The 274675-nt window shown below is 59.5% G+C and overlaps 16 protein-coding genes across 20 annotated transcripts in view; 7 read left to right on the top strand and 9 right to left on the bottom strand.

The window, feature by feature from the left end:
* The window catches only part of LOC117643981, a 16293-nt gene extending 319 nt beyond the window's left edge, over positions 1-15974 (bottom strand). The window contains exons 1-5 of the mRNA XM_034383167.1: positions 15638-15974; positions 5715-6213; positions 1158-1394; positions 768-1033; positions 79-469 (exon numbers count right to left, since the gene is read on the bottom strand). Of these exons, the coding sequence (XP_034239058.1) occupies positions 79-469; positions 768-1033; positions 1158-1394; positions 5715-5844 (1024 nt within the window). The 5' untranslated portion in view covers positions 5845-6213; positions 15638-15974. The remainder of the gene's footprint in view (positions 1-78; positions 470-767; positions 1034-1157; positions 1395-5714; positions 6214-15637) is intronic.
* A 785-nt stretch (positions 15975-16759) lies between these two features.
* On the bottom strand, positions 16760-20184 carry LOC117643281. 2 transcript variants are annotated; one of them, XM_034382075.1, is made up of 2 exons: positions 20080-20184; positions 16760-19741 (listed from the first exon to the last, which is right to left on the bottom strand). In XM_034382075.1, exon 2 carries the CDS (start codon positions 19709-19711, stop codon positions 16817-16819), a length of 2895 nt encoding a protein of 964 aa, XP_034237966.1. In that variant the 5' UTR covers positions 19712-19741; positions 20080-20184; the 3' UTR covers positions 16760-16816. The 2 variants fall into 2 exon arrangements, with proteins under 2 accessions (XP_034237966.1, XP_034237964.1); XM_034382073.1 differs by lacking the exon at positions 20080-20184 and adding an exon at positions 19877-20069.
* Positions 20185-20217: 33 nt separating this feature from the next.
* LOC117643279 (eukaryotic translation initiation factor 4E-like) lies at positions 20218-22635 on the top strand. Its single transcript, XM_034382071.1, has 5 exons — positions 20218-20351; positions 20782-20945; positions 21060-21237; positions 21314-21453; positions 21542-22635. Exons 1-5 carry the CDS (start codon positions 20322-20324, stop codon positions 21654-21656), a joined length of 627 nt encoding a protein of 208 aa, XP_034237962.1. The 5' UTR covers positions 20218-20321; the 3' UTR covers positions 21657-22635.
* On the bottom strand, positions 22586-23672 carry LOC117643277. Its single transcript, XM_034382070.1, has 4 exons — positions 23247-23672; positions 23089-23124; positions 22876-23015; positions 22586-22797 (listed from the first exon to the last, which is right to left on the bottom strand). The coding sequence occupies exons 1-4, from the start codon at positions 23557-23559 to the stop codon at positions 22654-22656; spliced, it is 633 nt and encodes a 210-aa protein (XP_034237961.1). The 5' UTR covers positions 23560-23672; the 3' UTR covers positions 22586-22653.
* Positions 23673-23793: 121 nt separating this feature from the next.
* On the top strand, positions 23794-41772 carry LOC117643276 (ras-like GTP-binding protein RhoL). Of its 2 annotated transcripts, none has more exons than XM_034382068.1 (5): positions 23794-24119; positions 39925-40137; positions 40265-40379; positions 40461-40578; positions 40684-41772. In XM_034382068.1, the coding sequence occupies exons 2-5, from the start codon at positions 39932-39934 to the stop codon at positions 40890-40892; spliced, it is 648 nt and encodes a 215-aa protein (XP_034237959.1). In that variant the 5' UTR covers positions 23794-24119; positions 39925-39931; the 3' UTR covers positions 40893-41772. The 2 variants fall into 2 exon arrangements, with proteins under 2 accessions (XP_034237959.1, XP_034237960.1); XM_034382069.1 differs by lacking the exon at positions 23794-24119 and adding an exon at positions 36860-36878.
* Positions 41724-43332, bottom strand: LOC117643280 (nuclear cap-binding protein subunit 2). Its single transcript, XM_034382072.1, has 5 exons — positions 43165-43332; positions 42798-42891; positions 42523-42704; positions 42279-42417; positions 41724-42180 (listed from the first exon to the last, which is right to left on the bottom strand). The coding sequence occupies exons 2-5, from the start codon at positions 42858-42860 to the stop codon at positions 42070-42072; spliced, it is 495 nt and encodes a 164-aa protein (XP_034237963.1). The 5' UTR covers positions 42861-42891; positions 43165-43332; the 3' UTR covers positions 41724-42069.
* A 15902-nt stretch (positions 43333-59234) lies between these two features.
* LOC117644136 (thyroid transcription factor 1-like) lies at positions 59235-78335 on the top strand. Its single transcript, XM_034383378.1, has 6 exons — positions 59235-59833; positions 65718-65774; positions 66998-67158; positions 69365-69460; positions 75675-75761; positions 76306-78335. Exons 1-6 carry the CDS (start codon positions 59419-59421, stop codon positions 76645-76647), a joined length of 1158 nt encoding a protein of 385 aa, XP_034239269.1. The 5' UTR covers positions 59235-59418; the 3' UTR covers positions 76648-78335.
* A 22490-nt stretch (positions 78336-100825) lies between these two features.
* Positions 100826-102901, bottom strand: LOC117644137. Its single transcript, XM_034383379.1, has 6 exons — positions 102424-102901; positions 102208-102289; positions 102005-102123; positions 101831-101930; positions 101514-101744; positions 100826-101409 (listed from the first exon to the last, which is right to left on the bottom strand). Exons 1-6 carry the CDS (start codon positions 102606-102608, stop codon positions 101350-101352), a joined length of 777 nt encoding a protein of 258 aa, XP_034239270.1. The 5' UTR covers positions 102609-102901; the 3' UTR covers positions 100826-101349.
* A 97-nt stretch (positions 102902-102998) lies between these two features.
* On the top strand, positions 102999-107502 carry LOC117644133 (autophagy-related protein 9A). The gene is made up of 14 exons (XM_034383373.1): positions 102999-103154; positions 103730-103862; positions 103950-104127; positions 104219-104432; positions 104521-104645; positions 104743-104870; positions 104969-105153; positions 105229-105693; positions 105764-106060; positions 106146-106358; positions 106477-106619; positions 106697-106853; positions 106948-107139; positions 107216-107502. The coding sequence occupies exons 2-13, from the start codon at positions 103739-103741 to the stop codon at positions 107134-107136; spliced, it is 2418 nt and encodes an 805-aa protein (XP_034239264.1). The 5' UTR covers positions 102999-103154; positions 103730-103738; the 3' UTR covers positions 107137-107139; positions 107216-107502.
* A 444-nt stretch (positions 107503-107946) lies between these two features.
* Positions 107947-109892, bottom strand: LOC117644135 (NADH dehydrogenase [ubiquinone] 1 alpha subcomplex subunit 10, mitochondrial). Of its 2 annotated transcripts, none has more exons than XM_034383376.1 (7): positions 109758-109834; positions 109123-109663; positions 108956-109042; positions 108671-108881; positions 108431-108592; positions 108210-108321; positions 107947-108133 (listed from the first exon to the last, which is right to left on the bottom strand). In XM_034383376.1, exons 2-7 carry the CDS (start codon positions 109649-109651, stop codon positions 108062-108064), a joined length of 1173 nt encoding a protein of 390 aa, XP_034239267.1. In that variant the 5' UTR covers positions 109652-109663; positions 109758-109834; the 3' UTR covers positions 107947-108061. The 2 variants fall into 2 exon arrangements, with proteins under 2 accessions (XP_034239267.1, XP_034239266.1); XM_034383375.1 differs by having other exon boundaries at positions 108010-108133; positions 109779-109892.
* LOC117644134 lies at positions 109879-112439 on the top strand. Its single transcript, XM_034383374.1, has 8 exons — positions 109879-110103; positions 110339-110388; positions 110468-110598; positions 110845-111139; positions 111218-111391; positions 111482-111825; positions 111912-112175; positions 112256-112439. The coding sequence occupies exons 1-8, from the start codon at positions 110007-110009 to the stop codon at positions 112401-112403; spliced, it is 1503 nt and encodes a 500-aa protein (XP_034239265.1). The 5' UTR covers positions 109879-110006; the 3' UTR covers positions 112404-112439.
* Positions 112440-113443: 1004 nt separating this feature from the next.
* Positions 113444-119200, top strand: LOC117644138 (NPC intracellular cholesterol transporter 2 homolog a). The gene is made up of 5 exons (XM_034383380.1): positions 113444-113540; positions 114153-114544; positions 117805-117954; positions 118741-118937; positions 119010-119200. Exons 2-5 carry the CDS (start codon positions 114430-114432, stop codon positions 119094-119096), a joined length of 549 nt encoding a protein of 182 aa, XP_034239271.1. The 5' UTR covers positions 113444-113540; positions 114153-114429; the 3' UTR covers positions 119097-119200.
* A 1551-nt stretch (positions 119201-120751) lies between these two features.
* LOC117643980 lies at positions 120752-123842 on the top strand. The gene is made up of 5 exons (XM_034383166.1): positions 120752-120968; positions 121786-121930; positions 122519-122555; positions 122658-122874; positions 122998-123842. Exons 1-5 carry the CDS (start codon positions 120752-120754, stop codon positions 123297-123299), a joined length of 918 nt encoding a protein of 305 aa, XP_034239057.1. The 3' UTR covers positions 123300-123842.
* Positions 123837-126982, bottom strand: LOC117643979 (nuclear-pore anchor-like). Its single transcript, XM_034383165.1, has 8 exons — positions 126941-126982; positions 126677-126852; positions 126336-126453; positions 126049-126262; positions 125357-125579; positions 124957-125218; positions 124720-124873; positions 123837-124646 (listed from the first exon to the last, which is right to left on the bottom strand). Exons 1-8 carry the CDS (start codon positions 126980-126982, stop codon positions 123853-123855), a joined length of 1983 nt encoding a protein of 660 aa, XP_034239056.1. The 3' UTR covers positions 123837-123852.
* A 1667-nt stretch (positions 126983-128649) lies between these two features.
* LOC117643676 lies at positions 128650-132770 on the bottom strand. 2 transcript variants are annotated; one of them, XM_034382692.1, is made up of 6 exons: positions 132548-132770; positions 131107-131205; positions 130864-131011; positions 130501-130634; positions 130245-130400; positions 128650-129702 (listed from the first exon to the last, which is right to left on the bottom strand). In XM_034382692.1, exons 1-6 carry the CDS (start codon positions 132636-132638, stop codon positions 129548-129550), a joined length of 783 nt encoding a protein of 260 aa, XP_034238583.1. In that variant the 5' UTR covers positions 132639-132770; the 3' UTR covers positions 128650-129547. The 2 variants fall into 2 exon arrangements, with proteins under 2 accessions (XP_034238583.1, XP_034238584.1); XM_034382693.1 differs by lacking the exon at positions 132548-132770 and adding an exon at positions 131560-131630.
* Positions 132771-134220: 1450 nt separating this feature from the next.
* Positions 134221-274200, bottom strand: LOC117643978 (ephrin type-A receptor 4-A). Its single transcript, XM_034383164.1, has 20 exons — positions 274197-274200; positions 273948-274091; positions 212868-212947; positions 153338-153623; positions 150899-151050; positions 149497-149731; positions 143054-143209; positions 142815-142975; positions 142470-142739; positions 142201-142381; positions 142011-142122; positions 141837-141904; positions 141467-141484; positions 140954-141004; positions 140461-140601; positions 139972-140231; positions 139679-139888; positions 139419-139597; positions 139151-139309; positions 134221-137238 (listed from the first exon to the last, which is right to left on the bottom strand). Exons 1-20 carry the CDS (start codon positions 274198-274200, stop codon positions 136971-136973), a joined length of 3135 nt encoding a protein of 1044 aa, XP_034239055.1. The 3' UTR covers positions 134221-136970.
* Between the last annotated feature and the right edge of the window lie 475 nt (positions 274201-274675).

Here is a 274675-nt window from a genome sequence, read left to right as displayed (position 1 = left end):
TGGCGTCCAGCATCTCCGGCAGCCTCCGCGACGCCGACGTCGGCGGCGGCCTCTTGTCGCCGTCGCCGAGGCCGTGGCTCTGCTGCGGGCGCCGCGGCCCGCCCCTCGCCCTCTTCGCCGCCTGCGGGTCCCGGAGCGCCGGGTAGATGTCGGCCAGGTCGACCGGGCGCTGCGGCCACGGCCGTCGGTAGCGAGGACCGCCCGGCTGACGCGGTCCTGGGGGAGGTCCCGGGGCGCGCGGGCGGTACGCGTGGTTGTAGCGGTGGACGGCACCGACCCGGGTCCGGTTCGCTGCCATCGGCCGCCGCTCATCCAGTCGCCGGGGCCCTGGCCCTGGCCCTGGCCCTGGCGTCGCCGCGGAGGCGGAGGTGCTGTTGGTGTCGGACTTTGGCGGGGCAGCGGGGAGTCGCTGATCGCCGCCACGGCTGACCTTGTCCACCAGGACGTCGCCGTCCTTCCGACGGGGACCCTGTGGAAACAGACGGCAGCGTGTCTCTGGTCTATAGGATCAGTGCGCTGCTCCCCCTCCCTCGAAATGCATGCCTCGAGTCCAAGGCGCGTCCTTGGCGGACTGCCGAGCGCCTGCGGTCGAGCGGGTAGGCAAGCCAACTCACTCCGCTGCGCTGCACCGAGGCTGGCTGCGAGGGTCGTTTTCGTCGCTCTGTCTCTCTCGCACTGATGGTGCGTCCTCCACGCGTGCGAGGGAGACGGGCGACGAGAACGACTCTCGGGATTAGTCCGCTCTGCTGGTGGCTCAGAGGACCCACCTTGTGCTGCTTGGTCCCCGCGTCCTGGACGCGCGTCCTGGTCCTGCGCAGCGGCGTCTCGCAGATGTAGTGCTTGACGTGCAGGCAGGAGGCGGGCCGCCAGTGGAAGGCGGCCGTGGGGTCCATGGCGATGCAGTGCCACGCCCAGTCCTGGGTGACCATGCGCCGCGGGAAGGCCTTGTAGCCGATGGGCAGCCCCGAGCTGCCCCACATCCAGAAGCGCTTCTCTTGCTGGTAGATGCCGCCGATCCAGCGGGCCAGCGGCGCTGCGGACACAGTGTCAAAACGTCACACTCGGCGCCGGTCTTCTGGCCCACTGTGCGTCACTTCGACGGCGACGTGAACCCTCCCTGGTCGGTTACCGTCGGCCACTCGCCCTCACGGCCTTACCCATCTCCTCGCGCATCAGGTGCTTCCGCATGTGGGCGTTCTCGGAGCGCTTCTCGAAGACGGCCAGTTGCGCCCCCTTGGCGCGGCACCGGAAGTGGGCGTCGTGCCAGGACGCCATGGTCTTGGACAGGAAGTAGCACGAGTTGCCCATGCGGATGAAGCGCGCCGGGCACGAGTACTGGCGCCGGACCCGGCCGCCCTCCTCCAACATGCCCTCCACCGTGATGCCCGCCACGTCTGCAACACGTCACGCTGAGCAATCCGACCAGTGCAATGAGGGTTGAAGGGAGAAAACAAAAACATCAAATTCCAACAACAAAAACACGGGTAGCCCGGATCCGGGTCCGGGAAGGATTTCCGCATACAGGTTACACCATTGTGCTTGCGGTGACAGTGCGGCGGGGTTCGGCTAGTGAGGATGGTCAGGGATGGGGTCACGACCAACAGAGAAGAGAGGAGAAAAACCGACACGCTGAATGGGCACATTCATTGACGAGTTTTATTACCCCCCCCCCCCCCGCTTCCAGTGCTGCTGTCACCGCTTCTTTGAGCGCACCGACAACGCCACTCGACGCTGGCCTCGCCTGCCGGCCTGCAATGCCTGCAATGCTTGCACTCGGCGCAATTCGCACTTCGCCATGCGCTGAGTTGCGCATCCCATACACTCTAGGAACGCCAGCGACGAGCCGCAGCAGGCCGCCCCTGCCCTCCCCGGCCCAAGTGGGCAATGCAAAGAAAACGCCGCACAGTGGGCCAGAAGACCGGTGGAGACGGCCAAAGCTCTAGACGCGTTTTGAGCTCCAGAGTCGCTAAACAGGTCTCGAACCGAACGCGTGACCCCTCCAATGGATTCCTCGTTCGGAGAGCAATCCATTGGTGGGGTCACGCGTTCGGTTCGAGTCCCGTTCAGCGGTCAAGAATTTTGCCCGCCTCCACCGGTCTTCTGGCCCACTGTGTGCGAGGGGAGTTTTGCAGCGTGGCGAGAGCGCGGGAACGCAGCCAGACCGCGGCGCCGCCTGTCATGTCAGCATCATCGCAGGTGGATAAATACTGTACACTGTAAGGCACGTCCACGTCGGCACTGCTAACGGCAGCAGGCATCACCGCCAAGGCTTATGGCTTCATTTGCCTGCGGCCCTCCACTACAACGGTTCACAACAATGCAGCAGCATGCCGCGGCATGCACGCAGGCCACTGCCGGCCGGCCGGGGCGTCGGCTACCAAGTTCCTTACTGCTTCGTGCGCCGCTACCGCCGCGACCGCCACACCACACCACACCGCGCTGCACCTTGACAAAGAGCGCCGCGGGCCTCAAAGCCTTAAACATTCGACTTTGTGTCTAGGCGGCCGGGCCCGGCTGGACGACGCCCTGGCCTGCAGACCGATTCCGAGAGTCGTTTTCGTCGCTCTGTCTCTCTCGCACTCATGGGGCGTTCCTTACAGGTGCGAGAGAGACTGTCGGAATCAGTCTGCAGGCCTCCCGGCCGCTCTCGGCCCGCACCCGCAGCCGAAACAGAAAGCCGCCGGATTGGCAGATGCCGCTCTGTCTGTCTCTCTCTCTCTCTGCGGCTATCGGGAAGAGTTATGACGCCTCCCCGAGCCGCGGGGCATGCCGCGGGGCGCGGCGCGGTCTGGTCTCAAGCCGCGCACTCCGCGTGCGTGCGTGCGTGCGTGTGAGTGTGTTGGTGTCGTGCGCGCGCGAGTAAGTGCAAGTGTTTAGTCTCCAGTCGGCATGTCCGGTACATGCTCACAAGAGTTCCCGGTATTTCGGCTTGGCGAGACTCTCCTGCTCTGCTCCCCCTCCTCAAATCGAACGGCGTTTTTATCCTGCTTTCCATCTCTGTCTATCATGCCATGCCCCGCCGCGCTGCCGCCCGTCGATCGTAAACGGAAACCGCATCGCGCGGCGATCTCGCTGCCGGAAGTCCAAGTGGCGCCATAAATAGATTATGAGTATTTGCGAGGCCGACTCTCTGCTTCCGGCGGCCCTCCGCGGATTTGGCGTGCCTCCCCGATTTGTGAGCCCCCCCCCCTCTTTTTCAGTCGGCATGCGGGACGCACAGTGGGCCAGAAGACCGGCGCCGGCGGCCAAAAGTCTGTAGAGGGGGTTTTGAGCTCCAGACTTGCTAAATAGGACTGGAACCGAACGTGTGACCCCACCAGTGGATTGCTCTCCGAACGAGGAATCCATTGGTGGGGTCACACGTTCGGTTCGAATCCTGCGTAGCGACTCCGGAGCTCAAAACGCTTCTAGAGGTTTGGCCGCCTGTACCGGTCTTCTGGCCTACTCAGCGGCCCTATGGGCGCAGGCATGCCGAGATCCACTCCAAGCAGACGCTCCTCGACGAGAACAAAACCGCTTCGCATTGGCTTGCCGGTCTCGGCCCTCGGCAGCAGACTGATTCCGAGAGTCGTCGCTCTGTCTCTCTCGCACTCATGGGGCGTGCCGTATAGGTGCGAGAGAGACAGAGCGACGACTCTCAGTCCGCGCAGTGTGCTGCCTGCCTGCCGGGGCCGGGACGGGGCAGCGGGTCCTGCATGTCACGCGACGGTGACGGTTTGACACCTGCGTGACGCACGCCACCCACGCACGCCGCGCTCCGCGGTGAAGACCGACTCCATCTCGTCCTCGTTGTCGCTTTGTTTCGGGTGTTTCGGGGCCCGGCTGGCGGGCCGCCCGGTGGACGGCGCCGTCGGCCGCGTTGCCGAGGCCGCGCGTCGCAGGGGCCACGCCTTGGCTTGGCCGCGCCGCCGCGTCTGGAGCAGGGACTCCACGGCGTGGCGGGGCCTCGTCGGCGTGCGAATAGCCAGCACAGCGCGCACAGCCAGATCCCACTGCCATTTTGGCCGCTGCCTCTCTCGCACTCATGCCCATGAATGCGAGAAAGAAAGCGACGAAAACGACTCTCGGAATCAGTCTGCTGCTATAAATCGTGTGCTCCTCGCGCCGCCGCCGCCGCTCTAACGAGACAGAGTGGAACCGATAGAGAACTGATGCCGCCGAAATGGCGTGCGCGCTTTTGACGCGCTCTGTCTCTCTCGCACTCGTGGGGCGTCCCGTGGGGGAGCGAGAGAGACGGAGCGACGGAGCACTGCTCGGAATCGGGCAGCGGGTGATCCGGATTAAACGGCGCGGGATCGACGGCGATGCTATCCGCCGTGTGATTCATTACTGACTTGGCCGCGTGGGAGCAGAGCGCGAGGCAGAGCGCCGCCGTTTTGCAGTGCTCGCAGTGCTTACAGTGCTGGCGTCTAAGTTCGAACGGACCGAGAAGTGCATAGAGAAGGAAGTGTCCCGTCGGGACACGCGGCGAGGCACGGCGCTGGATTCCACGTCTCGCGCTCGTTATCAGGCACGCTTTTCTTTTATCGCGCGGGCTCGGCGTTTTGGGGCGTTTCGGGGCGTTTGGGTTCGGGGCGCCAGATGAGCGGAGATAAAGATAAGGCGCGACTTGCAACACACGGCGGATTTCCTTTTCCAAGGACCACAGCGAAGCGAAGGGGCCGTCCTGGAATTTCGACGTGAAAGGGGTGGGGGGGGGAGTTGAAATTATTGGTCTCTTGAAATGCGAGGACGGTCCCCGACACCGGCTTTCCTTGTTTGAAAAATGCGGTAGGCGCGGCGGCAGTGGCGACGTGGCGACAGTGGCGCGGCGTGTCGGATGGCTCCACCGCGGCGTGGACATGCCCCCCGCAAGTAGCGCAGCGCTGGCCCGGCGGGCGGTGGCCCCCACGGCAGGCTGTCTCTCTCGCACCCCTGCGGGACGCACCACGAGAGCGAGAGAGACAGAGCGTGCCTGCGTGGTGTGCGTTGCCTGCGTGGTGTGGGTGACCCCCGCCAGCAATTTGCCCGCAAGGCTTTGATTTACGGCGTGACTTGGGCCGCTCCGCCCGAACGGCCGAACGGCCGAACCACCTGCATGCTGCTTGCAGTGTGCTTGCACCGCCCAGTGCGGTTTCTTTGCCGTTTTCCTGCGTTTCTCTCTTTTTTTTTGGCGCGGAGGGGGCATTATTTTTATGCCTTGGGTCTACACTGCGCTGTGCGGCGGGCAGCACACACGGCCGCTCGGACCGAGCGCGGCTTAGGGACGCTCCCCCGGAGGACGCCGAGGACGCCATGTACGCAATTTTTCATACCTCGCATTCTCGTCGTGCAGCCCATGTCCCATGTCCAGCTAGACGCTGCATGCCTTCGCCTCGGCCCGGCCGTGTGAGAAGCGGGCTTCGCGACGTCAGTCAGGTGTCAACAGGTACAGCAGCAGACTCATTCCGAGAGTCGTTTTCGTCGCTCTGTCTCTCTCGCACTCGTGGGGCGTCCCGTATAGGTGCGAGGGAGACAGAGCGACGAAAACGACTCTCGGAATCAGTCTGCAGGTACTGCCTGTGCGGCCGGGGAGGGAGAGGTTAATAGGTAGCGACGAGGGACTCGCGGACCGTGAAAGTGGCACACATCACACGCGGGCATAACAAGGAGGGGATTCCAGATCAAGCTGGCGAACCATCGCCGCGTGTCTCTCCGTCTGGCGGACCGTCTGGCGGTTGGCGCGGTGTACCCACCTGAAGGGCGCAGCACGGGCTGGCCGCTGGCGCGCTGGCCGCCGGCCTTCTTGATGGGGCCCAGCGCGGCCAGCAGGACGGCCACGGCCAGGCAGCGGCGCAGCGCTTGGTGCAGCATCACGGCCCGCATCGCCTCGCCGACGCACGCCAGGTGACGAGGCCGGTGACGAGGCCCGGAGGCCGGCACAAAGGGGCGACTCCGATGGCGGGCGATAGAGTCAGGAGAGTCAGTGACGACGCGCTGCTCCCACGGCCGGGTGGACGCGCTGGGCGCGCTGGGTGTGTTGTCGCTGGGCCCTGTGGCTGCGTTGTCGCGGGGCTGGCGACCGGCGCGGACGACACTGGATCCGTGCGCCCCGCGGCGCCATGCTGGCCGACCTCGTGGCCGACGCACCGGCCGAGGCCGCGGCCCTGCGGTGTTTATCCGCGACGGATGGGCCTTGAAGACCGTGCAGCAGGCTGAGGCAGGCTAGGCGGGCTGAAGTGGCGCCTGCCCGATCTGAAAAGCAACAGGGAAATTTAGATCTCGTCGATGACGACGCCCAGGCGCGGCGCGGCGCGCTAGTCTCGCGGCAGGAGGCCATCTGTTCGCGTCCGCGCGGAATCTGCCCCCGAGTAGCCCCTGACTCTGCTGACGGTCGCTGAAATAAAAACTGTGTGGCGTCGAAGTGGAGGCGCGCGGTGTGCTGGAGGAGGTCGTGGTGGTGGCCGGCAGTTCGTTGCCCCGGTGCTCCAGGCAGCTGCGGCAGCTGTGGCCACTGGCCTAGGCTAATGGGAGCCCGGCCGGCCTCGGCCAAGCGAATACCGAGCGAATACCGGCCGCGTGGCCGCGTGGCGCGTCTCAGCCTCATCGGATGTGTCGTAAGCAACACCAGATGTCGAGCACTCGAGCACCGCCACCGCCCTTGCAACGCTATCCGCGCACTCCGCGCCCGGCGTCACTAGCGACGACTAGCAATGTAGGCGTCAGCAGCCCGCGGCGAGGGAGGGTCGGGTGGAGTCTTGGAATCGGGTGCGGGGCCCGGGGCCCGGGGGTGCTGATGGCTGTGCTGCTGGCGGTGGCCTCGTCGGCGTGCTATGGCGCGGCCCATGGAAAGTGGTGTGGCATACTTTTGCCCAGCACGGCAGGGTCGCTCTTATCTAGCCACTCCTATTCATAGCGCCCCGCCAGCGGCCCGCCATGCCCGTCCCGTCCTGCGTCCCGGGGCCCGGCGTGGCCCGGCCAGGCCCAGCATCCCGGCAGCGGGCCGGTCCTGAGCAGTGCTTTCGTCGCCCTGTCTCTCCCGCTCTCGTGGTGCCTCCCGCGGTGATGCGAGAGAGACGCCGGCCTGCCGCTGTGCCCGCTCAGGACGCGCGCCGGGACGGGCCGTCGCATGACTTTTAATTTTACGCGATTACGCGTGCGGGCTAGCCTAGCCGAGAGTTTATCCACCTGACTCCGACGACCAGTGGGCTGAGTCCTTTCCCTCGCTCTGTCTCTCTCGCACTCATGGGCGTCCCGTGTGGGAGCGAGAGAGACAGAGCGACTAGGAGACTCTCGGAATCAGCCTGCAGCGGAGAATCTATACAAATCCCAGAAGCGTAGAAATATTTTTAATTTCCTCGTGCCGCGGCTCGCCGACGGCCTGATGGTCTAAAGGAATCGACTGGCAGGTTCTCACGGCGGATGCACGCCGTGCCGTGCCGAGCCGCGCTCGCCTGCAGTTAGTTGACCGCACCAGTTGGCTGCGCGGCTTGGCTGCTTTGCTTCATTGATGAACTATTGACCCTCCTAGTGCCGCGATCATCGCACCGCACTCGCGGTAGGAAGAGTGTCTGTCTCTCTCGCGCGCGGCCGAACCCCCAAGGCCGCGCCACCCCTCCTGCTCGAACACTCTTCCTCGGCGGTGTCCCTTTCCCGCTGACCGTGGCGGCTGCACACCGATCCCGAGAGTCGTTTTAGCCGCTCTGTCTCTCTCGCACTCACGTGGCGTCCCGAATGGGTGCGAGAGAGACAGCGCAACGAAGCAGCCTGCTGGTGGCGGCGGTCCCGCGTCGTGTATCGCTCGCTAAACATGTTGCACTGCTGGGGGGCGGGGCGGGGCGGGGCGGGGCGAGGCGGCGCCAGGCGCGGCAGAGTGCTGCTGTTTGTTCCGTTCCCTTGCCGGCACTTCGCGTCCTTGGCGGCCGCTGCTCAAGGCCTCCGCGAGGCGCCACGCGTCGCGGAGAAACAACAACAAAAATTGTACCAAAAGTGTGCATTTGCTATAAATAATATACACTCGGCCCCCCGCCGCCCCCCGCGCAGGAGGAGAGCCCCGTCGGGGGCGTGGGCCGCGTGATTGGATTACGGCTACCGTGCCGGCTGCAGACTGATCCCGACAGTCGGTTTCGTCGCTCTGTCTCTCTCGCACTCATGTGGCGTCCCGAGAAAGACAGAGCGACGAAAACGACTCTCGGAATCGGTCTTCTGGTCCGGCCTGGCCGCGGGGCTGGAGGCGAGGAAATTAAAAGAGATGCGGCGGGGAAAAGGAGAGGGGGGAGCAGTCTGATTCCGAACAGAACTTCGTCTATCTGTCTCTCTCGCACCTCTACGGCACGGGGTGTCAGTGCGAGAGAGACAGAGCGACGAAGCTCTGTTCGGAACCAGTCTGCTGCAGGCTTCCTTCAACGCCAGCCGCCGGGAGGAGAAGAAGCGATAGGTGTCCGACGATGACGGCTCGCGGGATTCCAACCCTGGCCGTGATGCGCGTGCACGGCCTCGGCCACGGCGACGACGGCGTGCCGCGGACAGCAGCTCCACCGGTCTTCTGGCCCACTGTGCGCCAGGCCGCTTGCGCCGCCTGGGCCGCCAGGGTGGTCCGGGGCAATTAGTCATCGACCAAGGCGTCAGAGACTCGGCGCTTAAATTACTCGTAAGTGCGCCGTTCGAACGCCGCGCTGGGGGCGCTGGGTCTGGGATTGGGGCACCGGCCGCCAGACCCCGCCGTCCTGCGGTCCCGAAGCCCCCGAGCCCCGAAGGTGAAAGGGAGACTGATTAAAACGTCCCGACAATTTCACGCGACGGCGGAAACGGAGAACAAAACGAGGTTCGCGTCGACGCGCGGGCCGCCGTGTCCTACCGTGTCCTCGTCTGGGAACGCGAACCGACCGACCCCCAGGGAGAAGGGGGGTCCTGCAGAAATAACAAAATCCACATCGGACTGCAGCTGGGCAGAAGCAGCAGAAGCACACACACCGAACGGGCGGGGGCACATTCGTCATCGGCGAGGAAAAGGCCAGCCGAATTACCGTGAGCAAGCACACACACACACACACTCACGCACACACACATGCACCTCTCATGTTCGGCGCTCATCCCAGTCAATAAATCAGAGGCAATTGAGCCGTGACGGCGGGAGCGTGGCTTCTACCATCCGCAGCGGGAAAGAGGAGAAAGAAGTTGGACAACGGAAGAGGAAAAAAGGAGGAGGGGTGTTTTGCGTGCCGCGCAGATTGAAACAGAATTATTGCAAAAATAGAGCGGTCGGCGTCTGCTGCGAGGTCGCGCGGTCACAATCCCAGCAATTTCAGTCTCTGCTTCATGCAACAGATTCTGCCAGAACGATTCATACAGCACGTCACCGAACAGGAGTGTCCGAGACGATTTTCCAGGATAATCGGAAACGACGCAAGGACAAGCAGCCTTCGCGCCAACTTGGGTGCGGTGCTGTCCCTGGCCGTGACATTTCCCTCTCGCCGGGCCATTCATTTTCCTCATGTGTGTGTGAGAGAGAGGCTGTTTGCATGTGTGTGTGAGAGCATGTGTATTTGTGTGTTCAGCACCTCATTGGAGGACTGTCCACACAGTGATTATTTATCAAAGCTGATATAAGTCTCTTTGCCACCGTGTGTGTGTGTGCGCGTGTGTTTGTGTGTGTTTCAGTGTGTCTGTGTGCGCCCCAGCGCGAGGTCTTGAGGAAATCTGCGCGACTTTTTGCGCACCGCCCGCCGCCGCGTCACTTATCGCTTCAAAATTGGCGCGGCGCGAATCCGCGCGCTTCTAGGAAGGAAATGTCGAAACGGCTTGACGGGGACGAGACGGGGGCGAGATCACACACACACTTACACACACGCACTCAAGGATGCTGTGACGAATAGAGAGCCGCTCCTTGTCCCGAGGCTACATCACCTCACCACACTGTCAAATAAAAACAGGTGTGTTTACACTACTCGGCGGCTGGCTGCAGTGTTATAGTTGTCCGATTCGGTGCATTCGTCGCTCGCTCTGTCTCTCTCGCGCGCCCACGGCACGCCCCACGAGTGCGAGAGAGACAGAGCGCGACGAGTAGCACCGCTCGGGATGGCACACTCGGTGGAACCAGGTCGGACATAGCTGTATACCGGATGCATAATTCTTCCGGATCAATGGAGCCGGGATGGCTTGGATGGATCCCCCTGCAGCGACTGATTCCGAGAGTCGTTTTCGTCGCCCTGTCTCTCCCGCACTCACGGGGCGTGCCGTATCGGTGCGAGAAAGACAGAGCGACGAAAACGACTCTCGGAATCCGTCTGCTGCTAACCGATGCCGACGATGCTAACTAACACAGCGGTCGCGCCCCGCCCGCCCCGCCTCCTCTAGGGCGTACCGCCTCGAACACGACCCATGATGGCTCTGCCGGCTCTGCCTGGCTGTGCCGGCCAGGTCGGGCCAGGTGAAGCGAAGACCTGGCCGAGACACGCCCGCCCCAGTCCCAGTGGCCGCCACCTGGAGACGACGCCGTCCCCTCGCACGGATGCGGAACGCGCCGTGAGTGCGAGAGAGACAGAGCGACGAAAGCGATGTTCGGAATCAGACGGCTGGCCTGCTGCTGCTGCTGCATATTGGGATGTAAAACACACATGCATGTCGTGGTGGGAGGCATGGCAGGCTGCGCGCAAGGTCAGTGTACAGAGATAGCGTGCGAGATGGACTAATTAAAATCAATTACATAAGCGCGGGCGTGGGCCAATCAGGAAAAAGGGCATTCCGAAACGCGAGACGCACGCAAGGACTCAAGGACGCATCGCACCTCGCATCGCACGCCCCGCCCTCCCTTCCTTCCTTCCTGCGAATTACTCAAAACGATTTCGCGATCAATTTCGCTTTCAATTTTCCACATGACACTTCGATGGCACCAATTTTGCGTTCAGCATACCGCCTGTCGAGAACGCGTCTCTCAGGGATCTGGGTCAAAAAGGACCGGGTTTTTTTCCGCAAAAGGTGCCCGTGGGTTTTGGAGCGTTCGGGACGGCCCGGCCCCACCGCAGCGCCACCGCCTCGCCGCGGGGCGGGCACACTGTACTTCACAGTGCCCTGGCCCGCCCACGCCGCATGGCACACTGGCATGGCGGTCTGCAGTGCAGCGCAGCCCCGTCGGGACGGCATCGCCCGGCATTGCCGCCTCTGGGACTCTAGTGCACTAACACAATGAGCACCGCGCCGGCGCCGCCAGCACCGCGAGGACCATCGCCTCCATCACGCCGGCACAGTGTCGTATTTCGCTGACCCGCGCAGCGCGCGCAGCGCCTAGGCTAACACGGCCTCGCCTCCGCCTTAAATGACGGCTTTTAAATTACCGGTTTAAACATGCCTTCGTCGTCATTCGTGCACTCGAATAACACTGACCTAACCTACAGTGCGCCGAACCGCAGGAGTTCTACTTGATTTCAAACCCTACTTTTAAACATGCCTTCGTCGTCTGCACTCGAGTAACACTGACCTACAGTGCGCCGAACCGCAGGAGTTCCACTTGATTTCAAATTTTCACTCTTGAAATAGTGACGACTGGCTTTTTTTTCTCGAGGCATTACTTTTATTCGTCGCTCCGACCTCGTCATCATCATCCCCCACGGCGCCAAGCGCCAAGCTAGTACCGACCGGCCTCATATAAAGACACTCTCCTTTATACGAGCCGAGTACCGCCCCACCCTCCACAGTGTGGCGGGGCTCGCGGCGCCACCCTGCAGTCGGCGCTCTGTCTCTCTCGCACTCCCCTGCGGCCCGCCGGCCCGCCTCGCGAGTGCGAGAGAGACAGAGCGGCCCTGTTCGGAATGAGCACGCCGCCTGCAACACGCAGCACACCGCCTGTCCGGCAACCGAAACACGGTCACACGGTCGCGAAATCAATACGGGCGGAAGCGCAGTGCTTGGTCGCTCTGTCTCTCTCGCACCCATACGGGACGCCCCGCGAGTGCGACAGAAACAGCGCGACGTGCGGAAGCGCAGTGCGGGGCTAAGCGCAGGGCCGCAGGGCTCGACATCGCGACATTATATATTTACCCCGTTTTATGCGTCCGGCCCTATCGGCCGTAAAGCCCAAGCGGGCCAGCCAGTCGCTTCGTCGCTCTGTCTCTGTCGCGCTCACGGGGCGCTCCGTAAGGGTGCGAGGGAGAGAGAGAGACGCTGTTCGCTGTTGGGCCAGACCGCCGGGCCGGGCCGGGGCTGTGGCCGCAGGGATCAGGCAGGCCGCAGGCGGGACCCATCCGCACTTCGCCTTGATGGCCGATGGCCGATGCGGGTCCGCCATGCCGGCCTGCACTGAGAAAAATGATTGACTCATGGGATGAAAACTTTGACTCCCAGGCTAGAACACTTCAATGAAAATAGAACTGGTCAAACCTTTGATGGAGATACTCAAAGCAGTTTGATCAGCGTGTTTGGTTCCAGCCCTCAAACTACTTTCAACACCATAATTCATTCGATGCACGACGACCTTAAATCAAGTTCAATGTGTGTCAAAGAATTGATCCGTTACTGTGCTCAAACGTTCAATTGGTTCCCAAAGCAAATCATCTGTCTAAATTTTGTAAAAATGTCACAGAGCAATCCCTTTCCCGCCGGTATTTGATACCCGCAGTCCATTCCCTTGCTAGTAATAAGCTGTAAACAGTTTCCGATGAACTGTGCAAGGGAAAACTGGTTACGCACCGACCGGGAATCGAACCCCGGACGATCTCGGTTTACCATCCAGCCTCCAGGCACGGATCCAACTGAGCTACCGTGACAACTGGGTAGAGGCGAGAAGAAACAGTGTGTGTTGAGACGGCATGTGACGTCATTCCCGCAAGTCTCTTTGACTGCAAATATCGGCTGTGGAACCTGTTTGGTCACGGAGATGAATCGGAAATCAATTACGGAAACCGATCTTCTTTAGGCGTGTGCATTGATCACGATTGATTATGGCACCATGAGCGTTTAAGGCCTGCAGTAAAAAACTTTGACCATCGAGATCGAAGTATTTGATTTCCACCAAAAAGTGGACTGGTTAATCGACATTTAATGCTGGGAATCAAAGATTTCATGCCACCATTCAATCATTTTTCTCAGTGTGCCAAAAACGCATCGCCCGCCGAAGGCGGACAGATTTCAGCACACTGTGGCAAAAAGCTACGGAAAATTCTGTAAACAGCTTGTGGTAATTCTCCGTAGGCCCCTTATCAATATTCTCCGTAGGCTCTTACAGTATTTTCTGTAGGACCGCACAGTATTCTCCGTAGGACCGCACAGTGATCTCCGTAGGACTATACAGTCTTCGAGGTCCTACGGAGAAGACTGTGCGGATTTACAGAGAATACTGTGCGGCCCTACGGAGAATACTGTAAGAGCCTACGGAGAATATTGATAAGAGGGCTACGGAGAATCCTGGCAAAAAAATTAACAGGATTTTCCGTACCTTTTTGCCACAGTGCAGAGAGTGCTAACAAAAGTATCACGTGTCCGTGGATGGCACATTGTCATGCATCGAAGAATTGGCAACGTGGGAACTCCGAAATGATGAAGCTCAATTTCTATTTCCCTCTCTAGTAACGGAGGGCATGTCGGTGCAGTACCGCTCGCTGCCCCTTTTTGTTGAGCAGGCACGAAGGCGCGGCCGGACTAGTACACCATTAGCGCTTCGGCGTATCAGCGGGCTGATTCCGAAGAGAGCTTTCCGTCGCTCTGTCTCTCTCGCACTCGCGGGGCGTGCCGGCGTGCCGCGGGGCGTGCCGCAGGGGTGCGAGAGAGACAGGATCTCGGTCTGCAGCGCGGCTAGGGCAGGGCTCGGCCCACGCAAGCAAACGAGCTTTCGTCTTTCAGCTTCTCGGGCGCTTCCTCGGGGCCCGACTTTGTAGCGCCTTGCTTCGCCTTGCCTGCTTGTGTACTCAACGAGGGGAAAGCACGGGGGAGGGGAGGGGGGCTTGCGAGTACAAGGACGCGCGTCGGGGAGACGGAAGGAAGGCGGCGATTTGTTTGAACCCGTTTCCGCCTGTTGCTGTTTTCTTTCTTCTCTTCTTTTCGTTCTGCGTCTATCAATGGCAGACTTGGGCAAGCGCCGCGCAGGTAGGCAGCACGCGTGCAGCCCTGCGCTGCGTCCACGCAGGTTGCCGTCGGCAGGGGCCCGGCCCAGGGCCCGCCCCGCGGCCACACGGCACTACACTGTGTGAGTGTGTGAATAGTTGGAGGCGGCGCGGTCCGCGGTGTTTGCAGAGGCAGTGAGTTACATGGCCGGTTGGCGTGTATAGACGCTCGCTGTGTGTACCAGTGTACGCACACACCTGCGAAGGGCCCGCACGGCGAGTCCTCGAGCTGGCCCTGCTTGCCCTGCTGCAGACCGATTCCGAGAGTCGCTTTCGTCGCTCTGTCTCTCTCGCACTCATGGGGCGTACCGTGTGGGTGCGAGAGAGACAGCGACGAAAGCGACTCTCGGAATCGGTCTACTGGCCTGCGAGGCCTGCGCGGTCCGGTCGGTCCCACACTGTAAGTGCAAACACGCGACGACGACGTCCTGGTCCACCCGCGCCGTGCCGCGCCAGCCGGCTCACTCCCAAGAATCGCGTCTCCGCTCTGTCTCTCGCGCTGCTACCCCTGCGCGACGCCCCACGAGTGCGACAGAGACAGAGCGACGAGACGATTCCTCGGAGACACACTGCAAGTCCGGCAGGCTTCGGAGCAGACAAACAGAGGCGCGCGTGATTCTGGATTTGGAGACGTGTCAGTGCGGTCTGGGTCTTGGCGGAGTCTTGGCGAAACGGGATGTGTAATGCGGGTTATTAATCGGGGTCGAAGCCTCCGCAGACTGATTCCGAGGGTCGTCTTCGTCGCTGTGTCTCTCTCGCACTCATGGGGCGGCCCGTATAGGTGCGAGAGAGCCAGAGCGACGAAACGACTCTCGGAATGAGTCTGCTGCGTTGCGGCGCGTGGCGTGCCCTGGCGGCGTGCGGCGCTCATTGCTATGCTGGGCACGGAACCGGGTGTCGATTCCGCGATGTCACTCCGAACATTTGCAAAACGTCCTGCCGAGCGGCTATCCGTATTAAACAACATGTAAAGTACCGTCGCGTGAGTTTTTTGAAAAATAATTTCTCCAGGTACGCATGCAAAACTCCCCTCCCCAGCACTAGGAGCCAATTCCTCTGGCCTCTGGCAAGCACCCTACCGCGCGCCCTGCGTAATGGGTAATGGGATGGCGGGAATCCGATCTCGCCGAAGCGGCCGTTGCGGCCGAAGCGGCAACACACGCGCCGCCGTGCGATAAATTAATCACCGTGTACTCCCAGCGGGCTGCTTCCCCACAGGGCTCGTCGCTCTGTCTCTCTCGCACTCACGGGGCGCCCCGTAGGGTCGTAGGGGTGCGAGGAAGACAGGGCGACGAAGCACTGCTCGGACTCTGCGCTGGTGGTACCATGGTGGTACGGCGGGCCGTTGGCAGCCGTTGGCGCTAAACGGCGGCGGCGGGCTACTTTACCCAAGGCTTGTCCCTACACCACGACAACCAGCACAACGGGGGCACTCCGGCTCCGGCCGCCGACCCCCGACGTCGTCCTTTTTCGTCGCTCTGTCTCTCTCGCGCCTATACGGGACGCCCCACGAGTGCGAGAGAGACAGAGCGACGAAACCGACTCTCGGAATCAGTGTGCTGGACCATTTTCGCGGCAGTACTCACCCGCCGAGCCCTCCGTGGCCTTCCGCCGCAACGCGCCGAGGTCCTCGTCGTCGAGGTACTCCAGGACGAGCTGCACGCCGCCCGGTCGACACTGGCCGGGCCGCGGGTCACAACGCCGAACTGCACCGAGTCGAACTGTCCGAGTCGCGAGTCGAGGGCGTCGACGGTTGGCACGGCGATGATCGCGGTGGCCCCGGTGCGGCACGGTGCGAGGTGCGTCCTGCTGGTGCCGCTGCACCGCGCGAGTAGCGAGTACGAGGCGGTGCGCGGTGCTACGCGGTGAGAGGCCCGCGACGTGTTTCAGCCCCGTGGCCAGGCGGCCTAGTGCCTGGTGCCCCTGCCTCGCCTCGGCCAGCCTCGGCCTGCTCCTGACATGTGCTGCTGCGCGCCGCTCGCGCCGCCGCCCGCTCCGCTCGGGCTTGCTGTGTAGGCTCTGGCGGCTCTGGCTCTCTGGGGCCCGACCGGACCGGACCGGCATCCCCACCGGGCGCCATCATTACGAAAGTAAAAAAAACCAACATTTTGAGCATTGTAGAAGTGTTGACATGGGCGGATCCAGGGACGGGTTATCTTGATTTCCAATTTAAGTTCATGATGTCCCGATCCACACGCCACACGCCTGGGGGATGGAGCTCAGTGCCGGTCTTTGCAGCGAACAGTGTTTACCCGGTGTGAATAGAATTTGAATTTTGGCGCGAAGTATGTCATCTGTTTGGTGACTGCGCGTTGCTGGCATCCCAACTAACTCGCGTGTTGTGCGAGTGGCGTCAGTTGGGTTGCCTACCTCCTGGGCTCTAGGGCGTACCAGCTTCCTCCTCCATTACTAGGGAGAGGATTTTGCGGATAAGTGAATTTGTGCGTGTTTGAACAGAGGAGTGGTGTGGGTGATAAATCGTCAAAATCAGAATCACTCCAAGATTTATCACTCATTAATTTTGATTCTTTTAGTAGTGGCGCAACTCTCTGTTCAGACATGATCGCTTCTTCTGCCCTGATTATCTGAACCTAACAGTATGTAGCACCTATTGTAAATTCCTTTTGCAGAAGTAAGCATTCAAAACATGTTTAATACATATGTAATTCTAAGTTGGTAAGGCAAAACAATTCAAATAACACAACAGATTACAGAAAAGAAATAGAAAAACTTGTTTATTCATATATTTTGGAAACAAACCCAAATCAGACTCCAGTGGATGATCCACTCTCCAACAGAGTATTAAGACTTTCAAGAGTGCTCTGTATAACATGCAGCATTTCTACAGGAGCACTTTCCAGTTTTGTTTTGAGATCTTCTAATTGTTTTGTAACTTTGTTTTGTAACTGTTTTGAAACAGCTCCCAAAGTTTCCTCATCTGTCACCTCCGGTTCATAATTTGTCGGGGAACATGGAGCGGAATACGAACCATCGTCTGCATCTTCACCATGCTCTATGATAACATTTACAGCTTCTGAACAGGCATCCATCGCAGTTTCTTCTGAATCTTGCTGTACACATTCTGTTTCTATGAAATGTCCATATTGCTGATGCACTTTGTGGATATGGCAACAGATAGTCTCAGACCTTCCACAGTTACAAAAATACCTATGGCTGCACAAATTTACACAATCATCACATTTTATCTGGCAATCACTTTCCACACACTTTGGAGCACATAGCATGACTAAAAAGGCCTGCGCATGTTTAGAGTTTTGCACTGTCCAGTGATGTGAAAGGGTTTCTTGTACTAAATCTGATGGTATTTCTAAAGACAATTGATGCTGCTCTGCTACAAGACTAATTTCATTTTCCAAGTTTGACTCTTGGTTCTCCCTCCTCTCCCTGTAACCTTCCTGCAAATAAAGTAATAAATCTGGCACCACATTGATGCTTTTGATAGGCCTCCGCCGATACTTCTTGTTGAGCTTGTTAAAAAAAGAATCAGCATACATGCAACTGTCTATGATTCCTGGCCCCTGCCGATAGCAACTGGCCCATGTTCCAGCTTTTACAAAATATTCTGCAAAATCTGATGTAACATTGGGGAAGTCTGGTTCATACTGCTCTTTTAAAGTATTATAAAGAAGCAGAAACCTATCCTCAGTCTCTGCATCTGCCATGGCTAGGATGAAGTCAAAAATCTCTTCCACTTTGTTAGAGGGAACTTCTTTCAGAAATTCATTCCGCATGAATTCAAGAAAATGCCACTTGCTTAGGAAATATGGACCATCGTCTCCAAAAACTTTTCTTATTGCACTATTGATTTCTGGACAGTCTATAGACACAATACAATTTACATTGAGCTCAGGGCACCTCTCACCAATAGTCTGTAGGAAAAAGCAAATCACTTCATCATTCAGCTGACTAGTCATCAAGTGTGCAACAGGGTATTCAAAATTTCTCTCACACGGCACAAGTATGGAGATCAAGTAGTATCCGAAAGTGTAGTCAGCCTTGGCACAACTAATGAACATTGGCATGGCAATACCTCTCTGCAACATTTTCTGTTGGTCAGAGGTTTGAAGAGCAACAAAAAATAAATGCTCCTCATTGTTAGGGAGTCCAAGACAAGCTTCTTCACTTGGTGGTTGATAGAACAACACTGGAGAGTCCTCTTGGGCAGCTAGCGCTTCGATGAACGAGGTAAAGGTCTCCGCAGGAGCTTGTGTACTACCTTCTTTGGCCAATTGACGATGGTACCTTTGTGACAAAGAAGTGATCCTCTTCAATGATATCTGGGCATCTCTGCGGGTGGTAGGGTTTTCAGCATTCCTCTTCTTCACCATTGCCTGAATTTGTCTATTTGGCACATTTAAAGCAATCTGTTCCTTAATGAACTTGATAATTTCAGAAGACATTGGCTGGTGTTTTACATCATCAGGTGACAAGGGATGATTATGAGTGGGCCAATAATACGCAATTACCCCGTCTTCTCCAGCATTCACTCGTAGGTAAGCTGTACACACATTACCTGTCTTGACTCTTCCTTTCTTATTTCTTCTAATTACTTCATGTCTATCAGTGGCGCTTCTGTGGGATTTTGCTGTTCCTTCGCGCTGACAGTAGTAGGTTGATTGATTTGTCTTAGTGCCAGCATGTTTAGAAAAATAGGAATAAGTTCGATCCTCCTCATCCAATTTCCAGGATTTGAATTCTTCCACATTTTTAAACTTCATAGTTCGCATGGGCTCAACCTTCAGCCCATGAACATTTTTGAAATGGCCAATGAGATGCTCTTTTTTGTAGAATGATGCACCACAATTTTCAACACAACAGTCTTGCCTTCTTCTTAGAGGTTTATTTTTACTGCCGCAAGTCCTTATGTGTGCTGCTAAATTGTTCAGTGAGCATGCAATACCACAACGATGACAAACTCCTTTGTCAGGACCACCAATTTTGTGGGCAACTCTGCGATGCCGGTAGAGACCTTGTCTGTTGGAATATGCATTGTCACATATATCACATTGGATCATACGTTTCCCGTCAACTTGTTTAACTATAATCTCTCTGCCCTGAGCGTCTTTTTGATGTTCATCCCTGAGATGTAATATTAATTGGTTACTGAAGCTAAAAGTCTCATGACACAGCTCACACTCATATGGGTCTTTATACTCAGTTCTCCCATCAATACCATGTTCTTCCTCAAGGTGCTTAGTCAATTCATCCTTGGTCACAAACACATCTGAACACTTGCCACACTTTAGGGAGTCTTCGCTGTTTTTTGACGCCTTTGACACTTGCATGGCATGCACATTATTTAGGTGCCGCAACAAGTTACTTTTCGTCATGAAAAAAGCGTTGCATATGTTGCACTTGGGTTGACGTTTGGACAGTGTGGCAGTGAGATCCTTCGAAGCTGAAGGGCCCTCATCATGCACAGATTTGCGATGTTCACTCAAGGTTTCAGTGGACTCAAAATACGAATGGCAAATATCGCATCCAGTCAACTCCACAGCTCTATGTGTGACAGGTTCACGTTTTACTTCGGTAGGGGTTTCACTCCCCTGCTTTGGGGGTACTATTTGAAGAATAACTAGTTTTTTCATGGGCGCAGCAGCCTTCTGTGATGAAGTTGTGCATCTTTCAAGCAGAGCCATGGTTGATTTCTCAATAAACTAGAGGTTCATCTGTAAACAGAAAGGTTATAAGATCAGCTGGACCCTTGTCAGTAAAAGCCATCGTTGTAAGCAAGACTTAACAGCATGACTGCAGTAGTAAAGTAGACGAACAGTATCGCATGTAAAGCACAAAAGGGACGGTACCTTGAACATTAAATCAACACAGAAATGAATAATGAAGTTTCAAACAAATTGAACAGATATAACGAACATTTGGAACATTTGTCCGCCTGTTTTCTGACTATTTACTGTTGCCAACACAAGCACTCCTCTTATTTTTGTTTACAATGTTCGAGCCTCTGAACCAAGCCAAAGATAGCTTAGTACGAACCAGAAACATCACTTACTTCAGTGGATTTTCATTCCGGAAAACCTCCTTATTTCCTCAACGCGCTGATACTTGAATACTTGATCCTCTTTAGTTTGTTTTGTTGAAAACATTGAAATGCGAATGTGAATGTCAATCACTTTTGTCTACCCCTCCCCCCACCCCTCTTCCCGAAATTTCAATATCAGAATTCGGATTCAGCACGGCTGATAATCTCTAAACTCAGATTTTCTGTAAAATTTGGTCAGAAAATACTAAGAAATGGCTGATGTGAGCGTGGATGAAAGGAAGGTAAGATTTAGGCTAAGGCTCTTAGTGTGCGAGTTGATAATTGCACTATAAATCTCCAGGGTGATAGTCATACCCATAACCTAGCAATGTCCATATGCTTTCAGCCGGAGTTAGCCAGTGGTTAGTCCGAATTGATATGTATTGTTGTATCTCATTATTATTTAAACCCACGTCAGTTTACTGACACAAATGATGGTTGTGTTCTAAACAAGAAATATGACGTCTAAATCTGCGTGCCTTAAGTGTGCCTGGCTGGTAGTTGAAGCAAAGCAATTTTCATCTATCCCTTTATATTCCTGTTAATATTTACTCAGGCATTCCTTGCATCTTTAAATTTGTGCTTTCAATTATTCCATTCCACTGCTTCTGATGCGGTCTCAATCTGTTCCATAGAAACAATCGTACATGGCTCTTATTTTTCAAATTCCAGGACGATGAAATCACTGCGCCGGAGCCGATTGACAATGATTTATTGATTAAACATCCTCTTCACAGTACTTGGACTCTGTGGTATTTTGAAAAAAACAATAACAAGAGTTGGGAAGACAACCAACGTGAAATCACAAGCTTCAATACGGTAGAAGACTTTTGGAGGTAAGCCACTCAGTATTATCTGTAAGTATAATGTCATTTTGAATCACATTGTTGAATGTCTGCTGTTTGTTCTGATTTCGCTCTCCATTAATTTTATTGTATTTAAACTTACAGCCTTTATAATCACATTAAACTACCAAGTCAGCTTCGCATGGGTTGCGATTACTCACTTTTTAAAAAAGGAGTTATGCCCATGTGGGAGGACAAAGCCAATAGAGCTGGTGGACGCTGGCTCTTCAATTTAGATCGTAAACAACGAGAGACTGACCTTGATCGCTTTTGGTTGGAAATAGTATGTATTGTCTTGACTCCCTGTCTAACTTAACTTGTTTTAAAAGATACAGGCTTTTGAACTTTTCTCCTTGCAGCTATTATGCATGGTTGGAGAAGCCTTCGATGAACATAGTGAGGATATCTGTGGAGCTGTAGTAAATGTAAGAGCAAAAGTAGACAAGATAGCTGTTTGGACAGGAAACGGACAGAATTCAGTTACAGTACTGGAAATCGGGTAAGAGGAACTCTCACAGCATTTTGTGAAACTTCATTGAATGTTACTTTTCAAGCCTGAGTTAATTTCTGGTGTCTGTGTGTTACAGGCGACGACTGAAAGAGCGACTTAACCTTGGCCGTGACTGGCATCTTGGCTACCAAATGCACAAGGATACTATGGTGAAGACAGGATCAGTAACCAAAAACTGTTACAATGTTTAATTTGGAAATCCACAACCACAGTCTAGACAAGCCATCTTTTCATTTCAAGCAAGCAAAGAGGCCCTTCTCTTCATGACATTTATGGAGTTTGCTGTTGGAGTAACAGCTTTTCAAAATTCTTGTTGTTGTAATTTTAGTTATGCAGAAGGGTGCCAATCATTTTATGTCAGAAGAACTTTTATTGTCAATCTGGTTGTTTATGTTTAGATAACTCTTTGACTCTTTTAATTTGGTGTTTACTGTTTTAATTTTGGTAATGTATCTGTAAAATCTTTGTTCACTGTTAAATGTTGGTCACTCACATTGATCCTCTGTTTCAATTTGAATTTAATGTATGAATTTTAACTAACAAATGTTCATATACCTATATATATTTGTTACCCACCAGCATGTAAGGGTCAACTTAATTAGGTAACCTTCAAAGACTGGCAATTTTCATATAGACTTGCAACTTTAAATTTTCGTTTAAGATATGTTTATCTTAATTCCTCATGTTCTTGGTTTGCATTTTTATGTTTGGATTTTAGGTGTAATGTGTTGAAAAATTGCTACCAGTCATAAGATTAGGGTTTTATACATATGTGATCTTTTAGCTCTTTTCCTTATTTTCCTGTTTTAGTCACATAATGTGTTAATTCCTCCTTTATTGTTTTTGTGTGGGGGTGAGATTGGTCCCTTTTCTTTTTTGGATTTGGCCTAGTTAGTTCATCATGTTAGAAATACCTCATGTGCCTTTTGAGCAACTAACTAACTTGTTGCCCTGCTCTAATGTACTCTAAAATCACATTATTTTTCTTTAGCTTTGAAGTCACTAGGTAAAAGTTACATATAGATGTTGAGTGTTGTATGTTAATGTTTGGTGCTGCAGTTAAATTGTTACAAATGATAATCATGTTCAATTGGTTGAATCAGGAAAATGAAACAGTGTGTTTAATTAAAAATGATGCATTGTAAAAATAAAATCATAAATGCAAAAGTACAACTCTTCTTAATTCTTTTATGAAAACCTTCCAGTCAGTCTTTGAAATTCTTTGAGGAGGTATTCCTTCTGAAGCAAGGTCAAGGCCTGATAAATATCTTTTAGAACATCTCCATTTGATTCAGATGCCCATTTTTTGTTTTTCTTATAATCAGCCAAAACCTGTAGAAAGAAAGATACAATTCTAAAACCGATTGAAATGAATTAATCTAGATAGCTCAGGCTCATCTTGGATCTTACCGCTCTCATGCAAGCTTCATGATCATCACTTCCACAAGTCATTTCTATTTTATCTATGGTTCCTCCCTTAACTTTAAGGCCTCTGGCAAAATTTCTCCAAGAGTAGCGGATATTTTCAGAGAGATAGTTTACAATGTCCCCTGCAAAAGAAAAGGGAAACTTGATACAAGACAATCAACATTTTAAAGTCAACAGTCAAAGCGTTGCACAGACCATTCGGATCAAGGAGATCAGGAGCTCCATGTGAGACTGAAAAATAAATGATCATTGAATATTTTACAAAGTTCTGCAGCAGGTGTTAGAAACCCTGGATAGAGAATAAAACAACATTTATTGCCAAAATGTTGAAGAAACGTCTTTCTGTTACATACCATTCGAATGAAGAGGTGAAACTCTTTGCTGTTGTAAATTCTGAGCACTCAAATGTGTTGAGGATTTGGGTGTGTAAAATGGTTGTCCCCCATACTTGATGCACAAATCGTTTAGATTAGCCCAGGTCGATTCATCATCAGGATCCACGAAAAGTCTTCTGACCAGTATCATCACAAGCTCTTGAAAGTTCTGTATAAGGCTACAACGCCGTTTGGAGGCAATCACCTTCTCACACGATTTGACCATGCCAGCTATGTCTCGTATATGGGGCGCCATAAGTTCAACGCAGTTTTTAAAATCTGCGGTCGTCATCCTGGGGACTCTATCACAAGTAAATTGAATTAAAAAGCTAGCAGAAAGAAGAGCGGAGCAGAAAGAACCTGTGGGATCCCCCTATCGCCCTTCCTATCTATGCGCACGACGACGCGTTATTTGCAGTCGAGTGGAACCCGAGCGGAAGCCGAACCCGAGCCGAAGCTTGCCGAAGCCGAGCCGAAGCACACGGGGCGGCGGGAGCGAAACGAAACGAAATGTGGCGGAGGCGGAGGCAGGCAGTGTGGACTTTTCATTCTGGGCGCGCGGACGTACGGATGTGCGCGCTCTTGACAACGACAACCGCGGTGTCGTGCCAAGTCGTTCCCTCAAAGTGCATGTGACGCGATCGGTCCTGTCTTATTGCGAAGCGGATTGCCCGTGACGGGCATGCCATTGCCCAGGGGAGCCCAAGGGAGCTCGTAGAGAGAATCGACTGTGACTCCCGCGGGAAAGCGATGACAAGACGTCACTAGGAGGAGTTACTGAGTGCTTCGAAAGGACCTCGCCTGTGAAGCAGCTAATCTTCGCCTCAACCTGGAGTTTGCGCGGAACATAAGGTTGGTGTCACTACCAAATCCTTCGAAAAGAGAAGGAAGTCAGAAATCAGGATGCACATCTCGATCTCAAATTGCTCAGGATGACTCATATTCTAATTCAATGGAAACGATGGGGGTTTTTTGTGTAAATTTTCTAGTAATTTTTTGCGTACCTTAGTATCACAATACAGTCCTATAAATCCGCTGCGCTGAGTTATCATTTTCTGAGCGTATGCGAGCGTCCCTAGTGGAGCAATTCCTCCAAGGGTGCTCCCTCCGGGCGTGCATGTGCAGGCAGTGCAGGCACAGGCGGTGCTCCTGGACATCCTCGACAACATTCCGAACGTCTGGCAGTGGCAGCAAGCGCGGCAAGGGACGAACCCGATTGGCCTTTCGGCCCAGTGATTCACGCTTCACGCGAGGTTGGGCCTCTGGGCTGCAGTGGCAGTCTCATTCCGAGAGTCGTTCTCGTCGCTCTCTCTGTCTCTCTCGCTCTCATGGGCCGTCCCGTATAGGTGCGAGAGAGACAGGGCTGCGAAGACGACTCTCGGAACAAGTCTGCAGCAGCAGCACCGCGGCGTACCCGCCGCCCTGCGTGGGCGGACCGGTAGCAAGCGGTGTTGGCCAGCTTCGCGTGCCTCGCCGCACCTTGACACGGCGTCGCCGGTTCGACAAGGGCCGAGTGTGGCACACTGTGAGCCGTGAGGCCCGGAGGCCGGCAGGGCGCTCCATTTTAAATGAACAATGCACAGCCGGCTCGAGGATGTAGTGCCTGGCGGGCCTGGCGGCGCGCGGTGCATGCGTTATCGGCCGCGGCTGCGTGCGAGGCGCGAGGCGCGAGGCGCGTCGCCCGCAGCCCCCTCGATAAGGGCATTGTGCAGGACTCGTCGCGGACGCAGCCCCGTCGTGTAGAGTCGCAGGCAAGCGGCGCAGCCAGGACGTTGTCCCAGTTGGCGAATGGAGAAACATTTCGTCTTGTGCTGGCACTGCTGTTGGCACCAAGCGCAACGGAGCCGCCGCGCCTCGCTGCGCCCGCGGAGGTAGGCCGCCCGGCCTGCAGCCGCCTGATTCCGTGGACCGATTCGTCGCTCTGTCTCTCTCGCACTCATGGGGCGTGCCGCGGGGGTGCGAGCGAGCCAGAGCGACGGACGGGGCGAGGGCGTGCGGGCCGGCCACGCTCCGGGCGTTGTGACGGCGTTGTTGTGGGGGAGGAAACAGGTGGTCGGGCGTGCTGGCTGGCTAGTCCGCGGAACGCAGCATACCGCACGAAGTTCACGGTCACCGCTACGGACCCGTCCCGTCCCATCCGGCGGCAGAGGAGGGGGAAGCCTCACTCGCTACCTCGCAACGCAGTTCCAAAAACCAGAAACAGAAACAGAACACGCGCGTGCGCGACGGTGTTGGGACTGAACGGGACTCCAGTGCCTCACCACTGGTTTTGCTGAACCCAGCCAGAGCAACGAACTGAACCCTGAACCTTGCAACGACGGGTCTGTCGCGTCGTGGGAGGATGAGGGGGTAGGCCCTCCAAGAACTGTGGAAAGAAAAGGGGGGGGGAGCTGGACCTGCAGGCAGGCAGCGGTCGGTCACAGGGATTGTGTGGGTGTTGAATTGCACGAAACAAAAAAAAGACGAGTTTGAAAAGAAACTTCTGGGCGGGGCGGCTCGGCGGTCGCGAGGCGCAGGGTCGTGCACTGTGGGTCGCGCAGGGTACACGCGCACACAAGAGTTTGGCTGTTTGGGAATGTGGCGCAGCGCAGCCGGCAGATCGCGGAGGTCGAGAGGGCGAAGCAGCCGAAGCGACATGTGTTCCGTTCGGGCCGTCGAGCCGTTCGGGGCCGATCCGATGAATAGCGGCCGTGTTCGTTCGCGAAGGACCTCGCCGTTTTCGGGAGGCACCGTTGGATGGGACACTGGGAGGCTCTATCGGGGAACCACACTACGAGGACGGAGGCCTGCTTGATGAACAGCTTGGCCGCACCAGGTGCTAATGATCCCAGCTGGATGGGGCAGTATTAGATCCGACCACCTTTCCCCTCGCGGCGCGTGAGCGTGTTTGCGTGGCGTCGCGCGTTGACGTTGACAGCACGCAGGGCGAGGCGGGGCGAGGCACAGCCGGCCGGGGCCCGCACGGTGAGAATCTTTCTCCGGGTCTTCGTGCCAGGTGCCGGGCCTCCAGCATGCTTCCAGGCCAGGGCCCGGCCGGCCGGCTGGGGCGGTTCAAGGAATCACATGGAAAACTGAAAACACCGCGCCACACGCCCGGCCGAACAATGCGCTTTCACATTTCATCAAAGTAAATGCAGAACGGCCGCCCGAAGGCGAAGGGCGCGAAGCGAGCGGATCCGTCTCCTCTCGAGGATGAGTGCGGTGTTTGGGTTCCGTGGGCTGTCTGCGCTTATTTTGTGCACAGGAAGGATGGAAGGCGCTCCTCCCCGGCCCCGAAGGCCCAAGTCGTGGTTCTGATGATCGTACTTGTCGCCGCTGGCTCGGAAAACTGCTGCCCCCTAAAGAGCTACTCGGAGTTATGGCCCTCATGACTCTTTGCTTTTTTCTCGTCGCTGAGTGGGTTCCCTTGTCGGCGTGGTGACGCTGGCGGGCGTTGGCTTCGTCCTGCCAGCCTGCTGCTGTTTTGCGAGGCCCTCGGCGTTCTCCATGCAGATGCACATCAGCTTCCAGTCCTGTTCCCACGCACTGCGTCAGGAGGGGAAAAGGAGGGGGGGGGGGAGCAGCTCCTGCACCGCCCTATCATTGTTCTTGGAGGACTTTGAGGACTTGAAAGGGACGGCCACATGTTGCAAAGTCCCGGAAGAGAGACTTTTGTTTGCCTCTCTGGAGGCGGAGCGCGCGCGCGGAGTGGATATTGGCCGTCTTGTCGGTCAGTGCGGCGGCCAGAAAATTATCATTTCGGCGCGACAGGGGCTGATCATCCATCAGGGTGTTTCCCCGAAGGACCTCGGTTGTCTTGTCCGCCCCCAGCGCGCGCGGCTCTGTCACCTTGTCAGCGCGGACGGGGGCGGTGCGGGGCCGCGCGGGCGGTGCCGGCGCCGTCGGGGCGTAAAGGCTGGTAAAGGCAGAGCGGAGAAAAGCCTCTCCGATCTCCGGACTCCGGACGTGGGGCTGTGCCTGGCGGTGCCGGCGGCGCATCTGTCGACGAGGCTGGCGCGGCGACCCCAACCTACCCCACCCCACTCCAGTGTGGGTGCACCTGGACCCCTCCCTGCAGCCCCCCCCCCCCTTTCCATGTTATTTAAATCCTGGCGACGCTCTCGGCCGGATGAGGAAACGACAAAAAGCTCATGAAAAACTTGAGCCCGCTTGGCTGCTCGTTGTTTGGACGTGCGAGACTTCATTTCAACAGAGTAAACACTGCCTGACTGTTTGGGTCAGTGGCCACGGCAGCCACGGCTTGGTCTGCTTGGTCGGTGTCCAGTCCGGTCCATGACAGGCTTCTGACAAGCTCGTTTGTCCGCACATGACAAAGGCCGAAGTGGGCCGACAGTGGGTCCACCCTGTTTCGCATGTGTCCAGGACAGTGTACAGGATGCCACTGTGCTCTCATCACAGCGAAAGAGTGCAGCAAGGATTTAATAAGTCATTTATGGGATGACAACTTGACGGCTCGGGAACATCGTTGTTTCTTGGAAAGGCCTGCATGCAGCGGTGCGAAAATGGCCGAGTTGGCAAACTTGGTAACACGGAAGCATTGGGATGTGCAGCTGTCTCGGCCCCCGAGTCCCCCCGCACGCGCACTTGTGTGGCCGTCGAATGGATACAGGTCGAAGTGCGATTGTTTGATTTGGGAAAGGTGCGCTTCAAAGCGGAGCAGGCCGTGGCTGGGCTTCCGCCAGGCTTCCCTCGCGAGGCCGCAACAAGCTGCCGCACAGTGGGCCAGAAGGCCGGTGGAGGCGGACAAAACTCTAGACGCGTTTTGAGCTCCAGAGTCGTTAGACAGGCCTCGAACCGAACGTGTGACCCCACCAATGGATTCCTCGTTCGGAGAGCAATCCATTGGTGGGGTCACACGCTCGATTCGAGACCCCTTTAGCGACTCTGGAGCTCAAAACGCGTCTTGAGTTTTGTCCGCCTCCACCGGCCTTCTGGCCCACTGTGTGCCGATGCTCAGGTCCTTGGTCTATGGTTTGGCTTTCCGGTGGCCCCGATCGAATTACCTTGCCTAGTCTGCGGTTTTGGATTGGCGCGCCGCGTTCAAAATTCACGTAACGGACCACCGTAAAGCACGAAAAAAAGCGTCGCGGAGGGCGGGGATTCGAACCCCGGCTCGTCGCGTGGCGCTCAGCTCTCTCTGGGGGCAGGAAGCCGCGCGGTCGCGGATGCCACTTCTGCACCGCGAATGCGGGATGGCGGCATGGCGGCATTTCGTTTCGCCAAGTGCCCGCTTCCTGTGGCGGAGACGTTGGTCGCACCAACTGTGGACAGGAGAGAGCATGAGAAGACAGCTTTAGTTCAGACGTCCGCAGGAAGACATTTCAAAAATTGAGCCATTACCCTTATTGAAAACCGCTTGGGGGGCCTTCTCAGAAGGCGATACAGAAAATTGTAAGGGGGTTTCAAACAGTTCAGTTATCCAAAATTATGAATACGTAAAAGAAAAAAGAAAAAAATTATAATTAAATTTGGTACAATAAAGTTATGACCAGATGTAAACTTTTGGTCGATCCTTTTGTCCGTTTTTACAGTGCCCGCACGCGACTATTATAACAAGAGTGGGGCGAGAAACGGAGGCAGGGGGCTCGTAATAAAGACTAACGAGCTCACACTGGAAATTAAAAGTCACAGAGGGCGTCGCCTGGGTACGCAGCGGTACGCAGCGGGCCACGAAGCGGCCGCAAGCAGTGTTCAAGTTCTCGGACAGGACTTTCGCGACCGCCAGACTTCGTCCGACTGGGACGCCGGCTTGGGAGCGAGTGAGTGTGTCGATGGGTGCCGAGATCACCTGCCAAGTGCAGCCACACATGTGCGTGCACGCTTGATTCGTCGCTCTGTCTCTCTCGCACCCTCACGAAGACGCCCCATGAGTGCGAGAGAGACAGAGTGTGGGCCGCTGGCCGTCCTCGATGACGTCGAGACCGAGAAAGTGCAAAAGCCAGAGCAGCCAGTGCAGGTTGCAGGTGGATGGTCCGGACCCGCGTCGACTTGGCTCGCGGCTGGGGGCGGTTCGGACGTCTCTAAGCCGCCGCGTCGCGTGCACTCTAGAAACGCAGCCGCCACACTGAAAAAAATTCACAAAAAATGAAAAGGTTGAAGAACAGAGAACTGCATTTGAAATGACCCGTGGGTGCGGCGGGGTTGGTTGAGGCCAGGGACTTGGCTACGCCTCAGACATCGGTTTGAAAGCAGGGGGCTTGGCTCGTCGATGCCGTAATGCCCGCCGACGGGCAGGGTAGGCAACCGCGGCATCAGCATCCTGGATGCTCGCCGTGCTCGCGCGCCCGGACCGCTTTTCCCCGGAGTGGCCACAAAACGGCAGTCCGGCGGCTTGCCGTGCCGGTCGGCCTGCCGGTGGCTCGTCGGATCGTCGTCGCGGTGAAGGGAAAGGCAAGACTCTTTTGACGAACATGTCGCCGAGTCGGCGGGGACCAGCGGGGACGACTGCGCCGTACGCCACGGCCCGTCCACGCGAACGCCGCGAACGCCGCGCCGCTCTCCTCCTTCCTCGACAAGCTGTCTGTCTCTCTCCGTCTAGTGAGTGGCCAGCCAAATGGCTGCGGTTGGCGCGCGGAGCCGCGGAGCCACTGCCCTGCCCTGGCGGCGCACAGTGGGCCAGAAGACCGGCGGAGGTGGACAAACCCCTAGACGCGTTTTGAGCTCCAGAGTCGCTAAACAGGCCTCGAATCAAACCTGTGACCCCACCAATGGATTGCTCTCCGAACGAGGAATCCATTGGTGGGGTCACACGTTCGGTTCGAGTCTCATTTAGCGACCGACTCTGGAGCTCATAGCGCGTCCGCACCGGTCTTCTGGCCCACTGCGCGGCGCGGCGGCAAGCCTTCAAGCCCGCCGAGTGCACCAGCCTCCGCCACGATAAGTCAGCACAGTGCGGCCCGTCTGGCCAGACGCCCTGCATGGCCATGTGCAGGTTTGCCAGGACTCCGAGCGTCGCTCTGTCTCTCTCGCACCCCTGCTGCGGGGTGGGTGCGAGAGAGACGGCGCGGCGAAAGCACGCTTCGGAGTCAGCGGCTCGCTGCAGCGCCGACTGCGCCATTGCCGTTTTACGGCTCGGAGCGTTACAATAATTCCACACCGAAACGAAGCCCGCTCATGGCGGAGGCCGTCGAGGCCGTCATGCCCGTGGTGGCGCCGCGCGGCCGCCGCGATGACTTGGCGCGGACTGCTGCACTGCTAGACTGCGGGACTGCTGACGGGGGAAAGTTTAGTCACATGTAGAGCGGCGTGTAGTGTAGTGTAGGCGAGGTTACAGTGTCACTCCTGCGCCGCTGCAGTCTTTGTTTCCCTGTAGACGCGCACCGAATGCAAGAGTGCATTGTGGTGACCCGCACTGCATCGCGTTGCATTGGACCACAGTGTACGTGCCCCGCGACGGTCGCGGGGGATTTCTGCGGCGCGGTGAGCAACTACACTGCAACAGGCTGCATTGCCCTGCATTGTGTGTAGCCGATTCCGACCGGTTGGACGCCAATCCAAGTACCGCTGGTGGCGCTGGTACACTGGTACCGCCCGTCGGGTCGTTACACAATGGCCGCACTAGGCTTGCCTAGGCCGGCCGGACTAGGCAGAGGCAGACTCACCGCGACCTTGCTCTAGGTCGGCGGGACGGCGACGGGACTGGACGCGCGGCTAGCTCGGTGCATCCACCGCACAGTGGGCCAGAAGACCGGAGGAGTCGAGCCAACCCGACCAATGGATTGCCCTACGAACGAGGAATCCAGTGGTGGGGTCACACGTTTGGTTCGAGTCCCATTTAGCGACTCTGGCGCACAGAAACGCGTGTAGAGTTTTGGCCGCCTCCACCGGTCTTCTGGCCCACTGTGCGTCAACTCGCCGTGATTCATCGCAGCATTAGCAGCACTGGCGATGACGATGGCGACAGAGACGGCGCTCGTTTGATGTTGCCGAGTCTTCTTATCTGGGCGCGCCCTTTCGCCCTGCCTCCTCCGCGGCCATGCCATGGGCATGCCCTTTGGAGCCTTTGGAGCGCGCGGCGCGCAGCCTCGCCTCCTCGTCGGCGACCTCCTCGTCGGCGACCCCCAGCGGCGTTCGCCTCATCCGCCGGCAGATCGCGCGGCTCGATAGAGGCACGTGTCTTTGGCGCCGCCGTGGCGCCGCGGCCCAGTGGCCTATTTTACGGGCGGCTTGCAATTCGCAGCGAGTTCGCTAAGTAGATAAGCATGGCGCTGGTCCGCGGTGCGAATGTGCGAATCGAACGCGGTCCGCGACATCGGCGGCCGGCTACCCTGTCGGGAATGTGGTCGGCTTTTCCCACGGAACGGGAAATGCAGTTCTAGCAGGCAGTTTGGAGAAAGACGGCCGGCCATGGTGTGCCAGACTCGAGAGCGGCCTCTCCTCTAATTGCGGAGTCGAACTGGTTTCGCGCTGCCTTGGCGTTGCCCTGGTCCGCGCGGTCCGCGGCCACTCGCACGTTTCGCCAGTGTAGTGACGGAGCGCGCAGCGCACAGCGTCGCGATACCGCCAGTCGATAAGGCACTTCACCTGGTTGGCACTGTACCATCACACTGTAAAAAATAAATACAATTTGGTAGGACGAAAATTTACCCCGTCTTAGTTTTGTGCGAAACTTTGTGTGCTTTCCTCTGCAACTTTTCCTGGGTTATGCGCGTCTCTAGGAACCCGCCGTTGTTGCTGCGCTAACCGGCGTGTAATCTTTGCTATCCGCTGCGCGGACCGTATCAACCCGGTAGACGGGGCGTCCACTTAGCCGAATGATTATGACGTCATCGATGTTAACACACTATCAGACACAGGAAAGAAACATGGCCGCTCTGGAAAATGCCTACCGCCCATCACTTTATGGCCTGTTGGGCTGGTGCTATCGGGGGGAGTTGATCGTCACGAGCGGTCCTTTGATTGGCAGCCTAGAAATGAGCAGTGTGCCGGCTCGGCCCACGTTGAGGGACGCTCGCCTGGGGTGCGGGGCGGTAGGGCTGTAATGAGGGAAGACCAGCCCGCCCTCGCGTGTCCGGCGTGACGCGCACCACGCGCACGCGATGGGAAGCACCGCGCCAGCGACGTCACGACCCACGCGTCCGTATTCCCAGGCCAGTCCACCCCGCAGCCGGAGTCTGGGGCAGCAGGCAGCGGGTCCCCGACGCGCGCCAAAGGGGCCTACATGTGGTGCGGTCTCCCCGCCGCCGTCGCGTCGTAACTCGCGCGGCGAAATTTGAAAACTGGCTCGCTGATTGTTTGTTGTGCCAAAGCCTTGTTCGCCTTGTCGGAGAACGCTTTGCAGCTGCTCAGGAACACCGCCGACAGCGCGGCACTGACCTGCCCCAAGCCCTGCGCCAAGCACGGCGCGCGGCGCGGTTCGTACTTCGCATGGACTTGGTGGTTCGTGCTGCACTCGGCCGCGCTGCGCCCACGCCGCCGTGCCGCCGCCCCTCCACTGTCGTTTTAATTACCTCGATGAAGATGTCCCCCTTGCTGGGAAGCAGGGCGGCGTGGGCGGCCTGCGTGGCGTGGGCGTCGTCGTCGTCCTGGACTCACGCGGCAAGCTGCGTCTCGGCCGCGGGTTCGAGCACGGCCGGCGGCGCGCGTTTTTCGTTTTCCGTCCGCGGTGTCAATCACTTTCTCCGTGTTGGCCGCCGGCTCGTCAGCAAAATCTCGATCTGGCCGTCGAGCGCCGCCGGCGGAGGAGGTGTCCGCCGCTATTGTGGCGGCAAAGGAGCTCCGCAGGCTGGTTCCGAACGGTGCCTTCTCTGTCTCTCTCGCACCCCTACGGCACGCCCCACGAGTGCGAGCGAGACAAACCCGTTCGGAATCAGCCTGCCGGGGCCTCTCCGATGAATCGACGCTTCCGATACCCCGCGTCGTCGGGCGCGTGGCGCTCGTCGTGGTGGCGTCCTGGTGTGTGTGTGTGTGTGTGTGTGTGTGTGTGTGTGTGTGAGTGTGAGGTGGAAGACCAGCCCCGCCAAGGGCCTCAAGTCAGCGTCCTGGCAGTCCTGGCCGCCCCGCCGCCACACTGCAGGCACACTGCACTGCGGGCAGTGACGGAGTGAAAGCCACGACGGGCCGCGTTCGCGTCCATCAGGTGTCTGTTTGTGTGCGTCTATCTCTGTGTGTGTGTGTTGTTTTTTCTAATAGCCCCTACCTATCCCGGGGCCCGGGGCATCGGCCTGTGGCATCGCGGCACTATCCAGTCTCCGTCTGTAGCCGAGCAGCCGCGCCGCTCTGATGCCGCGCCACTGTAGCAGGCAAAACCCCCAAAACATTCGTGTCCGCCGCCAACCCGTAGGTCTTCTGGCCCACTGTGCGCTGTGCCGCTCCTGGTAGCCCCGATGGCGCCTCTGCACGCTCTGCACCCAGCGCGACGCCGCGCCGCTCCCACCGTTGGTGTCGCGGCGCGCGGCGCTTGCAGCCCCCCCTCTTCCCCTATGCCGCGAGTGGAATTTAGGCAGTACTGGTACCCGCCTCATTGTCGTACACTCGCTGCCGCACACGCTGCCTCGTACAAAGCAGTGTCGCGGCGCTGCTGCCGCGCCGTCGCCGCGGACGCGGACAAGGTCGCCGTGGCCAAGGTCGGCGTCGTGGCGCCCCCCGGAGGTAGGCAGCCAATCACGCCCGTTTAATTTCCGCACGTGAAAGGGCGGCTGATTGCGCGTGTGCCTCGCGTGTGCCTCGCGTGTGCCTCGCGTGTGCCTCGCGCACCTCGCGGCTGGACGAGGCGGGCTTCAGCCGAAACCGAGGCGCAGTGCTGACGGACGGGGCCGGGCCAGCCCTGGCCGTGACGCTTCGTAATTTGTGATTATTCAGCGGCGACGTGGGCGTCGCGGTTCGGCGTTCTCAGCACGACGGGCATGGGCCGCACGGGCTGACGACGGGCTGGCGCTGTGTTCGACGCGTCGCCCCCACCCCACTGTTGCCTGCCTGTTGAGCCAATTCGCACTGATGCCCACACCGCCGCGTCGCGAAGCCGATGCTTCCATTTGAAAGTCGCGGTTCCGCCGTCCAAATTGATCGTCTGCCGCGCCGCTAAACTGTGGTTGCGATTGTGGCGGCAGACTCGCGGCACTCACACAGGCGGCCGACGGCGGCTTCGCGGAGAAACGTGAAACCTGTGTCGCTGCATCGCGGCTATTACGTACAATGGGAGCGTTGTGTGTTGTGTGGGCGGGCGGCGCGTGGCCCCAGCCCGGTCGGGTCCACCACTCCCAGCATCCAGCATCCGCCGGCCGAACATTTTTCCGACTTTTCTCTCGTGTTTCGACGGGGAGGTTGAAGGCCGGCCGCGTCGCTAGCGAAGCTTCGCATGGCGCCTCCCACAACAACTCGCTGCGGCCACTTCCTGCCGCCCTGCCCTGCTGTCGCGACCTGGCGTGTCCGCGCTCGCCGCCGCAGTTGGAGATTTTCCCCGTTTTCAGACTGCAGCCATACGGCAGTATTATTTTTCTTCCCGTGCGTTGCCCCCGCGCTACGCCACGCTACGCCGCGCCGCGCCTGAGGTGCACTTGCGTGCCGGCCGTGCCGGACGAGGGGCATGCCCACTTGACCCGGCGGGCGTTATCGGGTCTGCCGCGCCACGCCGCCACGCCTAGAGGGCAGTGTTCGGAAAGCTTTCCGTCCGAAACCCGTTGGGGAAACACTGCGCGACACTGCGTGCACCGTTCTACGAATTTGATAACAGTGTGGACAAATTCGTAACGCACTGTGAAGGCCGCGAAGGGCGGAGGCGCGCGCCGTTGTGGTCGCTCTGGCGGCGGTTCGGTATCAATTTGGCTTTGGCAGCCTTTCGCTACGCGTCGGCCCGTCGGCCGCAGTTCCCATCGGATTTATTTCCACCGGGTGCAGTGCAGCGCCGCGCTAGCCGCGCCGGACTCCTTTGGCCAGCCCACGCGACGCGGCGCCGCGAACCCAGCGTGGGTTCGACTCCCATTGGGCTCCTCGCCGAGCGGCCGAGCCAGCGGCGGAGTGCAGAGTGCGGCGACAGCCTGCAGTGGCGTGGCAGTGGCGTGGCAGTGGCGTAGGCACACGTCGGCTCAGCACCGCGAAGCGCGAACCGCGGAGCGCCGCCCGGCCGTCGACCCATTTTAGCCTTATTGAGCACGCAGGGTGTCCCGCGCCGCATTGCGCCGCATCCGGCACAGGCCATGGAGGCGCCGCCATCCCCTCGGCGTGGCGGCCGACGCCGACGCCGACGCCGCGCCGACGCCGGCGGCCCGGATGCTGTCCTGATGGTCCTGGACCGGGGGCTCGGTCCCCCAGCCCTGCTTGGGCGCTTGGTTCGTGTGCGGGTTGCCTGACGGAGTCCGAGACGCAGCGACGCAGACTTCGGCCATCCTGGGGTTCTTCGTCCGCTCCGCCCCCTCGATGTGGCTCCTGGAGGTGCGGCCGGCGCGGCCGATGCGACCTTTCCCGCCTCGCCCTGTTTACTGACGCCCCCTCCGTTGCCGTCGTCCCTGAATGACGCGGCCCGGGAGTGGAGCAGAGCACGCACCGCGCCACCTCCATGCTGGTCATTCTCCTGCATCATGACGGCCATGATGGCACTGGGCGCGTCCGGCGCGTCTGCAGGGTCTGCAGCCCGGCCGGCTGGTGGGCTGGGCTCGGCAGGGCCGGCGGGCCCGGCTGGAGCCCACTTGAACGGGCAGGGCGTGGCGGTGACGGCAAGGGGGTCAGGGACCCGCGTGGCCGGGCCGCGTCGTCCAGGCCGTCCAGGGCGCATTACCCGACGCGTGCCATCCGCCCCCCCCTCCCCACCCCCCGGCTGCACCCAGGACAATGACAGTGCCCGCATATCGTAACCCCTTGCCTACTGCAGCCACCGCGGCGCGACACATGCGTAGCACTCATGCACGTGGACCACCGACCACCCACAGGGTGAGCAGGGCGGGCAGGGTGGGCGGCCCTACACCAGTCGAAGTCGGGCCTTGCCCAAACAGTCCCTAGAGTTAGCCCAGCGAAAACCAGGCGCCACGGTCCACTCCCAAGGCGGGGCCGTCACGGCCCGCCGGCACATTGGCTGCCGTTTAGCGACCGACCGCGATGGTTCACGAGTCTCCTCGCAGTCACTTATTATCAGTGGCGCCGCCGCGAGCAATCGGTTGTCTCTGTCGCACCCCTAGGGGACGCCCGCGTGAGCTGCGACAGAGACAGAAGCGCTTCGGAATCCGTCTGCTGATGAACAGGATGTCCTCCATACTCGAGCAACACCCAGCTGCACTTCTTGTCGGCGTTGTCCAGGCGGGGGATCCTCGCCGCCACCAAGCTGGCCGTCGTAGTCTTGCCTGCCGCCCGGTTGCCCGGTTTTCCCAGTGTCGTGGGTGATACAGGCCAGATTAGATTAAAAACGTTCCTTTTTTTCCGGCGCGGCCCGCGAGGCGCGAGGCTCTCCCCTTCCTCGAGTACACTCACTCTGGGCATCCCGCCTGGTTCCGCCCCCATCGCCCTCCTCGCCTGGCCCGGGCGGCGCGGCCCATTAGTTGCCAGAGTGATTCACTCCAGCAAGGGAAGCCTGGGCTGGGGCCTGGCGGGCCGGGGGCCTAAGGCGGTGACGACTTCCTAACCTAACGGCAACGCTCGCTACTCGCTTCACCTTCGCGTCTCTTTGTGTTCGGTGCTCCGTTGGTGAGTCTTCATGGTGCAGCGCGCTTAGTGCGTGTGACTGTACTGTGTGACGGCTCGCGTGTGACGATGTGACAGTGGTAGGGGTTCGCCCGCCGGCACGGGCCGCGCGTTGTCCGTGGCAGCGCGCTCTGTCAACTCCCGCGCGCGCAACGCGGCCAATGTGCAATCGACTCGAGACAAACAGTGGCTGACTGACTGTGTGGACACCGGTCCACTCGTCTGTTTCTCAGTTTCGTTCCTCCCAGTGGTGAACGTCGTCGTCCTGGCCGCGTGCGGCAATCGCGTTGGCACAGCCTGGAGAAAGCAGTGACAAGGTCGGCGACGTCGGCGTCCACCCCGAGCGCGCGACGTGCGACGCGTACCTGGCCGCGCACGTGCGCGCGCGCTCGGGTTTCCGGAAGGCACGCCGAGGATGAGTGAACGAGTGTGCAGTGTAGGGCGTGCAGGGGGTGGGGGGTTCCCTCCGCCGCGCTCCGCCTCCTCAAAGCAGCGCAGAAATAAATACCATCATTGGCAACTTTCTAATTGCCGTCGTAAGGCGCGCGCGTCGGCCGTCCCGCTTCAGTTGCAGCCCTACGGTGCAGCGGCCGCGCCCCGAGATGGACTGTCTCTCTCGCACGCATGGGGCGAGCCGCAGGGGTGCGAGAGAGACAGAGCGACGACACGCCGCTTGGAATGAGACTAGGCCCGAGACCCGCCGGACAAAGAAGTGCCCGTGCCGTCCTCGCGGCCCCGCGGCCCCGCCGTGACGTGACGCCATCCCACCTGACGGCCTGCCCGGCCTGCCCGGCCTGCCTGACGACCTGGCGGCCTGACTCACCGTCGCGGCGGCTCGCACGCGACACACGCCGAGCACGGCGTCGCGGCCCGCACTCCCATCCAGTGCGATAGAGACGATTTTCCGATTCCCAACCCCCCACCGAACTGTCTCTCTCGCTCCCATGGGGCGTCTCCTTGGTGCCGAGAGAGACAGGGCGATGGAGCTCCTTCCCCACCGATCCTTTCTCTATGTTCCCCACACAGTGTGCCGGGCGACGAATCTCAAACAGCAGTCGGGGCCGCCCGCCCAGCCGCGACACTCCCGAACCAAATCCGTTTCAGGGCAGCTGTGCTCTGCGTGGCTCTGCCGCTGCCTTTGCCGGGCCGACCTTGCCTTGAGAGTCTTCTTCTTCTTCTTCTTCCTCGCCCCGACGGTCCCGACGGAGACAATTAGGACGTTACGCCAAGTCGACGAGAATATCTCGATGGCTCCTCACTGCTCCCGGCGTGGCGTGGCGTCGCGTTGTCACTGGAGGGCGACGCGGCGACGGGACGGCGGGGACCTCGATGACCCCGGCCGAGGCACGATACACGCCAAAAATAAGTTCGAGCCAAGACTACGAACGTGTTGCAGTCTGGAATCCGGGAAAGTTTGTTGTTGTTTTAGTTTGGTCTGCGCGCCGCGTACCTGTCCTTTGGTTTCGGTTTCTGGAGCACGGGCCCGCGGTGCTCGCCGCAGCGACGCGCCCCCACCCCCGCCCGCGGGCCTCGCGGGGCGATAGTCGCCCGATAAGCCAGATGGATTCCGGACAGTGCTTCGTCGCTCTGTCTCTCTCACACTCATGCGGCGTGCCGTGCGGGCGCGAGGGAGACAGAGCGACAAAGGCACCGAATGCGTCCCGCCGGTCGCAGTGCCGCGACGGCGTGGTGCGTGCAATCGCGAGGGGGCCTCTCGTTTGATGAAACTAAAAATACGTTTTACGATGAAACGCTCCATCGCGCGATGCGATGCGCGATGCGCATGTGGAGCGGGTTCCGAATCGGTTGACTGACGAGACGAGACGAGGGCGGCGACGCAGTGCGCACCAAAACCACGCCTGCGGCTTCCTACTGACGGAGCGGGATACATGATTTAGACCGAAGTGACCGCGTGGCTGACTAACAGCGCCCTCCGGTACCTGGTGACTCGCGAGGGCCTCGCGGGTGGACAGCGCGCATGACAAGTGTGGGCGTCGTGCAGGAAGAGCTTGGTTTGCGCGTCGCATGCGGTGCGCTGTCCGGAGGGACTTCCCTCCACCGCGACGCCGTCGCGGCCCAGTGGCCCAGCGGCCCAGCCGTGGAAATGTCCTTTCCGAGCCTAGCCTCTCCATGCCGAGGCGTCTCGCACCACCGTAAGGCGGGGCGGGGCGAGGCGCAGCAGGGCGCAGCGGGCTGCATTTCAAGCAGTCGGCCGTGCTGGCGGCGCTGGCGGCTGGCGTCGGCGGGTGACAGGCGGCGACGCTCCGCTCCGCTCGACGGCGTTCCTTCCCTTCTCCCTCTTCCCCAAGCCAACGCGGATGTGCCTAGGACCTCCCCGCCCTCCACGGCCAGGGCCAGGGCGAGGGCCCCACACACATGGCCGTCCTGACAACGCTGTGCCTCTGTCACTTGCGCCGGGGCCGCCCGGGCCGGCCACGCCCTGTTGCTCCCCGAGCCCTTCAAGTACGCCGTCTCGGCGGCCGGGCCTCCTCCGCCAGCACCGCACAGTGGGCCAGAAGACCGGTGGAGGCGGCAAAAATTCTAGACGCGTTTTGAGCTCCACAGTCGCTAAACAGGACTCGAACCGAACGTTTGACCCCACCAATGGAAGGCTCTCCGAACGGGGAATCCATTGGTGGGGTCACACGGTGCGAGCGAGACAGAGGCCTCCCGGCCATTCCCCACACTGTAGACCGGGCTGCTGCGAGCGACTGCGCTCTTTATGCCGTCGGCCTTTATTGTCGCTTGATTCCCAGTGCGCTGCCGTCACCCTGTCTCTGTCGCACTCAAGGCGCGTCCTGCAGGAGTGCGAGGGAGACGGAGCGACGAAACGATCCGCAGGAATCGCCCGGCTGGCGAGGCTGGCGTCCCGCACGTGCCCCTGCCCCCTCGCCGCGGTGCGCCATGGATGTAGCGGATGCGGGGAGGGGGGGGGAACCCCCGCCACTTCCGGTGCAGCGCACGGCCGCTCCCCGACAATTAAAAAAATAAAAAGGCACAATAGAAAATGAGGACCTAACCACCCCCTGCACTCGTTCTCGTGTTCCAGGTCCAAGATGGGCGGCAGCTGCTGGAGCGGCCGCTCGGGCCGCACGCGCAAGAGGAGCGCCAAGACCGGCAGCATCCTGGCCGACCCCACCTGCATCCCGGGCAGGATCAGGCCCATCAAGATCACCGCCGTGGGCGACGGCATGGTGGGCAAGACCTGCATGCTCATCACATACACGTCGCGCCGCTTCCCCACGGAGTACGTCCCCACAGTGTAAGTGCCGGCAACGCCGAGGCAACGCCCCACGGGTAGGCAACCCCTCGTTCTCCAAGGGAAGAACCGAGCGCGAAGCGCGCGAGCCTCGCCGATTGTGAATGTTGTGCACGTTTTCTGCTTGCAGGTTTGACAACTACTCCGACAACCTGACCGTCGATGGACAGGAGTTCAACATGACCCTCTGGGACACAGCTGGCCAGGAAGACTACGAAAGACTTAGGCCATTGTCTTACCCTAATGTTAGTTTAACAACAAAATCACCCACCACTAAATTTTCTGTTTGACGTTTATGTTAATTTGTTGTATATGTCTTTTTTCAGACGGACTGCTTTCTCCTGTGCTTCTCAGTTGGAAGCCACAGCTCTTTTGAAAACATTTTCAGCAAGTGGTACCCTGAAATCAGACAACATTGTCCTAATGTACCCATCGTTCTTGTTGGTAAGTGTCTATCGGCTGTGTACATTTCTATTCAAATTCTTTGTAGTGAATATTTTTACCACAGTAAAAGGCTCTAACAACTGCAAATTTTTGTTTCTGTTGCAGCCACAAAGACGGATTTGCGTGAGACACAAGCAGACAGCGTAACAATAGCCGAAGGCAGAAGAATGCGTAAGAAAATCAGCGCATCAAGATACATAGAGTGCTCAGCAAAGGCCAATGAAGGGCTACCTGAAGTCTTCATTGAAGCAGTTCGGGCAGTAATTAAAAAGCCAACTCCTCTCAAAAAGAAATTATTCTGCAACTTCCTCTAGTCTAAATAGAATAACAGTGTTTGGAAAGAGGGCTACTGACACCTCTGTATTGCATATGCACATCAAAGAAAGTGCATTTCAATTTGTGATGGAGAGCTCCGTCCACAGTACCCTAAAAATATGTGCCTGAGACTGAGAGCAAGTACCCCTTTTGCTGAAAATATTTATCATGATTCATCCAGTAGATACTAGTTGCTTCATGTGTCAGTTTGACAGGCTTTCTGACTATTGAGATCTCTGTAAGAAATACTTCAGACTTTTTAGGATATATTGCTGTTTTCGTACTTTTACATATTTTGTCCCCTACCCTATTTACAGAGATCTTTTAAATGTAATCCAGTATCTTCAAAAACATTTTTAAGTTTGATTTTAGAAAGTAGGTGTATACATAATTGTCTTTTAAGAGGTTTCTTTTGACAAAGTGGTTTGAACCTATATCAGTGTTACTTCCAGCCATTGTGATTCTTCCTTTGATTCTGCCCTTGTTAGAGCAGTTGTGAATGAAAGACAATCTTACCTCACTCAAACAAGAGAGTAAGGATTGCTGCAATTTGTTCTCATTCCCCTTCCCCAAGACTGTAAGAATATTTTTAACTTCTTTCCAAACGGTAGTGGGCAAAATCCTCTGATAAATTCTCTGCTGCAGTATTGTACAAATGTCTGCATAACAGACAAATGTTTATAGTTTACCATGTTTTATGATGTATCAAAAGATAGTTTGCCTGAAGGGATAACTTGAGATTTTATTTAAACCTTCTTGCTTTAGTTTTAATGCTGTGTGTAATTTTAGCCAAAGATTCTAAAAAGAAATAAAATTAACAACAGCATGTATACATTATAAATGGAAATGTATTTATTGTAATAAAACATGAAATGAAAAGTTGTAGCTGCTTCATTAGCAACCAAACACACAACTCATGTGAAATTTAATTCAGTCACGCACATGTAGGTAAAGATTGCATGTACATCATATAGTATCACATTACCAATTTAGAAGAATGAAGGTCGAATTCATATCTTATTTCTTTAGATAGAAAAGCTGTACATAATGATCTAGACAATAAAATTAAGATGCTCTTTGGAAGCCAAGTCTGATAAATTGATGATCTAGAATTGCCCAAAACAAAAAGTGAAAGTCGCTTGATGACGATTGAGCCCATTCGATACAATGGAAAGGTCACGATCGGAAAACTCCAATGTCTTGAACAGGGGTTCCAACTTTTTGTTGCATCAGTTTGCCATAACCCCCTCTTCCACCATCATAATCAGTTCTGTATTCATCACGCACCTTCACAAAAAAAAAAAAAGTAGGGAGGTGTAGTTAAAAGAAAATGTTAAAAACTATGTCAATAGCCTTTTCCTGTCTCATTTGCATACGGAACTTACTTGTCCTCCTGACTTTCCTCTGCCATACTGCCTTCCTTCTACAAAACCAGCATCCCAGTCAGTTCTCACAATGCGGTCATCAAGTCTTGTCCCATTGATGAATCGCATGCACAACTCTCCATCTGCCCTTAAATAGTATCTAAAATTATGTCAGTTAAGAAAAATTTTTGGTGAAACAAAAATTATACATGAATGTCAAGATGATTGAAAAAAAAGGATGATGAGAACGCTTCATAAAGGATACTCAACAAAACAAAATCCACATGGAGTCTTTTTATACTTGTCAAGCCCCATAACTATTCTCTTCACATCTCCGCATTTGGTAAAGAGTTCATATATCTGTTCCTCAGTTGTATAAAAGGACAAATTGCCCACATAGATGGTGGTGCTGGTGCGCAGAAGTCTTTCCTGTTCCGCTCTGGACCCCTTTAAATCACAGTAAACCATGGCATTAGACAACGAACGGCAGGCAGCAAATTCAAAGCAGAAAAAACATTTGACAAGACACTAGAAACTTACTTTAAAATGTTGGTCTCGGTATGAGCTCAGATCAGTCGAAGGAGATGTTTGATGATGCGACATGATGCGCAAAGGCTGTTAAGCTACAACCATCCTTTAAACAAGTTACAACTAGTTAATGTCTTTGATCAGGTGAAGAAAAGTGCTAACTAAGAAACACAGAAGAGGCCTTAAGAGTGGCGTGAGGAAGTAAATGTAAAAATAAGTGATAGACTCAGCTAGTGAGAAAAGTACTGATTACCTTATGAAATAAATCTTATGGACAAAATAAAACAAATATAAGGGCAAAACGACAGGTTAAGCAGCAACTTTAGTCGCGACGCCACCTTAAGTAACTGGGCCAATATAAAAGCAAAGCCTTACTTACCACTGAGAAAAAGCGCTCAATTTGGTTCGAAGTTGCTGCGTATCGGTAGGAAATTCAAAGGGGAGTATCGCACGAACTGACACTTCCAACTTTTATCGACGCCAACCGCAACAACAACCGAAAAGCCGAGCCGCTGGCTGGGCCGTTTGGGCGCCGCAGAGTGACTCCGGGCAGGAACTCTACCTGCGGATACCGTATTCGCAGCTAGAGGTCCGTGGCGACTAACCCCAACACAATTTTCACTCTCTTATTTTGCTTTGTCACTTTGACACCACTCTCCAGTAAAAATATCTAAGGCACCGGTATTATGAAAATGCCTTTTACTCAACCCAGTTTTTGGTTCTTTGCGTTTTTTGACGCTTTCAAGCCTAGAGGTCCTTGGTGACGTCACAGCCGACAGTGTCGCGCTCTGACGCCTGTTCAGTCCTTCCTGCCCCGAGTCACGTCACGCTACCTGCAAATACCGTATTCGCAGTAGAGGTGCAAAACAAGAGAAGAACCACTATTCGCACCATACAAAGCCGTGGCGACGTAGTTCGTAACTCTGCCGCTAGATGCAGCCACGCTCGCTACACCAAGCAAGCCGCCTCCACACCGCAAGCGGCGGCAGCGCGCCGAAGCGATAGGCAACCCATCGTGCTTCTGATTCCTGGTGCGGCTTGAAAAACGCGAAACTGGTCTTTACAGAAGCACTTTGATTTTTCGCAAGAGGCATTTTTTTTTGGCAAGTCTCCTTTGTTTGCCCGTGGCTCTGAACGGTGTGTCACTCGGATTCTTTGCTGGCGACTTGCCGTGATATTAGCCAGGGTTGTCTGCAGTGCAGCGCTTAATAATCGCTGGGGTGGTGACACCATAGGATTTTGATGACCAGCGGTCCTGCCCTGCGCCCTAGGCCCTACAGGGCCCCGCTGGAGGGCGGGAAGGGCGGAGGTGGCTGCTGCAGCACATTCAAGGCGCGGGGGCGGAGGGGGCGGAGGGGGCGGCGGCGGCGGCGGCGTGGTGGCACGGGGCTTGCCTTCAGCGTAGAACCAACATCAGCAATTCTCCCGCTCCGCCAATATTGACACTGCCTCACTAATGCTGTTAGTGCTAGTGGGACGCAGAGGGAGCTGCTGGTCTCTCCCTCTCCCTCCCTCTCCTTCTCGCGTCCCATTTCCCTCTTTGTCTCTTCCTCATATTTTCCCTAAGCAACTTGTCAGAAAGTATCCCTCTCGGGCGAGGGGCGATCGATGCCGGGGAAAGTGACTCTAGTTGGCAGTCGAGAATGACAGTGAGGGTAGCGAAGCGCTCCGATTGGTCGCCGGGCCAACGGGGAAAAGCGGTCGACCAATCAGAACCGTGACGCGTGACGCACTGTCAGCCTAGTCGTCATTGTGGAGCTTTCCCTTTCGGCGGCCCTGCGCGGCGTGGCGTGGAGCGAGAACGCGTTGATTGTGGCGATGGCGGTTTTGGTGACTGCGGGGGTGACTATGGGGTGAGTCGGGGGCGGGGCGGGGCGGGGCGGGGCGGCACGGGGTCCTCGAGTGCTCATGGGGAGCTGAAGTGGCGAGGTGGCGAGTGCTGCCGGGGAGGGCCAACCTGCCACCCCAAAGGCCACCCCGCCCCGCGCGCCGCGCCCCGCCGTCCGCCCCACCTCGGCGGCGACGCCCCTCCAGAGCCTCCCCGTTGTGTCCCATTACTGGTGCGCGGCGACCCTGGCGGCGCGGCCGAGGCCACGACCCTGGTGGCGGCCTCCGAGGCCGCCGACGCAAAACAGCCGAAAACACACAGACAGGTGCCGAGCCGCATGGAGTTCATTGATAATGCACGCGCGCATTGCCTCCGTCGTGGCCGTCATCGTCGGCGTGCTCATAATTTGGGTCGGGCGACGTCGGCGCGACGTCGGCGCGACGTCGGGGTGGGCGGCGTGTTTGCTCGACCGGGAGATGGCGAGCACGGCAGCCCGGCGGCCCCCCTCAGGCGACGCGGCGTGCGGCTCGGAAAGGAAAGAGCTGACGGGCGACAAGCTCGGCAAAGAAGCCAACACGTCAGCACGGCAGCGGCACCATGGAGCCGCGCGTCCCGCCGCGGCGCCATGCGGGGCCATGCGGGGGTGGTGAGCCCCGCAAGCCGCAACCGCAAGCACAGACACTGCCGGCACCCTGCCTGCAGTAGCCCCAAGTCCCCTTTTCTCATCATCAGCACAAAAACCCATCGGTGCTAATGTAGTTGCGAAACACGCTGGGTGGCTGCTTGCCGGGTGGTTTGGTTAGGTTAGGCCTCACCCGCCGGTAAACTGATTTCGAGAGTCGTTTTCTTAGCTCTGACTCTCTCTCGCACTTATGCGGGACGCCCCAGGAGTGCGTGCGAGAGGGACGGCCGGAATCAGTCTGCAGCCCCGCGGTGCCTCGCGGTGCCTCGCGGTGCGACTAGGCGCGGAGCACCCCACCCTGCGCAGCCCTTCCCGCGCACCACGCACCCGGCGCACCCCACCCGCGGCACGCGTGCCACCCGCCATATTATTTCTCCGCAAACAGCCGTTCGGGCAAACACACACACGTCTCGTTTAATTTCCATTTAATTCGTCAACAGAAATGGTCGATCTTCCGCCATGTTAAGCTGCGCGGGTTGGAAAGTGAGGCTAAAATTTATGCGTGTATTTTGCTCCATGCAATAAAGGCTCTTAATTCGTTTTAAAAAAATATTTGACTGACTTTTTGTTCAAGTGAGGATTTTACGTGGACGGGATGGGACCCCGTACTTCAGTGTGAACATTTTCGCGGGAACCACACGTTTGAAGAACCTCGACGCAACCAAATAAAAAGTTAGGGAGACAGACATACAGACAGGCAGGCAGGCAGACAGGCAGACAGACAGGGGGACGGGGAGGGGGTTATATATGACACAGGCGTAGTGAAGGGTTATACTCAGGGGTGCATGGCGTACTCGAGAGGTGGAGACGGAGGCGACGGAGGGTACAGTATTGAGTAGCGGTGGCGGCACGGCGGAGCTTTCAGGAGCACTCTAGTGTAAAGCACCGCGAGAACGGTCTGCGCAAAAGTTTAGATTCATGGCAGATGTTCAGGACACGCGTGAGTCTCCCTTGAAACTTCCGTCCCTCGCTGGAGAGAACAGCAGAAAACTGGCGGAAACGAAAAAGTGTGCGCGTAAATCGAGGAGTGAAACGCCCCGCAAAGTATTACAAAACACTCAGTTTAAGTCATCATGTATGGTTTTGTGTCTCGAGAGACCGACGGTTTTACACTGAGTCCAGTTAGAAGGGCGACGCCGAAGAGCTGCTGAGAGGAAAAATACTCTGTGGCGTCGGAAATTGAGACAAACGGGTGGTGATTCGGACCAACAACGGAGAGAGAGAGAGCAGAATGCAGCCAGGTATGAATGGGAGTCGAGTGGTCATGTCTGACGAGGGTTAGTGTCAACATATCTGCGGTGGGTCGGCTCGCCTCGGCTTGACCCTGACCTTCCTCCTTTAGCCTGCTTCAGACGCGCGATTACCGACCGACTTTTTATTATCTTTTTGGCGGGAAAACACAGAAGTTGCGAAAAAAATAACCGAAATCAAGCTGAAAACTTCTTGTACGTTTTCAGCCCCTCGACTTAATTTTTTTTGTAAAACCCTGCACACTCTACTGGCGCGTCCAGAGTTTTGTGTCGGCTCCGAAGCATGCTTCAGCCTAGTTATCTTTTTGGCGGGAAAACTCAGCCGTTACGAGATCGCGCTTCGCCTGTCCTTGCTGTTGTTCGAACGCGGGAGGAATGTTTGTTCCCCTACCCGGAAGTTTGTCGCTGAACCCAATCGTGCCCGCGGGGCGGGCGGGTGAGGTTAGGTTAGGTTTGGTTCGGAATGTCGGGCCCCGGACAAACAGACGATGTGTTGATTTTACGGGGGATTATTGGACAATGGCGCTGCGGGGCAGGTGGACCTGGATTCCGAACACGACCCACTGTCTCACTCGCACTCGTGGGCCGTCTCGTAGAGGTGCAAGAGAGACAGCGACAAAACACGGTGCGAAATCGCTCTCTGGACGTGCCTTCGTCGTCGAAGTGCTTCGTCGCGCTGTCTCGCTCGCACCCCTACGGGACGCCCCACGAGTGCGTGTGAGAGAGCGGACGAGTTCGGAAGCATCTGCTGCATGCTGCATCCGGCTTCGCGACTTTTCCTCGTGGCGTAGCGCTGGACTGCTAGACAACGCGGTCTCTCTCCGGCGTGGCCAGCCAGCCAGCGGCAACCACTCCGATCACCCCGATCGCCGGAACGGAAGTCCAAAAATGATAACAAACGAAAGGAGGACGGACAAACAAAGGTGATTGGACGGCGAGCAGCCGGGCCCTGTCTCTCTCGCACCCCTCGGGACGCCCCATGAGTGCGAGTGAGACAGAGTGACGAAACGATTCTTCGGAATGCAGAGGAAGTCGGCCTCCCTACACATGCGGCGAGAACAATGCCGCCGCATCACAACATCACATCTCCGCCCGCTCGCCGCGCTCGCCGCGCCAAATCAACTCACCTTTCATTTTCTCATATTCCCCGCGCACCACCACTCCGCTCCACACACGTGCTGATTGTTTCCTGGACGTGACTTCGCGCGAGGCAGAGGCCAAGTCCCGGATATTTAGACTGGAAATGAATTCAGAACGGATTGAAGCCCACCCCCGGCTTGGCTTTGCCTTTCCACCGGAAGTGACGCGCGAGGAATAATGAATTAATGAATGAATGAACAAATGAATGAATGCCGCTCGCCGGACCCAACAACAACAAAAGCCTAATTTGCGTAAATATGTAATGGCGGTCGAGTGTTTTTCAAATTGGGAGCATCATTGAGCGGGCAGGTCGTGTGCGGGCGGTCGTGCTAGCCGCGCTAGCCGCGCCCTGCCGCCAGGGGGCAGCACCAAGGGCAGCACGCCACGCCACGGCAGTGGAGGAAAACACGAGGCTGCTGCCGTCGTACAACGTCCTGGTGTTCCAACTCGAACTAGTCCCCGTACCGGCCGGCCGTACCTCGACGCGCATAGCACGCTGCACTTGTCTTGTTGACGAGCTGTCGCCGGGTGAAGGGTTACACTGTGCCTCGCCGCCCGCTTGTTCCTCCATTCTTCGGTTCAAGGCGGGGAGTTTGTTGTTACGAGTGGACGGAACGGTCGAATAACCAAAACAAAACACACGCGGCCAATCAGGCATGCGATATGGCCGGCGAGCCACATGGCTCCCAACCTCGTCGCTGTGTCTCTCTCGCACTTCTGGGGGTGTGCGGCAGGGGTGCGAGAGAGACAGAGCAACGGAGCCCTGTTCGGAATCAGCCGGCTGCCACAATGTTCTACATCCACTCGGCGATGGGGATCTTTCATACGCGACGGTTGCGGTCGGCGGAGTCCTCGGCGGGGTCCTCGGCGGGGTCTGTCGCAATGCGTTTCGCGTTGTGCGACGTTTTCGAGATCAAGCCGTAACGGAACCGTCCGAGGCAAGGAAACGCGAATCCAGAGCCGGCGGGGATTTGCTGCAACCTGCCTGCCTCCCAGAGGCCCTGCCGCAGGCCCTGCAGGCCCTGCACAATAATGTTGTCCTTCGAGACGGGGTCCTTTGAGTGGTCCGCAGGGCTCCTTTCAGGCCCTCCGGATCATTTCCCTTGCGATGCTATCTCGCCTCTACGTGTGCGCCGCCGCTGTGCCGCCCAGCAGCCCCAACTTGCTTATGACACGCCAAAGAATCGTAACAATGCCGGCCGCCAGGGTGGCAACAATGGCATTAACTTCAATGGCAGCTTAAACGTCTTTACAGCGTAGTGACGCAACGGAGCCGGCTCTCTACTCCTGGCGCCAGTCTGCACACCGGAACCGGTGCGGATCCATGCGAAATAAAACCCGGGCATATCCGTAACGCTCCGGTCGTCGGACTGGACAACACGGCACGTTCGAGACTCGAAAGTCAGTCACTCGCAGGGGCACCAGCAGGCCGCGCTGTAATGGTGGCGGTGTGGGCGTGCGAAATGTGGCCAAGTCCTCGCTGCGTGCTGTGCGTGGCTGTGCGCCAGGTAGAGTGTACCACCGGATTCATCTCGAGTCCGGGCGGAACCGTGCCATGCCAGCCGCGAGGCTCCGAGGCTGCGCGGCTGCGAGGGTGCCCCGAGGGGTAAGTCCCGGCCCGGCCACGGCCTGCCGAGCCGCGCTCAAGTGCTGCCGCGTTTTGTCCGCAGTTAGTGAGGCGAGAGTTCATTGCTAAAGCCGTCACGCTGTGGCTGGCTACTGCCCCCCCCCCCCCCCCCCCCCGGGGGGTGAAGTCCGCGCCCGCGCCTTTCTCTATTTTGGGCGGTGTGGGCAGGACGCTATCGCGTGTTTTCCTTCTCTATTTAGCCGTGAATTTGAGCCCGTGACGTGGGCTAGTGGTCGGTGTTTGCCGCCAGCGTCGCGGCGCGGCCGCAGACGGCCGTCCCCAAACGCCCCAGGCCCCAGGCAGCACTCGTGGACGCGCCACGCCGTGAGCAATGCGGCCTGCCTACGCGTTATTAGTAAGCAGTTAACGAGAAATTATTACCACAGAATGAACGTGAACGTTTAGGCATTGCATCCGAAAATTTCTGACTTTCAGTCAAAAATTTTTTGTGCCGAGTGGCAAGTGGGACCAATTCAGTCTGAATTTTCATATATTCTTTCAAAGCAGTAAATTTTGAATGATTTAAAAAGGCTAGGAAACAAACGCGCCAAAAATAAAGTGGTGGCATTGTTTGGCGCTGGCAGCACTGCTGCTGGGGCGGGAATATCAATTTGTATCGGCATTAAATCACGCGCGTCTAACTGCGGGCCTGGTGAATGAATGGGAGGCATGAGGGCCCCACTCGTGGAGGCGAAGAAGCAAAAGACAATCAGGATGGTGGAGTGGAGCGGAGCTGAGCGGAGCCGCAGTGCCTCGCAGGCCGTCTCCTCCCCTGCACGCTCTGCACGCTCTGCGCGGACCGCGGCACCGCGTTGGCAGGACTGCGTTGGCGTTGCCAGCGCACCCCGATCATTTTCCATTCAACGTGTCGTTGAGTGACGGTGGATCCCGGAAAACGAAGCGGGAAATTTGGTGTTGTTGCGGAGAAAATGGGGTCTTTGGAAACAGTACTTGCGATACTTGGCAGACACGATTTGTAATATGGACCGTCATAACTCATATTTCCGTAAAAAAAATATAAAAAATAAAGGCCATTAGACTACAAGACGCGTAAAAATTTGACTAATATAAAAGTTTACTAAAAAAAAACTCAACAAAATTTTATGTCTACTATATTTATTTCATGTCCTTATAAGAAACAGAGAACAGAAGTGATCGGATTTTAGTTCACCATCAGCTAAAATCAATTTTCTGGCCTCGTTCGATCGGGGCCAGCCTGATCAGCACTCGTCGATTTTCTTCGGGAATTGCAGGAGTGCGTTTTCCAGTGGGCCCGCCTGGAATCCGGCCGCCCTCACCCAATAAAGCGGCATTGTTCTCCAGCATTGTCGTCGCTGCGCCGCTGGAGCCTGGCTGGAGCGGGCCGCTGGACCATGAGGCTGCATGGACTCTTGTGCCCCTTCCTCCGCTGATGAGAGAGAGAGGGACAGAGAAGCCTCCTTGTACACCGAAAAAGTCGTTTGGGGGCTGGCAGACCAAAACAAAAATTCGACAGGAATTCAAGTGCACCCCTCCACAGCAAGAAAATAAAAATTAATAGTAATAAAAAGCCGGGTGGACTGGCTGGCGGCGTTTTCTAGTTGGCATAACGCGCGGGGAATTTCGGTTGCGTCCTTTTGTACCGCACCGCCTAAAATGCTTGTCCCTCGCCTCCCTCGGCCCGCCGGTACCAGCCCCGCACCGCCACACCGCACCGCGCGGCACCACCGCGCCGCACCGCGCCACTTGTCACACAAAGGGACATTCTGTGCGCCCCTCGTCCTACCCCCTGCCTGCGGGACGCCCCCCCCCTCCCCCTCCCCTCCCGGGCACTTGACTCGCGACGTGCCAACCGCCCTGTGCCGTGTGGGGGTAGTAGGGCAGGCCGGGGCAGGCCGGGGCAGGCCGGGGGGTGTCGTTTGACTTCGCCTAGCGCACACACCCCCATCCCTCCCCCCTCCTGACTTCTTACTTTTCGACCCCCTATGAGATGAGTGAGCACGAGGAATCGAGAATTTCGCTGTTAGTTGCGATATCACCTCCCCTCCCCTCCTTCCGCGCTGCTGCTTTACTGCTTTCGTTCAGGTGAGGCATTCCAACTTTGCCGTGCGTCCGTTTATATATATTTTTTTATTGCTGTCCTTGCTGACAAGGAATGTGCGAGCAAAGATTTCAAACAAAAAAAATCTCTTTGCGCTTACCTTGGAGCCGACCAGCCTGCTACGACAGTTATTACACGACCAAGAGAACGGCCCGAAAAACATTCGGTCCAGAATCCAGAATTTAGTGAACAAAAGTTTGTTTTCGCGAACCATTATCCAAGTTTGGGGTTGTATCCGCGGCGGGGGCGGAAGTCGACGTTCACACACTGTTAGCCTGAGGTTGGGCTTTTCACCTAGGAAGCTAAACCACCCCAAGGTATAACTTTTTTCCCTTTTAGAGGTATAAAAGTCTATACCTTGTGGAGGTAAGATAAAGCCCGCTATTGCTTTAGGTATGCCAATCGGCTTCCCCCACCACTTCTCCCTCCCTGAACTCTCTATACGGATATGAATGCGCCTCATACCGAAAGGTATGAGGGTACACGGCCACATTGAAAAGGATGGGGAGGCCGGGACTAGAACCCAGTCTCTGTGGCTTCAGTGTGCGCAAGCGTAACCACTGAGCCACGGCACCGCCTGAGAGGAGGCATGGTGGATGACGACCACATGCTCTTGGACCGGGCGGGAGGGAGGGAGGCGGACATCCCCCACGCCACAGCCCTGGCCCCCCACCACAGCCGGCACGGTGCCCCGCAGCACCCCGCTCCTCCCCTCCGGCATACCTAAAGGAATGAACACGAAAAATCCTATTCATGTGGAGGCGCACGTTTAAGAAGTCATTCCTTTGGCAAAAGGTATAAAATCCGAAAATTGAACCTATGTAACGTTTAAGAATTCATACATTTAGGAATGCCATTTCCTATACCTTTTGAAAAAGCCCAACCACAGCTTTTCAGTGCAGCCATGTCTTCGGAAACATTATCTAGATTCCTGGAGCTCCTCTAAGTACTCTAAGTTGGTGTGATTGGCTTGTAACCCGGGCAACAACACGCCGCCAGGGGCGCGGGTGAGCGCGGGGAAGTGGAGGACGCTCAGGTGGAGCCGCCATCTGTTTGAAACAACCCTCTGCCGCCCTCTCGAATATTGGCCCCGCCCCGACGGCCCGGCGCCGACCCGGCCGCCCCGGCCCGGCAGTCCTGGTGCCAATAACGTCGGATTAGCGTGGCCGGGGCGCGGAGCCGCGGAGCGTGGCGCGGGAGCGTGGCCGAAGCGTGTGCGTCTGCTACTCTGTTACTGGATTCTGCTCCAGCGAGCGTTCCAGCGTTCCTGGCTGCTCTCCAGAGGCGGGCCAGGCAGGGCGGTCCTAAATCACGGGGAATGCGGCGGACTGGAGGATGAGGCATTCCGAACTGTGCGCTCCGTCGCTCTGTCACCCTCGCACCCTTCCGGGACGCCCCATGAGTGCGAGAGAAGACGCAGAGCGACGAAAGCAGTGCTCGGAATCAGGCCGACGGTAGGCCGCCCATCTGGGGTGGTTAGCATTGGAACGTCGCAAAGTGACACCGTTATTGTGGTGATTCGCATTTTTCCGCATTCAGTTATGCCGTACAGTGTTTCTAAACCAACGTACGCCCACGCCTCGTTCTATCTGAAAGAAACTAACCTCACGGTCAGTCAGTAGTAAGGGACGCTTATTGTAGCGGGCGCCACTTTGGGTCCCCCCTTTACTACAAACTACCTTTCTGATCCGCCCTGCCTCCCTATCTGATGAGGCGCTGCCGATTCATCACCATCCCCTCTTTGACATATCACACGCGCTGCCTGCGGCTGCCGGAGGCTCCCGAGGCCGGAGGGTGGCGATAGGTGAGCGAAACCCGATGCGGCAGTGCGGCACGGCCGTGCACGGTGGCCTGGAAGCGGCCTCGGCCTCAGGGAGCGGGCCCTTGCTAATCGATCCCTAAATTGCCGTGTGTTTTGACAGGCGTTTGCACGCGCCCTCTGCGTTGCCGAAAGCTCAGGCACTTTGCTTTGCTGCGCCCTTTTTCCCTTCAAAAATTTAACTTTTGTCTCCAGTTTTATTATAGTTGTTAGAACTTCAGGTGTGATTTTAGAAAGAATGCGGCTCTCTGAGACTCCAACCGAAGACTGAAGTCTATTTCGTAGCTCCATGGACAAGGTAATCAAAAAGTGACAGTGGTGGGGGTACAAGAAGAACAAAAATTAAAATCAGTACTGCCAACTGCTGATCATCAACAGCTGTGCTGTGTGAGCATTCTGCATAGACCATTTCTGTGACCAGCCCTGACACCATGACTTCTATACCTATTTAATTTTCGTTGCAAACATTTTAATTTTTATCGTTCAATGTTTGAAGTAATTGCGTCTCTCTTTTTATGACTCAACAGTTTGAAATAAGTGAGGGTGGTTCGGCCCTCGCCTTGCGTCGCCGGCAGGAAATCCCACGCATGATCCCGACCGCGTGTTGTGATAGCCCTGATCCGCTATCCCCTCTTTGCGGGACAAATCGACACAAGGGAGCTCCCTTTCTTCACCCAAGATAGGATAGAAGAAGAGGAAAAAAAGATTAAAAGGAGAAAAAAAGGCGAGCAAAAATACCGACTCCACGATTACCAACACGACGACGGCCGTGATCCACCCCCGCCCCTCCGCCTCGCTCTCCGACGCACATAATGGCCGCCTTGGCGTACTTCTTCCCTTTTCTTCTTCCTGAATGCGATTAGAACGCGGTGTTAGCGCACCTGGTGAATGCTGCATTGTGGGCTCGGCCGGCCCAAGACTCGGAGAGACCGACTGTCTTCGACAGGCTGTCTGCTCCAATGCATGGGTGCCCCATTGTAGCCCGTCGGAGCCCCGGGCAGCCCCCGGCCACCCCTGGCCCCAGCAGCGGCCTGCATCCGAACAGTGCTTTCTGCCTCTCTCGCACTCCCGGGGCGTCCCGCAGGGTCCCGCAGGGGTGCGAGCGAGACAGAGCGACTTGGTGAGAGCCAGCGCGTCATTATCGGGGCCTTCATTACCATGTTCGCGTGTGCATCGTGCCATGAACCGATGAATAAATGACTGGATGAATGAATGGAGACGTTTCCGACAATGTATAAAGACGTGTGAGAGACGGGGCGCTTCGTTGTTTTGTTTTTGACACCCTCCTGCATTCCGTCGTGCCGTAAGCACACTGATAAAATGCTCACAGTTCCATATCGTTTTCCCACCGATTGCATGTTCAAGCCATTCCTTGCCAGCAACCCCAACTCACGGAGCGCGCTCGCAGCGCGTTAGTTTTCCAGTGGTGCGTCATCGTGAGCAAATACGGCCAACCTGCGCGCGCGTGACATCACCTCGCCGGCCACGCCACGCCAGTGTAAACAAAATCTGTGCAGCCTCCTCCTGTGTCCATATAGGACGGTGGCGCCGCCGCTTCCGTGCGCTGTGCGCTATCGGTCAGGTATCTCCGACGTAGTCTCCGACGTAGTCCGGCAAGGGGCCCGCTCCGAACGTTGCCCTTTCGTCTCACTCTGTCTCTCTCGCACTCGCGGGCAGGGCGGTGGGGGCGCGAGAGAGACAGAGCGCACGGTTCGGAATGAGCCTGCTGCTGGCGCCAGCCCGTCACAAAGGCCGGTGCATTACAATGGGGGTCAGCACAGTTTGACGCACCCATTCATAATCCGGGGCCTGCGCTCTGATTCGGAGAGTCGTTTTCGCCGCTCTGTCTCTCTCGCACCCCTACGGGACGCCCCATGAGTGCGAGAGAGACAGAGCGACGAAAGTGACCCTCGGACTCAGTCTGCCGCTCGGTGTGAGCCTATCTGGGGCTGGCCGGTCCTCGCCCGGGGCCGGAGTTGCGTGGCTCTCTCGCTCTACGCCTCGCTCTACGCCCTGCCCGGCGTCGGCCTGCTTCGTCCGCGACCGGCCGCATTGTTCCGTGTAGACATTGGATGTCAAAACAGACGCAGCGCTGCGCCGGCGGCGGCGGCGGCACCCGCGCGTTCCCACCGGACCCGATCACCCGTGTGTCCCTACACCTGCAGCCCGGGCCGGGCCGTGGGCCGTGGCTCCACAAAGGGACTAATTTGGCGGTTTAAAAATGAAATCAAGGGAGAAGAGACCCCGGGGAGATCATGCCTGGCTTCTTCGTCAAATGGGGATGCAGGGGAAAAAGTTACTTTTGTTCAACTGTTTGTTGTTGTGTTTGTTTTTCCACGTTATAAACGGTTCCTCACGGTTTTCCCCACGCTGAGAAAACCTTACAAACTATTTCAGGCCTTACAAAGCAAAGTAGTTTGTTAGAACAAAGTATTTTGAGCATACATAAGATTACAAAGAAAATACTTCGTAATTTACGAACTTTTTCTTCGTACAAGGTTTTAAGGGTGCAGGAACTCGCTGGAAATCACCTATGTCTTTACAATGGGTTAGTAGTGAAACAAAGGTATTACGTACATCAGGTGACTTCGTTCGAGTAAAACACACACTTTGCCTCGCCGCGACCGCGGGGGCCGTAGAGCAACTGGCCCACTCGCTCCACGACGGGCTTGACGACGGGGCTGGGCAGGGTCAGCAGCTCTTCTCGTCGAGGGGCGACCCGTGCCCCCCCCTCTTTTCCTCCCCTTGCCGCCCCTCTTTCGCCGTCTGCAACGCATTAGACTTGCAGAGTGGAGAGGAGCCAGGCTGCCCGTCTAATCTGCATTAAAGTCCTCGCTGCCTGCCACGGCGAGGTGCATTTAGCGACTATTAAAAAGGCCGCTCGAAAAAGTCGAACATCGCCGGTTTAAACGAGAGAGAAAAAAACGGGAAAAGAAGTTTTTGAAAGAAAAAGTAAATAAAGGGAGGACTCGACCGTGCCGGTAATCGAACCCGGGTGAGTGAAGACGCCGGCGCGACTTGAAACTCGCCGCATGTTTTGGCTCGCGACACAAAAGAAGACTAGGGCGGCGCCTCTCTCTCTCTCTCTCTCTCTCTCTCTCTCTCTCTCTCTCTCTCTCTCTCTCTCTCTCTCTCTCTCTCTCTCTCTGTTTCTCTCGTGGGCCAAGGCGTCCGTCTGAAGCAAATCCCGGCGGCCCGTTCGGCAAGGGACGACCGGCAGCGTGAATGCGATTAGGCCGATGATGCGTGTTGTTGCGACAGGCGGCCTCAGGGGCCATTCAGCCGACGACAGGCAGACAGACAGACAGGCAGGCAGCGCATCAGGCATTCGTGCTCAAATGTGCGTGAGCGGGGCCGGCGGGGCCTGGCGCCTGCGAGGTAGGCAACGCGAGCGCACGGCTCCGCCCGGGTGGCCTACCCAGCCATTGCCATTACCATTAAGGGCTGGGCGTTCCGCACGGGGCGCTCTGCCACGCTCTGCTCACAGTGCACGGGGACAGTTTTCCCGTTTCGCTTTGAGCAGCTCTTCAGCATTTCTTTGAGGGGACTCCAATCAATGCCTCAATTCCTCATTCGAAGGGCAGTCCATTGGTAGCATCACGTGTTTGATTGGAGTTTAATTTGCGGAAAACGGGCTGAAAACGTGCGCGGCTGAACTGACTAGCTCCTGTCCAAGCGTGGCCCGGCCTGCTGACTGATTCCGAGAGTCGTTTTCGTCGCTCTGTCTCTCTCGCACTCATGGGGCGTCCCCTGAAGAACCGAGAGAGACAGAGCGGCGAAAAAGACTCTCGGAGTAAGCCTGCTGACGGTCCACCGTTGGTGTCTCTCTCCTTCAGCCGCAGGACTCCGGGACGCCCCACGAGAGCGACAGAGACAGGAGGCCGCAACGCGTGGGAAAGGCTGGAGTGCCAACAAGGAGATTACAGTGTAGTGGCTTTATGACAGGGGGTCCTCGGGTCCTAAATGGATGATCCGGGAATAATCCTTGAATCCTCGCGGTCAGCGCGCTGAGCACCCTCAGGGCGTCGCCTTGCCCCGCCGCCCCGCTCCCCCACCACCACGGCAAGGACGCGGCGATGTGGAGGGTGCTACGCGAGCCACGACACCACTACGTGGATCCACTGTACGTGGATGGTGCTACTCCCGATCGTTTATCTAAACAGTTTTGAGAGAGCGCGCAGCTCCGCTGCTCGCGGGTCGGGCCGGCCGGGAGGCGTGGCGCCAGCCCGCGCTAGCAGTGCGAGAGAGACAGAGTCGGTGAGTTTGGACGAGACACTCAGCCAGGAGCGCTCTTCTGACGGTAAGAGGGCTCTACTGAAGCGCTCTACTGGAGTCTGGAAGAGACCCTCCGCTGCAGCCCGCCGCGCTGCTGGGCCGGGCCCCCCTCGCCCTCACCCCCCGCCCACCCCCTTTCCAGGTGACTCATTGCGTTTTAATCTGTTCCGTTAGCGGGCCCGGCACGGCCAGTACGGCCGGGCCGACGGTGGCAAACCGTTGCAGCAGCGGCCGGCAAAAACCAAAAAGCGTGGCAACGGCCGCATGCATTCGCCGCTGGCGGCGCGCATGCGACTGCAGGCACTCGAGGAGGGAGGCGGGGAGGCGTCGCGTCCGGGAGGGAGGCACGACACGCCGCGCGAGAAGCGCGAGGCACCGCGAGGCACCGCGAGCAGCCAGTCAAGAGCTCCATTCTGGACCATTACGGCGACGCGGCGACGCGACGGCCATGCTGCAGACACCCGCGGCGGCCCGGCGGCCCGGCGGCGCGCTGGGGATTGTTCCCGTCCAGAGTGGCGGAAGCGTGCGGAAGCGACGACGAATTGGTCGGGGATCCGCCGTCGGCGTCCTCGGCGTCCTCGGCGTCCGCGCGTTAACGTCTCCGGAAGGCTTTCGAATCAAGTCCGTCGGGGCATTGTACTCGCCGCTCGCCCTCTTACCCGCGCAGTGTATCGTCATTAACTGCCAAACCAACAGATGGTCGTTTTTATTGTTTTTAAACGGCACTGCCTTTCGATTTTTTCCGCCGCCCGTTTCCCAAACGACTTTACTCAGGCGGCGGTGGAGTGCGGCCTTGCGGCCTACACAGGTGTCGGCCGGCGCCGCCTTCTCGATGGCGGCGAGGCGGCGAAAGGGGCGCGGCGTGTTCAGTGACGAGAGCCCTCGCGCTGGAGAGACGTGAAGCCGGCGAGGCCGGCGAAGCCGCAGACAAAACTTGAGAGAACGACTCTCCTCTGAAGGACGCCGAGAAGGGGTGTCGCGGCCGTGCGCGGGGGCGGGGCGAGGCGGGGCGGGGCGTCCGTATTGGAAACACACACCATTGTCTGCGGATTAGTTGTTCTGGCCATTTTATTGCCACTAGGGATGAGCCCCTTGACACAGTCGCGCAGCTGTTTAGCCAAGCCCTTGTGGACGTGTGGAGCTGACCCGTAGGGCCGCTCTAGGGCCGCTCTAGGGCCGGGACTAGGGCCTGGCACTATCGTCTCCACGACCAGAGCCTCCCTCAGTCAAGGGCCCTGCTGGCTTGGAGCGCACTCGGCCCTGCCCTCAACCCGGCCGGGGCCCCGGGCCCTGCCCTGCCCCGTCCCGGGCCACCGCGGTTAAGACTCGCTCATCCCATTGAGTGCCCACGCCCAATTCACGATCGGTCCATGGCAGTGGCCAAAGGCCAAAAAACGCAAACATAATCGCAATCATGCCATTAGCATGCGTGCCCCCGGCATGCCGCGCCGTGCCGTGGCGAGCCGCCGCGACGCCCCCCACCCCACCGGCCGCCCTCCCCTCCCTCCCCTCCCCTCGGCCGCTGCTCCAATCCTCTTGAGGCGCGTCGAGTGGGCGGCGCCGGGCGGGGCGGGGCGGGCTGCGGGCGGGGCGGCGGGGCGCGGCCACCCTGTCGAGGATTGGACAACGCTCCCCCCTCCAGGCCCTCCAGGTCGCCCCCCACCCCCGGACCCGGCCGGCGGAGTCGAGCCGCCTCCTCCAATTTATTGCCCACCATTGCGGGCCCTACAAGCGCTACACTCCACGACCACTCCACGAGGCTGACACAAGCCGGAGTTTGGCTGAGCTCCGCCAGGCTCTCGCCGAGGTGCAGCCTAGTGGCAGCCTAGTGGCAGCCTAGTGGCCCTGTCGGCCAGGCCCTGTCGGCCAGGCCCCTTCTTCGGGTACGCCGCACGCGCACCGCTGCGCACCGCACTGGGCCGCGCCTAGTATATGTCGCTCCCGGTGGCGCCGTCGCTGCTCGCCAGCCTGCAGGAACATGGCCCGGACCCCGCCGCCCATGGCCTGCTGCCTGAGCTGAGCGTGGCCGACCTGGCCATGTCCTTGAGCCCCAAGCACCATCAACTTCAGCACCAGCACCACCTGCAGCAGCAGGGCCAGCACCCGGCCCACTCGACGCCCTTCTCCGTGACCGACATCCTCAGCCCCATGGAGGAGTTCAGGAAGTTGGAGCTGTCCGGCGCGGGCTCCAGCAGCTCGTCGGCGGGCACCCCGGCGCCGCCGCCCGCGCCCAACCCGGCGCCCTACGTGCAGTTCCCGCCGCAGTACTGTGCCCCGGACCTCGCGTACGGCGACGTGCGGGGGCCCTCCGGCTGGTACGGCACCGCCGCCGACCCTCGATTCACAAGTGAGTTCGGCGCGGAAAGTGCACCGAAGTGGTGAAAGTGGTGAAACAAAAGTGAAGTGCCAGGATACAGTGCGTGTTTACAAGTGTTGTGCCTCGCTGCCTCGCGTGACAAGGATACCCGCAGTCTGGATACAGCGTGCCTGCGTCCGCCGGGCCCGGGGTCTTGCACCAGCTTGCCCGCGGCCCGGCCCAGGTTTGAACCAACGCCACATTTGCATGGAGAGCAGGGTCTTTGACATTTCTCATTTCGTGGTTTGCTTTTGTCAGTGCACTGCTAATAATTCGCGCAAATCGATTGCGTTACGTGTGTCAAGAACCCTATGGATTTTTGACGAATGAATGCCACGTTTTTACGTCAGTTGTGATTTCTTTTGAGGGTTGACAAAAACCGGGCGGTACACGTAGTCCTTGGAAAGGCATCGTCCTTCTCGAACGGCAAAAAGTAGCAAGGGCAGCCAGAACATTCGGGGAAGCATGGACAAAAGGCGAAAAAGGGGCGGGGAGGACGATTTGGCGACGGCCCCAAAATAAACGCTCACGCCGAGGGCCTTCCGGGGCTGGGCCGCGATACCACTCGACGCCTGTGATTCCGAAGGACTGTTTCTTCTCTCCGTCTCTCTCGCGCCTCGACGGGACGCCCCACGAGTGCGACAGAGACAGAGCGACGAAAGCGATCCGTCGGAATCAGGCGGCTGTACTACCCGCCAGCCAACGACCCGCGGCGTTAGCAACCGCCTCATTCGCGCGCGCGTCTTTCTGTATCTCTCACTCTAACGGGATGCTCGCCGAGAGAGACACGAACGCGTCCTTTCGGAATGAGGCGTCGAAATGCGGCTTCCTGCCCGCGCTAAATGAAGGGGCCGCCCGCCCGCGAGTTTGGCCGGCCGGGCGGACACTGCACCGCGCTCCTTGGATGCAGCGGCGTAGCAGGCGTAGCAGGCGTAGCCAACTCGGATCCGAGAGGTGCCAGTTCGCAGCAACCAGCCACAGGTTTCGTTCTGCCCTTTCCTACGCCACTGCTTTGATTCATGAGCAAAACCGGCGCGAGCGTTGTTACCCCCCCCCCCTTTTCCCGGGCTAAATAGCCCATTCATTCATTGATCCTTGGCTGGTTTTTGAGGCCACGCATTTAGCCACTTATTTTGCGACCAAGTTATGAATAAAGTCATTGCATCATCGTTTAGATTCATTCATCGTTTAGTCATTTCATCTTTCAGTCATTTCATAGTTTAGAGTAATTTATACTTAAGTCATTTGTCATCGTTTAGAGTCATTCAAGTTAAGTCATTAAGTCATCGTTTAGAGTCATTCCATGAATCTCTCAGCCATTCCATCATTCTTTCAGTCATTAGTACTGTCATGCGCACGCTTAAAACCTTTCAAAGTTTTTGACTATACATAGTACAAACTAATTTACTTTGTTATACGAAGAAATAGTTTGTAAATTACAAAGTATTTTCTTTGTAAGCTTATGCATGCTCAAAATACTTTGTTATAACAAGCCACTTTTCTTTGTAATGCCTAAAAATGATTTGTAAGGTTTCTCAGTGCGGCCATCCATTCTGACATTTGTTTAGTCATTCATTCAGTCATTAGCTGTTCATTTGGCTATTCGTTTGACGACTTTCAGCCTGAAATTCAGCCAGAAATCAGCCTGAAATTAAGACGTCTGCTTCATGTCACGCATTTTTAGACTTTTTGCTAAGCCAGGGCAGCTATTTGAGAATCGATTAGGCTATCGTAAATTCACGCCGAAGCGCGTGTTCTCGATCTGGTGTAGCGATCCACCGCCTAAAGTGCAGACAATTATGGTAAATAGAGCCGAAACAACGAGGCTGTGCCCCGGGCCGCCTGGCCGCGCCGGCCGTGCCGCGGGGAGGAAGGGGAGGGGAACGACCGGCTCGCGGCCGCAAGGCGAGCTGGATTTTATTTATTTATTTTTTGCCTCCGACTTTCTTTCCGGCGGCATGGCAGTGTGGTGTCGCTGGGCCCGGCTCGGCGCGGCTCGGCGCGGCGCGAACGCCCATTGGCCCGGCGCGGCGCGGACCGCGAGGGTGCGCCAATCAGAGGCCGGGACGCGCCGGGCCGTGCCGAGCCGCGCCGAGCCGGCCGCGCCAAAGGCGTCATGTGCCGTGGCGTGCCGTGGCGTGGCGTGCCGTGCCGGGAGGGGAGCGCTGCGGGAGCCCGCTTCGGCGGGGCCAGCTTCGTGGGCCCAGCTTGGCCAGCTCGCGGGGCCGCGGCGTGGCTCCCTGCCTGTTTGGCGGTCGAATGCCCGGCCCCGGCCGCTCCATGCCGCGAAATAAACGCCCCTGGAAACTGGCTGTACACGGGCGGCACGGTGAAGCGCGGTGCGCGAGCGCACACTCCACACAAGTGTCTCTTTTTTCATTGTAATGACGCCGCGATACACGCCGGCCGGCCAGACCGGCAAGCGTGTTGCCAACGTTGGCAACAATGAAGCGGGTCCAGGTGTCTGCACAGCCTGCAGGGATTGGCGGTCGCCATGCTGGCTGGGCGGCCTGCCTGGGCCGGCCGGGTTGCGCGGTGGGTTTCTGGACAATAATTGCAGGCTTGGTAGGTCGTTCAAGTGGTGGGGTGCGGGCAATTGTCTGGCAGGAGTGTGAAGGGGGAAAGGAGGGGAAAGGGGAGGGGGCTGCGCGGGGCTGCGGGACAACTGGTAGGCTAGCGGGTCAATAGCTTGCTGGAGGGTGCATGCCCGCCGCCGTCGGCGCGCCCTGCCGCCCTGCCATCAGATTATTGTTTGTGTCTCTCTCACTCCCCCGGCTGTCCTCGCCCCTTTCCGAACCATTAGCTTCAACGGTTTAGGCGGTTCGCTGCGCCAAAAAGACACAAATTTACCAAGATAAGTTGATTTCGTCGGGGCCGGGTGCTGCAGTGTCCGACCGCCCGGCGGATGTTCAGCGTCCTGGAAACGCGATGATGTCACAGCATGCTAATTATTACGCGTACTCGATGCGATAACACCATTCAAAGCAGATTAGCCGCCGCGTTGGTTTGGAATCGAACGAGCGTGAACGCATCGGGTGTTCGCGGAACGGCGGCACCATGCTTACTAGAAATTTTCCATATTCTTTTCTAAATTTTTTTTCGCTTGTTCTGTGGGTGAGTGCATCCCGCCCGAGGGGCACGTACCAATTTAAAATCAGTTAGCGAGGCACACAACCTTTTTGTACCCGTGCCGTCCCTCATCGTGGTGTATTATCGATCGAGGTTCGCACCTCGTTTATATTCAATTCAGGTTTCCGAATCAAACCAGCCCTGAACCATGGCTGAGAGCCGCCAGCACCGACCTGACGCGCCGCACGGAATCGGCGCATCGGGGAGGGGGTACTGTTTTCAAGCGCCATGCCCACCTCTGTTGTTCCGGGCGTCGACTTCCCCCGAAAAAATGAGAAAAGTCTGTCTCTCTCCTCCATCTTGACGATGCTATGAACTCATGAATATAGGCAGAGCATTTGGCGCCCACTGATTTATGATGCCGGGTCGCCGGCGCCCCGCCCCGCCCCACCCAGCCGCGCCACGCCGCGCCACGCCCCACCACGCCCCCGGCATCCTCGTGCATATCTTGGCCGCGAACGAGTTGTTGTGGCAACAGGTGCCCCTCAAGGAGTTGTCGCGGGGTCGCTCACGGTCCGCTTTATCTCCTGTGGGAACCAGTGAGAGTTGCCGAGTGGGGGCGGGGGGAGGTTGTGTGGACGAGAGAGAGAGGAGAGGTTGCACTCATTTCGTCTCGAGGTTTTGTCACAGCTCATGAGGGCTGGTGACTCAGCAGCGTTCGCGAGCAATAGTAGCGCCACACACATACACACACAGACACACATGCGTGAGGGGGATAGAAAATGTGCAGGGGGCAAAGAGGCGGGGGGGCATTTCTGTTGGTACCAACGTACCAACGAAACACCCGCGCAGTCATGCCTTTAAATTGTACTCATGGGAAAGTGACGCAAACTCTCCCACACCCCGGGCGGCCGTGTCCGCGGAGCTCGACGAGAGTTGCGTGGCGTTTATTTAGGTCCATTTTTGTTAAATTTTTCATTCATTTTTGGGGGGTGGGGTGAATATAATGAAGGGTGTTGCAATTGGTTGTTGTTAATGGACCTCCACTGTTGCGCTTCAACAGATGGGGTTTCGTGGAGTGGCCACTTTACCAGTGGCCCATCTGCCACTGCACTATACTGCACTCCTGCGGGCGGCCGCCGGGCGGCGCACATGTCGCACTGACCGCGTCTTGAAATGTATTATAGAACCTTGCTGCATTGCTGCCATTGATTTACGGCTGACGGCGTCTTAATCTTTGTTTCAAATTCGATTCAAATGCGATCCTCTTCTTTTGCCATTCGGCAGGCTGCTTCTTTACGTAATCCCCCCGCGCGGACACAGACACACATACACATAGACACACACAGAGACACACACTCACTCACAAACACACACACACACGGCGCAGACGCACTCTGCCTGTTACGCGTGCTGTGTTTTCGTTTGCTTCTGTTTACGTTTCTCCATGTCCATATTTTCAGAGGATTCGCTTCAAGGCCACAACCAAGAAAAAACTACCCTCACGAAAGAAAATAGCTTTATCGGTATTTTAGGCATCTTTAAATCTATGTCTGGGATAATGACTTTACGGGGAGCTAGTCCGCAAGGCTTCTACAAAGGGCTGTTCTTTGGATAACCGTCTTTTCCAAAGTCGGGAGCGGGTTAGGGTTGCTCGGTTATGGCAAAGGTATTTTCTCCACGATACGGGTTAAAGCGGGGCCCGGGTTTCTGGTACTGAATCTGGGCTTTCATACAAACTTTTGACAAGTTTGGTGGTTTTCAGGGCAACTTGGTTGGTTTTGGAAAATAAGGCTTCATCAACGCGGGTGCTGGGGAATGGCAGGGTGTCTGGTTATCCAGGCACCGGGATGCCGGTTGTCGGGAGAGCGCGCTAGATAGTCGGTCATCGGATGCTGGGCTGAATTGTCGTGGCAAAGGGATAATAGGGTTTAGCGGGATTGGAGGCCCCCACCAAGTCTTTCCGAGGTGGGGGGAGGTTCATTTAATTTTTTACTCATCAAAAGTTGCTGCAGGCTTTCAGGCCCACAGGGGGAGAATTAATGTTTCTTTTGTTCAGGTGTGGCGAAAAAAACCCGCGAATTTTTGACACTCCACTGCTGGTTTCCTGGGGAAAGGGATTTTCTTGGTTCTTGGCCCCCGAGACGGTGCCCCATAAAAGCAAAGTCCACAACCGCTGCCTTTCCTGGTGACGGAATGTGGGCTGGAGTCAGAAGCAATCGGGAGAGGGGGAAGTCTAGCAATAGGTACGGCGGTTGTAAATGGGAAAATCGGATGCGGTTTGTTTCCCCTGCTAGAGCGTTGGGTGTTCAGACCAACCCGGGATAACGGCTGGTAATCCTGCCAACGTGGGATTGGCAGGATGTCCCCTCCTCAACTCGGGTGCAGGGCAGGTTTCAGGTTTTTCACAGGGGCCTGTCTGGGCTGGAGTTTATGGCTGCGGGATGCTGGGCTGATTGTCGTGGCAAAGGGATACTGGCTGTCGTGGCAGCGGGATGTGGCGAGGCCCACACCACGACGTGCTTGCCCCGACGCGCTGCGCGTAGGCAGGCCTTTCATTCAACTTTGTTTACTCATCAAACATGAGGGCTGTCAGGCTGCAGCAGCCCACAGGGGAGAGAATTAATCCGTTTCTTTAGACCCTGCTCGAAATGTGTGTGGCTGTCCACAAAAAAACCTGCGAATTCTGACACTCCACTGACGTGTGCCTGGGCCAGCCTTGGCCATTTCGTGCTTCGTGTTCTTTGGCAGAGACGGTGACCCCGATAAGAGCAATGTCCACAACCGCTGTCTTTCCTGTTCACAGGGTCGTATCTGGACCAGAAGCAATGTTGGGAGGAAGGAGGAAGAAGTCTAGCAATAGGTACGTACGGTTCAGTAAAAATGGTGAAAATTGGTATGCGTTCTTGTTTCCGCTGCTAGAGCGTGCTTTCAGACCAATCTCCGGCATAACACAATTTTATCCCTCGCCACACTTTTGAGTGGGATTCGCAGAGATGATCCCATCCTCACATCTCGCTGCAGGCGACAGCGTTTACAGCGTTTACTCCCCTCCCCACAGGACCTTTTAGGGCTGCAGAGTTGAGTGTGTCTGGCGGTCAGTGTCGTGTCATGTGCCCTACCCGGCAGGACGAAGCAGGGCAGTAGGTGGCTCCCTCCGTGAGAGTGGTCATCTGCGTAGTACGCACGCACACAGACACACTCTGTTTGAGGATCGGGTTGCAGTGGCTCCCCGCTCCGTCCACGGGGAGGCTAGGCTAGGCGCCCCCTGCGCGTTGACGTGGTCGCGGGGCCCGCGCTGAGATTAAGGTCCCACTGCAGACTGATTCCGGGAGTCGTTTTAGTCGCTCTGTCTCTCTCGCGGATATAGGAGGTCAGTGCGAGAGAGACAGAGCGACGAAAACGACTCTCAGTCTGCTGCACTTAACTTGCAACCCGGCTCCGCCCCCAACCCGCATACAGTGTAGTCTGCGCTCCGAAACGCGGCCCCCGTCGCGAGGCCGCACCGAGGCGTGTTTGGCCAACGCAACAGTGTTTGCCGACGCGAGGCGCTATTGCGCGCTTCCTTCCGTGCAGCGTGTCACATCCGTCATTGTAACGCTTAAGACGAATTGGTGTCAGATTTGTCGCTGTCACTCTCGGGAAGGAACGCCCACAGTCCCTCCGCCACACTGCCAGAAACTAGGAAAACGCCGCGCGAGATGCTGTATTTGCTCGCTAGTAGTCCACTTCCTTATTTTGTCAGTGAAGAGACACACGCACACACACACAGTGCGGTAGTTTAAGTGCGCGGTGTACAAGTGGCACGCGAAGCAGGCGAAGGAGTGTGGGGTCCGCGGGGACCGCACTTCGTGGGTGGAAACGCGACTCCCGGCAAACAAAGGTGCCGCAGCACACCGATTCCGAGAGTCGTTTTCGTCGCTCTGTCTCTCTCGCACCTGTACGGCACGCCCCGTGAGTGTGAGAGAGACAGAGCGATGAAAACGGCTCTAGGAATCAGTCAGTCAGGCAACCACGGCGCGCCTCCAAACGGAATCACTCGTCGCCAACCCGTTTTATTTATAAAGTTTCCTTTCATTTTTGCAGTGTCTCGGCTAATGAGCTCGTCCACCGCCACCATGAACATGAACATGAACATGAGCAACATGGCGGGCCTGTCCACGTGCTCGGTGACGGGCGAGAACAAGCCTATGCAGTTCCCCCTGACGCAGCGGAGGAAGCGCAGAGTCCTCTTCACGCAAGCCCAGGTGAGTCCACTGGGGGAGGTCCACTGGGAGAGGTTCACTGGGGGAGGTTCACTGGGGAAGGTCCACTGGGGGAGGTTCACTGGGGGAGGTTCACTGGGGAAGGTCCACAAGGGGAGGTTCATTTGGAGGAGGTTCACTAGGAACCCCAGCAACATGAACGGAAATCGAACGAAATCGTTCAAAATTTCTTGTCCCACTCGTTTGAACGTGAATCGTGGTGCATCATAAGGCCGGGGCCTAGCCGAGTCACATCGAAACGAATGTGACATTTATTATTCAAATGAACGTGACACATTCCAAACAACAACAACAACAAAACTAGGAAAAGAGGTGAAGATGGAAGGCCGCTGCAATAAAGTGCGCTCTGCGCGCGGTCGTCAGCGTCACTGTGTCGCTATGAACGTGTGACAGGCAAGCCGCTGTCGCATTCGTGCACCACTTTAGGCGTCAGTCTAAATAATGACAAGGCCGGCCGGCGAAAACGCATCTCCACAGAGATCCAATTGGTGAAAAACTTTGACGCCTTTTCCTGCTGCCCGTCAGTGACATTCGCTCATGCCCGTCCTCTGCCGACGCACGCACACACTCGCACTCACACACGGACACGCGCACACAAGCGCACCTCGTGTCGCCAGACGGACATGTTATTGGAGTACGTATTGACGCTGCGCACACCAATAGCGCACCGAGCAAACACCGTCCCATGGTGGCCAACCTACGGCCCATTTAAGACACGGCCACCGAGGTGGATCTTCTCTTTCATCCTCCCATAGTGTTATTTTTGAATGAACTTTTTTTGTTCTTTTTTCGCGTCACGTTGCGTTGGTATCACTGTGTTTCCCTTGGCCGGACGGGCGTGCCTTGCCAGTGGCGTGCCAGTGGCGTGCCGCATGGTGCTGCGATGACGGGGGCATTCTGTCGACACCTGAATGGAGCCCCCAGGAGATCCCCCTCCCCTCCTTCCCTTACCCTCCCTTTCCCCTCCCCCCTCGGCCTTTTGTCACTGCTGGCGCCACTCGGCTGCGCCTTGGCTGCGCCACCGCCACCGCCACCGCCACCCACGCTCGTCTGGAAGTGCCTCTTCCTTCCCAAATTCATTGAAAAGAACGTCTTATTTCTATTTATCGAGAAATTAATTATTTATTTTTGAACCGTTCTCGTCATGTTTTGCCACCAAAAAAAATGGAAAGAACCTATTAGAGCCGCAAGGCGCCATTTGAGGAGGAAGCGCCTCTTCCTTCCCAAATTCAAATTAATTGAAAAAGCGCCTTCTTTCTGTTTATCGAGAAATTAGTGATTCATTTTTTGACCGTTCTCGTCATGTTTTGATGGCCGAAAAATGAGAAGGATGTATCTATTAGTGCCGCGAGGCGCCACCAGGGGGAGCCCCTTCATACTATGAAACGAAGATCTTCCTGACAATCATGGGCGCTTTGTCGAAGGCGTTCACTCACACACACACAGACACACACACACGCAGAGCAGGGCCGTCCAGTCACACATGCCCCGGGAGAGTGAAAGCCCCGTTGAATAGGGCGGGCACCGCGCTGCATGGCGCGGCGTGGCGCTGCGCGTCGAACACCAGATACGTGTATTAAATGAGGGGCAGCTTTGTGTGCGCGGGCGATCGCCACAATCGGAAAAGGGGCCACGACAATGCGGCAAAGCGAGGAGGAGGTGTCTGCGGCGGCGGCGGCGCTGGATGGATTTCGGTAAAAGAAAAAACCATGTGTGATTTTTTGGCCCGTCCCGTTTATTTTTTGTGGCCGAAAAATGAGGAAGGTTTGTATGATATTGTGCGCGCGTGTCGCGCTCGCCTCATACTATGAAACGAAGATCTTCCTGACAATCATGGGCGCTTTGTCGAAGGCGTTCACTCACAACACACAGACCACCCACAGCGCAGAGCAGGGCCGTCCAGTCACACATGCCCCGGAGAGTGAAAGCCCCGTTGAATAGGGCGGGCACCGCGCTGCATGGCGCGGCGTGGCCTGCGCGTCGAACCCAGATACGGTATTAAATTAGAGGGCAGCTTTTGTGTGCGCGGGCGATCGCCACAATCGAAAGGGCCACGACAATGCGGCAAAGCGAGGAGGAGGTGTCTGCGGGCGGCGGCGGCGCTGGATGGATTTCGGTAAAAGGAAAACCATGTGTGAATTTTTTTAAAAACCGGCGTGTGTTTTCTTTTTGCCCTTTCCCGTCATAGGTTTACGAACTGGAGAGGAGATTCAAGCAACAGAAGTACCTGTCCGCCCCTGAAAGGGAGCACCTAGCCAGCCTTATTCACCTAACGCCAACACAAGTGAGTATCCCATTGTTCGAGCCAGCCACCCCGCTTTGCAGCGACAACGACAACAACGCTTTGCACGGCCAATCGACTCGGAGAGGGAGGCGCCCCTGCAGGGCCTGGCCCTGGCGGAAACGGTTGGAAAGCGTCTGGAGCAGACTGATTCCGAGAGTCGTTTTCGTCACTGCCGTCGGCCTCTCGCACCCCAACGGGACGCCCCATGAGTGCGGGAGAGACAGAGCGACGAAGACGACTCTCGGAATCAGTCTGCTCGGCGTCTGCCGCCGCGGGGTGGGCGTCGTTCGCGCTTCGCGACCACAATGCGCCGCCGGCCACCGCCGGGCACCAACGCCTCGTTGTCAACGGATAACAGTTTAATGCCCGGTTAGCCCCGCGGCCAGAGGCTGCCGGAGGCCCGAGCGAGGGTCGGAGGGTGGGCCGGGGTGGGCGCACCAGCTCGGAGCGAAGCTGACGGGGTGGCCGACGGCCCGGCCCCGCCACCACGCCCCGCCACCCGCCCCCCACGCCCGCCACGCCCCGCCACGCCCGCCAGCCACGCCCGCCACGCCCCGCACCACGCCCCGCCACCCCGCCACGCCCCGCCCGCCCCGCCACGCCCCGCCACGCCCCGCCACGCCCCGCCACGCCCCGCCACGCCCCGCCACGCCCCGCCGCGCCCCGCCCCGCCACGCCCCGCCACGCCCCGCCACGCCCCGCCACGCCCCGCGCGCCGCCCCGCCACGCCCGCCACGCCCCGCCACGCCCCGCCAGGGCCCCGCCACGCCCCGCCACGCCCCGCCACGCCCCGCCACGCACGCCCCGCCACGCCCCGCCACGCCCCGCCACGCCCCGCCACGCCCCGCCACGCCCCGCCACGCCCCGCCACGCGCCCGCCGCAGCCCCCGAGCTATTGGGATCACGTTGCTAATAAGCTGTTTGCCAAGAGGCTGATTCACTTGTGGCCTGAGTCGAGCTTAGCCCCCGGGCGGCTGCCGTCGCCGCCCCCCGCCCGGTTCAGCCCTTCTGCTGCGCGCCCCTGCCAAGAGTTGGACCTGTGAAATTCGGCCTCTGCCCGTATTTTCCTTCGTTTTTATTTACAAATCCGTCTCTGATCCGGCGGCCCGGCGGGGCTGGGCAGGGCCAGCACCATCATGCCGTAAGCGTGGCGGCGTGGCGGAGGGCGTCCGAAGGGAAGCCAATCGCGCTGGCCGGCAGCGCTCGAGTTCAGCGTGCCTGTGCCGGTCTTCTGGCCCACTGTGCGGTCTCGGACGTGCGGCCCGTCGGCCGCGAAACGAAACGAACCCCATCACGGAGGAGAAGGAATAACAGAAGGGTTAGGCAGGGCGAGAGGGGCCGAACAGCAAACACACACGGAAGTTCCTCGGTCCGTTTGCTCAGGGAGGCACACTGGCTGGCACACTGGCTGGCACACTGGTGAGGCGGACGGGCAGCACGGCGGCACCGCGGCACCGCACACCAAAAAATATGGGAGGCCAATGTACAGGACATTCCGATGCACTCTCGAGACTCTCGACAGCGTCAATATTGCCCCAGTGTCACGCATGCCGCGAGGTGAGGGCCGCGCCGTCCTTGGGGCTCGCGCAGGAGGCGGAGGACGCGACCACCACACTTGCCCGATTCACCATTTCCTACAGCGTCGTGCCCGTCGCTCTGTCTCTCTCGCTCCTGAACGGGGACGCCTTACGAGTGCGAGAGAGACAGAGCGACGAAAACGGCCCCCAGTCTGCAGCCGCAGTCCCACGGGCGACCCTGTACCTATAGTGGCCCGCCGATGGGAAAATCCGCAACACCGGCGGTACGGCCAGTCCTTCCACGCGACTCACCTGAGCGGAAACGCGGCAGGGCGCCCCTCCCCTCCCCTCCCCCTCCCCTCCCCCGTCCACCCGCGACACCTGTCCACGGTCGATCAAATGGCTGAGAAACTTTGTGCTCTCTTGCTCTGCTGCGTCCGTGCAATGCGAGACTCTCTCTGTCTCAGCGACGACTAATTTTTCTCTCTTTCCACCGCGAGGAAACAATGACTTCCGAACGCCTGGGTAACAAGGAAGCGGTCCAGCCAGGCGTGCATAACAAACCACTTCCGGTTCCAGTTGCCTCGCTGTTTGGAGCGGTTTGCTTTTCGTATAGATAAAGCTCAGTAGGATTTTGGGAGTGTGGGTGTGTTTGGGGTTATTTTAGCTAAATCCCGATTATTGAGGCGTAATAGAGTGCACACCCCCTCGGATCGAGTCGAGGTACATAATGTTTCAGCCACAAGACGTGCGGGCGTTGATACTGTCTTGAAAACGCTCGCCCTTGCTCAGCGACCTCAAGCCAGTGGCTACGCTCTCGCGTCCTTGGCTTCCTAAATCCATCCCAGGCGGGGAAAAGAAACTCGGCAGTCAGTGCAGTGGCATTGCATTCAGTGAGTGATTTGTCGCACGTGAGCGGTTCGTGTGGGAATGGAGCGAGGTGTGGTCCAGCCTCCGTGACACCGCCACGCTGCCGCGCTGCTGCTCACCTGGCTGTCTGCCGCCTCCAGCAGACCGAGAGTCGCTTTCGTCGCTCTGTCTCTCTCGCACCCCTAGGGGACGCCCCATGAGTGCGAGAGAGGCAGAGCGACGACAGCGACTCAGGTGGTCAGCCCGCAGGTGGTCCTTCCCGGCGTGTGCACCGCTTGGCGGGGGGCGAGGGGGGGTCCCCCTCACGGCGGCACTCTCGCACACTTGATACAGGCCGTGGCGACGCCGTGGCGACCTACCAAGGCAGAACAGTTCCGCCAAATCAGTGGCTTGTGCATAATCCCGCGTCGCTCTTTCGTCTCACGGCCTCGCCGTTCTTCTGCAGACTTTTAGACGTCGGCTCGACCGTTTTCTCGCTCAAATTGTGTGACTCGCCTGCCCTTTTAATAGGTACACATATCATCAAAATGGCTACAAAATTTTCTTTTTATTTTAAGTAAAAGATTCAAGGTTATATTTGTACTAAGAATTTCAATTACTTCGTAGTTTTTTACGCACGCACAGATTCGTGAGAAGCTTATGCACGGAAAGCGACATAGTAATTTAGTGTGAACGATTTCAGCAGCGCCCATGTTGCAAGTCCGTGGTTTTTTTTTCTGTCTGACGATCAAAGCCAAAGCGGCCGGGGGCTCCCTTACTCCCACACGCAGTGCATACAAATATTAATAATAACAACAAGTTTCGGCGCCAAACTCTTTTCGGTGAAAAGGGAGCCAAATAATAATGACCCCACTCGCTCCAAGTAGCCCCTGCCTGGCTCCACGTCTCCGCAATCAGAGTGCAATCAAACTGAGCTCTCGCGTCAGCGCGCAAATCCCCCAGCCTCCCCGCTCGCCTCCCTGCCCTCGGCCCGCGTCTCTCTCTCTCTCTCTCTCTCTCTCTCTCTCTCTCTCTCTCTCTCTCTCTCGCACCCCAACGGAACGCCTCCGTGTGTGCGAGAGAGACAGAGCGACGAGCCTCCCCGCTCTAATCCAGAAACGTTTCCCTTTGCCCGCGGTGCTGCGCCACGCCGCCACAACTCCCTTTGACTTCTTCCACGCGACGCGGCCCGCCTCCCGGAGAGCGAGAGAGAGAGAGAGAGAGAGAGAGAGAGAGAGAGAGAGAGAGAGAGAGAGAGAGAGAGAGAGAGAGAGAGAGCGAGAGAGATAGCCAGTGGGAACGGGGTCAGGAGCAGGAGCTTGGCGTCATTAGGATCGCGTCGACCGAAGCGCCAGGAGAAAGAGAGAGAGAGAGAGAGAGAGAGAGAGAGAGAGAGAGAGAGAGAGAGAGAGAGAGAGAGAAAGGAAGCGAAGTAAAATCGACGCATTGAGAATTTGTTTTCGAGGTCAAAGCTTCCCGCCAATAGCCTTGCTGGGATGACTTTCCGGTCTCTGTGTGACGTTATTTGACACCCAAGGTATCGGTCTAGCCTGCAGCCGACCGGACCGCCTCACTGGAAGTCGCGCTGGAAGTCGCGCTGGAAGTCGCGACTGGAGACACCTTGCCTAGGCCTGGCCTGTGGGCCTGGCCTGCCTGGCCGCGAGGAGCCCAGGTGAGGTGGTCGTTAAAACTTGCGGAAACAATCGAGCAAGGGGGATGGGCCGTAATTGCTGGAGAAAGGGAAGACGGCTGGAGTCCTGCTGGAGGCCCTGGAGTGCTGCACCCTGCCGCACGGCCTGGCTGCCTGGCTGGCTGCCTGGCGGCACGCGCACGCGGATATCTCGTTAAAGTCCACTCACGGGCCTCATCATTAAAGCAAGAAGCTTTGGGACGTTTGCCACATCCACCTCTCTCTCTCTCTCTCTCTCTCTCTCTCTCTCTCTCTCTCTCTCTCTCTCTCTCTCTCTCTCTCTCTCTCTCTCTCTCTCTCTCTCTCTCTCTCTCTCTGTACGGACACTCCCGGTGCGGTGCGCAGGGGAAGGAAAAGATGCCTCTGATTGTAAAAGCTGCCTGCTTCTAAAAAGTACTGTTAAAAATAAATAAAATTACAGCTGATTTTTCAAAGGCAGGATTCCACTTTTTTGCGGTGTAGTGAGTGAGAGGGGGAGGCAGAGGGGCCTACTACGTGCGGCTTGCTTGATGGCTGTGTGAGATGGGGAAGAACAATGGCTCCACCGCCCATACGGGCGTCCCAGCGCTGCGCACAAGAAAAGGGCGGATATTTTCATGCAGCGGGAAATGAAACAAAAAAGCGACACCCAGTTTTCTCACCGTTTATCGCGCGCGTAGCAAAGGGGAAAATTGAGCACGGCAGGGCGCATTTTACTGAGCTCAGTCAATTCCAGGGAAGTCCCTCCTCGCCTGCAAGCGAGTCCTCCCGTTTTTGACGAGCAGACAGGATGCTGCTCCCCCTTGCACCGGGACGGCCGGGACGGCAGAAACAAGGCTGCCGGATCCTCGATAAGACACGGTCGGGCCCGCACAGTGGGCCAGAAGACCGGCAGAGGCGGCCAAAATTCTAAACGCGTTTTGAGCTCCAGAGTCGCTAAATGGGTCTCGAACCGAACGTGTGAACCCACTCATGGGGGCGAGAGAGACAGAGCGACGAAAACGACTCTCAGTCGTCTGCAGTGCAGTCCCGGCCAAGGGGCGCAGCGCCGAGACGCGCACCTCGGGCGACGAAGCGGGCGCGGCGCACTCTCCATTTTCCATGAGATGTTTGACCAGGCGGAGGGAGCAGAGGGCCGGGCCTCTAGGGCCGGGCCGGGGCCGCGCGGAGGGCTGCAGGGTGTCTAAGGCGCCGCCTGGGCCTCGCCTTGCGCTCATTCACCCCGCCTGGATTATTTATGAATACGCAGGGCGACGCAGAGAGTCGTCTTCGTCGCTTCATCCCTCTCGCATCCACACGGGACGCCGCATGAGTGCGAGAGAGACAGAGCGACGAAAACGACTCTCGGAACCAGTCTTGCAGGGTGCCCAAAGTCACGCGCGGAGCGGGGCGAGCCAGGCGAGGAACTCTGCAAATAGCGGCCATCTTCATTTTTCATACCGCCTGCACTTTGTGTTGTCGATCGGGCCGGGCCCTTCGTACACGGCCTACACGGCGATGGCGCCCTTGGCCTCCCCGCGCCCTTCCCGCCCTCGGCCGCCCTCGGCCGCCCTCGGCGCAAAGGGACTTTGTGCCATTTTTATTCGCTCTCCAGCGGACTGAATCCGAGAGTCGTCGCTCTGTCTCCTCGTCCTCATGGGGCGTCCCCGTATAGGCGCGAGAGAGACGGAGCGACGAAAGCGACTCTCGGAATCGGTGTGCGGGACGCGCATGCGCGTGGCGGGCCGTGCGGGCCGCGCGGCCGAAGGGCTGCCAGGAAGGACACGTCAAGGGCGGCCCCTTCCCTTCTTCCCTCCCAGTCCTGAAGAGGCACACAAACTTCCGCCCCGCAGGGCCGCAGACAGGAACACTGGCTTCCCAATTTGAGGGCGGGGCGGACGGCAAGGAAGGGCACAGTGCCGCAGAAACGCGATCAATACGACTCCGCGTGCCATACACGTTCGGTTCGAGTCCCATTTAGCGACTCTAGAGCTCAAAACGCGTCCGGGATTTTGAGCGCCTCCACCGGTCCTCTGGCCCACTGTGCGCTTCTAGGCGTTATCACACGGTGTGGTCGACACATGCAAGTGTAGGACATTATGGTCTACGCCTGCAAGTGTGGCTTAGATCAGCAGTGTTATGCTCGTAGGGCCTTTGGCAAATGCATTCGCTAACTTGGCTTCCGTTTTGTCTGTTGCAGGTCAAGATTTGGTTCCAAAACCACAGGTACAAGTGCAAGAGACAGGCCAAGGAGAAGGCCATGGCGGAACAGAACGCGCAGAACCAGGTGGGCATCTATTTCGATTGTTCAATATGACTCTGAGTCCATGCAAGCCTCGGGGCGGCCCCGCTGGAAAAGAGGAGGCAGTAGGTACGCACCCAACGCTTCTGTACAATCTCATTGAGCCCACCACTTTTGCCGCTTCTCTTTGTACTTACCGCGAATGAACAAGCAATCAGGCGTAAAATTTTTACTGTGCAGTCTTTTTGACATTGCATTGAGCCGCATACACACCCCGTGCAAACTGGTAAGAACTCTGGGTTGTCGCGGTCGAGGGCCACTGCCGTCTTGGCCAGCACTGCAGCCCTCGGCCGCGAGAACCCAGAGTTCTTACCAGTTTGAACGGAGAAAAATAGCTTCGCTTTCAGTTTTTTGATCAAATCATAATGAGTTACTCACAAAAGGAGTTGCACAACACACCATACAAACAAGGTCTTTCAAAGATTGGTCCGGTCGGGGGGCCGCGATTTCCGCCATTAAAACTCTCTCCCGTCATAAGAACGCGACCTTGGAAGTCCCTGCGGCGAGTTAAGAGGACGCCTTGTTCCAGGAGCAGAGCTCGCCGCGGAGGGTGGCAGTGCCCGTTCTCGTCAAGGACGGCAAGCCGTGCTCGGAGGGCGGCAACGGCAACAGCCGGGGCGGCGGTCCGTGCGGCCACAGCCCCGGCCTGGGCGCGCTGCCGCACCCCCAGCAGCAGCAGCAGCCCCAGCAGCAGCACCCTCACCAGCAGCAACAGCAGCAGCAGCAACAACAACAGCAGCAGCAGCAGGCGTGTTCCAGCACGGCGGCGCTCCTCAGCAACATGGCCTACCAGAGACAGAACCTGCAGCACCACCAGCAGCAAGCCAACATGTGCCCGTCGTACCTGCCCCTACAGGGCCGGGCGTGGTGATGAGCTGGCCGTTGTGATGTGAATTCCCCACCCCCCTTCGGACCCCTGCAGGGCGGCCGGGCCCAGTGGGACCCCATGAGGCCTTGCGGGACCCCCCCGGGACCTCGTGGGACCCCGCGGGCCGCCACGGCACCTCCCTCAGCAGCCCCTCGCACCGGATTCTGACCTACGTAGCCGTTTCGGAACACTGCTGCACTTTTTTGCCAACGGCGGTGGCTTTTGGACGAATGGGTTTACTGATAATACAGTGTCTTTTCCTAAATTTCTACAAAAAAAAATATGTAAAAATGTCAAAAAATGGAGACGCCGCAAATCTGCTACGAATTTGTTTGCTACTGTTGTTTGAGTTATTGGTTCCTTATTACTTAAAGTACTTACAGTTAGGCTGTAGTTCCGGTTCTCCTAGAGATTTGGCTACGGGGATTCTTCTGAAAGAATGCAGCCAGTAAAAATAATAGAGGTTAAAGTAATCATCTGACTGTGTGGCATGTACTGTAATATTTTCAAATTTGCGCTTTTTTTGTTCCTAAAGTTCTCAAAGTTGTTCTACGGGTTTATTGCTTACATCCGTCCAAGTGGGCAGAACTTTGGTAATACACCGTGGCTGTCTTCGCCCTCCATCCTGTTAGTCCAGAGCCGTGTGATCTGATCCGCCAGAACGCGTGCACGCATAACTCTTTTAGTAAAATTTATACGCGAAAAAATTGTGTTCAAAAACAAGAAAATTTAGGTTTTTGGCCAGAACGCAGTGTTTTGTTTTAAGTTCTAAATAATTGAACTATCTGCATTGCCAGCAGCGTTGCCAGCGTTTTTAATTAGCAATTGGAGTTTATTTCCATGAGTCAAAACAAAGAGAACTAATCTAAATTAAGGGGGTGAGTCAGGTGGGTCTTCACTATGTGGCGCGCTCACTGTACATATCTAATGTGATAGATAAGTGACCTGTATATATGTATGTGTAAGTTTGTTAAAAGTTGATCGAAATCGGCAACACGAATCATGAGCACGAATGCATGTGATTGTAGCTTGTGTTCGTTTACGAAATAAAAAATATATATTGATGATTATAAGATTATGATAATTATTATTTATTTGTCGAGGGCCGGTTACCGGTGAAGTCAGAAATACTTAAAGGATGCAGAGAACAGAACCAAAAATGTGTTGTACAGTGTAGTTTTTGTTGCTCTGATGTTGTATAGAAGGCAGTTTGGCCTGGTGGACTGCTTTCAATATTTCTTATTGTTGATAGTAAGGGGTTTTTGACTCTTGAGTTGAGTTGTTATGTGCAATATGTGCTTACATCTGTTACATTTTGTTCCCAATAACAATAATGTGCATAGTGTCTTTCTTTTCATAATTTGGTAGCGCATCAAATTTTGTAAGGTTCTTTTTATATACGTCTCCGGGAAAATAGCAAATGTTTTTCTCTATTTTTGAGCCATGCAATTGCAGTGCCGTTGTCTTGATTTACTTTCAGTGTCCACTTCGTCTCTGAAAACGCGCACTTCTTAGTAACCTCAGACAAACCTCGACACTGGGCAGAGTTTTTCTTGTTAGATTGTATTATTATTTTGTAAAGATGGAACCTACCTGTACGATTGTATGCTGTGATGTTTAAGGTTTGTACAACATCTTGTTCGTACTTCGCCATAGAAACGATTAAAACAAAAAATTAAAGGTCGTTAAAATCATGGCAATAGTTGTCTTCTTTTTTTTGTTATCTTTTGATTTTGTTGCACCCTTTTCGTGGAAAGGAACAGACCAGTAAGAAGTAAAATAATACAAAATCGAGGTGAAGAATGTTTTTTTTTTTCTATCAAGTAAAGTGCAATGACGCTTCCCACACCCCTGCACCGCGAGCCTCCCTCCCTGGACTCCCGCCGCGCGAGCGGCAAGCAAGGCAAGCAAGCAACACAAATCGCGCTGCGGGGCCAATCGGCACTTTGTGCGTTGACAATGCAGGCCGAGCGCGGCGCGGAGAGCCACTGCAAACTCACTTATCCCGAGAACACTTTCCGGAATCCCAATTTGAGCGACTGGCGCCACCGAGGGGCGGTGTACAGTGGGCCAGAGGACCGGTAGAGGCGGCCAAAACTCTCGACGCGTTTTCAGCTCCAGAGTCGCTAAATGGGGCCCGAACCGGACGTGTGACCCCATCAATGGATTGCTCTTCGAACGAGGGTTCCATTAGTGGGGTCATACGTTCGATTCAGTTCTATTTTTTTTTACCTGTGCCCGGCTCCCTGCATATCTCTCCGCCTACCTTTTGCAAACGTGAAACGCGTTCGGAAATCGGCTGAGCAGTTTGTTTGGGAGCGTAGTACAGCAGCGTGCACAGGGGTGCGGCAAGCGCTCTAATCCGGGGCGGGGCAGGGTCAGGTTAACAACATAAAAGGCTGCAAGCGTGTCGGACGCGTGTCCGAAGGGAGGAGCAATAAACAGACTCCGTGTATGTGTGTGCGTCAGTGTGCGTGTGTGTGTGTGTGCGTGTGTGTGTGTGTGTGTGTGTGTGTGTGTGTGCGCGTGCGCGCGCGGGCGTGGCAGGTTGAAAGTCGCGGCTGCAGTTTTTAATTGGTGCGTACGCGGGGCTCGTTATGCACACGGCGGCGCCGCGTCACGTGACTACGTCGGACTACGTGACCCTCCCCTCCGAGGAGGCGGCCTGGCGGGCCTGGCGGGCCTGGTCGGCGGGGCGCCAATCTGGACTGATCTTCCGTGGGAAGTCAGGCATCATCAAACAAGGACAGCATAAAATCACAACAACAACAACAACAACAACAACAAGCAATAAGAGCACGCGCACACCCGCACGAGAGGTCCGCGGCACCCGTTCGGTGGCGACAGGCAATAAAGTCACCTGACACTCGTCGGGGATTACCTGGGGGTGCCTGGGGGTGCCTGGGGGTGGCGGTACCACACGCCGCGGGCCGGGGACCGGGACAGACGCATCGTGCAAAAAACTCGAGGGCCTCTGAGACGCCGCCGTGGAGGGGAACCAGCACCACACATGCCAGGGAGAAGGAGCTTGTTGACTGAATTGTTTCAATCGGTCCATCCACGGACGGCGGGAAACCATAACCTCCAAAAGAGATAAATTGAATCTGAATATGAACGTGAAACTGATGCGCGCGCCGACGGTCTTCTGGCGCACTGTGCAGGGTAGTTTCCACCGTTTTCAGGGGCGCGGCCGCGAAGTCGTCCTCCGTGAGAGGGAAAAAGACGACGGCCGCTCGTCCCACAGTGTAATGAGGGGCGTAGCCTGCCAGGCAGGCAGGCCTTTAGGCCTTGCCTCCAATTAGTTGCCAAGACAGGCGGCAGGCCGGGGCGGGGCTTGCCGGCGGGTCTGGCCGGCGTCCTGGCTGCCGGGCCTGCCGGGCCTCCGGGGCGTCGGCGCTAACAACAACATCAATTTGAAAGAGGCAACAAACAGGGCGGGACGAGGCGGCGGCGCGGTGGGGGGTCGGTGGGGGCGTCCACGGCCTCGGCGATGGTGAAGGCGATGGCGCGCCATGGCGGCGGAGCCCTTGGCGGAGCCCACACGTACGGGGCAGTGGCGTAGCAGCAGTAGGGGTGGCGGAGATCGCCATGACAAGGCACGATCAAGACAATGGGGTGCTCGCTGTCAAAGGGGAACACGTTCGTGTTCGAGCCGCGTTTTTATCATTGTGTTATTGCGGCTGTTTTTTTAAAAGCAGTTCTTTAGCTACCGCTGCTGCCTTTCCATCCGAATCCCAACCATCCAACCACCAAACCAGCCCGGTCAATTTTGTCTTGGTTGTGTTTTTTTCTTTTTTGCTGTTGTGTGTGTGTGTTTTTTTTTCCTGCGTTTGAATCTGACGTCGAGTATTTAGTGGCAATTTTCCCCATCCGTTAGCACACCTGTGCTGCGGGGTTGCGACGCCACTGGCATGGCGTTCTCGTGGCCCCACGCGCCGCGTGCAAGTTGGGCCGCCCTTTGAATATTCCCACACGCCCCGGACAAAGGCGGCAAAGCGCGCACTATTAGCGCCACCCGCATGAGAGAGAGAGAGAGAGAGAGAGAGAGAGAGAGAGAGAGAGAGAGAGAGAGAGAGAGAGAGAGAGAGAGAGAGAGAGAGAGACGCTCGGATGATGACGATCTCCTTGTTGTCGCGGCCGATTTGGTGTCGGCGGCGCGGCGGGTGGGCTCCAATCCAAGGGGGTGAGTGAGCTTAGGGCTGCGTCAGATTTGACACCACACGTTTTCGCAAACCAGATCTCCATACTCTTCTACGCCCTCGACTGAATTGTTGTTGTTGTTTGAACCAGTCATGTTGTTGATGAGCCCGAATAGGTTTTCGGTGTGGTTGGGGTTGGCGGTGGCGCTGCGTGGCAGGGCTTATTAGTCCCGCCGTTGTGGCAGCACACTGGCAGCACACGGCCCAATCACCACAAACAAAGCCACCGTGATTCGCATCGTGCACAGCGGGAAGGCGGAGCAAACTTAAATTTGCTGCCATTTTTCGAGTCTATTTCTGTTATAGAGATGAGTAAAAATAGTATTTACACAAGGTAAGACTCTAACTTTGACCCAGACTGGTGGTCCTCTGGCCCACTGCGCGGCGAGGCGGCCAAGAGGGTCGGACGCACGCGCCGCAAGGTTTCAATTCCCGCGCCAAATCGGGAAAGGGGGTGGGGGGGAGGGGGGGGGAGGCCTGGTCGCGAGGCGGTAGGCGGTTTGTTGTGGGCGTGGTGGTGACACTCCCCATCAGCACATTAACATATTTATAAGAATGGTCACGGGCGATCATCGACGCTGTGACCAGCAGCACCCCCACCCCCTCCCCACCCCCTTCCCTCCCTCGTCTCCTACTTCTTGCCGTTCACCACACCGTTCCTCCGGCCTCCCGGCTGAGAAATTGAACAAAGATGGTTTTGATTCATTTTCGCAGTGATATGATTTTTTTTTCATTTTATGCCACGTTTAAATTTCAATTCCATTGACCGAACGTGTGTTTGCTGAAAGGGAGGCGGCCGGGGCAGTGAGGCGGGGCGGGGCGGGGCGGTGCGGGGCTGGCCCGCCCAGCTTCCTGGCCTTCCCGGCCCAGCCGAGCAGTCACGGACCGGCTCATGAAGAGGCGATTTGAGGCAAACTAATATTTACCATTAGACTAATAACGCGCTCCCACAGGCTGAGCCCCGCCGACCGCGGCCGGGGCAGCTCGCGCGGGGTGGGGGGAGTGAGGAGGGAGGGGAGGGGCGACGCGGGGAAGGGAGGGAGGGCGGCAAACCCCCGCGGCAGCACGGCAGTCGCCGGCAGAACCAGCGGATTAGCGTGAACAAAACGCGTCCCGTCCACACACGATCATTCGTAATGAAAAGCAGTGACGCGTGCAATATAATGCACTGCAGAGCGGGGTGTGGGAAGGGAGCCGCGGAAATGCATGTCAACAGCGAGGCGCGAACGCAGCGGGAACGCAGCGCGAACGCGTCGACCTTGTCCAAATAGGCCCGCCGCCACATTCAAACTGCAACTTTTCGCGGCCAACAAGACGAGGCAGGGGCTCGCAGTGCGCCAGATGACCGGTGGAGGAGGCGGCCAAAACTCGAGACGGGTTTTGAGCTCCAGAGTCGCTCAATGGGACTCAAATCGAATGTGTGACCCTATCAATGGATTGCTATCCGATCGAAGAATCCATTGGTGGGGTCACACGATCGGTAAGTCCTGTTTAGCGCGTCCAGAGTTTTGGCCGCATGCGCCGGTCTTCTGGCCCACTGTTCGGCGGTGTCTCCAGATGGCGTATGATCTTCGATTCACTCCACATCGTTTCATCTGCCTCGCACCTGTGCGGGTCGTCGCATGAGTGCGAGAGAGACCTGGCCGCGGGCCGCGCGTGGTGCCGGGGGCGGTCGGTTTGGGGGCAGGAGGGCCCCGCGATAAGAGAGATGAAAACTCAATTTCATATCTTGACGTATTTGTAAAGAGGGCCCTTGCCGCTGTGTTGACATTGAGATGGTGGGGTGGACGGCGGCGCCGGTGGTGGCGGCCTGGCGACGGAGGAAGGGTGAGAGAGCAGTGTCGCCGTCTGCAGGGTGGTTCCGCGTGGTTCCGCGCGGCGCGGCCGTCGCTCTGTCTCTCTCGCACCCTTACGGGACGTCCCATGAGAGCGAGAGAGCCACACCGACTGCGCGGAACCACCCTGCTGCTCCGGGGTGGGAGTGGGGGAGGGGGAGAAGGGGGAGAGACCAGAGAGCACGGTGGAGATGTCGCGTCCTCCGCCCTCCCCGCGCGAACCCCAACTACCGCGCTACCGCGCTACCCGGCAGCACAGCGTAGCACAGCGGGCTGGTTCCGCGCCGTGCTTTCGTCGCTCCCTCTCTCTCTCCTCTCACCCATACCGGCGGAGCGCTTCACGAGTGCGAGAGGGACAGACGCAGCGCTCGCTCGGAATCCACCCCCGGCACAGCCTGGCACAGCCTCCCCTCGGCCTTGGTGCGTGCCCGAGCGGCGCTGCGTTATCAACTCCAATAATTTTAATGAGGTGTTGAAAAGATGGAGCGTGTTGCGGCGCCCGCTGTACGTGACTGTACGTGCCTCAGCGGGGCAGTACGTGACTGTAAGCGACTTGAGGTGACTGTACGTGACTTTAGGTGACTGTGACGATTGTGACTCTAGGTGACTGTGACTTTAGGTGACTGTACGTGACTGTGCGTGACTCGACGTGACTGCACGTGCCCCCGCGGAGCGTGTGTGACGAGACGACCACGACGACGAGCGCTATTTGGTAAACGCTGTTTTGCACGGAGCGCGCGCATGCAAGTGCATGTGTGTCCACACGTGCTTGCCCTTGTTTGTTGTTGTTTCCGCAGATGAGGGAGTAAAGCCGTACGCAATCACGGCGGCTGCCCCAGGCTGCCCCTGGGCCAGGCCGGCCGCGGGCCTGCATGTGGTGTAGGGGCAAGAGACGCAGCCCCGTCCCGGCCAGGCCGGCGGGTCGTCCCTGGTCGTCCCCGGACGGGACGTGTGTCTGCATGCATCAGGGCCCCTGCCGCCGAGACACGGCCCAATCCCGATGTCCCCACGTGGCTCGCCTCGCCTCGAGCAGCCTCTCCTCCTTGTGGGCGGAAAAGAAGGGGAAACGTTTTGTGGTTACTTTCATTTTCTCCAAACAGTAACCACTTCTGCGAAGGAAATTAGTTTTTCGTAATGCGGTTGAGCCAAGTCATTTTTATCAGATGATACCTTCACACTTGAAACATACTTAAAACTACTATACACGAAGGTGTCAGCGTGCTTTTACTCTCGAGTCCAGAAACGAAGCGCGTATCCTAAACAATTAATTACTATCTTTGGAATGAGCCCGCATACTACCCCGTGCAAGGAAACTGAACGAGTATCGACTGAGAAATTTGAAAGGGAAAAGAATAAAAAAAATTGAACTCTACACCCCCTCCCCAGTCTTAATGGGGAGGCCTCCTGCTTTACTTCGGTGTTCGGGATGGGAACCGGTGCTATCAGGTACCTGGGGTTAATCCCGTCAGCGACCCAAGCGTTCGCCGGGGGACCCAGTAGGACCCCAAAGCTCAGGCAGCTGGGTGAGAGCACCCAGTACGAAGCTCTTAGAGGGGCGGGACGTAGAGTGAGACGACAGAGAGACAGAGAGAGACTCAGACAGAGAAGAGGTTTGGTGGGAGCTTCTTGTTTTCGTAGGGTTGGTTGTGTACCCCATGGTACCCCCACTGTCCGGCGCTCCCGTACCGAACATACAGCGTTTTAGGCCAGCTTCAAAGGACTTATCATCGCCTCCCCGACGAATCGAGGAGGCACCACCCGCAACCACACACCGGGTGGTCTGGATTGATGGATCAAATACGCCATCGCTCCAGTGCCGAGGCCAACCCGCCGAAGCGGATTGCTTTTTAGACACCCACAGCGGAGTGGCCAGGTGACCCGCGCGAAAGGATCAGTAGTCAAACTGTATTTGAAACTGCAGTGGCTCATCTGCAGTTCCTTTCTGCAGTTCTTTTCTGCCCTTAAATTGCATTTAAAGTGCCATCAGTTCTGTATTGCTGGCTGCAGTCAATTTTGTGCTTTAAAGTGCACAGAAACTGTCCTTCAACTGCATTTTTGTTGCCAGATCCAACTGCAGTCTGCTTTGGCAGTCCAGAATGTAGTTCAAACGACAGTCAAAGTTCAACTTATTTCCAAATCCAAATGCCGTGACAAATATACTTCTAATTTGCTCTTTGCTTACACATGGAGAGTAAAAAAAAGTGTATGACATATGCATTCCCGGGGTCAATTGGGAATGCAGTCAAAAACTACAATTAAAGTTTATTGCTGTAGAAGTCAAAGAGTACTTCCAACTTCACCCTGAATGCCCTTTCACGTCACGGCCTTGGAATGATTCTAATGTTCTAAATTTCGCCGAGTGAAGCTCGGCACTGCTTCCAGATCAGCTTGTCTCGGCAAATGACGGGAAAATTCCTCGTGGAGTGGAGCGCGCCGAGCGCGGAGTGGCGGTAATCCCTCGTCTACCTGAGCGCGCGGGCATGGCCAGTGGCATCGCCCGCGCTGGCGCCAGACCCTCACACGTCTCCGTAGCGCAGTTGGCAGCGTTGCGGTCTGACAACCCTGAGGCCCGGGTTCGACTACTGACTGACAAACTTCAACAACGACTAAAAAAAAAAAAAAGGAGAGAGGGAGGGAGGGAGGCAACATAAGGCTGGAAATCAAAAATTTTGAATTTTTATGGCGAAACCGTATTTTTGTCAAAACTGTCGTGAACTGTCCGCAAAACTGCAGTTAAAACTGAAAAGGTCCTAAAAAACTACTAGTTTTTTGGCAGTTAGAGCACAGTTCAAGTACAGTTAAGTGTACTTAAACTGTATTTTAACCGTACTCGAACTGCAGCCGGTCATCTGCAGTTAGACTATGCCCGATGCATACTTCATTCTACAAACAAAATAGCACATCTGTGAACACTTTCAGAACAATTGAGCCACACTACAACTACCCTCCTTGTTCACTTAAAAGCATAGTGTGACATCAGTTCCTGGGTACAATTCAGACTGCAGATTCTCCCGCGCGGGGAATGTGACTCTGACCACTACGCTATCACGCTTGTACGTCTGGCAGCGTGTTGGACGACGGGTTTGAGTTGCAGTGGGAGGAAGGCAGTCGAAAAATGTAACGAAATGATGGGACTCGATCCCCGGACCCCGCCACCGGGATCACACGACTTAACGCTCTCGGCCACCACGGCCCATGATGAGGGGACCGGCGTGAGGTGGGTTCTTGACGCAACAGGACTCGACCGACCCGGTCAAAATTTCGCAAGAAGTTGGGGGAGTCGAACCGCCGCCCCTAGCATTAGGAACCGACGCCTCTACTCCCTGGACCACCACGTCCCATGCACGGAGAGGGCTCACGTTCACGGGTTCCAACCGCATTGGGTGAGGCAGTAAAATTAAATGGAAATATTGTTAGGAGTCGAACCTCCGGCATGTGGGTCTGTTGCACACGGCTCCGCTCGGATGGCCTCGAACCACCACCCTTAGGATAGTAAGTCGAAAAAACGTATGTGACGCTGGTATTCGAACGCCCGCCTGCGGTAACTCGATCCCACGTCTCTAACCTCTCGGCTATCACAGCAGTTGTGAAAAGCGACGGATCATCTCGGATCATCTGCTTTCATTAACGTCAGGCCCGGACTGGCCCGGGCCGCGGGGGCGCGATCGCGCCCGGGGCCTCGCGCGAAGCGCGGGGCCTTTCCGCCGCGGGCCACGGGGCCTTTCCACGGCGGGGCCTTCTTGGCCGCGGCAAAGTCGCGGTCTTTAACTATTTACGTACTTAAATCAAAGGGGTACCCATTTGAAAATTTCTCAAGATTTCGCAGAATTTTGCGTCAAAATTATGCCGGATTCCGCGAGATTTTGTTAGTATTCCACGAAATTTCTGCCGATTTTACGCATAATTTCGGCAAATCAAGCGCATTTTTTGGCCAACTTTGGTCCCAAAATCGTTGCGGTCAAAGGCAAAATCGTTGTGGTCAACGTCTTCCCGAGACAGGGCATGAAAGAGTGGGGTCTTAAGAATACTAGAACGTCGAGGGAGGCCTTTTACGTCTACTAGATTGGACACAGTGGCCGCCCAAAGTCAGCAAAATCAGCAAATTTCCGAGACTCGACCACTTTTTGACCAACTTTGGTCCCAAAATCGTTGCGGTCAAAGGCAAAATTGTTGTGGTCAACGTCTTCACGATACAGGGCATGAAAGAGTGGGGTCTTAAGAATACTAGAACGTCGAGGGAGGCCTTTTACGTCAACTAGATTGGACACAGTAGCCGCCTAAAGTCAGCAAAATCAGCAAATTTCCGAGATTCGACCATTTTTTGACCAACTTTGGTCCCAAAATCGTTGCGGTCAAAGGCAAAATCGTTGTGGTCAACGTCTTCCCGATACAGGGCATGAAAGAGTAGGGTCATAAGAATACTAGGGCGTCGAGGGAGGCCTTTTACGTCAACTAGATTGGACACAGTGGCCGCCCAAAGTCACCAAACACGGCTTACCCTCCCCTGGCTAGTAAATTTAAAACAATGGACGCATATCGGAAAAGGGGGCCCTTGACGTCACACTGCGACCGGGGCCCTGACTTAGCCAGTCCGGCCCTGATTAACGTTCGTTGAATGAGATTTTTTTAATGACCTGTTATTTATTTTTTTGTGTTCTCGCCGGTTTTAATTTTTGGTGTGTTGTGTGTCGTCGGCTCCGTGCTTCCCCCGCGGCGGCGTCTCTCAAAAAGAAAACAAGAAAAGTCATGCGCGGTGGGTGAGGCTCTCCTGGGGTGCCAACGTCTGCCAGCCTTGTTGAATTAGTCCTGGATCAGGACGAAATTTCGCATCTCCACAAGCAGTACAGGTTGGCGCACTGCTTTTAAATGTTAATAACCGAATCCGTCGAGGTCGCTTTTTACCGAACGTGGTCGACCTTTAATCCTTTCACCCGCTTACTGCTGCTTGCTCGAGGCCAAAATAATTGTCATCAATTATGTTTTTCCGCGCCACGGCTAATGATTGGGATTCACAGCGAGTCCACTTTTAATAAGGCCTGATCGCTCCGCATGGATGGAGCGAGGGGCCCGGTGAGGGGCAAGCGGGTGGGGGAGCTCCAAGTGGTCATGGGGCCTGGAGACTGACTGTCTGACGGCAGAAGTCACCGGCGGGGCGGGGCGGGGCGGGGCGGGGCGGGGCGGGGCGGCTGCTGGCCCGAGCGCGCGGGGTCAGCCCATCCTCCGCCTCCTTCATTAGCGAAATCTGGAAGTCCTCGCCGCTTCCTGGATCCGACTGGAGTGCTGGAGAGGACACTGGGAGGAGGCGGCGACTTCAGGGACTTCAGGAACTTCAGGGAATTCCAGGTTGGCGGCCCGGCGACTTTGCTTCTCCAGGCTGGCAGGCGAATCGTGAATCACTGCAGCAGTCCACTGTGCGGCGCTGCTGCGCGTGCAGCGACGAAACGACTCGAGGGGATGGGCGGTCTTCTGGCCGCGCCGCCCTGCGCGCCCTGCGCCCTTTGATTGACGGGCCCTTCCGGCCTCGCTGGGCCTCGCCCTGCAGCGCCATGCGGGCGCCTCGCAGACGGGCCTCCTTGCCTCGTCGGCTGGCTGAGTCCCTTACGGGCACCCGTTTTTCTAGTACCTTCGGAAAACAGTTTATAAACATTATTTTTCTCCACTTGCACATTACACGCCTTGCGGTGAGAGGGGTATACAAATGGCGTGCCCTTCTTGTAGCGAGCGGCGGCAATATACGCCGAGCTAAAGCGCGGCATGTGTATAGGATGTGCACACGCATACAGCCACTCTCTCTCTCTCTCTCTCTCTCTCTCTCTCTCTCTCTCTCTCTCTCTCTCTCTCTCTCTCTCTCTCTCTCTCTCTCTCTCTCTCTCTCTCCCTCGCACACACACAGACGCACACTGAGGGCGCACTCGGGGGTCGTCGTTGACACAGAGTAGAGAGGCACACTCCGCCACAAGAGGTGGGCGATGCAGAGAGACACGCGCCCAAAGGGGGCACCGCGCCAGTGGCCGGGCGTGGGGCTCCAAACCCCCCGTTGTGTCACACACACACACACACGAATACTCATACAGACACACCTACGGGGCGCTTCGCGGCGCTCTGTGCCTGTGCCTGTGCACGGGGCCCCGCGGTGCCACCAACGAGCTAATTTGCTTTACGTGAGAAACACCGCCTGGCTGCCTGGCTGCCTGGCTTCCTGGCTGCCTGGCTGCCCTGGCTGCGAGGCCCTATGCCGCCACACTCGAAACTCGTCCAAGATCGTGACCCTCCTGAGCCTTTGCCTGCGACCCGCGCGGCCCGGCGGGGAGCTCTAGACCACTGATGTGCGCTACGCCGCACAGTGGGCCAGAAAACCGGCGGAGGCGGCCAAAATTCTAGACGCGTTTTGAGCTCCAGAGTCGCTTAACAAGACTCAAACCGAGCGTGTGACGCCACCAATGGATTCCTCGTTCGGCGAGCAATCCATTGGTGGGGTCACAGGTTTGGTTCGAGCCCCAGAACCCCTGCCGGGTAGGCAGTCCCGGGGACAGCGCTGTCGACGGGCTGCCTACCGCCTTCCCGGCAGGCGCCAGGAGCGTCGGCCGCTTTCCGCTCTCGGTCTGCAGACTGATTCCGAGAGTCGTTCTCGTCGCGCTGTCTCTCTCGCTCCCACGCAGACGCCCCCGAGTGCGAGAGAGACAGAGCGACGAAAACGACTCTCGGAATCAGTCTGGTGCGGGACTTCTCCCGGCCTCCAGGACGGGACGCTTGGAGACGGTGGGTGGCGACCGCGTAAACGACACCCAGACGCACCTCGCGGTTCGCGTCGTTTCACCCCCACGGTTTCAGCCCTTCTCGGCACTCGGCGCGCCGCGGCGACCTCAAAAACGCCGCAAACGCCGCGAAACGCCCCGCGGCGGCCGCGTCGCGTCGGCGCGGTTCCGAAAAGCGACTGACTCTCTCCGCGACGCGGATTCAAGCCCGCTGCTCCCGTCTCTCCTTTCCGCGCCCACAAATGTATGACGGCGGCCTCGCGGTTCCTGGTTCCCGGTTCCGGGTGCCGACGCGTGCGGACAACACATCATTTAGCGGCAGCGGCGGCAGCGCGTGCTGGCCGCGATACGCATCACGCATCACGCGCACAAACCTCGGCCCGCGCACGCGCCCGCTGTTATTGCGGCTAACGAAATGATTGAAAATATTCCGCTGTCACAACAATGACCGGACAGCCACCCTCCCTCCCCTGCCCTCCCCTCCCCTCCCCTGCCCTCCCCTCCCCTCCCACGCGCACCCACCGCCACCACCACCACCCCTCGCCCCGTCGCCCCGTCGACGCCGCGATCAAAATGTAGCGCCCCTCTGGCGCCGCTGTGTGTGTGTGTGTGTGTGTGCGTGTGTGTGTGCGTGTGAGCGGGCGAGGCCGTGTCCGGCGGAGGGAGGGAGCAGTGCGATGTCACGGTGTTGAGTGGCTGGCCTGCAGTTGACAGAATAAGGGAAAGGCCAGTGGCGAGGCCAGGCAGGCGAGGCAGTGTGGGTAGGGCCAGCCGACCACATCAGCAGGCCTGGTGCGGCTTTTCTCACACCATGGTGGTGGCCAGCCTGGCTGCCTGTCTGCCTGCCTGCCTGCCTGGCTGCCTGCCTGCCTGCCTGGCTGCCTGCCTGCCTGGCGCCCTCGCTAACAACCCGCCCTCCGCCTGGTGGTGCCGGCTCGGGCTTGTCCAGCCCCTTTGACTGGCTATTCGACAAAATTCTTGAAACTTTCCGCGGAAGGGGTTCACCGCGGCGGGCGGCGGGCGGCGCACAGTAAGCCAGAAGACCAACACTCTAGACGCGTTTTGAGCTCCAGAGTCGCTAAACAGGGCTCGAACCGAACGTGTGACCCCACCAATGAATTCCTCGTTCGGAGATCAATCCATTGGTCGGGCCACACGTTCGGATCGAGCCCTGTTTAGCGACTCTGGAGCTCAAAACGCGTCTGGAGTTTTGTCCGCCTCCATCGGTCTTCTGGCCCACTGTGCGGCGCAACGCCTGGTCGCCCTGGCGGGCCAGCCGGGCCAGCCGGGCCAGCCCGTGAGAGCGAGAGGGACGGCAAACCTGTCCGTCCCGCTCGCATCTTTGTGCCGCTAATTAGTCGCTCGCTCGCTGAATGCCTCCGACGCCTTTTCTAAACTCCGCGTCGGGTTTAAGTTTTTCCGCGGGAAAGGAGGAGAAACTCCTTTGGGAAAGTTTTGGCCGCGGACGCTGGCTGCTCCAGACAGCTCGACAAATTCGACACGGCTAGCAGCGTTGGATTTTTCATTCGCTGGCCGCCACTCGCGCTTCCGGCTTTGTCCGTGCTTTCGTCGTTCTGTCTCTCTCGCACCCGTAGCGCGCCCGGTAGGTGTGCGAGCGAGAGGAGGACGACGTTTCGGCCCGATGGCGCATCGACCTCAACGACCTGTCGCTCGGCGCCCTCGGCCTCGCCGCGCGGCCCATTGCCTTTGCCAAGCAGAAGACGTCCACTACACCGAAAGGCCCCGTGAACGACTCGCCTTCTATTCACCGCCCAAAAGTGTGCGACGCGAATAACGGCCAGGCTGCTCCAGCGAGAGCGAGAGAGAGAGAGACAGAGTCGGCAAATTGAAAAATAAGCCGCTACGCCCCACACGTCTGCGCGTGGCGCTGCTCGCGACAAACCAGATAAAAATGTCATCATTTGTATGCTAAGCAGGGCGGTCCGGGGCGGGGCGGTCCACCCCAGGCGCGGCCAGGCAGGCCAGGCCCAGGCTCGGGTGTGAATAATAGGCGCTATAAATGGCCATATCAACTGGACCGGACGGCCGCCGGCAGGCTGATTCCGAACGGCGCTTTCGTCGCTCCGTCTCTCTCGCACCGCAGCGGCAGGCCCCGCGAGTGCGAGAGAGACAGAGCGAATGAGCCTACAGGACACGGGGCAGGGCCTTGCCGCGCCCTCTGGCGGAGGCGGGGCTGTTCTGTGCTGTGGCCGGTCACGCGTGTGTGTGTTTGGGGACGCGGGGTCCGGTCGGGTCCGCCGTGGTATAGCCTCGCTCAAGGCAGTACGTAACGTACACGTCAAAACCAAGAAGAGCTAAAACTTCGGCGTGGAATCGGTCTTCCCAGCAGTCTTGAAAGTAAAACGTGCTCTACGCGTTTTGAGTGCGTCTTCTGCTACAGCGTGTCGACCGCCGTGTCCGTCCCGCTTCTTTGCGCTCGCTTCGGTGCGTCGCGCCGAACTAACCCTTTGAGTGCCCTGCCTTGCAGTGCGGTGCCCCTGCAGTGCCTTGCAGTGCTCTGCCTTGCAGTGCCCTGCCTTGCAGTGCCCTGCCCTCCGACCTCAAGGACCCGGGCCGCCCTTTGGCCTCGCCAACTTGCTCGGACCGCTCGGCCCTCGGCGCCCTCGGCGCAAAAACGGAGGAAACGCCATTCATCTTGGCGGGGCGCGAATAGAGTCGTCAGGAAAGGGTCCAGGTCGCGAGTCCGCGTGTCTGGGGCGCCGTCAGGACTGCCGGCCGCAACTGTGGAGGACCGACGGACGGACGGACGGACGGACGGACGGACAGACGGACAGACGGACAGACAGACAGACAGACAGACAGACAGACAGACAGACAGACAGACAGACGGCGTGACGCGGAAGGCAAGTCGCCCCGAAATAATGATGCCTCCTTTCATGGCACGGACCCTGTTATTCTTGTCTTTGGACGCGCGGGGGCGCGGCGGGAAAAATCAAAATATCGAAGCCGACCGCGCCGTCGCCGTCCGTCCTCGTCGTGTGCGTGGCCGCGTCGCCGCGTCGCTGCGTGGCGAGGGACTTTTATTCTTGTTTCTCGTTTCGTTTTCTTTTCTCTTTTTTTTCGGCCCGCGTCCCTCTCGTGTTATCTTTCCAAAGTCGTGATTGACTCGTCGCCCCTTTTTTCGTTTTCTTCCTTTTCGGGGGGATTTTCGCGCGAGCCTTGTTTACGTTGGAAGCGCTGGCCTTTGTGTTGCGGGACGCGGCGAGAAGCGACGGACGGAGACGGACCCTGGGCAGGCCGGCCGGACGCAGCGCCCCCGCGTACCCTCTCCACAGGGCTGCAAACCACACTCCGCGAAAATAAATAAAATCGGACGAAGATGCACTCTCCAGCGCCTGGAGGAGTGAGAGCGTGACCGTCGTGGTGGCGCCCCCAAGGCGCCTCGCAGGACTGCCGGGCAGCACTCCGGGAAGTCAGTCAGACTTTCTGGCGATGGTTGACCGACCGGAGCACCGCGCTAGAACTCGGCCTTCGCGACCACAACAGCGATAATTGGTTGGTAATTGAATCCCCCGGGCAACGGCCCACGGCCTACGGGTGGGCGCGGCGGTGGACGGCGCCGTGACTCTGCACTTGCCCCTGCCGCCTGCACCGCCTGCACTCTGCTCGGACTCCCAGGACGCGGACGCCGGGGCGGGGCGGGGCGGGGCGGGGTGGGGCGGCTACTCCGTGACGCGGACCTCCCTCGGAGGATGAGGCCCGGACAAAGGATGACTGACGTATTGCCGGAGGAGACCGGCGGACCGATTCCGAGCGGTGCTTTCGTCTCTCCGTCTCTCTCGCGCCACTACGGGGAGCCCCATGAGTGCGAGAGGGACGGAGACTGTTCGGCCTGCGGAGGAGACCGGTGCCCGTCCTTGAGGTGTGAACAAGGCGTGGTGTCTCTCTCTTTCTCTCTCTTCCGGAAGTTTACCTGCCCTTTGTGCGAGCATGACAGCGGAGTCACATTTTAATGGGCAGTCCGATGAGGACATCAAAACGAAAAAGTAGTGTGGGTCCGGGCCACCTACTCGGCAGTGGTTTGTGTCCGATATAAACGGCTTACTACACTGTAACTCTAACGCGCGCCACAAAGTCCATTTATCGACCCCGTGGGGCGGACGGGGCGCAGTTGCACTCTTTCTTTCTCGCTCCTCACACACACACGATAGCCCACGAGGAAAAGCGGCGGAAAAATATCGATCCTCTCGGAGTTCCGAACAGCAATCGACTCGCTTAGGACCCTTATCGGCACGATTTCACATCGCACCCCATTGCCGCGCGCTGTCTACACTGCGAACTAGCGTCCGCACCCCACCCCACCCCCGCTCCATGGCGGCGAAGTGCAGCGAACACGTGCTCGAAGTTTCGGCCGCCGACTGCGAGGGCGAGGCTGGTGAGGCTGACCGGGGGCACGGCGTGCACGGCTGAAAGTTGGCCGTGTAGGGCCCCGCCCGGCCACGCCGCTCAAAGCGAAAAGTTAACACTTTTCCATTGCAGCTGACCCTCCCTCTCCACACGTCCGAGCCAGCCAGCCCCAGTTTGCACCCCGACAACAAATACTCGCCCCCAGGTGCGAGGGGCGGGGGTGGCGCCGGGTGCTCGGCGGCGGGGGCGGCGGGGGCGGCGGGGGCGGCGGGGCGGCGGCGCGGCGGGGGTGGCTCTGGGGGCGTGGCTTGTAACAGTAGCAGGCGCCTGGCTCAGCCTATCGCGCGGCGCGGCGCCTCGCCTCGCCGGAGTCAGCCCCTGCCAGCGTGCTCTGATGCCCCTGCAGCCAAATGACATAATTGTTCAGAGGGGAGGTGGCCGCCCGTGGGTCGATAGGCCCAGAGGGGGCGGGGTGGGGTGGCGAGGTGGCGCGGTGGCGGCCGGGCGTCTGCGCAGTGGCCTCCCTCGGGGGGCCTCCCTCGGGGGGCCTCTGCCGCGGCCTACGCCCTGCCCAGCGCCGCCCAACGCCCCGACTGGGGCCGCTGGCGCCGCGCTGCCGCCACACACGCCGACGCAAAATGAGTACAAAACGAAACATTCGCACCGAGGAAAACCCCGCGCCGCTCGCCCCACACATCCGGTGCGCGCCCTACACTGGCGTGCATTCACGGTGCCGACGATCGAGTGGGCAGCGCAAACATCCAGCATCCCCCGCGGGCCGCGGCACCGCCAGGCCGCCAGGCACCGCGGCACGGGAATGCAATCTCATTACTGCATGCACTGCAGTCAATCAGGACACTTATTGCTTCACTTGGCCGAGGCCGCGCCGCGCCGCCGCGCTCTGCAGTGCAGTGCCGGGCCGCCTCGGACCAACGGACCGCCCCGCGCGCCAAGCCGCGCGCCGCCCGTGAGAAAACACGGCTTTATGGGGGAGCGCTAGCGGACGGACGGACGGACAGAAGAAACGGCGCGGCGTTTCGGGAATTTCGGGAATTTCTCACATTCAACGGTCGCTCTCTATGGGAGGTGTAGGGCCACCGTGCATCGAAGAAGTGAAGCACGCCAGCGGCGCTGGCGACTGGTAGTAGAGGTTATGTCGCGGGTTATGTTTCGGTCGACCGCTGAATTTCACTCACCTACTGACTACAAATTTTTCATGCTTATTGACAGGATAGTTAGTTTTCCTGCAGACAATGAGGTGCCGTGCCGGTGAGGTTCTACAGTCTACTACCCCTGCGGGGAAAACCAGCAAGGTGAAGAGTTATTCCTTTGTCTTTCCTCCGCGGCACGTTGCCGTTGACCGCGCGGTTTCGAAATCGCGTGGCTCGGCCGAAATCGCGGGAGCGACGCCACAGAGAGAGGAGAGAGAGAGAGAGCGCTGCGGTGAGTGGCCGAGGCTTCATCACGGCTTGGCTTCCCGGCCATAAAGGCAAAGGCAGCGCCACTCCCCTTCTCTCTTTTCGGCGACGAGGACGCCGCGACGCGCTGCGACGCGGTGCGACGCGCGTCTCCCTCAAGTGCCCCCGCACGGCGGAGCGCGGAGCCCACCGTCAAGGCCCTCGCCGCGCCGCGCACCGCCCGGGCCATCCAGGCCGCCATCCGGGCCCGCATGCCATGCCGCGAGCTCCAATTGAAACAGAGCGAGCCCCGCCGGTCCCCGCCGGCCAGGGCGGGGCGGGGCGGGGCAGGGCGGAAGGGGGATGAAATACTTTTGTCGGTTGCTGCATTCCCGCGTCGACGTCAAGAGCCCCGCCGCCGTTGTGTCGCGGACTCCCTGCGTGCGCGGTGTGCGCGGTGTGTGCGTGGTCCGTGCCGTGCCCAGGCTCGCCGCGTCCACTGCGTCTCCGCATTCCTCTCCGCATAAAAGCTCGGGCCAATGACGGCCCCCCGCCACGCCGCGCGCACACCGCGTTCCTACACTGTTACGTTGCGTCTCGCCAGTCTCGTTTCCTTATTCATCCGGTGGGCTTCCAATGGCGAAACGCGCGGCCAATTCGGTGCCTGCGGTCGTTAAACGAGACGAATTCGGACACGGCCCCGAGTTGTCGAAAGAAGTTTAAAGGCAGCGCGGCCTTCTACCCCCACCTGCAGCACGTAGTACTTGGACGGCCTAATCGCGTTTGCCGTTCTGTCGCTCCAGGCCTTCCAGGCCGCGCTGCTGGCCGCGCGTGTAAACTGGCCGGATGACCCTCGGCGAGGCGCCGCGCCTCCCCGCCCCGCCCTGAGAGTCTCCCTGACGGACAAGCGTAACACTAAGGCTATTAGCGTAACAGTGCCGCCGCCCCGCTCGGTGCAGGTGCCTCGCTGGGGGCTTACGCCTCCCCTCCCCTCCCCCACCCCGCCTTTGCTTCCTCCCCCGTGACCTGAGAGCACTTGACCCTCTGATGCCGCTCTCGAAAGAGCGCGCTCCTGGCTGCTGCGCGGTGCTGGGCGTGCGGGGCGGCCGTGCGGGGCGCCGTGTGGGGCAGTGTGCGGGGCGGCGGCGCGCTGCCCCCGTGGTCGCCATGGCAACCGGAGAGGGGAGGACGCAGGGGCGGCAGGGGCCCGTGCGGGGCGACGGCGCCGGGCTGGGCGGGGGGGCGGGGGAATTGGCTGGGCCTGCATGGTTATTGCCGATACGCGCTTCTCCTCGATCCGCTCCGTTTCCTCGGTGGGCCGAGCACACGCACGCACGCAGTCCGGAGCACGTCACGTGACCGACGGCGGACTGCGAAGGACTCGGTGGAGGAACAGCGGCGCCCTACGCTGATTCGGGGCCTCGCTTCCTGTTCCGTACTCGGCCGGCGAGTGACCCAAACGCACGGCCTAGCTGCGGTAGTATAAGCCACCTTCGCGGCACGGGCTCTAAGTGCCCAGCGCGTCGATGTGAGAGCGCGGTACTCGCGGGCACCCTCCTGGAGCCGAGCCGATTCCGGCACCGTCAACGGAGCCGCGATCTCGAGCACCACCGCGGGGAACGAGGCGCACGGGGACCACGGTGGGAAGCTTCGCGGCGCAGCGCGCGGATTCCGCCAGGACGGCGACGGTGCGCGGGGACTGCAGGGGCTACGCGGACTCAAAAGGGACTTGGCGGGACTACGCCGCCGTGCCCGCCGAGGCCCTCGCCGCACAAAAGCCTCTCCAGCTGAGCCCCATTGACGCACCACACCACACAGCACATAGCACACTTAGTCCCCCGCCGTCCCCGTCCCCGTCCCGCAGTACCGCCCTGCTTTCTATTTCGTCCGCGAAAAGCATCGCGCTGCTACGTACCTGGCTGCCTGCGCTGCCCGCAGACTCATTCCGAGAGTCGTTTTCGCCGCGCCGTCTCTATCGCACTCGCGGGGCGCGCCCTGCAGATACGAGAGAGACAGACGGCGCGACGAGTACGACTCTCGGAATCAGTCTGCACGCAGCGAAGACATTACGTGTAGTGCTTCACTCGCTTCACTCGAAAGCGAAGCGCGCACATCAGCCGAACAAAGAACAAAACAGCGAGGCAGCGGCGAGGGCGCAGCGCAGCCAGCGCGCCGAAGCGGCGTCGGCCACGGCGCCTGTGGCGTAGGCAAACCCGCCGGACTTGGCTGCGCGCCGGCCGGCCCGGCGCCGCGTGGCAGGGGCTCGGCGCACAGTGGGCCAGAAGACCGGTGGAGGCGGCCAAAAACTCTACACGCGTTCTGAGCTCCAGAGTCGCTAAACAGGACTCGAACCGAACGTGTGACCCCACCAATGGATTCCTCGTTCGGAGAGCAATCCATCGGTGGGGTCACACGTTCGGTTCGAGTCCCATTAGCGGACTCTATTGCTCAAAACCCGTCCGAGATTTCGAGCGTCTCCGCCGGTCTTCTGGCCCACTGTGCGCGGCATGGCCGCAACGTCCATCGTGCGGTGGACAAAATATTCCATATGAATGAGGTGGTGTCTGTACGGGGACGTCAGCAGACTGGCGGACGGGTGGCAAGCCGGTTGGAGGCAGGCCGTGTTTTGAATGCCGTCGGCCGTCGGCGAGGTGTTGCATCGGCGTATGCCCCGCGGCCACGGGAAAGAGAGCGGTAAGGCCCGGCCCGGCCCGACCCCACCCCTCGACGCAAGTACGATCGAGATTCTCTTTATTTTCGAATAAGAGCCTCTAACCACGGAACCCTCGGGTGGCGCCACGCCGCGCCACGCTACGCCGCGCCACGCCACGGGGGCCGCGGAAGCCACGAGTTCCTTTCCATTCAAAGCGCGCCACGCCACCCACTTGGTTTGAGGCTCCGCGCCTAGCCGCCGGCAGCCGCCCCTTCCCTGGCCTCTGTTCCCTGCGCTCGAGCTTAAGTTTTCTCGGAAAAGTATAATTGGATGATGGTCTTTGTGGGTGAAAGGCACCAGGGGGCAGCCAGCCAGGGGACTCTCTTTCTCCGCTTACTTTTCCAGAACACAGAAGACGCCGCGCTCGCGGTGCTGCGGGTCCGCCTCGGAGTCCGCGCTCCGTGCGGCCGGGCTGGGCCGGGCGCCGCCACCTCCACACGGTAAACCGAATGCCTCGAAAACCGGGAGAGCGCCCCGGTTTTGGATGCGCTGTCTCACTCCCTCTCCATAAGATAGAAAAAGACAGCGCACCCAAAACCGGGGCGCTCTCCCGGTTTTCGAGGCATTCGGTTTACCGTGCAGCCGAATCACGGAGCAAGGAGCATGGCTGAATATTCATTTCTTAAAATGACTTCAACTACCCGCCGAGTGGGCCCTGGCCTGGCCTGGCCCCACGGAGGGGCTTGGTCCGCCCCTCCTTTTCGCCGTTCAAACTTGGAAACCAATCGCGCGACAGTCTTTTCGTCGCGGTGCCTCGTCAGCTCGGTGTGGCGCGCCTGAGCTCCGCTCAGCTCGGCTCAGCGAAGCTAGCACGGCAGTGCCAAGGCAGTGCCAAGGCACCCCCACGCTGGGACGCGCCAGGACTGCTGGCTGCTGCCGCTTTTAAATATTTCCGTGCTCATTAGAGCCCTTGTTTGGCAGTCGAGCCTTGCCTGCCTTGCCTCGGCGCGTCGGGGCGGGGCGTCGCGGGGGTGGAGGCGGGGCGGGGCGGGGCGGGGCGGGTCCTCGAGCTCATCTCAGGGCCCAATGCCGTGCCGCCCGCTCCATGTGCCATGCGCCGAGCCCCGAGTCAGCGCTAATTATCCCACAGCAGACTGATTCCGAAAGTCGTTTTCGTCGCTCTGTCTCTCTCGTGCTCATGGGATGTTCCGTATGAGAGGCGGAGCGACGTGACTCTCGCGGCCCGCAGAGCGCCGCAGCCATGAGGCCTTGGCTGCTGCATGCGGCCCTACCCTCCATACTCCATGCCCTCCATCAGGCCGACGGCGGTCGGGATGACGCCGGGGATGCGGCGGCGAGGGCGTGGCGGCGTGGCGAGGGCGAGGTCGTCCCGGCACGCCCGCCGCGTTATCGCCGTCCATAATCATCACCGTCAGCGCCATGGCGCCGTGCTGCTGTGGTTGCAGCGGACGCCCCTCGCCGCGCCGCCGCGCCGCGCTCTCGTGTGCGCATCATTTAACAGCGCCAATCCCATTTTCGCGCCTTTTTATTTGCTTTGGCGCGCATTATGACGGGGTGATGAGGATGGCGCACGGATTGTCAATAATTCCCATCTCCGGGTGCGTCGTAGGACGAAAAAAAACACACATCCTGCATTGTCTTGCGTTTCATGCATTGCAACCACATCGAAGTATTGGTAAGTGGCGGGTGAGCTCAGAGAAAAACGACCGCAAGCCCAACGACCGAGGGATGCCCTATGAAAACGCACAGACACCGTCAAAGTGATGATTGCAATCATAAGTACGCAATGTGAAAGCCTGTGTGAAGGACGTATACAAACGTGTGCAAAGATTCTCGTGTCACACGTAGTACCTTTGTACTGAAAAAAATTAATAATGGCATGTTCTGTAAAAAAAATTAAGTTTGTAAAAGTTGCGCCGGAAGCTTGGCGCGGTGGCATTGTTGCGTTGCCATGGCTACGGCACGAACGCGCTATTGTTTCGCGTCACGTTCGCTCTCTTCACTTTCCCTCCTTTTCTGTCCTTTTCCCACCCCCGCCCTGGCCTTTCTCCCTCTGCGTTACGCTGCTTTTACAGCCCCGTGATGAGAATGAAGCCCCCTCCCCCTCCCTTTCCCTTCCGACACACGCCCGCACTCTTTTTTTTTCGGGCAGAGTAGTAGTAATTTGCAACGAGTGAATCGGAGTCTCTTGGAGTCGTGGGCGCGTCTGTCTCAATCTTTCCTGTAGTACCTATGAACTTGTCACTGCCTCTGCTCGAAGCCAGTCCATAGTGCTCGGTCAACCGACACTGAACGAAACAGTTGCCCATCCACCAGGTACAACTGGCACCTTGCTCCCGAACATACAATAAAGAACTTTACCCAAAAATTCCCAGCATGAAAATGGTTGCATTATGGATAACTGTGAAGTACGACCGAAGAGCAGCGGTTGAATGCCCTCCCATCCCAATCCGGGGCAGTTAGCCCGCCTCTGGTTCTCGGCTCGGACTGCGTGAAACCAAACCGGTGGATTCAGCAAGAGTGTGTTTTTAAATCACCCTGAAAGAGTGCTCGGTCAAGAATGGCCCTCCAGCATAAGAGAGCTCAAAGAGGCTCTCTCGCTCTTTGCAGCGAGTCAAGGGTGTATTACACCATGGAGAGCTGGTACGGCCGCTCTTCAGTGTTTGTACGGAGGCGCCATCTGCCGTCGGCAGTTCGAACCACAAATGCGCTCTCGGACGGAGACGTAACTCCCTTCCCTGCCGCAGCAGCACTACGAGCTGCCCTCTGTCGGGACCTTAACGAACTAGTAGGCACACCGACCCGGCGGCTCAGCCGAGCAACAGAATGGCGTTATGTAACATGAAAGAGCGCCAATTTCGTAATGCACAAAGTCACGGCGCTGATATAAATTGTCATGATCTGTTCGTTGATTAGTTAAGACTCATTTATGTGTGAATAAAAATATTGCAAAGGTGTTTGATAGGAATTTTATTCACTGGGTTGCAAATCTTAACATATAATATAAAGAGATGTGTGAATCACAAATATAACAGTCTCACGAAAGTTTTTACATAAATTGACGAGGTTTAATTCTCAGCACATGACTAGAAATCTGAATTTGCTTTCATTATCATGCTGCTTCAACAAACTTGTAGCATTATCAACTGCTCCAAATGTTTAACAACTAAGACACAAAGAACCAGAAAATAGCATGAATAAATGGTTTCCCATTCTCAATCAGGTCCCATTGAACATAGTTGATCAAAAGTCAGTAATCCAAGACATCACATAGTTTGAAATAGTTTTAAGAAATTAGCCTCTATTTATACAAATTTCAGGCAGGCATACACAAGCCAGAATAGATTAAAAAAATCTTACTCTAAAACAGATCTTTTCTAGTAACAAATTGATAAAATATTCTTAGTCACCGAGACAGAAAAAAGAAGAAAAAACAATGTTACTTCGGCATATCACATCATGTCATCTTATATCTCTTCAAATTTGCTCATAGCTTGGTGGTGGTTTACAGCCATTAGCAACAAATTTAAATCCATCCTGCAAACACAGAAGGAAAATAATCATACATCATTTGCAGAAGACCGAAAAAAAAAACAAAAAAAACAGAGACACAAAAATTAAAAATGAGAACAATGGCGTACCATAAACAAAGTGGGAACATTTTTCCAAAACTGATAATGAGGTATCATTTCCCAGCCTGTGGCCCCCCGAAGAAAATGATTTGCCACAGCACCCACAAGAATGTACGAGCACCACAACACTATCAAAACTATAAAAAATATAGCTCCAGAGGATAGGCCATTGCTTGCACTGTTATCAGAAAAGGCGTCAGCATCCTTCAAACAAGCTTCAGGAGACTGCAAAAGCAAATACTGAAAAAGAGAGGAAATCATCAATTAAGATTGTATGAATAAAATATTAAGGAATAAAATACCAAAGGACTAATCAGAGATCTTACTTTCTTAGGTTCAGCACTAGGTTCAAGATCATCGATGTCAGTGTCCAGAAGTAGAATTGATTCAGGTTTATCTGAGCACACTAATTTAATTTCAGTTGTCCTGTGGGAAGCACAATTGATTAGGTCAACTGATAATAGAGCCAAGATAAGATAAGATGATTTAAGCTTACTTACAGGTCACTAATCTCATAAGAGAGGTAAACTGGGCTGAACATTCCTTGAGTAGAAAACACTGATGCATTCATCGGACCTAGATCTGTTGTGTGATTGGTTTTCTCTTCCAGCACACATAGCTAAATGACAAATGCCAAAAAGCAGGAAATTAGAAGTGTACAATTGAGAAGCTTACATGAACTACTATTCAAGCTCCAACTCACCGACGATCCATTAGAACAAGGTGTGTGAGCTTGTCCGCAGGGATTAAGGTAGTAAACCAGGCCATCCTTTGTATCATTAAAACTTAACAAACAGATGAAAAGAAAGAAAATAGGTAAATGGGATTCTTGAGACAAAGCATCCACAAGTGTTATGTAACAATGCAACTTGCAATCAAAGTAAGTCCAGAAATGATTCATGCTCGACTCCTCACTCACTTTAATGTTGTTGAAGCAAGATTTGTTAAGTTAATGCTGTGTCCAGTAGGAAATCTACAGACGCACTCAGAAATTTTGTCACAAATCATGTTTTTGTGCTTCAAGGAGGTTACCGGAGGTTGCCATGTAACAAGCACGAGTACCAAGAAGGGCAGGCTCCATGAAATATCTCGAGGGAATGACATTTCGTCCTACAACGGCAGAGGCACGGCGAAACTTTAAGAGTGAACTAATTTGGCGACGGTCAAATTAGAAAAGGATCTTGTAAACAAAGAGCTGTGTTGACATCAGAATGTCATTTGACGGCACCGGAAAGCTAACCAAAGCGCCGAAAAGACTCAATACTATGGGCTTATACGAAACAAAGACACAAAACTAAACGATGCTCGCAAGAAATGTTTCACAGGCTCCGGGGGGCAGCCTTAGTGCACTTCTGTGCGAATTAGCTAGACACAAACTTCAAACGCTTCAAACAGGCCGCTCATACGCGTTTTAAGAAAAATTCTTCAGAACCGTCGGATCGATGTATCGAAGTAAACAGAAACAAAACAAACAAAAATAAAAACATCATCAGAAGCAACATGGCGACTCTTGGCAGGGTCCTTGTTATCGAGACTCAGCAGAAATCGTAGGGAATGAGAACGATTAAGACAAACAAATGTGTGATATGTAGTTACGAAATTGTAAATAGCATCGTTGTGTATAGGATCTTCCAATAATTTTTAAAAGAGGTACGTCTTTGTTGTTGCACTATCATTTCAAGGTTAGTGGTAGACTTTGTGTTTACGAAAATCAGCTGTCAGCAGTTGTTGCGAAATAAGGCATTTATGGTCCCTTCATGTCTTTTCATGTCGTGAGATTTACTGATTTGCAAAGATTCTGAAAGATCTCCGACTGAACGTAAAATAAAGAATGTCGCACTCGGAGTGTTTACTTTTGAGTGACAAAATTACACTAGAAGTGGTGATGGTAGTTTTGACTTTTTAGAACCTTTTTGAAGTCAAAAATTGAAATTGCTCTCTATTTCTACTCATTCAAAGGCTCAGACATCTGCTTTAACAGCCTACAAGTCAAAAGTGTTAGTGTTAAGTGTGTATTCTTCCTTGTATTGTCCCAGTCTACTCAGCTAGAACAAAGGAAATTGGTGCCTAGCTTCATGCATCTATAATCATCTATGTAAACTCTTAAAATTTTTTAAGTTAGTGCTCTAGAGTCGTGTTTTTAAAATATACTAACGTATGGATAGTGCAGCTGTGACCTGTAAAGTATGTGGTTTGTTTTGCTGACTCTTTATTTTCATTTTTAGAACTTCACCATGACCACCACTTTGGAAGCAAGCTATCAGCCCCTGCAGGCTTTTGGAAGTGAATTAGGTGATGTAGAAGAAACACCTCATGATAGTGGAGTTATGATACATGTTGTACCTGAAAGTAGCAGAGGTATTCTTATTTTATTTCTTTTGTACAATTGAAACATTAGCTGATTCTAGTTTGGTTTTAACCAACACTTCTATACTTTCTTTCTAGCACGATGGAATCATATGGAAGACCTGGATGCTTTCTTTACACGCATGTATCATTATCATCAGAAACATGGATTTGCGTGTATGATGCTTCAAGAAGTGCTAGAGCTCTTTCAGTTTGTTTTTGTTGTTGTGTTTTCATCCTTCCTGGCAAACTGTGTTAATTATCCTGTATTATTTAGGTTTGTGTTCACAGTGACTTCTGCTGATAGTTAATGGCCACTCTTTATTAATAAAAGTTTACTTTACAAATTATCTGTTTTTTTGTTGCAGGGATCAGTATATTGCAAATGCGACTCACAAAGTGTCTCTTGCGGATGCTGTTATTCCAACTGCCCAATGTGTATCATCATTCAGTTTTACAACCTGGGCATGTCTCTGTGTTGCCTTAATATTCTGGCTGTTACGTGTTTTTAAAGTAGTTTGCCACATTTTTCAATTTTGGGACCTTAAGTGTTTCTTCAATACTGCCCTTAAAATAAGTGATGTATGTTGAGACACTTCATTATTGTTATCATTTGGATATATTTTGACTGTCTTGGAACTTAACTCATAACTATTTCTATCTATTTCAGAGTGAATTGGACAATTTGACTTGGCATGAAGTTCAAAGACGAGTAAGGGAAGTACAAAAGGAGCAGCAAATGTGCATTCACAAAACTGATCTCTCAGAACTAGACATATACCATCGAATACTGAGGTAATATCATATCTTTCACTACTGTGTATCTGCCCTTGATGACTGAAAAAGTTCCTCTTAAAATACATTTGTTTAAATGACTGTCTTAATATTTTAGGTTTAAGAACTATATGGTAGCTATGGTAAACAAGTCACTCTTGCCACCAAGATTGCAAGTTCCCCTTCTGGGTGAAGTGGTGTTCTTGACACATGGTCTTAAATACAACCTCGAGTTACTGCTATTCTGTGAGTACTTTGATGTTATTGGGTGTGATATGCTTTTGTTCAACTCATTCATAGTTCTAAAACTTCTTCATTTAATACATTCTTAAAATATTTCATAGGGGGTCCATGGGCGCCCTTTGAAAACAGTTGGCATCTCAAAGAGGACTACAGAAAGTCTGCTAAACGTCATGAACTAGCCGCTGCATTGAGCAAGCACATTATGTGGTTAGCCATTGCAAATTTGATACTTTGTCCTCTCATATTACTATGGCAAATCTTATACAGCTTTTTCACCTATGCAGAGGTAAGTCCTCAATACACTGGCATTCCATTTGGCCACAATGAAACCTGATTTACAAGGCATGTGTGCCTGTTGCAGATTATCAAACGTGAGCCGGGCAGTCTCGGATCTCGCTGTTGGTCCCAGTATGGTCGCCTTTACTTGCGACACTTCAATGAACTAGATCACGAGCTCAATGCCCGTCTAAACAGAGCTTACAGTCCTGCATCTAAGTACATGAATATTTTCACCTCACCTTTGATGACAGTCATTGCAAAGAACGTACTATTTGTGGCTGGAGCTTTTCTTGCTGTATTGGTACTTCTGAGTGTCATTGATGAAGACACACTGACAGTTGAACATGTTATCACTATAATTACCTGTCTGACGGCTGTTGTGGCAGCATGTCGTGCATTAATACCAGATGAAAATATTGTCTGGTGTCCTGAAACTCTCATGACAGCAGTTCTTGCCCATGTTCATTACTTGCCGGATGACTGGCGTGGAAAAGCTCACAAGAATAGTGTGAGAGACAAGTTTTCTCAACTTTTTCCATATCGAGCTGTAAGTAGCTCAGTAGTCATGGAAAATATTGCTCTCCTTGCCCACTTTGCTTACAATGACTTGTTTGCAGGTACATCTGTTGGAAGAACTTTTGTCTCCTATAATAACTCCTTTTGTTTTGTGGTTCCACACTCGTCCGAGAGCTCTTGAATTTGTTGATTTTTATCGCAACTTCACTGTAGAGGTTGTGGGGGTGGGAGATGTTTGTTCATTTGCCCAAATGGATGTGAGGCGGCATGGTAATCCAACCTGGCACACTAGTGGCAATGGAAACCACAAGCCGAGCTCGACTGGGACTCCGGCTTTCGTTATGCCATCTAGTATTGGGGAACAAGCTGTGCCTTGTTCGTCCAACCAGTACACTCAGGTTTGTATGACAATGATATATGGACTGAGAATTACAATCAACTTAGTTGCTTTTGAAATATTTTTCATGGCCATATTATTTTCAGGCTGAGGATGGAAAAACAGAACTGTCACTAGTACATTTCACCATGACAAACCCACATTGGCAACCTCCACCAGATGCTGAAAGTTTTGTTGATGCCCTGAGGCATCAAGCCAAGAGGGATGCTACAGGTGAGAGTGGGCCTGCATACCCTCCATTTGCCGCATACTCTGCCTATGCAGCACAAATTCATTCGGGTTCATCACTTGGTCCAGAGGTAATATAGTAAGCTGCAGTGAATTTTTTGAAGATAAATCAATTTTTTGCCACATTCTACTAATATAATTATTGTTTATCCCCCCCCCCCAAAAAAAAAAAAAATTAAAAAAAAATAGACAAGCATTATGCTTTCAAGTTTCCTTCGTAGAAGTCAAGCCCCAGATCCCCAATCGCCCAATTCTTCCCAGATGGCTGGAGAAGGAATGCCAATGGCGATGCGAGGGGGTCTAAGTCGAGCTGAAGGACCATTTCAATTAAGGTACTCACAGAATCCCTTACTGTTCTTTCTTTTGTCATCAACTAGTCACTATCTTCTGTTCTCTTTTTGAATTCCAGCTTACACAGAGTAGTGCCCCCAGCTGTTTCACTAGGACGATCTGTCTTTGGTTCTGGTGTGGGTTCTGGTTTTGCCTCAGAAGCAGCAGAAGGTGAACACATTGCAACAGACATGAGTCTTAGTACCCTGTTACTTCATGAAGTTCACCATGGCCATGTATGTCTCAAGAGATTAAGAGAAAATAGGCTTCTACTTTATAAAGGCAAAGCATAGTAAGCTAATATTATTCTTATTTCTTTAACTATTCTAGCTTCGCCGAAGAGGAGGATATCAAGAAAGAGAAAGTGCAAGTAGAGCTCTCTGGCAACGACCCCATCACGAAATGGCAGGAATTTGTGAAGAAGGACCCGCGCCAGGGTCATCAGGAGCTGTTCCTGGTCAAACAGGTGGCGACCGACCAGCAGAACGGACACCATTACTTACCTCTAAACACAAATAACAGGTACTGTAGTGTTCTCTCAATTAGTCACCTGGCATCATAATGCAACTTAGCACCTTCTCGTCTTCCTCTTTTCTAGGTGTCATGATACAGCACTGGTTGTGCTTCCAAGTCTAGTCATATATTTCTGTTTTGTAATTGACAAAAACAGTAACGCTTTGCTCAAGTCTGTCATTGTTTGAATTTCTATGTTCAATACTATGGTGTTTTAATATCTTTACTAAGTTATTTTTTTTCCTAGTTGCTATTTCATTTTTCCTTATCTTAATATTTACATTTACTGTCTTTCAAAAATTCCTAGCAGACTTGAGGAAATTGCTTACTTTTACTTACAATGTGTAGAATAAAGTGTAATATGGGTTTCAATGGATTTGTTTTATTTGATTTGCTTTTTCAAATTCATTCATGCCTTTTATCAGCTGTATATGGCAATCTTATCAGACTACCCTGATTCTCAAATTGAACAACATCAAATTGGTCTCAGAACACAAAGTTGGACTGCTTATGTTTTTCCCATTTATATTTGAGGCAATGATTACAACCTCCTTAAATTTGTTACGTGTATTCCAGATTAGAAGAAATGATCACACTAACCCATCCTAATAGAAATTTAAAATTAATACTAAACCCCGACTTGCCAGTGGTTTTAACACAGTATTTGTTTTCTTATCGTTCTGAAAATTATTGGGTTACATATGTTAAACATTTTGTACATCATATTGAATAAAGTAATTTTGCAGACGGGTTTGAGGCATTCTTCCTAAATGCCCATAATTTTAAAAAGGGAATAGAAAATAACTTCACAAGTCCAGATGTATGTATTTAATAACATTATCGTATGTACAAAGCGGAACCTTACAATATTGACAATGGCGTCCCAAGGCCCAGACCTTGTTTGAAATGTCACCACTCAGCCTCCGCCTATTTATTTCAATTTAAATAGCACACTATCACCTGCTCTAGGATCGTATCCTTCCGTATACTTGCCTCCAGGAAGCTACAAGAAAATTAGAAGAAAAATTAGAAAATTGAAAAGACTGAAAACAAACTTTTTGAGGAAAATGGATACATACCCCCTTCATAAGAGCCAGTACTTGTGATGCTTCATCGCTGGTAAACATCATCTCAGGGAAAAGGTAACCAGGTTCAGCTTGATCCTTGAGAGCTTCCTTGTTATTGGTGTACCTTGAATGGAAAATTCACACAATTAGAAAGATTTTGAAAAGTTGAGGGTTGAAATAGAGGTTCCACTGCAATACAGTGCAAATAGAAGTAGCACACACTCAACACTTACTCCCATCGCATGTATGCAAATTCTCGGTCCTTTTGAACTTTCCAATCTTCAAACCTCTTCTCATAAGGTGATTCTGACATGTCAAGCCTCTCAATATCCTCAACTACAACTTCCACATCACCAAAGTTTGACCAGTCATAGACAAGCACTTCTGATTTAAGACTGTTCAACAATGAATAGGAAGGTTCAGACAACAAGAATCCCATGATACAAAGTCCTCAATAAAACATCCTGACTTACCTCATCTCTTTCAAGAACTTCTCTTTGTAAACTCTATCAATAGCGCCCAGGTACTTCTCCGTAAGAACGGACGAATTCACTTCCCAATCACGATTCCTCTCCTTGATACGTTTCTGAACAATACTTACAGGTACATCCAAATAAATAACAAGGTGAGGTTGTTTCAGCATAATTTTCATGCTTTTATACTGTTCTTCATAATAGGCTTTAACTGCAATTTTAATAAATAATTAATGTCACCTCTTCAACTTCTGAATTTAGGTTCAGCAGTTACTTATTACTTACTTTGTTTGGTCATATACCCAGATTCATACATGGCTTCCATGAAAACAAAGTCACTGTAGATGGATCGATCCAACACAACACCCTGGCCTAAAATCATAGGTGTCTGTGAGAAACTCGGATCATTTTAAGTCATGAAACAGTGTTGAGAACATAACATTTAAACACACCTGTGTTGAGCAAATGAGCTAGAGCATCAATGTATTGATCAAATCTGATTTCTTGCATCTGAACTTGCATTACTCCTGAGTTGACGTGTTTAGGATTGCGATAGAACTCCTTCACGTCAACAAACTGAGCATTTGGTGAAAGCTTGCTATTGAGGGAGCGCAAATCTGCACCGTACGCATTTAAGTAAAACATGTCGAAATCAGCTTCCGGCACGTACAGCATGTCAAGATCGGCGGCAAGCTGCTTAGCAAACGTCGTCTTGCCTGCACCAATGGGCCCATCCACCACCAGAACCTTGGTGTTTTCATCGAAACGGTCGACCGTGCGGTCAAAGTATTGGTGCCAGTAGTTGTACTTTTTCTCCTTGTATGGGAATGGGGCAGGGCGTTGGTATGCACCCATGTTGGCTTTGCTTGTGATGAATGCACAGAGCACTCGCGAAACATTCACATTTCGGCCAAGAAGTTGTTCTGAAGGTTGACATCGCAGACTTCGACCGAGTGGCCGAATCAAACGCAGAGCAGACATGGCGACACCTTCCTGGAGACGGACACAGTATTCCGACAAGCATGAGGCAGTGCAGACACGTAATCAACTCATAGAAAGGGCAATGAAAGATCCAAAACAAAATTACCAGAGCCAGTTGCACACTTACTCAAAAATTCTCTTGCCGTCGTTGTCCGTCTGCTGCCTCCCCCCTCTCCTCTCCTCTCCCGCACGCAAGTTCACAGCCTTCTTCAAAACGTGACCCAGTCAGTCGGAACTGCGAATAATCTTCATCACATTATTCGTACTGTCGGTCGAGCGGCGTCCTGCTTGTGGTCTGCTGGCAAGGTTATGTTTATGCTTGATTTTGTGCCACCACCGAGACGAATTTAGAGGCATGGCATGTTTAGTCAGCAGAATTACGTGCGCCAGCAGAGCAGGTCGTTGCTGCTTATTTAAATCTGCCTCGTCACTATCTTTCAAGCTGTTGTTAGGTCAGTTTTTTTCCTTTTTTTGGTTATACAACATTGTGTTTATCTTGCAGATGGTACATTGCACAGCATTTTAAAATACCTGTAATGCAGTGTAAATGGTATGAGACAGCTTGCTTGTAGTCTCTGACAAAAGAATTAAGGAACCTTTTTTTTTGTAATAGAAACGAAGGCAGTGTGTCATCTGAGTGTTTTGACAGAACGTTCTTACTCTCATGCCACTATTTTTTCCCTTTAGATCTGAGGCATCATTCCAACTATACTGAGGAAACTGCTCTGCGGCTGCAGGTTAAAAGCACAGTTGTAAAATATCTGTTTGCTGCCTTTTCATGTTTTCTGTAAATTAATGTTTGTACTGCTGTTTCAGGAGCTTGGTGTCAGCCCAAATGATATTATTAAGAACCCACACGTTTCCATTTTGCCCTTCAATTATATAGAACACCGTCTGAATTTTTGTGCTGAGGGAGGCCTTAAGACAAGTCTTACAACAGTAACTAAGTAAGTATCTTGTTGATTGCTACATTTTCGTTTCAATCTCTTTTGCTTTATTAGCTGATATCAGCTTTAAATTACAAAAATCTAATGAAAATTTGAATGGCAGGACTAAAATACAGATCTATATATACTACAGTATGTTCATAAAAATTTTCTGCACTGTCTTTTCCTACTTGATGAATGTTATTTTCAGGTACTATGTAGTGCAGTGAGCTTTCATTCATTGTAGACTGTGTTTCTGTTTTTCAGTTTTGATTTAATTGTCAAGACTACCATACCAGTTTTAAAAGAGGCAGAAATTTTATCAAGTGATGTCAATGTAATTGACACCTTAATGGCAAGTATAAATTTTGATGGTCCATATCCATCACATGTGGACCCAGACGGCACCTACCAGCTGGTTCATTTTCAAACTCTTAGTCATTGTATGCAGTCCTCATTTGGTTATGCTTTCCCTCCTTGGCATCGGTATAGGCATGCCTGTCTGAAGTTTGCTCTTAGGAACATTGAACTTTTTAAGAGCCTTGGTTTAGGTTGGCGATGGGTAAGATTTCATTTCAAGGAATTCTCCAGCAGTTAAATAAGTTTGAATATAATTATTTCACTGTGTGATAAATTTCAGATTCGTAACCATCCATCACTTCTTTGCTTTGCAAACCCTTATAATTTAAAACAACTGTGTGACTTTGAAAAGATGTATGATTTGCCAGTCAGCTTAACTCATCTTCTACGTAAGGATCCTAATGTAGCCTTTGTTGACCATGAAGATTATAAGGCAATTTTCTTCATCCTAATGGTATTTTGATATTTTAGTTTATGTGCTGCAGATTCTTTGCAAAACTGTGCTGTTGAAAGTGATAATACTTATAGTTTTTTTTTCTCCCAGAATAGGCAAGTTTGCAAGCATGATATAATCAACACAAAGGAAACTGGACACTTTTTAGTTGATCCGGATGTTTTAGAGGCAACATTTCAGAAAGTTTTAGTGCCCTCAACAAGTTTAGATATAAATATTTTGTCATTGCTTTATAAATCAAAATATCTCAAAGATAGTTCAAAAGATAAATCTTGGAACTATTTGCAACATCTCATAAAGAAAAGAAAGAATCCTTTCATCAAAGTTTCTACGGAAACCGTTGAACCATGGCGGCAGGAAATGAAACAGTGGTTTCTCAACAAAAAAATTCAGCTGGAATATAAACCATGTAGACATGACCCTTATGTTACCAGGTGCTGAAGAATATTGGGAATTACTTTTCTTTAATTGTTATCGTTTGAAACATACTGAATACATGTGTATTTTTCTTTTAAACCAGTAATGATGTTGATGAAGAAGATGATGATGAAGAGGACATAAAGAAAGAAGAGAGCCTACGTGGTAGAAAACGTGGCAGATTAGCAAGTTTTGTGGCAATCTCACTTGATTTAGAACAAGACTTTGCTGAAAGTGAACTTAACCGTGTGCCTTGGGGAAGCAAAGAATCTACGATAAGAGCTTCAAGAACTTTAAAATTTCTACAGGATTCAGGCTTTACGGTTGAAGAAATTAGACAAGTAATACAGCTTCTCATTTACCCCAGGTAACATTTAGTCTGGTTCCAGTGCCTTGCTAAGTCCAACCCATGTATTTGGAGTTTTAATATTTTTTAAAAATTATCAGGAATGATGTGCAAAAGGCATTAAGGCATGTCTTGTCTGACAAAAAGTATGGGTCATCAAAGTACCGCAGCAGACATCTTCACTTATGTTTGTACCACATTCTTATGAAATACAACTATAGAATTTACCAACCGTCGTCGACCTCTTGATGTGAAGAATGAAATAAAAATGTGTTCGTCCACCGATGTCTTTCAATTGTTTTTTTAAAATTCCCGTCTGTCTCTCGTCTCAGCGTCCACGCACGATGTACTCACGGTTTTCGCAGAATGTTAGCTCTATAAAAACACAGTTGTCGGGTCACTGCGCCCAGTCCCAATTTAAATGAACCACTCCCTTCCAATAATAGAGACCCGCGCAGAAAATGAAAATAATTTTTCGCAAGTTTTTTTGAATAATGCCCCCACCCCATCACGCAGCACACCGGCGTCAGAATAGCGGCCTACCTTGCCTCCTGTTGTCGCAGGGGCAAGGCAGGCCACCGTCGCCACGCCGATGTGACGCGGGACGGGTCGTCGGCCTATCTCACAGGCGCTCCAGCTGCGGGGACACCGCCAGTGGACGGATTCCGAGAGACGTTTCCGCCGCCCGCCTACCTAAATGCAAGGAAGGATTGCTCCCCTCTCACTTTCATAGACAAAGACAGCTGCGGGCGGAAGGCGGGATCGGCCTTTACGCTTTGCACTGCGTGTACGTACACCCGACACGCCTTTCATTGCTTGTCAACATGGGGACGGCTGGGACCGACGCACCCGGGCTAAGTAAGGCACGCCCGTCGGCCCGTCGGGCGGGAGTGGCCAAAAAAAAGGACGGAAAGGAAATAAGAGACCTGCTTTATCGACAACACGCGCCCTCTGTGTTGTGCTGCCTTGCTAACGCAGGGCTCATCGCGCGCAGTTTCAAAACAAGTTTTTCCCTTCAGAGGGCAAGGACACCGAGCAACCTGCCTCTGTCATACCAGTGTGGTGGCACTGCGAGCCGCAAGCCAAAGACCGGGATGATCGGGATGCAGCCAATCGCTTTGCGTCTTGGCGGTCCTTGGTCTTCGACGTCGCTTCCTCCTTCCGCCCTCTCCTGGACCCTCCCGCCGAGACGGCCCAAATGCACGTGCCCTGCCTACAAATCACACGTTGAGGGGGGGGGGTGTATGGCCCCCGCCGCCAGCGACACAGAGACATCTTTATAAACGTGGCCCACCCGCCGCAGGACAGCCACACCGCAAGTCCAGCAGTCGCACCGTGCACGTCGAGCTGAAGTCGCTGTTCCGCTGTCCGGCGTCAGTGAGTCAGGTAAGCAGCGGTGGAGGGCCGTGGAACACTGTTTGTCTTCCATTCAGTTGCCCGGCTTTGACTGCATTCATGAAGGAATGTGCACTAGAAAAGACGCATCCACTTTCTGCGTGACTCCATGGGTGCAGTCTCCTCCCTTTAGGCCCTCTAGCCGGGCCGCGTTTCTGAGACCCTCTGTCCCAGAGGCCACTTTACTGCCAGCTTCCTCTCTGCCTGCTGCATGTACGCTGCATGTGTCGTTCCCCCCGGAGACGCGAGACTGCGTTTAAAAAGCAAAAGTTACCGGCGTGCTGCTCCTGCATGCTCCTGCCTGTACCGGTTGTCCAGTTACCCGTGTGCTGGTGCACCTCACTTTGCCTCACGCAAAACGAGACTTCGTTTAAAATAATAAGACCAGTGCGATTGGGGATGAGGCTTTACAAACTCGGCACCGTGGCCGTGTCCATCGCACAATTAGGGATGAAGATGAGGCTTTAAAAATTACAAGTGTATAATCGAGATCGATTCAAGAAACTACTTCTTTGGGAGTGGTTTATCTCCGACTAGAATTTTTGTATATTGCTACGTATATATAAACACATTTTATTTTTCTGTTTTTTTTTTCTGCTGTAGCTCAATCTGCAGCGCGTGTCGTGGGTCCTCCGAGCAGACGACACTCGCATTGCCCAGAACCCAGAGCACGGCAACGCGGCTTAGCGGCCCAGCAGTGTAGCGGTGCCACAGAACCGCCCCCCCCCCTTTCCCGCAGCGGCCCCACTTCTTCTTGACGGCGAGCTCGCAGCCCAGCCCGGCAAGGCAAGGGAAGGAGAAACCCATCGGTCCAGAATCACGACGTGCAAGTCAGTCGTCCGCAGTCGTCTCGCCGAGCAAGACTAGCCGCGCACACACCATGAACGCCCTCGCCGTGTTCGCCCTCGCCGCCCTCGCCGCCGTCCTGGCCGTCCAGGTGGCGGCGGCCGCCGAGCAGGCCAAGCCCGCCCCCGTGGAGGTGGAGATCTGCGGAGGTGAGTTCAGAGACCTGAAATTGAACAGGAGTAGTGTGGTTTGATAGGTGTCGTGCGTAGCAAAGAAAGAAAAGTTTTTGAAATTTTTCTACAACTCTCTTGCCTACCGTTTGCAATTCACTCCCTTCGTGGTTGGTATTTTCCCACCAATCCGACTGGTGCGGCTCGTTCCGAGCGTTCTGGCTTCCCTGAGTTAATTCGAGGCGGATGGTGGCTCCACTTTTCGGCCGAAAACTTGTTCTCCTGGCAGTGCCGAGCTGCGCAGCTGGGCAATTGCAAGGAAGCTTTCGAGTGCGTTGAAGCTAATTTGACCACCACGTTCACAGAGAGAACACAAGGTTGGGTTCGAATGACTCCAAGAGATCAGGAAAGGTTTAATTGGGGATCCACATATCGATTGCGTTTGAACGCCATTTGACTGTGCTGGCTGGCGCGAACCGACTCTCGCTACCGGTGTTCTTAGCAGCTGCATCTCTGTCGACCACCGACACCGGTCGCACCGCGGGGGTAGCACAACCAGTTGTTTCCGGAAGTCGCGTGGCGCGATGCGGGGCCCGCCACAAAACACTTTCTCAGCTAGATTTTTATAGATTTCAAACCGTTTATCTAGCAGTGCGGGCAGCGTCAGGCGGCGCGGCGAACGAGTCATTAGTCGGCGGTGAGATTATCCTCTCCTGACTGGACTGTGAACGGAAAATCACTCCATGACGTCGGATCGCGCCAAGAAACGGGTTGGGCCTCAGATTTTGGTTTCACCGCCTCGTTCCAAGGTCGTTCGCGAAACGTCTATTCGAAAAGCATAAGATCGAATGTGCCACTCAGCCCACTGCAGCATGTTAAATAGTTAAGAATACGAAATTTGCACCAAAGATATCCGTAAGATTCAAACGTTACTCCCCTTATACACACACGCGCGCGCGCGCACACACACACAGACACACACAGGTGGCACATGTGTGTGACGTGTCGCGCCTTTCTCATGCTGCAACCGCCTCTCTTTGACCGCAGCGTGAGATGACGCACGTGACCGGGGTCTTAGTGTCGCTCCGTTGATGACGCCTTTGTCTCGTCTTTGTCGCTCTGATCCGTGCGACTCGGCGACTCGGCGACCTCGCGGCCGCGCGGCGTGAGCGGTACACTGGTACACTCCTGGCGCTGGAGCCAGTGGGAGCCAGCGAGGCAGCGGCGCACTCGTGGTGATGACCCTTGTGTGAGGAATGACTGCTGCACGGGCGTGGTCATCCACCTCTGCACTGTCATTCATTTTGCCACTCGAATCAGTGAGACAGCGCGATTGCCACGCACGCTCCAGCTAAAGTGCGCTCGCCATGCGTGAACCAGTGCTCTGTCTCTCTCGCACTCATGGGGAATCCCGCCGGGGTGCGAGAGAGAGAGGAGAGTCCGAGTAACGAATAGCGCTGAGGCTAAGACTGGCGTGCTCTGGCCGCTGCGCTGCGAAATTCTGAGTCACACGCACACGTGCACAGGGCAGGATGCAGCCGCGGGGCACTGCACGCCACGCCGCCACGCCGACGGGCAGGCTTTTGTCTGTTGCGGCGGTCAGCGCGTCGCGAACCGAGGACCAAGGACGCGGCGTTTGTGCCTGGGAGGCAACGGCGGCGCCGGGGGCAGCAGACTCATTCCGAGGGTCGTTTTCGCCGCTCTGTCTCTCTCGCACTCATGGGGCGTCCCGTATAGGTGCGAGAGAGACAGAGCGACGAAAACGACTCGCGGAATGAGTCTGCCGGGCGATGACAAGGCGCGGCGGCCAGGTGGAAGAACGTCCTTCCTGCAGCGGCGCGCCGGTCGCTGCACCTGGCGGTGCACGCGGTGCTCGCGGTGCGCCGGCGGTCGTCTTCTACTGCAGGCGTCATCGCGCACCCGCCGCCGGCGGACTTGGAGCGGCGCGGCGCCGCTCCGACCGGTTTCATCGACCTTGGCACCGTGGTAATTATGCCTGAGGACGCGAAGAGGATCAGGAAGACGCGAGATGCGCTGTTTTGATAGAGGCGGCGTCTGGCCTATCGAGAGTCCGTTCCCCGCCGGACCGCCGCCGACGGCAACGCCAGGGAATGACCCCCGATGCCCTGGGAAGGAAAGGCGAGGAAACCGGAGGAAACCGATTGACGCGGTCCAGAGTTCTTTCCGCCGGAACGCCTGTGAAGTGGCGGGTAGGCACGCCGCTTCACGCGCCTGTCTGTCTCCCAGGGAAGGTTGCCTACCCTAAGCCCCGCAGGCGCTTGCCAATACTTTTCCTTTTTAGGAAGTTTACAGCGTTGTAATAACAAAATTGGCCAAGACAAGGTGGTTTTTTCAGCCAGTTTTACTCCCAGCACGGGTGACTGTAGTGGCTCGGGGAAAGTGCCGAGGTGTTCCGAAGGACCCGCTCTCCTTGTTTGCATCCTACGTTTCCATGGCGGGCCGAGCATGAGCCGAGCCGGTCTGTCCGTCCAGGCCTGGCGGGCCGCGGGCGGGCTTCGGGTGGGCTGCGGGTGGGCCGGGGTGGGCCGGGGTGGGCCACGAGAGGGCCGTGCAAGGACTGTAAGGAAGGCGCAAGGCGCGCAACGCGAGAGAGCTGTACTCACAGTGCTTTGTTGGTTCGGCACACTGCGAAAGACGGTGTCACACTGTCAGAGTCTATGTCTTGGTTAGCGCGCTAGGAATGGTCAATTCCGCCGAACACAGCGGAAAACGGCTTCACGCAGACTGCGGTTCCGGTATGCAAATGACTTCGTGGAAGACTTCGGGTTCGCTCCCCGGTCGTTGCTGCACGAGCCGGTAAGGCAGTGATTATACACCAGTCTGATCCTCAAAGATCGTTCTCTCTCGCACCCCTTCCAGACACCCCGTGAGTGCGACAAAGGTGGAGTGATGGAAACGAACCTTTGGAATCAGGCAGCTGTGGTCAATGTCTGCCAAACTGTCGACAACGTCGGGAAGGTGAAGATGGCTGGGACGTTTGTTGCTAGGCACGAGGTCGGGCTGTAACTGCGCTTTTTTTTACTGGCTAATAAACCAGAGGTGTCCCCCGCGACAAAACCCCACAAGCAAATGAGTTATCGTTTGTTTTTTTTTCATCCAGTGTTTCCGACGCCATGTAAGTGTGGGAACTTAGAGGCGCTAAGTCAGTGCACACCCAGCGAGAGTTCTCCAGCGGCACCAAGCACGCGTCGTTGAGACTGTAGCGTATTGTTCGCGAAGATCCGTTGTTGTGTGCTGTATGTAAACTCACGGTTTGCGTCCCTCTGTTTCGTTTCCAGTCGAAGCTGCCAAGAGGAAGGCCAAGGCTGCGGCCGGCGACGACGCGGACATCAAGGACAAGGAGAACATTGCCATCAGCAACTGTGTGAAGGCGCCGTGCCGCCTCAGGCGCAAGACCACCACCCACGTCGAGTTCAAGTTCACCCCAGGTTAGTAGAGTGCTCCACCTCTTTTTTGTCCCAGTTTTTTCCGCGTTTTTGCTCTTTTCTCGAAAGGGCACCCTGCCGCACCCAGCTGTCACGGGTCGTCGTAATGAAGGATGGCTCTAGAGTGGTTTTTCGGAGGGAGCAATGTCACACCTTTTGCCTACCTTCAGGGCGGTACCAGATCCGCCACTGATCTTAATCCACGACACGAGAAGAGCAGGCCACGTCTCGAGCGAGCGTGCCACAGCCGTCACGAAAGCGTGTACATATTGGCCTTTATGCGGTGGCTCCGCGTATTCGCTTTGCACGTTCTTTCTTTATTCTTTTCTTTAGCACGACGCTACTCCTCGCACGGAGGCCCGGTTCCCACAAGCGCCGGCTCACATCAGCCATCGGCTCCCCAGGCCCAACGAACCTCGCCCGGCTCACTGTGCTGTCGTATTATCCGCGCAACAAAACAAGATTGTCTGAAGGCATCGCGTACCTACGCGTACCGAGTCGCGGCGCGGAACGGAACGGAACGTCGGCCAATAGGAGCGCACGCTGCCCCCGCTGCACGTTGGGAGGCCTACCGCCGCGGCGCTGCTGCACCACCGGCACCACGCCGAGCGCCAGAAGCGGGTCCAGAAAGTGGCTTTTTGCCTACCTGCCAGGCGGTCCTAGGTGTCATTCGAAAAGGAGGGGGGGCACTAGGGCACTATCTCCCTGCATCAGCGCCCGTGCCAGGCTGACGCTAGCCTTGATAGCTTCCAAGTCGCATTTTTCCAAGCGTTCCGCCTCCCTTTCCAGACACTGAGGTGAAGACCCTGAAGACGGAGGTGAACGCCAAGATCCTGGGCATCCCGTTCCCCTTCATCGGCGTGGACAACACCAACGCGTGCGGCGGCATCTTCCTGGCCGACGGCACCAAGGCGTCGTGCCCCCTCAAGGCCGGCCAGGAGTACCTCTACAGGAACAAGTTCGACATCCTTGAGATCTACCCCAAGGCAAGGACCAATCAGAACGTGGGTCTCTGTCCACGTGTTGCGTTTACTTATATGGGACTGATTGTGTTGCAGGTCAAGGTCCTGGTGCACTGGGCTCTGGTGAACCAGAACGGGGAGCGCATCCTGTGCTTCAACGTCCCCGCCAAGATCACCTCCTAAAGGCAGCGAAGCGAAAAGCTCATTTTGTGATATTCCTCCCCATCTGTCCCATTACACACTTCACCGTCGTTAATTGTTATTTAAATACATTTTAGTACTTTTTACCTCTGTGTGGTTTGTTTATTTTGATGGGCTCGACCAGGGCCCGGTAGAATGGAGAAACGCAACCCCTCAAGTTGAAGGCCTCGATGCCTATACGGTTCCATCCACTTGCGCAACACTCCTGTTTGGTTCACGACCACTCGCGCGGGCAGTCTGACGACTTGCCTACCGGTCGGACGTTACGGACATTTCAAGTGACAAATAGGTCACCCATTCTTTGGTCATAAGATGACCAAAAATTTTAACAGTGCACCCCTCCGTACCGGCACTTGTCTTTGCCGCAAAGTCTCTAGCCAGATTCGGAGCCCGCCGGGAGTTCAGGCGGTCCGACGGCGGCCCCACGGGACGGGGTCAGTCCTGGTCATTCCCTGCGCACCGGCACGGCATGCAGCACGGCATGCAGCACGGCATGCAGCACGGCATGCAGCACCGCGAGCTCGGCGGGAGGATGGCCACGCCGGCCTCACCCTCCAGGGGTCTCCCTCGCACTCACAGGCCACCCCGTGTGGGTGCGAGAGAGACAGAGACAGAGTCAGTCTGCAGGCCGGCCTACATCCCCGGCGCGTGGCGAGCAGTGCGAGGCGCGTGGCGGCCGGCCGGCAGCGGCGCCAGCGCTGCAGTCTCGCTCCGAACAATGGTCCGGCGCTCCGTCTCTCTCGCGCGCGTGCGCGAAGCCTAGCGAAGCCTAGCGAAGCCCCGTGCGTGCGAGCGAGACGGCGCGACGACGCTCTGTTCGGAGTCGGCCGGCGCTGCTATGGTTACGGACGGGCCGAGCAATAATGAGCGCATCGTAACCGTACCGCCATTAGAGTAGTGGACGACGACTGACTGGTCAGCGCGGAGCAGCGCGGAGACGAAGCCGATCGCCGCGCCAACACCCTGCTAGTGCCCTGCCGGCCCTGCCAGTGGAGTAGAGCGAGTGGAGGGGCCCTGCTAGTTAGTGTGTGCACATGAGTGGAAGGAGACACCTGCCCGGCTTACGGTTTGACGTAGCGCCCGCTAGTCCACGCCAGTCCACGCCAGTCCGACGCCCCGCCCTCCGCGCCGCGCGTGGCGTGTCCCACGTAGTGCGGCGGACTAGGTACTGCCTGCGCTACTGCTCGAGCAGGGCCGGGACGCTTGGCGCGGCGACGCAGCCACCGCGACGGCCCCTGCGTGGCGCTGCGTGGCGCTGCGCCGCGGCGCCTCGACGCTGCGTAAGCACAAGCAGTACCTTGGCAGCCACGCCGCGGCACGGAGGTTGGAGGCCCCGCGGGCCATGGCATGGCAGCACCCCGCGAGGCCCGCGAGGCCCGCGAGGCACTGGCAGTGCCACTGCGGACTGCACGGACTGGCACGGAGTGCGTAGCGTAGCGGCGCAGCGCACCGGGCCGCCTCCGCCGCTGGGCGCTGACGCCGTAGTGTGTTTTGGTCGCGGCGTAGTGCAGCACAGCGTCGCACTGCCGCACGCCACCGCGGCCACCGCGGCCACCGCGGCCACCGCGGCCCACCAGGACGCCGACGACGCTCACGCCGCCGCCCTGGGGCGCGGGGCGCCGAGCTGCAGCGGCGCCATGACGGACGTCCGGGACGCCGTCAACGACGACCTGCGTGCCGGCGCGCGGGACCAGCGGGACGCGGCGCGCGAGTGCCTGCCGTACTCGGACGAGCTGCTGGTGGACATGGTGCGCGCCAGGAGCAACCTGTTCGACAAGGGCCGCGTCGACTACAAGGACGAGCAGACCAAGGCGCAGTCCTGGGAGGCCATCGCCACCACCTTCGGCATGAGGGGTGGGTATGCGATGCTCGCTCCGTCTCTCTCGCACCCCTACGGCACGCCCCACGAGTGCGAGGGAGACAGTGCGACTACAGCATCGTTTTGAATCAGCATACAGTAGCCTGTAGTGTAAGCACATGCGACACCGTCGTGGCTGTGGCGGGAAACGCCGTCGTTCTCACCTGATCGCAGAATTTCCATCAAGTAGAGTAGAGTTATTGTTCGCCAGGCTGTACCTTACCTGACTTTGTTTTGTTTTTACGCTCCTTGTGGTGAGTACGTGCATTACCGCCACAGCTCGTCACGGCTCCTACGCACGCCCCCATTTCAAGTCCAGACAGCTAATTAGTGTTCCAAGTTTTTATTTACGTTTGCTTGTAATTTTGAAGTTTTCAAACGCACGGACCATCAAATGTAGATGCAAGTGTCAACACACTGGCTGGGGTGCGCGCGGTCACGTGACTGGAGTGACACCGACGTGACGGTTGTGACACTGTGACGAGCGGGCTGGCGCGCCGTGTGCCTGCGGAGTGCTGCGGAGCTGGGCCCACCATCCCGTTACGTCATGTTACGCCGCGTTACGCCAGGCTACGCCTCGCCGCGTTTTGCCGCACCGCGCTTTTGCCGCGCCGCACCGCGCCGAGCCGCGCTGCTCTGTGGCCACGCCGCCGCCGTGCAGCCGCGCCGTGCCGTGCCGTGCCGCGCCGCGGCGTAGCGTATTGCGCCTAATAGGAACGAATCTGGCTGGTGGAAGTCGAAGCAAAGTCACACCTTGTGGGACGCCGCGACGCCGCGACGCCGCGTTCACGACGGTACTGTTCGCTGTTGCAGTGGAGGAGTGCCAGACGCGCTGGGTGCGGCTGCGCGAGCGCTTCGGCAGGGAGCTGCGGCTGCACAAGCGGGGCGCCCCGCCCGGCAAGGAGTGGCCCCTCTTCCCCCGCATGCGCTGGCTGGAGCGCTTCATCCAGCCCAGGAAGTGAGTACCGGCGAGCTCTCTCTCTCTCTCTCTCGCACCCCTACGGCCTACGGGCGGAAGCGCTCTTTGAAATCGCAGACTGCGCGCTGTCTCTCTCGCAACCCCACGGAACGCCCAGTGAGAGAGAGAGACACAGACAGTCGCAGCAGCCATCGGAGGGCCGTGGCGGCCGTGCCAAAACGGCGGGAAGCAAACCCGTCCAGGCCTGCTAGCCTGCAGGCGTGGATCCAGGGGGAAAGTGGCGAAAACTACCTACTCGCGCTGAGCATGGGTAGAGCGTGACTTGCTGCCCACCTTTCAGCAGTAGTAAAGACCGACCGTGTCTAATACACTGAAAAAAAAACTAAACTTTACGCTTCGTTCAAGCATGACCTTTCTCTCTTCTTGAACTTTATGCGAAAGAAATGATTCATGTTCAGGGGGCACCTGTACGCTTTAAGAAGATCGTAAGAGAAGCTTAGCTTGAAGGAGCCCTATTACGTCCACGTTTTGCTGGTGTACTCGTTTTCTGAGGAAGGCGTACCCTTCCGCCTTAGAAGTCGCTACGAAGTACTACGAAGTTTGGACCTGAGGCACTGTCTATGTTAGCAGCCGGGTGTGCAACTACAAGAGCCACGCCGCGAACGTTGCCGCCCTGGCCGTGCTGGCCCGGCACCGCGGCGTGGCGGGCGTGGCGGGCGTGGCCGGCGTGCCCTTCGGCCGCCGAGGCACCACCCCGCCGGGACAGGCGTCCGCCTCGGACTCGAGCGACGGCGTGGGGGTCGGCGTGGACGTGGGCGTGGAGGAGGTCGCCGGTCCCTCCCTTTGGACGCCCTTCAAGCTGTGGTCCGACGGCGACCACCACGCCAACCACCACCCGGCCGACGACGGCGACTCCCGGCAGGACATGGCCGTCGACCTGGCCACCCACGGCGCGCACTCGGCCGCCACCACCTCTCCCTCCGGTAAGCTGCATTTCGACATTGGCGAAACTACGATTCATTGAAACGAAACCTACGCTCCGCTTTTCTTGAAGCGCACCGAGAAAATTCCCCCTTGCACTTACCCCCTGTTTCCGCGGTTGCCAGGGCCGGAGTACCCCCCGATGGCGGACGCGTCCATGTACCCGGACCCGTCCATGGACCACGCCAGCATGTCGCCGCCGGACGCCGACTTCCAGGACGCGGTGCGGCGGTCGCTGTCCGTGGTGGCGGGGTCCTTGGAGGGCATCGTGCGCCACCTGTCTGCGGACGCGCGCGACGCGCACGACCCGGACGAGCTGTTCGCGCGCAGCCTGGCCGCCAGCCTGCGCCGCCTGCCCGGCACCCGGCGGTCGCAGGCCAAGATGAAGCTCATCGCCGCCATGGCCGAGTTCGAGGACGGCCAGTGAGTCCCGCGGACTCATGGCGTAGCCACCCAGAGGGCGCTGCCGTTGGCGCTGCCGCCCCGCCGTTGTTTTCGTTTGTGCACCCGTGGGGTTGGGTGGCCACTGCCCACCTGAAATGGTTGCTCAAGGAACAGACCAAAGATGTTCTTGTCAAAGGAGGACTGGAGATGGCGGCGAAAGACTGTTTATGGTGTCGTTATTGTGATTGACCCGTTGGGAATGTGATCTCAGGCAAACGAGTATTATCATTTACGAGTATTCCTCTTTTTGTGTGTGCACAATGTGTAAGTGCGCCTTCTAGTTCATTTAGTCGTTAAGAGAAACTAAGTTCCTTTTACGTGTCGGGAACCCAAAGCACTTTGCAATTAAGATTAAGCTTCAAGTCACGAGCCCACAGTGTGGTGTGCAAATCTGCGCGCCGTCAACTCTTGCTCCCGCAATGAAAATAGCCGGCCAATTCCAAGACAGGGTTTCGGTGACTTTGTTAAAAGACTGCAGTGCTCTATTCCTCAAATGGTCTCATTAATAAAATCGATTCTTACATAACAATGATTGATTAATTGGTTGTTGATGGCGGTGCCGGTGGACTGCTGCTACCCTGCCCGTCGTGTGGCACCATCGACGCCGAGACCGCGGGCCCCGAGGCCGTGGGCAGGAGGGCGGCCGTGGCCACCGACGACGCCACGGACGCCAAGGACGGCCGCGGCTGCGGGGGCGAAATCGGGTACCGCCTGTCGCCGTCAGGGCCGTCAGGCGACCACGAGCTGGAGGCTTGGGGCTCATCTTGACCAGCCTGCTGATCCTCTCCATCCCACTCAACCTGCTGATCCTGTTTATCCTCCTGATCCTGCCAATCGTGCTGATCCTGTCCATTCTGACGATCGTCTTGATCCTGCTGATGTAGTCCATCTTGCTGATCGTCTTGATCCTGCTGATTTTCTAGACCCTGCTGCTCCTCTTGATCCTGTCCATCCTGCTGGCGCTCCTGACTCTTTCCCTTTTGTTGATTCTCTTGATCCTGTTCGTCCTGCTGATTATTGTCCTGCGTATCTTGTCGGTCCTCTTGATCCTGTTCATCTTGCTGATTATTTTGACTGCGCCTGTCCTGTTGGTCCTCTAGATCCTGTCCATCTTGCTGATCCTCTTGACTCCGTTCATCCTGTTGGTCCTCTACATCCTGACCATCCTGCTGATTCTCTTGGCCCTGTCCCTCCCTCCAGCACTCTTGATCCTGCCCTTCCGTCTGGTCCTGCTCTTGATCCCGGGACGGGTCGGCGCGCAAGTGGCCGGGATCGGCGCGCGGCATGAGGAACATGCTGAGGTTCTGGCTGCCCAGCGGCGTGCGTCTGCCTGTAGCAACCGAGGAGCCGATTAAAGGGCGAGCTCGTTCCCGGATGCGTCGAACACGAGAACGTAATCTTACTGGTCTGCTCCAACTTGTTCCTGGAGGACACCGTCGAGGACCCCTTCCGCGAGACGCCGGCGTGGCTTTGGCCGTCGTCCGGAGACCGCTGCGCGTCGCTAAACTTCTGCAGCCGCCTGTTGAGGTGCCGATTCTCGCGTCGCAGGCCTTCAAGCTGCACTCCAAAAGAAAAAGGGGATGTTAGGGAAAATCTCGTTCCATAGCGTCTCAGCGCGACCCCCTCCCACTTCTGCACACCTCAACCAGCAGCTCGCGCACTTTGTTCTGCTCCAGCACGAGACCTTCCTCCTGCTTCTCCAGCTCCACGGCCTTCTCGGCCAGCGTCGCCTCGATCGTCAGCATGTGCTTTAGCAGCGCCACGTTCTTGTCGACGACGGCGGTGGGCAGCATGGGCCGCTCCACGAAGTCCTTTAGCTGCAGGTGCACGTCAACGAGCCTCGCCGTCAGCTCCTCGTTCTCCGTCCGGAGGATGTCGATGTTCCGTGCGAACATCTCCACTCTGCGCCCACGGTGCACGCAGAAGGCGATACCCAACCATTACATCTCGAAATGATCGAGATCATCGAGATCCGCTGAGAGCTGCCTTAAGTAAAGCAGTGTGGGTTGCCTACCCTCGACTCAACAGGCGCTACTTCACCTGTCCCGCAGCAAGCTCCACTGCTCCTGCCGGCGCGCCAGGCCCTCCAGCAGGGAGACGTGCTCGCTCCAGACGAGCTGCAGCGTCCTCAGGGAGTCCACCGAGTGCACCACCTTCTTCGGGTGGAGCTTCTTCTCCTCCAGCTCGCGCTCGGTGCGCTGCAGCCGGCCGCGAGCCTTCGCCAGCTTGGCCTGTCGCGGACAGAAGAGCTCTCGACCGGCTCCTTCAAGTGCACCCAAACACTGGTGTGGACTTACCTGAGCCCCCCCCCCACCACCACCACACACACACACACGCATACTTACTTACAATCGGTCGTTGTGCGCCATGGCCACTGACCTGCAAGTCGTCGCCTCCTGCCAGCGGCAGCGGCCCCGCGTCGCGTGGCTCCGAGCCGTCCGAGTCCTCCGGGCGCTGCGCCTGCGTCTGGGCGTCGTTGACGTGCTGCGCCGGTTGCGCCGCGCCGTCCTTCCGCGCGGCCTGCACCGCCTGCACCGCCTCCCTGGACGCCTCGCACCGCTGCAGCAGCCTGCGCACCTCGGCCTGGCGCCGCTGCAGGTCCCGGCAGTGCGCCGCGCGCCGCTCCTGCACCTCGTCCTGGAGCTTGGCCGCCTGGGGACGGGACTCCCGTCACGGGAGGGAAGGGGCCGCTTTTGCTCCGCATCCGTCGACGCCATGGTCCCTCCCTGAACGCACCTTGTCCTCGAGCGACTTGATGTCCTCCTGGACGCGGTGGAGGTGCTGCAGGGCGCCCTCCGTGTCGCTGGCCTTGTTGAGGTGCTCCAGCTCGCTGCGCAGCCGGGCGTTCTGCCGCTGCAGCTCCAGCATGATGTCGGCGCGCTCCTCCTGCTCCGTGACCCTCGCCAGCTTGGACGCCGAGCCGGCCGTGCGTTTTCTCACTTCGTCCTGCGAGACAAGCGGACTGATTCAACGCCTCAAGGAAGTGGTGCCGCCTGTGCCGCCCGCCCTCACGAAGTACCCTCAACTGTTTTTCCAGGTCCGAGCAGCCTCCCTCCAGACGCTGGACGCTGTCGGCCGCTCTCTGGGCCTGGCTGGCCTGGCTCCCCACCGCCGCTGGCTCCAAATCGTCTTTCTTTCTGGGCAGAAAGTGCGAGTGAAAGGAGTGGGCGTGTGAACGAAAGGCCCGCATTGAACAGATGGCACGGCACTGCGTTTGAAGTGACGATTCCGGAAGCGATCGTTTCGTCGATGTCCCTTGCGAATCCCGTTCGGCCTATAGGGGTGCGAAAGAGACAGAGCGACGAAATGACCCTTTGGGAGCAGGAGGAGGTAGTCGATTCCTTGGCCGAGGTCACTCACATAAATTTCCTGCTCCAGTGGACGCTGCGCTCAGACGCCTTCCCGGCGACGGCCAACGTGGGCATCAGCGAGCACGATTCCCCGGACACGGCGGACACGGCGGACTGCTCCGGCCGCATCGAAGGCAACTTTTTAACCGCCATTGCACTGGATGCGCCCGCAGTGTCTCGCGGCGGCTGGACGAGAAAACAGAGAAAACAAATACAAAACCAAATGGCTGCGCCGACCGCGCTGAGAGGGAATGCGTGCCGCTAGTTTACTCACGGCCTCTGTCCCATTTCCACGCTTCCTCTCCTTTCCAGACATGCTGCCTGCAAGTGGACACCTTTACTTTGCAATCACAAGCACAAGTTCCTTCGATCCTTGTCGAATGTTGGTTGGACTTGCGGCGGGCGCTTGCTGTTCTCATCGGCGCTTTTAAACAGTTTTAAACCACGGCACAGTTCTGTTTTTATTTTATTTTTCCCGCCAAGGATGCCAACCGAAATAATTTGGGCAGTAACGATTAAATATAAAAGTGACGGACAACAATGTTCATATGAAACATTGCAAACCTCGAAGAGTGATTCGAAATTTAATACGCGATGAAATCACCGGGTCCTTTACGCCATTCCAGGCAGAGCTGGACACACTTGGATTTCAGGTTGGTGCTCCTGGCTTGTTTCCTGCGTAACACATTGTGCAACAAATATGGCGGCTGTGCTGTGGGGTTTGTTGTGTGTGTTTGATTTGTGCTCATTTGCGGCCAAGATACGCCCTTGAGCTTATTTACGATCAAGAGACGACTAATGAAGAGACGTGTATGGTCATTCTCTACAAATCGGATGAGTATTTGCCTCTGGTTTGGTCTGGTAAAAAAAAGATTTTTTTTACAGTCTCTATTTATCTTATAAGTTAATGAGTAATCAAGTAATTTAACAATCCAGTCTTGAGGTTACTATAAGTCTACCAAGTATGGTCTCTTCAAGTTGAATGTAGATAGAGTCCTTGGATTCTAGGTTAAGTCTTAGATCTGTCAGAATGAACTTTTTGTGGTTTTGTTTCTCTTTTGTTGAAGTATGAACCGTTCACAACTTCTTCAATCTACCTTTGTAATTCTTAATCCAAAGGAGCTCAATATGTCTTTGTATCGCTTTGGCATTTGTTTAGCACCAAAGTTTTGCTGTTCCGCTATTTGCAGTGGTTCCCGTTGCTTTCAGGAAAATTTGGTTCAGATTGGTCAGATTGGTTCAGTTCTTTCTGCATTTTATTTATTTATTAATTTTATTAGTTAATAAGACTTGAGGAAAGTCCGAGGGCAAGCCCTGTACATACATCGAGGTTTTCTTTTGCAAACAGTAAGCGGTTAAATCACGGTGGTGTAAATAAAAAGTTACAGAATGTTATGCTGTTTGAAAGTGTGAAATACTGTTTTAAAATACAGTTTGAGTGTTAACAGCAAGTACAGGATATGGGGGAAAAGCACAATTTCACAGGGTACAAAGTAAAAGAAACAAGATTCAGTTTAAGAAGAGCTCCACAAAATATATGAGCATAATGGCCAGTACAAATAGGTTGAAGAGATAAAGTCTGCTATTATCCTCGAGAAGTGCTTTGTCTCACCTTTTAGGTGTCAAGGGAGGTCATTATAGAATTTTAATCCTTGCTCGTCATACCATATTTTGTAGATCTTTAATGTTATAGTTGAATTAGGTTTTCCGTCTATCGTTCATAATGTGTCATACCATTTTGCAACAAGTGTTTTAAAAGTAGAAGGAGTCTTCAGATGAGCGCACGGGGTGTCGACGCGGTGCTGCCCACACGGAGTATCGCCGCGGTGAAGTGGTGGCGCTGCCCGCGCGGAGTATCGGCGCTGTCCTCGCGGAGTACAGACGCGCGATGAAGTGGCGGCGCGGGGTATCGTCGCAGACACGCGTGTCCGCTCTGGGTTGGGCATACATGTGGTTTGACGTGGTACGAAAACAAACCACACACACATTAGAAGCACGAAATTTAATATCCACGAACAACAGCATACAATTAAAACAGTTCATTTTTCATCTGAAACGTTAAACCATATTTTAACAATATAAACTTAGTATTGATTCACATAGGGCGTAATATTTACGTTCTTCTGCTGTTGTTAGATGTGATGAAATAAAATAAAATAGTGAGGCTTCAGTGAAAATAAATAGATGCTAAAAATATCACAGTAAAATCTTCTTTTCATGTTCCTCGTTTGCGTTCCCATCTCATTTATCACTACTTAAAGCTAGCGAGCGGCGAGTGTTGCGAACCGCACCAGTACTACAATGTCACAGTGACACCTTGAACTGCATAGTGTGCAATGGTGCGCAAACAGCACATCACACACAGCAAGCTGCACCTTTCTTGTAAGTATGCACGAGAATAATACTACGCTGCTGGCCTTGGCACGAGTTGTTTTGGCCAGCGGCTAGCTGCTCGGTCCAGCAGCAGCCTCCACACGTTTCCTGGGCTGCGTCTGTGACGTCACGCGGGAAGATAGGCTTTGGGCTTCGCGAACGTTTCTAACCCGCGAGCTGTCCGCTGCTCCTCCCCAATACTCAAAATTAATGACTGACTCGAGAAAAATGGTTTTTTGGCGAGTTGGCCGCTGGTTCGACCGCCAGATTGCTAGGTGCCGCGAGCGGATCTCTGCAGGGGCGATCAATTGTGGTGTGGCCTCTCAAGTTGAAGTGGAAGAGGAAGGCCACCGTCCCGGCGGCGCCTCGGAGGCGGCCTACGGGCCACAGCGGCCGGACCTCGCTCTGCGATGGCTGCGTCGCCTGCGTCAGTCCGGCGCGAGGTTCTGATGATGGAGTGAGTTAGTGCCCCGCGATTCGAGACTATCGAGACTCGAGAGGCTAGGCGCTATTTGCTGGCCAGGTCCAGGGCGCTGGGATAATTCATTAGGACCTGGTTGGCCAGTTCGAGGAACTTTCCGCCCATTATCTTCATGATCTGGGGCTTGATGATGTTGTAGATTTCCAGAGCGTTCTCGTTCATGAATTCATCCATGGCTTCGCCTGCAGAAGCAAAGGGCAACTATTAGTCGGGTACAAATTAAGAATGTAAGTGGTATTGCATTGTATTCCAGACAGCCATGTGGATTTGCCCAAGGCCATTTTGTGCTCGCGATGAAGACGCGTCGCGAATGTAAAAAAGAAAATAAGCTAAACAAAGTGGACACAACACGAGACTCTCCAAAAAAGTGGCCTCTCCGGGCGACGTGTTGGCGCTGCTGCTCCTGATGGCTGCGCGTGGCTGCGCCATGGGCAGACTGCAGACTGATTCCGGGAGTCGTTTTCGTCGCTCTGTCTCTCTCGCACCTATGCGGGACGCCACATGAGTGCGAGAGAGACAGAGCGACGAGGACTACTCTGGGAATTAGTCTGACGACGCGGAGGGACGTTGGCTCTTTAATTGACGTCAGGTCAGGAGGTTCGCAGTGTAACGCGCCACGCGGCGTCAACAAGGCCCCGCTGAGCGCCGCGGCCGATTAGATCTCTCACGAAGGAAGTTGGGAGGCAACAAGGAAAAAGGTGGAAAACAAAAACAAATTAGTTACCTATACCTAGGTTGTTCTCTCCGTCGAACTTCTTGTCGAAGCGGTACACGACGTTGGCCGGGCTGACGTCCACGATAAAGCGGTTGGCGGCCAGCATGGTGTCGTTGTTGGCCGTCTTGGCGAGGAAGTAGAGCATCCACGCGCTGGTGACGTCGGCTGCGCGGGGGGAAAACAAAGAGATGACGTCAGAATGAAATTGGTGGGTTCGAAGGTGGCGATTAACCGCTGCGTGGCCGCTGCGCGCTGCGCCGCTTACTCATGGTGACGGTGAAGCGGCCGTTGCTGGACAAAGGCAGCTCGTACACGGCGCCCTCGCACGAGTAGAAGCCGTCCACCTCGTAGACGGGCGCTCTCAGAGACACCTCCAGCTTCTTGTCGTTCACGTTCATCCTGCGCACGGAAATAAAATGCTCATCCAAAATGGTTTTCCACGAAAGAAAAGAAATTCTCAGCCGATACATTTTTTTTTGCCTAAGGTAGCCACTTTGCCTTCCGCAGAAAACTAAGCTTCCATGGGCATGCGTGGTGCACAGAGAACTCGATAGGCGGCTTATCACTAACACTAGGCCTCATAAACAATTCAAATGAGGAGTCAGCTATCTTTTTTTTTTTTTTTTACCTGGCTGAGTAGACCTCCGCGCCGCTGAAACCCTTGAAGCGCACATCGTGGAAATCGAAGGACACCGCGACCTTGCCAGATCCTTCTTTGAGTGTCAAGTGCTTCACCATAAACGGATCCAGAGACGGCAGGCCGATGTCTGGCAAACCTGGAGGCACGCCGCAAGTCAAACCACTTTAGAACCCAGCCAACCTCCCACCCCACCTCCTTAAAAAGTCAATATTTTAGGAAGAAATCTCTTACCATTTTTAGCCGTTCTTAAAAAGTGTTCTATTCCTCTTGATATGCACTGGTTAAGATCACTCGCTGTATCGTTTCGCGAACAGGAAACAATAGCGTTAACTGGAACAAAAAAAGCACAAACATTAATATTTGAAACAAAAAATATTTTTATCTTTGTGAGGGATGCCAATTTTTGAATTTAGCCATTTTATCTTCGAGAAAGCTTGCTGGTGTTTTGGGTGCAAAAACGATTTCTAGACGAGTAAACTAGCGGAGAGCGAAACAACTGTACTAAGTGGAGGCACGAGCGTTTCAGTGCCTCTGCAGTGCCAAATCACGCCGAATCACGCTGCTCTGGGAACATGAAGCCCAGCAGCGGAGTTATACAACGACACTAGCCAGATTGTCCAATTTCGTCAACACTTGTTTCCTCAGCTACACTAGCTATAGGCACTAGCTAGTATCGCTACACACCTTCTCTGCTGAACGAGCAAAGTCTTTTATATTGTGCGCGCGGCAAACATCTCATGTGCGTGTAAAAAGGTTATTGTCAGGTGGAAGCTAAAACAAGTGACTGACTGACCGACTGACGGTCGGATTCCGGTCATTGTGGGGGCACCTTTATTGTATCCGAGGGCAAACAGGTTGTTAGCATATTAACCTTTTTTATACTTTTTTTTTCGCTCTCCAAAACTCTGGCTGGCCGTCCGCATCGCGAATTGCTGCTTAACGGTATTCCAGTCGGACTTTCTCCCCCGCTGGTCGCCCTGGCCGCCCTGGTCGCCCTAGTCCAAGCCCTGGTCACCCTGCGAGCTGTTCAACAACCTGCCCTGGACGCCGTTCAATTTTCATTCTAGGTCAACCCCAAATAATGACCTGAAATCGCGCGCTTGCGCCTTTTCACACGTCTAAAAACCGCCAATAAAACACTGCAAATACAACTTTTTAAGTAGTGTGTTTTCTAGGCACCAGGTCGTTTGCATGGGGTCATGGGCGGAGAGGCGTCAGCCCGTCGAGGCATCAAGACATCAAGGCGCTATGAGGACATGACGGAAAGAAAAAAGAAATCTCGGGTCAAACGCCTCGGCCGACTTCCATGCGTGCCTGCCGCATTTTAATTCGTGTCACCTAAAAAATATCAACACAGAACCTTGGATCATCAAAAAATTTCGCAGTAACAACACAATACCGGAAGTCAGCGCTCCTTCTCGTCCAAATTTGTCTTGATTTAAGAGAGGCATAGTACGGTCCGGGAGGTGCTTCTCATCGGATGAGCTAAGATTTAGTCGGTCCCCTTGGTGCCGGACTGATTAAGTGCTCAAGCAGTCGACTCGTAACTAAAACTAGAGCTTTAAGCCTTTCCGACTTAACAGTTTAACAGAGAGAAATGTTAACTTTGCGCCCCAAGCCAAGCGGCTTTCTCTGTTGCAAAACCCCGCGAAACAAATGAGAGAAGCCTCACCCGTGTTCGATGGCTTCACCGGCTGGCTGCTCGCACGAGAGAGACAGATGCACGCCGTCGCCAGAAGCACCGCTCGCGCCGATCGCCACATGATTTGACTCTTTGAAACTCGCAAAACCAAAACGGCAGGCCCTGGCTGCCGCCAAATAACAACACTGTGCCGGGTTGGGCAACTTTCGCGCCAGAGTGCCGGGACGGCCGAGACGCGACTGAGAAGACAGGTGCGCCACCGGTGCCACCGGTACCAGCGGGAGGCACCTTCCACCATCCCCCCCCTCCCCGAAAAACGTGCGGAGGCTCCTTCCAGACAAACCTGAACGAAACTCCAGAACGTACGAGACTGGGGCCTGGAGTGGAAAGCCTGCTAATAGCTACGCTTTACGCATATCACGGCATAGGTGACTGCGGCCGAGACCGCGTGCACGCAGACTTTGCGTAGACGCACCGACTTTCTGGGATAGGGTCCCATAGCCTCATCGCTAGTAGAATAGACTGGAGAATGCCGTGCCGTGTCTGCCAGATGGCCAGATGCGGGGATTAAAGTTAAGAATGTGAACACAGCGCATTCGCAAAGTAAGTATAATAACATGATGGGAGCAAGAAAACTGGAGACCTTTACACTCCCCTATACAGTAGGTAAAACCGGCTGCCATTTCGGTGAATTGTGGCGCTTTCGGTAACATGTGCCCAACTCGAGTATTAAGGGCTGGAGCACTCAGACTCCTGATACTATTTCTCAGACCACTACGGCCCTAAACGTTCTTTTTCTGGCGAAAAACTGGAATGATGTGAGCCTGCGCCGCGGAGGTAGGCAACCCAACGCCCACAGCTTCTTCAGCCCAACAAGAACCCGGGAAAAGTCGATTCACGCCAAATAAAATGCGTCAAAGACCATTGGGCACCGGGCATCTGTTTCTTAAACCCATAGCTATGTTCCATATGAATTTCAGACCAATTTGAGGTGGTAGACCATTTTCCTCGAAAAAATTTTTAGGCTTATACATCATGGTTTTATCACATTTTGGGCAAAATTTTTAAAATGGTTCAAATTTGAGTATGTTGTGCTGGAGCACTGCCTTAAGACGCCTGATAATATTTAGAGTGCCATTTTGGCCCTAAACGGTCTCTTCTGGCGAAAAACTGGAATTTTGTGAGCATGCGCCGCGTAGGTAGGCAACCCACCGTCCACAGTTTCTTCAACCCGACTAGCGTCCCGGGAAAAGTCGGTTTGACACCAAATGGAATGCGTCATAGACCATTGGGCAACGGTCTTCTGGGCAACGGCCCAAATTCGAGTATGTTATGCTGGAGCACTCCCTCTAGACGCCCGACACTATTTAGAGTGCCATTTTGGCCCTAGGTAGGCAACCCACCGTCCACAGCTTCTTCAACCCGACTAGCGTCCCGGGAAAAGTCATTTTTACGCCAAATGTCAATGTCCATTGGGCTACGGGCATCTGCTTCTTAGATTCATAGTCCATAGTATGAATTTCAGACTAATTGCAGGTGGTGGGCCATTTTTGTAATGTAAATGTTAAGGCATCATCGTTTTTTACATTGCATTTTTTCATTTTTCATATTTTTATATTTTTATTGTATTTTTGTGAACTGAAGACAAATTTGTCATAGGCTATATAGGTGTTTTGGACATGTGGAAAATCAATACGCAGCTCTTTATCTGGCAGTCTATATTCAGGAATGAAATGAAATATACGTCTTAACCATGTACAGATTTTACATAAATTTACAAGTAAGGTAGATCTCAATTGGCTTTGAACATACACTTCTGTTAAAGATATGAAAATATCACTGTCCTATGTTTTCTCCATTTGGATATAGTACGTCATTTATACAAAAGTACATTAAGATATTTTATGGCGTGAGAGAGCAAATTTCTTGTCCCAGATCAACATTTAAATAAAACAAACAATTTCTCTTGATTCCAGATTGACTTTGAGTTACAAGGTAAAATTAATTAAATAGGAACTGATGTATTATGCACTGATTATTGGGATCTGCTGGAAGCAAAATATTCTGTACATAGAGATTGATTGTTTAGTATCGACACTGTCAATTAGAATAACTCAATTAAATTTGCTCTCTCACAGTTACCTGCACTTCATGTAGTTTTTATTCTATTTTTTAAAAGTCAACGTGGCACCATGAAAACGTCTGAGATAATTTGCCCATGGATTTTGTTATGGAAGGAATGTTTAACAAAAACAAATAAAAACCTGCAAAAACAGAATAGTAAACAGAAAAGTACAACGACCCATGCCTGTGCCATACAATACAGATGGTTGAAAAGTAACATAACAAAACTTTCTTAACAAATGAAAAAGCACGTTCAAAATCAAGCAAGACCCAAAAGTTACAGACCAACTGCACAAGTGCAGACGTTCGGACAAAATGTACACATTGATGGTTTTATACACAGTATAAACTTTAAGGTAAGGTCAAGAGGAAATATTTAACAAACCAAAATATAAATTAAACAGTCGTTGTCTACAAAGAAAATTAGCAACTCTCAAGAACTAACTTCCACAACATATTTACAAACAAAAGTGTTGACATTAAATAAAAGAAAACAAACATATAGAAGTCTGCATGCAAAGTAGACATCCACTATAAGTTTAGAAGCTAAAACAACAGGAAGTCTTATCACATGCAAAATGAGGTGGAGTCAAAATGTGAAGAATCAAGTGGACTTTGATCCTTTGGCATCAACTAAGTTACCCTACACACTACTCCTATCATATGTTTTGCTTTACGTAAAAAATATTCTGCAGGAATTACAATTAATGGAATAACTTATAAAATCAGACTAACAAGATAGAGGAACAAAACTGAGGAAAGGTATTTTCCTGATGTTATAGCTTCTGAAAACCTTGCACATCATTTTACACAAGACATAAAAAACAAAATAAAATGCAACATAGAAAAGAGAATCACAGTATGTATTCAAGACATTGTCAACAGAAGTAGCAACATTTGTCTAAAACAGAGAAGAAACACAGGACAAAAGCTTAACTAAAATCGTTCATAAGCTGCCTCATAAAAACACATCAAAGTAAGAAAAATGTCACTTTCTTTCCATGATGTCAAACATCTATTGGTTGATGTGTTCCCACAAGGGTGTCTGAACCTATAAATATAAAAAGGTTTGGTGAGTGTCTCTGAGTGAATCTAGCTCCTGAATCATTAAATATATTATAATTTAGTTTAGTATTGCATGATGATATCTAGAACCAACCTCAGTTTCGTAACACACATTTCTACACCAAATTGTTCTCAAAGGTTACTTATAGTCTTGCTTCTTTCTCATAAAAAAACAATCAGGTAGGAATGTTGAATTTTTTCCCCATTTAGTCTGCTGTTGAATTTGAACAAGTAAGGAGCAATTGATAAAATAACAGTTTTTTGGTTGTTTTTTTTATCTTTTGGTTTTGAATTTGTAGGCACAGTCCAATAAATATTTCCGCATCTCACAGGAGAAATTTAAACAACAGTACTATCTGGTGGAATGGCCACTACAAGAATTTCAGTGGAGACACAAACAAACAGGGTTGGGCAGTGATACGTATTATATCAGAAATCTCATTTACAATGCATCAACTGTTCACACATGAGTAAATTTACATATAATGGCAATAATAATTACACAAATACAGTACCTTCTCAAATTTACATTTTTTAAAAGATAATATTAACATTTAAGAAAATTACAAAGCGTTGACTTGTTCCATGGCTACAATTAAAATTTTAACATCACATGATTCCTAGCATAACCCATATGCACAGAAATATAATTCAATTCACCTATTTCATTTGGCAACATTCAAACATTAGCGCCTTCTCATTTAAATTGGTAATTTCCTTTTTTACAAATTTACAATGAAGTGCAACACTTTTATACATTAATAACAAGATTACAAGCAGAACTTCAACCTCCAAGGAAATACTGGAATTAATTTAATTGCAAGGTGCAACAGTTCGGACACCTTAACATGCTTCTTAGAACAATCAAACCATATTGCTTGGAGAAAAGGCAGGTATGCATTTCAAATAATTATCAATTTAAAGTGCATGGACGAATGTGTCATTAAAATCTGCTACATATTCACATTGACTGGAGTACAAAACTCGTGAAATGTAACAAACAAAGAGTACACACTTATTTCTGCTTACAGAAATTACTTCACTTAAAGTAGGGTTACTTACAATGAAAATACAAAATTCATACCGTCTAATTTCTTTGTATTAAGAATGATTTTCATAATTTATGCTTTCTTTGCGGTGAACGAGTCATAAGGAAAGCAATCAGACTTTGCAAAAACTGAACACGAGGTTTGTTTTTGTACATAGGACGAAATTTGAGCATCACTTGATTGCATTTAATGTCCATGTGATGTAATGCTCAACACTAAACCAAGAAGCCTTCGGACAGGTTTGCTGAGATCTGTGCCCGCATGGCTTGAACACTGTTCATTATCTTCTTCTGATGTCCCACAAGTGTGATGCCAAGAGCGGTAAGCTCCTTGACTGTCACACGAACGACTGCATCCATGCTGGTAATCCCTGCATGTTCAAAGTTTTCTAAATAGCGAGTCATCTTGATTGAATTGAGCCATTCTTCAACAGTAGTGAACTGGGTCATATCTGGTGCATCCGGTGCCAGTGGATTAACAGTTCTGTAACAGAGCAGGTAACATGTGTTATTTCTGAGAAAGTGCTAAGCAGTTAAGGTTGAGACTGGAGTATAATTACTACAGAACTGTCTCACTGTTATTTAAGAGAGCAACAGCAAAGCAAGCACTATGATATTGTAAGAAATCAGGCAATACTACCGATATAGTCTGAATATAAGCCCCTTTGAAAACAAAACTTGGGAAGATAGGGCTCATATTCAGACAGTCACGGTGAGCTTTTTTTTTTTTTTTTTTTTTAAAAAAGAAGCATCAACAAATAAGCAAAATGAATTCCTAATGTAGAGATGTATACATCTTGGCAAAAGTCAATGATACTCGCAAGTCAAAATATGAAATAAAATTCTAAAGCAACGCCAGTTTGCAAGGTCTATGAGATAAAAAAATTAAATGAGACTTTACAATCAAAAACCGAGCATGCATTTTCACCAGAAACAGTATGGTTGTAACCAAAATTTTCATAGAAACAGATTAGAAAGCATTAGAGGAGCACTAGACAGTAGAATATAAAACTGACAATGCAATAGAGAAGACATACTGGAAACAATCATGTTCACTACAAAACCACCTTCAGAACAGGCATGCCTTCTATTGGTAGGGAAGGAGGGGGGAACCAAACAAAAATGAAAGCTACCATACCTTGCAGGGTGACATTGTGGTCTTGCACCATCACCCACCCTAACCCAAGTGGTTAAACTGCACCCATTCTGGAGGTCTAAACGCCACATGAGTGTAGTAGGGATTATGCAGGGGCTGACGTCTGCCATGTTCCAGAAAAAAAAAATAACCCCAAATTAAGAAATTAAACAAATTAAGCACTTTCTAATAAAAATACTAACGGAAATAAACCAAGCTATGTCAAAGTTGTCTCTGTCACAATTGCCTTATCAAATTCTGAACATAGTGGAACTCATCAGCTTTTGGTTAAACCTGTACTGAGTTAATCGGAATGAGTCAGTAGACCCATTGTTTGGCTTCAAAAATAGTCTGTTCATAAATTAAGATGACTAAAAATAAATCACCCCCTCCCTCTTCTTCCCAACACCAGATGAAAATTAAAACTCAATAAAGGAAAATAAAAATAAAAAAACAAAAAAAAAGAACACACACACAAAGTCTAAAATGTAACACAAAGGCCACAACGTTTTCTTGAAAAAGACATCAAACAACTAAATCACAAAACTAACAGAAATATATTTCATTAAGTTGATTAAAAGTTGCTTCCATTCTTTAATTACTCAGCCCAAAGGCGGCTGTTACTATCCATAAGCCTTTGTGTCATGTATTGTTAGTCAACAAAGCCATGCTCCATTTAAAACAGTGCTCATGGAGTTTTGGGCAAAATCAACGAAAAAATCAGCGGAACACAGCAGTACATTAATGGACAGAAAAGTTGGACGTGTTAGCAGAAACCAGTATTAGGACAAAAGAGATGAATTAGTCTTTTTTTGAAAAAAGACAGAGAAAAGGAAAAAGGTAATCATAACTAGTAAACGGCCGCAACAAATGGTGTATTATACATAATCCATAGATGAAAACTCAGAATAATATCTAACAAATTTCAGTGCGGACGTTATTAGAATGTGAAGTGTCCAAGCATTTATTTTGAATTGACAAAAACAAGGGAATCTCTCAAAAATGCAAGGATTCAATATGGATCATACTTTTAAGCCAAAAGGATCTTATCCAGAAATTAAGTTAAAGGAAAGCTGTAGTGCCAAACAGTATATAAAAGCTTAGTAGTCTGCATTGTTAATAATTGCCATGCTGCAGTATGTAAGCTTATCAAACTACTTTCAAGAACATTAATTGAATGAAGAATTTTCTGCACAAGTGATTTCAAGGGCCTCTCACCACTTGTTTAATATTTATTTTTTAAATCATAAGTGAAACATACCTGTTTTGGGCAATTTTACGTAACGTATCAGGACAACGTATAAGTTTATCCAAAGTCTTCACAATGGACTCAAAAGTAGGCCTATGTGTTCGCTCCTTCTGCCAGCAATCAAGCATAAGTTGATAAATAGCTTCAGGGCAGTCCATTGGTGCAGGCAATCTGAAGAAAGATAGACATTCATTCATAAATAACTTTGAAATCTCAAAGTGATATCAAACAAAAGATACTAAAGAGCAATTCTGTATAAGAAAATTTATCATTAGCATACCTATAACCCTTTTCAATGGATTTGATGACATCCTGGTTGCTCCAATTCCAGTATGGTCGCTCCCCATAAGACATAACTTCCCAGCAGACGATGCCAAATGACCACACATCTGATGCTGAAGTGAATTTGCGGAAAGCTATTGCTTCAGGGGCTGTCCATCTTACTGGTATTTTCCCACCCTACAAGCAATGTAAAAAATTATGAGACTTCACATTCGTAAGAAACTTTCCATGGGCAATAGTGGTTGACTCAAGGCTTACCCGTGTTGTGTATGCTCCTTCAGTGGCACTCTCCATTTCTCTGCTCAAGCCAAAATCTGCTATTTTGCAGACTAATTGAGCATTTACCAACACATTTCGTGCAGCTAAATCACGATGTACATAATTCATTTCTGATAAGTATTGCATACCAGAGGCAATACCTCTTAACATTCCTACAAGTTGTAAAACTTGGAATTTTCCATCATTTGCCTGCACAGAAACAAACAACCATGTTGCTTTTAAGTGATTTGGAAATAATTGAATTGGTTGGCAGGTGGTAAAAGAAAACATACCCTAAGGAATGTGTCCAGAGAACCATTCTCCATGTACTCAGTTATAATCATAACAGGGTTGCTCTTGGTGACAACACCCTGTAAAAAGATAACATTCGGGTGCTCGAACTGTCCCATAATTGAGGCTTCTGTTAAGAAGTCATTTCTTGCTTTGTCTGAACTACCCGGCTTCAAAGTTTTTATTGCCACATCTATTTCTAATCGCCCATCAGGGGGTAGTTTCAGTTTGCCACGGCAGACATCTCCAAATTCACCTCCACCTGTAATAAAATCAAAAGATGTAGCAGTGTTACGCATCTGGACGATAGATGAAGGCAATCTTATGCTAACTTTGCTAATCTAACCACTAATGCTATGTGAGAATTTTCTGTTCCTAAACCAGAAAAGTCTATTTTAAGCAAACTCTAGTAACATGATTTCCAGGTGCGGCAGGTCCAACATGATTGAAGGTTGTACAGTGGAGATGAAGGTTTTGGGGGGACTACGTACCAATAATAGCTTCGATGGTTATACAGGATGCGTCAATTTCACGTGCGAATTCGCGTACTGCCTGGTTGGGGTCTTCATAAGTGTGGGGATCGATGTAGGTCCGGGAAGATGGCCCGACTTGTGTGAAGAGAGGCGTTGTCACTGCAGGCAAGGAGATGTGCTTTTAGTATGGGAAAAAATGTGCACCATGCAGAGAAACGCCAAGTTTTCATAAGTTAAATAGGAAAAGCTATCTAAACTTTCTCACGCCGTATACTCAATACACTAAAAGCAAAGTGCTGCATACCACTAAATAATTGAAATAGATCCCTAGCAGAACGCAAAAATCACATTAAGGTCAAGAAAAATAACAAATGTCCAGAAAAATAAAATCACAAAATGGTCGCTTTGAGGGACTATTTTGCAGTCAACTCTGAGACATATGAGGTCATCCAGACCTGTGACTTAGTGTTCTTCTAGAAAGCAAAATTGTGGATGTAATTCAAGCACTTACTTCCATTCGTATGGGTTGTTACTATGGGGGGATTATCCAAATTGCAATGCACTGAAATGATAAAATAATTTACAGTTAAACAGTGAAGCTTGCTACAAGCAGAAAAAAAACAACAAAAACACAAGCACTACATAATCTGAAAATATTGGTCAAGTATTAAGGAAAACGGCAGGAAAAGAGGGAGATCACAAGGCTCGCAGTAGCAGGCATAACGAAAGAAGCAACCAATATAAACAGTGTAAACAAAGAAAAGAAAAGAACTTGTCAGATCAAGACACTAAGAAGAAAAACTACTGTCTAATACACTAATTTTTAAATTCTAATTTACTCTCAAATGTGGACAGATAAAGGAAAAAAAAAGCAAGGAACAAGTCTTCAAATGTAATGAAAAGAAAAGCTTTAACTTCAATAGAGATAGGACAAAGGGCCATGCTTCGTGCAGAATGAGATCAGTCCACTACTTTCATACAATCTCTTTGAACTATAGGAAAATAGCAAGAAGAGACAACTTACTGTATGTGACAACTAGTCCTGATCGTGGACGATTGCATGAAAAAGAAGAAAAATAAAGAATAAAGAAAAGAATTTTTTCTGTTAAACCATAAGGGAAGAGAACAGGCCCCAAATATTAATTAATAAGTATCAGATGATTTTTTGTTTAGACCAAATAAAAACACAGGTGGCTAAAAATTATTGAATGACTTCAACAAAATTTATTCCTCACTGTAAGCAAATACAGTGATCTTTTACATGTTAAGATACGGGTTAGATGGGAAAATAGCTCCATGAAAGAAAATAAAAATGAAGAGACCCTTAAAGAAATTGGTTGGCAAGAATAAACTTGTTAGTAAGGAGGCTGTTTTAAAACACAAAATTAACAAACCTTCACCATTGCGATATTCTAATGTATCACAATCACTAGGCTGCTTCTTGTTACACTCATCACTTCCTCTGCTGCAAAAAAAACAAAACAAAACCAAAAAAAAAACCCAGGGTAATTTACTTAGTAGAGATTTTGAATGAAAATCCAAAAAAGGTATTTTTAAACCTCATATACCTTCTGAGGAACAGGACAGTCATGATGATAATGATAACCAGTAAAACGACAACAGCAACAGTAGCTCCAGCTATAATGCGCACTTGCATATTATCGTCATCTCCAACATAGGCTGGAAAGAAACATACCATTTAATAATTCTTAAGTTACATTTGATGTTACATTTCTAAGAAAAAGTTGAGTCACTCACCCAAAACTTGACCAGTAGTCTTAAATATTGTTGGACTAAAATCACCCCATCCATGAGTGGTTTTGGCACGCACAGCAAAGCCATACTCTGTGCGTTGACGTAGGCCAGTGATTGTTACATGGTTTTCTTTAGTGAGTTGACTTGTAGCATTGTTGTCATTATTTCGGGGATGGCATCGTACCTGAGTGAGATGATGGAATTTGGTCAGAAACTTAGTCAAGCTAACTGTGGCTATTACCTACATGCAAAGCATCTATTTCAATTCTCACCTCATACACTTCAACAGTGTCACCTTCATTATCTGCTGCTTCATTGGTTAACGGAGCATCCCATGCCAGGGATAACTCAGTCGACTTGACACTTGTTACTCTAACATTTGTCACAGATGAAGTCACAGAAGCTTCCGTTGTTACAGTGATATCAACAAAATCACTGTCACCAACTAACTCCGTCACACCATTTTCAGCAAATACTTTAAATCGGTATTGGGTGACGGGGTTGAGCCCAGTGATGGTAACTTTAGTGTCATTAAAGACATCCTACAATTTTAAAAAGAAAGGTTAGGAATAAATCTAATGAATGATAAGAAAAAATGGTGAATGCCCACAACTTACAGAATTGGGTATGTAGGATACAGTGTTCCCACAAGTATCACACGCAACCCTGTACATGGTGTCCAACCGTCCTCCGAGGAACTGCGGCACTGACCAGGACAATATGACAGTCGACTGGTCGACGAAGTTGACCGTCAGGTTTTGGGGCGCAGATGGTGGTTCTGAGCGAAAAGAAAAGAAATGGGTTATTTATCAATCTTGGGCTGTTCGACTGCGACGCACTGCGACGCTGGACTTACTCGTGCACGGCATGCTCTTGGGGTCGCTGGGCGCGCGGTAGTAGCCCGCGTTGCAGCGGCACTCGGAGAAGCCGTAGTCGGGCGCCTTGCTGTACTCCGGGCAGGGCTGGCAGCGGTCGTCGCCGGTGCCGTGCTTGTACTTGCCGGGCGCGCACACTGCAACAGAACAAGCATACCATGACCGTCTAGCCGTGCTCGGCGTGCTGGGCGTGCTCCCTCCTCTCCTCAACGATGCCGCCATGCAGCCATGCATTCCCCGCGTTCCCTCTTCGAACTCCCCGCGTTCTTGGCCGACCCAGAGCACAGTGGGCCAGAAGACCGGCGGAGGCGGCCAAAACTCTGGACGCGTATTGAGCTTCAGAGTCGCTAAACAGGACTCGAAACGAACGTGTGACTCCATCAATGGATTCCTCGTTCGGAGAACAATCCATTGGTGGGGGTCACACGTTCGGTTCGAGTCCCATTTAGCGACCCTGGAGCTCAAAACGCGTCCGGGGTTTTGACCTCCTCCACCGGCCTTCTGGCCCACTGTGCAGCGCGCCTCCTCTGAGAGGTTCAGGACTCTCGCCTCCCCAACCTCCAAGGCCCGAAACCACCCCTTACGGACGAGGGAGAGGGAGAGAGAGAGAGAGAGAGAGAGAGAGAGAGAGAGAGAGAGAGAGAGAGAGAGAGAGAGAGAGAGAGAGAGAGAGAGAGAGAGAGAGAGAGAGAGAGAGAGAGAGAGAGAGAGAGAGAGAGAGAGAAAGAAGTAGAAAAGAGTGTGGGCGGCAACGGGAGCGTGATGGAATTTTTCGTCAAAGGGTGCTTCAGGCTGCAGGTGGGGGTGGGGTGGGGGTGAGGTGGGGACGTGGGGTCCGAGGGGCAAGGCCGGGCCGCCCAGGTGGGGCTGGGGAGAGGCGTATTACGGGAGCCTCGCCTTGGAGGCCCGCGCTGTCGCGCTGTCGCCATGGCAACAAAGTTGTGGAGGACACGGCGGCGTTAACCGCTGCACTTCCGCTTTATTAAGACTTTTGCCTGCTTTCGGCTTTTGGCCCCAGCCTTCCCCAGCTTTCCGTGCGCTCTGTTGCGTCCGGCGCCGCCCTTGCAGCGGCATGCCCACTGGAGGGCATCAAGCCCGTCACCCTGGACGTCCTGGACGCCCTGGACACTGGGAGCACTCCAGGCGCCCCAGCCCGCCCAGGCCAGAAGACCGATGGAGGCGGCTAAAGTCCCGGACGGGTTTTGGGCTCCACAGTCGCCAGATGGGACTGGAACCGAACGTGTGACCCCACCAATGGATTGCTCTCCGAACGAGGAGTCCATTGGTGGAGTCACACGTTCGGTTCGAGCCCCGTTAGGCGACTCTGGAACTCAAAACGCGTCTAGAATTTGGTCCGCCTCCACCAGCCTGCCGGCGGAGGGAGCGCCTGCGAGGTAGGCAGCCCACGCCCGACGGCGTGCTGCTGTGCCGCCGGGTTGCCTATCCCGACTTCGCAGGCGCCAAGCGCTCGCGGCGCGGCGGCCAGCAGCCTGGTCCCGAACAGTGCAGCCCTCGCTGTGTCTCTCGCACTCGTGGAGCTCAAAACGCGTCCAGAATTTTGGCCCCCACCACTCCCTGCGAGACGCCAGGGGACGAGAGTGACAGAGACAGAGCGACGGAAGCGCTGTTCATTCCGCAGAATGGAGTATTAATAAGCGGCGAGTGGGAAGGGCGAGGCCCTACGGTGGCCTGCCTGGCCAAGCCTGGCGGAGCGGAGGGCAGTGCGGCAGATAAGGCGCCGAGGAGCGAGTCGCGCTGAGTGATGGCAGTTGGCGAACGGCCGTCACACCGCCAGCACCGCCAGCCAAGACTCCCAAGTCCAGTCCTAATTGCTCCAGCAGCGTCGCTAGCTCCCACTTGCTTCTCCTTCTCCAGGGCCGCCCCGCCCTGCTCCGCCCCGCTCGTTTTGCACGCACTAAAAAGCGCGCCAAAGTTTAACCAAGTTGGCCGCGGGACTGTGGGACCCGGCCGCCCCCGCCGCCCCCGCCGCCACCGCCTTCTGGCGTCAACAGGGGACAGGGGTGACAGCCCCACTCCTCCGCAGCTCCGCAGTCCTCGCTGGCCCACCACAAGAAGACCAAGGGGCCGCGGCGCGCCACCGCACACACACTTGTGGCTTGTCGCCACCGCGCGTCCAGCCGAGCGATTTGGAGGAGCCGTCTCGTCGCTCTGTCTCTGTCGCACTCATGAGGCTCTCCGTGAGGGTGCGAGAGAGACAGAGCGACGAGCAGTGCTTCCGAGTCGCTCGGCAGAGCTTCACGGCGGCGCGCAGTGGGCGGAGGCGGCCAAAAGCCTAGACGCGTTTTGAGCTCCAGAGTCGCTAAACAGGACTCGAACCGTACGTGTGACCCCACCAATGGACGGCTCTCCGAACGAGGAATCCATTGGTGGGGTTACACGTTCGGTTGGTGTCCCATTTAGCGACTCTGGAGCTCAAAACGCGTCTGGAGTTTTGGCCGCCTCCACCGGCCTTCTGGCTCACTGTGCGTCGCGGCGGCGGCCCAAGCCTCGCGGTGCAAGTGCGCACAGGAACGCGGCGCCGCGATTCCCAATAGATCGAGGACAAAGTGCGCCACGAGAAGCCGCACTGCGTTTGGCGTTCACCGTATGGCTTCATTACAGAGACACCGTTAGAAGGACTCGCGAGCCTCAGCCGTGGAGCCGCCTGCCCTAGTCTCGCTCCGAACAGGGCGCCGCTCTCTCGCACTCCGCGCGACGCCCGCCGTGAGTGCGAGAGAGACGCAGCGACGAATGTGACCCGTTCAGCGCCAGCCTGGTGCAACGAGAGCGCCAGGCATACCTAAGCGGACCGAGAGGAAAAAGGTCCCCGCCGGTGTTCGAACGTTCGAACCCACGGCCTGCCGTCGGCCTGCACGGCCAGCGCTGGGAACCTCCAGAGCGGGACTTCTCTATGACGCACCTCCCGCCAGCCTTCGGGCACGGCCAGCACGGCCAGCACGGCCAGTGCGCAGATGAGTGGGGAGGGGAAGGGGAAGGGGGAGCCGATAACGTATCAAGGAATGATCCGGGCTGGAAGCGGCTGGGAGCAGCTGGAAGGAAGGGGGGGGGGGGAGGTGCGTGTACCGGGTCCGGGCAGCCCGGGCAGCCCGCCGTAGCGCCGTGTGGGGTCCGGGAGTCCGCCGCTGCCTTGCCCACAGGCTTGCCCACTGGCTTCCACGCAGCGTAATAAAAATAAAATGAAAAACATGGAAACTGTTTTTTAGAAAAGTTAAAAATAAGAGTGGAAAAACGGCTGAAAATGGGCAAGGAGAGCGGAGAGTACAGTGTGTGCCGCGTTGCTGCCGGACGGGCGGAGGTCTGGTGGCCTGGCTCTGCAACGATACCTCGGGGACATGACCCGAACGGCCGAACGCCAAGCCGAACGCCAAGCCGAACGGCGCAGCGCTGGGAGAGGCGAGGCGTGAGACGCCAAGGACCCGAGTGCCCTTTTAATTAAAAAGTTGTCCCCGCGTCAGCAAGGGGCGGGGCGGGGCGGGGCGGCCGGCCCGTGTCTGTGCCGGTCTGTGCAGTGTAGCGGCCTGGCGGCCCGGCGGCCCAGCGGCGGCGTCGTGCCGGCCGCATTGCCACGGTAAATATGCATACAGTACGGAGTACGGACCACGGACGGCACGGACACGGCCTCTATTCCATTTACGAGAGCCGCACAGCGCGCACAGCGCGCACAGCGCTGCGTAGCGGCCAGCAGGGAGAGCGGGGCCGCGGGGCCGGCCGGTCCCCGCAATGTACACGTCGGACACGCCGGAATCCCAGCAAGCCGGCGCAGTGCCCAGCAGACTGAGAGCCGTTTTCGCCGCACCGTCTCTCTCGCACCTAGACGGGACGCTCCACGAGTGCGAGAGAGACAGAGCGACAAAGACGACTCTCGGAATGGGTCGGCGGCAGGCAGCGGCCCGGCCACCACTCAAACCACAGCTGCACCGCCCCGCCCGCGCGGTCGACGCGGCGCGGCTTGCGTTTGAATCTTTTGGCGGGAAAAGGGGGGGATAAGAAAGCACGACGAGTGAAACAAAAACAAAAGCAAGCGGGGCAGCGTTTCGCCCAAAAAGCGTCCTCGCCGACGTCCTCGCCGAGGAGGCGGCAGATGCAATCGGATGCAATCGGGTCAAGGAATGCGTGCGGGGGATGAGAGGGGATAAAGTTGCGGGACATCTGCATTAAATTTGCAATGCAACGCGGAGCGCAGCAACGGCAGGACGGCACCGCATGACCCGTCGCCCCGTCGCCGTGACCCGCCCAATGCGAGGATTCCGCCGACGGCGCCGACGGCCAACGGGAAGCCGGCGGTTCGTCGCTCTGTCTCTGTCGCACTCACGGAGGTCTCCATGAAGGTGCGAGAGAGACAGAGCGATCGCTCAGCTGGCTTGGCCGGGCCGCACTTCATCAGGGCAGTGTCCCAGTAAGGCTACACTGTCGCGAAAGAGTAGACAAACCCTGCGATGCCGCGGGGAGAAACGTCGTAAATCGACTTGGCGCAGCACGCTGGCCTGCCACGGCTGCCACTCGCTGCCGCGTCGGAACAAAATCCAACAAAGTCCGCTGCTGCAGGAAATTGCTGGGATGGCCGGGGTGGCCGGGGCTATACGGAGAGGACATTGTTGTCCGACCGGAGCCGCGTCGCCGCGTCGCATCGGTCGGCTTCGGAGATTCGGGGGCAAGGCGGGGCAAGGAAGCGTCGCTGAGGGCAAACCGAGGCAAACTTGGCAAGGGACGGCAAACACAGGTGGCCCCCACCCCTACACACTCATACAAAAAAAATGAAAAAAAAAAGTTACGCACACGTAAACAAAACATAGGCAGGGAGCAGCAGACCGCGGAAAGAACAAGCAAAAATAGAATGTGCATAATAAAAAGAGCTGAAACAAGACGAGAAAAAATAAAAGAAGGGAAAGTTGCGCTAGTCTACAGAGCGAGTGGTGAACATAAATCAAACATCGGGCGGAGCAGGCGGAGTGGGCCGAGCAGCTGCGCTCCGCGGCCAAGACACTCCAAGGTGTTCTATGCCCCCCCCCCCCTTTCTCAATTGGCTTTGAAAAACTAGAGTGAGCGAGAAGTTAGTGTGTGGAGGGGCGGCGGAGAGAGACGGCGAGAGGAGGGAAGGGGGTGGCGGGGGGCCAAGTACGTACGTATTGGGTCGCGGAGGGCCCGCCGTGCGCCGCGCCGCACCGCGCCGGGCTCTAAACCCGACGGCCCGCCAAAGTTTAAGATTTATTTTAACGCCGCCGCGTGCGCTCCGTACTCCGTGCGGCCGGGCCGCGAGGCGCCAGGCAGGGAGGCAGGCCGCAGCCATTTCCCGGTTCTCTCTTTGAATAGCGAGGCGTGGCGGCGCCGCGGCCGACCGGCCGACGCCCACGTACAGCCGCGCAGAAAAAGGGCGGGAAAAGAAAGGAGCCAACAATTGTGCGGCAATCCGACGGGCCGACGGCGGGAAGGCCGGAGCGCGCCAAACGGCAGCCACTCGGTGGGCCACCGGGGGCGGTGGGGGTGGCGGGGGCGGCGGGGGGAGACAACGCTGACCTCAATTATGGCGGGAGTTATCGGGCGACTTACAAGGGTCGCCGCGTGCCGCCGCGGGCCGTGGCCCGTAGGCTTCGTCGCTCTGCCTCCCTCGCACCCCTACGGCACGCCCCGCGAGCGCGAGAGAGACAGCGCGACGAAAAGCAGCTTTCGGGATCTGCCTGCTGTGCCCCCCACCAGCACGGCCAGCACCGCCAGCCCACGGGCCGGGACAGTCGCCGCTCTGGCCGCCCTGCCCTGCCCCCGCCCCACCCCGGGACAACTACTAGACCCCTGCGCCGCCGCCCGCCCGCCAGCCGAATCGAACTAGGGGCTCAAGCAGTCTGAAGCAGTGAGGGGATCCGGTGCCGTGCGGCCTCCAGGGCGCCTCCAGCTTCCAGTGGGTCGGTCGCTTTGCCCCGGTAGTGCTGTAGCATCAGTCACGAGGACGTCTAGCGACTGATACACTCTCTCTGTGTCCAACGCACTGCAAACACCCCCACCCCCACCCCCGGCCTGCGCATCGCGGTACGCACTTCTCCGTCTAATGCTCTGCAAACATCCCGTATTGGGCGCCCCGCAATTCGCCCCCCCACCCCCAATGACGGCGATTAGTTTCAAGCGTCCCCACGGCGCACAGTTGGCCAGAAGACCGGTGGAGGTGGTCAAAATCCCGGACGCGTTTTGAGCTCCAGAGTCGCTACATGGTACTCGGGCCGAACGTGTGACTCCAACTGCTCTCCTAACGAGCAATCCATTGGTGGGGTTACACGCTCGGCCCGAGTACCATGTAGCGACTCTGGAGCTCAAAACGCGTCGAGAGTTCTGGCCGCCTCCACCGGTCTTCTGGCAAATCCACTGTGCGGCGGCCCGCGGGGGGTGCCACTACACTGGCACTTAGCACACTTACCGTTGCACGACTGCTTCTCGACGTCGGCCTCGAAGCCCGCCTTGCACTTGCAGCCGCCGGTGGGCAGGTACCACTTGCCGTCGCCCTTGCACAGGTACGTGGGGATCTCCACCTCCTCGGCGTTGTCCACGCACTTGCCGGTGGCCTGCTCGATGACCGTCACCTCGCGGCCCGTCGGCGTCGGCGGGAACCGCGCGAAGTTGACGGTCGTCTCCGGGCAGGTGATGTAGTACACCTGGAAGACGGGAAGGTGCATTAGTGGCGGCTCCAAAAACAAAACAAAATGATGGTGTGGCGGGTGTTTGAACCCGCGGCGGTCGGGGCTTGCGGTTACAGCGGAAAAACGGCAACGGCGACTGTGACACTCTGACAGCGCCCCGCCGAGTCCCGGCACCGCACGGCGGACAATGACGGCGTCACGACACCGTCAAAGCGAGCACCGCGGCGCCATTTGCACTCCGCTCCGGGTAATGAAATATATTACGACGATGAAGACGGCGTGGAGGACGATGCTGATGATGATGGCGAGGAAGATGAGCTCCTAAGTGACGCGCGGCGGCGCGGCGGCGCGGCCACGTGGCTGGCTCCCTGTCTGTCGCACGCCTTTGAGACAAGTCGGAACCACTTTGAATTTCCGAGAGGCATTACGCGCTCGGCTTGCCCGCATTCCTTCAGCATCACTCTGGCAAACTACTCGACAACGGCCTTCGGGACCGGCCCCAGCTCAGCTCGAGGACGGCCGGGAGTTGTTGGAGTACTCGCGGGAAGGACGCAGAGGAGAGCCATGGCGCTGTCAGGAGGAAAAAGAAGCGACCCGGCGATACCCCGCGCCGAATGGCCCCCAGTGTGGACATCTTTTGTGCGAGGAGTATTGACGGGGTCGTTCCGTGATGGTACCTGGCAGCCGACTTGGCGGCCGTAACGGCCTGGCCCGCCGCCGGGGCAACGAGCCGGCACCGCCCAGCAGGCTGTCTACGGGCAGTGGCTCGTCGCTCTGTCTCTCTCGCACCCCGACGGGACGGTCCGCGAGTGTGAAAGAGACACATCGAGGGCTGCACTGTTCGGGACCAGGCTGCTGGCCGCCGCGCCGCGAGCGCTTGGCGCCTGCGAAGTAGGCAACCCGGCGGCACAGCAGCACGCCGTCGGGCGTGGGCTGCCTACCTCGCAGGCGCTCCCTCCGCCGGCAGGCTGGTGGAGGCGGACCAAATTCTAGACGCGTTTAGAGTTCCAGAGTCGCCTAACGGGGCTCGAACCGAACGTGTGACCCCACCAATGGACTCCTCGTTCGGAGAGCAATCCATTGGTGGGGTCACACGTTCGGTTTCAGTCCAGTTTAGCGACTCTGGAGCTCAAAACGCGTCTTGTGGCCGCCACCAGCTGTCTTCTAACCCACTGTGCTTACCTTGATGGCGAGCAGGGAGATGCAGGCGCCCTGGTCGCGGAACGCGAAGTACACGCCCTTCTTGTTGACGGGGATGGACTTGACCTCCGAGTTGATGATGACCTCGCTGTTGGTGGGCTGGTTGAAGCGGCCCTCGCCCGCGGCTATCCGACCTGCCAAAACAAAAGCAAGCGTCGTCGTCAGAAGCTCGTCTCCACACAGACCGCGTCGCTCTGTCTCTCTCGCACCCAGCCATGCAGACACGCGCCACGAGTGCGAGAGGGACAGAGCGGCGAGAACGACTCTCGGAATCAGTGCGCCGTAAATCCCTTACAGCAAAATACAATTCCGCTCATGAGCAGCGCCGCGTGCACTCTGATTGTGCTTTACTGCCTGCCGGGCTGCCTTGCCTGCCGGCACCAGGGCGGGCCCGGCCGCGGTGCCGTGCTGCGGTGCGGTGGGGCCGAGCCGGGCCGAGTGCAGCACACTGCAGCACCGACAACACATAAACAAGGCCGCAATCTAAACCGGTGGCCTCGTCCCGCCGCGTCCCGCCGCGTCCCGCCGCGTCCCGCCGCGTCCCGCCGCGTCCCGCCGCGTCCCGCACCCATCTGCATCGCACTCGCAGCCCCTCGCGCAGCCAGACTCACTGCCTGCAAAATCATCTCGTGAGGCGAGTTAACAGTGCGGTATGCGGCGGCAACCGCGGCCCCGTCAAAACCCCGGAGCCGTTTTGGAACATTATCTCTCAAGAAAGGGACAGAAAGGCGCGAGGGGCGACAACGGGGGGTTTTCGACCTCGATTCTTTTTCAATCTGCTTGTCTGCCTTCCGGATTCGGACATGGATTTCGGGGAGGGGCGCATCGGCCTGTGTGCCACAGCAGCCCCCCAGGCCGAGCCATAGGCCAAGCCATGGGCCGGGGTCGAGCCATAGGCCATAGGCCGTCCGGGCCGTCCCAGACTGCGACGCGCAGTCGCCCGAGATTGCCTCATAACGGCTCCACTCCAATCCACGCCGTGCCACGCCTCGCCCTTACGACAAGGCAAGCGAGCAAATCCGGACGCAAGCCCCCTGGCCTCCGGCTCGGCCCCCGGACCCAGCAGCACCCGGGCTCCGGGCCAGGAGGCATTCCGGGACGACATCGTCCTCCTAGGCTGCCGAGGCACTGGGCAGGAGTGTAGTCGGGGCATCTGCCCCGCCCCGCCCCGCCCCGCCCTGCCCCGCCGCGCCTTTATGCGCCTCGCCTCCAATTTGCCCAGGATAACACCAGGCCAAAGCCCCGGCCCGGCTTCACTTAGCCGAAACCGCGGTCGAGTCGAGTCGAGATGGGGTCGACGCGGCGGCGGTGGCGGTGCGCTGGTCGTGCCGAACACGAGCCAAACACACACACAGACACTCACTGACACACACACACTGACACACACACACACACACACACACACACACACACACACTAACACAGAGGCCGAGCACGGAGAACAGTGGGCCGTGCCTCCTTCCACACTCGTGTTGCTGTTCCTCTCTTTTTTACCCCCAGCCTTAACGGGAACCCAAATTTATGCCTCAATTTCATTTATCACACGGGTCGAGCAAGAGAGCGGCCCCGGCACTGGCAAACGCGGGCAAACGCTGCTTTCGTTTCGACCTCGCAAGGCCGCGGGGCGCCGCGGGGCCGGGGCGGGGCCATCTGGCGGGGGGAGGGGGGGGGGGGATTGCAGGTGAGGGAGCCAGGCCGAGGCAGCAGCGGCACTAGAGGCAGCCTGGGGTCGTAGATTTATGGGGGCGGGAGAAAAGAGGGCCGCGACCGGAAGAGAATGCAAACCGAGCGTTAGCACCCCGGCACACGCACTCTCCCTCTCTCTCGCACACACAGGCCGGACAGGCCGGACGTCGGCGAGGTGCAGCACGGCGTACTCACGTGGATTGGAAACGGGGGCTACGTTTTGGCGAGGGATTTCGGATTTCCCCCACGCTTGCTTTCCCCGCTGGTTTACGCCGGGGCCGCACTAATTCACCCGGAAATGAGGCTCAATGCGATGCCCCGCCTCCTTTCGCCCCTTTTCGGCGCCCCTCGCGGCAACCCTTCACCATGCACTCTGGGCCTCTCGATTCGGAGCGCCAGAATGGCATTGCCAAACGATGCAAACAACTTTGGGCCGGCGGGCCGCTGTGGGCCGCTGTGGGCCGCCCCGCCCCGCCCCGCCCCGCCCCGCCCGCCCCGCCCCGCCCCGCCCCGCCCCGCCCCGCACCCTCCGGAAGACGAACAATGCCCCGTGTTGGTACGCCAATCGCACGCGGTCGGCATGGCGTGCGCGGCGTGCCTTTGAGGCCGCCCCGGGCGGAAACGACACTTTCATGTCGACTTCGAGGACGAAAGAGTTGAAAAGGCGCCTATAGGCCTGAACCGGTCCTCTCTCCGCCCCACTCGGCGGCTAATCAGGCGGCGCTCCCAACTCACCGATCATCTTGTAGCTCTCGGGCTCCCACGGCGGCGGCTCCTTGGTGGCGGCGTCGAACTCGTAGTACAGCAGCGAGAAGGTCTCCTTGCAGGAGAGCGCGTTGCCGGGGAACAACGAGCAGTCCCGGATCGTGAACTTGATCTCGATGTAGATGCGGTTGGCGATGCCCCGCTCGATGAAGGGCGTCCACAGCCAGTTGTTGACGTTGTTGTAGGCGACGTCGCACACCACGTACGACCGCCAGTTGATGCCTTTGTCGAAGTTGGTGAACGACTCCTCGACCCACTGCGAACAGAGAGAATGACAAGTCATTAGAACCAGGAGCGGGGAGGAAACAAAACCGCCACGGCAAACCGCGACGGTGTGGACCGAAGCGTCAAACGAATGGCCTGCTGAGTCGGAGCATGGCCGCCGACAAGAGGGAGAGAGACACGCACACGCACGCACGCACACACAGGCGCGGGCGCTATCGTGACAGGACACACGCCCCTGGCCCGCCAGCCCGCCCTGGACGCGACGGTGGCGCGCCATGGCGGTCCGAGGAGCCGAATTCACAGTTTATAACAAATGGCGCTGGGCCGCGCTCTGCTGGTCTGCCCGGCTGCGCGGCTACCGGGGACAGATAAGCAGGGAGTTCGGCCGGCCGGCCCGCCTGACAAATGAGCGCGTCACACCGAACGGCCCCGAGAGCCGTTTTCGTCGCTCTGTCCCTCTCGCACTCATGGGGCGTCCCGTATGGGCGCGAGAGAGACAGAGCGACGAAAACGACTCTCGGAATCAGTCCGCAGCCCGGCAAGCCCGGCCCGGCAAGCCCGGCCCGGCCCGGGACGGGCAGTCCCTCTCCAGCGCGGCGGCCTGGACGTTCGCGAGTACGGCCGCGGGTTGTTTTGACCGGGAGTGTACCGAAGGAGTGATCCCGCCGCCGCGACGCCGCCGTCGCTTCCACCACACCGTAGTGGCGGTGGAGGAGCGGCGGAGCCCGCCCCGTCCGGCGACGGCGACGCCGGCCACAAAAACGAGCGATGCGTCTGCGCGTTGCTGCGCGTCCCTCCCGGCGCCGTGCCGCCACGACCACGCCGCCGTCGCCGTCCTGGCGTCGCGACGATGCGATGCGGTACCGCCCAGACGCTTATCAAGTCGACGACGTCGTTTCGAGACCGCGGGAGGGAGAGAGAGAGGCAGCATCGATCATCGATTATCGGGCTTCGTTAGAGAAGGGCGGAGGCCCGTGCACCTGGATGCAGCGCGGCGGCAGTCAGGCGGCCCAAGCCGAAAACAGGGCGCGACGGCGCGGCGGGCCGAGAGTGACTTTTATGAAAAGCTGGCTGACGTGTCGGAGTGACTTTGTCGAAGGGACGCGTCGACAGGCTGCATTCGACCTCTGTCGCACTCATGGGGCGTCCCGCAGCCGAGAGAGAGAGAGGCAGAGCGCCGCTCGGAATCAGTCTGCGGGCCGGCAAGTAATGAATGAGGCAGTGCGCGCGCCATTAGAACGCAAAGAGGAAAAGCAGCACAACAAAAACAACAACGATAAAAAGCGCAAAAAAGAGAGCAGCGACCATAATTTGAGATTACGGAATGCTGCGGGGGCTGTCTGGCTGGCTTCGCGTCTCACGAGTCGTGCTGCTCCATCTACAGGCATAATGGAAAGGGGCGCGGTGCGCGGACAGGCAGACAGACAGACAGACAGGCAGGCAGACAGACAGACAGACAGGCAGACAGACAGACAGACAGACAGACAGGCAGACAGACAGACAAGCAGGGCGTCCGTCGCGCCACGCTACATACGCTACACTAGTTTGTGGGATTGCCGAGCAATTAAAACTGTACTTGTTCCTCGATGGCGGCTTCGGCTCGGCGGCGCGAAGGGTGGGACGGGGACGCGGACGGAGAGGGACCTTTGGGCGCCGAGCCTCGGCCGGCACGGCATGGCAGGGCACGGCACGCCAGGGCACGGTAGGGCAGGGCACGCCAGGGCACGGTAGGGCAGGGCACGCCAGGGCACGGCGTGGCGGGGCTCGCGATCACAGCCGCCCGATACTCCAGTTGACATCCGCCAGGGCACACGGCAAGCCGAGGGCAAGTCGGCCCCGGGCCCATGTCGCCCGATCGGCCGCCGGGGAAAGTAAGGGAGGGCCGCCCCGCCCCGCCACCCACCGTCGATAGCATCACTTCAAAATAAGTCACCAGGACCGACCGAGACGGCGCGAGGAAATTCGGCGAGTCTGTGTGCGCTTCCAGAGCGCGTCTCCGACAGCGACGACTCGAGTTGGCGACCTCACATTCGCCCGTAAGGAATGGGTTCGGTTCCGGCTCGTCGGTTCCGGCTCGGGCCGTTATAAGAACCGTCCTAATTAAAGACCGCGAGCCGGAGCAGCAGGCCGATTCCGAGCACCGCTCTCGTCGCGCTGTCTCTCTCGCACTCGCGGGGCGCCCCGTGAGGGTGCGAGAGAGACAGCGACAAAAGCAGAGCTCGGAAGGCGCGGCCTGGCATGGCATGGCAAAGGCCGGGCATAGCTGCCTTTGCTCCCTATCGCGACAATTCCAGCAAGGCTCCAGCAAGCTCCAGCAAGCTCGTCTCCCGTCAAAGCAGGGCGTCTTGCAGTGCACCGCCGTCACGGCGGTCAAAGGCACGACGGCCGAGCCCGAACGCGAGGAGCGAGGAGAACGAGGAGAGGAACACACACCGGCCGGCCGTGCGGCGACGCGGACACGCGGCGCTACAATGCGATATAAAGCCGAGCCATTGCCCAATAAAGAAGCGCGCGCCGGGCGAAGCGGCGAAGCGCGACCCCGGACGGAATGTGAGGCATGATCAGTCGCACTCACTCACACGCACTCTCTCTCTCTCTCTCTCTCTCTCTCTCCCTCTCTCTCTCTCTCTCTCTCTCTCAGCCGTGTCAACCCGACGCCACAATGCACCGTAAAGCTCGATAAAGTCGATTTATAAAACAGGAAAGCCGCACGTCACGCGCCGCGCCTCGGCCGCCTCGGCCCTCGGCAACGACACTCATACTTTTTGAACCGCGAAGCGACCTGCCCGACTTTCCACTCCGCGAAAAATAAATCGCAAAGCACGAAACAAATTTGAATAATTTTTAATAACATTGCGCGCGAATGGAGGCTACGCAAGAGGCTGGTTGGCACGGCACTGCTATCGCTGTGCCATGCTGTGCCAGGCTGTGCCAGGCTGTGCCATCGCGGTGACAGGACAGTGGGCCTCGACGGCCACCTCACCGCGCCCCTCGTTTTGATTAGGATTTGTAGCCGAGAGGCGCGGCGCGGTGGGCGAGCCAGCCAGGCAGCCTCTCCACAATAAAACACGGCGAAAGCGAGTAAATAAGAAGCGGTTTGCATATAAATCACGCAAATTAATAGTAAACACGCATTAAATCACGAGGGTCGCGGGGACCAGCGGGGACCGCGCGGTGCAATGCGAGGGAGGCCGTGGCCGTGGCGGGCGGGCCGCGGGCCGCGCGGTGACAGCTGTCAGAGCGACACCAGCGGCCCGGGCCGGGCCACGCCGGGCTGGAACGGCAGCCCTTGCACATTGTCGACGGCACTGTAATTGCTACAATAAGTGCAGCCGAGTGCAGGCTAATTATATGCATTTTATCGCGGCGTCGCCCGGCAGCGGCAGCAGCAGCGCCACAGCGGCTGGGGCGTAAATCACAGACGCGACGCGGCGCCCCAGCAGGGCCTGCAGCGCGCTCTGGAGATAGCGGGGAGCCAGGCTCCGTTCCGAACGGCGTTTTCGTCGCTCTGTCTCTCTCGCACTCGTGGGGCGTCGCGTCGGGGTGCGAGAGAGACAGAGCGACGAAAGCGCTGTCCTGAATGAGCCCGCTCGCGGCTGCGCTGGCTTGTCTGTCGCCTTGGGGCGCGGCAGTGGCAGCGCGCACTCAAGACCGAAAGGGACGCGCTTCGAGCTCCGTCTTCACATCGGGACTCAATCCGAATCCAACTCATGAGGGTACCACTGGATCGGCCTTGAAACGAGGAATCGATAGATACCCTCAAGTTACTGATTCGAGATCTATTTGAGGACTTCAGCGTTCGAAACGTGTCCAGCGGCTGGTGGTTCCCAGGACTCTCGGAATCGGTCTGTTTGCGCGATAACGCACGCGGCACAGTGGGCCAGAAGACCGATGAGGCGGCCAAAATTCTAGACGCGTTTTGAGCTCCAGAGTCGCTAAATAGGACTCGAACCGAACGTGTGACCCCACCAATGGATTGCTCTCCGAACGAGGAATCCATTGGTGGGGTCACACGTTCGGTTCGAGTCCTATTTAGCGACTCTGGAGCTCAAAACGCATCTAGAATTTTGGCCGCCTCACCGGTCTTCTGGCCCACTGTGCGCGGCCTCCTGCACCTTGGCCTTGCCTTAGAGGCTGCAGTGCGGTGCGGTATGCAGTGCGGTGCACCGGACCGCGCTGCGCTCACTGCACTGCACTGCAGCCCCTCGCTATGCACTCCACTCGCTTAATGCCTCGTCAGGCCGTTAACGGTCCCGGACCCTTTTATGCCTTGTCCGCGGCCGTTTCGGCGCGTTTTAGGAAGCCTGTTATTGGGCGCTTCAACTGGTCCTAATAAAGATGTCCTCAAGATGTTTGCCTCCTCGACGACGGCGACTGGCTCGGCCGGCCGCCTTTTAATTGGCCATACGGGCCGTGGAGGACCGAAGGACCCGAGGACGGCGTCGGGGCCGCGCCCTCGCAGAGCCTCCCAGAGCCTCCCAGCCGCGCCCGTTCGGTTCGGCTGGCTCTGAAAACGTCCATCGCATCTGCGACACTGCGCGCGGCTGTCAAAGTCAAGAGCCCCCCTCCCCACCCCCCTCCCCTCTCCGGACCGTTCTCTTCTCTTTATCGCCCCTTTTATTTACTTCCATCAAATAATCGCGAAGCGAGCAGCTCAAAATCGGGAACGACCAAGACAAACTCGAGCAGCGGTCCGACAGGGTCAGCGTGCGTCGCGGCGGGGCTACCCTGCACACCTGCCCAGGCGGGCCAAGACGCGTTTTGATCTGCAGCGTCGCTAAACAGGACTCGAGCCGAGCGTGTAACCCCACCAATGGATTGCTCGTTAGGAGAGCAGTTGGGGTCACACGTTCGGTTCGAGTCCCATTTAGCGACTCTGGAGCTCAAAACGCGTCCGGGATTTTGACCGCCTCCACCGGTCTTCTGGCCCACTGTGCCCTCCGTTAGTCGGGCCTTGCCACCTCAGCACCACGGTGGTAAGGGTCCTCGTCCACGGATGACGTCACCTGCCGACCGGCTCATTCCGAACAGTGCTTCCGTCGCCCTGTCTCTCTCGCGTCCTTACGGGACGCCCCACAGGTGCGAGGGAGTAGCAGAGCCACTCGGTGTACCCGCAGCTGGCAAGCCGCTAATGGACCAGCACCTGTCCGCAGCTGGCGAGGCTGGCGTGGCGCAGCACGGCAGCGGCAGATGGGGCGGGGAGAGGGCGTCGGCAGCGGCAGTGCGGCAAAGCACCGCCAGAAAATGGAACGATATTCCGGCAATGGCTCGACTCGCGTGAAATATGGCCAGTGGAAGTGAATCATCAAACGGGTCTCTGATAAGCGGCCGGCCATTAGACTCGGCGATAACTGCGACCCGCAACGCGGAGGGGGAAGGGGGGGGGGAGCAACGGCGCCGCAGCGGTGGCGCCAGAGCCGCGCAGACCTCCGTCAAGGCGTTTTTTCCCCGCCGGCGACAGTGGGGGCGACCGGAGACAATCATACGCGACGTGCGCGACGGCGCTCCCCTCGCCGAAGGAGACACAGTTCGAACTTGGCACTTGACCGGAGGGAAGAAAAGAGAGAGTGGAAAAAACCTTAAAGCCCTTGGCCCTTCACAGTGTGGTGGCCCCGACGACCGGCCGCGACTGTTCCCCGGCTTCAGAGAAGCTGCTGAGCTCGAAAAATTGCGGGATTAGCTTTGGCGTCCACCAAGCCGGCCGGCCGGCCAACCCTCCCTGCCCTGCCGCCTCGGCGCCGAGCCGCCCCGCCACCCTTCCGGCGCACCGGAGTGCCACGGAGTGCACGCGCCACAGGCCCTGTTTCCGGTGGGCCTGCCCCGGCAGCTTCCTGGGCCGGGGGGCCGCGCCGCCGAACCGCGCGCCGAACCGCCACCCGCTTGGCCGCCTCGCTGCAGGGGGCCCCGGGGGGCGCCCCACCCCGCCCAGTTAGCGCCGCTGGAATCAGTGTGAGCCTCCCTTCCTTTTCCTCGGGCCCCGCAGAGTGATTCCGAGAGTCGTCGCTCTGTCTCTCTCGCACTCGTGGGCGGCCCGTATGGATGCGAGAGAGATAGAGCGAGACTCTCGGAATCAGTCCGCAGCCGCCCGCAGCCGCCCGCAAGCGCCGTCACGACTTACATCGGGGCGACACGCACTCGCCGCCGCAGCGGCCGCAGCGCCCGGCGGCGCCACCGCAGCCAGGACGGCGTCGAGGACGGCGTCGAGGACGGCGTCGAGGACGAGCACGGCCACGACTCGGCATTCCGCCTTAATAATCCCAACTCTTGCGGTCGCGCCACTGGGTTTCCTCGCTGGGGAACCCTTTAAGGGAAAACCTCGTCTCCTCGACCAACGTCCTTGAGAGGGGTCTTACGCCGCACCGCCCCCGTCCGGCCGCACACACACACACGCACACAACAATGGTCCGAAGGGGGTAGCGCGGCATGGCGGCACCACTAGCGGCGCTGGGACGGGCGCTGATAGCGAACCGAAAAGGGTTTGGGTTTGCCAGGCAGAAAATAAGTCGGAAAGGGACGACCGAGGAGGAATACGATTGGAGCGCAGAGGAGCAGCGCCGCAGAGGCTGGGGGCGGAAAAAAAGGGGGCGGGGTGCTATTTGCCAAGATAAGTTCAATCAAGACGGGAGCCACGCGGAGAAAACACGCATCCCTTCAATATTTATTTTCCGCAACGGACCGGAGGGGAGGGGAGGGGGGGAGTCGTCGTACCCACAACACAGGAGGCCGCCCCCTCCGCCGTCGCCAAAGGGGTGGAATACGGGATTGAAAAGGAGACTCAAGGTTGGCAAATATGGCTGTCTCGACGAAGGGGATAAAGGAGGGGGGGGGGGGAAGGCATCGCCGCCCTAAGCGGCTAAAGCCCTTTTGGCTGATTTATAGACGAGTGGCGTCCTGCAGTGCGGGATATATGTCCAGAAGAGGGATCCGTGTTGCTGCAGCGGACCGCGTGGACGACGACGACGACGACGTCGGCGACTCGGCTCGCGGACGACGCCACCCCTCGCACCACCGTAAATAAGAAACAAATGCCCGGGCGGCCGAACACCTCGCCGCCGCGCCGTTGCGCTACCGGTCGGGGGCGTGTCGCGCCGCCAATTTATGCCCGCCCCCTCCGCTCCGCCCCTCGCGGTGCCGCCCGCGGCGCGGCTCGCCAGGGCCGTAGCCAGGGCGCGGCGGCGGCGGTGCGGTGCGGTCCAGCTGACGCAGCTGGCACTGGTCCCGCTGGGAGGGCAGGACAGCGGACTGATTCCGAGAGTCGCTCTGTCTCTCGCGCGCCGATACGGCAAGCGCCACGAGTGCGAGAGAGACACGGCGTCGAAAACGACTCTCGGAATCAGTCTGCAGGGCTGGGCTGGGGGCTGGGCTGGGGCCGTGCAGGCAGGACAGCCCTTTATCCGCCACTTTCTATTCATTGTCGGGCATAACGGCCTCGGACACGCCGCCCAGGCGGGCAGGCAGGGCAGGCAGGGCAGGCAGCCAGGCCGCCACCCCCAGGCTGCACGTCCTGCACGACACACACTACACGTCCCTGCCGTCGGCCAAGGCCCTGGCGGCCCGGCAGCCCCACCGGCACGCCGCGCCCGGAAAAAGCTTTCTTCAGGTTCTCCGTACAAACAGGGAGTAGCAGTACTCCCCAAGGTGCCCTGGACCGGGTTGGGGGGCGGGTCGGGGGCGGGTCGGGGGCGGGTCGGGGGCAGGGCCCCGCCGCCCCGCCTCCGTGTTCAAGGCTTTCCTTCCCCGGCGCGCCGTAAGCCTCGACGAAGCAAAGGGCACACGTGCGGGCGGACGTCACGTGTGTGTGTGTGTGTGAGTGCGCGCGCTTGTGTGCGGGTACGCGTGCGTGTGCGCGCATTCACGCACGAGCGACTCTGGACGAGAAAGACGACGGGAGGCGTCCTGGCTCAACTCTCTACGGTGGGGCGGCGGCAGGTACTGCATGTGCGAGCTGCGGCGCGGCGCGGCTGCGGCGTCGGCGGGTACGACTGCTCCCTCCGCTCTCCGGGGAAGCGTCGCGGAAGTGGAAGCGCGTCGCACTGGTGCGTTCCTGCGTTTCCCTGGCGGCGAGGCTGCGAGCCCTGGCGTCCCACGTCCACGGAAGCATTGCGACCCACAGTGGCTTTGCCAGAAGACCGGTGGAGGCGGCCAAAACTCTCGACGCGTTTTGAGCTCTAGAGTCGCTAGACAGGGCTCAAACTGAACGTGTGGCCCCACCAATGGATTCCTCGTTAGGAGAGCGATGCATTGGTGGGGTCACACGTCCAGTTTGAGTCCCATTTGGCGACTCTGAAGCTCAAAATGCGTCCGGGATTTTGACCGCCTCCACCGGTCTTCCAGCACACTGTGCGACGGTGGATAGCCTGGAGTCCTGGACCACACACCTGGCTGTGGCCATGGCCGCGCAGAACCTCACATGTGCCGCCACCAGTGCCCGTGCTGTGGATGTTCAAGGCCGCCAGAGCGTCGCGGGCGGGGCCCCACTACACTACAAGTACACGGCCCGCTACACGGTGGAGGCGGTGAGGCGGCGGGTCTTTATTTACCGTCGCCTCGCGTTGCTTGGCGTTGCTCGGCGAGGCTCGGCGCGGCTCGGAGCGCCGAGTTTGACAGCGGGACAAAGGTACGGGGGACACGCGGCCGGAGGGGTTCCAGGAGGGAGGCGGGTCGTCCTGCACGACGGGCAGGACGGGCGCGCCGAGGAAGGGTGGCTGCGGCGCTGCGGCGTCGCCGGCGGTTCGTTCAGGTGAGAGACAACCCGGCCAAAAAAGAAAATAATGCAGAAAACGCGCGCGAGAGAGGGAGAGAAATAAGGGCGCGGCACAAGGCACAACACAAACAAAAATAACGAACATAAATAGACGTGTCAAGGCCCCGAAGACACCGCCTGCCTAGAGCGAGGGGCTGGGCCCGGCTGGGCCCGGCTGGGCATAAAGGCGCTTAAAGGACGGAATCGAGGGAGATAAGACTAAGGACGCCGCCGTCCGCGACGCTGGGGCCGGGCGGCAGGGCGGCGGGGCGGCAGGGCGCGCTGGGGCAGGTGACGGGGGTGCGGCAGCGCAGCGCCACTACAGGAGGGCGGGCGGGGCGGGCGGGGGCGACAGCCGCCACGCAAGGGGTAGCGCGCTGGGGCGGACGAGAGATATATGGCCCGGGGCTGGGAACCAGGATGCCCCGGCCAACGCCTTCGTATTAAACTTGCAATTTCCGCATTTTCTTCTGCAAAAAGGGAAAAGGACCGAAAAACAGGGACCTCCGCGCAGTGGCGGAGTGGCAGCCGCGAAACAGCAAGGCCTAAGGGCGGCACCGCACGGCGGCGACGTCCCAGGCGACGTCCCAGGCGACGTCCCAGGCGACGGCGCGTGTTTTTGCGGAATGGACACATCGCCCACACGCCACACACCGCGGGGGGTCAGGGGGTGGGCCGGCAGCGAGCCGCCACTGTAAGGAAGGGCGAGGCGAGGCCTTCACCGTGAGACCAGACCGTGAGGCTCCTCGGCGCCTCGGCCCATCTGGGCATTGATGGATGGCTGGGCGAGGCCGCGCGAGGCCGGGCACGCTGCCGAGGCCAAGGCCTCAGGACCCCCCGCGGGGCGCGAGGACCCCCGCGAGGGTCGACACCTGCTGCTAGGGGTGAAGCGGGCCGGCCGATAAGGGGAAGGGGAGGGGCGGGGCGGAATAGCCCCCTTTTATTCTGGAGGGGGGGGGGGGGGAGCGCCGCCCCGCCCCCCGTGACTCGAGGAATGCCCTTCCTGCGCGACTTCGCCTCGATTCGCACAGGGCCGTACGGCCGTCCGGCGAGGTATGTCTACGGTGTGGGCAGCGCCTACGCCGTGCTGGAGGACGGCGACGGCGGGCGGCGCGGCACTGCGGAGACACTCGCGGAGATATCTAATTCCACTAACTAAACAGGGCGGGAGCGGAGAAGGGAAGGGCGATACATACCCCTGCAGGCTTTCAGCAAGTTTGCACTTGGCGCGCTCTGCCAGCAAAGGGGGCCTCACAAGGACACGACGGCGGGGCTGTAGACTGGTTCCGAGAGTCGTTTTCGCGGCTCTGTCTCTCTCACACCTGCACGGGCCGCGCTTCAGAGACAGAGCGACGAAAACGACTCTCGGAATGAGTCTGCTGTCGCGAGGCGCCAGGGCGCGCCGAGGACTCTACCGAGGCGCTTCACCCTCCAAGCCACTGCACAGGCGGGGCGCGGGCAGCCCTCTTTTGCTACGCCACTGCACTTACGGCACACGAGCGCCGGCCAATTTCGAAAGACGAGATCTAATTCAGAGAGGTGGCCTCTGCGCGCCGCCCCAGGCCACGGACCCAGCGGCCCGCACCGCGCGGAGGCAGGGTGGCAGACATGGACAGATGCCCGCGCGGCCCGCGCGCCCTCCCGGCCTGACTCGCTGCGAGCTGCGCACTGCCCGCCCGAAGCCCCGACGTAGCCCCGACGTAGCCCCGACGTAGCCCCGGGCCGTGGCGGGCACACTGCGGAACGCGCAGCTCCCCTGCCGGGAATCGCTTGCAATTGACTTGCCCGGCCCGGCCAAGCCGGCCGCCCCGAGCAACAGATCTCTTCACCGGGCCTGGAAACAAATCGCCGCTTCTCGCGTCCGCCCCCCCCCCCCCCGCGGATATCGAGCCAATGGCAACAACACGCCGAGTCACGCCGAGAGCAAGCCAGCCACTTGACTGAGTAAGTGGCACGCATTTGCAAGAAGGAGCCAGGACACTGCATCTCAGCCAAGTAGCCGCCAGCCGCCCCCAGCTCCTGTCTCTCTCGCACTCGTGGGAGTCATGGGGGGTGCCGTACGGGTGCGAGAGAGACGGAGCGACTCTCGGAGCCAGTCCGCCGCGGCCCCGAAAAACAAGGCGGCGGCCTGCACAAAGGCACCGCCCCGCCCTCGAGCGGCGGAGAGGGAGGGGGAGGGGGGGCGCGGTGGGTTTTCAAGAAAACATCCCTTATTTCGCCCCTGCCGCCGCACGGCCGGCACGGCCTCCACGGCCTCCACGGCCTCCATGGCCAGCACGCACGGCCCACGACGCGCAATTAGACGACGGCGGCGCACCGTCGGGGGCCCTCCATGTTCCTGCACCCTTTGATGACGAGCGCGGAGCCGGGCTGGGCCTCGCCGGGCCTCACCGCACAGTGGGCCAGAAGACCGGTGGAGGCGTACGAAACTCTAAACACGTTTTGAGCTCCAGAGTCGCTAAATGGGACTCGAACCGAACGTGTGACCCCACTAATGGATTCCTCGTTCAGAGATCAATCCATTGGTGGGGTCACACGTTCGGTTCGAGTCTCATTTAGCGACTCTGGAGCTCAAAACGTGTTTAGAGTTTCGTACGCCTCCACCGGTCTTCTGGCCCACTGTGCGCCGGGCCACCGCAGGCACAGTTATTCTTTTTCCAAAGCCAAAGTTACTCGTTTGTTGGCGCGGTGGTGGCGGTGGTGCGGCCGCGGTCGAGGGAGGTCCCTCACGTCGCGCCCCGCCAACACCGCGCGCGGTTCGAGGTTCTCAAACCCTCTGGCTGGAGGAAAAACAGTGCCGTGGGTAAAGCGAACAAGCCAGCGCCAGGGCGCTCTCCACCCGCCCAACCCCCAACCCAAGAGCACCTTCTCGGCGGCGCTGGCGTACACACACCCGAGCGGTTGGATTTGCAAGTGAATCGAATTCACTCTTTGCTCAGTGTCTGCAGGCGGGCGGGCGGCCTGGCTGCGCCTGCGCGCCGCGCGTTCGCGGTGAGCGTAATCTGCTAGAAAAACGACGGGCGGTGCCGGCGGTGCCGCGGCGTCCCGAACTGCAGTCGTGCGGCGCAGGGCCCGCAGAGCCCGCCGGGAAGGAGGGACGGGGACAAATGCAGCAACTGCAGCGTCAGCGCCAGCCAGCCCCGCCGTGTGGACAAACACACCCCGGCCGGCCCGGCCAGCCCGCCAGCCACCCTCGAACAGTGTCCTCTAATTGTCAATATACCACCCCACGATACGCGCCTACACTGCACTGCGCTGCACCGGCTCGCGGACCGCGCCAACAAAGGCAAGGCGGCTGTGCAATCTCCACGGACAGATAATCCTTTGGATCCGGGTGGGGCGTGGCCCTGGCGTGGCCGGGCATACCGTCCCACCGGGCCGCCCCACCCCTTCCGCGGTGACTCAGCGCGGTCATGGGGCGCGAATATCACGCCGACAGCAGACTCATTCCGAGAGTCGTTTTCGTCGCTGTGCCTCTTTCGCGCCTAGAAGGGACGCCCCGTGAGTGCGAGAGTGACAGAGCGGCGAAAGCGACTCTCGGAATCCGTCTGCAGGACGACGGCGACTTCTTCCCTGCCGACAAAAAGGGCGTCGAGGCGCTGGCGGCCCCGCAGCAGCAGGGCGGGCACCGAGGCGGGCACGCAAATTAGGGAGGGGCAAAACTGTGGCGCAGCGGGGGAAAAGTTTTGGCGCGGGAGGGAACCGGAGGGAACGGCCGTTGCGGCCCACTGCCTGTCTCTCTCGCACTCGCGGGCCGGCCCGCAGGCCCGCGGGGCCGCGAGAGAGACAGAGCGACGGGGCGATCCTTCGGAGTCGGGCGGCTGGCGCGCGTTTTTGGTCGTTGGCGCGGCGGGCCGGGCGCGCCCCTCCTGCCCCCGGTCCTCCCACCCCTCCCCCTCCCCGGCAGACAAATACACGGCGGGGATGATAATTAGCGACGGCTCGTCGCGACGAGCGCGCCACAGTGGCGCGGCATATGGCATTCAATCGAGGGCCCTCGGCAGGCCATTCCGAACATCGCCGCTGTCTCTCTCGCACCCCTGCGGGACGGCCCGCGAGGCCGCGAGTCCGAGAGAGACAGTGTCGCAGTGCGAAGTACGCCGCGGAGTCGGGACAAGCACCGCGCCGCGGCCGGAATTAGGCCACTCGGCGCACCCTCGGCCCTCGGCGCGGAGCTCCGCGCTAGCGCATTCGCAATCCGTCATTTTTGTTTGCCTCGTTCGCAAATTGTCCCCCGGCAGCGCCGCGCCCGCCGCGCCACTGCACGCCGTGTCGCGCGGTTCGATCAAGTTAATTGGCGCGTGGAGGGCGGTCGGAAGTGACGGCGAGCAGCTCGAGCAGCTCGTCGAGGCGGGGCGGGGCAGGGCGGGCTCCGCTGCGGTGGCGAGCCTTGACAAATTAGCCCCTCGACCCTCAGGAGCCCGGCCAGCCCGGCGGGGACCGCAGCGGCCCGGCCTCTGACCGCTCGACTCGACCTCGGCCATCGGCCATCCCGCTCAGAGAGGCCGGGCCGGGCGGCGCTGACCCCGGCCTCGGCCTCGGCCGCCGGGGGATGAAAAAGAAGGCGACCCTCTGCATGGCGCCCAGCCCAGCCAGCCCAGCCATACGGCAAAGCCCCACGCACAAAGGGCCTGCAGCCCTGCGCCCCACACTGCAAGGGGCCGCCCTTTTGGCCGGAATCAAAATCGCCTTTCTTGGCCCTTAATTCGACCACTTCCCATCCCGTCCGTCGCGGACCGTTCTTTTGACTGCGGCAAAGCGCGGTCGAGTGACCGAGAGGGGGCCGCCGCCATGCTGCTGCTGGCCCTGCTGCTGGCCGTGCTGCTGGCCCTGCTGCTGGCCGTGCTGCTGGCCGTGCTGCTGGCCCTGCTGCTGGCCGTGCTGCTGGCCCTGCTGCTGGCCGTGCTGCTGGCCGTGCTGCTGGCCCTGCTGCTGGCCGTGCTGCTGGCCGTGCTGCTGGCCGTGCTGCTGGCCCTGCTGCTGGCCCTGCTGCTGGCCCTGCTGCTGGCCCTGCTGCTGGCCCTGCTGCCCCCAGCCCCGACCAAGCCCTGACCCAGGCCGGCCGGGCCCGGCCACGGCATTAGAACAAACCCCTTGAGCCCCCCCAGGGCCCCACACTGCGAGCCCCTGCACGCTTTGGCCGAGGCCCCGGCCTAATAACGCAGGCAGCTCGGGGTCTCGGCCAATTGCACGCTTTTGATCTTTTCCGAGAGCGCTCGCTTCCACGGCTACTCAAACGATTCCGCTGATTTTGGAAAAGGGGAGAGAAACCAGCCAGACGCGAACGTTTTAGGAATCGGCGTTTTTGCCGCATGTCCCCTCTGATCAAGAGCTTCTCCGAAACGCTACCGCCGTGACCAAGCAGCAAACGAAACACGCGGCGGTCCCTTATTTTCGGGCTCCGTGCCACGACGCGACGCGCGGCGAGCTTGCGAGCGGGGCGAGGCAAAGCAAGGTTGGAATATCCCTACTTAGCGGGAGATTAATGGTTGGCAGGTCCTGGGGGTCCCGACCGGGCTGCGCTGCGCCGGGCTGCGTCTGCTCGTTCCAATCCACGGGGTGTGTCGCGCTACCCCCTCCCCACCCCCTCCCCCTCCCCATAGGGCCCCAGGCCACGGCGCGGGAAGGGGTTGGCTGGCCGTGCCGCCGTGCCGGCCCAGGGTTTGTCGCGTGCGAGACATCATTAAATTGCATTAAACATTAAATATTGGGGCAGCCTGGCCGCGCGGCGCGGAGCGTCGCACCCCCGACATGCGATTTGCCACGTCACCGCCTATGTCTGCGCCGCTTCACCCCTCCGGCCTCCGCGCGACGTCGCCACCCCCGCACACACACACACACACACACACAGCAGGAAGGGGCCAATTTCTCAGTCCAAAGGGTATTTAAGCATCATCTGCCGCTGAGCAAACGTCGCCTCCCCGGCCGGAACGACTTTTATGAGAATGTGTGCAGGCGGCCCGGCGGACAGGGCGAGGCGAGGCAGGCGAGGCGGGGGTGCTTTCTGTTATTGCTGCGCTGCACGCTGCGCGACCCCGACGGCCACGCCGCGACGCGCCACGCCGCGCAGCAGGCCGAGGAGGCTCTCATTCATTACCCCAGAGACTGCGGCAAGGAAGGCGCCGATAAGGCGCGACATGCAAAACAACGCGGACTCGGCAACCGGTGGCGGAAGGAGGACTCGAGCAGGACGACGAGGACGACGACGACGGCCACGGTGCGCGGAGGAGGCCGCCAGTTTCCGCCTCATACATTTATACGCCCCGGCCTCCTCCTTGCTGGCTTCCTGGATAAAAACCCGCCCCAAGCCTGGCGCAGCCTGTGCAGCCGCACGGGGGTCTTTGCGGGGAACGGCGCGCCGTACCGCTGTACCGCGTCAAATCCCCGTGTAAGGGACACCGTCGGGGAGGCCGCCCGGGTCACTCCGTCCGTAATCGCCCCGTGCTCCGGCGCGCCGCCGTGCTGTCCCCCTCGGCCACCGCCTCCGACCACCCCGCCGCCAACCACCCCGCCGCCCGGACGAAATGACGCTGGTGTCCTTGCTGGTAAATAATACGCCACATTTCAGAGGCGACTTTGAGCGCGGCACAGGCAGGCAAGGCCCGGCCAGGCCAGCCCTGCGCGTCCGAGGGAAAATCCTCCCCTTGCCTTCGCTTCCCTTCGCTTGCCTTCGCCCTGAATTAATTCTCGCCGTCGCTCTGCCTCGTGACACGCCAGGCCTGCCCCCTCCCCCTCCCCTTCCCGCAGTGGCGACATCCAGAGGAGCCGGAGCGGACGGCGGCAACGGCGTTAGAAATCCATCTCTTGAGATTTCGCCGAGTTCCGCCCCGACGCCTCCGACTCGGCGCTGCTCTGACCCGACTCCGGCCCGGGGAAACGCTTCGTCGCTGCGTCTCTCTCGCGCTCTTGGGGCGCACCGAAGGGGTGCGAGAGAGACAGAGCGATGCTTCGGAATCCGCCTGGAGGCCGGGCCGGGCCGGGCCGGGCCAGGCCGCCTGCCGCGGCATTTATCAGAAGCAGGCCAGGCTCGGGCGGCTTAGGCCCCACCGAGGCGGCCGAGGCCACGACCACGGATTCCCCAGTGCGCCAGCCAGCGCCAGCATCCGGCGGGGAGCTTCAGGACGGTCTTAAGCCCGCACAGCACGCTGCTGCTGTGCTGCTTGCGGAACTTTGGACTCAATTTGGACCGGGAGGCACCGAACCAACGGAAACGGCCAGCACACTAGTAGTGAATTCGGCCTCTTTACGTCGTGTGCGTGCGTGTGTGTGTGTGTGTGTGTGAAGAGGCGGGGACCTATTTCGCGCTACGTTTCACACACAGCAGTAAACGCGAGGCGAGAGGCCAAGGTACTTGCAGTGGTGGTGGTCGAAGTAGTGTAGGCTACGTGCGAGTGTGTGTGGTGGGGGCACTCGAAAACTTGTTGTCCTGCATCTGCACGCCCAATCCCAATCCAGCCGGGCGACTTGAACCCCAACCTCATCTCCAGCCCCGTGCGCCCTGCCCCGCCCTGCGCCCAGCGCCCCTCTCCCAGGCAAGGCCCCGCGCGCTAACAGCCTCTCCAAAGCAACGTCCGAGCGTCGGCGCCGCCCGCGGCCAGCTCGCCTCAGCAGAGCCATTCCGAACGGCGCTTTCGTCGCTGTCTCTCTCGCACCCCTACGGCAAGCCACACGAGTGCGAGAGAGACAGGAGCACACTCCATCCCCGGGAAGCGGAAACGCGCCTCCCGGCCGCAACCGCAGCCAGGGCGAGCCAGGGCGCAGACTTGTAGTGTACTTGCGCGTCGCGGCGCGGCGAGCAGCGTGCGTCTGCCTCAGTCAGTAAACTCACCTGCAACACAGAAACAACAGGCGTTAGTACATTAGCATGAGCACGACAAGGCAAGGCGGGGCGCGGCGCCATGCGGGTGTGAATAGAGAGAGCGCCGCGCGGCACGGCACGGCACGGCACGGCACGGCACGGCAGACCGCCTCCCCTACGCTGCGAGCGACGCCTCGGCGCGGCCTGGTGCCGCGGTGCGTGCCATTCATTTCCAAATGCAAATGCCCCGCCCGCAGACTGATTCCGAGAGTCGTTTTCGTCGCGACGGCCGTCTCTCTCGCGGCCCCGGGCCGTCGCAGTGCGGGGTGCGAGAGAGACGGAGCGACGACGCAAACGACTCTGAGGCTGCGGGGCGCGGCGGGGCGCGGCGGGGCGCGGCGGGGCGCGGCGGGGCGCGGCGGGGCGCGGCGGGGCGCGGCGGGGCGCGGCGGGGCGGGGCGCGGCGGGGCGCGGCGGGGCGCGGCGGGGCGCGGCGGGGCGCGGCGGGGCGTCGCGACGCCCTCCGACGCCACCTTGAACTTGCAGCGACAAAGCGAGCGCCGGGACGCGATGATTGCTGCAGGGGGCGGCGGGGGCGGCGGGGGCGGCACCTCGGGGGAGACGCGGAGGGCGGGGGAGAGGGAGGTTCACCCCGGGGAGAAATTCAGCGTCCGCGCTGGCTGCGGAACGGGCAGAAAAAAAATAAACCGACGGGGAAGACCCAATCATCGATTCATATCAAAATGGGAGCGCGTTCCCCGTTCCCACATACGACGCGGCGCGGCCGTTGCCTTAAACCAACTGCAAGAGTGCGGGCAGTGCGGGGCAAGGGACCCATCAGGTGCGCGCTGCGCGGTCGGTTGCCGTTCTACGAGTAACACCACTGTCGGGGGAAAAGTGAACCACCGCGAAGAACTTGCTTCAGGCGCGATTTGTGGTGCAGCCACCCTTTCAAGTTGAAGTTCCTCTCTGAAGTTTAAGAGGCACGAGGGCGCCTGCACTGTCGGGCGGGACTGCCTACCCGCGGGATATACAGGGGCCGGGAAAGCTGGGCAAAGCTCATCCCGAGCGATGATTCGCTGAGCGGCCACTTGGAATGGCCAATGGGCGACTCCCTCCAGCAGTCGTCTTCGCCGCTCCGTCTCTCTCGCACACGAACAGAACGCCCCATGAGTGCGAGAGAGACGGAGTTCGGAATCAGTGTGCGGTCGTACAGTGTATAGTAGGCCCCGCGGTTTTCGCTTGCCTCCGCGCCGGCCAGCCGGAACCAGAGCCGTACATTGGGCCGGAACTTACAATCGGGTGTATTATTCAAACATTTCATTCCCGCAGAGTTTGCTCCCACAACAGTGGGGTGGTTTCCAGGCGGCCGCACGCAGCCGACCTGAGTGCCGACCGCCAAATGCTCCGATGCAGTGCTGACCGCCGACCGCGCGCCGGCCACCAGCGCAGCCAATCCGGACGACAATTCCGCGTCGCTCTGTCTCTCTCGCACTCATTGCGGTGGGGCGGCGCGCGCAGGCGCGAGAGAGGCAGAGCGACACAAACGCCGTTCAGCTCGCTGCAAAACGACCCAGTGCCACCATCAAAACAGTGCTGCGGCCTGCGTTTGATGCGCCCGCTGGTTGCCGATGCACTCCGGGCGACCTCAACACTGCGGCCGCGTCGCCGCGTCGCGGGAGAGGGTCGGTTACCGAGCACTGCGGCCTCACCCCCACCCCCACCCCTGGAGCCGGGGAAGGCGAGTAACACAACGCCGCCGCCCCGGCCGCCGACAGGCACCGCCTTGAGTTACAGGGAGGAGCCTTGAGCCCCGGCGGCGAAGGCAGGCGAAACGAAACTCCCCGGCGAGACGAAGCGAGTTACGTATTACGGCCAAATCGGGACCGAGTCGCGAAATCGGAACGCGCGAGGCGAGGCAACCCGACCCAATTGGAGCGTCGCAGCCCGCAGTGGGCCAGAAGACCGGTGGAGGCGGCCGAAACTCCAGACGCGCTTTGAGCTCCACTTCACTAAACGGGACTCGAACCGAACGTGTGGCCCTATCAATAGATTCCTCGTTCGGAGAGCAATCCATTGGTGGGGTCACACGTTCGGTTCGAGTCCCATTTAGCGACTCTGGAGCTCAAAACGCGTCTAGAGTTTCGGCCGTATCCGCCGGTCTTCTGGCCCACTGTGGGCTGCGACGCGAGCGGCGGCGCCGCCGGGAGTCGAACCCGGAGACGAGGCGTCCGGACGTTCCACGCCATCAGTCATTCCCTTGGCGCCGCCACGGCCGCAGAGCATCGAGAGCCAGGCCCAGGCGGAGCCAGGAGGGTGCGGCTCCAAACTTGAACGAGAGGAGGGGCGGAGCGGCCAGAGTACAGGGAGGACGCGCCATCCGCCGGCCGGCGCCCTACGTCGCGTCGGGCCGGGGCGGGGCGGGGGGCGCCAGTTCCTGGACGTTCGATGCAAGCGGCGGCTTGAGTGGCGGCCTTCTTGGCATCCATCTCACGTGCGGCGACGTGCGGCGCCCAAAGACCCCCCTCCCCCTCTCCCTCCCCGACCGCCCCCTCGGTACCAACGCAAATTGCCCAGCACACCCTCGCTGGCGCGCTAGCGCCAGGCAGCGCCTGAATTCGTAATCCCCCCTCCGGCCCCGGCCACTCCGCGACCACTCCGCGGCCATCGCGGGGCGTCACTACCCCCTACGGCCATTCGCAATGTGGGCCGCCGAGCCACAGTGGGCCGGCGGTCAAAACCCCGGACGTGTTTCAAGCTCCAGAGTCGCTAGAAAGGACTCGAACCACACATGTGACCCCACCAACGAATTCCTCTCCGAACGAGGAATCCATTGATGGGGTCACACGTTCGGTTCGAGTCCCATTTAGCGACTCTGGAGTTCAAACCGCGTCTAGAGTTTTGGCCGCCTGCACCGGTCGTCTGGCCCACTGTGCGACCACCAGCACCACCACGTCCTTCTTCCCATTTGGAGGCCTTGGCTTGGAGGTCCAGGCCGGGTCCGCCGCAAGGCATGACGGCTGCCCGACAGCCAGTGGCTGGCTCAGCAGCTCAGCAGGGCGAAGCAGGGCCGGCCTAACAAGGTGTCAATCACTCCGACTCCGCAAAGGGTCTAGCCCAGGTGCGGCGCCGCAGCCCAGCCTCGTTGTCGCCGTGCCGTCAAACCCGTTCGCCCGGCCGCCGGAACGGTGCTTCGCCGCCCTGTCTCTCTCGCCCTCGTGGGGCGTCCCGCAGGGGAGTGAGGGACACAGAGCGACGACAAACCCGATAAAACCCACGGGACCATAGCCGGCCTCACTCCTATTCAAACACGGTCGTCATTACTTAAGCCGCTGACATGCCGTAGGACTTTAAACACTGTGTGCGCTGTGTCGCAGGCTCTTTTTTCCGAGGGGGAGGGGGGGCGCTTTGGGGCCGAAGCCAAACAACGCAGGGGGTTGGGACGTGATTTCGGGGCGTCTACCTGCCGGGGGAGGGGGTCTGCAGCGAGGCTACACTGCTGCACGGTAAGCCTGGTCACGCCCCACGTCCCGCAGCGCCATCAAGTAGGGCCTAGCGTGGCCTAGGCTGGGCTGGCGGGGACGCTCTGTCTCTCTCGCACACATGAGGCGTCCCGTATAGGTGCGAGAGAGACAGAGCGACGGCCGCGACGAGGCCGTCGAGGTAGGCCAGGGCGCTGCAGGCGCGTGCCACGGCACTGCCTACCTCCCCGGCGCTGAGCTGCGCTGGGCTCCGCCGGCTCCGCTGCTGAGCCCGGCCGAGACGACGACGATGACGACGATGACGACGGTGTCGCGCGTCGTGCTCGCCCTACCGGCCGACTCCAAAGGTCGCTCTGTCTCTCTCGCTCTCACGGGGCGCTGCGTCGAGGCGCGAGAGAGACAGAGCGACGACTGTGCGGAAACGCTCGGCTGCCCGATATGAATCGCAGATTCGCACGATGCCCCAGAACGAGGCAGCGAGGCAGCGGGGCTCTGGACCGCTAGTCACCGCGCCACTGCTAGTGGTCTCGCCGCGCATGTCGCTCGTATTATTGTAATGCCGGTAATTATTAATTATTTTCGAGCGCTTTTCGCGTGAGCCTTCAAGTGCGGAAGAGAGAGCGAGAAAGAGACCGGGACACCGTGTGTGTGAGAGAGACAGACCCCCTCCAGCGCTGCTTAGCTCATTAGCCACGCTTTGCCTTTTCCTGGCGGGGCTTGGCGGGGCTTGGCGGGGAGGGGGGCATCCGCAGCCAGCGAGCTTCTGCCCTCCCCCCTCTTCCTCCCTCAAAACCGGTTTATACTCATCGCCTTTATTGAATATATCTCGGGGGAAGGGCTTGGGGGGGGGGGGGCTTCATGAACAAGAACAGGGCCTTGCTGCCGCCCGTTCCGCAGCCCCGAGGCCGCCAGGCCGCCACCGCCGAAGGGCTCAAGTTATAGGACCCTCGCTAGACGGGAGGATGGTACATCGGCTCAGCCAAATCTGCTGAGACGGGCGGCCAATCTAGGTGGGCCAGGTGGGACAGGTGCGGGGTATCGGACGCCGCCATCGCCGCGGTGCCCCGCCCCGCCCCGCCCCGCCCCGCCCCGCCCCGCCCTCCTCGGCGACGACCAAATTTCCGATCCATTACCGCATCGCGGCGCAGCCTTCCGAACAGTGGAGGCTCGTCGCTCTGTCTCTCTCGCACCCCTTGGCGACGCCTTGGCGACCCCTTGGCGACGCCGCGCGCGTGCGAGAGAGACAGAGCGACGAGCCTCCACTGTTCGGAAGGCTGCGCCGGCCGGAGATTGGGGCACGGGGGCCACGGGGCCCTTCACTACAGCTCGGCCTCGCCGACAAATCGACGCCAGAACGCGAAGAAGCAACACGATCATGGAACGCGCAGGCAGGCAGGCAGGCCGGGGCGAGCCTTTTCCACAGTCTTTTCCGAAAGCCTTTCGCCGAAGGAACACAAATTGGTTTAATCTCTCTCGAGGCTCAGCCCGCCCCCGCCCGGCCGACGCGCTAACGCGGACGGGCCAGCACCGCACCAGTAATTGCTGGCGGTAATTAAATTTCATGTTTGGCGCGCGCAACTCGCAGGGCGACTCGCGGGGCCGGCCGACGGGCCGACGGGGCCGACGGGGACGCCCCGATGGCGACGTGCCCACGACCCGACCCGACCGGACGCCAGTGGCAAGGCGACGGCGACAGTGTCGCCGAAAGCAGACGAGAGCAGCGGAAAGCACTCCGAGGCGGCCGCAGGGGTCGTGGCTCTGTCGCGCTGGCCCTGGCACAGTGGGCCAGAAGACCAGCGCCGGCGGACAAAACTCTAGACCAGTGGTTCTCAACCTTAGGGTCGCGACCCCAAGTGGGGTCGCGAAAAAATTTTAAGGGGTCGCGGCGAGGTAGCTGGGGTCGTGTTTTGGGCCGATTTTAAGCAGCCACTGCGTCTGATCCGAGGCGGGCATTTTGCTCCCTCAACGGGCAATTGGTCTTTGGACCTTCCTTTAGCATGCCTCTGTTACGGAGTGCGATTATCAGTCTTAGTTTGGGAGCAGTATTGTCTCAAAGTTGGCCGAAACGCTCAGAAATGTCTTTAAAAAATCATGTTTTGGGTCGATTTTAAGCAGCCACTGCGTCTGATCCAAGGCGGGCATTTTGCTCCCTCAACGAGCAATTGGTCTTTGGACCTTCTTTTAGCATGCCTTTGTTACGGAGTGTGATTATCAGTCTTAGTTTGGGAGCAGTATTGTCTCAAAGTTGGCCGAAACGCTCAGAAATGTCTTTAAAAAATCATGTTTTGGGTCGATTTTAAGCAGCCACTGCGTCTGATCCAAGGCGGGCATTTTGCTCCCTCAACAGGCAATTGGTCTTTGGACCTTCTTTTAGCATGCCTTTGTTACGGAGTGTGATTATCAGTCTTAGTTTGGGAGCAGTATTGTCTCAAAGTTGGCCGAAACGCTCAGAAATGTCTTTGAAAAATCGTTGTGCCTGTTTTGGTCAACTTTGAGACAATACTGCTCCCAAACTAAGACTGATAATCGCATTCCGTAACAGAGGCATGCTAAAGGAAGGTCCAAGGAACAATTGCCCGTTGAGGGAGCAAAATGCCCGCCTTGAATCAGACGCAGTGGCTGCTTAAAATCGACCCAAAACATGATTTTTTAAAGACATTTCTGAGCGTTTTGGCCAACTTTGAGACAATACTGCTCCCAAACTAAGACTGATAATCGCACTCCGTAACAGAGGCATGCTAAAGGAAGGTCCAAAGACCAATTGCCCGTTGAGGGAGCAAAATGCCCGCCTTGAATCAGACGCAGTGGCTGCTTAAAATCGACCCAAAACATGATTTTTTAAAGACATTTCTGAGCGTTTTGGCCAACTTTGAGACAATACTGCTCCCAAACTAAGACTGATAATCGCATTCCGTAACAGAGGCATGCTAAAGGAAGGTCCAAGGAACAATTGCCCGTTGAGGGAGCAAAATGCCCGCCTTGGATCAGACGCAGTGGCTGCTTAAAATCGACCCAAAACATGATTTTTTAAAGACATTTCTGAGCGTTTTGGCCAACTTTGAGACAATACTGCTCCCAAACTAAGACTGATAATCGCACTCCGTAACAGAGGCATGCTAAAGGAAGGTCCAAAGACCAATTGCCCATTGAGGGAGCAAAATGCCCGCCTCGGATCAGACGCAGTGGCATGCTAAAGGAGGTGTCCCGTGGGGTCGCGAAACTTTTCCTGGGGGTCGCGGAAATTTTTGGCTACAAATTTGGGGTCGCGAGCCGAGAAAGGTTGAGAACCGCTGCTCTAGACGCGTTTCGAGCTCCAGGGTCGCTAAAGAGGACTCGAACCAAGCGTTTGACCCCCACCAATGTATTTCTTGCTCGGAGAGCAATTCATTGGTGGGGTCACACGTTCGGTTCGAGTCCCATTTGCCGACTCAAGAGCTCGAAACGCGTCCGGGGTTTTGACCGCCTCCACCGGTCTTCTGGCCCACTGTGCGACCGTGGTGACGGCCACGTCACGCCACGCCACCGGCAGGCCGGCCATCCCCTCTATGGCGGTCCGCTCTCAGGGCCCGGCGGTGATAATGGCACGGAGCAGAATGGTATGGAGCAACGGATCAGGCCCAGCGGCATAGGGCTGGCGAACTACCTTTCGCGGCGGCACTTGGTGCTTGCTCCGGCCGCCACCGCGCGGCGCTCGCGTCGTTATGGCTCTGCCCCGGCCGCTGGGCGCCTCTGCCGGCCACTGTGAGGCATGGACCGGGGACGGTTTTTCGGCTGTAAGTCCTAAACCGTTCAAATTAAATGGGTAGAGTAAGCGAGGCGATTGTAGGTCTCAGTCTAAGCTACAATCGGCTCGCTTAGCATACCCCTCTAACTGCAGCGGCCTAGGAGCTAGGACTAAAAAGCCATCTCCCGCCGGCAGCCCCAGGCCCCATGGTCCATACTACAATCACAAAAATATAAAACAATCCAGTTGCTTTCAATAAAACTGCATAATTGCGTCTCGGTATTGCATAGTTTAATTGTTATCAGGACATAAGACCATAACAGTGGCTGCATAGCCTTTTCGATTTAGAAATCAAGAACCTATAGTAATTGACGTAACTTAATTTGTAATGCCTGGCTCAAAAGCTTTGGCAAGCGAGGAAACTGTGGGAACCTAATAAAATTGGCTTCAATTTAATAACTGTGCTTGAAAGCATAAAGTAGCATTATACTCAGATTTTTTGAAAAATTAAAAAATAAAGAATCATTGACGCTTCATGTGCCATCAGGCAATACTTGAAAAGCAAACGTAAAGTCACCTTCTGACTACATCTTTAATGATTTCAGTTTTAAGTCACGACAACTGTACTGATTTGTTTCAAAAGTCTTCATTTTGACTTAAGCTTTTAAACCAGGCATCATAAAGTAAATTCCGTCAAATATCATGACTAATCGATTTCTAAAACAATGTGCATTCCAGCAATTGTAATGACACCATTTCCTAAACATATTTTAGCTGAACAATATTCAACCACAATCATGCAATTTAATTAGAAATTAATGGATTGTATAATGTTTTTCTTTATCTCTAGAGAAAAGCATAGACAGGGGCTGGGGCCTGGGGCTGCCGGCGCCGGCGGGAGATGGTTTTTCAGTCCTAGCTCCTAGGCCGCTGCAGTTAGAGGGGTATACTAAGCGAGCGGATTGTAGCTTAGACTGAGACCTACAATCGCCTCGCTTACTCTACCCATTTAATTTGAACGGTTTAGGATTTACAGCCGAAAAACCGTCCCCGGTCCATGCCTCACAGTGGCCGGCAGAGGCGCCCAGCGGCCGGGGCAGAGCCATAACGACGCGAGCGCCGCGCGGTGGCGGCCGGAGCAAGCACCAACTGCCGCCGCGAAAGGTAGTTCGGTTTTCGTGCATAGCTGATCCTCCATACCATTCTGCTCCGTGATAATGGTGATGTTGGCGGCACTGGCGGTCAAACACAGGCGGAACCACTACTGGCCGCCACTGCCGGCCACTGCCCGGAGCGGCGACGACGCCAGCGCCGCACTCCACGCCGCGGGCCGTGGCTGCCGTGGCAGGTGTCGGTACCAGTGTACCACCGCCGTTCGCGCACAATGCGCTTGCTGGCGCGCTGGCGCTGGAGGGCTTCGACGCGAAGGGCGAGCGCCCCTCCACTCCGCCCCTAATGCGCGCCATTGTCCCAAAACTACCGCCGCTTCCTTTCCTGGTGTGCCGGCGCCGGAAGTACGAAGGGTCGGGGGGGATGGACCCGATGGACCCGGGTGGACCGCGCGGGCACCCCAGCAACCAATCGGGACCCACTGACAAATTGAACAGCACAGAGAGAGAGAGAAAGAGAGAGAGAGAGGCCGGCCGGTCCTTTCATAAAGTAATCGCCGAGCAAAAAGGAGAAAAAGTGAGAGAGAAAAACGAAAACAATAAAAAAGCCCGAAAAAAGTGGGGGGGGGGCACTCGGCGCAGTCGACGACCTCCGCACAGCCAAGTGTAATCCTTGCGGGTGTCCGCCCCCTCCCCCTTCCCTGGCGGTGAAGCCCCGACGACAAGCCATACGTGAAAACTGAGAGACGGGCGAAAACGACAACGCCATGGGCGGCGCAGGAGGAGCGCGCGCAAAACCTGCGGGAGGGAGGGAGAGAGAGGGAGAGAGAGGAGACACCCTGCGCACAAAAGAAGGGGGCAGGCATCGCCGGCGTCCTTCGTGGCAGCAGGCAAACAGCAGGGGGAGGGCCCAGTCAAAATACGCCGCCCAGCCCAGCCCTGGCGCAGCCCTGGTGCACCCACCCCCTCGATACAAACACCGAGCAGGGAAGGGAGATCACGACGGCACAGCACTCCGTGCGCACGGCCGCGTGCAGCGTGCATCGCCCCGCGTGCACCATCACGCGCCAGGCACCGCCAAGCACACACACACACACTGAAATTTCCACGGCTGACTGTAAACTTTCTCACGCGGAACCGACACACGGCTCCCCCCCCCCTTTTCACTCGTCGCTCACACACACATGCTGATGACACGTGGGGGTACGATAGGGGGCGGGGGAGGGGGCTTCGGTAATTGAAACGTCAAACCAGGGGGGAAGGAGGGGGCGGGGGCAAGCCCTGCGCGGTCTGCGCGCTTGGGCGACATTAGCCTGTTGGTGCCCCCTCCTCCAACCAGTGCAGGCGGGGCCCGGCGGGGCGCAGGGCCGTAAGCAGACGCCCGCCACTCGTCTGTTCACATTACGCCGCATAGGTAGGCCGTAACCCTGTCCCCCACCCCCTGCCTCTCGGACAGACGAGACGGATTTGTTAGCAAATGGTCAGACGGGGGTCTGGCTGGCTGGCTGGTTGGCTCGGAAGACTTTCAACAGGCGGTCGTGTGGGGCTCCCTCCCCACCGCCCCCGCGGCCGCCCCCTCTACGTACGCCCCGCCGAGCACCGGCGAGCACGTCAACGTCCACCTCGTGGCCGTCCGTGGCGGTCCGTCCCCTCGGCCCAGCGCCCCGCCGTAAAGACGAGCCCGCTGCACTGCAGGCAAATAAAAGCCAGCCAACAACAAGCACCCCGACAGCCATTACTCAAAAGTGACATCGTGGTCGTGGTGGCGCTGCGTGGTGCTGGCTGACGACGGCAAGGTGCACTCGCACGCGCACCGCCACGACGCCAGCGGTGGCCGACCCACCTGCAGGCCTGCAGGCCGCAAACCCATTAAAATTTTACGCCCAGGTCGTCGGCCGGAAGCAGCCCGCCTTCTCGCAGGCGACCCGGCGGCCCGGGTTCGAATCCCCGCCGGGGCCGCCTCCGATCGCATTCCGTTTTCCCCAATTTAGGCACCCCGTCCGAGTGGCTCCAAGTACGGCGTGCAGGGGGAGGGGGAGGACACGCCTCACAAATAGAACGCAAGAATCACGAAAAATAAAAAAAAAAGGAGGAAAAAGAAAAAGCTCAAGAAAAAGCGGAGTGCAGCGCGGAAATGTATGAGGTCTCACGGTTGCCATAGTTTTCGAGCCTCATGTAATTAGGAGCAAGAGGGAGGACGGGGCGAGTTGCAAGCAGGGCCGAAAAAAAAGTGGGGCCCAGCTCAGCTAAGGTGAAGGGTGCTACACCCCGAGAGGCGCTGCTGCGCAGGGCGGCGCGGGGCGGCGCGGCGACGGGGAGCGCGAATTTCGGCGCAGGGAGGCACGAGGATGAGGAGCGGGGACGTGGAAGAAGGCAGACCCTGGCAGGCCCAGGCAGCAGGCAGCCCAGGCACAGCGGCACAGCCCAGCCCCACGGGAGTAATATGCACCAAAGCAGCGCGCCCCGGCCGCCATGCGCCCTGGGCCGCCCTGCGCCGCCCTGGGCAGGTCTCTGAACTCGTCGTGGGAGGGGCACTGGCACTGCCACCGGCACGGCCGCCAGGGGCACTATGGCATGCTGCAAGATGCACAGATGCACTCCCCACCACCTTCATTACAGCGGGCCTGCACTGCGCGCCAAGTCCGGTAAACAAAAACAACAACAAACATCAAAAAGTACGTGGCGCCATGACACTTTTCGCGTCCCGGAGCGACACAGCGAGAGAGAGAGAGAGAGAGAGAGAGAGAGAGAGAGCCACCAGGGAAATCAAAACGGTCTTGATATCGCGTCGGATGGCGGCGAGAGCGCGCTGCGCCGCGCGCGGCTGCGCCCCTGGCCTGGCTGCCCGGCGGCCCGGCCTCCCCGCCGGTGTGTCATCATGTCTAATTCACTTGAGCGCGTCCCGAAGCCACCAGCCGCCCCGACATGCCGCAGGCCTGGTCAGCGCAGCGGCGGCCCCAGGCTGGCCCCAGGCTGGCCCCTGCAGCGCGTCTCTCGGCGTCTCTCTCGCACCCACGAGGCGCGCCCCACGAGTGCGATGGAGACAGAGCACTGCGCCGCATAGCCGGGCTGCCATAGGCCTGCCAGAGTGCACCGGGCTTCCTGATTAATGGCTTGATGGTAAACTGATGGATGACAGCGCCACGCCACGCCCTGCCTCCCTTTGAGGTGCGAATTTCTCGCCCCACGGCCGCGTCAAACCTCCACTCCGCTCGTGACTCCGCACAGAATGGCAATAACCGCAGTGACTGATACTCGCGTGATGCGCGCACGCCACCCAGGGCAGGATGCCTCGCAGCCTGCCAGTGGGCCAGTCGCAACAAATTAACGACGCTTTGCGACTCCATCAGCGCGCTGCTGCTGCGGGGATGGAGCGGGCCGACCCTCCCTTTGCACTCCGTAATGCGCGTCCAATAGTTCCGGACGATACTCGATCCGTCATCGCGCTGACAGTGTGCCAGCGCCACGCCCCGGCCACAACAAGCGGGCCGCCTTCCTGACCGACTGCCGCACCGCACACGCCCGCCGCGGTCCCCCGCGCAATTCGTCTCTCTCGCACCAGAACGGCACGCCCCACGAGTGCGAGAGAGACGGGGCGACGAAAACGAGAACGACTCTCGGGATCGGGCTGCGGTCGCGAGGCAGGCGCCGCCAGAGAGTAGCGTCATTTTTCACGCGCCGCGGCCGGAGCGACGCAGCTCCCCGTCGTGCGCGGCCAGGACGTCGACGGGGACCTCGGCGAGGACCGCCGCCACGCGCTGGATGACGGCGACCCGCTGCGAGACAGGGATGGCGCTAAGGGCGGCGGCAGCGCGGCCCGCTTAATGACCAAGGTCCGAATAATTGCGGAGCGCGGCAAAAAGTGACAAGCCCTTTTTGCTTCTTTAGGTGCCCCCCCCCTCTCTCTCTCTCTCTCGATGCCGGCCCTGTTGGGCTTTTCTCCGGCGTCCCAGTGCCGCAGCCAGCAGCCCCGCCGCGTCGCCACCCCTTCCGCTTCCGCCGTCCCGCAGAACACGCTGTGTAAATCAACTAAGCTGATTATTGCATTAAGAAAAACCGCGCGCGGCAAAAGGGAGGAGCGAGCCAGCCAAGTTGTTTGGGACGAGTTTGCCTTGCAAGTGGTGGCAGGCGGGCCGGCGGGGACTCGAACCAGGGTCCGTCCGCCCCTCGGCGAGAGCCAAGCAGACTGATTCCGAGAGTCGCTTTCGTCGCTCTGTCCCTCTCGCACCTATACGGGGCGAGCCATAAGTGCGAGAGAGACGGAGCGACCCTGGCGGAGCGCACCCCGCAGAGACAGCCGTCTCGCCGTCCGGCCGGCCCCTCAGCCCCCCCACCCCCCAGCCGCCCGCCTTTCGCCGCCCTCGTTGTCCCTCTTCTCTTTTTCGGAAAACTTTTCTCCGGCCAAAAGGTCACGTATGCAAAAGAACATCGAGCCGCGGCCTGGCTGCCCCGCGCGCGGCGTGCTGGCCTTTTAATAGGACCAACTAGGTTGGGTCCTCTCTGTTCGCGCGGTGTAGGACCATCGTCCGCCATCATCGCACAGCATGCTTTGCAGTACCGTGCCCGTCCAGCTCGCTTCGCAACCAAACGGGCTGCCCCATGAGTGCGAGAGAGACAGAGAGCACAGTTCAGCGGGACTCTAGCAGCGTGCTCCAGTGACCTGCACTGCAGGCGCCACGCCGCTTGGCGCTTCGCGGTAGTAAACACCCCCACTGCAAAGGCAGTGCTCCGGCCCCCAGCTCCGGCCGGCCGATGAGGCTGCTGCAAAGTGCGGCCGAGGCGGGGCCCTTGGCGAAGGCCCTCGACAAGAAGGTCAAGTCGGTGCAGCGGCGGAGGCAGGACGACGGTCGGCCGCCTCGCCTGGACTTTTGCCTTTTGCTTCGCGAGAAAGTCGATTCGTCGATTTAATGGCCTCCACGGCGTCCGGGCGATCAATAACCAGCTGCATCTGCATTCCGCGACACGCCGGGCGTCACGCCGGGCGTCGCGCCTCTCTGTCTCTCTCGCGCCCTTACGGGACGCCCCGCAAGTGCGAAGGAGAAGGAGACACGGCGACGAAAGCAGTGCTCGGACGGAATCAGTCTGCTGGCTGCCTCGCTGGCCGCGGCGCCGTTCAAGAAGGCTTTGACGGATCGGTCTGCTTTCCGAGCAATCGATGTTGTTGTTGTTGTTGTTGCTGCTGGTCGTGGGATGCAGTGTCGTGCGGCCGCCCGGGCGACATCCATCGCGGCGCGTCGCGGCGCCGGGCCGAAGGGCGACCGGTCCGGAGCGGCGCGCCCGGTCCTCGGTCCTCCGTCGTCGGAAAACAACGCGTCCTCGTGAATATGAATGATGAGGGGCCGCGGGCCACACGCACGCGCGCGCCTAAAAATCAGAATCACGGCAAGAGGGTCGCGAGGGAGGCCGGGCAGGCCCCCTGGGGGACGCCAGGACGCCGTCGTCAACGCCCCCATGGCCGCGGCCGCAGCGGTGCAGCACCGCGACGACCATGGCCATCAAAGGGAAAGGGGCGAGGACGGCGACGGCGAGGTGCATTTGGACGGCCGCCAGGCTCGTTGGCGGCGAGCCCCTGCCACCGCCCTAACCCGGAGGCCCTCTCTCTCGCACTCACGGGGCGTGGCGCGGTGCCGCGGGGGTGCGAGAAGGACAGGGCGACGAAACGCCCCCATCCGGGCGGGCGGCTGCATGGCCTGGCCCAAGGCCCGGCCTGCGCCGCTGCGCCCATCGACGCGCCCTTCCGATGAAGGCGGTCCATGAAATCACGACGCGAGTCGTAAAAAGAATGCGCTACGCCCTTACGAAAACAGAGTGCTTGCCGGCGATGGGGCCCGGCCGGGGCGCGGTGCACCGCCTTGCTTTTATACCGAGCCTCGAGTCAGCAACGCCTCTGCCTTAGAGGGGCCGCTCTGCGGGCTTTCGCTTCACCGGAGGGAGGACGACGAGGCCGAGCCGACACGTCGCCCCGTCCCTGGGGACGCGGCGGGACGCGGCGGGGCGAAGGGATGTGCACAGTGTACGGACAACAGCGCGGTGGCTGGGGCGGCGGCGGCGGCGGGGCCCGCCTGCTGAACATGCACGGGTCCGACACGGCCTTCTTCTGGGAGAGCGGCAGAGGAAGGGGTGGTCCTGAATGCCGCCAAGCAAGCCACCCCGGGCGAGGGCGGACCGCGTCGTCGCCATGGCGACAAATGAGATAGAACAGTGCGCCGCACAGAGTACCGGATAGGTTGCCCGAAAATAACCCGCGCCAAACGTTCAATAAAGGACCCCCGCCTTGGTGCCGGTGCGCCGCGCTCGCTCGCAGCACGGCGTGGGGCCAGAGTGCCATAGAGCCCCACTCCGGCGCCCCGGCCCGCCCGGCCCCGCCCCGCCAGCACGCCCTGGGGAGCCGTCCTGTCTTGTCCGAGCGCCTCGCCGGCCGCGCCGCCTTAGCCTCGCAGGCAACTTGGAGTGGCTCGAATGGACAGTGTCGCCGAGCGCGGCGCTCGCCTCCAAGGCCCTAAAGAGCCCCACGGAGGACGCCGCCGCCAACACTGCCACCGCGCGAAGCCGACGGCCGCGCGGAGGACGCGCCCGCAATTTATCGGCCGAGCCGGTCGATCCAGGGCGGCGATGAGGCCGAGGCCGCCGAGGCCCCAGCAGCCAAAACAACGGCCGGGCCCAGCGCACAGCGCCGCACAGCGCCGCACAGCGCACAGCCAGCCCCATTAAGCCCATTTACACCCTGTCAAATTACGCTACATGCGATTCCCATTTACGGGCCTCCCTATATTTTGTCCGGGGCGGGCAGGCCGGGCAGGCCGGGCAGGCAGCCTCATTTTCCTCTCTTTTTGGCCGGCCGGCCGGCCGGGGGTTCGTTGCCTCGCTGTGGTGGCGCGGCGCGGCGCCCTAGGGGTGGGCGCGGTGAAGCAGGCGAAGCACGGGGAGGGTGTGCAGCCTGATGAACAAGGGGGAGGCGAGGGCGAGACAGAGAGGCGAGCGTGGCGCGGCGGCCCTGCGCTGCCCTGGCGCTGCCCGAGCACAAAGAGGGATGGATGGAGTAGAGACGTGACCGGGGTAGAGGATGCAGCCGTGACCCCCGCCCCGCCGGCGCCTCCCCCGCGGCCCCCGCGGCCCCCGCGGCCTCCGCCACGGCGGGGGGCCTCTAGCTCCGGGCCTCGTGCAAAGCCTCGGACACAATATGAAATAAAGGGCCGCATTCCGGAACGATTAGCGAGGGCCTCGAGCGGCTGCCAGCCCTGCCTGCCCCGCCGGCCAGCCAGCCGATCAGCGCGCCGGCCGTGGCCAGCCTCCCCATCCCCCCAAAACAAGAAACGGATAAATTTTAAATTAGGAACGCACGGCTGAGTTGAGTGATAGTCCCAGCGAGGCCATGCTGCCCTCCTCTCCCCCCCCTCAAACCGTGGGCGATGCGCGCAGAGTTTTCCAGCTCGCATTAACTTTGCACGGCCCGTGTCCCGCTGTCTGCCCAGCTAATCTGGCCCCTCAGCCCTTCAGCGCGCCAGCAACGCGCCAGCGCCCGTCCTTTGGTCCGGAAGGCGCAAACCCGAGTCCAACTCGCCCTTTTACACACCGCGGGACTGCAGAACGAGCCTCCCTCCGACGGGGTGCACGGCGGTACCGGGGGGCGGGGCGGGGCGGGCGGGCGGGGCGGGGCGGGGCGGGCGCAGCAGCACCGAGAAACATTGATGAGGCGGGGAGGCTTGGGGGACATGTGACAAGGGCATAACACACACACACACACACTCCATCTCTCTCTCACTCACACGCAGGCAGGCACGCACGCGGCCAGTTTAGCATTCCCTTTATGCATGCATCACCGCATGCAGTTGAGACGCGTGCGCGTGCACGCCGTGCCACGCCGCGCCACGCCCCGCAGCTTTTTATCTAAAACAATGCGCTCCCATGATAAAGACCCCCGTGATGAAGGCAATGATCGCGTCAACTCTCTCCTGCTGCTGCTCCTTCTCCTCCTTCTTCTTTCTCCCCCCCCCCTTTTTTTCTCTCTCCCCTGCTTCTGCATCAGCAGGGCCGAAGGGCACGCCTAATTTCTTTTCCTCTCGATCCGTTTTTCTTCTTTTTTTTTGTTTTTTAGGCGCGCGAAGCTCGCCACCGTAATTCGACAGGCAACACCTGCGTGCCGATTCACGCGGCGCACGCACACGCACGCACACACACACACACACACACACACGCACACACACACGTACACACACACGCACACGCACGCACGCGACGAAGCCCGCCTGCTAACAACATCCCCCGGCCGCGCGCCGCGCATCCCCGCGCAGCCCCACCACCACACAGCCTGCTGCCAGCGCCCATTATTACTGGGATGCAGGCAAGGATTTGATTATTTGCCACCCCCCGTACGTGCACTGGGAGCAGCAGCTCTCCTCAGGCACACACCCACACACACGCGCACACACCTACACACACACACACACACACACACACACACAGAGGCACGCACACGTCCGCACAAACACGTATTGCTTCGTTAGAGGAACACGCCGCAGCGGCAAGTCCCTGCGTTGCCTGCGTTGCGCGGCACCAGTGGCACTGTTACAGTGCAGGCCGCAGAGCAGCGATAAATCGCTCATCCAGCCAGCGGGCCGGCGGTGGCCGGCGGGCCCACAGCAGCAGTTTGATTCCGAGCGAGACTGCCGTCCGCTATCCGTCTCTCTCGCACTGGCGGCGCGGCACGTGGCGGGCGCGAGAGAGACGAAGAGAGGCGAGGGGCGACGAGGGCACTGCTCTCGGCCTCGGCACTGTTCGGAACCAAGCTGCCCGCCAAACTTTGCTAGCTTCTGGCTCCGCGGCGCCGCTACCCGCGGCTCCCAGCAGTACTCTCCTCGGTACTCTAATTGCGAATTGCGAGTTGCCCCGCGTCTTAATCAAGCGGAGCGGTGCTCGGGGATGATGGAGAGCAAACGGAAATGGCAATAAGAAGACCCAGTTTACCCAGTTCGTTTCCGAGAGGGGAAAAAGAGACGTCCCGAGCGGGATGCTGCGTGAAATCGCGCGGGGCTCCAGCAGACTGCGAGGGTCGTCGCTCTCTCTCTCTCGCACTCATGGGGCGCCCCGAATGGGTGCGAGAGAGACAGAGCGACGAAATCGACTCTCGGAATCAGTCAGCAGCCATTCATAGCGCCCGTCCGACGGCCGTCCGTCAGTGCGAAACCGCACTCGGAAATCCGGGCCGCGGCGACACAACGCGCGTCCGATCGGCCGGGGGTTATAAACGTCCACCGAACCGGACACGCAACCGCTGTGTGCACCAAATAAATCCATATCTCCGCATCTGCCATTCAATTTGCCGCCACTGTAGGAAAAAGCCGCGGCCCGCCGTCACCAGCACCTACACTTGTCAAAGCCCCCCGCCCCGACCCGCCCGGTCCGGCCCGCCACGCTGAGCCACGGGACGCAACCGACCGCGGTTGGAACAGTGTCCACTATAATTGATACTGGGGATATTTCACCCGGGCAGCCAACAGTTGCAATGCTCGGGGAGGGGGAGGGGGTTGCCGCCGGGGAAGCAGGCAATATGTTGTGCCGGCCATCCGGGCGCATCCGGCCGGTCCATGCTGGCCGTCCACACTTCGTTGCGCGCGCCTCGGGCAGCACTGCTTTCGTCGCTTCGTCTCTCTCGCACCCAAAGGGCGTCCCGCGTGGCAGAGCGAGAGGGAGAGAGACAGTCGTTCGGAGTGAGCCTATCCAGCAGGCTCGGCCAGGCTCGCCCCCACCCCCTGCCCAGCGACACACGGCCGCCCGCACTAAAATTTGTCAAATAAATCGTGTGTTTGCGTTGACGGCGTGGGTTGGGCGGCCGGCTGGACCCGCGCACACGGCCCGGCCTCGTGGAGGTGTTAAATGAGAGGGTGGCGCGCTGGCGCGTTGCTGGCGGCGGCGGAAGTTGGCTGGCTGCGGTGCGGCGCCCCGCCCCGTCTCCCTTTGTGCAACTTGGGGGTAATACCACCGCCGGCACCGCGAGCACCGCGAGCACCGCGAGCAGGGTCCGCGGGGGGCCGACACGCGGCGGCGTCGCGCACGCGTCGCGCACCCTGTCGTCGTCAAATTGCCTTTATCAAGGGCCTAACTCGAGCCGCCACCCTTCCGGCAGCGCCTCGACGGCGGCCTCGACGGCGGCCTCGACGGCGGCCTCGACGGCGGCCTCGACGGCGGCCTCGACGGCGGCCTCGACGGCGGCCTCGACGGCGGCCTCGACGGCGGCCTCGACGGCGGCCTCGACGGCGGCCTCGACGGCGGACTCGGCCCGCGTGCAGCATTGGCTCACCATGCACACGCGCCCCACGGGGACCTGACTCTGCGGACCTCCTTTTTTTGGACGCTTGCAAAGGGACGCGCGCCTGCCAGTGCTGCCCTGGTGCTGCCAGTGCTCCTCGCCGGCCGTCCAGCGGCCCTAGCTTCAGGGCCGCTCTGTAATGCTGTTACGAGCTCAGACAGCTGACGTGAGCACATCCTCGGACGGATGGACCTGCAGTGGCGCGGGGAGGGGGAGGGGGCACGACGTCGTCGCTTCCTTCCCGGGAGGGGCGCGCGGACTCCAATATTACGGAGAGCATTGCCGTCTTGATGGCGTTGAATGTAATGAACGACCCGCGCGCCATGCTGGCAGAGCCGGCGCGGCATGGCGAAAGATATCTCCAGAGAGAGAAAGAGAGAGAAAGGGACGCGCCTGGAAAGGTAATAATGGCACCCAATTCATCAGGCGGGGCGCGGGGCTGGCGGGGCCACGACGCCAGGGCAGCAGAAGCAGCCTGATGGCGGGTACTACTGGGCGGACGGACCGACGGGACGGGGCACCCCGCTCCGTCTCCCCAAACGAGGCCGTCGAGGCGGCACGGCGTGGGCGTGGCCGCGCCGACCTCCACCGGACGGCTGAGGAGGGTCTCGCACCTCACGGGTGACACCTGGCCCACCCTGGCACCGCGGGGGGACAACCGCGGCCACCCCTGTCCGCCACCGCAGCGCCCCCGCCCGACCCGACCCGGGCCGCCGTGGCGTGGCCGTCACAGCGAAAACGCCCGGCGGGTAGGCAGTCCCGCACGCAGCCCTGTCGCCGGTACAGCCTACCCCGGGGAGAGCACGGCGGCGGCAGGCACGCTGTACTACGGGACTAGTCCGCTGCGACCCCCCCCCCCCCCCTAGATGGCACGGCGGCCCGCTGCAGCCCTGCAGCCAGAGGGGCATCTGCAGGTGATTATGAGCGGGTTTAGCGGGGCCCGGCGAGGCCAGCACACTGACGCTGCGCCGCACCCACACTGACCAAGTCGCTCATAAATCTTGAGCCGCTTAGCCCGAGTCGCCCTCACCCTCGCCTGCAGTTCCGATTAGTTCCGGCCGGCCCTGTAGACCGATTCCGAGAGTCGTTTCCGTCGCGGCGTCTCTCTCGCACTCGTGGGCGCCCCGTATAGGTGCGAGAGGCATGGAGAGACGAAAACGACTCTCGGAATCAGTCTGCTGCCGCGCGGCAGCGGTGCAGCCCAATGCTCAGGGCGGCCAGGGCGGCCCAGGGCTCCGAGGCCTGCGATCGAGAGACATCCGGCGAGTCATTAGCAGGGCCGAGGCAGGGGCCGAGGCAGGGGCCGGCAAACAACAACCTGCCCCAACGCCGTGCCATGGCCGTGCTATGGCCGTGCCACGGCCGTGCCGCGCAGGCCTCCGGGCCGTGGCAGAGGCCGTGCCAGAGGCCGGGGTGGCCCCACGCTTCATTTGTCTTGGAGGTGCCCGATAAGGCAACGCGCCCATACCGAGGGAGCAGGTAATTCCGCCGTCTCTCTCACTCTCACTGCTCCGGAACGGTGCGAGAGAGGCAGAGCGACCAGGCACTGGGCAGAATCAGACTAGTACAGCAGGCCGCGGCTTCCTGCTTCTCACACGACTCACTCACACACCGAGGCGTCACGAACACTCACCTGCAACACGAAAGACAAAGCAACGCGTTAGTGTTCAGTCATTTCCAGCACTGTGCGCGCGGACCCTCCGCTTCATGACCAGCCAACTCCCCCCCCCCCCCCTCTTGCCGTGCCGCACTGTGGGGCTCAAAGCCGCCACAAAGGTTCCAGGCAGCATTCCTCGTGCCGTCCATCCATCCCGAGCGCGTGGAACAACAAATCCCGACGCGTCGCAGGAACGCCGCGTCGCCGTCGCCGTCGTCCCTCGTCGCGTGGGGGCGGCCCGCAGGCCCCGGGCCCCGGGGCCCACCGCTGGCGCGCTGGCACTCCAAGACCGCCGAGCTGCACCACTCTCGGCGTCCTAAAATAACAAACGCCCGACAGATAGGCCCTTCCCAAAGTCGCTGCCAATTCCCCTTCACGTTTTCAAGAGAGCGTGCGTGTGTGTGCGTGTGTGTGTGAGAGAGAGAGGGACGCGTCAACAACGAGGCGCCCTCCAATACGCCATCGCGCGGCGTCTCGTATTCTAACTCGAGAGACACGGGGGGCAGGGGCACGCGAGACGCTGCGCTGTCGGTGGCCTCTCTGCGGCTGCTGCCCCCACCGCCCCGCCCACCACCGCCTTGGCCCGCCTTGGCCACCGCAGACCGCATTCTGGCCGCGGCAGTGCATAACTTGTGCATCTTTGCCCCGCGACCCCACCGCCCCACCGCCGGCGGGGCCGGCCGCCCACCAAAGTAACTAGCACTTGTCTCTCGGCAACCAGTTACTGTCCGAAACTCGGCCGGGCCGTGGCGAGCCCTGCCGTGGAGTAATGGTCGCTGAAAGCAGTTTGAGATAGTTTGCGAGTCAAGAGGGCGGGATGGGCCTTGGGCGGGGAAGCGGGGCGACAGCGTGATGGCCCCGGGGTCATTCCTCCAGGCTGTCGCCGGCCGAGACTGTCGCCGAGACTGTCGAGTCGCCGACAGCAAGACCGCCGTCGTCTTGGTCGCCACCATGGCGACCGAGAGGCATTCGGGGAAGGACCCGCGTGGCGACGTGCGCGCCCCTCTGTGTGTAGTAGTGTCCGCGTGCAAGCATTTGCGTCAGGGAAAAAGCCTTTGGGGTGGAGGTGTCCCCGCTCATAATTATTTCAGAGGACGTCGCCGGCCCGGCCAGAGCGTGCAGGGCGGGGGCGGCGGGGACGGCGGGGCGTCCTTCGCACAAACACGGTGACAACGATAGACACCACCACCGCGCCGAGCTGTCCACCCCGCCACACCACCGCCTGTTGACTTGGTGGCCGGCAAACTGTTCGGTACACACACGCACACACACACACACACGCGCGCGCGCTCAAACACAGGGCGGGCAAGATGAAGGGGTGGGTGACCGCACTGGTCGCGCCGCGCGCCGCACAGCACAGCTTTGGGCCCTTCTTCGCCGTGCGCGCGGACGGAAGGGCCGTCGCGTCAATATTCACGAGGCTGGACAACCAGTCCAGGCCGAGGCAGGCCGCAAGCCCCAGGGACCCTGGCATCGCAAGGCGGCTGCATACCATTTGCGTGGCACCTCGTCTACCTGGAGCCGGAGCAAGCCGGCAGCGCGGCAGCAGGAAGTGGGGCTGCCAAAGACCGAACAACAAATTACCCCTCGGCCCAGGCACGGACCAGGGCCCAGCCACTGGAGGGCGCCAGCCACCAGAGGGTCGCGGCCGGGTTACCGGGCGGGTGGACCCGCAGCCCGCAGACCGCACCACCCCCTCGGCGGCGACCTCGGCGGCGACCTAGCCGGCTGCGTCCAGGGCGCCGTCAGAGCCCCCGTCAGGGCCGCCTAATCCTCCCAAGCCACCAGCAGACCAAGGCCGTCCTGGCCGACCACCACGGCCAGCTCCGTGGCTTCGCCGCGCTGCCAGGCCGCCTCCCCCACAACACTTCCAAACAAAACCCCCCAGCCTGCCTGCCAGCCCTCGGCGTTCGCTTCTTTGACGAGCTTATACACCGGCGAGCCGTGTCGAGCGATGCCCCTTTGATGCCTCCGGACTCCGGACAAGCGACCTCGCTTGCGGTTCTTCCCTCGGCCGGCGGGGCGGCAAGACTGCCAAGAGAGCCCGTCGGAGCGTGGCGTTTCGCCGCCCCACCGGCCCGCCCCCGAGCACTCCAAGACGGGCGGGTTCGCCGTGAGCCAACAACCAGCGCTGCCCGAATCTCCTCTTACCCGGAATCTACTCACTCGCTGTCCACTGCCGTGCGGTACGTCCATTGGTCCTTTTCGCTCGTGCCGACGGACTCCGTCTCTCTCTCTCTCTCTCTCTCTCTCTCTCTCTCTCTCTCTCTCTCTCTCTCTCTCTCTCGGAAGCCACAAAGACAGGCTGACTTATGCCAAGAGTCGTTTTCGTCGCCCTGTCTCTCTCGCACCCATACGAGACGCCCCAAGAGCAAGAGAGCGAGGAAGACAGAGCGACGAAAACGACTCTCGGAATCAGTCTGCAGGCCGGCGGCCCCAGCAGCACAGGATGTGCTCCGCGCTGCACTCCGCGGCCGTGCTGCGGGCTGCGGCGGGCCGCTGTAGAGGCTGCCCCAAGGACCCGAAGGACCCGCCGCCAGTGGGCCAGAAGACCGGCGCAGGCGGCCAAAACTCTAGACGCGTTTTGAGCTCCAGAGACGCTAAATGGGACTCGAACCGAACGTGTGACCCCACCAATGAATTGCTCTCCGAACGAGGAATCCATTGGTGGGGGTCAAGCGCTCGGTTCGAGTCCCATTTAGCGACTCTGGAGCTCAAAACGCGTCTAGAGTTTTGGCCGCTCCACCGGTCTTTTGGCCCACTGTGCGCCGCGGCGCGCCGAGGAGAAGAGGGGGTCACTCCCCCGTCCCGGGCTCCAGCCAGCTCCAGCCGCTCCAGGCTCGGCTCCGGCTGGCTCCAGTGAATGGGATTCGAGCGGGCATGCAGCGGCGAGGACGCCGAGGACGCCGAGCGGAGGCGCCTCCCCAATGTAAACAAGCCGTTCACCAGCACCCCCTATTTCGCCTGTACAAAGCTGGCGCACTACGCCCACTCGGCGGGACTCGGCGGGTCGTCGTCCTCGGCGCCACTACACCGGCAGAGTCTGTCTCCCTCGCACTCCCAGGGCGTCGGTTAGGTGCGAGGGAGACAGAGCGAAGGGGAGGCCCCGCAGGGTGCGCGTCAGGCCGCTTGCAATACAGGTAATTGCGCATCAGACGTCACCCGTCACGCGGGGCGAAGGCAAAAACACGGTGCGCATCGCGGAGGCCAGAGGGACTCGCGGGGTGGCTCAGGCTCTTCGGCGACGCGGTGCGTCGCGGCGCGTCCCCAGGGGCCGGCGGCGGGCGGCGCGTGACGAGGGTGTGGTGCGGCCTGTGGGACGGGGACAGGGGGCGTCCAGATGCCAAACTGATGACTCGAGCCTCGTCGCGGCACAGAGATGAACACGTCCACAAAGTTTAGTCAAACTCCGGTGCGCCGGGCCGCCGGGCCGCACCGCATCACAGCAAGTTGTCTCATTTGCGAGGCAGAGGCGGTGTGGCTGCCGGTCGGCGGAATCCACTCCTGGAGGTGGTGCGCCAGTACCTGGCCGCGGTCTGGGTCCCCCCGGTCCCCGCCGCGTAAGGCGATTACACCGGGGGCCGGCTGGCTGGCTGGCTGGACCAGGCCTCGAGCAGGGCGCTGCTGGCTGTGGTGGCTGCACTTCGTCCGGCCCGGATCTTCATCAATATTTATCACATTCAAGTTCGGGCCTAACTCGCGGCGCACTTGCCCACTGGGTCAGCGAGGACGCCGAGGACGCAGTGCCGGCACCCCGACAGGGCCCGCACCGCAACCAACTTCCGGGGGCACCGCACCGCCCGTCAGCCCCGCCCTGGCCACGCCGCCTAGACGCCGTCGGTCTCGTTGGTGAGGACCAGCAACCAGCAGAGGACCCGGGGCCGCTAACTCGTTACCGAGTGCCACGCAAAAGGGGGAGCAGAAGGCAGGCCCCAGTCCAATTTACTTCGACCAGGACTCGCGGAAAGACCCGTGACCCGTCACCGTGGCCCCCCCCCCTCTCTCTCTCTCTCGCGGCCACACAGACATACACACACTGCAGAGCCCGCGGCAAAGCAGGGGGCGTATGGAAAGGCGGCTTAATATGAAATAACAACATTGCATTTCCAGACGGATGCACGCCGTGCACTAGTGCCATCACGGACACTCACACTGACACACACACTCACACGCACGCACGCACACAATCACACGCCTCCGGGCTGCAGGCTGCGGGAACATTGCACGCGTCTGCGCTCCCATCCCAGAATGAACACGGCGTCCGACTGCCTATGCCGCCCTGCTGGCTGGCCGCTTGCCGAACGCTCTCTGCCTCACTCGCACTCACGCGGCGTCCCGCGGGGACGCGAGAGAGAGAGAGAGAGAGAGAGAGAGAGAGAGAGAGAGAGAGAGAGAGAGAGAGAGAGAGAGAGAGAGAGAGAGGCAGAGCAGCGGGACAGCCTCGGGGCGAGTCGCGGCTGCTGCGTCCCACACCACCCTTCTCTTCCCCTCCCCTTCCGTGTCCACCACACTATGCAGTTGCACGCGCACCAACGCAACGCGAGCGCACACACGGACCACCGACACAGCGCCGGCAAAAAGGGGGAGAGCAGAAAACAAAAACGAAAAAGAAAAGAAGGAATCTGACGCGGGCCGCAATGAAAGCGGATGAATCAAACTCGCGCGCGCGTCGTTCGCGAAGTCAAGGAAAGGCTATTTACCCAAAGCGCGACGCGGCTGGGAAATAATAAAAATGCCTCGCGAAAGAACGGCGCGGAAACCAGTCGCGGTGATGACGATGTAGTCCACGGGGAGCGTCTAGCTCAGCCAGGTTTTCCAGCTAAGCAGCGCGCTGTGTGTGTGTGTGTGTGTGTGTGTGTGTGTGTGTGTGTGCGCGCGCGTAGTGAGAGGCCTAAAGCCCCCGTCATGTAGCCGAGAGGCCTTCCCCAACCAGCGCCCCGCACCGCTCGCGCCTCTGCATACTGTATGAAGATCATCTGCCAAGCCGTTTATCTGCGATCTCCGAAATCTCTTGAGCGATACGGGGAGGGGGAGGGGGGGGGGGTGGGGAGGGGAGGAATATGCATGGCGGTAATTCGCCAGTGCGTGGGAGCGCCCTTTTCGCCGTGTGTGTGTGTGTGTGTGTGTGTGTGTGTGTGTGTAAGAGAGGGGCAGAAAGCCCCCTCGCCCCCTGTAAGTGAGTACACCCCGCGGTCCCGCAGAAGCTAAAAGTAATTTTTTTTTTCGTGCCAGGCTATTCAGCGGGTTGGTGTGCCGGCGGTGACGGTGTGAGGGGGTGAAATTTGGCCGTCCAGCAACAAGGAACAAGGGACGGCGTAATTCTAGGCGGCGAGGCGCGAGGCGCGGGCAAGGCACGGCGGCGCGGCGGCACGGCGGCCACGGAAAGCATTAAAACAGCATAAAGCACCATCAAACCAACCAGTGCTTTTCGCTCTCGCGCCGCCCCTCAAAACTTGAGCCCCGTCAGCCCTTAATTACGATTTGGCCCGGGCTCACCCCGCCCCGCCCCGCCCCGCGCCAAAGCAATGCTTTCACTGCCTACATTGCGCCCGTTCCAGTTTACACAGCAATAATTGCTCGTCCAGAAAGAAAACCCCATTTCCGCCAACTGTGGCCCGTGGGCCCCGCGGATGAAAACACCGCCGCCTCACATCAACACCACGCCGCTCACCTGTTGTTGTCTCTGCCTCCTAGCGCGGCAAGTCCCGCTCAGAACGCGTTCCGCACGTTTTTTCGGGGGATTTCAAAGAAAAATCTTATTTTGCAGTGCAGTCAGTGCACGCGCCCTTGCTCCTACCCTGTTCAATCATTCTTTGTTTTCCTCGAGAGCTCCGCCTCTCCCCTCCCCTCCTCCCCGACCTGGCCTACCACTATTCATCTTGAGTCTATGCTTCATCATGAGTAGCTCCACTTTTTCCCTCCCCCGTTTGGCTTCCTTCCTGGCGCGCGCCCCGCCCCGCCCCGCCCCACCACGCCCTCCACTACGGCATAGGGGTGGCAGGCAGGCGCACCCGAGGAGGCCACTTTCCAACTGTACCAGAGTTGTGAATGTAAATAGCTTCATACACAACGCAGGAAGGTGCATAAAAGGACTCCCCTTCGCCTTCGCAGCCTTCGCCTCCCTTGGTCCCTTCAACGCTGTAATAAGCCGCCCTCGCCGAGCCGTGCCGAGCCGTGCCGAGCCGTGCCGAGCCGTGCCCGTCGAGACTGCCTTATCATTCCCGCGAACCCCCTCGGAACCCCGCGAACCCCCGCCAAGGCGGAGCCGGGCCGCCACGCTGGGCCGACTCGCGCGGCAAGCACGCACGCACCGCGCACACACTGTACGGAGTGCACGCGCCACCAGGCGGCACTGCCGGGGCTGGCAGGCACCGCTCTGGCAGCCACGCACTCCGCCCCGGGCGCAGGCAGCCCAGCACTCGCCCGCCCTGAGGCCCCAGTCACCCCCGTGGCCGTGGCTTCGTGTTTGACTTTCCGCCCCCGATTGTTTGAGGTTACGTCTCCGAGGACGGCGAGGACGGCCTTCGCCGTGCCCGGCGTCGCTGGCGTCGCTACCTGCGCCTCTCCGTCGTGATCCCGGCCGTACTTTCCCCCGGCTTCCGGCGTCGCGGTGTCGCTCTTCCTGTCGCCCAAGCAGAGCCTCGAGGAGGCGGAGGCCCTCCAATTAATCCCCGTCTCGCGAGGTGGGGTGTACGGACAAATTGGCCACTTCCGATCGCATGCATTTGGCTGGCGGCCTGCTCGACCGGCCGCCCAGCCGCGCCGCGCCCCCCGCCGGGATGAGAAATCCATCTTCATTCTCCCTGCGACAGTCAAACTTTAACGGCGCCCCCTCCACCGCCCCCGAGTGGGCGGGAGCAGCGCGAGCACCGTCATCCTCATCACGATAGTTTAACGATGTCAGCCCAACTTGGGCTCTTATCTCGAGCACCGAACAGCGCGGCGCGGCGCGGCGCGTCCTCCGGCCAGGCCCGCCAGGCCCGCCCACCCGCCGCGGCGGACCGCGGACCGCGCAGGGCCCGGCCTGCCCCGGCCAACAAAGGCGCCGGCGAGCTCAAAGGCGCACTTTGACACTGTCGGGCTCGCCCAGAGTCCAGTGGCGGGGCGGGCGAGGCGGGGCGAGGCGGGGCGAGGCGGGGCGGGGCGGGGCGGACCGCAAGCATTGCGCAACCAGCCGGCCACCCCGCCTCGGCCGCGAGCCTGCACTGGGACGTGGACGGCCAGGCAGCCAATCAAGCCACGCGCGAGGCTAGCCGCACTGGCTGGATCCGTACGACGGCACGACGAGCTGTTGATGGATCACACGACCTTGGCGGCGCGGCGGCGGCGCATCGCCCCTCGGCCCTTGCAGCGCCTTGCAGTGCAGGTGCAGATCAGCACACTCCCCTCGCACCTGCCATGCCAGCAGACCGACTCCGAGAGTCGCCCTGTCTCTCTCGCACTCGTGCCGCGTCGCGTGTAGGTGCGAGAGAGGCGCGGCGCGCAGCAGCGGGTGGGGCCTTGAGCCCAACGCTCTAATTAAAGCCGGGCAGAGTGCTGCCAGTCTCGTCTGCCCGCCTGCCTCGCTCATAAACGAATTGGAAACCAATGTTGATCTTCGGAGAGCAAGACAAACACCAGCAAGGCGATCCAATCAGGGCGCCGCATCAGCCGGGCATCACCTTGCTTGTATCCGGCATATGCCCGGTTTGAAATACTCAACGAGAGAAGAGAGGGGCAGGGGTGTGAAGCGGCCGCGCGGCCGGACGGACAGACAGACAGACAGACAGACAGACAGACGGACGGACAGACAGACACTGTGCCCCCACCCCTTGTGTGCCTACATCTTGATGCCGACCGACTAAGTAGTTTCCTCTGCGTCAAGGGGTTGCATTGTGCGAGCGACCAGGGGGAAAGGGGATTTAGATGCATGGCGAACAGGCGAACAGACAGACAGACAGACAGACAGACAGACAGACAGACAAGCAGACGCACGGGCTGGGGCGCAACCGCGATCGGCATCTCTCTCTCTCTCTCTCTCTCTCTCTCTCTCCTCTCTCTCTCTCTCTCTCTCGTGGAAGGGGTGACGGGCAAAGAAGGAGGAGAGTTACCGCTGCAGCCATTGCGGTCCGCCAGCACGACACACGCGGGGCGGCGCGCTGTCTCTCTCGCACTCATGCAGCGGCCCGTAAGCGTGCGAGAGAGACAGAGCGACGAAAGCGCAGGGCGGCGCCATTCGCCATTCCGAAGGGCGCTGCACTGCGAAGGGTTGCATCGCATCCCCGCCACACAGTGTGCCACACAGCCTCGCCAAGTGCCCCATCGACGCCAATGATTTACCAGCTGTTTATACAGCCTGTCTCTGCCGCTCCATTGTGCGGAACAGCGGTGGCAGAGCGAGGCGGGGCGGGGCGGGGCGGCACCCCTAGTGTCTGTTAGAGTTGACACCCCGCCTCGACCCGACAACCCGGCCCCCAACCCGACCCGCCGCGCGCAGCCAGCATTGTCGCATATGGGGCCCTGCCCACCAGGGCGGGCTTGTACGCCAGGGCCCACCGGGGACCGCGGCCGCGGCGCTAGCCAGCTTCCCCTCCTCGGCGTGGCCATGCTGCGCCTGCGGTCTCTAACTGGCCCAGACGGACGATTCCGAGAGCCGCGTTCGTCGCTCTGTCTCCCTCGCACTCGTGGGGCGTCCCTAACGGGTGCGAGAGAGACAGGGCGAAGAAAACGACCCTCGGCATCAGTCTGCCGACGGGGAGGCTGCTGGCTGCGGAGGGTCGAGGGTGGTCAAAGGATGAGCGGCGCGCCGTCGCTGTCTCTCTCGCACTCGCGGGGCGTTCCGCTGGGGAGCGAGAGAGACAGCGCGACGCTGCGCGAGGAATCAGCCGGCCGGGGGAATCATGCCAAATGGTGGGCAGCGGCGCCGTCCGAGCGAGAACCACCACCTCCTCGCCGAAGTGCCCCCTCCCCCTCCCCCTCCGCCAGGCTGCGGACTGCGTAGAAACTCCCGCGTGAGACTTTGGCCGCGCTGCCGCGCTTTGCCGAAACACAACAGACATGTTCGTTCCCATGCACACGGGCATAACGCCTTCCAGTTCCTGAACTCGAGCCATTAGCCATACATCTGTTGCGAGGCGGCGGGGCCGGCCGCGCTGCCTGCGCGCTGCTGCCGCGGCCCCGCGGCGCTCCAGCTCCAGATTGCCATAACAATGAAGGGAAGGCCCCGCGGTCCGGGCCTGCGGACTCATTCCGCGAGTCGTTTTCGTCGCTCTGTCTCTCTCGCACTCATGGGGCGTCCCGCTTAGGTGCGAGACAGAGAGAGAACGACTCGGAATCGGGCCGTAGCCGCAACCTGTGCGGGTGGGGAGGCGGCGCAGGGTCTTGGCCTGCTCGCGGGTGGCCCTACAGTGGCCCTGCGTCGAGCCCTGCGTGTCCCTAGAGTCCGAGGCAAGCCCGGCAAGCCATAGTGGCGGCCAGAAGCGATATCTTGTCCCAACCCCTGTGCGTCGAATATGGCACCCCTGGGAGCACGGCGGAACACTGAGCGGCCGAGCCACAGGGCGCCACACAGGGCGGGCGCCTCGCCTCCGCCTCGCCGCCTAGGCGCACATGCCCGTTCCCTGGTCTCTCGCAGTGCTATTGTCGCTCTGTCTCTCTCGCACCCCGACGCGACGCCCCGTGAGTGCGAGAGAGACAGAGCGACGAGGGCTCTGTTCGGAGTCGAGCTGCAGGACCGCCTCCGCCCCGGGCCCCGGAGCAGCGGCAGCACATGCGCCCGGTTCACGCGATGCACTTGTGGCCGCGTTGCCACGGCAACCACACACTCACACACACACACACACACACACAAGCGGAGGCGAGAACCTCGCGCACCTCCGGAGCGACATACATTTTCGCGCACTTTTCAGAGCGGAGACATTTTAACGTTTTGTGTGTCGTTTCGCGGGGACTTGTTGTGACGTTGTGACGTCATTGTGACCCACTGGAAGCTGGATGTGCGAGTCGCGGTGAGAGTGCATTCACGCCCCGCAGCCCCTGGAGGCCCCAGGCCCGGCCCCAGGCCCGGCCCCAGGCCCCGGGCCGTGGCGATGCGGGCCGCGGCAGCGAAATATAATGAAGCGCCTCCGCCCCGCATGAGTGTCAGCACCAAAAAAATAAATAAACAAATAACTTTAGAAAAAAAATGACAGGAAAACAAAATGGGAAGAGACTTCTGCAGCCCCTAAATAAAAAGCGGCTGCAAGATAATACGGAATAATTTGTGTACAGAGAGAGAGAGAGAGAGAGAGAGAGAGAGAGAGAGAGAGAGAGAGAGAGAGAGAGAGAGAGAGAGAGAGAGAGAGAGAGAGAGAGAGAGAGAGAGAGAGAGAGAGAGAGGAGACGTGACGGGCTGCCTAGTTTACATGCCTCCGTGATTGCAGGCCGGCCGGCGTGTAGCACGGTGAAACGGTGCAAAGCCAATACGGCACGGCACCGGCCAGCTCCGCGTCGCAGAGGGAGAGAGAGGGGTGCCATGGCGACCCCCCCCCCTCCGAGATCACCCCGTGCATGTGCACGTCGCGCGTGACATGCAGATGAGGGATTCGCCCCTTCGATAGTGCCCCCACAGCCCCGGCCCCCACAGCCCCGGCAGGTCGGACCGGATTGCGCCGCCCAATCGAACACATGCATCATGGCCATCACGGCCTTCATGGGGCTCAACACATCCATTACGCATTCCGCTTGTCGCGGAAGGCCGAGGCGGCCGAGGGACGGGACGGCATCATTCCCCATTATCCTCGCCCGCTGCTGCGCTGCCGCCACCCGGCCGGGCCGCTCTGTCTCTCTCGCAACCACACGGCACGGCGTGGACGCGCCACGAGTGCGAGCGAGACAGAGCGACGGCATTCAAGATCGGCCTGCAGCAGGCCTTCCCGGATTGGAACGATATTTGGCGACGAGGCGCTCAGACTGTCATTACCCGTTTCTCCGCACAGTGGGCCAGAGGACCGGAGGGGGCGGACAGAACTCTAGACGCGTTTTGAGCTCCGGAGTCGCTAAATGGGACTCGAACCGAACGTGTGACCCCACCAATGGATTGCTCTCCGAACGAGGAATCCATTGGTGGGGTCACACGCTCCGCTCGAGTCCCATTTAGCGACTCTGGAACTCAAAACGCGTCTGGAGTTTTTGCCTGCCTCCACCGGTCTTCTGGCCCACTGTGCTCCGCCTCCCCGTCGAGGTAGTACAATCTCCGCGGCGTAAAATCTGCGGCGCGCCGCGCGGTGCCACTCCGTGTCGTGACCCGCCACCCCCTCCCCGGCGGCGTGGAGGCAGTGGAGGCAGCGGCAGGCAGGCCGCCAGGCAGCGCGCTAATGCCTCAAATTGGGCCGCGAATTACCAGGTGAGGCGCCGTTCCCTCGGGGCGCCGCGGCGTGGCGGCAGCGCCGTGGCTTTGCCCGGACGGCTGGATGGCGCACTGTTTGGCCGCGGCGACAAAGCGGCTCGGCACGACACGGCGCGGCAGCTCAAAGTGGTGCAAAACGGCAAATTCTCCCCCATTTTAATGACTTGCCCCGCGCGCGGTCCAAAGACCCGGCCGCACGGCGCCGCACGGCCATCCCCTGCAGCCCTGGCGGCGCGGCGGCGCGGCGGCGGCAACTCGGCCCAACAAACGGGCGGGACGGCCGGCGGGCGCGCCCGGCCCGTTTTTCGGTCGGCAAAACAGTAATTGAAATTCCACTAGCAGCCGACACGCGAAATAACACCGCACCCCGCCCCGCGCGCCCCGCGCCCCCGCCGCCGTCATGAACTACATTCCGCGCCGCCACCGCCGCCTCCTCCGCGCGCCGGACCGGGCCGTCATCAAGAGTCTAGGGCGGCCTAGACCAAAGAACAGGCCCGCTAATATTATTAATTTCCACATTATTGCAGTCCGCGACACGCCGGGCCCGGTGCGGGCGGACGGACGGACCAGGACGGACGGACGGGGCGACGGACCGACGGACACCGCCGGTTTACTTTATTTGCCGACATGCCGTAAGTGCGTGCTTGCGCGGCCGCGGCCACCACGCTGGCAGTGATGGAGGACGCCCGGCAGATACCATCGCTCCGGGTGACACGCGGACCGCACGCGGGCCCGTGTGTGTGCGTGTGTGTGTGTGCGTGTGTGTGTGTGCGTCCGCTATCGTGGCGCGCTCACGGGAAAGACAGGGGGTGGGGCAGGCAGGGCAGGCAACGCGCTGGTCACGATCTAGTACTGTATAGTGGTTTTAGCGCTCTCTCTTATTCTATCGCCCTTTTCTATATCCGCTTTCGTTTCTATCACCGCGCCACCGTCCCCCCACACAGCGTCATCGCCAGCGCAGCCCGGAAAATACAGTGCAATCATTTGCAACCTGATGACGACTCTTCGCTCTGCAGGGCTGTGGGAAGTGTGGGAGCACCCGACCTCGCCCCTTTTCGGCCTGCAGACTGATTCCGAGAGTGGCTTTGATCGTTCTGTCTCTCTCGCACTCGTGGGGCGTCCCGTGCAGGGGCGGGAGAGACAGAGCGACGAAAACGACTCTCGGAATCAGTCTGCTGCTTGCGTGCCGGCGAGGCGGCCCTCGTGCCAATAAGCGGCCCTAGCAAGTCCGCGGACGCCCGCGGCACGCGTCGACGGCCACCTCGTCGACGGCCACCTCGTCGACGGCCACCTCGTCGACGGCCACCTCGTCGACGGCCACCTCGTCGTCCGCCAGGGCGACAGCGCGACAGCGCGACAGCGCGGATGATGGAGGAGGACGACGACGCGGTCGTGGTCGGACAACGGGGACGCGAACCCACGACCAGCGGAGCTTGTTTTGAGGAGCGAATGCACGCCCACCACCCGCATCGGCCTGCTAACGAGGCAGCGCACACACACTCACACGCAAACGCACGCCGACATGGCCGTCACGGGCGTTCGCTCCGTGCGCCAGGCGGACCACCACCACCACGAACCGGGCCGCCGGGTCGGCGCGCCGCGGCGGGAGGACGAACAGAGCAGAATGGGTCCAGCGGAATGGGCCCAGCAGCACGGTCGGGAACAAACAGGCTCGTGAGCCTAAACAACCCTAACTAAACATGCCCTCGCGATCATGAGTTTGCCGGGCGGAACACGCACACACGCACACACACACACACACACACACACACGCACACACGCGCGCACGCACGGACGGGGAAAGGGCTGCACGGGCAGCAAGACAAAGCCCAAGACGGAGATTGTGTTCCATGGGGGAAGCGAGTCCGGGAGGGTCGCCGACGAGGTGAGGGTCTTCGGGGCCTGCAGACACTGATTCCGAGAGTCGTCGACGTCGCTCTGTCTCTCTCGCACATACACGGGACGAGCCATGAGTGCGAGAGAGACAGAGCGACGAAGCAGACTGGGCCGCTGGGCAGCCTGGGCGGCCCGGGGCACTTGTCTGGCCCACCTAGCGCATTATCGGGCTGTGCCTCCCCCTCCCCTCCAGATTAACTTCCTCAAAGTTGTCCACCCGTTCAACAACGCGACGAGTCGACGACACAGGCGGCGGTGGCGGCAGGCCAACGGCAGGCAGCAGATGGGCATAAGGGAGAAAAACACAACAACGGGAAAGTTTGCAGAAACAAATCCGCGCGGGCAGAAGCCTCTTTGCTGACGTTTGTTAGGCCCGTCCGCGCGCCCTACCCCGCCACGCCCCGCCCCGCCACGCCAACTTTGGAAATCAAATCAGCGCGCAGCAGCATCTCATGCCAAAGGCGGGCAGGCCGGGCGGATACACGAGCAGGCGGAGACAAAAAGGAATGGCGTTTCGGCGGAAGTCATCGCATCCGGCGTCGTCGGCGGAGTCTTGCTTTCTTTCGGCCGGGCATTGCGGCACTCCCAGCGGCGGCAGCGCGGCAGCAGAGTGGCCGTCCCTCGCCAACACCAACAAGACTGCCATCAGCCCCAAACTTGCGCCGCCCTGCGACGCGGCAACCCTTCCCCGGCCGATGTGACGCCACCACGCCGCCGACGCGGATGGCACCCCTATCAACCCGCCGAGTGCGTGTCGCGACCGCCGCCCTCAACGTCAAGCAGCCCACTCTCCTCGCCGCAGGGCCGCGGGGGCCGCGGGCAGGTAGAGTTGCCCCCCGGCGGCGCCGCCGGTACTCACACCGACTCAAACTTGGCGGCGGCGGCGACTACACCGTGCCACGCCGACGCCGACCTTGGCCAACAACAGCACGCGGGGCGCGGGAACCGGCGGGAACCCTTTGGAACTTGGACAAGCCGAAGTGGGCGAAAGTGTCGCCGGCCAAGTTGGCGATGAGGCATGGCCCGCGGCCCGCCAAAGAACAACAACCCCTTCCTTTCCAGGGGACTCCATAAACAGGGGTCCTTTTTTCCGGGCCGGGCAATCCCGCAGTCCTGGGCGGGGCCTGGGCGGGGCCTGGGCGGGCATGCACGCGGAAACGACCACCAGCGGACCGGGCACTTTGGACGAGCTTCAAAACACGACACCCCTCCCACACGCGAGATAGATGCGACTCTGTGAGGCGCGGCGCGCCAGCCTGCCAGACGACGCGCATGTGGGCGGACAGCGCGCGCCACTCGACCGCATGCAATCTGCTGGGGGGGGGGGCAATTTTCGGTGCGGCTATTCGTGTCCGGTGCGCGCAGCACCGCGCAGCACGCGGGGCTTTCGGCCGCCCGCTCCTCCGTCACTCTGATGAAAAATGCATGACAAATTCGCGCCGCGGCCACGCCAATGAGACCGTCCACTGCCGCCATAAATTGAGGGGGGGGGGGGTTGCTCGCGGATCTCGTCGCAAACTTTGACGTTTTCATCAAGTCGCCCCGGAAGAACCAATAAATCTCGCGGCAGCGCGGCCGGGGGGAGGAGGGAGGGGGAGAGGGAAAATCGGCACCGTGAATCACCCCGGGGATGGAAATTGGCGGAAAGTCAGTAGTCAGGCCAACCTGCCGGTACCGCTCACTCTCCCTCTCTCCTTCTCTCTCCAGTTCGGAACGTCAGTTTTACTTCCGTTCTCGCCGAAAGTGCACCGCGAAGCGTCGTCGCGTCGCCCCGTCGTGTCGTGTGTGGCGTGTGGAGGTCGAACCGCGGACGTAATACGTGTCGCCCACGCTGTTAGACTCGATGCTCAAACACTGTTCGCCCTCATCGCAGAGCGTGATCGATCACATGCACATGCACACACACACACACACACACACACACACACACACACACACACACATGCGCGCGCGTGCATGGAGTAGAGCCGCCGGAAAAGAGGAAGCCCTCTTCATTTAATGACGAAGACAGCCCATCGATCCCCTCGCGCGGCGCGTCAACGACTCGGGACTCGGCCGCGCCGCCACGCCGCAAATAAAAAGCAGAAAACAGCGAAGGCAACACGGCGGACTGACCGTCGGCCGATTTAAATGGCCCTGGGAACGGCGGGGCGGCCTGCCGGGCCTGCCGGGCCTGCTGCTGGGCGTTGCGGTGGCGGTGGCAGTGCGGTGGCGGCGGGCTGCTGCACTGCTGCGTTGCCGAGGTACCCGTCGAGGTGCCCGTCGAGGTGCCCGGCCAGGTACCGCTCAGTGGCACGGCAACACCGCGCCGCCTCGACGCCGAAGGGCCGCAGAGCGAGGCCGTGGCGCCGCCCGGTGCGACTGCCTGCCGCCGCGCGCCGCGCGCCACCGACGTCGTGGAGCTTCAAGCCCTCCTCGACGGCCTCCACGTCCATGCCTCCACGGCGGGGACCAGAGGGGACCCCTCGCGCGGTGACAGCGCCCCGACGCGTCCTCCATCACGCCGCACGCGAGCTCTCACCTGTGGCATCACCCCCTTCCCCTTCCCCCCGCCTGCCGGGCCTGCCGGGCCTGCCCGACTGACAGCGCGGATCGACTTTACTCCCAATTTGACGCGCTCCAGAGGGAAGGGCTCGGAGAAAGAGACACGCCGCGCCGCCGCGGTCCGCTCGTCCTCCTCCTTTCTTCCAGGCCGAGTGGCTGGAGCCTGGCTGGAGCCTGGCTGGAGCCTCCAGCGGGCCGGAAAACCCAGGGAAATGGCGGGAAAGCATTCCCCCGTGTTCCGCCACGTTAAAAAGTCGATCAATTCGTTCCCTCCCATAAAATTGTGTTTCTTGTGACTACACCTGAACTTTTTACACGCCGCGCGTCGAGTCGATACGTACGAGTCGTTTCAGGGAACCGTCCCGTAAAGGCAGAGCTAAACTCGGGAGGCAACTCTTCCGGCCCCTGGCTCGCCAATAGCGCACACACATTCACACACATTCACACACACACACACAAGCCGCGCTGTCGCTTCCTCCACTAGCGAGCCGCTCGCCCCGTGCGCCGATAACGACCCAGAAGAAATGACGGAAGGCTTGTGTATGTGCTTACCGTCCCCTCTGTGTGTGAGTGTGAGAGAGACAGAGAGAGAGGCAGGAAAAGGCTCTCTCGCTGTGTGCTCTCCCCTCGACTCTCGACGCACGGAGTCTCGGAGTCGGTCTCGGAGCCAGGGGAGCGCGGCCAGCCCAGCCCAGTCGATACAAGACTTCATCAACTCGTGCAGGCGCCACTAGAAAAGCAGAGGACTCCGCCAGCAAGCATCACAGCTCTCTGACGGCCGTTCGCCGACTTTACAGCAGGTGCGTGCGGCGTGCGTGCGCATCACGCGACGCTGACGCGCGTGTCCGACAATGGCCAAACAACCCCAGCCGGGCCACACACAGACCACCCCTTCGCCTCGTAAAACGCGTCGCGACGCGGAGCCGGGCGGAGCTGCGCGGGGAGGCGGCGTTTTACGGTGCAACTTCCCACGACGGCGTGTGTGTGTGTGCGTCTGAAGTGCGCGCGTCGTGTCCCCGTCGTTCGGAGCGAAGCCCCGCGCAGGGCGACGCAGAGTGACAGGGCGCCGCTGAGCAGACTCAAAACTATAGAGAGGGGAAAGCTCTTCGGGGCCTATATCCTACGCCTGCCCAGCCTGCCCTGCCCAGCCTGCCTCCAACGACAAGGCATGGCGATGGCGGGGCGAGGCGAGGCGGGGCGAGGCGCGCGGACCGTAAACGGCATTCAAACGCCGCGCGCCGCTCTGTGCCGCTCCGCGCCGCTCCTGGTCGTGACGGTGGAGGTCGTCGGGGCGGAGGCAGGTCCATCACGCCTCCAACTGGAGCGCCGTCCGCTCTGCTTTATGGTGGAGGAGGCAAGGGCCTAGCTAGCCAGCGCGGGTTGCATCGCCGTCCGGGCGGCTGCGGGGGCCAGGCCACGCCAGGCCACGCCAGGCCACGCCAGGCCCAGTTTACAGGGCAGGCATAAGGCAAACAAGTTTATGTGGCCAGACGCCAGGGGCGGCCTGGCGCAAGGCCTGGCGGCCAGGACCCGGCCCTGGACTGACCATCCGGCCGACGGTGTCCAATCGGCGAGAAGCGCCCCCTGCAGCGCAGCGCTGCCCCACCCCACTGTACGCGACTTCGTCAATAAGGCAGACGCCTGCCCACTTTATCGCTTTTCCTCCCGGCGGCGCGCACACTCACACACACACACATGACGCGTCCGGCAGCAAGGAGCAAACAAACAAACAACAACAAAATTAGCTGGCCGCTAGAAAGCGCACGCCGACCCCAGCCGTGCCGTGCCGTGCCGTGCCGTGCCGTGCCGTGCCGTGCCGCCTGACCGCCCCGGCTGTCACCCACCTGGCCGGGAGGACGTGGTGGGCCCCGGCAGAGTCCCAGCCTGGGGCCAGGCCGGCCAGGCCCGCCGAGGACGAGGCGAAAGTGGCAGTGTGCCCCCGCCTCCCACAGACGGGCCACCCTCGCCGCGGGCACCGACCCGTGAAGCCCGCGACTGCATCGCGGGCCGGGCCCCATAGTGTAGCGCCAGCGGCCAGCGCTCTGCCAATAAAAGTGGCGCCGCCACCGGCGAGATCAGGCCCGCGCGACCCGGGCGGGGCCGGGGCGGGCGGGCGGGGCGGGGCGGGGCGGGGCGGGGCGGAGCGTCGAGGCGCTGGTCGCCGCGACGGCCCTCGCGCTGCACCGCGCTGCACCGCACTGCACTGCACGACGGCCGCCACCTGTCCGTCAAAGCGACGCGCAGAGAAAGTACTATCCCCATCCATTGTGCCGCGCGGCCGGCGCCGGCCCGGCAGGCTGCTGCCGAAGGGTCGCCTCGCCGCTCTGTCTCCCTCGCACTCGCCGGGCGTCGCCTCGGCGCGAGAGAGACAGAGCGACGAAATAAGGACGGCAGTTCGGCAGGCTGGGCCGCCGCGCCGCCGTGATGGGATAACGATAGGACGGCTCGTGTCCGTCGGACGAGGCGACGTCGCCGGAGTCCAGAGTGACGGCGACGGACTGCCTCCACGACGGCCAGGTCCGCCGAGCCGAGGGCCGCCAGGCGACGCCAGGGGTCAAGCCGTTCGCTCTCCGCTCCAGAAAGGCAGGCCGGCGATGCTTATCGGGCCGGACCGCCACGACGCGGCCGCGGCCCGGCGGCAGCGCGGCACCTGGCCGTCAACAATGCGGCTTTCCAACGCCGCCGGCCGCGCCGGCCGCCAAAAGGGGCGACTTGGACGTCGAGGCGTCCCGGCCGAGCCGGCCAATAAAGCGACTCGCGCTTTCCTGCCCGCGGACTGGAGAGTACCGCCCCCGCCCCTCTACCTCCCCGACGCCTTCACCCCCTGCAGTGTGGCCGCGGCGCGCCGCGTCTGGACCTCCGCCCCGCGGGGACAGCTGCAGGTGGCGGGCGTCCCACACCGGCGAGACTGCGGTCCAGCCGGAGTTCAGGTTCACCTCCCCGTCGACTGGAGTTTCCACACCAGATTCCAGCGGACACCGCGCCGTCGCGGCCAGCAGTCTGCCTCTATCGCACTCGCGTGCGAGAGAGAGAGAGAGACAGAGCGACGAAACGACTGCACGCGGAATCATAGCCTGCAGGGGGGACTTCCCTCCACCACTAATTTATGCGACTAATATTTAATGTCCCGCCCCCGCCAAGACCGCGCTGCTGCTGTGCGTGCGGAAACCGCATCCTCCTCCTCGTCTTCTTCCTCTCCTTCCTCCTCTTCCCTATCTCTTCCTGCGGCGTCCTGCGGCCCGCGGGGCGTAAGAATAATAAATGCCCCTTCTTTTTCCTTCTTCCCGCGCCGTACAGTTTTAACGGCCTTCATAAAACGGCCCCTAAAACGGGCCGGGGGTCTTAATAACCCATACAGAGTCTAGTTCATCAGCCCCTCTTTACGAGTGAGGGGAAGGGAGAGAAAGAGAAAGAGAGAGATAGAGAGGGAGCGGGAGGGAGAGGGAGGGATCCAGACGAGGTGCACGCAGCGTCCAGCCATGTGTGAGAATTCGGCTGGTGCAACGGTCCAACAACAACAACATAAAAATAGATAAAAATCCCGGCGACGTCTTCGTTTAGTTTTCCACACGAGAATAAGGGAGGGACGCACGGGACGCCCTGCGGCAAGGCGCGCGACGGCACCGGTGGGGCAAATGCTTGCCAAGCCATGTTCCCCTCGCAACCCGACACCACCTGACGGGCCCGCAACGAACCGCACCTCGCCGATCTTCGGCCATCGGCAGCGCCGGGCAGCGCGGTGGCGTCCGAAGCGGGGGACGTCGCCGTCCTCACGGGGACGCCGATGTTCGGCCAGGTGCGGACGGCGCCGCGCCTCGGAGGCAGCCCGGCCGACCGCCCGGCGCCTGTGCATGACTGACTGGGCATCGCGTCGCCACGCCCTGCCGAGCCTGGCCAAGCCCAACGAGCACGACGAGCAGGCGGGGCGGCCAGGGCGGCCCGAGTGACACGGAAGACATCGTCCGACCCAATGGCCTGGATGGGCAGCTCGGCTGCTTTGGCTCCAATCAGCCGTTCAGAATCCGGGCCGGGCGGCACGGCTGGGGCAAGGTCTGGCAAGGCTGGGCCAGCTCAAAAAGTGCACGGGGCCACAGAGCGCTGCGCTGACACAGCGGTCCACACCGAGGAGAGGGTCCTAGTCCTGCCTGGACAAAGCGGACCCCAGCACCGCCCAGCACCGCCCTCCAGCAAGCGGCCTGGCTGGAAACACGCAAAACACAACACACACACACCACAACCACCATCGCTCTGAGGTAATCCCCCAGGTAATCCACACGCAATCCCGTAGTCCTGGACGGGCGGGCCTGCGAGCTGGACAACGGGATTGGCGCGGGGCGGGGCGGGGCGGTACAGCACGCGGTTGCATGTGGATACCCCATACGGCCAACCTGCACCCACCCCGTGGCCGTGACGTCATCCATTGTGTTGGCAGGTGCGAAACACCCGCGGCAAACTAATGGCCGGGAAAAAGAATGAAATACATTGAGAATAAGCTGGGCGCGGCGTAACGCGAGCGCGGCGAGTAGATTCGGACTGCCGCTGCAATAATGGCTCCAGCGATAAGAGTGCGCGCGGAGCGGGTTCGACTCGCACCGCCGGAACTCGCACTTCTGCCTTCTTTTTTTCGGCCCTTTTTTATGTTGCCACCCGTGCACTTTTGCCGATAGTCCCGTAGGTACTCCCGCAGTGGCTCGGCGCGATGGCGGAGAGATAGCGAGTGCGCCGGGGTCGCCGCCGCCAAGGCGACGCCAAGGCGACGCCAAGGCGACGCCCCGCTGCTCTCCCTGCTGCAGCGGACGCACGCTCCATCTCCGTCGCACTCCCAGGGCTTACCGCCAGGGTGCGAGAGAGACAGAGCGACGGCTGCACCGAGGCGGGCGGAAACGGGTAAGCTGGACTTTTTCCAGCGTGCAGGCCTCGCCTCGGCTCCGCCTGCGCCGCGTGCTCGAGGCGCCTGTAATTACATCGATATTGGCGTATTGGTGACGCGCCGCGTGCACGCGAGACGCCGGCACGCCGACGGCACGCCACCACACCGTCAAGAGTGCGGCCGGCGCGGCCCTGACCGAACCCCAACGCCGAGACCGACGGCAACGCGAACACGCACTTCCTGGAGACTCCAGCGAGGCTATGCGGACTGATTTCCAGAGTCGTTGTCGTCGCTCTGTCTCTCTCGCACTCACGCGGCGTCCGCGGTGCTGCGAACGCGGGCGAAACGAGAACAAGCGGCGGCGCGGTGCTTCGCCGTGCCTCGCTGTGCTTATGCGCGGGCAGGGTCGCTGGGCAAACAGCAGGCAGCGCGCGGACGGACGGACACACGAGCCGGGGGAATTTCGCCCCATCGCAGTGTATTTACCGACCGACACACGCGCACAAAGCGAGCGAGCGAGCGAGCGAGCGAGAGAGAGAGAGAGAGAGAGAGAGAGAGAGAGAGAGCGTCGCCGTCAGACACGGCCCGAACGGCCCACTTCGGTGTCCGTAAAACTGGAACCGCGAAACGGCAACGGCCGCAACGGCGGCATGGCGACGACAGCGATGACCCCAAACCGAGAGGGAGAGAGAGGGAAGCGCGCAATTAAGCGGAGGAGCGAGAGGACGTATCTGCGAGACGGAGGACGGAGGGGCACTCCAGTCCGGAGGCACACTGGAGGCACGCTGGAGGCTCCAGCCGCACGACGTCGGCCACTCCGGAAGCACTCCGGCACTCCAGACGCCAATAACACAATCGGACGGCAGGGCGAGGCGAGGCGGCGGAGCGGCGGAGCCGCCAACAACAATTATTGTACCGTGGCGGAAAATGGCGGATGGAGACGAAGACGCCGCACGACGTCGCGGCTTCGGCGTCTCTCTCGTAGTCATCGGGGGCGTCCCGCGCGGGGGTGCGGGCGAGAGAGGCAGACGCAGCGGGACGCGGGGCACAGCGTCCCCGCGTGTGCCCTCTTTAGCCTTTTGCCGCGAGGCTTTATGGAGGAAATATAAAGGTGGCGATGCGACCCGCCCGCCCCGCCGCGAGGTTATCCGATTATGGCGGTCCAGAGCGAAGCAAGCGAAGCGCGGCAGCTCGCCGATCCTGCTTTATATCATCCCGAGCTTCCTCCGAGTCTTTCGTCGACGGCGCCGAAAGGTCCCGTAGGGTCCTCCAAGGGGTCCTCGGGTCCCAGCAGGGTCGTCCTGGTTCCTTCCTGGAAGCAGGTGAGTCTCGCCCCCGGCGCATCGCACATTCCGACGGACGCGCTGCAAGCACACTCGCTCCGTCTCTCTCGCACTCATGGGGCGCACCCAGGGGGCGCGAGAGAGAGGAGACGACTCCACCCGCTTTCCGGCGGAAATTCTCGTTGGCCGCAAGGAACGGCGGAGGTGCTGCTGCGTTGCGGTGCCCCGGTCGGCCCCGGTGCTGCGGTGCGCGAGGCGGTGCGGTACCGTTCGCTTCGAATTATTGTTTCTGGCGAGGAAGTCGTTCGTCCCTTCGGCCTTTCCTGGCCGCCGAAACCACCAATCAGCGCCGCCCATCGGAGAGCCGAGCCAACGTGAATGGAGAGCCGCTGCTGCAAGGGTTTTCGGTTTTCCAACTTTTTCTCGGGGGTCATCATCATCATCAGTCGTGCGAAGTCACACTCAAAGCGGTCATCCGGGTCTTCAAAATGTACTCACCCCTGGCGTCACGGAGTTGGGCCCGTAGGGAAACCTGGTCCATTCTAAAGTTGGTTCTTGGGTTGTGTCCAGCAGGACGACTGCAACAGAAGACAAGGACACCGTCAGTGCTGGCCAGAAAAACGATCACCACATTTAATTTGACGAAACACTTAATTTAATCTTCACTATTTCGCCTGTAAGAAACCATTTGGGAACAACGGCTGGACCTGACAAAGCTTCTTTGATCCGTTTGGAATGAGGTTCTGCCATTCCGTTCCCCTCGCGGCGGAATCGGCAACGGAAGTGAACAAACGGGGCTAAATCAGAAGGCGCTGGGTTGGGCGTGTGGCACACACACACACACACACACACTCACACACACACAGAGCCTGGGGGGTCCAGCCGGCGGGGCGCAGGGGCGCGGCATCTCAGCAAGCGCAGCAGGGTCCTAAACACAGCTGGCGCGCTGCCACGGGGAATCTCCCTGGCCGGGCCCGGCCGGGCTGGGACACCTTCCTTCACTTTGCCGGGCCAAACGGACCCACAGTCTCCCCCGTCCCCGAAATCCCCCCTGCACTGTAATGCAGCTAATCAATCCCCCGCCTTCTTGCAGACGGGCTGTTGGCTGCCGACGCGGGTTCGTCGTTCGGCCAAACGATGACGCGTTCCGCGTGGCGCGGCGCAAGGATTTCAGCTCTCGGAGGCGCGAAGCCTGAAGCCCGAAGAGAACAACGCACAAATCTGTCGGGTCCCGGTCGGGCGACCGGGGCGGCGAACCATACGTGCGAGAGAGACAGGGCGACGAAAGCATTGCTGGAATCGGTCTGCTGGGGGAAAATAAGGGGGGGGGGCAGGGGGCAAGCCGACAGGACAGGAGGAGGTGACTCGTGCTCGGGCAACAATGTTGCTGGCTGGCTGTCTCGATCGGGACCAGCGCCCCTTCCCCCTCCCCGCCGCTCCCGGACTTAGCAATTTATGCACGGCCGAGGTGTGGGATATGTGCCACCACGGAGCCGGGCCGCGCCGGGCCGTGGCATCGCAAGTGTCGCCCAATCCGACCGATCCGCTGCGTGTATTTTCCACCGGCAATCGCCAATAAACTCTCATTTGACCCCCCGACTGCCCCGACTGCCGGGCCGAGGCCGGGCCTGCCCGTGCAAACTCGGGCCTCGGATAAAGAGGGCCACGAAATTGCCGAGGCAGAGACGTTCCCGGAACACACAAACACAAACACACACACACGCACAAGGACCAGGCCCAGCGCGAAATATCGATACTCATCGACAAACGAAAATAAAGTACGTACAAGAACGGTGACGTACAAATGGAACACACTCGGGGCCTGTGGTACACCGTTGAACTTGACCTCCCCCTTCCCCCTCACCTCCCCAACCCCCTCCACCCCGTACGTCCTTTGCCCCCAACTACCTCATCCGGCCCGTCTTTCCCAATATGTGGCATTTCCACGAGAATGCGCGCACACACACACATACACACACACACACACATCACACAATGCAAATGCCGCGGAAATAAGACCAGCGCGCCACCCACGCCCCGCCGCTCTGGCCGCTCCGGCCGCTCCCGTTACATTCCAGCGACGCGATAACGCGACATTCGCGACTTACGACCGCCGCTGCACCGTAAGTATACTGCGGTACGCTTCCCCGGCAAGGCATGAAGCAGCCAACGGCAGCAGCGTCGCGTCAACGACGGGCCGCGTCCGTCTCCGTCGACTCACAGTGGGCCAGAAGACCGGTGAGGCGGCCAAACCTCTAGACGCGTTTTGAGCTCCAGAGTCGCTAAATGAGACTCGATCTGAACGTGTGACCCCACCAATGGATTGCTCTTCGAATGAGGAATCCATTGGTGGGGTCACACGCTCGGTTCGACTCCCATTTTAGCGACTGGAGCTCAAAACGCGTCCAGAGTTTTGGCCGCCTCAACGGTCTTCTGGCCCACTGTGCGACTCGGCCTTCTCCGCCTCCTCGGACTCGCAGTGCCGCAGCACCGCAGCACGCCGCCGATCCTCCAGACCTCGCTCCAGACGACGAAGCGCTGGCGCACCACAAGAGCCTCGTGACAAAGCAGCGCCGCCGCGGCCACCGCGCGGCCTGTCGCTCCGAACGGAGACCGTCTCTCCCGCACCGCACCGCACCGCCGCGGCACGGCCGGCACGGCGGGACGCTCGCACGGGTGCGACCGAGACTGAGCGACGGGGCCACAATGCCCCCTAATGGAAGCGTGGCAGCCGCGCGACTGTTTTAGCCGCTTCAGCCGGCTTCAGCCCTCCATCGGGCATTATCTGTCGCGACGCGGGGCATGGCGTGGCGGGGCGGGGCGGGGCGGGGCGAAGCGACGCCCGAACGCATCGCGCCGCGCTGCCGCGGGCGCGTCGCGCGGGTCCGCTTTTTTGGGGGCCGCCCGACGCGACGCTCCACTCTCCCCCCTATACAGTGCACCACCATTTCTTTTTGTGGGACTATTCGCTAAGCGGCGCTGGCAAGCTGGGCCTGTGTGTGCGTGTGTGTGTGTGTGTGTCTGTAGTGGGGTGTCTATAGCATCCACCGTCACTCACCCGCCATTGTCTCTCTAATGTAATCCCCCCCTCCCCCTCCCCCGGCGCCCCTTTCGCTCGGCCGACGGGCGGGGGAGGGTTTTCGGTTTTGATTTGGTGATTGATCGAAGTTGATGGTTTCATCGCTGCGCTGCGAGGCACGGCACGGCATGGCGGCCTCCATTCACGTCAGGGCCGCCATTCAGGGCGCCGCCCCGATGTCTTCATCAGCGCGCCGCCAATTAACGGACTGACTGACTGGCCGGCTGACTGGCTGACTCGCCGCCACAGGCCGGCAGCCCGCCGCCGCCAGAGCTGGCAGCCAGGCGGGCGCAGCGCGCAGCGCGCCGTGCAGCCGCGGGATAGGCAACCCCGCTGCACGCGTGCGTTCGCGTTGCCTTCCTGCCGGGCGGCCCGCGCCACCGAGGCCCGCGGGCTGAGGCTCAACGCACAGTGGGCCAGAAACCGGCAGAGACGGCCAAAATTCTCGACTCGTTTTGAGCTCCGGAGTCGCTCAATGGGACTCGAACGGAACGAGAGGCCCCACCAATGGCTTGCTCTCCGAACGAGGAATCCATTGGTGGGGTCACACGTTCGGTTCGGGTCCTGTGTAGTGACTCTGGAGCTCAAAACGCGTCTAGAGTTTTGGCCGCCTCCACCGGTCTTCTGGCCCACTGTGCAACGGCACCCGAGGGAACGCGACGCAATATTCTTGGACGGACGACGCGGTCCTCGGGGCCTCGGGGATCGCCCAGAGTGATTAGCCCCGCGCGGTGGCAGGTGCGGTGGATCCACGAGGCCGTCGACGACAGGGTGGGGCCCTGCACTGTGAAACCTCCTCGGTGCGTCACTAGTCACCAGTAATCCGACTGCTTCAGGGACAGAAAACACACACACACACCCGTTTAACTCCCTTCTCCCTAGGTCTTTCACCACACTGAAAAACCAAACGTGGTCTAGACCGCACCACTGGTGTGGTCAAATGGATGCCATTTTGACCACACCAGCTGGTGTGGTCTAGACCACGTTTGGTCCGTTTGGTGTGGTCTAGACCGCACCATACGTCGTCAAACGTGGTCTAGACCGCACCATACGTCGTCAAACGTGGTCTAGAGCACACCAACTGATGTGGTCAAAATGGCATCCATCTGACCACACCAGTGGTGCGGTCTGGACCACGTTTGGTTTTTCAGTGCAGCTGCATTACGACTAGCAGTGTACCAACCACACACACGGCCGTGCGAAAGCAAAGCAACTTCGCTCGGACAATTCCGCACGTGAGCGGCGTTGCGGGCGAGCGGGGGGCGTCTGCATGCGTGCATTTCGTGGCTTGTGTGTGTGTGTGTGTGTGTGTGTGTGTGTGTGTGTGTGTGCGCGCGCGCGCGCGCGTGCGTGTGTGAAGGAGCGGACAGGGAAGGGGAGTGTCGACTAGACCTGGCCTCGCCTGCGGCGCCCTGCCGCGGCCTGCCGATGAAGGGGACAGTTTGTGGAACAACGTCCACGAACCACCCCAGCCTCGCCACAAAAATAAAACTCCAAAAGGCCAAAAGGAAGACAACCTGCCCTTTTTGGTGGCTGCGTTCATTGTCCGAGGTAATGACGCACACGCCACACAGCAGACCTACTCTCTCTCTCTCTCTCTCTCTCTCTCTCTCTCTCTCTCTCTCTCTCTCTCTCTCTCTCTCTCTCTCTCTCTCTCCCTCTCTCTCTCGCACTCAAGGGGCGTCCCGCACAGGTGCGAGAGAGACAGATCGTCTCGGAATCAGTTTACAGTGTGAGGAGCGGAGGGCGCCACCGTCGCGACGCCAAGCCGCAAAACTAATGCGTCCGCACCGCCGCGCCAGAAGCAGCCAAAAACCCAAAACGCGCCCGACATTTCCACTGTCGCAGCCGGGCAGCCGCTTTGGGCAAACAAATGAGAAAAGGTCGGCGGGGCTTGCAGTGCAGTGCGGTGAGGGCGGCGGCCCGGGGACCAGAAAGCAGAGCCCAGCAGAGCCCAGCCGGGCAAGCTGCTCCGTCGGAGAGGAGAGGTGTTTGCACGGCCAGGCCATGCCATGCCCGTCCATTTGGACAGGTGAGACACACGCCCCGGCTGCGGGGCAGGGGCCTTGCAGGGGCACGCAAGACACACAAGACGCTCAGGCCCGGCGGCGCAGCCGGCAGGCTCCGAACACTGCTTCCATCGCTCCGTCTCTCTCGCACTCCCGCGGCGTCCCGTAGGGGTGCGAGAGAGACGGAGCGACGCCGCGCCGCTGGAGCTTCCCCTCCACCAAATGACAGTGTGTCGCGTTCCGACCGCGTTCCGAGCACTGCTGGCGCTGCTGGCCGACCAGTCTGACCAGCGGTAATCACGGTGGCTTGGGCTTGCCGTCGGCGCGCGGCCGCGGGGCGGTCGCCGACGCGCACCTTTTGTTCGCGAGGGTCGCTGTCGACACCTCCACTGGCCGCCGGCCGCTCGCTCGCCACCCTTTGCATAACACCGAGGAGGGGAGCGAGAACACAACGCCCGCTCAGCCAGCGCGCTACGAAAACAACATTAAAACGAAATAATTCACCAATATTACAACCCGTTTTTCTTTTCCTTTTTTTATGCCTGCCTGCCATGCCGCTCCCTTGAGCTCGTCAAGTTCACACAGAGGTCGCCGCGAGCGCATCGCCAGACCCACGCGCTCTCGGCTCCCGCGTAACGTGACGACGCCTGATAGCAGCAAAGCCTCCACCTTGCAATGCCGGGGCCGGTAAAGGGTGAAGGGGGAGGGAGAGAGACAGACAGGCACCGCCGAGTTCGTGGAAGAGGAGGTCGTGATAAAGAACTGGCGGCGCGAGCGAGTTCTATCAATCAGCACGGGTTATCTCGCTGGGAGAGATGCGCCGTTCCGGGAGAGACACGGAACAAAGCCTCTCCAGGAGAGCCTGCCTCTCTCTCTCTCTCTCTCTCTCTCTCTCTCTCTCTCTCTCTCTCCCTCCCCGCGGCGGCGACCCGGTGAGCCAGCGCCCTCAAAGGGCGACGGGCAGCAGACTGGCTGATTCCGCACGTCGCTCTGTCTCTCTCGCACTCGCGAGGCGTCCCGTCGGGGTGCGAGAGAGACAGCGCGACACAGGCCAACGCGGTCCGACTCGCACATCACAGCCGCGGCACTACAATGGCAACGCGCAAAGCCCAATCGCAGCCCAGCACGGCAAGCAAGGCAGGCCGAGGCACTGCGGGGCCTGGGGCCGCCGTCCCCCGAGGCGGGCTCATCGGCTAATGCATACTTATCAGCTCGAATTGATACAAGGAGCGGGAAAAACAGGAAAAAGCAGCAGGCAGTCCTTTGACTCAAAGGAGGGGCTTTGGTGGCTTGGCTTGGCTTTTCCAGGCCGCTGGCTGGACACATCCTCCGCACTGCGCCAAGCCGCGCCGCGCCGCGCCACCGCAGCAGCGGGCTATGGAATACAGCGGGGGCTTCCCGGAAAACGCGCCCCGCACAGCACAGCAGCACCCCGGCCCGCACAATGAATGGGACCTGCGTCATGATTTCCTGGGCTCGTCTTATCTGTGTCACGGCGAGGCGGCTCTGCTTGTCTCTCTCGCACTCACGGGGCGTCCCGCAAGGGTGCGAGAGAGACAGGGAGCCTCGCCCCGCAAGTAGCGGCGTAATATCCATCAGCAGGATGCGAGACAAAGACGACGAGGCTCTCTTACTTTCTCATCCCGCCGCGGATCCTATGCCGATTAACAAGCGTCCCTCGCGGGGCCCCTGGCCGCCCCCGGCCGCCCCCGGCCGCCCCGCGCCCCGGCCGCCCCGGCCGCCCCCGGCCGCCGCCCCGGCCGCCCCGGCCGCCCCCGGCCGCCGCCCGCCGCCCCGGCCGCCCCGCGCCCCCGGCCTCGGGCGACACGCCACGGCGCGCCATCAGCCACATCCGGCCGAGGGCCTGCAGGGCCTGCCCGAGGGGTCACCCTTAAAAGGCCTATTTCCTCGCGTATCTCCTCAAGAAAGGGAAGAAACACGACACAGCGGGGTGCGGCGCGGGGCCCATAGCCTCCCCTTCGAGGAGAGGACGCCCCACACTCGAAAACACACCGCCACCCTGGCCGAACGGGCAGTTGCAGGGCAGGGCAGGGCAGGGCAGGGCACGGCAGACACCGCCCCGCCGGCTATTTGTCTTAGATCCACGATCCGCCGGCCGAGACGCCACAACAACTGCTCGCTGAGAAAAACGTCCACCGCCAGACTTGGCAATGGGAGATCGGCGGACGCACAGTGGGCCAGAAGCCCGGTGGAGGTGGCCAAAATTCTAGACGCGTTTTGAGCTCCAGAGTCGCTAAACAGGACTCGAACCGATCGTGTGACCCCACCAATGGATTGCTCTCCGAACGAGGAATCTATTGGTGGGGTCACACGTTCGGTTCGAGTCCCATTTAGCGACTCTGGAGCTCAAAACGCGTCCAGAGTTTTGGTCGCCTCCACCGGCCTTCTGACCCACTGTGCGGCGCACCGAGACGCGCGGACCCCCGACGACGACGAATTTCGGCGAGTCACGGCGCGGCTGGGCTGCGCTACCCAGTGTGCCCCCGGGCCCGGGGCGGTGGGCCCCCAGTCCCACGCGTCCCCCGCAGTCACGCAGTCACGCACACGCGTTCAGACCGCGGTATTCCAACCATTCCGGCCACATTATATCGACCAGCCGAGGCAGCCGGCAGCGCTGCAAGAGGCGTGCCGGCGTCGTCGCGCCCCCGCCCCGCCCCGCCCCGCCCCGCCCCGCCCCGGTCCATAGCGCTTGATGAGGCTGACTCGCCAGCCAGCGCCAAAGAGAGAAGCACGAACAGAGCGGGCCGGGCTGGGCCAGGCTGCCAGGCTCTTGACTCCGCGAAAATCATTCACCCCCGCGCCCCCTTCCAGCCCCCTTCCAGCCGCGGGCCGTGCGCGCCCATGACACCAGATAGCGCACGGAGCACAGCGCCCCCAGCGGGGCCCCCGGCAGAACACAGAGCGCAGCGCGGGCCGGTCAAAAGAACGACTCAAAACCCGCGGGCGGGGCGGGGCGCAATCCACGGCCACGGCGCCACCCGATCTGAAGGCAGCGCGCCGCGGCGGGGAGCAGGGCGGGGAGCAGGGTGCGCACACAGCCCGTCGTGCGGCGTGGCGGCAACTTGGGGAGGCGTCGGCCGTTTCGTCTTCGCCTCGAGACTCCGACTCGCCTTTCTGCTTCAAAACAGTCACTGCCTTTTCACGGAGTTAACGAAATTTGGCAGCCACGCCTCGCCGGCCCCCGAATCAAAGCGGGCGCCGCGAAAAGCCTGCCGACGGGGCGGACTGCAGGCTGATTCCGAGAGTCGTTTTCGTCGCTCTGTCTCTCTCGCACCCACACGGGACGCCCCCTGAGTGCGAGAGAGACAGAGCGACGAGCCTCCCGCCTCCCGGAGCGCGAGCAGCGAGCCAAGCGGCGCCGCGTCGTGAATGCTCGCCTCGGGATTTAGGACCAAATTAAGGGGATACATGGCGCAGCCGCGCAGCCAGCCCGCGCGTGGTGGCAGACAATCGCAACGCCGCGCCGCGCCGCGCCGCGCCTCGCCCGACGCGCACGCCGGCCGGGAGGGCCGGGACGACGGGGTGCTTGTGCCGGCGGGGGAGGAGAGCGGCAACGGCGGGGCTTAGTTTCGCGTGGTCGCGTTCCAACACGCGGAGCCGCCGTGCCGTGTCGCTGCCGCAGCCCGTGGAGGCCGCGCCGCCGCGCCGCGCCATCCGAGACAAATGGAAATTACTCGAGCCGAAACTGATCCGCGCGTCGGAGCGCCGCCAGAGTGCCGCCGCGGTGCCGCCGCCCGGCATTATCTCCAACGGACGTTTTCGTCACTCTGTCTCTCTCGCACTCATGGGGCGGCCCGTGTAGGTGCAAAAGAGACAGAGTGACGAAAGCGACGCTCGGAATCGGTCAACAGCATGGAGGACGCCGTCGTGGCGCCGTCGTCGGCGTGCCAGATAGAAACAGGAGTCCGGCGGCCACCACGCCCACGTCAGCCGCCGCGCCGCCGCCACGCCACAGCGTCGGGGCGCTTGCTCCCCTGTCTCCCTTATCAGCCCGGCGAACACTCCCCCCTCCCCCTCCCACCCTTCGCCCCTACCTGGCCGTCGTGCGCGCAATAAATACCCATCTTGGCGCGCGGGGGGCTCAGGGCCGACAGCCGGGCGGGGCGGGGCGTGGCGGGGCGTGGCACGTCGGAAAGGAGCCAATGAGATCTCCACACCAAACTTTCCAGCGAGGTCACCGCCGCCCAACCCCTTCTTCGCCCACCCGTGGCTTCAAAAAACATCCTTCAAAAACAAACACTCTTTTGAAAAACAGGTTTTGCTGAGGTCAGGCAAATGCCCACCTAGTCTCCCAAGGTTGCGACCCAGGGCTTCGGCCCTTTGAGCCCCGCGGGGCTGGGCGTCGGCGCCGTGCTCCATTTGCCACCCGGACCCACCCGGAGCAGGCGAGGCGGGCGTCCTATAGTGCTTTATGGAACTATACCGCGGCCCCGCCCCGCCCCGCCCCGCCCCGCGACGCTCGGAGATTCGCGGTGGCGTCCTCCACCGCGCCGCCGCCAGGACCGAGAAGGACCGCCAGGAGCCCCGGGCGAAACTGCTATGAGACGAGATTGGAGAGAAGTGGAGGCTATTAAGGTCACGAACAATGGGGAGTACTCGATTTCGGTGTGATGTATGCAAAAGGCTGGTCGAGGGGCCCACCTCGCCCCACCCCCGAGCCCCTGGTTGGTGCCAGCTCCGACAAAACCCCGAACCCCGCGCCAGCCCAGCCCCCCCAGCCCCCTCAACGACTGTTGGCCGCCGGCCACGGGCTGCTCAGGTGCAAGGCAATTCCGGCACGGCAAAGAGCAGAGCGAGAGAGAGAAAGTAGCCCACGGTCGTTTTAAAAAGCCATCCAAATCCCCAATTTGGGCGCGAGGGAGGGCGCCGCGTCGCCGCGTGCAGCCCCGCGTCCACGCATTCATTTTTACCGGCGGTTTGTCCCCACCGACGCGGCAAAGAGCGCGCACCGCGAGCAGAGCGGCAGCGCGGCAGACCCCTGTCTGGAAGTAAGACGCTCCCAGTGTATTCATCGAGGACCGGGGGAGGGAGGGGGAGGGGGTGGCGACGGTGGTGAAGGGTCACGGGCCAAAGAACGGCTCGTATCGCCTACATCGGGCAGCCAATGGAACATAACGGTGTGATGTATGGCCCGCGCGAACCGACGCCCCTCGGCGCCCCCGCTACCCCACGCCGTGGCGCTTGCCGCGGCGCGCCCAGCAGGCCGAGTCCGAGCACAGCGTCGCCGCTCTGTCTCTGTCGCACCACTGCGGGGCGGCCGGAGGGTGCGAGAGAGACAGCGCGACGGGGCGGCGCCTTTCGCTCGTAACTCCCCCGAGACGTCACAGGCACCAGCAGAGCAGCAGGCTACTCCATAAAGCCGGGCCGCGCTCTGGAGCACCCCGGAGCACCCTGGAGCACCCTGAGGCGAGCTTCAAGGAGACTGGAGCAGGCGTTCCGGCCGTTCCGGTGCGACCAGGTCGCTGCACAACGCCAGTGGGGCGAGGCGAGGCGCGGTGTATTTGCCAGCAGTGGGAGGACGTTACCTCCAACACGACCTTCGATACAGTACCGAATCTCGTCCTGCAGGACAAGAGGGCCGTCGCCGTCCTCGAGGAGTCCTGAGTCCCCTCCAACGCTCTCCCTCCCCCTCGGCCAAGTTCGGCGGGGCCCCTTGACGCCCCCGGCCCCCGCCGCCTCCGCCCCCCAGGGCCGCCGCCGCCGCCCCCACCCCTTCCAGACTCGGCATTCGGGGCCTCCGCCCGGCCTCCGCGCGCTCCAGGGCCTGGCGGGCGGGCCTGGCGGGGCCTGCCCGCCTGCACAGTTCTTGCTATCGATTTCCCTGCACAGCCTTCCTTGTTACAAGGAAGCCAACCCCCGCGACACGGCGGCGCGGCGGCGCGGCCCAAGTACTCACACGGCGGCCCAGGTGTCCGCAGGGGAGCGGGGCCACTTTATCACGGGAGCAAGGGGAGGGGGGGGGGGGAGGAAGCGACGGCGCCAAAGTCGCGCCCGAAAATGTAATTAAAGTAATGAGAATTGGGGCCGCGATGTGGGGCTCCGCTGCTCCGCTCCGCCGACGTGCAGGTGCGGCGAAAAAAGGGGGGAACGAACACACCACCACACCAGAAAGACGACAGCACCCCATTCGGCCGCCAACGCCGCCAACGCACACGGAAGGTACAGTGGTACGGAACCGCAAGCGGAAAGGTGCGAGCAACGGACACACTCCGGCAACTTTTCCGGGCAAAGGGTTTGCAGGCGGGTGGGCACGCCCCCTACGGATGGCGTCTCCGACTCCAGGAACGAGCGAGCAAAAAAAACGGAAAAATAAAAAACTGGAGCACCTTGCGCACGCGCGTCGGGCTCCGCCAATTACCCGTAACCTTTTATCCCGACCGGCGGCCCGAAAAATTGCCATGGCGTCGACCCGCTGGGCCGCCGACCGCAGTAAGCAGAAAAGACCGCCGCCGCACCTACAATATCATTTTTTGCTAAAGACAATTTAAACTTTGATGATGAGATGTGGAAATAAAAGAAGTTGCCGACGGCGGCGTGGGGGCGTTCGCGCTCACATCCACATCCCCCTCGGCTGTAAAATTTGGGAACAATCTTGGCGGCCCAGGCAGCGGAACGCCGTGGCGGAACCAACGAGACGAGGAGGGCGGCGGCAGCGGTGGAGGCCGTGGAGGAGGCCGTCGGGGACGCCGTCGGGGAGGCCGTCGGGGAGGCCGTCGGGGAGGCCGTCGGGGAGGCCGTCGGGGAGGCCGTCGGGGAGGCCGTCGGGGAGGCCGTCGGGGAGGCCGTCGGGGAGGCCGTCGGGGAGGCCGTCGGGGAGGCCGTCGGGGAGGCCGTCGGGGAGGCCGTCGGGAAAGGGCCCTCGGGGAGGCCGTCGGGGAGGCTGTCGGGGAGGCCGTCGGGGAGGCCGTCGGGGAGGCCGTCGGGGAGGCCGTCGGGGAGGCTGTCGGGGAGGCCGTCGAGGAGGCTGTCGGGGAGGCCGTCGAGGAGGCCGTCTTGGAGGCCGCCGGGGACCACGACGGCGGCCAAATACGGCTAATCCCGAAAACGGCGAGGCCCGCGAGGCCGCCACCGATGGTCCAACTTAGACACCGCCGACTCACTCCCTCTCTTCCTTTCGCAACCTTTCACTTTCCGACGTCTCGTAATTGAGGGGACAACTTGGGCAGGCAAATCAGATCGCAGCCATCAATCACTTTCGGGCCGGAGGCAGGAGTGCGCACCGGCCTGTCGCCAGCGAGGAGACGACAGGCAGAGGGGAAGGAAAAGAAAACACACAGAGGGCAAAGGGCCGGGAGAGGGGGTAAAAAGTTCTTCCTTTGCAAATGAGCAATTTGTCTCCGAAAATGGGGTTTCGCGTGGCAAAGCCGGGAAAAGCGAGCCGCTGCCGCCGGGCCGCGGGGCCAGGGCGCAGTTACGGCGCAGCCGAGCGATCCCGGCGCGTCGCTCCGTCTCCCTCGCACTCCCACGTGACGCCCCATGCGTGCGACAGAGACAGAGCGCCGAAGCGACGCTTGAGCCTGCAGGGCGCGGGGCGTCGCGGGGCGTCGCGGGGCGTCGCGGGGCGTCGCGGGGAGCAGGGTCGCGGATGACGACGGGAAAGGCACCCCGCCCGGACCGCCCGCGGCACCGGCCTAGCCGCCCGGCCCCGCCAAGGCTCATCCCATCTCGGGCTGCGCCGCTGCGGCGGAAACAACTTGACAAAGTTAATTGCACGTGAGCACAGCAAGCCGCACTGGCAAGTTTCGCCGGCCGGCAGGCTGCCTTGCTTGCAGTGTGCTCGCCTGCTCGGCGGGGAGGGACTCGGAGGAGAGAAAGAGAAACCGGCGCGGCGTGGCGGAGCGTGGCGGAGCACTACCGATCCGGACATCCAGTGGTGGCGTGCGGTGAACGCTGCACATTTCGCGGGCTGCCCTTCCCGTCGCCGTGCCGGCCGTGCATGGCATGCCTCGCCGCCGAGGGGATTCCCTCCGCCCGCGCCGCGCGCTCCGCTCCCTGGAGTCCCCGGCACGGCCGGCACGGCCGAGAAGGCACAGAGGGCCTCGCAGAGGGCTGTTGACGCCCTTCGCTTTCGCCGGCCGACTGCCGCGCCGACGTGCCGACGTGCCGTGGAGGCCGAGGCCGCTAATGAGCTGGATGGGCCGCGATCGGCCGCCCCGCCCCGCCCCGCCCCGCCCCGCCCCGCGACGACAGCACGGCCGTGTCGAGCGAGCCCGCCGTCCGGTGGTGGGGGCTGCTGCTGATGGAGAAGAGCAGCAACACAGCCGGGCACAGCGGCAGCGCGCCTCGCCTCGCCGAGCCAATCCGAGGAAAAACAAAGACAATGAGCTTTGAAGTCTGCGCTGCAGCCTCGGCCTGTGCGCGCAATGTTGCGTCCGTGTCCGTCCCCGTCGCTTCCCCGGACAGCCATTGCAGCCCTTCCCCACCCCGCCCCACCCCGCCCCGCCGCGGCCGTCCCAGTAACAAGATATGCAGATAGGGAAAGGAAAGGACGACGCAGCCGTCTTCAGTTTCAAAGGCACCGCGTCGCGACGCGGATGCGGACCCGAGCGCGAAGCTCCGGCAAGCACCGCGAAGCACCGCGAAGCACGCAGCGGGGACCGCGAGACAGACAACGTCAGACGAAACGTCAGCGCGTCAGCAGCCGACTGGACGAATTTCCAATGTCGCCACGACCGTGTGGCCACACTGTGGTCGCAGCACGGTCACGAGGGTCATGGCGGCCGGTAGAGAAAATGCTCTTCGCAAGAAGAAATGCTCTTAGCAAGAAGAAATAAAATTGATCCTTTAATCTTGCAAACCTTCGAGCTCCTTTTTCATCCCTTTCCAAACCTCCAACCTGCCGTTTCAAACCTTCAAACGCGCTAGAAGAAGTAGCAGTACGATACAAGATTCTTTAAATCTTACTGGGAATCTTCTGCAGTGTCTGCAAGAGGCGTCCCGGCCCAAGACAAATTCCCCGTCCGCCTGCCAAACCTTTTACGCGTCAAATTGATTTCGGCCACCGGCGTGGCCGCGGCCAGGCGGCCCTGCACCGGGCTGTCCCCACGCCGTCGCTGGCGGCCCATGGACCGGTCCCTATCGCCCGGCCGCCCGGCCCGCCACTGTATATACTACCGGTTCAGTGACTCCGATACGACGCGATGAAGAGTCCCAAATCCGAATCACCGCGGCCAGTTCGGCTGGAGAGAGGGGGGGGGGGGCACTCGGGCCACGACCCGAACAAGGCCGCGACACGACTGCCTAATTATGCAAATATTCGGGCAGTGCTATCAATTCTCACGCCGCGCGGCGCCACCGCGCCAAGCGAGAGGGGGCAGAGTCATTCCGAGAGTCGTTTTCACCGCTCTGTCTCTCTCGCACTCGTGGGACGTCTCGTGTGGGTGCGAGAGAGACAGAGCGACGAAAACGACTCTCGGCGGAGTCAGTCCGGCCACCAGGACCAGCCCGTCAACGCGAATTTCGCCGCGGGACTCGCGCGCGAAACAGTGGAGTGCATAGGAGGGAGGACTAGTGTGGTGTTTTCCGGCCTCTCGGTTCCACGGTGCCGCATCAGCAAAAGTGGCGCACGGTCGAGTCAAAAGGGCGGCGGCGCGCGGCGCGGCAGTCCGGGCCGCCAGACGCGTCAGACGGGGACCGGCCGGGCCGACGGGGGCCCTGCGGGACCTAGGGGGACCCGGCCGACGACGCACAAAGCTTGAAAAACGGTAGATTTGCCGTGCCAGGCTCATTTCGCCTGATGGCCTTTGTGAAGCGCCGAGGGTGGCGGGCGGCGCCAGGACGGCGTGGCGTGGCGGGGCGGCGAGTGGCTCCTCACTCCTGCAGATTACCCCCATCGCGAGGCGACAGCGCGGGGACGTACTACTAGAGGTGTGCGAGCCGAGCCGAGCACCGCGAGCGGAGAGCTCAGCCGGGACAGATCAAGGGCTCAAGCTCAAGGCCTCAAGGGCGTAGGGCCCGGTAGGACCAGACCGCCCACTGAGCCCCCCGGGCGGCACTAAATTGGAATCATCGGTGCGGGCGGACAGCGGGCAGGTGCAGTGGGTGCAGGCGGCGCGGAGCGATGAAGTGGCCGCCAGTCCACCACTGCACTGCCCACCCCGCAGCGCGCACTGGCGTGTCCAACAACAGAACTCCACTCCACTGCGGGACGCGAAGCGGCTCCTGACCAGCAAATGGCCGGCAGAGTGGCGAGCAACACATTCGCGATGCACACACTTCGCCACGGCCCGGGGCAACGCCAGCAAACGCCACGCCGTCCACGGCCCTGGGTCCCGTCAGTCTGTCTCTCTCGGACCTACACGGCACGCCCCGTGAGTGCGAGAGAGACAGACCTCCCACTCGGAATGAGCCAGCTGGCGGCCCTGGCGGCCCTCCAGGCGAGGATTCGGGAGCATACAGGGCGAGTGGATGAACAGACAGCACTTGCAGAACGGGCTGTGGACAAAAGCCCAGCCCGGCCCTCGCGCCAGTCCCACAGTCCCACCCCACTGCTGACATGCCACTCGCCTGAAATTCGAGGACAAAACACAGCCTGCATGCCTCAGCTTCCCCCGCACCGCGTACAGCTCCGCGGCCGCCGAACAACAACCCTTATTTTTTTGCGTCCCGTCCGATGCGACTCGCTGAGACTCGCAGCCGGCCAGGGAGCGGTGCTACAGTGTAAAGAATTCCCTCGCGCGGAATGCGGAGATGGTCAAAACCCGAAATGATTCTCCACCGCCCGGCCCACGGCGCCCACGGTGCGCTGGGCAGAGCCCAGCTGACTCCGCACAGTGGTGTCCTCTCTCGCACTCAATCTCATGGGGCGCCTGTCCCAAAGGGGTGCGAGAGAAAGAGACAGAGCGACGAAAGCAATGCTCGGCACCGGCCGCCAGAGCGCGCTGCGGGAGGCAGTGTCCGTGCTGCCGGTCTTCAGGAGGGCGGGCACGGCCAGGGCGGCACGGCCAGGGCCGCACGGCGGTACGCGGCGGTACGTATACAGGTGACACAACAGCTCCCTCCTCTCCGCCTCTCCACCTTCAGCCCGTCTTTGATCCTATTACCGGGCGACTCGCTTTGGAATCGTGACTTGTAATAGTGGCGAAGACGGTCACAGCACAGAGAGGGGGAGGGGGAGGGGGAGGGGGGATACACTCACTGGCCGCGTTGCCCGGCGTTGCCCGGCGTTGCCCGCACCGCGGCCAACCGACAGCAGCCTTTCCGAGGCGGCAGTCATTCCGGGCAGGAAATCATAAGGACGGTTGTGACGGTGCGTAATGGCTGCCCGCCTGCCTGCCTGCCTGCCTGGCCGCCTGGCCGCGCGCCTAGAGTCGGCCAGGCGGCCAGCCGGGGCAGGCAGCCAGTGTCGCCTCGACTCACCGCGCCCGTCTAATTGAGTGCGTCGCAGATTAAATCGTGACCCCGCCCCCGCCGGCACCCCGGCACCCCGCACGGCAAGCCGACGCCAAGCCCCGCCAAGCCCACCCGATGCTATCGTCAACGTCCAGTCCACTGCCACCGACCGCGGCAGCGCCCCGTCCACAAAAGATAACGGTGAAAACACTCCGAAAAGGGGCGGGCTTGCGGTGGGGGTAAAGGTGACTTAGCCCTGCTGGCAGCTCATTTCGTTCATCAACGTCGTCGCGCCCCTACGGCCCCACAGTGTACACGACGGCGTGCGGGGCGACAAACACCGCAGGGCGGCTGGCATGGCACCCACCTGGAACAAACAAACAAAAGCCACGAATTAGCACACGACACCTCAGACCACACATCGGCACCAGACACACCGCAGCAAACGAGCACGTGTGTGTGTGTGAGCATCATCAACATCCTAGATTAAAGACTTTCCCCCTCCCCTCCTCATTCCAGTGGTTTTTAAGTCGCGCCAATAAGCCTCCGCGAGAGGGGCGCTGCGCTGCAGCACGCCGATGCCGAGCAGTTCGTCTCTCTCTGTCTCCCTCTCCGGCACGCATTACGGGCGGCGAGGTGCGAGAGAGACGGAGGCCCCGCTCGGCGGCCGCTCGGCCTGCAGGAGGGAGGCGGGGAGCAATTTCCTGGCGCAGCGTTGGAAAATGGTCCGGCCGATAATCGATGCCAGGCCGGGCCAGGCCGGGCCAGCGTGGCCCTCCGCCGTTCCGCCGTGCCGTTTCCCAGAGTTTCGTCTTTAGTCCGCCAGGTCGCGTCGCCGGGACGAGCGGCGGGGCGGCCATCGCGACGACCAAAGGATAAAAAACATCGACGAAAATGACTTGAAGACGAAGCAGAACTTTAAGGGCACCAGAGCGGGCGCGCCGGTAGCCAACCCCTAGGGCCCTAGGGTCTTAACGCGTGGCTCCGAGTACCGGTCGGTCGGAGGCGCGCTTTTCGGAAACCCGAGGCACCGCCACCTGCCCCGCGCGCCGCGCATCGCCAAATTGAGTGGTTAAAGAGGTGCTTGGGGCAGACAGGAAGTCTGCGGGGCGAGGGGTGGGGGAGGGGCGGCAAGTGAAACGTGCCCCCGACACGCGCAGGGGCGGCCCTGGGCGGGCCTGGGCGGGCGTGGCGGACCAAGCTCACGTGACGGTTTGCAATCTGCGCGCCGGTGACGGGGCCCCGACAGAGCTGGCGGGCGGACTCACCAGGACCCCACCAGGACCCACCAGGACCCACCAGCACCAGGACCGCGGACCCCACCAGGACCCACCAGGACCCCACCGGCACCAGGACCCATCAGCACCAGGACCGCACCAGCACCAGGACCCCACCATCACCAGGACCCCGCCAACACCAGGACACCACCAGCACCAGGACCCCACCAGCACCAGGACCCCGCCAACACCAGGACACCACCAGCACCAGGACCCCACCAGCACCAGGACACCACCAGCACCAGGACACCACCAGCACCAGGACCCCACCAGCACCAGGACCCACACGCCAGAGGAACCATTCCCTACGCGGAAGGGCCGTGTCGCAGCCCGGCGTGGCCAAGCCAGGCGAAGCTCTTGCCGCCCTCGCGAAAACAAAGGCCGCCCCGCCACCTTTCCTGAACGGCGCGTCGCCGCGTCGCCGTCGCCACCCCACCGTCGAGCCTTTCACGGTGGCGGAGCGGGCGGAGCGCCGAATGAATAAAATGCCATGCATTTCCAAGTATTAGGCGCTCTCTCCGGGCCGGCCGCCCCGCCGCCCCGCAGTACTCGCAGCAGGGCACGACGGCGGCGGACGGCGGCACGGCGGCATGGGGGTTCACGCCCAGGAAATTGTGCCCACTTTTTTGCGCGCGCTGCCGCGCTGCCGCGCTGCCGGGTGGGTGAAATGGCGGCTGGCCAAGCCCCCGTCGCCCCGCCGGGCCGCCGCCGCCGCAGTGGCCGGGTGCACGGTGCACGACCGCCACTCAACTTCGGCCGGCGGACCGACTCCGAGGAGCGCCTCGCTGCTCCGTCTCCCTCGCACCCTCGCGGTTACGCCCTGCGGGTGGCAGAGGGACAGCGCCCAGTTCGGAACCGGCCGACAGGTGGACACGTCGAAATGCAAATGAACCTGCGGGGTGACGCCGGGGCTAATTCTTACCCTTCGGACACGTCACGGCCCGTCACGCCACGTCACGCCACGTCACGCCACGTCACGGTCGTGACAAGGCCCGGCGTGACGGGGCGCCGTGACGCCCCGCTCCCGGAGCCCCGCTGTGCTAATGACAAACCTGCCACTCCGGGTGCGGGGCCGAGGGAGGTCCTGGAACCAGGATAGATCATTTCCGAGACACGAGCCGCGCCGCCGCGCCGCCAAGCTCAATGGGCGAATGCCGCAGTGCCCGCAGTGCAGGTCCACGCGCCGCCGGGCCGGGCCGCCGCCCTCAAACTGCGCGTGCTCATTCCGGAACCCTCTCTCTCTCACACACACACAGGGGGCGTTCCGTGAGGGAGCGAGAGAGACAGGGAGGCTCGGAGACCCGCTGGGCCGCGAGGGGTGGCAGGGGAGGCCGGCAACCGCGAGCGCAACCGAATCGGTTCCTGGACAAGACGCAGGGCGGCAGGGCGGCCGCGGTGCATACAAATTGGGCAGCGCGATGAAGGAGCTCCCCTCTCCAAGTTCCTTTTCTCCGTCGAGGCCCCGGCGCCCCGGCCTAGCCCTCCTGCAGCACGTCAGTGCCGCCACGGCATCACCGCCTTGCCGCGCCATTCCGGGAGTCGTTTCCTCTCCGTCTCTCTCACGACCCTGGACGCGGCGCCCCGCGAGTGCGACGGAGACAGAGCGAAGGGAACGGCCGCTCTAATGACGCAGGCGGGCCAGGCGGGCACGAGCAAGGGCACGAGGGCCGACCGCGAGCGACTTTCCGCGCCAAAAAAAGAGCGAAAAGTGCTCGCGCGGAGTGTACCTCGGCCCTGGCTGCACTGTGCTGCACTGCACGCCGACGGCGAGGCTTCTGCTGCCGCGCTGCCGCCAATCACGCCGCGGCCGGTACAGCCACGCCCAAAATAGGTGGAGTGATCGTTATCTGGCCAGCGCCCTGCCGCCCTGCCTCGCAGCCGGCTCGCAGCGCATCGCGCTCCATTTCTACCAGCCTGCCCAGAAACCGGGACGCACTGTAAAAATAATAATAATTGTGGGGCAGGAGGTAGGGGGGGGGGCACAACAAAACACGAGAAGCAGCTTTGTTTCCGTCTTCATTTGTCAAGAGCAGACGACGAGTCGGCGTGTCAGTGTGCGAGTGCAGGCAGGCCGTCGCACCGCGACTCCCCGAGAACGCCACCAAGTGAGGCGGGGCGGGGCGGGGCGGGGCGGGGCACCGGCGCTGGCATGACGCGAGGCATTTAAAAGCAAACTAATGGAGCCGCTATCGGGACATTTGTCACCACCCGACTGCGGGTTCGAATCCCCGCGAAGGGGTGCTCGCCGAGGAGGCCGAGACGGAGACCGCGGCCCCGCGGCACCGTGCGCGCGACGAGGACGCCGCCATGGCCGCACTCAGAGAGCACTCCGTCAACGACTGGCGCGCGGCCAAATTGGGATACAAATTTGCAGATACTCCGCGCCCGTCTTCTTCAACCAGCCCGCGGCCTGGCGCCTGACCCAGCCTGCGGCGTGGGGTAGCGGCAGCGGTGGCAGCGCGGGCATCACTCAGCGCCTGATTCGAGAGCGCACGGTAAAGCTGCGAGTCGCATTATATGCGAGCCTACGCGCTGAACCAGAATGCGAGCTGCGCGCACATTCGGAATGAGCGCGCCCGCACCGTCTTTCCAGAATCAGCGCGCCCGTGTCCATTTCTTGGTGCAAAAGTTGGCGAGGACGCGCCAAGAAATGAGCGCGCGGCGCACAAAAATGAGCGCGTTGCTCGCATTCTGGGGTCCAGGTAGTCGGGCCAAAACAATGGCCGAGCGGGACCAGACCCCTCGACGCCGGATTAGCTACCTGCTACGCTGCCGACTGTGCCACGGAGGCGCGCTGAGTACAGGGCCCCGCGCCACCGATCACTACGAGCGCGCCCGCCTGGCGAAGGAGGAGCACGAGGGGTGGGGGGGAGTCTGGAGTGACACCGAACGTACTCATTTCTGAGCGCCGCGCGCTCATTTCTTGGCGCGTCCTCGCCAACTCTGCCGAAAGCGCCCACGGATGAGAAAACTGGCCGCTCTCGCACTCATTCCGACAAATGGTCGCATGGTCGCACTTATCAGCGCGGAACTGCTCATTTATGGTCCCTCTTTCCACCACTTTTGATCCTTTTCGCACCCATTCTCAAAAGTGATTTTCAGACTTGCACAGTGCGGAGGACGGACGGACTGGGCAGCCCCAGTCCGGCGGCACGCACGCACACACAGCAGCGGGTGCAAAGCCCCGTGTGTGTGTCCCGGGGCCAGCAGGGCCAGCAGCGGTGGCGTGGAACTGCGAAACCGCCCTGCAGGCCATGGACGTCCCCAGGGCCCGCGTGGCGGTGGACACGGTGGCAGGTCTCTCTGCCAGTGTACCGATATTCAGCAGCGTCAGCCCTCGGTGTCAGCCCGGTGTCAGGTCAGCCCCAAGGGACCCGACCGGCAAACTGAATCTATCTCCATCTGAACGGAGTAACGGAGAGCGGCTCGGAAACGCAGTCTGTTCAGCTGTGGGCCGGAAGACCGGTGGAGGCGGCCAAAACCCTAGACGCGTTTTGAGTTCCAGAGTCGCTAAATGGGACTCGAACCGATCGTGTGACCACACCAATGGATAGCTCTCCGAACGAGAAATCCATGGGTGGGGTCACACGTTCGGTTCGAGTCCCATTTAGCGACTCTGGAGCTCAAAACACGTCTAGGGTTTTGGCCGCCTCCACCGGTCTTCTGGCCCACTGTGAGCGCCTTCGCCCCCTAGCTGGCCACCTCCACGCCGCGCCTCAGACATTCGCGCGATAAATCAAACTCCAGCACGTCGGCGGCCTCCTGGCTTGAGTCCGACTGGAGTCCGACTGGAGTCCGACTGGAGTCGCCGCGGCCCTCCGAGAGCGCCGGAGAGCGCCAAGAGGTCCTCCGCCGGGCTGACGGCCTCCTCGGCCAGCAAGCCGAGCAATTTCGATTTCCTCGCGGCCGTTTTAATTTCAATGTCGACCCGTAGAGATCCCCACTACACCGTGCGGAGCCAGTTACAGAGGCAGGGCGCAGCCTACCGACAGGGCGTTGTGACGGACATTCGCCCCCCCCCTCTCTCTCTCTCTCTCTCTCTCTCTCTCTCTCTCTCTCTCTCTCTCTCTCTCTCTCTCTCTCTCTCTCTCTCTGCCTCTTCCTGCCCCAGGCGACAAAAAAATCAGCGACGCCCATTCGTCTAAAGCAAGCAGGCCAGAAATATAATTGCGCGGCAAAATTAACGCACGCACAATTAGAAGGGACCATTGGAGCATCGACCCGGGGGCGGCGGGGCGGCGGCATAGGGCGCGACAGGGCAGCGCAAGAGTCGAATGGCGTCGTCGCCACCGTAAAGGGAAAGGGGGGGGGGCAAGAAAAACGGCGGCGGACCGCGCGCGCGTCCTCGTCGTCCAATTCCTCGCGCAATTAGTAAAATGAGGGCCCGGCACACACACACACACACACACACACACACACACACACACACACACACACAGCGCGGCGGGAGGCGTTACGCGCCTTCATCAACAGCACCACAACGTCAATCAAAGCGACGGCGGCCAAATAACGCAACGCCGCCGAGCGGTGGAGTCGCTCTTTTTTCTAGCGACGGCCACTATATACTTTGGGTCTCGTCTTCCTCGTCTAGCGGAGTAGAGAGGGGGGGGGGGCTGCAGACAGAATACAGTGAAGCCCGTTAGAAGAAGAGAGGCGATGGGGGCAAAAACGGCGCAGAGTTCAGCACACACACACACACACACACGGGAGATTTCGAAGAGCGCGGTCATCACTCCGTCTCTGTCGCACTCGCGAGGCGGTGTAGGAGTGTGAGAGAGACAGCCTGCAGGCGGATACACCAGCAACCCTGGCCGTGGTGCGAAACCGCCGTGCGCGGCGCCTCCAACCAATCAGGCGCCTAGCTCAATTACCAGTGGGGACGCCGCCGCCGCCGCCGCCAGGGCCTGCTTGGCCTGCCGAACCAACGACCCCCTCGCCATATGTGCCGAGCAACAGATACCCGGTCTCGGCCAATTTATCGCCTCATCACTTAATGGATCAAAAAAGCCCCCGGTCCCCTCACGGCCCTCACGGCCATCACGGGCCCCTCGCTCGCTGCCACACTGCCACCCCGACGGCCACCCGATCCCTCCCCTCGCCGAGTTTGTCTTAGTCCCCCGTTTTTTTCAGGCCGCCACGTATCCCTGTCTCCCGTTGGAACCTTCGGCAGCCGGGCCTACTTCGGGGCATGCAGCATCGGGATTGGGCGGCGTCTGTTGACAGACGCGACGACGACGAGGAGGACGTGATCCGCGGCGGAGAGCGATGACGACGCCGACGTCGAAGCCAGCGCGCGGCCCCGCCCCGCCCCGCCCCGCCCCGCCACGTGCCGCAGCGCCGCGTGCGTTTACCCACGTCGCCGACCTGCAGTGCACAAGTCACGTCGCTCTCGTCAATTGATTGGGACCTTCGCGAGGGGCCGCCCCGCCCCGCCCCGCCCCACCCCGCCCCACCTCGCCCCGCCCGCGCACCAGTACTATCGCATGACAAAGACGGATGACCTCATTAAGTGGACGCCAATCTCGTCATCTGCCGAGCGCCACCCCCGCGGCCCCGCCACGCCCCGCCACGCCCCGCCACGCCCCGACCCCTGCTCGCGCCGCGACGCGGAAAATCGTCGGGGCACGCTGATTAACCGTTCTGCTTTTAACCGCGACTGGGGGGGGAGGGCTGGCCGGCGCTGGCACAAATCCTGATTGAGCGGGGGCTGCCTAGCCCTGCTGGCCCACACCGCGCTGCCGCCACCGCGCCACGCGGCCAGGGCGACGGGGCGGGGGTCTCCGGGGACGGCAAAACAGCAATTCGTACCCCGGGCAGACACGCACACAGACACACACACTGACACACACAGAGGCGCAGGCTGGCACTGAAATCCCGCGCAGGCTCCGCTATTCTCCGCCTATGGGAAATTGAAGGAAATAGGCGTAGGGCTCGCGTCGCGACGAGCTCCAACAAGCGACCCCCGTCCCGTTTCTTGGCAACGCGCGGCGGCCTCGGCGTCCACGTCGTCGAGCACCCCGCCGAGGCAGGGGGCGTGGGAGCGAGGAGCAGGCGGCATCAGATAACTCCTTCCTGTGCGTGCGGTGCCTGCGACGCGCCCCTCACGGCGCCCCGCCGCGCCCCGCCACCCCAAGGAGGGGCTAATGTACTGTACGGCGGGGTTGCACGCCAGCCCCGCCAGCCGCCCCTTTTGTGCACACTGCAGCGCTGCACGCGGCCCGCACAAGCACCACACTCCGGAAGGAATTAACGCGACAAACCGCCTTCGCTTCGGCGGGGAGTCGAACCCGGGCCCCACACTCGACTCATCCTCTGCAAGGGGCGGCATACACGCACGCACGCGCGCACGCACACACCCAGGGCGACCACAAGCGTCAGGTGGCTCGCAGCCCCCGCGGTCGGCAAGCACGCACGGCAACTCGTGTGCCTCGGCCCCAATGGGCACGGCGCTTGTTCCAGTGCAGGCTGCCGCCCCGATACTCCTCGATATTACAGTGTCGGGCGTGTCGAGCCCCACCGCAACGGACCTGCTTGCAGCCCGCCTGCACACCTGTGCCGCCGAGCTGTGAATACGGGCCAGCAGGACACACCCCGTCAGGCACGACCTTTATTGGAACCGCACTCTGCCTCACTCGCACTCGCGGGGCGTCCCTGTGCGTCCCGCAGGGTCTGTCCGCCTTCGGTGCGCCGCACGGCCTACTTGGCGGCTTCATTGACGCAATCATCATGGACGCCCTTTAAATGTCGCGGGACAACTTTTAGGCGCAAGGCCGGCCGTCGTCGTCCAGGACCACGACGGCGTCGTTCAAAAGCCCGACGGCGTCGTCCAGGACCACTACGGCGTCGTCCAGGACCACTACGGCGTCGTCGTCCTCGTCGTCGACGGCGTGCTTGTCCGCTCCGCTCCCGCCATACATCACGCCGATTGATTCATCAATTCCGCCAGAAATTGAGATGGATCGGGGCGACGGCGCGGCGCGGCGGCAGCGTCGTCTTCATAAATAACGGCCGTAGTCTCATTCCGCCGCTCTGTCCCTCTCGCACCCCCGCGGCGCGCCTCACGAGTGCGAGCGAGACAGAGCAGCGACGCAGTGTCCGGAGCCCTGCAGGCCTTGCTGGGGCGGTGCGGCGCCGCCACTCGATCGTCTCCATCGTCTCGGTGGAGTGAAGGATGGCGGCCAAGGCGGCCGGCATGGCGCGCTAATCCGCCAGGGCTGCAGCCGCACGGTGTGGATCACGCACAGTGTGGAGCACGCACGGTGTAGAGCACGCGGAGGTGAGAATTCCTAGTGAGCCCCTGCCTTTACACACGCTGGCCGAGAGCGCGTAGACACACAATGAGGGCACACGGCCGGACACACACTCCAGGAGGACAAAGCGCCAACACCGCCCTCGGCCCACACAATGCAAACCCAGAGAGGGGCACAAGCCTAACCTGCGCAAACCTGCGCAAGCCTGCGCAAGCCCCGCCGGGACCCCTGGAGCCCACTTCGGGGACCCCCGGGGGGGCGACCAGTGCGCATGGCCTGGCCAATAGTGATCAAAAGGGGCTGCAAACACCTACCCGAACACACAGACACACACGCGCAAGCGCTGAGCGCGAGGCGGGCTTCGTTTGAGTGTGGGTGAGGGAGAGAGAAAGGCGAGGCGGGCTTCGTCCGAGTGCGGTGGCCCAGAGTGAGAGAGAAAGACGAGTCAACTTCTCGCATTACTCACTTTGCGTTATGCCCAGGTGGCGCACCGCCGGGGGGGTGACAACTTCGACGGGTTCCCTGCTCAACCCTGTGTGTTGTGGCAGCGCCGCGCCGCGTGCGCGCTCGTGTAGCAGCCGACTGTGTGTGTGTGTGTGTGTGTGCGTGAGTCGAGTAGAGAAACCGAGTTGGTCGGTAACGTACTGCTCTGACACAGTCTCATCATTTTCTGCTCACTGCCTCCAGCCCGCCGAGGATAGTACTTATTAGTGACGAAAGGGGCGTGGCAGTGGCGCGGCGCGGCGTGGCGCGGCGGTCATGTCGGCCGTTCCCCTCCTGCTCCGTCGCACAAAAGAAAACTAGAAGCAATACTCGGTCTCTACACCCGACGGCGGTGCGGCGGCAGCGCGGGATGGACTCAGCGGACCCTCTCGCAAAAAATAAGACAGAAACAAAAACGACAACAAGAACGAAACCGAGACGAAAAGCGGATATACGAATTTGGCGAAAACTGCGCGCGCGCTCCGAGGGGGCACCCAGGGGGAAGTCAAGTAGTACGGGACGGACGGGCGGGAGGCCCGGAAGGACAGGCGAGCCAAGAGAAGGGCCGCGAAGCCACGCGAAGCCCTACGACGACGGCGAGGCGGAGGCCGGACAAGAGCCGACATATACGCACGGGGCACGCCGGGCACGCCGGGCACGCCGGGCACGGGGCATGACCATCGAAGGTAATCCATTGAGCACGGCGCCCCGCCCCGCGCCAGGCTCACTGACCCCGGGGGGTTCAAATGGTTCGCGGCAAGGCGAGCGAGCGAGCGAGCGCTCCCAATGAACAGAGCGAGAAAACAAAGGGGAGAGAGGGGGCGACGGTGGTAAGTGCTGGTGCCACACGCGTCGCGCGCCCTACCCCGCCCCGCCCCGGCACAGGTGTGAAGGCGCCCCGCCATGCCCGGCCCCAATCCGCACACCCAATGCAAAAGCCCCACAAAGGAGGCGAAGCAGCCCGAAGAGGCGCCTCTCCACGCACGCCACCAAGTGGGTCACGACGCAGGAGGACTGCTGCGGGGCGTTCGGGGCCCAAAGCCGTGTGGGAGCAGCCTCATCCACCCCGTGCGTCCGCCGTGCGTAGGTCCGGGGGGAGGGCGGGTCTCACTCCGAACAGTCTCTGCCGTCTCTCTCGCATCTGCACGGCACGCGGCTCGCTCTGTGAGTGCGAGCGAGACAGAGCGACGAGTGTTCGCCATCGCCCCGCTGGCACTGCGTGGCACTGCGTGGCACTGCGTGGCACTGCGTGGCACTGCGTGGCACTGCGTGGCACTGCGTGGCACTGCGTGGCACTGCGTGGCACTGCGTGGCACTGCGTGGCACTGCGTGGCACTGCGTGGCACTGCGAGACAAACGGCCCGCGGTGCTTGCCCCAGCTTGCTCCGGCTCGCTCCAGGGACCGACCGGGCCGACCTTCACACCTGGCCGACGCCGCGACCGCGACCGCCTTGGCGACCGCCGCCGGCCAGACCCACACCGAGGCCCAGGCCAAGGGGGGCAACGGCCAGGCCGCGGCCAGACGCTGCTTCTCCAGGACTTCCAGTAAAGCGCGGATCCACCGGGGGGGGGGGCCAAAAGGACAATTACCCCCCCCCCCCCGACCCCTAGATAGCCGCCTAAAAGGTAGGCAAAAAGCACCACTTTGCCCCTGTAAATAGGCAAAAAGTGCTCCCCCCCCCCGGGCCGACTCTGGATCCGCCACTGCTTCCAGTCCAGGCTGTCCAGGGAGACGGACGAAGGGCTCACAAAATTTCCAAGGGACTGTAGGACGGACGCCGGCACGGCCAGCCCCCTCCAAATGGAACGGAAAAAAGGCACCCTTCGGCCCACCTCGGCGTGCCGGGCCTAGCCGTGTCGGGCCGCCAACGGTGAGATGAGATCACGTTTCGGGCCACCCTTGCCGTTCCATTTCACCGTCCTTGATTCCGGGAGTCACGCGTCGCGTGGCGTCGCTTCGCGGGGCCGCGCTGGAGCTGGAGAAGGAGCATTTCCAGCGCCTTCCAGCTCCGAGGCGACCCACCGAGAGCCCCGCGGACGGCGCGCGGGCCAGAGGCTGCGCGCCGTGTGGAATGCGTGCACGGTGATGGCATTTACTCGACGGGGTCAGCCCCGCCCCGCCCCGCCCCGCCCCGCCCCGCTCGAACGCTGTAGTTAGGCCGGTGCATGCTCATCCATATGCAGTCGGGCAGCAAGCAGGCCGACGCCAGGCCGACCGCGCCGCTTCACACGCAACGGCCCAACGGCCGGCCGGCCACGTGACTCACCGACTCCAAGACTCACGCAGCGCCGCGACGCGCCGCGACGCGCCGCGACGCCTAGGCAACCTGGTCCTTCAATGCACCGAATCTAGAGCAAGCAGTCTCCCTCTCTCGCTGGTTGTGTGATGTGGGTGGCCACGACGTCGGTGGAAACGGTGACCAACGTGTGTAGGAAGCTGACTTCATTTAGGCGGCCACTGCGTCTAGCCCAGGCTGGGACCCGCACTGGCCGGCCCTGCACCTTCACGTTCACGCGCGTGGTGCACCCTCCCCCCCCCCCTCCGACGTCGCCACTTATTTCATTTCACACGGAGTGGGACGGCAGCGCGCTCCACCGGGCCCGTCCTTTCTTACGCAACACTCTCGCAAGCACACACACACATACACACACACCTAGGAGAACACGTCGCCCAAAAGCGCGGCCACAACTAGAGCGTTGCGTCGCCTGCTTGTTAATTACATGACCATGCAGCGGGCGAGCAGGGCGAGCAGGGCGAGCAGGCACGCCGGGCACTGGCAATAACGAAACCAGCAGCACCACAGCTCGACGCACAGTGGGCCAGAAGACCGTTGGAGGGGGCCAAAACTCTTGACGCGTTTTGAGCTCCAGAGTCGCTAAATGGGACTCGAAGCGAACGTGTGACCCCACCAATGGATTGCTCTCCGAACGAGGAATCCATTGGTGGGGTCACACGTTCGATTCTAGTCCTGTTTAGTGACTCTGGAGCTCAAAACGCGTCTAGAGTTTTGGCCGCCTCCGCCGGTCTTCTGGCCCACTGTGCGACGCCGAACGGCGGACTTTGTAGCGTCCCTCTCTCTCGCACCCTCACGGAAGGCGCCGCGAGTGCGACAGAGACAGAGCCATGCGAGAAACAGCGCCCGTTCGGCGCCAGCCTGCAGCCGGCCGGCCCAGCACGGCACAAGACCTTTTCGCCACTCTCGAGCAGTCCGTCCAGCAGTATGTGGCTGTGCGGCGGCGCGGCGGAGGAGAGGACAAACAACGCCCACGCCAGCGCTTTGGTTTAGGGAGCACGCAAGCGCGCACTCACATACACACACAGCCCGTCCTAATTGGCTTGATTTATCCGGCGCTATCGTCCCGTTCAGTTACCCACACTGTAACAGTGCCGCGTTCACGGCGTTCAGAAAGCGCTCACGGTGGACGGCAGGAGGGCGGTATGGCGCCGAGCGGTGAAAGCGTCGCCGCTGCATACCTCACCGAAAAGCAACCGCACCAAACCGACTGCCCGAGCGCCGCGAGCGCTGCGGTTATCTCGACGGGCAGCGGCACGGCGATGGCAGCGAGGGCGCCGGCGCCGGGCTGGACCGCGCGGCCCGCCTCAGCTCAGCCGCCTGGCAGTGGTGCCTGGCAGCCAGGCCCGCCCGGCCCGGGCACAAAAGTATTCTCATCAACATTACTTTCCTCTGTCCACATATTTCAAAACTTGTGGTGGTGGCGGCGGCGGCGGTCGGAGCGCGCGATCCCAGGGGACTGCCTCCCCCGCCTCGGCCGGACCTCCCGGGCCCTGGGCCTGCGCTGCGCCTGGCCGGCGGGGGCCCCGGGCCCTACCAAAGGGCGAGTCGGGCAGGCCCGGGGCAGGCCCTGCAGGGCCGCCTCCAAAGGGCCTCGCAAGCCCCTTGCAGCGGCCTCGGCGGCGCCGCGCGCTTCGGACGCGGCCCCGGCGGCGGCGTGCGGTCAAGGCGAGATTTGCATAGAGATAGACCCGCTCCGCTCCAAATATGTAAACAAACAGCCGCGGCCGCGCCGGGCCGGGCATGCCGGGGCCTCGGCCGGGGCACTGGAGGCAGCGGAGTGGCCCGGACGGGGCCGGACGCCCGCAGCGAGAGCTAATGACGGCCTCAACCCCGCCGAGCCAAACCGTTCGTCGCTCCGTCTCTGCCGCACCCTCGCGGCACCCATGACGGTGTGAGAGAGACAGACGATGAAATCCCTCTCGGCGAATTCCCCGGGCCGGCAACGGGATGCGCAGTGTGTCACTCTGTCCAGGACGACGACGACGACGCCGACGACGTCGTCTTCGCGGGGGGCCCTTGGGCCGCGGCAGCAGCGCGACAGAGTGTCGAGTCGGAATCCATAAATCAAGCATTTCCAGTCGCGCCCACCGCGCCGGCCGCGCCGCGCCGTGAGCCATGAGTCAGGGTTATGGGAGGTCGCGGCGTGGCACCGCGCCGGCACGACACTCTGGCCGCGAGGCGCGTCGGTCCGGTCCGAACCGCAGTCCGTTTCCCGCCGAGCCTCCCAATATCCTCCTCCGTCATCCTACACCGCAAATTCAGCACGGCCCTTCGAGTCGGCAGCGCCGAGGTGCCGAAGAGCTGCAGCCCAGCCAATCCGACGGCCGGTGGCGGCGGACGCGGGGCGACGACGCCGTCCTGGCCAATCAGAGGCCAGCGCTGCCAGCGCATACCCTGAATGCGGGATGAGGAGCGTGGCGCGGCGTGGCTGGGCCAACACACACACACACACATGCACACACTCACAAACACACACACGGACCAGAACGGGCTGGGCCACGCGCCCAGACGGCCCGATCACGCAATTAGGCACATAAATCCATTTCACGTCAACCCGGAGAGCAGACTGGTCCGGTCCGGCCGTGGCTGGCCGCGCTGGCCCACCGCTGGCCCACGGCTGGCCCGACCCACGAACCCAGAGCACACAGCGTAGTGGAGCCACGGAGCCCACAGCAGGTCCAGTGCGGGGGCTGCGGGGGCCCAGGGTCTAAGCCCCGCGGCCCCAGACACCGCCGTAGGAGACGTGGTTAGCGGCAGGTGCGTCGAGGGGAGGGGGATGTGTGTCGGGGTCTATCCTTGAAAACGAGGAAAAGAAAGAGAGGAGGAGGGAAAAGCGGTCTCCACCCATTCGGCCAAACGGGCGGCGTACGGCCCCGCTCGCCGAAATTACGCGGCATATCACCGCGTCCCTCCCTACCCCAATATGTGGGCTGCGAACGCTGCGAACTGGGTCGCCATGGCGAGGGCACGCGCACACACGCACACACACACGCGATGCGCGTCGCGGATAAATCCCCCCGGGCAAGGGCTTAACTCGAGGCATTTGTCATCTCAATTTATTCTTATTCGGGCGCTATAACTCTTGGCCTGGCGTGGCGTGGCGGGGCGTGGCGGTCGAGGCAGTGCGAGAAATAGCAAGTGTGTGAGCCCCGCCCGCCACGCCCCGCCACCCCGTCGACCTGCCCTGCCCCACGCGGTCACCTCTCAGGTGGACGTGGCGTCTAGAGCGGAGTCCTCGTTGACGGCGTGCTCGTGGACGGCATCCTCGTCGACGGCGTCCTCGTCGACGGCGTCCTCGTCGACGGCGTCCTCGTCGACGGCGTCCTTGTGGACGACGTCCTCGTCGACGGCTTCCTCGTTGACGGCGTCCTTGTCGACTAGTCGATGACACTTTCATTGACGGCGTCCTCGTTGACGGCGTCCTCCCCGCGCCGGCCGCCACACCGCCAGCCCACTCCGCCGGCCTTCCATTATTCAGCCCCGCGGCGCTGCGCGGCTCCAAGCCAAGCTAGCCGAGGCGGCGGCGGGCGGCCACTACTTCGTGCGGCGTCGCCGTATCGCAAACGCCATCAGTGCGGCCAACTACCGCTACAAGGTGGCCGTCATAACGAACGCCACTCAGCAAACACCGCGCCACTCCGGCGGGGCCACTGTGGCAGCGCCTCAAAACGCGAAGAATAGGGCGCCCGGGCCCGGGCCCGTGCCACGCGGTGCTCGGGGACTTTCAAACGGAAACTTTGAGGAGCCGCACACCGCGGGGTGGGTTTATAGTACAGTCCGCCGGCGATACGCGAGCGGCAGCATGACGGGCAGGCAGCAACTCCAGCCTCCGGCCCCGTCTATTATGCATGGCTTCGCCCCGCCCCGCCCCGCCCCGCCCCGCACGGCCCCACGCGTCTAATCCGTGACCGAGTTCGTGACCCCCGTGAGCCTGGAGCGCACCTCGCGCATCCCCCTCATGCCGCGCGGCTGGCGAAAACAATCAACGAACTCGGCACGGGGCCCCGGGCCGCGCAGCGCCCGCCAAGCGCCTCCACCGGGGACCCCGTCGGGGACCCCGTCGGGGGCGTCATCAGTCCCCGTACTCATCGCGACACAGTGACACACACACACACACACACATACACACACACACACACACAACGCATTACCCCCAGCGGTCCCCGGACTGGATTGCAGGCCAAAGTTTTGATTACTCACACCGCGGTGGCCTAGGTCATGTCCGTGTGCCTGCCGGTGTGGTGGTCGTGGTTGTGGGTGAGGGGGAACCCCGATCGCCGATAAATCACATCAATAGCTCACCTGCAACAAACACGGAAAACAACAAACATTACAATCGTGAATTAGCGGGGGCAGGTTACCCAATCGCGCATAAAAACACGGCCGTGTAATCACACGCACACACACACGTGCAGAAAGCACACAGACAGACGCAGCTTTCCCGATCTGTATGCCGGCCGCCGGGCCCCAGGGCAGTGTTGAAGGGAGTGCGCGGGCTGGGCAGTACACTGGGCAGTGCGGGAACAGCACGGCGACGGTGCCGGCCAGATTACCGGCCCGACACTTTTCTTTCATCTTTGAATCCCGCTTCCAAAAAGTGTCGCGCCGATACGCGTCCGTCCGTACGGCGCGTCCACTGTCCACCGCCTCGGCCGCGGGGCAGCAGCGCGGCGGGGCAGGGCGCGCGGGGCCGCGGTTTAATTTATACTGCAGCCTCATGTCAGCGGCGCTTTTACAACGCAACATTCCGCGAGGCTCAGCTTAGCTAGCAGTTCATTGAACTTGTACGCTCACTAACACACACACACACACACACACACATACACACACACACGACCGAGACCGTATATCGCGCCTTTTACGACGACACATCGAGCAGCAATCTTTAAACTACTGAACCGTAAAACGAGCGCGGCTTCCTTTGGGGCGCCAATTCCTCCAATTCGATCCTCCCGTGGCGAACGCAGCGAACGGCGACCTGGGACTTGGACAGGCCACCCTCTGCCCCCTCCCCCTTCCCCTTGCCATGTCCATGCACCGCCGCCGCCGCGTTGCCATGACAACAACCGCGGGCATCACGCAGCCGCCGCTATTGCAGTGCCGTAGCACGCGCTGCTTCCAGGAAATCCGTACGCCGCGAACGTACCGGGGCACCCACCCACACACACACACACACACTCTCTCTCTCTCCCTCTCTCTCTCTCTCTCTCTCTCTCTCTCTCTCTCTAACACAGGGAGAGAGGGAGAGGGTAAGGCCCGAGAGTGGTTTGCGCGGTCGATTTATAGAGGAATAAAACACGAGCCGTCGGTGGCGCGGCCTGGCGGCCTGGCGACACGGTGCGGCCGCGCGCCGCGAACGCGCTCCAATTGGCCGTCGCGGAGTCGCACCTATGGGGGCGGATGTGCACGATAAGATGGACAAAGTTGACGAAAAGCCTCGGCCGCGGCGCAGCGGCCTGCAGGACGAGTTCGCGGAGTCACTGCCACCACCTGGCCGAGAGCAGCGTCGCGCCGTCTCTCTCGCTCATCGGCGGGACGCGGCGGGACGCGGCGGGACGCGGCGGGACGCGGCGGGACGCGGCGGGGCCCCACGAGCGCGAGAGAGACGGCGCGCCGTTCGGTTCGGAGTCTCGAGCCGCAGCGCCGCAGCGATGTGACAGGTCGGAATGGGCGAGTGGGCGAGGCGCTCCATTCGACGTCCGCGTGTCCGCCCGGCTGTCCACCCAGCCGACCCGGCCGAGCCGATCAGAGTGACGGACTCGACGGACTCGACGGACTCGGAGGTGCTGGCGCGCTCCGCTCCGCAGCGCCCGGCCCGTGAGCTCATTAGAAGCCTCATCGGCCGAATCTGAATAACACTTTCTCATGAATAAACTCCCTCCTGGCCGTCCTGGCCGGCGTCGCCGTCGCCGCGCCCCGCCCCGCCTCGCCCCCGAGACCCCCACAGCCTCCATAAAGGTAAAAGATTGAAAGAGGGAAGAGGGGAGACCTCCGCCTTTTTTCATAAAGCATTCACAGTCAAGTGGAAACGTTGAAGCGTTGATTAGACTTCACGATTTTTGACGAGGCGGCCGCGGCCTTCGCCCTCGACGGCCACCTCGGCCTTCGGTCAACTGGCGGTCGCGTCGTGGAGCACCGCGTCGAGGAGCACCGCGTCGTGGAGTACCGCGTCGAGGAGCACCGCGTCGAAGAGCACCGCGTCGAGGAGCACCGCGTCGAGGAGCACCGCGTCGTGGAGCACCGCGTCGTGGAGCACCGAGTCGAGGAGCACCGCGTCGTGGAGAACCACGTCGAGGCACGTCCCCGAGACACGGTCCCGAACAAGCGACCGTGCTTCCCGTTTCGCCCTGGAGGCGGCCCGAAGGCGGAAGGCGTCGGAGGACGAAGAAGAAAGGCCCGATTGAATACACAACAACGACGCCACCACAAAAAAGATAAAAATATGACGCTGAGAAGCGCAGCGCAGACGCCCCCGCAACGCAGGGCACACAAAGAGATCGGCGAGGAGGAGGAGGTAATCCCCAGGCAGCCCGGCGGCTAATCCTCGGTCGGGCCGCGTGGCCCTCGGCGTGGCCCTGCTCGCCCCCGCGAGGCCGCGACCGCATACACACCGCGAGGCGCGCCGTGGCGGCCGTGCCGCGCCCGGAAGGGCGGCTGCAGCCTGCAGCTGGACTCCATCGCGGCCTCCACGGCCTCCAGGGCGCTCGTTACCGAGTCATCGCGCCCCGCCCCGCCCCGACCGACTTGGCGGATTAGGGGGACTTGAGCCGCTGTCGAGCTATAGCTGCTGCATCCCGCTGCATCCTGCTCAAGCCGCATGCGTTTCGCGGTTGCACTGCCATTTTCAACGATTAATTCCATTTCTCTATGTTCGCACCAACGTGCTGATGTTCCGTAAGCCCCACTGGCTGAGCTTGAGACAATGACGGCGGAAATCAAAGAGCGCCATCGAGCGGAACGTCGACGCGATCCGCCAATGGCGACGACCCTGCCCGCTTTCCCAGTGGTGTGCGAGTGAGACAGACAGACAGACAGACAGACAGACAGACAGACAGCGCCGCAGTCGAGCCCGCTCCAGCCGCGCTTTCGGAATAATGTAGCATATAGCAAGGCGCGCTCGCGCGGCTCGCGGGGTTCCGGTGGCCATTCGGTTTCAGAACATTGAGCCGGGCCTGGCCGGGCCTGGTAGTCTGGTAGGCAAGGCGAGGCAAGGCGGCCCGGGCCATGACTCGCGGTGCCCCGGCGGGGCCGGCGTGGCTGGCGGGGCGCTGGGGCCCGTAACGACCCATAAAGCCACTGCAGACGTCCTACGCGCTACGCAGGCCTGGCCGGCAGGGCGCCGCGTCTTGCACCATCAAAATGCCACGGCGGCCGGACGGCCGGGGTAACTACCCGAAATATTGTAATGTTCACAGATCCTCGCGCGAGGCGTGTGAGGCGTGCCACTGGCGTGCCACTGGCGTGCCATGGAGAGCCGGCCGGGCGTTGCCGAGCGTGGGAGGCCCCACTGTAAACACATCGACCTCGTGCGGCGCAGCGCGGCGCAGCGCGTGCAGCAGGGCTTTGGTCAACAGCGTCAAGCAGTGGCAGGCGGTGGCAGGCCGCAGCGCCGCGCCTGGACGGGCTGTCTCTCTCGCACCATGGGACACCCCATGAGTGCGAGAGAGACAGCGACGAAAACGGCTCCCGGAATCAGTCCGCCGGCCGCCTAACCTATCCAGACAATGCGACGCCTACCGGTTGCACAACGGCGTCGAGCCCAGGAAGTGCATGCAGTACTACAGTGCGGCGCCGACGGCCACCTTCGGCACCGCACTCGACTTTGAGCCGCAGTCGGCCTCGCCGACCTCGCACCCGAAAACAATTTAGCTTTTGTTTAACTCTTACGCTGCTATGCGCTCGCATACTCGCGCGCGCACACACGCACACACACATGCAGGCTGCCCCCGTTCGCAGGCCGACACGACGGCCAGGTCATAATGAAGAACGGGGGAGGGGGAGGCAGTCATGGTGCGCAGATAGGTACGTACTCCGCGAGCCACCAGCGACTGGCCGGCTGACAGCCTGATTCCGAGAGTCTTTTCTCTCTCTTGCACTCACGGGGTGCTCTTCTGGGTCGGAGAGAGACAGAGCGACGAGGACGACTCTCGGAATCCGTCTGCAGGGCCCCGGAGAGGTGAGGCCGGTCTCGGCGTGCCGCGTAATCTTCGGTTACCCTTTTAAGGATTCACCACACAATTCCGAGAGAGTGAATTTCGCAATCAGCGGCAGCAGCGCCGCCCGTCCCTACACCGTAAGGCGTGTACACTGCGCGGAAATAAGAAATAAAACAAAAGTACACAAGCCGATAAACGAGCCCGGCCGCTCCACTGGCCTTGGGCTGCCTTGGGCCTCGGGGCGGGGACAGCCAAGGGAAGGGACAGCGGCGAATATGAAAACGGAAAGGGATCCCGCTGTCTCTCTCGCACGCCTCGAGACTGCGCGCCGCGAGTGGCCGCACGTCGCGCTGCCATCTGGACACCCTAGCCGCGCGAGCCGCGCCGTCCACCGCCAGGAGCCAAGCCAGCCCCGGTCTTGGAGATGATTGCCATGAGCGCAAGTCAAGCCGGGCCGCTGCAGGCCGTCGCTCTGTCTCTCTCGCACTCTCGGCGCGGACCGCAGGGGTGCGAGAGAGACAGAGCGTCCCGGCTGGGCCGTGCTGGGCCGTGCTGGGGCTGGGCCCATCTCCAGCCGACCGAGACATCCCATCCACCTGCCCGGTAAATGGGAGGCCGCAACAGACGTAATCGCTCGGCTATTATATATTATTTGGAAATGTCCGGAAAATGAGGAACGTACACCTCATTTCCGTGGGCCGGGAGCCCTAGCACGTCGTGGAGGCCGTCGTGGAAGCCGTCGTGGAGGCCATCGTGGAGGCCATCGTGGAGGCCGTCGTGGAGGCCGTCGTGGAGACCGTCATGGAGGCCGTCATGGAGGCCGTCGTGGAGCACGTCGTGGAGGCCGTCGTGGAGCACGTCGTGGAGGCCGTCGTGCGGAGGCCGTCGTGGAGGCCGTCGAGGAGGCCGTCGTGGAGGCCGTCGTGGAGCACGTCGTGGAGCAAGGCGTGGAGGCCGTCGAGGAGGCCGTCGCCGTGAATCGCAGCGATAAGCGCACGAACGCACATCGCGTATCGCACCGACGACACAGAGGCTCCATTCAAAACCCCAATTTGAAGAATTTACTTATCTTATCCACAACGCGCTGCTCGCCGACGCCACCGCTTTGCGAGATACCGACTCACAACATTGGCGATTTCAACGAGTCCACGGACCACAGCGGCGACGCCATGCCTGCCCGTTTCCCCAGCCAGTCGAAGAATTTTCCAGTGGAGACGGACTCGAGAGTGGCGCACCGCGGTCGGGCTGCGGTCATTCATTGTCTGGGCAGGGCTGCAGGGCTGCAGGGCTGCTGGAGGGGGCCGAGGTCCAGCTGGCTCATCCCGAACAGTGCTTCGTCGCTCTGTCTCTCTCACGCTTACAGGCAACGCCCCTCGAGAGCGAGAGAGACAGAGCGACGAAAACGCGGCTGCAGCACCCGATCCCGAGCACAGCCGGGTAGCAACCGAACGGAGGGTAGCCACCAAAGCACACAAAGCGCCTGTTTTCCGTTTCGCACCTCGAGTGTGCCTTCTGGGTCTTTTGGGGCTAAACGACCCCCTTCCGCTGCCGGGCATCTGCGCACCAGGGTCGCACCAGGGTCGCGCCAGGGTCGGATCAAGGTGATAACAACACCTGCCGCCCTTTTCCCAGGATGCCAGTGTAGTACTACCCAGGATCCTCACACCGCGCCGACAAAGAGCACAGCGTGGCACGGCACACGCCTTACCAGCCTTACCGCAAGGACACGCAGGATCAGCCCAATCACTGCTCCTCTCACTCTCTCTCTCTCTCTCTCTGACACCAGACACCGGCACTGTTTTTGTCGCCGCGTCCCCGACCCGTCGGGTCCTCGGCCCCCGTCGTCCTGGCCTCCCCGTGCATCGTCTCTGCATCGTGCATCCATCCACTCTCCCCGAGTGATTTCCCATGTGAGCCCCCCTTCCTTCTCCACAAAGTATCCCCCGCGGCAAAAACTTGACCCCGCGCGCCACACGGACGCACACGGCACTCCGGGCTCGGGGCGACACACACTCACACACACACACACACACACACGCACACAGCGTCCCGCGCAACCACGACCGGATGTGATGCGCACGCAGACTGTCGCGGCTCTCTGTCTCTCTGTCTCTCTGTCTCTCTCTCTCTCTCTCTCTCTCTCTCTCTCTCTCTCTCTCTCTCTCTCTCTCTCTCTCTCTCTCTCTCTCTCGGAGTATTTCCGGTCCGGCCTCCGGTCAAAGGCGCCGCGATGCCGGGGGCGTTTGCTGCGTTTCGACGAGCCTCTTTCTCTTTCTGGTGGTCAGTGTGGCGGTCGGTCGCCACATGGAATCGCCGATGCAACGAGCGGCAGATAGTGTGTCACGTTTTGCAATGCCGGCGTGACGGTGCGTGATCGTTTGTAGTCCAGCCTGCGTATCAAGGTCCAGTCTCTCTCGCCTGTGGCCGCCTGGAGCCTCCTGGAGCCGCCTTGAGCCTCCTGGAGCCTCCTGGAGCCTCCTGGGGCCGCCCGGAGCCGCCTGGAGCCACCTGGAGCCACCTGGAGCCGCCTGGAGCCTCCTGGAGCCGCCTGGAGCCCCAGGCGGCCGAGGACGCGCATGGCCACGGACTCCTCGGCTCCTCGAACGTCGGTGCAACGTCGCTACCGGGCCGATAAATAGAAAACAAGAATAAAGTAAAAACCCTGAGCTATTGTCCCGGCCGGGCGAGCCGTGGCCGAGCCAGCCTGGGCTGCCAGGGCTGCCAGGGCGCGCGGGGCAAAGGCGTAAGGCTGAGGGCCTCCACGACGGCAGTGCTGGCAGTGCGGCAGCGCCGCTGCGCCTCCATGTCGTGGAGTCCGTGGCGGAGAAGGTGAGGCGGGGAAGGCGAGGTGAGGAGCGGCGCGGGGCGGCGTTGCCGGTTGGCTACTCTGGAATGCGAGTGCTGCCCGCTGGCGGCCTGGCCTGGCGGTGCCTGGCGGCCTGCTGCTGCCCCGGCCCGGACGAGCCGAGCCCACCGGAGCAAGGGCCCGGCCGGGCAAGGTGTCCGAGGCCGCGCCGAGCCGGGGCACGCCGGGGCACCGCGACGCGGCCGGGGAGCGGGGCACGGGGCGCGGAGCGCAGCGGAGACCGGAGCACAGCAGGACTGCGTTCACGGTGTTCACGGCGCGTTGTGTCCGCCGAGGAGGGGCAGGGCCGGCGGGGCGGGGCCGTCCGCGGATGCGACGACCGCGGCTGGAAGCCTGCAAGACTGGAAGGGCCTGCCTGGAGATGCCTGGAGCGGCTGGAGCGGTTTCCCAGTGCAGCCGCGCCGGCCGCGCGCAGGGAGCAGGCGCCGTACACAAATTAAATGATTTAGATGCCAGATTAGGCGGAAATGTGTTGCCTTTTAAAACGCCACATTTCACACACGGCAGCCGGGCAGCCACCGGCTCGGCGGGGCGTGCGGCACGCAACGCACGCACGCCGTCACGCGCGTGTACTTACCTGCCGCACGGCCTCCGCGACCTCGCCCACCACACAAGCCCAATCGTCACCGTGGCCCGACATCACCTGGGTGACCGCTCCGCCGCGCCCCGCCCCGCTTCCGCCCGCGCACAATGGCCGTACGCCCTGGGCCGTCCTGGGATGTCTAGCGGTCCCTTTGTCATGAATACGTAACGAATGTGAGCGAGTTGGACGTGGACGGGGCCGGCCTGACCGCAGGCCTGACCGCCGGCCGAGGTGGGTGGTTCATCAGGGCGCTCCGGACACCGAACGGGCGATTCGCGTCCCTGTCTCGCCTCACCTCGCCGGGCCAGCGAGGCCGGACCTGGGATGCTGGACCCGCTGGGCCCGCCGGGAGGGACTCCTAGCCACCCCGGAAAAGATAAACACGAATCCGGCGATCCCTCCAATTCCAGTGTGTACGGTCACCGCGAAAATGCGCGTCGCGGCTGGGCTGCAGGCCGCAGGCAGTGCCAGACATTGGTCTAAAGTCGCAGGCCCCTGTTCCTCACCCACTGCCGGGGGGACCTGCCGGGGACTTCCCATACATTCAACATTAGTCCAATTTGATCCTGCCGACAACGGGGTAGGCGGCGCCTGGATGGAACCCCCCCCCCTCCCCCTCTTTTCATGTCACGTCAGGCGGCCACCACCGCGCACCACGCGGCACTACACTATACGCCTCCGCTGCAGCAGTGCGGTGCGGCGCGCTGACCCCAATCCCCGGACAAATGCGCGACTCCACAAAGCTCTCAGGATGGTCGTTAATAAACGCGCAAGATGGGGAGGGGGCGTCGGAGCGTCCGTGCGTGTGTGCGAGTGTGAGTGTGTGTGCGTGCAGTTCATCCTCCCGCACATCTGTCACGTCGAGTTTACGCGCGCACGCTCGCCGGCCCCGGCCACGCGCGGAGAGCATGGCGGAGCGTGAATGCGGCGCGTAGCTGCGCGTAGCTGCGCGTAGCGGGGCCCATTCATCGTCGGGGCTTCCAGCAAAGAAGGCACAGCGCCCCTGCGACAACAGCTGGGGCCTCACCCCTCACTCACTCACACTCACGCGCACGCACGCGCGGCACAAATGTGAAATGTCAACCCTCTCTTCAGCTGCGGCTATGATCCCCCTCAATCGGGGGATAAGCCCTACCGGTGGGAAACGTCAACCGCAACCCTCCCTCCCGCCAGAAAAAAAAATCTCAAGCTAAAAGTAAAACGGGGAAAAATGGCGGCGCGCTGTCATGCGATCGGTTTGAAACACGCCACGAGGCGGCCGGGTCCCTCTGGCCTCGCCGTCGTTGCGAAGCGTTGCGACACGGCGATGGCGATTGATTGGCGCGATCGGGCGGTCCAATTGGCGCCGCGATAGACGAGGGCGAGGACGCCGTCGAACCGCGAGGACGCCGTCGGTGCCACGAGGCGGCCGTCAACGCCGCGAGGACGCCGTCGAACCGAGAGGACGCCATCGACGCCACGAGGCGGCCGTCAACGCCCCGAGGACGCCGTCAACGCCTCGAAGAGTAACTGGCTTGCCAAAAATTCCGGCAGGCCAAATTTAAATGGAATCCGCGCCCCAATGGTGGCGGTCCACTGTGCGGTCCCGGGCGCACTGCAGGTAGCACGCTGACGTGAGGCCGAGACAATGGGACCCCCAATTTAGCGCGTGTCACGGGGCCGGATTAGCCGCCACCGTTGGTTCTGGGGAAGCGAGCAGGTCCTCTAGGCCGCCGTCGAGCAGCGAGGCAGCCACCCTTCTACCGCGAACCCGTCAAAAGCTCGACGTCGCTCGCCGTGTCGACGTGTCGACGTGGCGCGCAGACAAACAGGTGAGATATATGGCGGCCAAAAGTCAATCAGCAGCGGGGGCCTTCCAGGCCTTCCCCCGAACGAGGTCGAATGAGCCGCGCAGTGCCGCGCACACCTGTCAGCCGAGTGACAAAGAGGGCAATACAGCGCTAATGCCGGCGGACCATGGCGGGCCATGCACTCCAGGACCTCCAGGACGGCACGCAGCGCGCCGTAATTGGACACGCGAGTCTTTTTCCACACCGTTTCCGAGCTTCCTCAGACGGGCGCCTCAAATCAGGCTATAATTTCCACCCCGCTCCTGCGGTCCTCCTGTATCCGCTGCTGCATTTTCGCTCCGCCCCCATCCTGGCCCCCATCCTGGCCACACCTTATTTACATTGTGTGCACCGCGGCCGGCGCGGCCCTGGGTGTGCTTGGTGTGCTTGCGGCCACGGCCGGCCCCTTGGAGCGGTACCCCGCCCACGCACACACTCTCACATATGCGCGCGCTCACACACACACACACACACACACACACACACACACACACACACACACGCACGCCTCTAGTTCATTACCAGCGCCCCGCCCAGACGAGATGGTAATTGCGACAACAATCCAAATAATTAGTGCGCCAATTTAATGACGAAAGTAAACAGAAATTCGGAGTGAGCGAGGCGAGGCGTCACAGGTGGCAATTATGATCGCGGCGGTACATCCCGTCTCGCTCTGGCCGACGCGCGGGCCGGGCCTTGGCCGCGCGGCGGGCCGTGGGAGCGACGAGGACGGACAGCCGTTTCGGCCTCCGTTTCGGCCGGCCGGCCCCGCCCCCTCCCCCGGCCCCGCGAAGGGAACGCGAGTTAACACGTTAATTTGAGCCTGCACGGCCCGGCGCTGGCGGTGGTACCCGACGGCCATCAGTCGGGCCACGTCGCCGTCGTTTCCATACGGGCCCCGCTCTTCTTCTCGTCCTTCTCGGGCTGGTGCGGGAGCTGCAGGAGCTGCAGAACCTCCAGGAGCTGCAGGACCTCCTGGAGATGCAGGACCTCCAGGAGCTGCAGGGCCTCCAGGAGCTGCAGGACCTCCAGGAGCTGCAGGAGCTGCAGGACCTCCAGGAGCTGCAGGACCTCCAGGAGCTGCAGGACCTCCAGGAGCTGCAGGACCTCTAGGAGCTCCAGGACCTCTAGGAGCTGCAGGGGCGCCGGGCCGCCGCGACGCCCTTGGGCGGAGGCAGCAAAGCGCGGAGCGGGTGCCTTTCCTTTCCAGCGCACACACACTTCTCCGGTCCTCCGGACCTTCGGTCGGCCGGGCCCTCTGCCGGCCCGGTCACTGGAGCCACCATTAGTCTCTGCGGAGAAAAGAGCGGCCGACAGATGGATGGATAGATCCCTCCACACAATGGCTTTTTCCGCGCCGGCCCGTCCAGCCGGCGAGGCGGCCAAGGGCCCAAAGGGTTGTCCAGAGCGCTGCTGTCCGAAGGGCTGTCCAAAGGGCTGTCCAAAGGGCTGTCCAAAGGGCTGCCCAACCGAAGGGCCCGGAGGAACAAGCCGGAGGCGTGGGTCGAAAGAGCCGCGAAGGAAGGAGGAAAAAGCGTGCACCTTCCTGATGTGATGAGACTGTCACACCGGGGAAACGTATCGACGCCCTGAACGGGCCGTGTGGGCTGGCGGGGCCCTTTGGCTTGCCTGGCGCTCCTCGCACCTGCACTGCAAGGGCGAGGGCGGCGAGGGCCAAGGGCCCAGGACCAGCTGCCGAACGGCACCACCAGTAAAGACAGCGGCCGCCGTTTTATCGGAAATAACAACAAATTGCTTCTCTCTTTTCGCTTCTCGGTCGGGCGAGGCAGGGAGCCCCCCTGCATTCTGTCCGTCCGACGCGACGCAACTGGAGCCCTAAGTGGTTGGCCTCCACAAGCCTGGAGCAAGCCTGGAGCAAGCCTGGAGCAAGCCTGGAGAAGTCTGCAGCCCCGGCCAGTCCTGCAGGCGACGCCTTGCAGCGGTTGCGACTGGAGGACTGGAGTCACCTGGAGTCCGTGGCGGTCCGTACACTGTAAAGGTACAGCCGCCGGATTCGGACGGATCGTTCTCTGTCTCTCTCGAACTCATGGGGCGTCTCTTAGCGGCGCGAGAGAGACAGAGCGACGGAACCAGGTGAGACGCCGCGCTATGCCGCAGCCACCACTGGGGGCCACCACACCGCCAGGGTCATGCCCGGGTCATAGGTGGGTCATAGACTTGACCAGCCGGCCCGCAGTGGGACACCACAACGGCAGCTTCAGCGTCGTCGTCCATGCATCACACACACACACACTTACACACACTCACTCTCACACAGAGGGTCATAAATCTAGGAGCGTCCGCGCAGGTCCGTCAGCACTGGCCGCGGTCCGCGGTCGAGTCTTGGTCGAGTCCGCGGGCCGCGCGCGCCGACCGGAGGGGCCGTCGCGTCGCTAAAGCAAAGCCGCCGAAGCCTCCAAAGCCGGCGGGGCGAAGCCGCCAGGCGCGTCGACGCACGTATTCCAGTGAGGCTGCCAATTTATTCGCACGTCCTGATAAGACCGCGAGAGCGGTAAATCAAAAACCGCGGCCCGGCCCGGTCGGGACTGGCCGGGACTGGCGGGGCGCGGCGCCACCCGCTGCCATCGACGCGTCGTCGCCGAGCCCCGCCAGCCCCGCCACCACCGACAGGGCTTTGACCGTTTGCTTTATTGCTTTTCACCGGGAATACGCAGCACGGCGGTTCTGTTGTGAAGCCCACCTCCCGGAACCCAACGCAGCTCCACAGACACACACACACATCCACACAGACACACACAGAGTACTACACTGTACGACAAGGGTAGGCTACACGCGGGAGAGCACGCAGCAGGCAACTTTACTGCCATAAGTGAGTTTCCGCAAAGGCGCGGGCAACGTAACTGCAGACTCTAGAAGAAAAGGGGCCGAACTAGGCTGGGGGTCGCTGCTGGAATGGCCGCGCCGCGCCGCCCCGCCACGCCACCGTAACACCGGCGCGCATTACGCCCCCGCGGCTCCTCTCGACCATTTTCTTTCTTAATTCCCCTCCCTTCATTTCCTCCGCGTTTCATCACCGCAACACACTCTCTCTCTCCCTTGCACTTCCCCCGCCCCTGCCCGTAATCTCCCATTCACCGTTATCGTTTCGGCTAATGTTACTGCCTGGGTACACATCCACGGGTATCTCCCCAGGAAGCCGTGGAGGTCGTGGGGGCGGTGGAGGTCGTGGAGACCGTGGGGGCGGCGGAGGCCGTGGAGGCGGTGGAGGTCGTGGGGGCGGTGGAGGCCGTGGAGGCGGTGGAGGTCGTGGGGGCGGTGGAGGCCGTGGAGGCGGTGGAGGTCGTGGGGGCGGTGGAGGCCGTGGGGGCGGTGGAGGTCGTGGAGACCGTGGGGGCGGCGGAGGCCGTGGAGGCGGTGGAGGTCGTGGGGGCGGCGGAGGCCGTGGAGGCGGTGGAGGTCGTGGGGGCGGTGGAGGCCGTGGCCGCCGCGTCCCTCACCTGAGCACCGAGGCCCGCATTAGAGTCTCGACACTCACGGCCAATTTGGCCGTCCCGCCGTCCGGTCCGATTCATGCCCCGCCGAGCTACGCCGGCCTCGCCGCGAGACGCGAAGACTGCGGTTTGGTTTCAGCAGGCAGAACGACTCGGCTCCAGCTCGGCTGGGCTCGACTCGGCTCACCGCAGCCTCGCAGCGGGGGTCCGTCTCCCCGCCCGGGCAGCCGTCGACGGTCCAAGCCGGATCGGGGCCCGAGAGTATGCAAATTATTTTTCTTTAATTTACGAAGCAGCTGTCAGTGCGTGGCGGCGCGGTGCGGCGCGGTGGTGAGTCACAGGACGGCCGCGAGGGTCGCGGACTCGCTCTTGTTAGCGCGCGCAGCCTCACCGCGCCACTCGGCCACGCTCCGCCACCCCGGCCATTGCTCATGCATGCGTCCATGCACGCCCTGCACGCCGCGCACCACGAGGACGACACGGCCGCCAGCGCCGCGCGCCAAGTGTCACCCAACAGCCAGCCACAGCCAGCAGCACACGGCAAAAATGAAATCCATTCGCGTTTCAAAATGACCGCCACTTCGTGTGCTTCCTCGACATGCACGTCGTTACGCTGCCCGTCCACCCATGCGGCCGAGCGGAGCCGTGCGGCACCGTGGGGCTGGACGGCGCCCTTAGGCGCGCCTTTGACGCGGTGGGATGACGTCGTCGAGGCACAGCCGCACAGCCGCACAGCCGCATCGCCAATTTGTCCAATCCTTTTTCCGAGCCGCTACCTCCTCCTTTGAGGGTCGTCCTCCCGGCCTTCCGTGTCCCTTCAAGCGCGAGGGCGGCTAATGGCGCGAGGACGGCGACGACGCGGCACTGGAAGCGCCGAGGGCCAGCCGAAGGGCCAGCCGAAGGGCCAGCCCAGCGGGTGGAAACTACTTTTCCGAAATGGGCGTGCAGACGTTTTGTTATCCGTTAACATCGGCCGAACCAAGCGAGCTAGGTAAAATCTGCTTACATTTTCGGAATCAGCACAAAATTTGGCAGGGAATAGGGTACTTTCTAGATGGCGAAAGCAAAATGATCATAGTTATTTTGAAGCCTAAAAACAAATGTGTTGCGAAATATGGCCCTGATCCTATGTCTCGCACTGTCGCGGTTTGCTCAAAATGACTGATTTGGAAACGTTAATGTGGGCGAACGGAGCGTCGTATCACAAATCCGAAAACAGATTTAGAATCCTCCAGTCTTTTACCATGGTATAGGCTATATGCGTTCTTTTGAATTTTCAGATTTCATCCTGATAACTGTCGGTGAATTTCAGTCGATTACGTGTTTACAACAAACATTTGCGTGGCTCAAGTACCGACCATTTTCGGGGATCGTTGCCGAAAGAAGGAGTGGCTACCTACTCCATCTATATAGCCTATACATTGGCAATTTTTTTGAGGATTTCAAATCTGGTCTCAGATTTGTGATACGACACCCCGTTCGTTCACATTAACGTTTTCAAGTCGAAAATGTTACTCGACGAGACATGGGATTTTTGGTCTTTTTGAAACATTTTCGTTTTTAGGCTTCAAAATAACCATGATAATTTTGGTTTCGCCATCTAGAAAGTACCCTATTCCCTGTCAAATTTTGTGCTGATTCCGAAAATGTAAGCAGATTTTACCTAGCTCGCTTGGTTCGGCCGATGTTAACGGATAACAAAACGTCTGCACGCCCATTTCGGAAAAGTAGTTTCCACCCGCTGGCCAGCCGAAGGGCCAGCCGAAGGGCCAGCCGAAGGGTGATTGTCCCTCCCAGCTTCACAGGCCGGCACCGCGAGGCGTCCGTCCAGCCTGACGCGACATTTGACTCACATGACCAATACCGACGCCGACCGGCCGGTCCGCCAGCCCGGCCGGCGCCGCCTGCTCCTGCTTGGCCCGGCTGGGCTGCCGGACTTTGAATTACAGCCGCTAGACGTTTTGTCTCAAGGCGGCTCGGCCCTGGGCCTGGGCCTTCATCTTGAGCCAACGATGCCGAAAACGGCGAAGCGGTCCCGAAAACGGCGTGCCTCCCTCACCCCTTCCCTCGGATCGTCCTTTTCATGTCGCCGCTGCCGCTGCTTGGAATTCAAGCCGTCCTCCCCCTCCCCCTCCCCTCCTCCCCCGCACTTGACGCACGGATCAGCCTTTCTTGCTCATCCCCTTTATGCGCCGCCCCCGGCCGCCCCCGGCCGCCCCCGGCCGCCCCTTCTCCCTGCAACTTCGTTTACTTTGCGCCGCGTCTGCGCATCCACGGAGCGGCACGGCACTGCAAGGCACGGCGCGGCGAGGCAGGGCGCGGCCCCGGGGCGGTCTACCCCCTCGCCCCATTCAGCTTCAATCGCGTTTCACAAATGCGACGGGTAACAGACCGACTACAGTCCCCAAGCGCCTCGCCGCCACGCCGCGCCTCGCCACGCCGCGCTCCGCCCCGCCCAGCATCGCCGCCGCAGTCGCTAGAGCCGCTGCGGCAACAAGCGCAAAAAAATAACGCCCAGCTAAATTCTTCGTCGAGGAAAAACGCGAGGCAAGCCGCGCGACACGAAAAAACAGAATGAAATAAAAACCCAGCGCGAAATAGTGTTAATTTCTCCTCTCGGGACCGCGCGGCCGAGAGGAGCAGGGTGAGGGTGAAGGAAAAGTCGGGGTAGTTGTTGAGTTCTTCTTCCTCTCTCTTTCTCCCTCCCCTCATCATATTTACATTCGGTTTCGGACCCTCGGCCCGCTGCGCCACCCCCGCCGCGCCGCCGCGCCCGCCGGGCCCGCGGGACCACAAATGTGCAAACTAGCGCCGCCACTACTCGGAGAAGAGCACTAGCGACGAGGGCCCTACCAGAGTGAGAGGCCCCCGCCGCCCCCGCCGCCCCCGCCAGCCCCGCGCCCACGCCGTCACACACCCCCTTTTAATTCCTACCTGGTGCGCCTCGCCCCGCCCCGCCCACACTGATAGAAAAGATGCTGTTAATTAACAGCATATATCCTGTTAAGTTTTTTAGCAACACTTGTTGTAGAAGAACGGCATATTGTTGGACACTGAGTCGTTATCCAACAGCAGTGTTGTAAAAAGGGATGATGGCTCTCTGTATCTGATCTCTGACAATAAGTTGTTGTGTAACAGAATTACCATTTCCAAATGGCACCAACCTGTTCATAAACAACACTTTTCTGTTTTCAAACAAAGAAGTTGTTATACATTTACAAAAAAAATGTCGAGGGTCCTAATAGTCTTATCCAATACTAGCAATCATTCAGAAACGCTCTTTTCTGTTTACAAACAGCACTGTTCTTCAACGCGGTCTCTCCGTTATTCACAAAAAGGAAATAGGAGTTTCCTGACGGCTCAAACAAGACATTTGTTTTGTAACAGTTCGTGCAGTTCTTGGACAGTTCACCGCTGTTTAAAAATTGGAAGTGTTGCTAAAAAACTTTACAACACAAATGCTGTTCAGAAACAACAGAATTTATTTTGACATAGTTGGAGTTTGATTTGAGCCGTGAGCTGCAAAATGCTCCGGCAAATCTTCAATTGAATGGTTTTTTTAAATGACAGGATACCGTTCCAAAACAGCATATATCATTAATTTTACAAACAAGATGTTCTGTTTTCCAGCATTGGAAATCGACTATATTTGTTGTTTTCTCCAATGATGAAACTTGCTGTTTCCTAACAGCATTTGTGCTGTTTTAAGTTCCGATGACACGTGCTGCTTAAAAGCAAATCACTCGTTGGTAAATGTGCTGTTTTCCTACAGTTTCTTTTAACAGTGCAGACCGTCTTCTAACGACCCCCCGCCCAATCGTGCCGCCGTGCCCAAGTGAGCGTTTCGCCCCCTCCCCTTCCTCGCCCGCGGCGTCAACACGCCACGCCACGGCGCGCACTTCCAACGCAAATCTCATCTTTTGTCAATTCATGAAGAGCTCCTGCCTCTCCGTTCTGCTGCGCGCTGTGCGGCGCCGTGCGTGCATGGCAGGCAGCAGACTCAGCTCTCTGTCTCACCCGCACCCCTACGGGGCGCCCTGAGAGTGCGAGAGAGAGGGAATGGCAGGGCCTGCAGGGGCCGTCGAGCCTCCCCGTCACCTCGCCCCCGGGCGGGGGCGTGGAGCGGGCGTGGAGCGGGCGTGGAGCGGGCGTGGAGCGGCCGAGGGAGAGGGGGCGTGGCAAGGGACTTTCCCGGCACATCTGCTGCTGGAAAGTACGCCCAGTGCGCTGTGCTGCGCCCCGCGCCCCGGCAAAAACCCCGCGCACTCGGCTACAGCCCGGGCTACAGCGGGGCGGCAGAGGGGCGCAAAACACTAAAAAACACGCACGCTGGAAAAAGTTGCGCGAGTTGGCGCGGTGCGTGGCTCGCGTGGCCGGCTGGAGTTCGCGGCCCCGGAACGGCCGGAACGACCCCCGGTGCCACGCCGCCCCTTGCCCGCTGACCCCGCACCCCGCCGACGTGGCCCCCGCGGCCCCCGTGGCCACCCCTTCACGGTCCACGCGCACGCCCCACGCCACGGTGCGGAGCACGCCACTGTGTACGCCAAGCGCCGCGCCAGCCATGTGGACAGCTAGTTGTTGGCGCCCGCCGTGCCCGCCGTGCTGGCCGTGCTCGCCCCGCTGCCTTCCTCATTACGAACAAGCCCGGCAGCACACTGGGCGTGCAAGGGCAGCGCCGCAGCCCTGCCTGCAGCCCTGCAGCCCTCGGGCCCTAAAGTCCACCCTTTGCGCGGCAGGCCAGCGACCCCAAGGCCCCGAGGCCCCGGGCGGGGCTGGCGGTATACGGGGCCCAGCACCGCAAGGGCACTGCCTCGGCGCTGCCGGCGCGGTGGTAGTACGGCCGCCGCAGACGTTTTGCGTGAGCAATTATAATTTGTGGGCCAGAGGGGGAAAGGGGGCGCACCGCAGCGCGCGGCGCAGCATAGCGCAGGGCTAGGCGCCCCGCCCCGCCCCGCCCCGCCCCGCCAGCCACGCCCCCGTGCAATTTCGGGGTCCTTATGATGCTAAAACGGCGATAATCATGCCTGCACCCAACCAAAGAGGGCTGGGAAAAATGGCCCGCCTCGGCACACCGCCCGCCCCGCCCCGCCCAGTGCAAAGTGGTCTATCAGACAGACAATGGGGGGCCTGCACCGCGCACACCTCACCTCGCACACCGCAGGAAGGGGGCGACCGAACTGGCAATATCGAACGCCCGAACGTCTTCCTTGGGGCCCAAGACGTCCCCGCGGTGGAGGAGGCCCAGGCCGGCCGAGGCAAACAAAAAGGAAAACGTGTCTACCAAGTCAATTTCGGCTTTCGGCGACATCAAAGGCCGCCAAAGACCCCGTCGCGACGCGGTGCGACACGGCCTGCACCCTGACGACTAGTATCTCGCCGAATTTGAATATCTTTGATCAGGCCACCCATTTCACTTGGTGATTAGAGTCGGCGCCACGTCCGCCACGTCGCGGCGCCTCCGGAGACACGTCTCGGGAGGCTCGGAAAAAGGGAGGGTGGCAGAGGGACGAGAAAAAATTGAAAAAGGCGCGATTCGCGCACAGGGGCGCCACGCCACGCCGCGCACCGACAGCACGCGAAACTAGCTGAGACAATAGACGCATCCGGGCCGCGCGCCGCGTGGCGTGTGTGGAGCCCTGTATGGAGACGCAGTGCCCCGCGGGGCAAAACAATGCACCACACCTGTCGGCTCGTGTGCATATGCAGGCGGCCCGCCGGGTCCTGGATGCGGTCCTGGAGGCCCTGCAGGCCCTGTAGGCTCATTCCCAGGCCGCAAGACTACGCGAGACTCCCCTGGCCTTCGCCGCACCTCGCTCGCTACACGCCTCAGGGGAGCTCTTAATGTGATTCCCTTCCGCTAACCCTTCGCCTCGCCCCCGCCGCCCCCGCCGCCCCCGCCCCCTCAAAGCCGCGGTTCATCCGCTTACCCCCACCCCTTCCCTCTCCCCTTTCGCTCTCCCTTTCTGTCACTGCGTCCAGGATTTGTGTCCGCCAAACGACGGCGACGTGTCCGCGGCGGCGGCGTGGCAGTGTGCGTGGCAGCGCGGCGCGCGGGCCCCAGATGGCGGTAGTGCCAGCGCGCCAGCAGGGCCGCCACCGCGACCACAATGGCTTGACGGCCGCCGAGTAACGCAACGGACGCGCTCGCGGCCAAACCAAACCGTCGCTCCGTCCCTCTCTCTCTCTCTCTCCCTCCCTCTACGCGACGCTTCCAGATGACTGACAGATTCAATCAATAGACCGCGGTCGAACCGCCGCGCCCGCCCGGGGGAGCAGGATAAGTACTCCGAGTGTCTGTGATTGTAAGTGAGTGCGTGCGCGCAGTGCGTCAGTGTGTTAGATATACGGAGCGACATGATGCGGAGAGGCCTTCCTTCCCCCAGCCAGCGTCGCGCAGCGCGCAGCCAAACATATTCACCGAAACAGTGCCGCCGCCACGGCGTGCTCGCTCCTTCGATCAATGCAGTGTGCCGCCGCCCTCCAGGGACACAAGGGGCGCGCCCGCTCCTCCAGGCCAGCAGGCCCTGCTTCGCCTCCTCCACCACGAAAAAAGCGAGACAGTCGTCGTTGTCGTCGGCATGTGCGCTGCTGGAGCAACAGCGTTCCACACGGCCTCGTCTGCAGCCGTGCCGGTCGCCGCGCGGTTCCAGCACGCCGCCGGACTGGTTCCAAACAGAGGCCTCTGACCCTCTCGCTCCGCCACTGCCCGCCGCCCGATGAACCAGTGCGGCAGAGACAGAAGAGCAACGGCAGTGTTCGGAAGCAGTCAGCGGGCCGGCCGCTGGACCGCGCCGCGTTCGACTCCGCGACGTAAATCCGGATTAGGGGTGGCCACGTGCGCGGTCGCGAAAGGGGGGAGGGAGGGAGGGAGGAGAGAGAGAGAGAGGAGAGAGAGAGAGGGGAGAGAGAGAGAGAGAGGGGGGGGGGGGCAGGGTGAGGAGAGCACGTCTCGGCTCCGGGCCACCCCCCCCCCCCCCCCCCCCAAGCTGGCCAGGCCACCGAGAGTGACGTTGGCACGCTGGCGTCAGTCAGGGCGCGGTGCGCGGTGCACACGTCATCTGGCTGCTGCACTGCAAGGCGGCTGCGACGCGGCGCGGGTCAGCGCGCACGACGGCCAACACCATCGAGCAGCCAATCAAGGCCGCCATCGACGTCATTGTCCGTCGCGCCGCCAACAATGGGGGAGGGTGCGGTGCGCCCCGCCCCGCCCCGCCCGGGGATCATCCCCCCGAACTCCGCGCGAAAACACAACCCCCTGATTAGGGGAGGTTCCAGCGTTCCAGCTCCCGCAGCGCAGCCCGCGCAGCCCGCGCAGCCCCAGTCCTGCCAGGATTTTTCATTGTAATCCCCAGAGATGGCGTCCTCGCGTTCGGCTCGGCCTTCCGGCCTTTGGCAGCAAGGCGCGGCAGCGCGGAGCGGCGCGCAGGTTCCACTCTCATTTTCAATCCCCTTTTGCGGCTGGCTCCTCACCACGCCTCACTCGATACGCATCCAACATTTTCATTTCCTCCGCGGTGCAGAATATATATATTTTTTTTCCCCTGCCGCGTGGGCGCGCGCGTGCCCCCCGGATTATTTTAAACAAAAATCAATTTCATAAAAAACGGCTCTTTTCCGACAGTGCAGTTTCTCGATGGCATCACCGCAGCGCGCAGCCCAGCGCAGCCCCACCGGCCGAACGGAATGGAAGGGCCCCAAGCCTCGGCCAAAGCCGCCTCCTCGCGTTCCGGCGGATTAACTCAGAGTTCCGGTGCGGCCGGCCCCGGCTCGGCCCCGCCCGGTTCTGCCCGGCTCGGCTCGACTCGGCTCGACTCGGCTCGGCTCGTCTCGTCTCGCCGGAGCGGAGCCGAGCGACGCCAGAGCTCATTGCCACAAAATAACACTCCACGTCCACTTTTTTTGGTGTCCCATCTTAATTTTTTGTTGGCGTACAAAAGGCAGGACGAGTGAATAGACGGCGGCGTCCCCTCCGTCACGGCGGAGCGGAGCGCGGCCGCGGCCGGCGTGGGCGTCCAACAGCCCGTCCGCTCACCGCGCCCCGCGTGGACGAGGACGCCGTCGACAGCCAGGGCCTGCCAGCGCGCCACGCCGTCGGCCGCTCCAGGCTTTTGGCACGCCGAACGGGAGAAGGGCCGAATGGGAGAACGGCATGGCGGCCGCGAGCTGACTTCGCTGGGCGAAGAGGAGCGACACGCACTGCCCAGGGAGAGGGAGGGAGAGAGGGGGAGAGGGAGAGAGAGAGAGAGAGAGAGAGAGAGAGAGAGAGAGAGAGAGAGAGAGAGAGAGAGAGAGAGAGACAAGCGCGGTCCCCGCCAGCCAGTCAGGCCCGCCGCCCAAAGCTGGAGGCGATAATCCGACCGCTTCTCTCGCGTTCACACGGCTGCACCGGACCGGGCAAATGCGCGGACACGCACGCACACATACACGGACGGGCACACACACACGCGCACACATGGCCACGGACAGACACAGACACACGCACACACGCATGCGTGCACCAGCTGCAGCAGCGGATTCTGGCCTACTCTTCCGGACGATTTCCAGCAGTGCCCGAGGCGCCCCGTCTGGCCTGGCCCATGCTCCAGCCATGCTCCAGCCATGCTCCAGCCATGCACTGGCCCGTGCTCCGGACGTGCCGCGGCCCGGCTCGGTGACCTCGAGCCCCTTTCCAGCCCTTGGGCCCCGGGCTGGAGACTCCAGCGGACTCCAGCACTCGCTTCCATCGTTCCAGCAGTCCTGACGGACACGCACCGCCGCGCCGGCCGCGCCTCACCCCTGGATTTTTTGATTAGTGGATCATTAAAATTTGATGCCGCCACGCCGCCAGGGAACGGACGGGAAGGGTTTGGTGCGCTGGCCGGGCCGAGGCCGGGCCTTGCGTGAGCCGCACCGGCCGTCTCTAAGGCTGGCCGCAGTAAAGCGTCTTTACAGCCTCCATCCGGCTACCTCCGCCGCCTAGCCCGGCCGCGCGGCCAGCGGGCCACCAGGCCGCCACGACCGCCACGGCCAGGGTCCGGCCTCGATCGCGTCGCGACACCATCAAGTGCATCAGGCCGGCGACGCCGCCGTCGGCGCGGCCCGGGGCCCGGGGCCCTGCGCTCGGCCAGCCGTCGGCCACGCACACAACACGCGGGAGCGCAGCGCACGCAAGGCGCGGCACACGCATGCACGAGCGTGCCGCTGCTTTCCAACCGCCGATCGGGCAGAGTGGCAGGGAGAACGACGGCCAGGTCGGCGAGCCACTCTCGCCGTCTCTCTCCCACCCCTGGGGCGCCCCTCGACAGAGGCAGGACGACGGTCCGCTGCTCAGCCTGCAGGTCCCGCCCTAATGGAGACAGTTAGGCCTGGCCTGACCCTGCGGGGCCCGCGGGGCGAACCCTCGCATCGGATAACCCTTGCAGCGCGTCCGTGTCCCTGGCGTGTCCGTGACGCGTCCGTGACTTGCACGGCCGTTCCTCCCACAGTGCCCTGCCTAGCCCTGCCTAGCCCTGCCCGATGCCGGCAGCGATAGTCGCGTCCCCAGTCACCTCCAGATGACGGCCAGGCAGTCTAGTCATAGCCCGCGCGCAGCCCGCGCCACGGCCCCGACTAACGCCGCCCTCGACGACGCCCAGCGCAGCCAAGATAATAAAATCTCCAGCGAAACAGGACGCGCCAATGCGCCAATTTGTCATCTATTCACCACGGCCTCCGACGCGACGGGGACGGCAAGGGGCTGCTGTTGTAAAGAAGTGAAAATCAGCTGGCGGGTACCAGCCAGTCAGGCAGTCAGTCAGCCAGGCAGGCAGCCAGGCAGGCAGCCAGCCAGTCAGGCAGTCAGGCAGCCAGGCAGGCAGGCAGGCAGGCAGGCAGGCAGGCAGGCAGGCAGCCAGGCAGCCAGGCAGGCAGCCAGTCAGGCAGGCAGCCACCCAGGCAGGCAGGCAGGCAGGCAGGCAGGCAGGCAGGCAGCCGGGGCGTGCCAAAAGGGACCGCGCGGACGGCACTCGCTTATCAGCCCCGAGATAAGCGACCCCGGCCGGCGCCGCCCCCGCTAATGATTCCCTTTCACAAAGTGCGCGACCACGCGCCGCCACCCCCAGCAGCGCGGCACGGCGGCACGGCGGCGCGGTGGAATGCGTCGGGGACTCCGTCGGGGACTGCATTGTGACCTCCGGCCTCCCCGCGACTTCGGAGGGCCTCGACGCCCTCGCCAACCGCCACCAGCAACCAGAGCGAACCGGAGCGTGCGGGTGCCACGGGTCCCAGAGGAGCCCCCACGCCCCGAGGGCGCAGGGCACAACGACGTGGGGGCGAGAGGGAGATGGAGTTTGAGATAGACAGAGAGAGAGAGCGCGCGAGCAAGTGCTACGCGAATAGTTCCAGTTTTTGAGCTCACTGTGCGGCGCGAGGACGGTGGCGACAAGCTCACTGGCACCCAGCGGGCCGCATCCGAAGCGTCATCGTCGCAGTCGCGGGGGCCTCCCGTAGGGGTGCGAGAGAGGGGGGGGGGAACTCGGCGGGCCCCTAGATTGGCCGAGCACTCTCCCGTGCCCGCGCCCTCCAGCCGCCGGTCTAGTGCCCTCCACGGGGTGCATCGCACAAGAGGGGAAAGGAAAGGGGTGGCCGGCGCGGACGCCCCACCCACACGCACTCGCACACACACACACGCACACGCACACACGCACACACACACGCACACACACACGAGTAATCGCATGCACTCTCCGGCGCCAACAGCAGCAGTTGGCCGCGTAGGACATTAGCACTAGAGCCCCAGCCTCTCCAGCGCAGGCAGGCCCTGGAGAGAGACAGAGGAAGGGAGAGAGACGGAGAGCGAGGCGAGGGCCGTCCCGTCGTCCCCCTCGAGCAAGACGCGCTCCACGCGCTCCTGGCCGCCCGGGCCGGCGGGCCCCGCGCCGCGCGCACCGCACGACAAACTTTGCACGACTCTAGTGGGCACGTGTGTGTGAGTTAATGATACGTGGCCAAGTACAGTACCCAGACTCACACAGCGACAGACACACACACAGACGCAGTAAACACACGTACGAATGCAGCGCGACCAGACCGCGCGCGTCAGCGGGACCCCATTTTGGACCACTCTGCACTCCTTCGGCCCATTGGGGCCTTTGGGCCAGTCGGCGGTGGACCGGCTCGGCGCCGCGGGGAGGTCCCCGTCCGCGGCGACAACAACAACTGCAATACTCCAGCAACAACAATTTGGAGCCGCCGTAAAAACGGCCCCACGATGGGGACGCGCGCCTCTTTTGGCGGGGAAAAATAAAGACAGGAACGACAAGGACAAGCAGAACTTCCATTTGGCTGGCCGTGCCGGGCCGGGCCGTGCTGCATCGGGCTGTACTCGGCCTCTAATCCAATGAGCAGGCGCGCCACTCCACGCCACTCCGCGGACGCGAAATTTGGCCCTGCCGTGATGGCTCTGCCCTGCCGGCCCCGGCAAACACGATGGCCGTCAAACCAGCGGTCGGTGCCGCCAGCCGCCTCACTCGATTTGTCCCGAACCAACCCCTTCGGGCCGCAGGGCCTTCGGGCCGGTGCTTCCCATTTCGCCGCCCCGCCCGTCCGGCCCCACATGGGCCCCGCCCCGCCCCGCCCCGCCACCCTCATCAAGCCAGTAATTAAGGCATCAGCAGACGACGCCAACACCTGTCACCGCCACGCGCTGGGCGTTGCTGGGCGTAGGAGCCGACGAGGCGCCAGCCAAGGGGAGGGGGAGGGGGAGGGTTCGGCCTTGGCCGGGGTCGGCCTTGAACGAGACGGCTAGTATTTTCGAGGAGAGCGGAGTTGGAACCCCCAACTCGATCTTGAACCTGATCTCGGGACGCGCCAAAAAACCACGCTCATCACCGAGACGTCGCCGTCGACGGCGTCCTGGGGACGGCCACCGCCACGGCCTCGGCTAGGATCGCGGCTCGCGGCGTGCTCCAGCGCGGCCAGCGCGGCGGCATTCCAGGCGGCCGAAACTAATGGCCTGAAACCACTCCAGTCAGCGGGTCCGGCCTGTCCGGCCTGTCCGGCCCAGCGTGCTGCAGCGGGGCGAGCAGGGCGAGCAGGCCCACCAGGTGGGGCAGCCTCGGCCCCAGCGGCCCCAGCCTCGCCCGGCCGGCCGGGGCCCCGCCTGGGGAGGGGGCACCGCCACGGCACCGCCACGGCACCGCCACGGCACTGCCGGCCGCGTGAGTCCAGTGACACCGGAATGATTTGGGGTACGCCGTGCCCGCCGTGGCCACGGGCTTAAACACACAACGTGGCAGCGGCCAGTGACTCACGCACCGCGAGGTGTGCACACACACACACACACACACACACAACACACACACACAACACACACACACACACACGCACGCACACGCCCAGCTCACGCAAGACCCACGACGGGTTGGACCCAGAGTAGTTTCCATAAGTCGCCTCCACCAACACCACGCGGTGGAGCACACTTTTAAATTTGACATTTTCCCTCCGGTGCCAAGTGAAGCGCGGCGGCCTGGTTCTGGCTGCGCAGCGCGGCGCGGCGCGGTGCAGGTGGCGACGGCCGGTGTGGCGGCCTTCTCTTCAAACTGCATGACTCTTGCTTTTGCTCGCGGCACCCGCCATGCGTGGCACTGCCAGGCTGCCGGGCCTGTTCCAGACCTCCGGACACAAGGCGGCGTAGGGCCTCCAGGGCCTCCAGGGCCTCCAGGGCCTCCAGGGCCTCCAGGGCCTCCAGGGCCTCCAGGGCCTCCAGGGCCTCCAGGGCCTCCAGGGCCTCCAGTCCAGGGCCTCCAGGACTGGCAGCGCTCGCCGCTTTTTGCGCCACATTTCGCAGAAGCGGCTCGACGGATGTGACCGCCGCCCCGCGCCCTCCCCCTCCACTGTCATTTCGCTGCTGGCCAAAGCCGTGCAAAATCCCGTTCATCTCGTGTCATTTTTTTCCTGCTCTCCGGACGACGACGACGACGACATGCTCGGGCCGAATGTCAAACGCGCAGTAGTAGACTGATTACGAGAGTCGTTTTCGGCGCTGTCTCTCTCGCACCCAGACGGGACGCTCCATGAATGCGAGAGAGACAGAACGACGAATACGACTCTCGGAATCGGTCCGGCAACGAGACGGTGGCGCAGCCGTCCAGGGGGCGTCTCCGGACTCGACTCCGCAACACGACGGGCGCGCAACGCGCAGTGTAGTGCAACACGCAATGAGACTCGCAGTGCAGGGCCTAATGAGCCCGCTCCCATACAGTACTGCACTTCCGCGTGGCAGTGCCGTGGCAGTGCCGGGGCAGTCCGGCAGTGCCGCGACCGAGGTGGGAAACAATTAATTTGCTTCCCGTGCAGTGCAGTGCCACGACGGCTTTGCCACGGCTTCCCATGCCGGTCCGCCCTCCGCCCGCCAACAGACAAGACGACGCCGCGGCGCGCCGCACACGCACACACACACACACACACACACACACAACCAATGTGACTGCAGAAATTTTTCATTTTCAAAACGAGGAGTAAAGCCGTCCGTCCGCATTCTTAATGACGCGCATCGGGCCAATTGTTTCCCCGCGCCGACCTTAAGCGAATGCACGCACACACACGCACACGCACGCACACACACGCACACACCTACTGCACCACCACCCGTTCACGATTTATGTGACGGGTGCGCACACGGGCCGGCGGGGCCGCGCGGCCCCCCCGCAGCCTCAAACACTGCAGAAAATGATTTTTATCTTTTATCGGGGCACTCACCGTCAGCACAGGTAATTTCAAGGAGCAACCCCGGGACCACCCACCTATCTCAAGTACAAGGCAAGCCCGAAGAGCGTTTCCGACCGGCCAGGCCGCTGGGCCCGCGAGCTGCGCTCACACAGACACACACGCAGACACACACACACAGACACACACACACAGACACACACACAAACACAAGTCGCACGGCCTATCCTCGAGGCAGAAACATTTCCTGCTTCCCATTTGCGACGACACGCATTTCAAATTCCATTTTTTACGAATCCCGCGCTCCTCTCTCCCCCTCTCTCTCTCTCTCTCTCTCCTCTCTCTCTCTCTCTCCCCCCCTCCCCCCCCCCTCTCTTTTTTCCCCCCTCCTCTCTCCCCCTCCCCCTTTTTTTTTTTTGGCTCTGTCTCGCTGGTGCCGCGGCCCTCCTTTTTGTCGGCCCAAATCATCTCATCATCGTCCGGGGTGTGAACCGGCCGCCGCACGCAGGGCGAGCGAGCGTGCGCGAGCGTGTGTGCGCGAGTACGCGCCCGTGCGTATGTGTGTGTGTGTGTGTGTGTATGTGTGTGTGAGTTTGCGTGTGTGTGTGCGTGGCAGCAGACGTGGTTGCATGACCACCTGCACCGGTCTGCACTGGACGGCCCGGGGGGGGGGGCGTGGCGGGGGAGGGCGGGGCGGGGGGAGGGTCCCAGCGGCGGGTGGCCTCGGGGGCGTGCGGCGGGCGGGGGGCCCCGGGGGCCGCGGGGGCCCAACGCGGCTGAGGGTGCGCCGGGCTTCGCTGCTGCACCTCGGCAACGCCGCGCCGCCGGCTGAGCCTGTCTAGAGCCGCGAGCCGCTCCGGGCTCTCCGGACTCTCCGGACTCCTTCTGGAGGCTCCAGCGCCGCCGCCATTGTCCGGGCGAGCGACTCCAGCCGGCCAGCCGCGCTGCCGCCGTGCACCGACGCACCGCCGGGGACCGCCGGGGCTGCAGACAGATTCCGGGAGTCGTTTTCGTCGCCCTGTCTCTCTCGCTCTCATGGGGCATAAGTGCGATAGAGACACAGCGACGAAAACGGCTCTCGGAATCAGTCTGCAGGGGCAGCCCGGCTGCCTTTGGCTCCTTTGGCAGGGCTGGCGTGCGCTTCGACACTTTGGACACGCCGGTCACGCGGCCGGCACGCGGCCAGCGCGCAGCACGCGAAGCACGCGAAGCAGGGGGCGCCGCCGCCGCGTCCTGGCCGCGTCGCACTAGATGAAGTCATCGAGCCATAACAATACAAGCCTTATCAAGGGCCGTGCAGGCGTGCCGTGCAGTGCCGTGCCGTGCTCTCGGCAGCCCGGGGTGGAATGGCCCGTCATTACCTAGGCCCCTCCCCCCCCCCTTCCCCCCGCGACCCCTCACCCTGGCGCCCACCGCGTGCCCTCGGCCTGCCCGCAGCGCAACGGCCACATCTCGCCAACATCGATTTTTCCATCAGCGCGGAAGGAAAAAAATGGCCGGCCGAGCCCCCGGCCGAGGCCCCGCCACCTGTAGCTATTTAGCGCAAATCGAACACACACGCTCGTCGGAGCGAAAGCGAAAATCACCGAGTCCGATTCTACCGGGAGAAACAGACAGACACAGACGAACGGAAATACCGAAAAAAGTGAAACGGGGGAGATTGAATGGGGTCTGGGCTGGGGCAGTCTGAGGCTGCGCGGCGGACGTGCAGCAACAACGCATCGGCCCATTCCGTTAATTTCGCACGCCAGATATGCACACTGTATGTGTGTGTGTGTGTGCGTGTGTGTGCTGGTCCAATCTCATCCCGAAGCCATTATATCAGTGATCGCGTTTGGTGTGAGGCCACCCTCATACTCCCCGGCCTAAACACACAGACACACAGACAGACAGACACACACACACGACGCACCGCGCGGCGGCAGGCGGCAGCGTTCCGCTGATTCCGCGGAATATCTGCCGAGGGCCGCAGTCCCGGCCACTCTTCCTCCTCCTTGGGTGGACCGGACCGGAAGCCTTGTTTCATTCCGCGGACTCACGCGCGCGCGTGTGTGTGCTGTCTGTGCGTGTGTGTGTGTGTGAGTGTGTGTGTGTGTGGTGTCTGTGTGTGTGCGGTGTGTGCGTGCGCGCGCGTGTGAGTGTGGCCTAGGCGAGCCTAGGCCCTTGCCTCCCTGCCCACCGACTTGGCGCTGGCGGGGCTGGCGCGCGCACCGGCCGCTTGCCGCCAAGTTCCGAGGGATCCGTTTCGTCCCTCCGTCTCTCTCGCTCCCCTAGAGGCCTTTCGGGACGCCCCACGAGTGCGACGGAGACGGAGCGACCGGGGCCTTCGGGTCGAGACGAGGCGGCCGGTGTAATGATAAGTTCCACTTTACAGCCGCTTGCCTGCGCTCCGCGCTCCGCGTTGCACTGCAGACTGTTTCCGAGCACTGCTTTCGTCGGCCCGTCTCTCTCGCACCCATACGGAAGTCCCCACGAGTGCGAGAGGGACAGAGCGACGAGAGCGGTGCCCGGCATCAGCCCGCTGCTCCGCGTTGCAGCGCTCCGCGGCGCTCTGAAAAGACTAAAAGACGGCGGCGTAACCAGATCGGAGAGCCATCATAAACTGGGGGCTTTCGCAATGCACAGCTAGCTGGCTGCCTGCCTGCCTGCCTGCCTGGCTGGCTTGCTGCCTGGCTGGCCGCGCGAACTTGGCGAGGCCAGAGGCCAGCCGGTCATCGGGGCCCCGATTTCGGTCCGCGGCGCGCCGAGTGAGGAATGCACTGCAAATGCACTGCGTGTACACTGCGAATGCACTGTGAATGCACTGTGAATGCACTGCGGATGCACTACACGAGTGCACATACGAACGCACTGCGAATGCACTGCGAATGCACTGCGAATGCACTATATGAATGCACTGCGGATACACTACGAACGCACTGCGAATGCACAATGAAGGCGGCGACGCAGCGAGGCTCCCGACGACAAGATTAGCGCTCGCTATGGCTCCGGCAGCCCCAGCGAGCATCCCGGCACCGCCGACATGGTTTAGATAGGAGGTACCGTTGGCCAAGTCGCTGGCCTCCAGCAGCCTCCAGCAGCCTCCAGCAGCCTCCAGCAGCCTCCAGCAGCCTCCAGCAGCCTCCAGCAGCCTCCAGCAGCCTCCAGCAGCCTCCAGCCGCTACCGGGGGGAGCTGGAAGGGGCAGGCGCGCATCTAGCAGCAACGCGTTGCTGCCAGAGTGCAAGAGAATGCATGGGCATGCATTCGGAACCATCACTCACCTTGTTCCGCTGATGAGACGGTGACTAGAGACAGGAGGCACAGGCCGAGGCCTGCTAGGGGTGCCAGCAGAAAAGCTTGCAGCCCGGACGGCCTGCACGGCCGACACGGCCGAGACGGCCTCGACGGCCTGGACGAGGGTCCGCGTGGCCGCGTGCGGGGCGGTGGGGGCGGCCGGTGGCCCTGGACGCTGCGGAGGCCCTGGCCGAGGCCATGAGGGCCGTGGCCCTGGGTGCCGCCCGCGGCCGCGCCCATGGCCGAGCCCGTGGCCGAGCCCGTGGCCGAGCCCGTGGCCGAGCCCGTGGCCGAGCCCGTGGCCATGGCTCGAGCGCCCCTCACCGCTGCCACATCACTGCCGGCCTCGTCACGCCGCGATAATCCTGAAACAAACAACAACATGAGTCACACAATGCGTCTAAGCCCCCGCCGCGGCCAAATCGCAGCGCGCGGCACACTAGTAAATTGCCGAAGTAAGCCGGGCCGCCGAGGCTGGCAGGCACGGTGCGCAGCTGTGCGGGCCGAACTAAAGCAAACCGAACCGCACCATCATCGCCTCGCCTCCATCGGCACGCCATTGGCACGTCCGTGCATTCGCTGCGTCCGCGCGGGGGAGTGCGAGAAGCCCGAGCCCCGCCGCCGCACGCACGGGCACGCACGCCATTCACGCACGCCAGCACGCCGCTTCGTGGAACGTCGCGGAACGTCGTGGAACGGCCTCCGATCAGCGCAC

This window comes from Thrips palmi, unplaced genomic scaffold, assembly GCF_012932325.1.
Source record: "Thrips palmi isolate BJ-2018 unplaced genomic scaffold, TpBJ-2018v1 HiC_scaffold_17, whole genome shotgun sequence".
Taxonomy (NCBI): domain Eukaryota; kingdom Metazoa; phylum Arthropoda; class Insecta; order Thysanoptera; family Thripidae; genus Thrips; species Thrips palmi.
The sequence above is the reverse complement of the archived record's forward strand: the minus strand, read 5'-3'. Positions and strand labels throughout refer to the sequence as shown.

Bases quoted from the DNA above. Each gene is read 5' to 3' on its own strand.
- LOC117643281 (XM_034382075.1), bottom strand. From the start codon at position 19,711: ATGGCTCTGCTTGAAAGATGCACAACTTCATCACAGAAGGCTGCTGCG.
- LOC117643279 (XM_034382071.1), top strand. From the start codon at position 20,322: ATGGCTGATGTGAGCGTGGATGAAAGGAAG. The intron at 20,946-21,059 runs GTAAGCCACTCA...TTAAACTTACAG, and splicing joins ACGGTAGAAGACTTTTGGAG to CCTTTATAATCACATTAAAC. The intron at 21,238-21,313 runs GTATGTATTGTC...TTCTCCTTGCAG, and splicing joins ATCGCTTTTGGTTGGAAATA to CTATTATGCATGGTTGGAGA.
- LOC117643277 (XM_034382070.1), bottom strand. From the start codon at position 23,559: ATGACGACCGCAGATTTTAAAAACTGCGTTGAACTTATGGCGCCCCAT. The intron at 23,125-23,246 runs GTATGTAACAGA...TTTATTTTTCAG, and splicing joins TTCACCTCTTCATTCGAATG to TCTCACATGGAGCTCCTGAT. The intron at 23,016-23,088 runs GTCTGTGCAACG...TTTCTTTTGCAG, and splicing joins TGATCTCCTTGATCCGAATG to GGGACATTGTAAACTATCTC.
- LOC117643276 (XM_034382068.1), top strand. From the start codon at position 39,932: ATGGGCGGCAGCTGCTGGAGCGGCCGCTCGGGCCGCACGCGCAAGAGG. The intron at 40,138-40,264 runs GTAAGTGCCGGC...TTCTGCTTGCAG, and splicing joins ACGGAGTACGTCCCCACAGT to GTTTGACAACTACTCCGACA. The intron at 40,579-40,683 runs GTAAGTGTCTAT...TTTCTGTTGCAG, and splicing joins TGTACCCATCGTTCTTGTTG to CCACAAAGACGGATTTGCGT.
- LOC117643280 (XM_034382072.1), bottom strand. From the start codon at position 42,860: ATGTCGCATCATCAAACATCTCCTTCGACTGATCTGAGCTCATACCGA. The intron at 42,418-42,522 runs GTATCCTTTATG...ACATAATTTTAG, and splicing joins TGTGGATTTTGTTTTGTTGA to ATACTATTTAAGGGCAGATG. The intron at 42,181-42,278 runs GTAAGTTCCGTA...TTTTTTGTGAAG, and splicing joins GAGGAAAGTCAGGAGGACAA to GTGCGTGATGAATACAGAAC.
- LOC117644136 (XM_034383378.1), top strand. From the start codon at position 59,419: ATGTCGCTCCCGGTGGCGCCGTCGCTGCTCGCCAGCCTGCAGGAACAT. The intron at 59,834-65,717 runs GTGAGTTCGGCG...TCCTGTTCACAG, and splicing joins CGCCGACCCTCGATTCACAA to GGTCGTATCTGGACCAGAAG. The intron at 65,775-66,997 runs GTACGTACGGTT...TCATTTTTGCAG, and splicing joins AGGAAGAAGTCTAGCAATAG to TGTCTCGGCTAATGAGCTCG.
- LOC117644137 (XM_034383379.1), bottom strand. From the start codon at position 102,608: ATGTCATTCCCTCGAGATATTTCATGGAGCCTGCCCTTCTTGGTACTC. The intron at 102,290-102,423 runs GTGAGTGAGGAG...CTGTTTGTTAAG, and splicing joins CTTGCTTCAACAACATTAAA to TTTTAATGATACAAAGGATG. The intron at 101,410-101,513 runs GTACGCCATTGT...CTGTGTTTGCAG, and splicing joins ATGTTCCCACTTTGTTTATG to GATGGATTTAAATTTGTTGC.
- LOC117644133 (XM_034383373.1), top strand. From the start codon at position 103,739: ATGACCACCACTTTGGAAGCAAGCTATCAGCCCCTGCAGGCTTTTGGA. The intron at 104,646-104,742 runs GTAATATCATAT...TTAATATTTTAG, and splicing joins ATATACCATCGAATACTGAG to GTTTAAGAACTATATGGTAG. The intron at 106,359-106,476 runs GTAATATAGTAA...AAAAAAAAATAG, and splicing joins GTTCATCACTTGGTCCAGAG to ACAAGCATTATGCTTTCAAG.
- LOC117644135 (XM_034383375.1), bottom strand. From the start codon at position 109,651: ATGTCTGCTCTGCGTTTGATTCGGCCACTCGGTCGAAGTCTGCGATGT. The intron at 108,882-108,955 runs GTAAGTAATAAG...TTAAAATTGCAG, and splicing joins TGGGTATATGACCAAACAAA to TTAAAGCCTATTATGAAGAA. The intron at 108,322-108,430 runs GTAAGTGTTGAG...TTTCCATTCAAG, and splicing joins TTTGCATACATGCGATGGGA to GTACACCAATAACAAGGAAG.
- LOC117644134 (XM_034383374.1), top strand. From the start codon at position 110,007: ATGGCATGTTTAGTCAGCAGAATTACGTGCGCCAGCAGAGCAGGTCGT. The intron at 110,599-110,844 runs GTAAGTATCTTG...TCTGTTTTTCAG, and splicing joins AGTCTTACAACAGTAACTAA to TTTTGATTTAATTGTCAAGA. The intron at 111,826-111,911 runs GTGCTGAAGAAT...CTTTTAAACCAG, and splicing joins CATGACCCTTATGTTACCAG to TAATGATGTTGATGAAGAAG.
- LOC117644138 (XM_034383380.1), top strand. From the start codon at position 114,430: ATGAACGCCCTCGCCGTGTTCGCCCTCGCCGCCCTCGCCGCCGTCCTG. The intron at 114,545-117,804 runs GTGAGTTCAGAG...TTTCGTTTCCAG, and splicing joins GGAGGTGGAGATCTGCGGAG to TCGAAGCTGCCAAGAGGAAG. The intron at 117,955-118,740 runs GTTAGTAGAGTG...CTCCCTTTCCAG, and splicing joins CGAGTTCAAGTTCACCCCAG to ACACTGAGGTGAAGACCCTG.
- LOC117643980 (XM_034383166.1), top strand. From the start codon at position 120,752: ATGACGGACGTCCGGGACGCCGTCAACGACGACCTGCGTGCCGGCGCG. The intron at 121,931-122,518 runs GTGAGTACCGGC...TGTCTATGTTAG, and splicing joins CGCTTCATCCAGCCCAGGAA to CAGCCGGGTGTGCAACTACA. The intron at 122,556-122,657 runs GTTGCCGCCCTG...CCGCCGGGACAG, and splicing joins ACAAGAGCCACGCCGCGAAC to GCGTCCGCCTCGGACTCGAG.
- LOC117643979 (XM_034383165.1), bottom strand. From the start codon at position 126,982: ATGTCTGGAAAGGAGAGGAAGCGTGGAAATGGGACAGAGGCC. The intron at 126,263-126,335 runs GTACTTCGTGAG...CTTGTCTCGCAG, and splicing joins ACCTGGAAAAACAGTTGAGG to GACGAAGTGAGAAAACGCAC. The intron at 125,219-125,356 runs GTGAAGTAGCGC...CCGTGGGCGCAG, and splicing joins TGGAGCTTGCTGCGGGACAG to AGTGGAGATGTTCGCACGGA.
- LOC117643676 (XM_034382692.1), bottom strand. From the start codon at position 132,638: ATGTGGCGATCGGCGCGAGCGGTGCTTCTGGCGACGGCGTGCATCTGT. The intron at 130,635-130,863 runs GTAAAAAAAAAA...TTCCGTGCGCAG, and splicing joins GCGGAGGTCTACTCAGCCAG to GATGAACGTGAACGACAAGA. The intron at 129,703-130,244 runs GTAACTAATTTG...TTGCTTCTGCAG, and splicing joins AGAGAACAACCTAGGTATAG to GCGAAGCCATGGATGAATTC.
- LOC117643978 (XM_034383164.1), bottom strand. The intron at 142,976-143,053 runs GTAAGTCCAGCG...CTTTTCGCTCAG, and splicing joins CAAGAGCATGCCGTGCACGA to AACCACCATCTGCGCCCCAA. The intron at 142,382-142,469 runs GTGAGAATTGAA...CATCTCACTCAG, and splicing joins ACACTGTTGAAGTGTATGAG to GTACGATGCCATCCCCGAAA.